The sequence below is a fragment of the Crocuta crocuta genome, unplaced genomic scaffold (assembly GCF_008692635.1).
Source record: "Crocuta crocuta isolate KB4526 unplaced genomic scaffold, BGI_CrCroc_1.0 scaffold70, whole genome shotgun sequence".
NCBI lineage: Eukaryota > Metazoa > Chordata > Mammalia > Carnivora > Hyaenidae > Crocuta > Crocuta crocuta.
This window is the reverse complement of record NW_027528417.1, coordinates 16,223,972-16,430,184: the sequence shown is the minus strand read 5'-3', so window position 1 is coordinate 16,430,184 and position 206,213 is coordinate 16,223,972. Positions and strand designations below refer to the sequence as shown.

The 206,213-nt window shown below is 39.7% G+C and overlaps 3 protein-coding genes across 5 annotated transcripts in view; 1 reads left to right on the top strand and 2 right to left on the bottom strand.

Moving 5' to 3' along the window:
* Positions 1 to 13,979: 13,979 nt before the first annotated feature.
* On the top strand, positions 13,980 to 176,310 carry MAP3K13 (mitogen-activated protein kinase kinase kinase 13). Its single transcript, XM_077754437.1, has 16 exons — positions 13,980 to 14,043; positions 15,940 to 16,066; positions 134,291 to 134,850; positions 141,799 to 141,979; positions 142,555 to 142,557; positions 146,806 to 146,997; positions 150,513 to 150,671; positions 152,357 to 152,515; positions 152,936 to 153,044; positions 159,520 to 159,629; positions 160,641 to 160,757; positions 161,483 to 161,620; positions 166,369 to 167,155; positions 171,285 to 171,355; positions 174,199 to 174,496; positions 175,633 to 176,310. The coding sequence occupies exons 3-16, from the start codon at positions 134,376 to 134,378 to the stop codon at positions 175,732 to 175,734; spliced, it is 2,901 nt and encodes a 966-aa protein (XP_077610563.1). The 5' UTR covers positions 13,980 to 14,043; positions 15,940 to 16,066; positions 134,291 to 134,375; the 3' UTR covers positions 175,735 to 176,310.
* Positions 176,311 to 182,052: 5,742 nt separating this feature from the next.
* TMEM41A (transmembrane protein 41A) lies at positions 182,053 to 192,161 on the bottom strand. The gene is made up of 5 exons (XM_077754438.1): positions 191,972 to 192,161; positions 189,807 to 189,960; positions 186,012 to 186,173; positions 185,263 to 185,401; positions 182,053 to 183,868 (listed from the first exon to the last, which is right to left on the bottom strand). The coding sequence occupies exons 1-5, from the start codon at positions 192,088 to 192,090 to the stop codon at positions 183,651 to 183,653; spliced, it is 792 nt and encodes a 263-aa protein (XP_077610564.1). The 5' UTR covers positions 192,091 to 192,161; the 3' UTR covers positions 182,053 to 183,650.
* Positions 192,162 to 199,671: 7,510 nt separating this feature from the next.
* Positions 199,672 to 206,213, bottom strand: part of LIPH (lipase H) — a 51,179-nt gene continuing 44,637 nt past the window's right edge. For 2 of the 3 annotated variants that reach the window (XM_077754555.1, XM_077754556.1), the window contains 2 exons: positions 201,911 to 202,084; positions 199,672 to 200,308 (listed from right to left, as the gene is read on the bottom strand). In XM_077754555.1, coding sequence (XP_077610681.1) covers positions 200,221 to 200,308; positions 201,911 to 202,084 — 262 coding nt within the window. In that variant the 3' untranslated portion in view covers positions 199,672 to 200,220. Of the gene's footprint in view, positions 200,309 to 201,910; positions 202,085 to 206,213 lie in introns of those variants that run through there. The other variant, XM_077754557.1, reaches the window with a different exon arrangement.

Genomic DNA, 206,213 nt, shown 5'->3' with positions numbered 1-206,213 from the left:
AGAAGAAGGGGGGAAATGGTGGGGGAAAGGGAGAGAGGCAAACCATGAGAGACTCTTGAATGCTGACAAAAACTGAGGACTGATGGGTGTGGGGGGGAGGAGGGATGGGCATGGAGGAGGGCACTTGTGGGGATGAGCACTGAGTGTTATGTGGAAACTAATTTGACAAAAAACTATTTATAAAAAAAAATTAAAAAACAAACAAACAAAAAAAAACCCGTTTCCCCCAAGTTCTTGATGGGCATGGTTTCCCCTTATGAGCAGAGGCTGAGGCAGAGTCCTAATATCTAATAATTCTAGTTAAAATGCAGACAAGTCCAAAATGGATATGTAATTACATTTCTCTTCATCAAAACCAAAATAACAGTTACTTTGCTTTTTTTCCCCGAGAATGGCAAGAAAGTGGACATATCATCCTTGTATGATTTTTATTGCTACACTTTTTTTGTATAATTAAATGCAATAACTTATATGAAAAATAAAAATTATAATATTAATATGATAAAATAAAATCTGATGACAATAAGATAAAAATTCAGGTAAAATTAGCAGGTCTCCTCAATCCATTCTCTCTTTTGTTCCAGCAGTATGTGCTAAAAATGTTGAGCAAAAGTCTTTCTCCCTGTTTTATATATTCTGTGTGAATTTTAATTTTTGCTAATCCTACTCTGTGAGGATGGATGGCTCTCTCCTGTGTTGATGGATCACTATCCTTTTTCCAAAGATATGGAAGACCAAACCTATCTAATAACCTCATTAATTAAAACAAAAACAAAAATAGCCAGCGTTAATCTCAGTTTTGAAAGCAATGCTGTAAAGCATTGCACAAGTCTGTGTGAGAGTTTAACAAGGAATGTGCTCCATGAGGAAATCAAAGAAGATAAAACTGCACAGCCTACTTAAAAAGCTATTTAATAGGCTTACCCCGAATGGATCCTCCACTATAGCACTAAAGCCTTTAAGTTTAGAACAAATCAGGAGAAAGAACTTTGCATTTCTGTCCAGGCCACAATTCAATTTGCCTTTTCTCACTGCCTTGACATTAATGGGATTTTTTTTTTTAATGTGAAACCACTTTATCATCAGATTTCCAAATCTTTTAGTTACACTTTGTTAGGGCGGCCTAGATTCGAGGTTGGAAAGTGAGAGATCAAGGTCCAGCGGGCATTGTACCTTTAGAACAGAATGGACACATGAGAACTCAAAGCTCCTCGCAAGCGGAAGGGCTGGGCACGAAACTGGCACGGATGGCGCGTGTTAAGGTCTAGCTCACCTACTTAGTAGCGATCTGCCTGCCTCTGAGCCTCAGTTTCCTCCACAGTGAAACACAGGAGTTCGCTGCGAACGTTAACCAAGCTAATCTATGCACAAGGCCCTGGCATACACCGCGGTTGTCCGTGTCGGTGTTTTTCTGCTTTTAATCCAGCAGGGGAAAGTCAAAGCCTCAGAGCAGGCAGGCGGCGAAGGGCCCTCTGTGGCCGGCTGNTCCCCGCCGCGGAGCCGGCCCCGAGAGGAGGGGCGCCCGCTGGGCCAATGCGAGCCGGGCGCCGCCTCCAGCCGCGCGTCCTCTCATCCACTTCTCCTCCCGGGACCCCAGCCCCCTCTCTGCAGACGCTTGTAGTCTTCTTTTTTCGACTTGGTTCCCGTCACAACGTAGATCAAAGAGGACTGTGGAAAATGGGTGCAACAACCAGCAAGTCGGGGTTTACAACACTCTGGCCCCAAAGACGCTGCCTTCTCTGGATAACTTCTGGGTTCACTAAGTTGGTAGAGCTGCCCTCATCAGTTTTCATCTTCATGATCCTTCTTAACAGGAATAGATACCTGGGGTCTTGATAATTAGGTGACATGACACAACCACTTGGAACATAAAATACACGCACCGTGCATTTCACCTCAATCTGTATGGTACCAACCGCTTATATAACCGTTAATTTTCCCTGTCTTGCTATAACGGGGCAATTTAGTGAAATGCATGGGTATCTTGTCTGACCAACCAAACTTTTTTCTTTTTTAAAACATTTCCTCCAGCTTTATTGAGATATAATTGACATACTTCACTATGTAAGTTAAAGGCATACAGCCTCATGATTTGACTCACATAGATCATAAATGACTGCCATAATATAGTTAACATCCCTCATCTCATATAGATACAAAAATTGACAAAAGGAAAAAAAACCTCTTTTCTTTTTCTGTCATTTCTAAGGATCATGATTTCTACTACTTCATTCATTGTGAATTGAGCACCTGTTACATGCTAGGCATAAGTAGGAGATTAAAGATAAAAGGCCCAGCTCCTTCCCTCCAAAAGTTCACCACTAACACAAGGTTTTTCTAGATTCCATTGGCCTCTGGTGGTCTCCACAGTTCATCAAGTAGTCGGAAAGCAGTTTGGAGGTTTCAGAGGAAAAGAACACAATGGAATAACTTCGTTCACTGGGACAATTTTCATATTCTTTTGCCTCTTGGAAATAAAAACAGGTTCCAGCACCTAGGAAAGTAGGATTGCCTTGAAGCCCTGGGAACAGGTAGCAGTCTGAAGGTATCCACCCATCAAGGACAACCTACCAAGGACAGCCTTCCTTTCTAATAGCCAGCCAATCACAAACAAGCCAGTACAAATGCCTCTGTCAGCGCTCACAACAACCAGCTTCTACAGGTGATATCAATCTCCTTACCTCTGAAAATTTGCCAGTCCCTGAATTCCACGTTGCACAAACACTTGTTGTAAGATCAACAGTCTGCTCTGCTTGGAGAAACTGTGCATAAGGAACATAGCTTTCCCTTATTATAAGAAGCAATAAATTCAGCTTTGTCTTCTTAGTTCAAATATTGGTCTCAGGGGGAACAACTCCACAGAAGCATCCTAGCAACTTAGAACATCTCCACAAAGGCCATTGTAGGCAAAACTTAACAGTCCTGAATGGCCTGAAATTCTTCCTGGATCAAGGGGAGACGGGCATGGTGCAGAGCGGTTTTGAAGCAGGTTCTCATCTCTATCTTGGAGGTGTTACCTATAGGTCATTTCTCATCTATTTCCCTGGCTTTGGTTGAATGCAAAACTTTTTGCCTGTGCTCCCTAGTCCCCTTGCAAAGTTCTTTTTATATCTACCGAACTACTTGAGTGTAGTTTAGAGTCGGCTCCTCAGCAGGGCAGGGACCAATGGAAGACAGCAACACATCCAGTGGGCAAAAAATTTAAGAAGGTACTCACTCTCAGTGTCCTACAAGTGCCTACTTTGTCCCGCTCCTCCACAGCAGTTCCTGGGGTCTGTTGTCTAGCCCCTCCTGTTCAGTGTCATCCTGTGGAATTAGGGATGCAGGGAGCTGATACCATGCTGGTCTTTCTTTTGCTATCTGTGTAAATAATAAACTGCCTAAATCTATGTGGTCTCCTTACAGACCAAATCTATGGGAATGTGGCAAGCCAGCAAGTGCCACCATGCTGCTGCTGACAGACTGTGTGACCATTTGACAGTCTCTTGATCATTGTGATGAATTGCTATATTCTGAAGTTGCCTTCTCATTTAATTTGTCTCACTAAGTGCCACTTAACAGCATGTCATTCCTCTTGGCTAAGGCACTTCCTTCATTTGCACGTGTTTTGCTTATTAATTATGTCATTTGCATTGATGTGTTGCAACTTATAAAATAGATTAATCAGAAGAGGTTTTGTGTGTGTGTGTGTGTGTGTGTGTGTGTGTTTAAGTAAACTCTATGCCCAATGTGGGGCTTGAACTCATAAGCCTGAGATCAAGTGTTGCGTGCTCTACCAGTTGAGCCAAAGAGGTTTTTAAGAAAACAAAAGAATGTAAATATAGAATTTTGTGTGCTAGATCATGCATATATGTACTCACAGTAAGAACAGAGATGACTATGTAAACTTGTTGTGCTGCAAAACTTTATTCAATAGTGGCATGAAGCCATCAGAGCAGACTTCTCTGGTAAGCTAATCAGATTTTTCTGCAACAACAGAAAAATATTGCTTTCCAGCTGGAGTGATACAATCTCTCACGTGTTCTCTTCTGCGTCTTTTCCCCTTTCACTGTGGGATATAAGTGGGCACTAGGCCTCAGAGAAGGATAGAGCAACAGATAGAAGAAGCCTCACTTTCCAAAAGATTTTGTAGAGGAGAGCTGTCTGCTGACTAGAACCAGCAATGTGGGTCCATTTGTTAAATAATTTTAACCTGTCCTAATACAGAGAAGAAACGGGCAGTGAGTGTACTCTTCCACAGTGAAGAATTGGCTGACAGTTGAGGAGAAAAGCTGTTCACAAAATTACTTGAAATAAGAGATGGGACATAATTTCTTCACTGTACCAATAATATTAGGAATGACAATTTGTATAATTTCAAGTGGCTTGCTCAAGTTTTGAGCCTTAGAGATAACACGCACGCACGTACACACACACACACACACACACACACGCGCGCACACACACAGTATTAGGCTCTTCATGATGAAGATAAGCTATCAGGATTCCTTTTTTTAAAGAAATTTTTTAATGTTTTATTTATTTCTGAGAGAGAGATAGCATGAGCAGGGGAGGGTTCAGAGAGAGAGGGAGACACAGAATCTGAAACAGGCTCCAGGCTCTGAACTAAATGTCAGCACAGAGCCCGACATGGGGCTCAAACCCACAAACCGTGAGATCATGACCTGAGCTGAAGTCGGACACTTAGCCGACTGAACCACCCAGGTGCCCCACTATCAGGATTCCTAAAGAAATCCTAACTGTGGCAAAAGAATGACTCAGTCATGCCAGTTATCTTGACTGGTTGAAATGCCAGAGATCAGTAATGTATTATTGTACAGATTTAATAAAGTTCTTGCTCATACACTGCAACCAAATCTGAACTGAATGTAGCCACAAACTGAAGTAAGAATCTACTCACTGCTGTCTCCCATATTTCAACTTCTTAGCTTTTTGGTGAGCACTGCTTATCACCTGGCATCAATCAGATCACATTCATGTTTCCTGAAGTCATGTTTACTCCCTTTTAAATTGAGATAGAACTCACACTATGCAATTTATCCTTTTAAAGTGTACAATTCAGCTATTTTTAGTATATTCACAAGGTGTACACCATCACCACTCTCAAATTCCAGGACATTTTAATCACCCCCAAATGAACCCTATACCCTTTAAGGAGATTTGCCTAGTTCACATATTTGATGTAAATGGAATCACACAATATATGGCTTCTGTGTCTGGTTTCTTTCATTATAGCATAAATGTTTTTGTTTAAGGTAAGGGCTGGTTCCAAGCTTCTCTCCTAGCTTCTGGTAGTTCCCTGGCTTTGTGGTAACAGAACTGCAACCTTCACATGGTGTTCTCTCTGTGTGGATGTATCTCTAAGTCCAAATTTCCTCTTTTTATAAGGACACTAAGTGACCCCATCTTAATTGGATCATCCACAAAGACCCTATTTCCAAATCAGTTCACATTCACAGGTCTTACTAGTTAGGACATCATCTTTTTTTAATTTTAAGTTTATTTATTTTGAGAGAGAGCAAACACAAGAGGGTGTAAGTGGGGGAGGAGTAGGGAGAGAAGCCCAAGCAAGCCCCACGCTGGCAGCACACAGCCGGAGATGGGTATCATACCCAAAAACCACGAGATCATGACCACGCCAAAATCAAGAGTCTGACGCCCGCCCCATGGACTTTACAGCTTTTTGAGGAACACAATTCAACCATAACAAACCCATGCAGTCACTGCAGTAGATGCCCTTTTATGGGGCAGAGCAACAAAAGTCAGTCTGAGCACCACAGGCAACCAGGCGATCTTGGTATTTGAAGCCAAAGAAATGACAATGACTTCCACTCTTCTGAATCATAATTCATAGTTTAGGTTAGGTTACATTTGATTTTTTTTCCCCAAAAAAGTAAGCAAAACTGTCCAGAATGGAGAAATGCTAATGCTTTAAGAAAAAAACCACACAAGGGGAGTTTTCCCATATAAATCACTATGAGAAGAAAGATTTGGGCATTATCAGCTACACCTGAAGGTTACTGGCTATTTTAGAAATTAAAATAAACAGAAAAGATGCAGCCTCCACCTGACATTATTTTCTAGAGGGAGGGGACAAAGCCCTTTAAGTTGACAGGATACACACTAAAGTAATAAAGGACATTTTGAGCTTTTAATGTTTCATAAGAAAAGGCTTAACACTTAAAATTGTGCAAGTTTTCTCTGTTGAAATGGTAGGTAGAACAGTTTTTTCCCCTCACTTAGATGTTCTGTAGAACACTGTATTCAATTCTAACACCATATTGTGATTCAAGTGGTTTCTCCAGCTAAGTACATTTTTGATAACACACACAATAATACAAAATAAAATTTCATTCTTCCCATGTGCCATGCTTTGTCCTAAATGCTTTGCATGTATTGATACACTTAGTCCTCACCACAGCTCTATGGATAAGGCATCATTGTTAATCACCATTTTGTAGAAGAGGCACAGAGAGCTATCTTGCCTAAGGCCACTATGCTATTAAGAAGTGGAACAGAAGTGTGGACACAGACAGTCTGGCTCTGGAGCCTGTGTTGGCATGTTTTTAAAATTCATCCATGTCATAGCATGTATTAGTATTCCATCTCTTTTCATGGCTGAATGTTCACTATATGTATATACCACATTTTGTTTTTCTAGTCATCAATTTATGGATATTAGGGTTGTTTCTGCTTTTTGGCTACTGTGAATAATGCTGCGACAAACGCTTCATGTACAAGTTTTGTATAAACTATGATTTTAATTCTCTTTGGTATATACCTAGGAGGAGACTTGCTGGGTCATATGGTAACTCTATGTTTAACTTTTAAAAACAATTTTATTTAACCATAATTACCACACAGTATTATGTCAGTTTCAGGTGTACAATATAATAATTTAACATTTCTATTCAGTGCCCATCACAGAGTACTGTTTAATCTCTTTTATCTATTTCCCCCAACTTCCCTACATACCTCCTCTCTGGAAAACCACTAATTTGTCCTTTGTTCATTTGTTTCTTAAATTCCACATGAGTGAAATCATGTAGTATTTGTCTTTTTCTGCCTGGCTTGTTTCACGTAGCATTATACTCTCTAGCTCCATCCATGTGTTTGCAAATGGCAACATTAATTCTTCTAAATTTTTTAAAATTTTTGAGAGAGAGAGTGCCCAAGCCAGGGAGAGGGGCAGAAGGAGAGAGAAAATCTTAAGCAAGGCTCCATGCCCAGCATGGAGCCCAACATGGGGCTTGATCCCTGACCCTGGGATCATGACTTGAGCAGAAATCAAGTCCAACACTCAACCAACTGAGCCACCTAGGTACTCCAGCATTCATTCTTTTTTATGGCTGAATAATATTCCATTATATATATACATACATACATATATATACATATATGTACATACAAACACACACACACCACCTCTTCTTTATCCATCCATCAATGGACACTTGCATTGTGTGTGTTTAACTTTTTAAGGGAACTGTCCAACTGTTTTTCAAAGCAGCTGCACCATTTGACACTTCTACCAGCAATATATGAGTTTCCGATTTCTCCAAATCCATGCCAATTCTTGTCTATTTTTTTTACTAAGTTATTTTTTGTTCATAAATATGACTTATATTGTGTCTTTGTCACAAAACATGGCCTTCTTTCTTTTGGGGTGAGTGCACATTTAGAATCTGTCTGGCTTATGAAAATCACCTAGTAAAAATGGTCATATTATTAGCCATTATTAGTATTATGTTCTTTTGAGATGGGTTAAATTTATCTTTCCTCTAGGATTTTATTCCCATCTCCTCTGAGTAATAGTTTGCAAATTAATACACCAATCATTGTTAAGGTCAAAATAAAACAGGTTGGCACAACTCATACCTCCATTAATAGAATCACTGAATGTCTAGCAACTGTTCTTTATTTCCAGGTTTCTTTGTCAAAGTGCCTTGATGTTAAGCCTAGAGCTTGTGCTGACTTGATTACAGCAGTAAGAAATCTCAAGAAAAAGGAAAGGGACCAGAAAACTAATGGTGAGCAAATGTTTTAATTTTTGAATAGGCAAGAAGATAAAAGATGTTGCAGATTGGTGAGTTCTAAATTAATACCTTAGGAAATTTTAGGAAAATTCATTAAGGAAATGGTTTGTGAAAAGGAAGTTCTGATTATTAAAAATATGTTCACTAAGAACAAGATATGCTAAATTAACTCTTTCAGTTTTGCAAGGACTGATATATTAGAGGGTCAGAGAAATGTTGTGTTGAAATTTCTAGAGAAATTTAACAGGTTAGAATATGGAATCCTTGTAGATATAATGTGGGTTATATGTAACTATGTTTTATGAATAAGTATTTAACCAATCATATTTTTATTGACCAGTTATACAAATGAGGCACTGCTAATGCAATGTGAGCAAAAACAGATATGGTACCTGCCTTCATACTACTTTCTTCATAATATTATGGGACAGATCTTAACTGAGGAAGGGGGAGGAGGAAGCTTGCATTTTGAAAACACACAATTTTTTTTATTACAAAGCAATAGACATTGTAGAATGTAGAAAAATGCAGGCTGACAAAAAGAAGAAAATCATCTGTAATTTTATCAATGAGAAATAACACTGTGGACATTTGGGAAAATATCCTTTTCTAGTTTTGTTGTTCTAAACATATGGCCTTTTAAAAAATATTTAAAAAAATTTTAATTCCAGTGTAGTTAACATACAGTGTGATATTCATTTCAGGTATACAATGTAGTGATTTACCAGTTCCATATATTACTCAATGCTCATCAAGATAAGTGACCTTTTTGGGGCATCTGGGTGGCTTGGTCAGTTAAGCACCCAACTTTCAGCTCAGGTCATGGTGAGTTAGAGCCCCACATTAGGGCTGTCAGTGTGAAGCTTGCTTGGTATTCTCTCTCTGTCCCTCCCCTACTTGCATGTGCACACTCTCTCTCTGTCTCACTCAAAATTAATAAACTTTAAAAAAAGATAAGTGAACTTTTAATCTCTTTCAACTAGAAAATACACACATCTAGCACTCTGGGAGATTCTGATTCTGTGTGGACCCAATAGTTTTAAAAAGCTCCCCAGAGGGATGCCTGGTTTACCAGTCAGTTAAGCGTCCAACTCTTGATCTCTGCTCAGGTCATAATCTCATGGTTTGTGAGTTGAAGCCCCCATACCAGGCTCCATGCTCTCTGCTTGGGATTCTCTCTCTGCCTCTCTCTCGATCTCTCTCTCAAAATAAGTAAACTTTAAAATAAAATTTAAAAAAAGGACAGTGCAGTGAACTACCATAAGTTTCCCTCATGAGATTTTCTTAACCAAGGATGTGCATTAAAATTCTCTGGGAAGCTTTTTTTTTTTTAAGTTTATTTATTTATTTGAGAGAGTGCGTGTACTAGCAGGGGAAGGACAGAGAAAAAGGGAGAGAGAGAATCCCAAGCAGACTCTGCACTGTCAGCAGAGCCCAGCACAGGGTTCAATCTCATGAACCATGAGATCATGACCTGAGTCGAAACCAAGAGTCAGACGCTTAATCGACTCAGCCACCCAGGGGCCCCCTCACTGTTCTTGACTTGATTCTACCTTGAACCATTTTCCAAACTGAGCAACTAATAATGTCAGAATAATTTCATATGTACATCTATAATTGCTCACATTAAAGTAGAATTAAATGAAAGAAACTGTTAAGGAGGAATTTTCCTGCTGCTTTATATTTTATTCACAAGTTAGTAGAGTTGGATTCTAGATGAGTTTGTGTCAGTGAGATGTAAAATACAGAGCTAGCTTTGTAATTGTCATCACTTGCTGTTCAGAAATACTCTAGTTTTCAACCCTTGTTACCCATGATAGGAGTGTACTTCTGGCAACATTCAAGACAGTGGTTGCTCAACTGGCCTAGGTTTGCAAGTGACTACAATGAGCCAAGTCCCTCTGCAGACCCAGACTACTCCTGTAGCATGATTAAAAAATTAATTTGAGTTGTTTAAAGGTATTTTATTTACTGCAGTAGTACCCTGCCTATCCTGATACAGAATTCTAGGGTGAGTTTGTAACAGCATGACATTTAATGGTGAGTAGTGTAAATCCCTACAGTTGAAATTATAAGTATTGCAGAGTGTCCAGTCTAGAAATAATGTATGTTTTGCTCTTTTCTAGCCTGAGAATCACCTTGGAATTACTAAATGCATGACTATCTCCTCTGAGAGTGTGCACAGTGTGTACATGTGAGATGAACTGCTATAGTCATTTTGCCACCTCGAGAAAAGCTTGCCTTAAGCTCAAGCAGATACTACTGAAGGCAGAGTTAGAGAGGGCAAGAAGTATGGTTCCTGAATGATATCACTGAGTTGCTGAAACCCTGATGACTCTTGTAACAGTCTACCTACAGAAGTCAACACATCCCCTATCGTGTAAGCAATGTTCTGCTATGTTTTGTGGAAGACGCAAAGATGTGCTGCCCAGACCCCCTTTCAAGGAAGGACTTGCTGCACAGTTCCAGGGAACATGGCCAGCAGGCAGGAGGTCAGATTCTCCGGAGTCTGCTTCAGCTGCAGAGAGCCGCCTTGCTTGAAATTATAGCCTCCTTGAGGCAGACTGCATCCAGTACCAAGGGCTGGCCATTTCAACCTACCACGAGATACTCTCTGATGGGCATCACTCACTCTACAGCTCCCTCCCAAGTAGGCTGAAGCTTCCTTTGACCTGAGTAGCAGTTCAACATCTTCCTCTGACCAATCCTGCTCCTGTCTATTCCTAATAAAAATCCCCATCTTCATATCAGTGTCTACTCAAAAACATACTCTGTGACAAGTTTTCTGTAACATCAGCCTAAAGCATCCAAATTGAGATTCCATGGGATAGTTTGAACTTGACTAGAGGAAGAGAAATGCACTCATTATTTTAACTTTGTGGAAATTTTCAAGCATATACAAAATATAGAAAGAATATAATGAAACCCAGTATCTCCAACTTCAAAAAATATCAGTATACAACCAATCTTTATCATCTGAACCTTTCCAATATTATCTTAAAAACACATCTCAGATATTATAGGATTTCATCTATAAATACCAGAGCACACTGTTGTTTGCTTTGAGATGCCATTCAGTGTCCAACCCAAGTCCTACCTATTGTCTCTTTTCTTCCTCTTTCTACCACCACATCTTTCAAAAGAGTATTTTAGTAGAAGAAAAGGCAGTAGTCATAGGGATAAAAGGGCCCTAAAATACATTCATTCTTTCACTCATTCAACAAACATTTAAAGGCACATCATCTCCCAAAGTCTTGGGATATTCAGTTGTTACCCATATATGTGGTTGTTCAGATAGGCAGTGTAATGATGTCTTCATCAGATTGTGGCAGGGTCCCCTCCCTAAGGAAAGAAAAAAAAAGAACACCTCAAGGCAACCTTGCTATTCGTGTATGTGACAACATCCCTCATGACCTCACAACATGAAACCACTTAATCAGACTGCATGTTTGTGTGTTACCATATATAGGAGACAAAGAAGTAAAAAAATGTATTAAAAACCACGCCATGTGGCATCTGGGGCTCAGTTCTTTGGGTACAAACCCAACTGAGTAGTGCCGGCAGGAATAAAGTTGCTTCCAGGAAAGAAAAGCCTCAGTATCATGACTCTCTGTGTGAGAATCCTGCTATAAGATGAAGGAAGGAAGGAAGGAAGGAAGGAAAGAAGGAAGGAAAGAGAGGAAGAGAGAGAGAAAGGGAGAGAGACAGACAGAGAAGGAGGGAGAGAAAGAAAGGAAGGAAGGAAGAGGGAGGGAGGAAGGGAAGGAGGATAAGAAAGTATCTCATCCAGTAGGAAATATGCATTGTGTTCTACTACATAGAACAAGACAATGCTTACTCCAGGAAGGACCTTAAAGAGGAATTTGAGGCCTAGAGAAATGAAGTGATTTGTCTGAGTTCACATGGCTAGTTAATAGCAGAAGTAGGCTTAGAACCCAAATGTTGACTCTTAGCCAGTTGTTTTAAACTCTTAAAAATTGTGCTTTGAAAGTATCCAATGGAAAAAAGACAGCCTCTATAACAGATGGTGCTGGGAGAACTGGACAGCAACATGCAGAAGAAGGAAACTAGATCATTTTCTCACACCATGCACAGAAATAAACTCAAAATGCATAAAGGACCTGAACGTGAGACAGGAAACCATCAAAACCCTAGAGGAGAAAGCAGGAAAACACCTCCTTGACCTCAATANGTAGCAACATGGATGGAACTTGAGGGTGTTATGCTGAGAGAAATAAGTCAGACAGAGAAGGAAAGATACCACATGTTTGCAAGTATAGATGGATTAGGAGGAACTTAACGGAGGACCATGGGGGAGAAGAAGGGGAAAAATAGTGGGGGAGAGGGAGGGACGCAAACCATGAGAGACTCTTGAATGCTGAGAACAAACTGAGGGCTAATGGGGGTGGGGGGGAGGGGAAGGGGGTGATGGGCATGGAGGAGGGCACTTGTGGGGATGAGCACTGGGTGTTCTATGGAAACCAACTTGACAATAAACTATTTAAAAAATAAAAAAATAAAAAGATCGAAACTAAATAAAATAAAAATTTAAAAAATTGTGCTTCGAAAGATTTAAATATGATTAAAATATATATTTTGCAAAAATATTGTGGATCCAAAAATACTGCTTTGGACCACAGGAGCTGATACTTAATCCCTCAGTTCTGGGTAAATATAAGAAATATGTCAGGGGAGAAGGGGCTAACTGTATTTGAAATGAATTCAGCCGTGCCAAACCAAAACATTCAGATAAATGATCATCAGAATCACGTAACACATGCTAGGTTACATTACTCCTGTTTCTCCTGCACCGGGATTTTCCTAGTCCTTTTCACTTGAGAGTTAAGGTCTTGAAAGTGGTTCTGCTTTTACCTAATTAACACCTCGAGGTCGAGGGAGGCAGAGAGCATTTTAAGACTCCACTTCTAGTCCTAACCCTGCCACTAATTGTGTGACTTTTATTAGTTGCTTCTTTTGACCCAATTTTCCTTACTTGTAACATCAAAAGGTCAACTAAATTATTATCTCTAAAGTTCTTTTCACTTCTAACATCCTGTGAAGTTTTTGTTGTAGGGATAAATTCTCAGCTCAACTGGTCTCCTGTTGTTTCCTAGGTTAACTTTCTTTCAGTTTATTATCTCCATATTTTTGAGGGCAGAGCCTGGGTTTTATTCACCTTTCTCCCAGTATCTAGCATAATAACCAAGAAGGGAGTGATTTCAAATAGGGTTAAAGCTCGTTCCTATACAAAATCCCATCTTTGGAGGAGCTCACAGTTCAGAGGAAGGTACCAAGTGTCACTAATCACTTGATTACATGCTGAGTATACAACAGGTAACAGGAAAACCGGTTGCAGCTTTCCTAACTACTTACGCGTCCCAAAAGGAAACAAGAGAGTGCTTGTAATGGTTCACAATGATTGTGCCAGAGCTTTCCATGTATTATCTCAAGTAATACACACACAACCCTATGTTTTAGGAACTAGTATCATCTGTTTCACAAAGAAACGGGCACAGAGAGGTTAAGTAACTTGCCCTTAGAAGTGAGAGGCAGGATTCGAAACTCAGCAGCAAAGCTTCACAGCCCACACTCCCAAGCACTCCACTGCACACAGAAATCGGAAAATCACAACAATCTTGTGTTCAAGACACAAAGGGAGCAGAGGAAAGTAACTGCAGAAGCCTGAAGAAGCTGGCAAAACAGTCGGAAAAACAAAAAAAAATGAACTTCTCAGAGACGATTACAGCCGTTTAGGAAAGCTGAACGAAAGAGAACCCGGTAAGCAAGATCTGGGGCGCTTCCGGATCCCGGGGTAACCGAGGAAGAAATCGGAAATGACGTCTACGGGGGGGTTGGGCGCTGAGCGGGACTACCTGGCCTAGCGGAATTTCTGCCGGAAGTGACGCACAGGAAGTTACGCCTTAGAGGCGGTCTCTGGTAGTGGAGGGCGTCGCGATGGGCGGGGCGGAGCGTCTTTGGTCATCGTGGAACCTAGGATTTCGGGCAGGTAACCTGCGGGCCGAACTTGGACGGGGTCAAGGGTGGAAGTTGAGGTGGGCGGCCTAAGCTCCAGGTCGGGCAGGGAGAGGTGGATCTCGCCTTAGGCTGGAGGGAAGCCTCCTTGGCGTGGAACTGCCTGGGGTGATAGGGGTGAGTAACTTTGGGAACCGGGTTGTGAGGACCCAGGTGGTCGAGGAACTACAGGTTGAGACTTACAGGAATCGATCATCGCCGAGGCTTCATGGGCTCCTGAGCCTTGGCACTCTGGGATTAGAGATGGAGCCTGGGCATTGAGGGGAGCCGACCTAGAGTTCATTTCTTACCTATTCCGACTCCCGCCTCCGTTCTGCTCACAGGGGACAGGTACTTCATCTCTTAATCCAGGACAATGCCTTGCCACTATTAGGCATTATTTAGACGTTGTTGGATGAATGAAGAATTTAATATGAACGCACGAACCAGATTCTCACGGAGAAGGTAGAACTTCTCCCGAACTTCAGGATCTCTACCTGAGTGTGGAACTGATTCCAATTTAGTGTGCGAGCCTGTGAGTTATGAGGATGTTGGAGGAGTATTCAGAACAAGGTTGTTGTTTTGTGAGGTTATTGCAATTTAGGAAAATTTGTCTTAATATTTTCGATAGTGGCCGTAGAGGATAAGGCGACTTATTCAGCTTCTTTCAGATTCTTTTAGTTTTCTGGGAAGAACTTCCAGGTAATGATGGGGGTAGGTGGGGGGAGGTGACCATCAAATGGTAAGCTGCAGGTGTAGCACTGAGCTTCTAATTAGTGTTCTAAGTGCTTCCTTTTCAGCAATATAACTTACTTTTCATTTTCTTCATGTTTTCTTTCTTATATTGGGGGTACTTCTTACATTTGAGAGATAAATAAGAATTATTTCATAACAAAGATGAAAATATTAATTTATAAAACTCCAGTCAGAGATTTCACCTGGTGTGTTCACATAACATTAACTCCTTACACAGTTGTAGGAGGCATCCAAAAGAATGAATCCCAGGAGATTAAATTGTCTTATTTATAAAATATTTGTTTAGGTGTCTTAAATGTGATGAAGAGTGGGCACACACCTAAAGGACAGGTGCTGTAACCAGATTGGTTTTGATTGTCAAATGGGAAAAAGTACAAATGACATCAACACACCAGGCTGTGTAACGGGATCTGGGCATGAATCATTATCTGGATGCAGTGATTGTGTTGATGGGCTTTGTGCTGTCTAATGAGATAGTAGCTCCTAAAAGGTTCTGGAATCCTTTTAGACTGGGTATAATAGAATAGGAGAACCTGAATTTATACCTTTGTTTGTTTGTTTTTACAGAGAGGAAACTAGTAAGCGTTTTTAGATTTAAAAATCCAAGGGGCACGTGGTTGGCTCAGTCAGTGGAGCCTGTGACTCTTGAGCTCAGGGTTGTGGGTTTGAGCCATGTGTTAGATGTAGAGATTACTTAAAAATAAAATCTTAAAAAAAATTCAAGATGTTTTTAAAAATTGGTTGAAAAACTCAGAAAGTAGACATGTAAATACATTTTGTAGTCATTTAAATTTAAAAAGCTTGCCCACCTTTATAACTTGTTTTCCCAATTTCTGGAAAGTGTTAGTATCTAAATCATTACCATCTTTACATGTTTTCACTATGTTACCACCTTTAGGATACATATAAATATGGTACAAAGCAGTGTTTTGAGATCCTCTAGATTTTGTTAATAGTAATGTCTTACTTAAAGTATAATTTTGCTACCTCATTCTGCTGTCCAGTGTCATATCCACTAATTTTGCATATCTAAATGTCTATATTCATAATAATAACTATCATAACTATTATTCATAGTAAGTTAGTATCCACGTGGTAACTTAAGTATGTGCATTGACATTCTTGAGGTTTTCAGTTTTGCAGAACACTGATGTCTATGGATTCTAACATGGACTTCATTTAAAGAAATCCACCGACCATTATTGGACAAAAACATGAATCAATTTGTATTGTGGCATTCAAATCCTAGCACTTTGGGAAAGGTAAGTTGTTGACTATGTTTTATGTTAGGTGAGAAATAGAACAGCCTTGGATTGGTCTAGGTAATTGTAGGATTGTGATTGGAAAATATAGAATGAATCTCTTCAAATTATGTTTTAGACTTTCCAAAGAGACTTTCTTAGACTTTCCAAAGAGAGGTTTGTTCTGAGGCAATTATTATTATTCCCTATAGAACTGATCAGAAATTAAAGAGATTGGCAAGTTATATTATTCCTGGAAGATTACTGCTCTACTCTCTTTTTCAGGAGATCCCTCAACACATTAGGGGCTGATAGAATGTATCAAGCTGTGGATACCCTGTAGGAATGGGGCCTCAGATAGTCATTTAAATTATCTCCCATCCAAGTTTGGCCCTGTAATAATATATGTACCAAGTCTTCTGGCCAATTTTACTTTACATGTTAGGTTAAAGCAATAAAAGAAGTAAAAAAAAAAAAAGTCCTCCCCCCCTTATCCTGCTTTATTTATGCTATTTTCTTTTCTTTTAAAAAATCTCTTACATGATGGATTCTGCAGGCCTTTTATCTTTCTGTCCCAGGGGGTAAGCTTTCTCTTCTTTTTCCTATTTCACCTTTGCTAGCTTAGGAGTTTGTTAACTTTCAAATCCTTAACTTCTAACTTGGTGATCATGTTTGGCATCTTTTAATCACTATGCATTAAACTTGTAGTTTTTCCTGGTCTTCTTTGTAGCAACACTGGCTTCTTGTTTAGAATTTGCTCAATTCCAAAACCAGCCAGTACTTCTAGGAATTCATCTTTCAGATATATTTGCACTTGCATACGAAAATTTGTATATAAAGTATCATTACCATATTATTTAAAATTAAAAAAACAAACAAACTAAGAATAATCTAAACATCCTCAGCAGAGGTCTGGTTAAATAAATGCCTTCATGGGATGTAGTATTTGTAGCTCTCAGAATGAATGAAGCAAACCCATAGGCAGAGATACAGCAAAACCTCTAAGATACATTGTTAACTAAGGAAAACAATATAGAACTCTTTGTATAGTATGTTTTCACTTTGTGTTTTTTAAAGCATACATTTATATATACACATCCAAAATTTCTTCAAATCTGTATGAGAAACTATTGACAGGTCCTCCTGGTAAATGAGACTATAGGTCTACAATAGGAATATGACTCATATTTTTCTGTGTACCCTTTTTGGTGGATTGAATTTTTAACCATGAATATGTTTTTATAATACTAAAGAACAAACAAATGAAAAGGCTTTCGGCTAATTTAAGAATTAATGGGAACCAGCAGCTATTCCTTATGACTTTTGTCCTTATAATTATTTACACTATTCAGAGGGAATGAGGTTGCATAAGTGAGTTAACTTTTTGTCAGAGCTGTATGGAAAGTTTGATGATATTATAATAGGCTTTTAATCTTCACATTAGATTATTATTGTTATGAATTAACTAAGAGCTTAGTGCTGCTGAATCTACTCATATACAATTTCTAGCAGATTGCTAACCTCACCAGGTAATATGGATTTTACCTTTGTTTGCAAGCTAGGTTTGTATTACATGGGCATGGTTCTTCTGAGCTTCCCAGTATTACTGAATGTGATGGGCTTTGTTTTATTTGAATTGCGGTTGAAGGACTCTACTCTTTAAACAAATCTTAGTTATTCTTTTACTTTGTTCTTGATGCTTAGAGCTAGTTTAAAGCATTTCAAAGAATGGCTTATTCTCTCTGTTAGCACAATCAGTAAACCAGAAAGAATAGTTTGAAGTTACTGATTATTTGTCATGGGACTCAGCAAAAATTCTCATGACATTTACTTCGCTAGCCATCTTTGTCTTTCCACAGTTTTATTGTGGGAAATTTGGAATAGTAATAGGTGAATACAAGAAATTTCAACATATAATAATCTTCATTTCATTAATAAAGGGATTTTATTTGACAATTGCTTAAGAGTAGGCTTTGTTAGATACATACTTCTATGATACCACCGATTGTGTATCTCGTGAAAATCAAAATGAAGGCCACTTATCACTTATCATGACCACTGAGTCATGATTAATGGAATAGAACAGATTATGGTATGTCAGGTGTTTTATATATACTTTGGCAGAGTATTTTGCATATAATCATCTAAGTTAAATGATGCTTTGCTTCTTGAGATTCATGAGATTAATCACTACAAGCCACAAAGTGGAAATCACTGGGCAGGAAGCCTAGAGTGGGACTCCTTTTCTTGCTAAGAGAATGGATAGTAAGCAATGAATTGAATCCAAGGGTACATTATGTTGTCCAGAGTCCAGATGGATATGGTAACAGTAACACATGGAAGGAAAGGAGCACGTGAGCATGAAAATTACATGTAGATAACATGGAACTGGGGAGGATACATGTATATGTGTTTGTCTCTGCATATAGATATGGATTTATAAAATGTGTGTATATTTTATTTTACACATAATGTATATAAAATTTTCTGTAAAACCAGAAGTTCTGGATAAGAAGATATTCAGCACAGGAGGGAAAAAAAGTCAGAATTTTAAGACCTCAGAGCTGAGCCTATCTTGGGCAAATTCATGATTATGAGAGCAGTTTAAAGAATTTGGGATGTTTTAAGACCATTCGCAGTGATGGGAATCAAGTGATGGGAAAGTGGATAGGAGCCTTAGAGAAAATTAAAATCTAGGTACATGTAAGATTATGGATGCGGGTATCTTTTAAGATTCTGTTCTGTGGTATTGTTTTGGGGAGGAGAAAAGAAAGGAGAACTCAAAAATATATTGCTGTTCAATTTGAAACATAAGTCTTTCCTCCCTTTCCAATTGTGTATGACCAAGATAGATGAACTAGACCCACTAACTTACCAGACATTATTCTACAGAACCTGATTTCATTATTATATATACCTTGAAGAACAAGAGAATTGTTTTAAATCAGTTTTGTGATTATGTAAAAGGATAACTCTGATGATCTAGACAGAGGGGATTGGCACCATTTTGTTCAGAAAATAGAAGACTTTGGAAGAGTTGGAGAAACTATAGGAAGCACACCCATTTTCTGTTGTTTGCGGCCAAATGAGAGAAGGTGTAGAACTAGTCAGCAGGGGAGCAGATTGTGTCTGGAGGCAGTGAACTTTGGGTCATTAGGGCTGCTTAAGCAGAGTTTGAACATTGAACATCAGGACTGTTGTATAGAGGATTTCTCATTGTATGGGAGATTGTACTTGATAATTATAAAGTTTCCTTTTAAATCCTAAAAATTCTTTTTATACTGCAATGAAATATTTATTATAGTATGATCTTAAAATTTTTTTTATATTTATTTATTCTTGAGAGAGAGAGAGCACACAAGCAGGGCAGGGACAGAGAGAAAGGGAGACACAGAATCTGAAACAGGCTCCAGGCTCCAAGCTGTCAGCACAGAGTCCGACGCAGGGCTTGAACTCCGGAATGGTGGGATTATGACCTGAGCCAAAGTCGGACATTTAACCAACTGAGCCACCCAGGCGCCCCATCATCCCTGTCATTAAATACTGATAGCTAATTTATCCACCCATCACTTATCCAACAATCTCAACTTACCTAAACCAGGAAGTAAATTTAAAAATTACCTGACTTCCCAAATTTTAAGACTCAAAACCCATAGGCTTTTTCTTAGGTCCTTAGTCAGTGTATTGATTTTTTTTAAGACAGTTCTAATAGGATTAATTAACTGGTATCTTACTCCATAGTATACTAGAAGCAGCAAATTGTGAGGGGGCCAAATGCTACTGTAAGATTAATATCCATGCTAATAGTGGTGATGACATGCATAACAACCTTTTTTAATTATATAAGTGACCCATGTCCACTTGACAAAAATTAGAATATAGAAATATATTTTGGGGTGATATAAATATATGCATATATATATTTATATATCACCAAAAGAAAAAGTCACCTATAATCCCCTACCATTGTTACTATTTTAGTAGTATGTTATTTTTCAAATCCTTTGACATTCCTGCAGGATGTCACTTTGGAGTAGTGACTGCTAAAACTGATTCTACATTACTCCTGTTGGGAAACTAAAATTAGTCACTATCCTTTCTAATCAGAACATACAGTGAAAGATTGTGACATGGCACAATGCTGATTTGAAGGAAGCCTTAGTCTTGGTCGATTTTGTTGTACTGAAACCAATTTTATATTAGTGGCCATAGGTTGATAGTCTCGAAGCAAAGGGCCTGAGTTTGAATCCTGATTTCACTATTTACTAGCCAGGTAAACTACCAGAATTTCTTAAATTTTGTGTGCCTCAGTTTCTTCCTTTGTAAATTGAGGATAACGTAATTATCAAATTCATAGGATTGTTGTGAGGATTAAATAAATTAATCTAGATAAAATTAGAGTAGTGCCCAGCACAAAGTATAGACTCAGTATATATTAGTTGCTATTATTATTAATAATTTTTAAAAGCTTTAAAGTTTTCTTGGCAAAAAGGCAGATTTATAGGAGCACATAAAATAAAAAGCAACAATGAGCACAAGATGAGAGAGAGGTGGTCAGTAAGATTTACTATGTTTTTCATCGAAACCTGCAAACTGGTCTGAATTTTTCCATTGTAAGATGTTGTTGTCTTTTTTCCCTTGTTAACTATTTTCAAACCATAATATTCCTAGTTCAGTTTCTTTCTGTACCCCACAAAATCAACCTTATTTTATGCTGTCTCCTCCAACAAATATTTTGGCCATGTTTTCAAAGATCAAAAGCTGTTTAAGACCATCTGTTATCATGGCTAGTGATCAGAGAGATTCAGGAAATTATCATTAAATCAGTTTATCTGGCTACAGCCCAAGGTGGTTCTATAAGAAGTTTGAATTCTGCAATTTAAAGTGAAGAATATTAATCAAAGAGATAAGCCAGTGAGCATATTTAGCCATTCTGTATTCTATATCTTTTAAAAATCTTTGTTTCCTTTTCTTTTTCTTCTTTATTTCATTTGGGTTTTCTTTTTCTACTCTTTCAGCATGTTATCTGGTAGTCTGACTGACTAATTATTGGCCAAAGAATTAAAACTTTTCAAAACCCTTAAAAAAATTTATTAGACTTGCTAGTCGAATTTTTTTTGTGTGTGTGTGTGTGTGTGTTTTTTTTTTGTTTGTTTGTTTTTAAGCATCAAGTACACATTTTTGAAGACCGTGGGGCCTACCATCATTATGCATTCAAGATTTGAGTTTGAATAACTTCATCAAGACTTAGATCCTCTTCAAAAGCCTCAAGTCTCATCTGCATTAAAGCTCTTCATTGAACCCTCTCACAAAAGTAAAAGCTTACAGGGACTAAAATCCACTAAAGCATTCCATTTTATATCCTTTCCTCTGATTTCTCTTCTATTTCCTTGGCCTTTATGGTCTTTCATATTGCTTATGTTCCTTTAGATTGGAGCCAAGGAAGCAGTGCCTTCCAAAAGAATATATGTCCAGCGGCCTTAGTTTTCATCAGTTGAGAAGCATAAACTGGGCATGATAAGTTTAGAATCAGATCTTTTGTTGTAGCCCATAAAAATGTAAATCATCAATAAGAAATGAGAATGAAGTGGTAAGAATATTTGAGGTCAAATTATATTGTCAGTGGTTTAGAGAGATGAGCCCTTGACCTAAAAGTTAATGATTCTGCCTCTCACTAGATATTTGGTAACTGGGAAAGTAACATACCCTCTCAACCTTAATTTCATCTGTAAAGTAAATCTGATAATGTTTTCCCTGCCTACCTCACAGGGTTGTTGTGAGGGTCAAATGAAGTATAAAAAGGACTTTTGTATAAATGTGCAGTATAGACATAGAGTCCTGTTACAAGTCATTCTCTCAGCTCTGGGGCCAGGGAAGGTGGATGATTTAAACACATCGAAAGTGGGTGCTACATCCAGTCTGGATACATGGGAACAAGGCTATGTTAATTTTTGTTTTCTCTGAGTACACAGAGTACTCTCGCGGGCTAATTCTAAGAAGGAAGGAGACTATAAATTTCCCTAAAATTGTAAGTTAACCTTTATAATGCTCTAGAGCAGTCACGTGTTGTAATGTATTCGTGGCTTACAACATTTGCCTCTAAGTTGTGACCAGCATCTTTTTCTAAGTGAAGGAACATAGAGCAAAAAATTCCACCCAGCATCCCACATGGTAAGAGATTGTTTTATTATATGTAAGTGTGAATGTGTGTGTGTTTGTATTGTGTACTTGTCATTAAATAAAGTGCATTTTTTTCCCTATAAGTTGTAGTCGCTGATCCAGGTGTCTTATTTTAGTATTAATGCTTTCCTAAACAGTTGGATTCTTAGAAGACTTTCTTTTTTACTTCATACTGCTGCTACTTGTGACAAAGGAATTGACGATTAATATCACTCTGACTTTTAGTCTAATTAATGAGACTTTTTCATTTCAGAGCACAGAGAAAGCCTCTAGGCCTTCTGGGTATTTTATTTAAAATTCTAATACCATCAACTCTGATACCCAGACTGTTAAAAACATTTAAGGTTGGTTCAACCTTATACAAGTAGGAAGATTGTATCAAATGTTTTTTTCTTTTAAAAATCTTTTTGCTTTTATCTTCCTGGCCTAATGGAAAATTAAAAACTCCCATTTGGGTTAGTATTGTTTGAAAACTCTATAGAGAACAGGCTATAGAGAATATAGTTAGCACGACTAGGAGTTTGATGATCTCTAAAAGAGAAAATGTCAATTTTTCTGTCTTTGAGTAACTAAATTTATCTGTAATGACAACTGTTTTCCTAAAAACAGATATCCACATTTTTGGTGACAGCATTGGTAAGAATAGGTGACTTTTACAGTATCCTCGAATAGGGAATGGCTTTTTCAAAGGGTTATACGTTCTAATTCATTGGTGACAAACTAATTCTTTAGCATGATAATGTATTGAAAATTTATATTTGGTGCCTTGGGATTACTTACTTAAGCTTTGAGGGAACACTGTAGAAAATATTGATGTTCCCTGCTTACAAATTATATAAATCTATATAATACTAGTAACAGAATATTTATCAGAAGATTTAAGATGTAGAATCCAACTGCTTCATTTTGCTGAACAGTCATAGCTGAGTTTCATACACTGATGGAAACAGAACAGATTGCATAAATTGTGCAAAGAATGGCATAAAGACTTATCAGCATATATGATCAGCTTTTTCTTATTCCTCCCCGCAGAAGGATTCACATTGGTATCTATCTTCTCTTTGTGAAGGAGATAGGATCTATCTACACAAAAAGCCAAGAAAAGTAGACAACCCCAGCCATTCTTGACCTTCTTCCTCAGCTCTCATGAATTTAATCCATCATCATATTCTGTCTTTTCTCCCTCCTAAGTATCCTTCAAACTCTCCAAGTCTTTCTATTCCTGCATCCACTACCCTTATTTACACTTCCGTTATCTTTGCCCTCACTTTTATAGTAGCTGACTGGCCTTCTATACTCACTCTTTGCTCCTCTAATCTCATTGCTTTTAGAATCATCTTTTAAAAATAAAACTCTAATCTCTTTTGAGCCATCTTTAAAAAGTACAACTCTAGGGGCACCTGGGTGGCTCAGTCGGTTAAGCATCTGACTTTGGCTCACATCATAATCTCGCAGTTCGTGGGTTCAAGCCCTGTGGTGGGCTCTGTGCCTAGGAAAATCCTAGCAAATAGTATGGATTCAGTAAATATCTGCAGACTGATGCTTCCCACAGCTACTACTGTTTTCATTTAGACGTTTCAGATAACTACATTTTTCTTTTTTTTTTTAATATTTTATTTATTTCTAGGAGAGAAAGAGAGAGAGACAGCGTGAGCAGGGGAGGGTCAGAGAGAGAGGGAGTCACAGACTCTGAAACAGGCTCCAGGCTCTGAGCTGGCAGTCAGCACAGAGCCCGATGCGGGGCTCGAACCCACGAACCGCGAGATCATGACCTAAGCGAAAGTCAGACGCTTAACTAAGCCACCCAGGCGCCCCAGCAGATAACTACATTTTTCTAAGTTATGTAATTTCTTCTCTTCAGAACCGTTCAGTTGCTTCTCATTCCATTCATAAGCCAGAGTCTTTATGATGGTCTCCAGGGCCTTAACTGAACTGTCTTTGCTCTCCCCTTATCTCTCAATCATCTGACAGTCAGCCCCAGCCACCCTGGTCTCCTAGCTGATCCTCAGAAACACAAAGCTCTCTTCTGCCTTGGGAACTTTGTATTTGGTATTTCCTGTGCCTGAGATGCTCTTGCCTTAGATATCTGTGTGTATTTAATCCCTCATTTTCAGATTCTTAGGATCATGATTTGTCACCTCAGTAAGTCCCTCTCTGACCATCTTATTTAAAATTGTAACCTCATCACCACCCTATGACATTTCTATTCCCCTTCCCTGCTATATTTTTCTCCATGGTCCTTACCCCTGACTGACATACTATTCAACATTGTTTCTCCTCAGCGTCCAGAACAATAGGCAGGTTGTAAATGTGGCTCATTAAAGAATTAACAGAAATGATCATTGGACTGGAATCATGAACTTTGTTCTGTGGCACAGGTCACAGACATTGGAATCATACACAGAAGCCCAGAAAACCTATTTGATTTAACAAAAAGAAGTCATGAAATTACTCTTCTTACAAAAATGTATTATTTATTTATTTTGATAGAGAACACACACACGATCCAAGAGAGGGAGAGAGAGAATCCCAAGAAGGCTCCATGCTGTCAGTGAAGAGCCAAACTTGGGGCTTGACTGTGAGATCTTGACCCCAAGGCAAAATCAAGAGCCAGATGCTTACCTGACTGAGCCACTCAGGCGCTCCAATGAAATTACTCTTCTAGAAAGAACTTGCTGTCTGTATTAGGAGATCCTCTATTGGTATAAAACATGAACAGTCTATCCATAATAAAGCCTCTGCTGCATCCGAGAGATGACAGTCATGGCCACCAAGCTTCTGTTGTATGCAGGACATTTCCAAGGTTGATTCAAACTTAGTAATGGAATAATTTTGAAAGTCCACTGTCAAAGAAACCTACCAGGACATTAATTATTCTAGTTTTTCTGACTAGAGAGATTCCAGTGGTTGTGGCCTCCTTCCTCTTGAGGGGAAGAATTGGCAACTTAGAAATAGATTTTTCAAGGGCACCTGAGTGTAGCTCAGCCGGTTAAGAGTCCAACATCAGCTCAGGTCATGATCTTGCAGTTTGTGGGTTAGAGCCCTGTATAGGGCTCTGCGCTGACAGTGCAGAGTCTGCTTGGGATTCTCTCTCCCTCTCTCCCTGCCCCTCCCCCACTTGTACTCTCTCAAATAAAATAAACAAACAAAAAAGAAATAGGGTTTTCATTCTGCAGTGTATATATATGTATGTATATACACATATATATGCCTTTAATGTAGGCATTTACCACTATAAACTCCATTCTTAATACTGCTTTTATTGCACCTTATAAATTTTGGTATGTTGTTTTCTGTTTTGGTTGCGTTGGTATTTCTGTTTTCATTCATCTCAAAATGTTTCTAATTTCTCATGTGATTGTTTCCTTTGACCCATGGTTAAGAGCGTGTTGTTTAATTTCCACATATTTGGGGTTTTCCCCATTCATTTTCTTGCACTCTAGAATCGCGGTTTCTGACTTTATTGATGTTCCCATTTTGTTCATGCATCATTTTCCTAATTTCCTTTAGTTGTCCACACTCTCGTTTAGCACAGTGAGCATCTTTAAGATGATTGTTTTGCATTTTTTGGTCAAGTAATTCATGGACTTCCATCCTTTTAGGATCAGGTTCTGAAGATTGATTTTGTTCCCTTGACTATATATAGGCCATGTTTCCCTGTTTCTTCAGGGAATTTTGCTGGGATTTGTGCATTTGAAAAAACAGCCACCTCTCTCAGTTCTATGGACTGGCTTCACACAGGGGGAGACTTTCATCAGTCAACCTTACTAAAGATTCTGGAGACTTCTCAAACTTAGTGTGGGCATGTGTCTTCTCTGGGCTTGTGTGTGTGCCTTCCCAGTCAGAGAGGTTCCCCAGTTGCTTTTCCAGGAGTTGATAATATCTTGCTCTCTCTGGTGTTCGTCTGTGGTATTGCAGGCTTTCTGGTGCTTGAGCTCAGCTCTGCGTTCTCCCATTTTCAGTGGCTCCAAGGCATCCATCCAAAGTATGCCTCAGCACTCCACGTCAGATAAGAGAAATCAGTCTCTCAGGCAATCTTTCCAATATCTGGAATGTTCAACATACATTCTGCTCTTCTCATTCTTTTTTTTTTTTTTAATGTTTATTTATTTCTAGGAGACAGAGAGAGAGACAGCGTGAGCAGGGGAGGGTCAGAGAGAGAGGGAGTCACAGACTGAAACAGGCTCCAGGCTCTGAGCTGGCAGTCAGCACAGAGCCTGACGCAGGGCTCGAACCCACGAACCGTGAGATCATGACCTAAGCGAAAGTCGGACGCTTAACCAACTAAGCCACCCAGGCACCCCATGCTCTTCTCATTCTTATGGAGAAGCTGTGAATTGAGTTTTTACTCCTAATCATACGGAAGTGTACCAGCTTGGGGGAAGGGTTACAACTGATGAAATGAAATGACTTTCTTACCCATTTGATGTGGCTGTTCTTGGCTTTGAGTTTGTCTGGGGTGCTACAGCTTCTTAATTGGGTTTTGGAGGCCACATACAGGCTTTTTAGACCATATATTGTTAAGGTAGTGTCTCTCTGCGGGAGCTAGATCCGGGGCTTCCTATTCAGCCATCTTGCTGACCCTGTGTAGGAATGAGGTCTGGGCCTTCCTGCACCACCATGTTTTCTCTTATTAGTATTCTAGTCTCGGGCCCACTCTATTCCACTATGACCTCATCTTAACTTGATTACATCTGCAAAGAGCCGATTTCCAAATAAAGTCACATTCACAGATACCTTGGGGTTAGGACTTCAACTTATCTTTGGTTGGGGGGGGGGACACAACTGAACCCACAACAGCCTCTACTGATGCTCATAAAAGATTTGAGAGCAAGACAGGAGATTAGAGAGAGCCACCCTTTAGGATACAAAGTTTAAAAACCCTGCCCACTTTACCAATAATTTTCTTTCTTTTTAATTTTTTTATTTTTATAATTATTATTTTTTTAATGTTTATTTAATTTTGAGAGAGAGAGACAGAGCGTGAACAGGGGAGGGGCAGAGAGAGAGAGAGAGAGGGAGAGAGAGATAGAGAGAGAGAGAGAGAGAGAGGAATCCAAAGCAGACTCCAGGCTGAGCTGTCAGCACAGAGCCTGACTCAGGGCTCTAACTCACAGGCTGCGAGAGTGAGACCGGAGCTGAAGTCGGTTGCTTAACAAACTGAGCCACCCAGGTGCTCCTCTTTTTTATTTTTTTTCAATGTTTATTTATTTTTGAGAGAGAGAGAACGAGCCAGGGAGGGGCAGAGAGAGAGGGAGACACAGAATTCAAAGCAGACTTGAGGCTCTGAGCTGTCAGCACAGAGCCTGATGTAGGACTTGAACTCACACAAAATCATGACCTGAGCCAAAGTTGGACACTTAACTGACTGAGCCATCCAGGCATCCCCCCGCCCTCCCAACTGTTTTCTTATATGAAGCAAAAATCTTAAGCCAGTGGGGGAGGAACGGGAAACTCTTTTTCAGGGTCCAGGCAAAGATTCATTGCTTCTGAGGGTGAGTAGAAGCGAAAGCTTTCTGTGCTGGGGTGGTGCAGGAAGCTCTCCACCACTAGTGGTGACTACTTGTGGTCAGTGTGGGGTCTGGCATGCTGGAGGGTTTTTTGCAGTGTTCCCTTATAGGTACAAGGCAGAGTTTCACTGCCACGTGGGGTTGCGGGGGTCTATAGCTAAGGCATAGACCAATAGAGCCTGCCTAAGACTGAGTCTGGACCAAGAGAACCAAGACACTTAACCCTGAGTAACAACAGCAGTCTCTCTCTTAGGGAGGGACAAGGATGCAGAGAAAGAACGCCTTCTGTGGCACAAACATGCAGTGACTGCTGAAAGCTGAGTGTGGAGCAGGAACACAGTAAAACCTGAGTATCCTGGGGTCCACACTAGGCACAAAGTAGCAGTTGCCCACTGTTGGAGTAAGATACACAGAAAGTAACTATAGCAACAATAAAACCAGCTCAACTACCGACTAGATTATGTCTTTGGAATTTCAGTTTACCTGCTTATAGGCAGAAGAATAGGCAAGCACATTTCCAAGAGTTACTCTTTTTTCCCCTAGTTTGTATGGTTATTCTGTAGGCAATGTGGGGCATTCAAGCAAAAATTTAAAAATACATGAAAAAACCCCCACCCAGTTTTAAGATATAAAGCAGTGAACAGACCCAGAACCAGAGATGATTCATGTTGGAGCTATCAGACAGGGATTTTAATTACCATTAGTGTGTAAAAGAATCTAGTGGAAAAGGTAGGACATATGCATGAACAGGTGAAGAATTTTAGTGGAGAAATAAAAAAGGGAAAAGAGAAGATTCAGACACATTTTTAAAATATGTGGTGGCCCTTCATATTTGCTGAAGTAATCTATTAAAATGTTCATTGCATCACTATTTTATTTTTTTTAACGCTTACTTATTTTTGGGAGAGAGCACATGCATGTGCACAAGTAGGGGAGGGGCAGACGGAGAGAGGGAGGGAGAGAATCCCAAGCAGGCTCTGTACTGTCAGTGCAGAGCCCAACCCAGGGCTCAAACCCATACACCATGAGATCATGACCTGAGCTGAAGTCGGACACTTCATAGACTGAGCCACCCAGATGCCTCACTATTTTAAAAGAAAAAGAAACAGCCCAAACATCTATCAAGAGGAAAATGGACAAATAAACTTTGTTGGACTATTCATTCATTGGCATAAATTCACCAATGCTTTCTAAGCTTCTTACCTCAATAGAGATCAATCAGAAAAAGGAATGTTAAGCAAAATAAGTGTCAAAAGCACCTTACATATTTTCATAAAGATGAAAAATAGTACTTTTGAGTGGTTGATAAAACACTAGATTCAGAATAGCAGCTAAAGTATTATAGAGGAGAATGTGAACTTGGAAGGATACAGAGGGTATTTGAAAGCTTTTATGTTTTGGAAAATACCTGGCACAATCATGAAACACATGAGATAGTGGTGGGAAAAGGGTGAATGATTGTCAGGTTACCTGTGGAGTAGAATAGGAAGAAAGTTCTTTAGACTCTTAAGAGCTCTAGACCCTGTCTCTTTTCTCTACGCAGGCTCTAGGTTCTAACCATGGGAGAATTACCTTGCGGAGTTTGTTAATCACTGTATGACAGCGAGTGCTGCTATGGTAATGCCCCTATGTGGGGCATGGGCCCTGGGAGAGGGGTAGGATATATTGGCATAAAATAACGTTTCTCAGATGGTGCAGTGGAGTGCAGCAATTCCTAAGAGAGCAAGACACAGTCCTTAATCTGCTACAGTTTACTTCCCCTCAGCATCAGTGGTTCTCTCACTGAATTACTACCTAACATCGTAATTATTAAATTTCTCCCTATAGGGGCACCTGCGTGGCTCAGTCATTTGAGCCTCTGACTTCAGCTCAGGTCATGATCTCATGGTTCGTGGGTTTGAGACCCACATCAGGCTTGCTGTGCAAAAGCCTGTTTTGGATCTTCTGTTCCCCGCCCCCCTCCATCCCCTATTCACACTCTCTCTCTCAAAAATAAATAAACATTTAAAAAATAATAAATAAATTTCTTCTTGTCTAACTAGACTGTTCTTCAAGCACTCATTCTCAAGTACATATTAGATGCTTAACAAATATTTGTGCAAATGAGTGCCCCTTCCCAAGAGATGCAATGAAATTAGTAAAAGATAGGCAGTTATACCTCAATACATAAAATATGTGGCCAAATGGGATCTTTTTTGGTAACTGATGCCTGTATTACCCATTAGAACAATGGTTCTCAAACTTTAACATGCATCAGAATCACTCCAGAGGAGTAATTTAACAAAAATTAGGGGTGTGTGTGTGTGTGTGTGTGTGTGTGTGTGTGTAAACCATAACACATTGCTAGGCCTTATCCTAGAGTTTCTGATTCATTAGGTCTGGATGGGACCTGCTAGGTAATTTGCATTTCCAACAAATTCCCATGTAATGGTGATGCTGCTGGTCCAGAGACAATAAGTTGAGAATCACTGCATTAGAAAAATCCTGGGGAAAAAACATGGAGATACATAATGAAAATAACAAAATCATATACCCTTTTCCTCCATGTATCATTCCTTTGAGAATGATTTCCTAAAGAAATTTAAAAAAAAAAAAAGGAAAAGGAAAAGACAGACAAATTATTCAAAACATAAAATTTGCTACTGTGCCCTGTTGCAAATGGGGTATTAACCACCTCTGCTTCCAGGTCCTAATCTGTAAAGTGGGGATAACAGTATATTTTTAAACTGGAAGTATCTCCCAGGGCATTAAATTGATTAGGTAAAGTGTTCAGAACAATGTCTAGCTTAATATACATTAGCTATTACTGTGTTTTTGGTTAAGAAATTTCAAAACTGGGGCGCCTGGGTGGCTTAGTCGGTTAAGTGTCTGACTTTTGCTTAGGTCATGATCTCGCGGTTCGTGAGTTCGAGCCCCACGTCGGGCTCTGTGCTGACTGTCAGCTCAGAGCCTGGAGCCTATTTCGGAGTCTGTGTCTCCCTCTCTTTCTGACCCTCCCCTGCTCACGCTGTCTCTCTCTCTCTCTCCCCTAGAAATAAATAAAAATATTAAAAAAAAAAATTTCAAAACTAACCATAGGATAAAAAAAGAGGTCTGAGCAAAAGACATCAATATGGGAGTCATTAGAGGAAGGAGGTCAAGAAGAGAAAGCCCTGATCAGCAACAACAAAGGGCTCTGAGTATACTTTCCCTAATTTGTGAAAATGAAACTATTCCTAGAAGCCAAAATACTTCTTCTTTTTACATTTAAGAGTTTACTGTTTGGTGGATAATGNCATTAACTTATCTGCTGCTAGGTGTTTTTTTTTTTTTAAAGGGAGAGTTCAAACTGGATTTGTTTTATATTTCAAATCAAAAATAATAAATTTAATTAATTTAGAGGTTAAGTTTATCTATTGGAGGTTAAGTGATTATATCTCTTCTATCTTAGCAAAATATCCACTGCTTAGAAAAACAGCTTTCCATGGTCTAGCCCTTAAAATAAAAGGAGACCGAGGACAGACAGTAATTCTTAAAATGTTTTACATTGTGCTTTCCTTGGTAGTCGTATCAGTTGAAACAGACCCAGTTCTTGCTCTTGAAGCTTTATAAACCTGCCCTTAAATGACATTGACAAACAGACAGGCATTTGACTAAGCAAACATTTGCTGGATGTACATGATGAATTAAAGTATTGTCGTTCTGTAAATGTCTTTTGTGTGGTCTAAATACACAATGAAATGTTGACTGTTTAGAAAATAGCAAGAGGAGTTATTCATCCATAGGCTGGCAGTTTATTCGGTCCTGATTCTTTAAAGCTGTATTTTAGATAATGTTAAAATTTGCATATATGATGCCATATAAAATGATAGCATATTAAATTTGATTTTAATTTTAATTGAGGTCTAGCTTTTAAATATATTATTTTTGTACTCGTGTGAGTCTGTAGGGACTTTGTGAAAGGTTCAGTGTCTGACCTGCAATGTTCTGTAGAATTTCATGCTTTCTGTCCCCTACTATTCCATGTACTTCATGCTGTTGGAGGGACAGCAGATGCATTCACTATCTACTTTTGGACAAAGCAGGGCTCTTATAAAAGATGCTTATTAAATATTGAGTAGATACAAAATGTTTATAAAATATCTGTAGGGCTTGTGGAATAACTATGTAGAAAACGTATGTTTCCCTATAACCCAGTTTTAAAAAAGCACTATTACCTTTACCTCAAATATATCCTATCTACTCCTCTCTTCTCCCAAACTTCTTTTGCTCCCTCAGAGGTAACTAAAGAGTTCTGAAATTTTTTGTTAATAATTATCTTACCTTTTTCCGTTGTTTTTGTCACACACTGTGTATTCCCAAATGGTATATTGATTAGGTTAATATGCTTTAGAGCTTCATAAAAATGGAATCCTATTGTGTGTATTTTCCTGGGGATTTATTTTTTAGTCAGAATTATAGATTTATGTTTATCTGTGTCAATGCATGTAGCTCTTGCTCATTAGTTTTCACTGCTGTATAATATTGCATTGTACAAGTACTCCAGAACTTATTAGCACATGAATCGATAGACATTTGAGATGTACCAGTTTTTAGATATTACAAACGTTGTTCCTATATATACATATATTACCATATATGTATCTGCTACGCACGGGCAAGAACTTCTCTATCAGTGTTTCTCAACCTTTTCCATGTCATGGCGCACATAGGAAATGATAGATAGTGTGTGTTCCATATACTGCATTAAAAGAATGAAGCTGTGTCTCTGGCCTGGGAGCTTCTGCTTGTCTGGAGAGCTGAGGAGAGCCATATCGGGGTATACCTGTAAACTCTTCATTGCAGACCCAGGCACTGTGGCACAGCAGTTGAGAAGCTCTGCTAGGGGGTGTGCCTGAGAGTTGAATTGCTGGTTGTAGGAACACGATTCAATTCTTTCAGGTAATACCAAATTGCATGGTGGTATTAATAATTCCACTTACCTGACATTCAGAATGTATGTATTCAATTCACATTCCATGAATATAAATTTAAGATGAAAAAGGAATCATTGAGAATTCTACCAATCTCATGATTATGAAGGTCAAGTAGGAAAAGAAAATAGTGTATTATTCCCTAGGATATCAATTCACATCTTTCTTGAAATATGATAATGTCAAAATTCCTTTAAAACAAGACTGCAGAGAGTTATAGGCCATGGATGGTGTTAAGAAGGATAACACACCCCCATAGTTGTTAGTTGTTTTTAATCATGAAAGCCAACAGCTGGGCTGAAATACTTGTGAGAGCTGTAATTCTGTATTCTAGGTTTAGTGTTGCATTAGCTTTTTATTTTGTAGCCGTGAGAGGCAAGGCAATGTATACAAGATGGAATATGAGACGTATTTGCTATATAACTGTTAGTTTAAAAACACAAACATTTAGAAAAGAAGCTGGTTTATTTTAACCATTCTTAAAGTCGATTTTCTTTTAAATAGTAAAAGTCTCTTAAGTATCAGAATTGCACTAGGAGAAGAAATGATGATAATTTCTCCATTGAGTTGACATCAGACTAGACAATTGATTTTACAAAAATCACTAACCCTAGATAGTTTTTCCATGACATTTTAAAAATATTTCTTCATTTTTGAGAGAAAGAGAGAGAGAGAGAATGGGGGAAAGGCAGAGAGAGAGGGAGACACAGAATCCAAAGCAGGCTCTAGACTCTGAGCTGTCAGCACAGAACCTGATGTGGGGCTTGAACTCACGAATCATGAGATCATGACCTGAACCGAAATCAAGAGTCAGATACTTAACTGACTGAGACACCCAGGTGCCCCATAAAGTTATTTTTTAAGTTCTAGGCATCCTGAATTTCAATAGCAAGGATACATTTCAGTATAGCTGCCCATTACATCAGTGCTTCTCAGATCTTTGTCCAAGAACCCCTTTAAAGAAGCAGAGAATGAATTTGCAGCCCTAGAAGTAGGAAGGCAACTTCCTATAAAGGCGACATTCTATGCTTGAAATTTCAGGCTTTGTTTTCAGAGCTCACACAAATTTTGCATTCATCTGTTTCAATATATTTTCCTCCAAATAAAACTGATGTTGCATACAGATCTATCCTGTGGTTTCAAATACCTCGGTTTGAGAAGCATGATAATAGATGGAATCCCATTTCCCATTCTTGTAAAAAAAATTTTTTTGACTCCTGTAATTTGGGTTCCATTTAGGCTTTACTGAAAGTGAAAAAGTTATCTTGAGTGACCTCCTTTGCCATCAGTGATTTCTCTCTCTCTCTTTTTTAATGTTTTTCTTATTTCTGAGAGAGAGACAGAGAGGCAGCGTGAGCAGGGGAGCATCAGAGAGAGTGGGAGGTACAGAATCTGAAACAGGCTCCAGGCTCTGAACTAGCTGTCAGCACAGAGCCCGATGCGGGGCTTGAACTCACCAACCGTGAGATCATGACCTGAGCCGAAGTCGGACACTTAACTGACTTGAGCCACCCAGGCACCCCTGATTTCTTCTTTTTAAAGAGTTAACAGTCTTGTGGAGTTTTGTTTAACCTCATTTTTTGAACAGTGCATTTGATGGAACCTTTTTTTCTTTGATCTCTCTTTTTTCTTGGTTTCCAGGAAATTGCCCGTCCTGTTTATTTTCTATACTGTCTTCTTTGCTACCCTCCTCCTAACTGTGTTTCTGTCCCATAGCTCAGTTTTAGCTACTCCTTCCTCAGTCTCTGTCATCTTTCTCAGCTACCCCAGTTCTGTGCCCTCACCAGGACTCTCACCTCTGTAATGTCCAAATGCCTTTTGAACAACTGAGCTAGGACATTTTAGGGTCACTTCTTACTTGGCATTTATAAACTCAATCATATCCCCAGTGCCTTGCATAGAGCCTGGCATGAGGGGTACCAGCAAATACTTATGAATGGATGGATGAAGAAATGAACTTCAATGCCCTTTAAACAAGCTTCCTCCTCTCAGTTCCATCTTTTGTCACTGGCATCACTGATTTTATGTCTGCTTTCTGCTATTGCAAGTATTTTGTTGATTTTTTTTCCTTTTGAAATGTATCTCATCTCCACATTAGCTCGTTTCATTGTATCTTCATGACTTTTACCCTAATGTATCTCATGACAAGAACACTCCCACAGTTTCCCATCTGACCTCTGATTCTAATCCCTCCTCTCTCCAAGCCATTGTCCCTGCAGCTGCCCTAAGAGCCGTTTCAATGTTTATTTACTTCTTGGTTTATTAAATTGTTTATTTTTGAGATAATTTTAGGTTTATAAAAAGTTGCAAAAATAGTACCTCCACTCAGTTTCTCCTGATGTTAACACCTCTCACAACTTTGGTTTGTCAGAATTAAAAAATTAACATTTTGACAACTTGTTTGTCAAAATTAAAAAATTAACATTGATCATGACTATTAACTAAAATCCAGACTATAAGTTTTCACCAAACTTTTTCCTACTGTACTTTTTCTTTTCTTGTTTTACAGAAAGAGGGAGAGAGTAGGGGAGAGGGGGGTAGGGGGAAAGAGAGGGAGAGAGAGAGAGAGAGAGAGCGAGTGAGCGAGAAATCTTTAACAGGTTCCATGCTCAGTGCAGAACCCAATGCTGGATTCTATCTCATGATCCTGGGATCTTGATTTGAACCAAAATCAAGAGTCAGATTGCTCAGTTGACTGAGCCACCCAAGCGCCCACCTACTATACTTTTTCTATTCCAGAATACAACATTGCTATTTAACACACCTATCAATTTATAAATAGGTAATATCAAGTTTGGTAAGAATTCAAAATGGACAAAAGGATATAGAAGTTAACTTCATACCTCTGAACTATAACTATCCTATCTCTTCCCTAAAGATGACACATTGTTTCTGGTTTTCTGGATATTCTTCCTAAGAGATACTCTGAGTACATACACACACACATACTCTTTCATACATACACATATAGTTGCATTCTAAATATACTGCTCTGTATCTTTTTTAGAAACTTGTTATAGTTTATTCATTTTTAGGCAGTAACACAAAGTTGCCTTTTTTAAATTTTATTTATTTTTTATTTTTGAGAGAGAGAGAGAGCGAGCATGGGAGGGTCAGAGAGAGAGGGAGACACAGAATCTGAAATAGGCTTCAGGCTCTGAGCTAGCTGTCAGCACAGTGCCCAACATGGGGCTCGAACCCATGAACCATGAGATCGTGACCTGAGCTGAAGTTGGATGCTCAACTGACTGAGCCACCCAGGTGCACCAAAGTTGCCTTTAAAAAAAAAAAAGCCAGTATCTTACTGGATATCTGTACTATAATTTGATTTGTCAGTTCCCTACTGATTGACATCTTTTACTTTTGCAAACAATGCTGTAGAGAATATCCATGAACATATGTCATTTTACATATGTATGTTTTTAGTTACTGCTAGGTAAAAGGGAATATGCATTCATAATTTGATTGCCAATTTGCATTTTAGAGTTTCCACCATTTTATCCTCCATTATTTTCCTATAGCTTTCCTAACATTGTGTCTTACGAGACTTTGAATTTTGCCAATTTGATAGGTTAAAGTATAGCTTAAAATTGTGTCATTGTACCTTCAATTTATATTTCTTTTATAAAAAATGAGGTGAGGTGTCTTTACATATATTTAAGAGCCATTTACATTTTCTTCTGTGAACTGTTCATATGCCTTCCTATTTTTCACTTAGGTTATTAAAGCACTACTCTTATTATTTCATTTTCTTGCTTTAAAATCCTTCAATTCTTGGGACATCTGAGTAGCCTCAATCAGTTGAATGCCCGGCTTTTGATTTCAGTCAGGTCATGATCTCGAGGTCCATGGAATTGAGCACCCATCCCCACTGATGCTGTCAGCATGCAGCTCACTTAGGATTCTCTCTCCCTCTCTCTCTCTCTCTCTCTCTGTCTCTCTCTCTGCCCCTCCCCTGCTTGGGTACATGTGCTCATGCTCTCCCTCTCTCTCAAAAATAAACTAAAAAAATAATCTTTTACTTCTTTCTATTTTCTCATGTGTTAAGTTGAAGTCCTAGTCCCCTTTTCAAGACCTTACATCATATGTTTCAACCCCAGTTCACACTACTTTCCAATAACCACTATCGCTCTGACCAATCTGGTTTTTATACTTTCCCAAGGGCACACTGTGGTCATTCCTTCCACCATGCCTTCACAGTGTCCCCCCTTCCTCCCCTCCACACACATCTCCTCTTTTGAGACAGAATTAATTGTCACTTCCTTCAACTAGATAAACTTTCTTTGAATTTCGAGTAGACTTCTAGAAAGAATAATTAACTGATAGTTTGTAAACTTTTTTTTATGTTTGTTTATTTATTTACTTAATTTTTGAGAAAGACAGTGCCAGCTGGGGAGGGGCAGAGAGAGCAGGAAAGAGAGAAACCCAAGCAGGCTCTGCTCTGTCAGCATAGAGCCCAACACAGGTCTCAATCTCTCAAACCATGAGATCACAATCTGAGCCAATATCAAGAGTCAGATGCTTAACTACTGAACCACCCAGGCACCCTGATAGTTTGTAAATTGTTTTTTTAAAATTTTTTTGGTGTTTTTATTTATTTCTGAGAGAGAAACAGCATGAGCAGGGGAGGGTCAGAGAGAGAGGGAGACACAGAATCTGAAACAGGCTCCAGGCTCTGAGCTGGCTGTCAGCACAGAGCCCAACGTGGGGCTCAAACTTATGAACCGTGTGATCAGGACCTGAGCCGAAATTGGACGCTTAACCGACTGAGCCACCCAGGCGCCCCTGTAAACTCTTAAAAAAGAAAATGGTAATCTGTTTCCAGTAGAGTTCTAGTGTGGTATGGTCACATCTTTATTTATTACGGCATTTTTTTTCTCTTGATATGTCTGAGGGAAAAAAAGTAAGCTGTATGAAGAGTATGTGGTTTTGTAGCTGATCAAACTTGCGTACCCAAAGAAGTTTTCTTTTTTATATTTATTTATTTATGAGAGTGGGTGTGCATTGGGGAAAGACGGAGAGAGAGAATCCCAAGCAGGCTCCATGCTATTAGTGCAGAGCCTGACACGGGGCTTGATCTCACCAACCATGAGATCATGACCTGAGCTGAAGTCAAGGGTAGGATGCTTACCTGACTGGGCCACCCAGATGCCTCCCAAAGAGTTGTGTTTCATATTTCAGTGTCAAACTGAAGATCTCTAATAACAAAAATCTGTTCTCCATTTCAGAACTGTTTTTGATCTTGATTGGTCAATGTTTATTTACTAATAAATTGATGGATATAGGGGAATTAAGGAAATGCAGTTAGTCTTAAAAAGGATACTTCCTATGACAGTACAGAGGCATGATTCAACATAGTCTTAATAGTTGGGAAAGATGGGCTAAACAAGTAAGGTGAAATTTCAATTGAATTGAATATAAAGCTCTGCATTTCCTCTCCAAAATTACTTGAAAGAAAGAATCAGGGTAGACTCAGTCACCTGGTTTGATATAGTTGTATGACCAAAGATTAGGAGTCTACCAACTTAAGAATATCATGTGTTAAAATCTAAAACAAACTTTGGTTGCATTTATAAAAGTATAGCATCAGAATAAGGAACTTAATAGTTCCACAATTAGTTTTTTCTTTATCAGACCTCATTTGGAGTATACTATTCAGTTCTAGGTATTATATTTTCAAAGGAAACTAATTTTGAAATTAAAGTACCTGTATTATTTTTCTGTTGTGGTCATGATGGATTATCACAAACTTAGCCAACTAAAGCAATGCATATTTATTATCTTACAGTTCTATCGGCTAGAAATCCAACACAAAGGAGCGCCTGAGTGGCTCAGTTGGTTACACATCTGACTCTTGATTTCGACTCAGGTCATAATCTCACTGTTCATGGGATCTAGCCCAGAGGTGGGCTCTGCACTGAAAAGGTAGAGCCTGCTTGGGATTGTCTCTCTTCTTCTCTCTCTTTCTCTCTCTCTCACTGCCCCTCCCCCACTTGCACACCCACTCTCTCTCTCTCACAATAAACATTAGTGGGGGAAAAAGAAATCCAACACAGATCTCAATAGGCTAAAACCATGGTATCATCAGGGCCGCGTCCCTTTCTGGAGGATCTAGAAGAGAGTCTGTTTTCCTGCCTTTTCTAGCTTCTAGTGGTTTCCTTTCTTTCCCTTCAAAGCCAACAGAAGCAAGTCCAGTCCTTACATTGTTTCTCTCTGACCACAGCTGAGAAAGGTTCAATGCCTTTAAAGGATTCGTGTGGTCAGATTGGTCTCATTTGGATAATCTCCCCATCTAAAAGTTTTTAACCTTAACCACATTGACAAAGTCCCTTTTGCCATGTAAAGTAACATATTCACAGCTTCTGGTGATGAGAGAATGGACATCTTTGTGGGGAACCATTATTCTGCCTACCACAGTTCTAACTGCAGAGATCACCAGGATAGGGAAGGGGCTAATCGGATAGAGAAGCCGACTAAGAAGAATTCAAGATGATCCCCAAATGTGTTGCCTAGGAGAGAATGAGATAATGTTTATAAAGTGATTAGTGCAGTAAGTACATAATAAATGGTTTCTGCTTCAATGGCTAATGCTACAAATTACAGAAATATAGTAGCTCAGAAGGGGAAGAAGCTTGGGGATGTGGAAGAAGATGAAGCAGCATAACATTTTATCTTGCAAAGAACAGAATTTGGGATCCACTTTTACTCTTAGGTAAGCAGGTGGTTTCAATGTTAGAAAGAGCTAAGTTTAACCAGAACTCTACATTATGCCCCTAACTGGTGAAAAAGGGTGAATGAAGGTGGGAGGCTATGGTAGTGAAGCAACTTTCTGGCTTTGCTCTTTTTGCCATGACTGCACAATGTATAGATTCTGAGGACAAGAGAAAACTTTTATTAAAAGAAAAAAGCACGGTTTTTGAAGCTCAGAGGAACGACTATACTACTATCCCCCCCAGGAATAGATGGGAAAGAAATGTTCTCTAAAACCAAAGCCCAGCAATCAGAGACGATGAGATTTTTCGGGCTTGCCTTATGATCTTCCTTACATTTATCCTTTAAACACGTTGAACTCGACCTTTAAGAAGCTGCTGATAAGTAGTGGTCAAGCAGCAGTTAAATTAACAAACCCTCCCACCTCGCTCTGCTGGGCGGTAGCTTCCAAGGCCACAGTAAACGTGTATTAGTGTGAACCTGATCCAGAAACAGCCAGGAAGGGAACAAAGTTTAGTCTGTGAGGAAATAGGCGGCTGCCGGGAGTTTCACGCTGTCTGTCCAAATTTCAGTTTGCTGTGCAGTGTAAGTAGTTGTTATTGTTGTTTTTTAATGCATTCAAATGTAGAAAGATTGCAGGCATAATTTCCATCTAAGATTAAAATAAGGTCCTGGTGTAAATCCTGTGTAATTAGACTTACTTAAAAGAAAGTCTCAGCATTTTAAAAAAATGAAAAGGAAAACCATGAAAATTTTCAGTAAGTGTTCTGCTAAAACGGGTCCTGCTTGCATAAGATGGTTCTTAATGTCTTGTCTTTGGCTAAGTGAAGATGTTTATGGCCAGAAAATAATACCTAGAAATAATCTTAGGTAGTGCTTAGATTTCTCCCCTGTGCTCTTTCCAGTGGCTTTTCCTTTAGTTCAGGTTCATGCTACGAGTTTATGTTAGCAAATATTTAATAGTCTTTCAGACACACTGGAGGTTTTGTGAACCAAAGAAATGAAATGAATGAAAATAAAGTAGAACTTAATACAATGTAATAAGCTGCGGAGCGCCTGGATTTAAGAGCAGCATAAAGTGTTTTCAAAGGGGAGGAACTGGTGAAATAGAGGGAAATGGCAAGCAGCTTTAGGAATTTCATGCAACTTTGGAGAAATCTGTTTTTAAGATTTTGACATCTGTCTTAATTGTCTAGGCTAAACTCCCAGTACAATAGTGTGCAAAATAAATTTCATATATTAAATTGGAATTGTTGGGGGTGCCTGGGTGGCTCAGCTGGTTAAGCGTCTAACTTCGGCTCAGGTCATGGTCCCACGGTTCGTGGGTTCGAGCCCTGCATCAGGCTCTGTGCTGATGGCTAGCTCAGAGCCTGGAGCCTGCTTCAGATTCTGTATCTCCCTCTCTCTCTGACTCTCCCCTGCTCACAGTCTCTCTCTCTCTCTCTCTGTCTCAGAAATAAATAGAACATTAAAAAAATTTTTTTAAATAAATTGGAATTGTTGTATTTCAGCTGTTAACAATTCAACATTGATAAAGATTCCAGGAAGTACACACATCAGTACACAAACATTGACTTTATTGAGTGGGGCTATGAGAATGTTAAATTTGCATTTGGTGTTGGAGAAGTTGGTATTTTCTTTTTCTCTTTTGCCACATGTATTTTAAAAAGACACTCCTGGTACAGGACAATTTTATGACTTTTAGTATAGAAACAAAGTTTGATGTCATTAATATATAAAAGTTATAAATGCTACCTCTTAGCCAGTAGCCTTTAAAATCAATCAAGGAGCACTGAGGATACACATTGTTTATGTAGAAGTACACTGGGTTTCCCCGTTCCTCCATCTTCGTCTCAGATCTCAGGAACATTCAGTCTGTTTCTCTAGCCTACCTCCTGCAGGACTGAGCGGGAGCCCAGATGATGGTATCGGGCCCCACCCGACATTTGATGGGATGGAAGCCCAAGATACACTGTCCTAAACAGGTTCTAGGACTGTAATAAAGTGAAACCTTTACTCACCCTTTAGCTTGCTGAATCTCCATGATTCTAGGTTCCTAAGCTGATTCATTCTTCCCACTCAATGCTTTTCCTGAGCCAGGTTGCTTATAGTTGTTGGGTTTTGGTGGGTGGTGGGGGGAGGGGGTGTACCTTGGAAAGGAGCCAGCATGGCAGGTGACTCTATTACCAGGGAAGCAGCTTTTTCAATCTTTGAACAACCTAGAAGACCATATAAGGGTGTACTGGCTGAATGTTAAATGAAGACCATTTTGGATATTTTTTCATTTGTTTTTCTATTTTTAATTGTCACACTTTTATAGTTAGGATTCTGTCTAAACTTGAGGTCTGGGGGCGTCTGGGTGGCTCAGTCAGTTAAGCGTCAGACTTCGGCTCAGGTCATGATCTCACAGTTCGTGGGTTCGAGCCCCGTGTCAGGCTCTGTGCTGACAGCTAGCTCAGAGCCTGGAACCTGTCTTCGGATTCTCTCTGACCCTCCTCTGCTCACACTGTCTCTATCTCTCTCTCAGAAATAAATAAATAAACATTTAAAAACATTTTTTTAAACTTGAGGTCTGGTTGGAAGCCTCTCTGGTGCTAGGAAAGGACACTAGGCTACATGAAACTTCGGTTCACTGCTGAAATCAAGAGTCAGACGTTCAAGCAAATGAGCCAACCAGGTGCCTCTGTTTTGTTTCTTAAATTCCACATGAGTAAATCATATGGTATTTCTCTTTTTGACTGGCTTATTTCTCTTAGCATTATACTCTCTAGATCCATCGATGTTGTTATGTAAATGATAAGATTTCATTCTTTTTTGTAGCTGAATAATATTCATATATATGTATACGCAAACACATCACATCTTCTTTATTCATCTATTGATGGACACGTGGGCTGCTTCTATAATTTGGTGTTGTAAATTATGCTTCAGTAAACATAGGGGTGCATGTAACCCTTTGAATTAATGTTTTTGTATTCTTTTTGTAAATATCCATTTGTGCAATTGCAGGAACATATGGTAGTTCTATTTTTAATTTTTTGAGGAACCTCTGTACTGTCTTCCACAGTGGCTGCCCCAGTTTGCATTACCACCCTCAATGCACAAGGGCTCCTTTTTCTCTACATCCTCACCAACACTTGTTGTTTTTTGAGTTTTTTATGTTAGCCACTCTGACAGGTATGAGGTGATATCTCATTGTGGTTTTGATTTACGTTTCCCTGATGATGAGTGATGTTGAGCATCTTTTTATGTGTCTGTTGGCCAACTGTATGTCTTCTTTGGAGAAATATCTGTTCATGTCTTTTGCCCATTTTTTAACTGAATTATTTGTTTTTGGTTTTTTTTTTTTTTGGTGTTGAGTTTTATAAGTTCTTCATATATTTTGGATACTAACCTTTTATGGGTATGTCATTTGCAAATATCTTCTCCCATTCAGTAGGTTGTCTTTTAGTGTTGTTGATTATTTCCTTTGCTGTACAGAAACTTTTTATTTAGATGTCCCAATAGTTTATTTTTGCTTTTGTTTATTTGGCCTCAGGAGACATATCTAGAAAGAATGTTGTTATGGCCAATGTCAGAAAAATTACTGCCTGGGCTCTCTTCTATGATTTTTATGGTTTCAGGCCATATTTAGGCCTTTGATCCATTTTGAGTTTATTTTGTCTATGCTATAAGAAAGTGGTCCAGTTTCATTCTTTTATATGTAGCTGTCCAGTTTTTTCAACACCATTTGTTGAAGACTTTTTCCCATTGGATATTCTTTCCTGCTTTGTTGAAGACTAATTGGCCATATAATCATGGGTTTATTTCTAAGCTTTTTATTCTGTTCTATTGATCTATGTGTCTGTTTTTGTGCCAATACCATACTGTTTTGATCACTACAGTTTTGTAATATGACTTGAAGTCTGGAATTATAATATCTCCAGTTTTGCTTTTGTTTTTCAAGATTTCTTTGGCTACTCAGAGTCTTTTGTAGTTCTACACAAATTTTAGTATTGTTTGTTCTAGTTCTGTATTTTGATAGGGATTGCATTAAATGTGTAGATTACTTTGGGTAGTATGCACATTTTAACAATATTTATTCTTCTGATTGATGAGCATGAATTGTCTTTATATTTCTTTGTGTCATCTTCAATTTCTTTCATCCATGTTTTACGGTTTTCAGAGTATAGGTCTTTCACCTCTTTGGTTAAGTTTATTCCTAGGTACTTTATTATTTTTGGTGCAATTGAAATGGGTAGTTTTTAAAATTTCTCTTTCTGCTTCTTCATTATTAGTATATAGAAATGCAATGAATTAGGGGCAACTGGCTAGCTCAGTCAGTTTAGCATCTGACTCTTGATTTCAGTGCAAGTCATGATCTCATGGTTCATGAGTTTGAACTTGGGATTCTCTCTCTCCCTCTCTGTCTCTCTGCCACTCATACTTGCTCTCTTAAAATAAATAACTAAACTTAAAAAATGCACTGGATTTCTGCACATTGATTTTTATATCCTGAGACCTTACTGAATTCAATTATCAATTCTGGTAGTTGTTTCACGGAGTCTTTCAAATTGTCTACATCAAGTATCATATCATTTGCAAATTGTGAAAGGTTTACTTTTTCCTTACCAGTTTTTTCTTGTCTGATTGCTATGGCTGGGACTTCCAATACTATGTTGAATAAAAGTGATGAGAGTGGACATCCTTATCTTGTTATTGAACTTAGGGGAAAAGCTTTTTCCCCATCAAATATGTTACTTGTGGGTTTTTCATATGAGGCCTTTAATATGTTGAGGTATGTTCCCTTCTAATCTTATTTCATTGAAGGTTTTTATCGTGAATGGATGTTGTAAATTGTCAAATGCTTCTTCTGAACCTATTGAAATGATCATGTGGTTCTTATCCTTTCTCCTGTTGATGTGTGTATCATATTGATTGATTCGTGAATATTGAACCACTCTTGCATCCCAGGAATAAATCCCACTTTATCATGGTGAGTGATTCTTTTAGTGTATTGTTGGATTCCAGTTGCTAATGTTTTGTTGAAGATTTTTGATCTATATTCATCAAAGATATTGGCCTGTAGTTCTCTTATTTGATGGTGTCTTTATCTGGTTTTGGTGTCAGGGTAATGTTGACCTCATAGAATGATTTTGGGAGCTTTCCTTCCTTTTCTATTTTTTGGAAAAGTTTAGGAAAAATAGGTATTAGCTCTCCTTTTTTTAATAGTTTATTGAAAAATATTTATCATTCTATTTTTTTCCTTAAATAGTTTATTGTCAAGTTGGTTTCCATATAACACCCAGTGCTCATCCCAACAAGTGCCCTCCTCCATGCTTATCACCCCATTCCCCTCTCCCCCACCCCCATCAGCCCTCAGTTTACTCTCAGCATTCAAGAGTCTCTCATGGTTTGCCTCCCTCCCTCTCCCCAAATATTTTTCCCCTGCCTCTCCCCCATGGTCCTCTCTTAAGTTCCTCCTAATCCACCTATATGTGCAAACATATGGTATCTGTCCTTCTTTGCCTGACTTATTTCGCTTGGCATAACACCCTCAAGTTCCATCCATGTTGCTACAAATGGCCATATTTCATTCTTAGTATTAGCTCTTCTTTAAGTCTTTGGTAGAATCCACCTGTGTAGCCATCTGGTCCTGGACTTTTGTTTGTTGTGAGTTTTTAAATTACTGATTCAATTTCATTACTGGTAACTAGTCTGTTCAAATTTTTCTATTTCTTTTGCTCCATTTTTGGTAGATTATATGTTTCTAAGAATTCATTAAGTTTTTCTAAGTTGTCCATTTTTTTCATATACTTTTTCATAATATTCTCCTACAATTGTTTGTGTTTCTGGGATATTGTTATTTCCCCTTTCTGATTTTGTTTATTTGAGATCTCTCTCACCCCTCCCTCACCCCCTTCCTCCCTCTCCCTCTCTCCCTCCCTTCCCCCCTTCCCCTCTCTCCCTCTCCCCCTCTCCTTCTCCTTCTCTCCCTCTTCCTCTTTTTATGAATCTGGCTGGAGGTTTGTCAGTTTTGTTGATTTTTTTTTTTCAAAGAACCATTTCTTGGTTTTATTGATCTCTTCTGTTGTTTCATTTCTATATCATTCATTTCTGGTCTAATCTTTATTGATTCCTTCCTTCTGCTGGTTTTAGATTTTGTTTGTTGTTCCTTTTCTAGGTCCTTTAGGTGTAAGGTTGGGTTGAGTTTATTTTTCTTGCTTCTTGAGGTTGGCTTGTATTATAACTACCCTCTTAGAACCACTTTTGTTAATTAAAACAAAAACAAAACCACTTTTGCTGCATCCCAAAGATTTTAGACCATGTGTTTTCATTTTCATTTGTCTCCATGTAATTTTTTTTTCTTCTTTGATATCTTGATTGGCCCATTTGTTGTTTAGTACCATGTTATTTAATCTGTATGTATTTGCGGTCTTTCAGATTTTTTTTCTTGTGGTTGATTTCTAGTTTCATAGTGTTGTGGTCCAAAAAAAATGCATGTTTGACTTCAATCTTTTTGCATTTGTTGAGACTTGTTTTGTGGCCTAATATGTGGTCTGTTCTGGAGAATGTTCTGTGTGCACTTGAAAAGAATATGTATTCTGTTTTTTTTAGGATGAAATGTTCTGAATATATGTTAGATCCATCTGATTCAGTGTGTCATTCAAAGCCACTGTTTCCTTATTGATTTCTGTTTGGATGATCTGTCTAATGATGTAAATGGAGTGTTAGAATCACCTACTATTATTGTATTAATATTGATAAGTTCCTTTATGTTTGTTATTAACTGTTTTATGTATTTAGGAGCTTTCATGTTGGGTGCATAAATATTTATAATTGTTATGTCTTCTTGTTGGATTGTTCCTTTTATGATTATATAATGTTCTCTGTCTCTTGTTACAGTCTTTGTTTAGTCTATTTTGTTTGCTTTAAGTATTGCTACCCTGGCTTTCTTTTCACATCAAGTTGAATGATAACTATATCTCCAAGCCCTCACTTTCAATCTGCATGTGTCTATAGGTCTGAAATGAGTCTCTTGTAGACAGCATATTCTTCTCTGTACTTTCTCTTACTCTCTTCTCTCATGATAAGTTGGCTTTCTTTAGTGATATATTTGAATTCCTTGCTCTTTATTCTTTGCATGTCTGTTACTGGTTTTTGATTTGTGGGTACCATTAGATTTGTATATAACATCTTCTGCACATAGAAGTTTATATTAAGTTGATGGTTGCTTAAGTTTGAACTTATTCTTTATTCCTCCCCCACTCTACATCTTAGGTATATAGTGTCATACATTACATCCTTTTTTTTTTTTTTTTTTTGTGAGTCCTGTGACTGATTATTACAGATATACTTATTTTAACTGCTATTGTGCTTCCTACTTTTCTTACTCATAATCTTTCCTTTCTACTCGAAGTGTATATTTCTTGTAGGGCTGATTAAATGGTCATGAATTTCCTTAACTTTTGTTTGTCTCGGAAACTCTATTTCTCTTTCTGTTCTGAATCATAGTCTTGCTGGATAGAGTATTCTTGGCTGCAGATTTTTTTCCTTTCATCACATTAAATATATCATGCCACCCCCTTCTGCCTTGCAGAATTTCTGCTAACAGCCTTATGAGGTTTCCCTTGTATGTAATGGTCTTCATTTCTCTTGCTTCTTTTAAAATTCTTTATTACTATTTTTTGCCATTTTAATTACTATGTGTCTTGATGTGGACCTCTTTGGGTTGATTTTGTTGGGGGATCTCTGTGCCTTTTGGATCTGAATTTCTGTTTCCTTTCCTTGATTTGGGAAATTTTTAGCTATTATTTCTTCAAATAAATTTTCTGCCCCCTTTTCTCTTTCTTTTTCTAGGATCCCTATAATATGAATGTTATTATACTTGATGGAGTCACTGAGTTCCCTAAATCTATTCTCACTTTGCATAATTTTTTTGTCTCACCTGCTCAGCTTTTCCATTCCTCTTTCCTCCAGATTGTTGATTCATTTTTCTCCTTCCTCTAGTCTGCTGTTTATTCCATCTATTGTATTTTTATTTTCATTTATTGTATTCTTCATTTCTGATTGGTTCTTTTTTATCTGTTTATTAACAGTCTCATTGATGTCCTCCACTTTTTTCTCAAGTCCAGTGAGTACCTATGACTGTTACTTTAATTTTTTACCAGGCATATTAGTTATATCCATTTCATTTAGTTCTCTTGCTGTGATTTGATCCTGTTCTTTCATTTGGGACATGTTCCTATGTTTTTTCATTTTGTCTAACTCTCTGTTTCTCTTTGTTAGGAAAGTCAGCTATGTCTCCTGCTCTTGAAAGCCATGGCCTTATGAAGACGAGATCTTTAGTGCCCTGCAGTGCAGTGTCTTCTCCAGAACCTGGCACTTCAGGGGTGTCTCCTATATGTGTTGCATGGTATTTTTTGGCTGTTGTGACTATGGTATTTTTTCCTTCAGTCCAGTCATCTCCAGTGGTTCTCTTTGCCTGTTGTGGGCAGGGTTTGGTTCCTACGTTGTTAGTGGGCCAATCTGGGGCTGCCATGTGCTTGAGTTTAGTTAGACCAGGCATTTGCCAGAGATGTAGTAGCACCAAACTGCAGGGCACTTTCCATGTTTATCCCCTAAGAAGTTTTTGTTGTTGGAGGAGGCCTACAATCAGACCAGTTGTCTGCCCCAGCACTTTTGTGTGGCCACAGTCTGATTTGTGTGTGTGTGGTTATCTTTCCCAGTCCTCAGGGCAAGAGTCTCTTTGGATTGGTGTTGGTTCCTGTCAGGGCTGCTTGCACACTGCCAGGCTTGTAGCCCTGGTTTGAATAGGCTCTAACCAAAAGCCTATTGAAGGGGGTAGATCTGCAATATGCTTCAAGGCAGGGCTGCAGTGCCTGTAAAGTTTGGACTAGGGAAGAAGGGAAGTGCCTCTGCTGCTGGGAACAGGGCTGGCTGGGCTGATCCATAAAACACATAGGTGTGGGGCATGCAGTTTAAACAAGGTGTGTGCAGAGCCTCTGTGAAAGGGGATCCACTCCTCTTGGTGTCAGGGTTGAGGTCCCATAAAGTACATGGTCAGAAGATGTGGTGTTTGCAAGGTTTGCTCAGGTCATCTTGGGGAGGGGACCTGCAGCACCTGGACTGAGGCAAGCTTGGCTAAGAGAGGGCGGGGCTTGGTGTGAGCAAGCTAGGTAGGGAGTGTTGGTGCTGTGCAGGTGACCGTGTATTTGTGCTGGGGGGCAGGTGACGGAAATGGCACCTGCTAACTCCTTTGTTCCTGCAGGAGTCTCCCCACAATCCCTAACTCTCCAGGATAGGCTCTAAGATGAATAAATAACCTCACCCTCCCATATGCCCCAGGCATTTTTCAAACTACTGCTTCCAGGCTGTATCTTCCTGAAATGTTTATTGTGCTGTCTCTTTAAGGGTTGGGGCTCAGTTTCCTATCACTCTCCAAAGCTCCCCCAAAACTGAGCTCACTGATTTTTTAAAATTCCAGGCTTTAAGTCCCACTGGTTCTAAGTACTCACAAAATTCATTCCCTCTAGTTTTCAAAGCCAAATGTTATGGGGGATTCATCTTCCCCTTGTGGGCTCCCAGGTGTCAGAGTCTATTTCTTTCCTTCTCTGAGTTGGCTCCTCCCTCCTTCCGGCAGATAGTCCTATGGGTCCATTTAGCTTCCCACTGCATCTCTGACCTTCCTACCCTCTTTGATGTGGCCTCTTCTTTACATTTAGTTGTAGAGTTTGTTCTGCCAGTCTTCAGGTCATTTTCTGGGTACTGATATGAGTGTTACCTGGTTGTATCCATGGGACAAGGTGAACTTAGGGTCCTCCTTTTCCACCTTCTTTTTAGCCTTCTGGGCCCCTTTCAAGTATTTTTAAAAACCTTCAATAAATGCCTGTAACATCTAAATCCTTGCCCCTGCCCTACACAGCCCACATGATCTGCCTTCTGATCATCTGTTTAACATCATTATCTACCATTGTTCCCCTCACACCATTTGCTCAAGTTATATAAGTGTTTTTACTGCTTCTGGAACACATCAAACTTGTTCATGCCTCAGGGTCTTTGCTGCCTGGAAAGCTCTTCCCCTGTAGTGTTTCTTCCTTCTCTTCATTCAGATCTTGACTCAAATGCCTCCTCTTCAGAGGTGTTACTACCCAAGTTCTGCCACATTGACCTTTTTTCTTTACATTAATTGACTTTTAACAATAGCTATCTGGCATATGTTTTATAAAAACATATATATACACACACACAATATATAGTCAAGTATATATGCTATATATATTCAAAATTATGTGTGTGTGTATATATATATTTTTTTAATTTTTTTCCATGTTTTATTTATTTCTAGGAGAGAGAGAGAGACAGCGTGAGCAGGGGAGGGTCAGAGAGAGAGGGAGTCACAGACTGAAACAGGCTCCAGGCTCTGAGCTGGCAGTCAGCACAGAGCCCGACGCGGGGCTCGAACCCACGAACCGCGAGATCGTGACCTAAGCGAAAGCCAGACGCTTAACCGACTAAGCCACCCAGGCGCCCCTATTTTTTAAATAAAATCAACATATATATTTTTTCCCACTAGAATATAAGAACCTTGTCTTGTTCGGTGCTATAGTGCCAGTGTCCAAAATAGTACCTACTTGACATATAGCAGACACTTGGTAAATACTCATTTTATGAATATATTAATGTCAGTTGGTGCCATTAAAATTTATTTTTAAGTATAGGAATTTTTTATTTAATTTTTTGGTAGGTCATATATTCATATGACTACAAAACCAAAATTTACAGAAAACTGTATATTGAAAAGTCTTCCTTCCCTACTCAGTCCGCTATCCATTCAGTTCCCATTCAGGGATCCAAACTGCTATTACTATTTTTCATGTGTCCTTCCAGAGTTTCTTGATGTATATGCCAGGAAATATAAAAGTATACACAGATTCTTTTCTCCTTTTTACAAATACTGTTATATATACTGTTATTAATTTTTAAATTTGTAGTATATGTTGAATCTCTTTTCATATCAATACATGGATAGTGTCTTCATTTTTAAATAGCTGTATAGTATTCCATTGTATGGATACACTGTAATTTATTCAACTAGTCACCTAGTGATGGACATTTTGGTTGTTTCCAGTATCTTCCCATTGTAAACAATGCTGAAGTTCATAACATGTGCATATATCATTTCATACATGCATACAGTATATCTCTATGATTGGATTTACCGCAGTATAATTGCTGTATCAAAAGGTGCCAAAATATTGCTTAGTTGCTTTTCACGGGGATTGTACCAATTTGTACTCTCCCAGAAGTGAGTAAAAAATACTGTTTCTTATATCCTTGCCAACTAAGAGAGACTTATCAGACTTTTGGATTTTTGCCCATCTGATAGGTTAAAAAATGGTTTCAGGATAGATTTTTTTTTTTTTAGGATTCATAATAAAATTTGTGTTAAAGTTTTTAAAAGTAATTTTTAAATTTAAATTGTGATGAGAAACAGAATATAAAATTTACCATCTTAACAATTTTTAAGTGTTCAGTTCAACAGTGACAAGTATATTAACGTTGTGAAACAGATCTCCAGAACTTTTTCACCTTGCCAAACTGAAACTGTACACCCACTAAATAACAACTCCCTATTTTCCCCTCCCTCCAGCCCTTGGCAACCACCATCCTACTTTGTTTCTATGAGTTTGACTACTTTACGTACGTCATATGAGTGGAATCACACAGTTTTTGTCTTTTTGTGATTGGCTTCTTTCACTTTGTGTAAAGTCCTCAAGTTTCACCTGTATTGTAGCAAATGACAAGATTTCCTTCCCTTTTAAGGTTGAAATACATTCCATTGTATACCACGGTTTGTTTATCCATTCATCCATTAATGGACACTTGGATTGTTTCTGCCTCTTGGCTGTTGTGAATAATGCTGCTATGAATGTGGGGGTGCAGATAACATTTTGAAGATATCCTGCTTTCAGTTCCTTTGGATATATACCTAGAACTGAGATTGTTGAATCACATGTTTTTCAATTTTTCAGTAATCACCATACTGTTGTCGATAGTGGCTGCATCATTTTAGCATTGTTTTAATGTGTATTTCTCTCATTATGAGTGGGGTTGAACATCTTTTTGTATATAAAAGAAACCTGCCCTTTTTTCTGTGAATTTTTATATCCTTTGCCTTTGACGGGATTTTTTCCTATTATTAATAACATTTTTTTGCTTTTGTGCCTCTCAGTTTTCCAAACTCATTAGGTAGTAGTCACTGGTACATGTTTGAAGTAAGAGTGCCTGGGGTTGAATTCTAGATCTGTTAATAGTTGTGCAATCTTGAGTGGGCAAGTTACTGAACGTTTCTGTTTCTCAGTTTTCTTGCCTTATGTAAATAGTAATAATAAGTTGTTATATATATATATAAAGATTAAATGAGATGATGTATATTAAGTGTTTAATATACAACCAGTATGATAAGGCAGGAAAAAGAAATAAAAGGTCAAAGTCCAGAAAGGAAGCGAAAGTGTCATTATTTACACATGGTATGATTGTGTACATAGAAAGCCCTGTAGAATCTATAAAAAAAACTATTTGAACTAATTAATAAATATTGCAAGGTCACCAGTACAGTCAATATAAAAACTTACATTGGAAATAATTAGGACAGATAAAACAATTAGAAAAAAAATGAAAATATCACCATTGAAAATATCAAATATACAGCAATGAATCTTTAAAAAGAGCACAAGGACCTCTATACTGAAAACTATAAAACATTACTGAGAAAAATGAAAGAAGACTGCATTAAAAAGCTCAATATAAATACCATTGGGGTGCCTGACTGGCAGTTGGGAGAGCATGCAACTCTTACTCACAGGGTCCTGAGTTCAAGCCCCACATTGGGCATGGAGCCTACTGTAAAATAATCAGTTAACAACCTTAAAAAAAAATCATGGATTGTAAAACTCAAAATTGTTAAGATGCCACTTCTCTCTAAATAAGTTTATAAAGCCAATGCACTTCCTATCAAAATTCCAGTAGGTGTTTTTAAAGAAATTGTCAAGCTGATTCTAAAATTTATCTGGTAATGTAATGGATATTGAATAGCTAAAATGATCTTGAAAATGTTTGTAATGATTTGTAATATGTGATTTCAAGACTCAACTTTAAAGCTATCAACTATTACCAACAATTACCTATTGCTTTAAGAATAGATGAATATATCAATGGAGCAGAATAGAACATCCAGAAGTAGACCCCCACATATAGGGCCAATTGATATTTGATCAAGGTGGCACATCAGTTCAATAGGAAATAGAATCTTTTTAAACATGTTGCTGGACCAAATGGATTTTCCTATGGGAAAGAAAGAAAAGAACCGTCATGTCTTTATCTCTCCATATACAAAAATTAAATAGACATCGATCATAGATCCAAACATAAAACCCAGAACCAGAAAGAGAAAAAAAGCAATGGAAAATATTTTGCAGTATTGGGATATGCAAAGATTTCTTGAACAAGACATTAAAAGCACTAACAATAAAAGTAAATTAAATAAAATTAAATGAGTTTATATATATACTGTAAGACTTCTCATGACCTTCAGTATATTACTGTTTTTAGTAAGAGGGTCAGGTAGCATTTCCCTAAGATTCTTTGACCATAGAATCCTTTTTCTCATTTGGATCATTCAGCTAAACTATAGGAGTCAGTATGCCATAGAATATACTTACAGAAGTTGTTGCTTTGGTTCTATCCGCAAAACATACTATTTTTTTTTTGTTTTATTTATTTATTTATTTATTTATTTTTTTACAAATAGTTTATTGTCAAATTAGTTTCCACATAACACTCAGTGCTCATCCCCACAAGTGTCCTCCTCCATGCCCATCCCCCCCTCCCCCCACATCCATCAGTCCTCAGTTTTTGTCAGCATTCAAGAGTCTCTCATGGTTTGCCTCTCTCCCTTTCCCCCACCATTTCCCCCCTTCTTCTCCCCCTTGTTCCTCCATCAAGTTCCTCCTAATCCTCCTATACGTGCAAACATATGATATTTGTCCTTCTCTGCCTGACTTATTTCGCTCAGCATAACACCCTCAAGGTCCTTTTTGATAGCTGTAATAAATTAATGGTCAGTTTCTCCCTCTTTAGTGTGAATTAATATAATTGCGCCTGTTTCAACAACCAGAATAAAGAAAACCGTCTGCCAAAAGAACTGTGATCACACTTCACTCCAAACTGGTCAGCCAGCCAACTGTTGGAATTATTACTAGTAGGATTCTAGGTCAGTGTCATATTAGATTGGAATTCACCCTAGTACAAGGAATAATGGGTGATTGAAGGTGCAAAGCATTTTGCATTTTCCCTCCTGCTGATTTCACTTACTTGTTTGGTCTGTTCTGCCCTGCTTCCTCAATGCCTGCCATACTTCAACTTGTTAACCCTTTGCTTCACTCGGATTACACTCATTCCTCCCAGGTCCTAATTGCTGGAAATGCTTTTCTGTGGCATTTCTGGCTTCTGACTCATGGTTCACTGTCCTAATTACATTCCTCAGCCTGCTGTTGCTGCCCATGAACTGATTTTCATGGAATATGAATTGTCACATAAGAAATAGGAGAAGAACCAGAAAAGAAGGTCGAAGGAAAACAAAGCCAAACTCCACCTAAACCAAAATTTGTCCCATGGCTCTCCCTGTTCAAGGAAAAAAATCTCAAGAAACCAAAATGGTATGTGATGCCAGTAGAAATGTATAAAAAAACAAAAAGTTTAAGGAAATGTCCCTATGAGATCTATGGATTATATCTTTATCTATATAGATTTTTTTTTAAATTATTTCTAGGCGAGAGAGACAGCGTGAGCAGGGAAGGGTCAGAGAGAGAGGGAGACACAGACTCTGAAAGAGTCTCCAGGCCCTGAGCTGGCAGTCAGCACAGAGCCCGACGCGGGGCTCAAACCCACGAACCGTGAGATCATGACCTAAGCAAAAGTCGTACGCTCAACCGACTAAGCCACCCAGGCGCCCCAATATAGATATATTTTTAAAGATTTTTAAAATTTAAATCCAAGTTAATTAACATATAGTGTAATAATGATTTCAGGAATAGAATTTAGTGATTTATCATTTAAATATAACACCTAGTGTTCATCCCAACAAATGCCCTCCTTAATGCCCATCATCCATTTAGCCTATTCCCCCACCCAACACTCCATGAGCTACCTTCAATTTGTTCTCTGTATCTATGGTTTGTCTCCCTCTCTGTTTTTATCTTAGTTTTGCTTCCCTTTCCCCTATGTTTATCTGTTTTGTTTCTTAAATTCCACATATAAGTAAAATCATATGATATTTGTCTTTCTCCAACTTATTTCGCTTAGCATTACACCCTAGTTTCATCCATATTGTTGCACATGCTAAGATTTCATTCTTTTTGATTGCTAAGTAATATTCCATTGTGTGTGTGTATGTATATATATATATATACATATATATATATATACCACATCTTCTTTTCTTCTTTTTCTGGATTATATTTTCTAAAATGAACTACAGTAATAGATGTTAGTTTGTCCTGAATGCGGAAAGCTATTAGCCAGATATGGAAATGTTATCTGTGTCATCTGAATAGAGTTTACTAGAAAGACTACACTAGAAGTTAAGTAGCTTTAATTTTAGATCTGCCCCCAATTTGCTTTTTGATGGTAAGTAAATATATTATTGTAAAGAGAAAAACATATGCCCTCCCCCTCATTACAAAAGCTTTGTGTATGTGTGTGTCTGTATGTACATGTACACATACACACAACTACATACATACCAGGCTCTGTCACAGGTACTTTTTCATATGCTGTCTTATTTAATCATCTCTGTCTGTGTCTCTACTTCCTCACTTGGAAAATGAGATATTAATATCTTACTCTGCCTTCTTCCCAGAACAACTCATGGAATGATCAGCAGATAATAGATTCCTTTGAGCATTATTCTAGAATTTAAGGAATAAACCTTGAATGTCATATTGTGAGCTGTATACCAGCAAAATGGTGTGCTAGATCCTGGTAAAGTTCATTTAAAATGTATTTGCAATACAAACTTAGCAGGAATGATTGACACAGGATGTTTTATACACATCAAAGACAATATGGAACACCTGGAAAGTATGGAACAACCTTTTTTGTACTTGATAAATGCAACACAAAGAAAACACAGCCCTCACTGTATTTTATGACACACTTCATCAAAGAAAAACAGGCAAGAGAGATATTTAGGCAAATAGGTAGAGGCAAGATAACAATGTAAATGACAATAAAAAGGAATTTTACATTAGAAATTGAAAACCAATTTTAGCCCGTGTTAGGATAGGGTAAACGGAAGGATAAGAAGTACATCAGAAGGCACCTGGAGCTGTGGGGGTCAAATGGATGGATGCTTGTTGAACTCTACTGTTTATTAACCTGGACCTGGGAGCCGAAAGAAACTTGGTCTCTTTTCTATCAGCCTGCTCCTTTATTAAAATCAGAATGGAAGATTTCAGAGCTACTAAACCCCACCTCTAGGCTGTCTTTCCATTGACCTTACAGCTTTCAGAATTTACTAAGATGGGGGGCGGGAGGGTGGAGGCACAATGGCTGCCAGGTATCCAGGAAACTACAAGCTTTTCTCACTGAAGTTCCCTAAAAGAACCAGGGGATCATACACTAGCAAACAAATTCACTAGCATACACTAGCAAAGGAAGACTATAAAAAGTTACTAATTTAAAAATTGAAGGGAACCTGGCTGGCTCAGTCCATGGAGCATTTGACTCTTTATCTTGGGATTGTGAGTTTGAGTCTTAACGTTGGGTGTAGAGATTACTTAAAAATAAAATCATAAAAAAAGTTGAAAAAGGCTGCTTGTATAATCTATTACCTAGAAAATGATTAGATAATAAGGTCCATAGAAACAGACATGAAAAATAAGATGGCTCATATGGCTGCTCTGAGAAAGTGTGAAAGTTAAAAAAAATAATAAGGTGACTCAGTTGGTTAAGCGTCCAACTCTGGCTAAGGTCGTGATCTCATGGTTCGTGGGTTTGAGCCCCACATTGGGCTCTGTGCTGACAGCTCATAGCCTGGATCCTGCTTCAGATTCAGTGTTTCCCTATCTTTCTGCCCTTCTCCCACTTGTGTGTGCTATCTCTCTCTCTCTCTCTTTCTCAAAAGTAAATAAACATTTAAAAAAAAGTGAGAGAAAGGAAATGTGAAAGTTGAAATAATTTTTTCCAGAACTTTTTCCAACTGGAAAGTTCAAGAGTAAAGTGTTCAAACAATAAACTGAAGAAATCATGCAAGATACACCCTAGCAGCAATAAATAGCACATTGGAAATCACCACATATAGGTAGATGTTAATAGTGCTGGTTTACTGAATCAAGAAAAAGACAGAAAACATGAAAAATTTACAGCCTGGTACAGAAGTTACCTTCACTCAATAGCATGACCCTTACATCTATCAAATGAATTTTTACATTTTGGTATTTTTTATTTCTAACATTTCTTTTTTATTCTTTTTCTAAACTTTGATGCTCTTCTTTTCTACTAGGTCCTTTAACAGAGGAATTCATTGTGATAGCAGTTGCAAGAGTCCATATGTAAGTTAAAAGCTGTAGGAACTGTACACCATAAAGTCCATTTTACTCTGTGTTAATTTACAAATAAAAGGTCATGGCCTGTTCAAAGCAAAAATAACAACAATGTACAGTAAAGAGCAGATAAAGAAACAAAATATATGACAACAAGAGTACAAAGGATGGGAATGAAGTCGTATAATAGGAGGTAGACTGTAATACATTAAAATTATATAATGTAATCTCTCAAATAGTGGTTCCTAAAGTGTAGTTGGCAAACCACCAGTAGCAGCATCACCTGGGATCTTGTAGAAATCAAATTCTCTTGGTTCCACCATAGACCTAACTGAATTAAAAACTCTGGGGGTGTGGCACAACGATCTCTCTGTGATTCTGATAGATACTAGAATTTAAGAATCAATGCTTTAAAGCAATGGTTGGATAATTTTTTCTGTAAAGGACCAGATAATAAACATATTAGGCTTTGTGGGTGAAATGGTCTTTGTAGCAACTAACTCTGCCTTTGTAGCACAAAACCAGACATAGACAATACATAAATGAATTAACAGGCTTGGTTTCTAATAAAGTATTATTTATAAAAACAGGCATCATGGATTTGGCCCATGTGCTGTAGTTTGCTGACTTCTGCTTTAGAGCATCCATTAACACAAACAGGTACATGCACACATACACATATACAGCTACAATGCTAAAAGGGAAGTAAAATGAAATACTTAAAAATACAGATCATCCTAACTTTGCACAGTAATGTGGGACCATACAAATGATCACGCAAGTTGAAATCATGCAAAGCACTTTTAATATCAAGGGGAAGAATTATGGTTGTTTTGTGACCATAAAAAAATTTTTTTTGTCAGAACATTTTTGTTGGGGGGAGGGGAAGAGGAGGATATTTTATTTACTGGAAAGGGTCATCAGAGAACTTCTAGAGTTCTAGAAATATTCTAAATCTTGATTTCGTTACATGGTAGTTACATGGATGTATAGAATTGTCAACATTCATTAAATTGAACACTTGAGATTTGTGCATTTCATGTATGTATATTATAGGTCAACCAAAGATTTTTTTAAGTACAAATTAAGGATCTGAAATAAAATCTGCACTTTACATTATGTAACATCCTTATAATAGATAAAACAAGATAAATTATGAGGAATACATTCTTGAGGAAGAAAGATGTGGAAAACAGTCCAGATAAAGAAACCATTTGCAAAACTTGGGAAGAAGTACAGGAATGAATAAAGTTTGGGAAACTTTGTTCTCTGTGATGGAGAGCCATCAAAAGATTTTCATGAGACAAGTAGAATAATCAGACTGTATTCTACAAAGATCACTCCTGTGTGAATTGAAGGGGAAAGAGATCAGAAGTAGGGAGATAAAGGAAGGTATTGTTACAGTTCAGGTGACACATGAAAAGTACCTAAGGTAAAGACTGTGAGAATCCAGAGTAGGGCATAAATTTGAACGATATTTAGAATCAATTGGGTTTAGTGACTGACTAGATTAAAATATTACCAAACATTTATGAGCCAGGCATTGTGCTTTGGGCTGCCATGCCTTATCTTGTTTAACCTTTTTAATGACCATATAGGTAGGTATTATGATTATCACCACCACTACCTCTATCCTATCTCCATTTTACAGATAATGCTAATATAACTTGCCCAAGGTTACATAGCTTGAAAGTGGCAGAGCCATGGTTTATAATGTACGATTTCTCAGTAATGAGGTATGGGGAATTCTTAAGATAATTTGTTTCCAAAAATGCTAACACAATAAGAGAGAAAATAATGGAAGGTTAATTTCATAACCAAATTTAGAAAAGTCAGGCAAATTGTAAAATCAAAAGAAATATTTGATTCAAATAAAACCCTTGGAACATACAATCTATACCACATTTTCAAGGGAACAATTAAAAAAGATTTAACATTAGTATATTTCTTACTCTCTATTAGTACAAAATCTTTAGTACCAAATATTAAGTTTATTAGTATATACAAAAAAATGTATAAAATTTGAATCACACTGCAGTTTAAAGGAATCAATATTTTTTGTGTAAAATATAGAAAAATACTTGGATAAATAATGGTCAGAAATATTATACACCAGAGATTAAATTTAATATCATGTGAAAATCTTCTAAAGCGCTGCTTAAAGAAAGCTACATTGCATTAAGCTCCTCAGATAGAAAATTTGTATTGATGACAAGGATACATTTTAATATTTTAACAGTATAATTTAAAAAACATTACCCACAGGGTGGCTGGGTGGCTCAGTCAGTTAAGCATCCATCTTTGGCTCGGGTCATGAACTCAGTTCATGAGTTGGAGCCCCATAACCAGCTCTCTGCTTCAAAGTGGAGCCAGCTTCAGATCTTCTGTATCCCTCTCTCTCTGCCCCTACGTCACTCACGTGCCCTCTCTCTCTCTCTTGAAAATAAATTCAAAAACATTTTTAAAAACAACAAAACAAAGGGTCGGCTTTAGCTCAAGCGGTTACTTCGCAACTGGTTACTTCTAAAAACAACAAAACATTGCCCAATAAAATTTTCAAATCAATTTTCAGATTAGTTACATTAATTAAAATATGCACTATCAAGCAAATTATTCTTCCCTATGCCTAATGAACATGAACTCACTGATGAAAACTAGAATTCTACCTAATTATAAAAAGTGGCTCAATATCAAAAAAAGGCAGACTGGTACACTGTTATGGAAAATGGTGTAGAAGGTCCTTAAAAAATTAAAAATAGAACTACAATACCTCCAAGCAAGCCCACTAGAGGTTCTATATTCAAAGGAAATAAAATCAAGATCTTGAAGAGATTATCTGTTCTCTCATGTTCATGGCAGCATTGTTCACAATAGCCAACATACGGAAACAACCTATGTGTCCATCGATGGATGAGTGGAGAAAGAAAATGTGGTGTATATATACAAGGGAATATTTGGCCATAAAAAAGGGAAACCCTGCTATTTGTGACAACACAGATGAACCCAGAGGATGTTAAGTAAAACAACTCAGAAAGCTAAATACTGTATCATCTTACTTATGTGTAGGAATTAAAAACATGAGACTCAGAAATAGAGAGTAGAACTGTGGTTACCAGGGGTTGGGAGATAGGGAAGATGGAAGATGTTGGTTAAACAGTACAGACTTTCAGTTGTAAGATGAATAAATTCTGGAGACACAATGTACAGCATAGCAACTATAGTTAGTAATACTGTATTGACTACTTGAAATTTGCTAAGAAAGTAGATCTTAAATGTTCTAATTATACACACACACAACTGGTAACTATGTGAGGTGATGGGTGTGTTAATTGTGGCAACCCATTCACAATGAATATATATATCAAACCATCACCATCACATTATACACCCTAAATATATATAATTTTTATTTGTCAGTCTCAATAAAGCTGGCTATTAATTTCATAACAAGATGTGATTTCTTTAATATTATAAATGAGATTTAAAAATATTTGATGGACTATAAAGTATTTTTTTCAGAATTTGTACATAAAAACAAAGTAAGTTTCTTTTTTTTTTTAAATGTTTTATTTATTTCTGAGAGAGATAGCATGAGCAGGGGAGAGTCAGAGAGAGAGGGAGACACAGAATCCGAAATAGGCTCCAAGCTAGCTGGCAGCACAGAGCCCAACGTGGGACTCAAACCCACGAACCGTGAGATCATGACCTGAGCAGAAGTCGGACGCTTAGCTGACTGAGACACCTAGGCGCCCCCTTTTTTTTTTTTTAACAAATAAATTTTTTAGTGCTTATTCATTTCTTGAGAGACAGAAACAGAGCATGAGAAGGGGAGGGGCAGTAGTTTCTTAACTTATTAAAATCTCACATGTATAAGTCTTCAAGCTTTTTGACACATGGGAAGATGTTAAAACATTAAACATTAAATAAAGATTACATTAAATAAACATAAACCTTAAAAACATTAATTTTAAAGTTAAATTAACTTTAATTTAAATTTTTAAAAGTGAGATATGAAGAAAAATAAATAAAAAGAGAGGTACAAAACTGCATAAAAGCCACAATCTAGCTAATTGATAAACACGCATTAAAAAGCCTGAAAGGTCATGTACAAAAACATGATTAGTGGTTGTTGTGGTGAACCCCTTTTAATATTTTAATTTTTAAAAACAGAAAAGGATCATTTTAAAAAGAGTCCACACCAACCTCTTTGGAAAACTGTTTGGCAATATCTATTAAAGCTGAACGTGCACCTCATACGACCCAGAAGCTAGTAACATTTACGGAGCACCTACATGTCAGGTCTTGTCCTGAGCACTTCATATATATGTTAAATTGCAATGCTGACGGTGGGCATCCTTGCCTTGTTCTCAATCTTAGGGGAAAATAATTTCATGTTTCATCATAAGTATAGTATGGCTGTAGGTTTTTTGTAGACACATTTTATCAGTTTGGGGAGGTTCTCTTCTGTTCCTAGTTTTATGAGAATTTTTATTATGAAGCGGTGTTGAGTTCTGTCAAATGCTCTTGCTGCATCCATTGAAGTGGCTGTATCATTATTATCTTTTATTATCTTAATGTTATATATTGTTTGGGTTTTCTGTGACATTAAACCAACTTTGTATTCTTGGGAGAACTGCCATTTCAGTCATGTTGTGCTATGTGTCTTAAAAAAATGGCTAGATTCAATTTACTGGTGCTTGGCAGAGCATTTTTGCATCTATGTGGGATGCAATGAGGAATATCGGTATCTATGAAGGGTATTGGTCTATAACTTTGTTTTTTAAATAATATCTGTGTCATGTTTTTGTACCAGGGTTTGCGGACATTCTAGAATGAATTAATAAGTGTTTTACTCTTCCTCTGTTTTCTGAGTTTGTGTAGAATTCATGTTATTTTTTATGGCAGTAGTGGATGATGGTAATGGTGGTAAGGATGGTGGTAAATGTTTGATCTTTTTATTCCCTGGTGAAGCCATGTCGGCCTGAAGGAGATTTTTATTAGGAACTTGATTCATTATAGATTATTTTAATAGATATGGGGAGACTTAGATTTTTCTAATTCTTTTTAAGTCAGTTTAAGTAATTTGCATTTTTCAAGATTTGTCCATATTATCTAAATTGTTGAATATACTGGCAAAATATTCATAATACGTTTGTATTGTTCTTAGTGTCTTCAGTATCTAATATAATATCCCTTCTTTCATTCCTAATGGCAATTTTTTACTTTTGTCTTTTTAAATTAATAGACTCTTTTTAGCAGCTTCAGGTCTTTATGAGAATGAGCAAAAAGTACAAAAAGTTTCCATATCCTTCCTCACCCCTACACTCAGTTTTCCCTATTATTAGAGTGGTATGGTACATTTGTTACAATTGATGAGCCAGTAACAATACACTTTTATAAATTAAAGTCCATAGTGTACATTAGGGGTCTTTCTTTGTGTTGTATCATACAGAACACTGTCACTGCCATGAAAAACCCCTGTGTTCTACCTCTTCATCCTTCCTCCCTCCCACAACCCCCTGGCATCTGGCAACTGCTGATCTGTTTACTGTCTCCATAGTTTTGGCTTTTCCAGAAGGCCGTATAGCTGGAATCATACAGTAGGTAGCTTTCTCGGATTAGCTCCTTTCACTTAACACAGTTTATTTTTTACCTCCTTTTCCCCCCATAAGTCTTGCTAAGGTCTTAACAATTTTATTAATATTTTTAAAAATTAGCTATAGAAAATTTATCAATTTTCTGTTTTTTTCATTTCATTGGTTTCTGTTCTTAGTTTTATTGTTTCTTCTTTCTTTGGGTTTAGTTTGTTTTTTAATAGTTTGTTTAGTTAATTTTTCCAGTCTTTTTTGATAGAAACAAATCCTTGCTTTTAAATCCTTCTCTAAACTATACATTTAAAGCTATAAAATTTCCTCTAAGCACTGGTTTAGTTGTATCTCACACATTCTGATATGCTTTCCTCATTTTCGTTTAGTTTGAAATCTTATTTCCTTGTGATTTGTTTTTTCATCCATGGGTCATGAGATGTATGTTTTTAAGACCAAATATTACAAGGATTAAAAAAAAAAACATACTGATATACAAAAAAAATGGATGAAAAAGGCTTCAGTTATGAAAATTTGAGATCCATATTAAGGCCCAGAGTAAGATCTATGTGGACGAGCCTTCTTTGCACATATTCTGTACTTGTTGAGTTCAGTGTTCTGTGAGTGTCAATTAGGTCAGATGGCTGAGAGTTTTGTTTAAACCTATCTGCTTACCGATTTTTTTTTTTTTGGTGTAGTACTACAGTTACTAAGAAAGGTGTTTTAAAACCTCTGTGATTGTGGACTTACCTGTTTCTCTCTTTAGTTCTGTTAGTTTGTACTTGGAGCTCTGTTGTTGAGTACAGCCATATTTAGCGTTGTTAGGTCTTCTTGATGAAGTGGCTCTTTTATTATTATTAAATCTCTTATTATCTTTGCTAATATTCTTTGTCTTGAAATCTACTTTGTCTGATAATATACAGTCACACCAACTTTCTTTTTCTTAATATTTGCATGGGACGTCTCTCCTTCCCCCACCCCCACCTTTTACTTCCAAATTGTCTGTGGTTTTATATTCAAGGTGTCTTTTTTACAAACAGCATACGGTTGAGTCTTGTTTTTTTAATACAGTCTCATAGTATTTATGTTTTAGTCCGTCTATGTTTAATGTATTTATTGATATGGTTGCACTTGGGAGTACTTTTTCCTTTGTTTTCTATTTATCCTGTTTGGGTTTTATGCCTCATTTCCTTCTTTGATTGACTGATAGGAGTTTATCAAATGTTTTGTAGTATTAATGTCAATTCATCTAATGACTGTTGAGCTATATCTTTCAAATATTTTTAGTACTTGCTCCAGAGATTTTACTATGTATCCTTAAATTATCATAGTCTACTTATTAACATTATGTCATTTATTATAAAATGTAAAAACTGCCATTAGAAAATAGATGACAAGAACACAAAAGATATGATGTAGTAGAATTATACTGCATTAGGGTAACATGAAGGATACTAGCAGTGTTGAAACTCTTCAGTTTCTCAACTGTGGAGGTAGATATATGAGCCTATACAGATGATAAAATTGTATAGACTGTAATACACACACACACACACACACACACACACACATGAATCTAAGTAAAACTGGGGAAATATAAATAAGACCAGCAGATCATATCAATGTTACTATCCTGTTTGTGACATATAGTTTTGCAAAATGTTGCCATTGGGGAAAACTGGACAGACCTTACAAGGAATCTGTCCATATTATTTCTTATAACTATATGTGAATCTGCAATTATCTCAATAAAAATAAAAAATGTTCTTGCTATAACTGAATTTAATTGCTTAAAGTAAGGGGCCTTCAAATATCAAGAAATAAAAAAGTGAGAGAAGGCACATTTCTACTTTGATTTATATATTCTAAAAGTAGACTATTCAACACTACTTCACAATTCCTATTACCTGGTTGGTAAAGAGTGGTAGAAGGGATTAAGAACCATATTTATCAGGGCACCTGGGTGGCTCAGTCATTTAAGTGTCTGACTTCAGCTCATGTCATGATCTAACAGCTCGTGAGTTTGAGCCCCACGTGGGACGCTGTGCTGACAGCTCAGAGCCTGGAGCCTGCTTCAGATTCTGTGTCTTTCTCCTTCTTGACCCTCCCTTGCTAGTGCTCTGTCTCACAAAAATAAATAAACTTTAAAAAAAAATTTTTTAAAGAACCATATTTATCAACATGCCTGCACTTATATGTGGTAGATGCAGGCCAGTTGTACATCAATAGGCCTTCATTGCCATGGCCCAAGCCTAAAAGGATTGTTATAAAAGTAACTATTGCAATATCAAATCCAACTTGCTGTGTTCATGCAAGATTGGGTTAAAAGTATCCCAGCTCAAAGAGATTTTATCCTGTGCTTTAGAATTTATAAGAAGAAGGGTACCTAGTTGGCTCAGTTGGTTAAGCATCCAGCTCTTGATCTTGACTGAGGTCATGATCTCACAGTTTGTGGGATCAAGCCCCATGTCGGGGCTCTCAGTGTGGAGACTGGGATTCTCTCTCTCCCTCTCTCTCTACCTGTCCCCTGCTTGCTCTCTCATTCTCTCTCTCAAAATAAATAAATAAACTTTAAAAAAGAATTTATAAGAAGAAAAATCTGTAACTTTATTCAACCAATAAATGTTTCCTAAACACCTTCTGTTTAAGTACTCTGCTAAATGCTGAGGACACAGGAATGAAAATGACACAGTTACAGACTTTAAGAAGTTTAGGGTTTAGTGTAGAATGGAAACTTCTGCACCAGTCATTACAAGAGAAATGCGTTATATATGCATAGAGTGCTATGGAAGCCGAGCAAGGACCTCCAACAGATCCACAAAGGTTATCAAGGGTTTCTGAAGGAAGGGATATTTGAAAAAAGCCTTACAGGATAAGTAGTAAGGAAGAGCTGACAGGTCCCGCTAGGCAGAGACAACAGGAAGGTCATGGAGCCTGTAGGTTAGGAGAATAAGCAGGTCACTTTGGCTGGAGCCTAGAACTAGGAGTGGCAGGAAGTAAAGACAGACAGGTTGGTAGGATGGCTTCAGCAATGACTTCATGTGCCAAGTTAAGGAATTAGCACTTTATCCTGAGGGTTATGAGGAACTTCCCTTACATATTTTAGGGCTTACGAGTATATCCTTTCCTCTCCTTTTAAGAATACCAGTCACTGGATTTGAAGGCCCACTCGATCTAGTATGACCTCATATGAACTTAAAGAATTACATCTGCAAAAACTTTATTTCCTAAGAAGGTCACATCTGAAGTTCTAGGTGGATGTGAATTTGGAGGGCAACACTGTTGTGTGTTGTGGTGGGTTGAATTAGAAGAAGAGGAGAGAACACGCAGAGATACACATAGAGGAAAGGGCCTTGTGAAGACAGAGGAAGAGATTGGAGCAAAGCAGCTACCAGCCAAGGAGAGGCATGGATTGCTGGGAGCTCCCAGACGTTAGGAAGAAGCAGAGATGGATTCTTCCTTAGAGCCTTCAGGGGGAGCCTGGTCCTGCTGACACCCTGGTTTCACACACCAAGTCTCAAGAACTGGGAGGGAATAAACTTCTGTTGCTTTAAGGTACTCAGATTGTGTAATTTGTTATGATAGCCTTAGGGAACTATTGCAATATTTAGCCCACATTCTGCTTGTTATGTGTTCAGTTCATTGTCATAGTTTTAAGATATGTGCACAAATGTTCTTTCAAGAGGCAGAGCCTGATTCCTCTCCCCTTGATGGTGGACTGGACCAAGTGACTTGCCTCTAATGGATAAAGGGAAAATGAGAGAGTGCAGGTTTGAAGAACAGACAAGGGTTTGGCAAACTATGGTCCATGGGCCGGCTGCCAATATAAAGTTGTATTGGAACGTACATTCCAGGCCCATTTGTTTACATATTATATGTGGTTTTTTTGCACTACAACGACTGAGGTGAGTAGTTACAGTGGAGACCATACGGTATGCTAACCTAAAATATTTACTGTCTAGTCCTTTAAGAAAAAGTTTGCCAATCCCTGAACTAGGTCATAAAAAGCACTGCAGCTTTTTTCTTGCTCTTGATAACTTGCTCTGGGGAAAGCCAGCTGCCTTGTCATGAGGATACCCAGACGACAGCCCTGGTGAAAGGGTCCATGTGGCAAGGACCTGGGGCCTCCTGCAAACAGCTATGTAAGTGAACTGCATCTCTGGTCAAAAGCTTGACTGAAACTTCCTGAGATCCTGAGCCAGAACCACCCACCTAAGCTACTCCCAGATTCCTGACCTTTAGAAACTGTGTGAGATAATACATGTTTGTTTTTTTAAGCTGCTGAGTTTCGGGGCAATTTGTTATGCTGCAGTACATAACCAGTCCACTCATCCGCCCCTTCTGCAGTTTTGAATGCAGGCTGTAAGCTGTTCTGCGTGTCTTATCTATGCCACAGACTTTTGCTATTTTAGAAACATACTGGGGAATGAAATCTTTTTATAAAGAAACTCCCAAATGAGATAGATAAGACTTTAGGAAAAAAAGGATAGTGGAAGGTAAGGGCTGTATCTCCCGTATTTTTTTGTAATTCTCCCTTATTCAGTAACATAGCACTGTGATCATTGCTACTGATTTTGACTGTCACTAACAAAATATTAGGTTTGTAACCATGCTTATTTGAGTCATCAGGTAGGATGTTTGCTCTATTATGTTACTCACTGTTATCTATTTAAAAAGGAGTATTAGGGTATGCCATTACAATATTTATTAAGTGTGCCTTGAGGGTGTTAGTTGCTTTCTGTAAGTGTAAACCGAGTTTCTCTGGTTGGGATGGTGTTAAGTTCTGTGGGTATATTAGTTTTCTGTTGCTAATAACAATATTATTGCAAACTTAGTGGCTTAGACCAATACACATTTATTGCCCCAATTTCTGTGGAAGAGGACTTTGAACATGGCCTTGTTGGGCCTTCTGCTTAGGGTCTTACTTAGGCTTCTGCTTAGGCTTCAATCAAGGTTTGGCCAGGGCTAGATTCTTATCTGGAAGTTTGACTGGGGCACTCCTGTGGTTGTTGACTGCATTCAATTCCTTGTGGGTTTAGGACTGAAAGCTTCAATTTTGGGTTTTTTTCCTCTTTGGTTGTTATTACCTGTTGGCCCGAGGGTTCTGTCAGCTCATAGAAGCCATCATACTTCCTTTCCATGTGGGGTTTCCCATCATGGCCACTTGCTTCTTCATGGCTAGCCAGGAGAGACATTTCAGCAAGACAGCAAGATGGATTTTATAGGGCATCATCACATAATTATGGCATGTAATCATATACATCTCAGCACCTTTTCAGTGTTCTGCTGATTGGAAGTAAGTCTCATTCACACTCAAGGCAAGGGATCACACAAAGGTGTGAACATTAGGAAGCAGAGGTCATGGGAGCCCCTCCCCTACTTGCACTCTGTCTCTCTCTCAAATAAATAAACATTAAAAAAAGAACAAAAAAATATGTCTAAATAAATTTTTTAAAAACCGTATTCTATCACAATGGACTTGGTGATCATGCAAATACTGCATGCAAAGTGGACTAAATGTCTCACCAAAGATGATTTCTGCACCTAAAAAAAGAATGTAGTCCATTGTTTTTTGTTTTAGAGTTTTGTTTTGGTTTTTTTTTTTGGGGGGGTGGTCCTCTGTGCTACAAATGGATGACACCAGGGAGGTTGTTGAATTAGAAGAAGGGAGGAAAAATGACTAGAGATGGGATAACAAAAAGTAAGGAAGATAAAAGATACCTCTAATCCCAAAACACACCTTCAGGCTGGAAAATAGTGTAGCTGGAAACAGCTTACATGCAGCTAGGTAAACTGATCTTAAGCAAAGGCTTCCTGTACATGGGGAGCCTAAGGTGCTGTTGCCAGTAGCATAAAGGGAGTCCATTTTCACAAGGTCACAGATATAAAATAAAAAGTTCTATTATTTGTTCCTTTTCAATCATACCTACATAAGTTGTATTCAAGTTTTAGTAAGACCTTATAATAAGAAGGGCAAGAGTATGGTGAGGATGCGGAGAAAGAAGCTCTCTTTTGCACTGCTGGTGGGAATGCAAACTGGTGCAGCCACTAAGGAAAACAGTATGGATCTTCCTCAAAAAATTAAAAATAGAACTACCCTACGACCCAGCAATTGCACTATTAGATATTTACCCAAGGGATACAAGTATGCTGCTTCGAAGGGACACATGCACCCCAATGTTTATAGCAGCTCTATCAAACAATAGCCAAACTATGGAAAGAGCCCAAATGTCCATCGATGGATGAATGGATAAAGAAGATATGGCGTGTGTGTATATATATATACACACATATATACAATGGAGTATTACTTGAAAATCAAAAAGAAGGAAATCTTGCCATTTGCAATTATGTGGATTGAACTGGAGGGTATTATGCTAAGTGAAATTAGAGAAAGATGAATATCATATGACTTCACTCATATGAGGACTATAAAGATACAAAACAGATGAACATAAGGAAAGGGAAGCAAAAATGATATAAAAACAGGGAGGGGGACAAAACATAAGAGACTCTTAAATATGGAGAACAAATAGAGGGTTATTGGAGGGGTTGTGGGAGGGGAGATGGGCTAAATGAGTAAGGGGCGTTAAGGAATCTACTCCTGAAATCATTGTTGCACTATATGCTAACTAACTTGGATGTAAATTTTTAAAAATTAAATTAAAAAAAAATTTTTTTAAAGAGAAGGGAACAGTAGATGTGATAGATCCCAATCTACCTTGATGTGTGACATGCATTCATTCATTCATTCAGTGAATTTCTATTGAATGCTTTCCGTGTACAAGGCCATTTGCTAGGGCTGTTCAATTTTACATATGTTTGTAGTATATGGCAATGGAAAAAGTGCCACCGTCTATTGGCTACACCTGCCAGGGTATGGAAGGAAGAGTAGAGGCACATATGGCTCATTCTGCCAGCCCTGTTGGATAGTGTTCTTACAGGAAGTTTGGAGGCAAAGCACAAGAAAGTGAGTAGGTAAGTCATAGCAAACTTTTGAAAGGGAGAGTCATGGATATTGCAAAGGAGAAGTCAAAATAGACTGAAGATGATAGATTTATCTGTGCCCAAAGAAGCTAATAGTAGGTACTCAGTTATACCAGTTGTCTTACCTCTCTCTTTATACACTCTCTCCTCATTTTTTATTTTCTTAAATATATACTATTCTACCATGTGTCATATGTGTAGTAAACACCATGGTACCCAAACTGAATATATCCCCAATTCCTTTCCCTTTATGCCTCATCCAGTTTGGAACATCATTAGCTGTTTTAAGAATCACTTCCTCCTAGGCTTATTTCCTCCACCCGTCGTCGTCGACCTTTGGCTCTTCCTTCTTTGGGCCCAACCCAGAGTACTTCCCGAATCATGTTTTCAGCTGCCATGTTGACTGCTTTGCATCCTCAGGTTCCTCACTGCTGGTCGGTGACCTTCAATTGGTATCTATTTGCATTTCCCACAGTAGCTATCTAAACCTCTTCTGTTCCCTGTGATTCCAGCTGTCATTCTCTTTCACCAGGTAACTGTGTGCCCCTCCCCCACCTTGGGGGCGTCCCACTTCCTTTCTACTCATCTCCTAATCTTCTGTTGCCATCTTTACTTTTCTATTTTCTTGTAAAACAAAGTAAGTAAATACACACACACACACACACACACACACACACACACCCCTTCTCAATAAGGCTTTTAGTCCCAAATCCTCCCACCTCTGCAAAGCTTATGCCAACTGTAATCATCCCTCATTCTTTTTTGTTTTGTTTTGTTTTTTTGTTGTTTTTTTATTTCTGAGAGACAGAGAGAGACAGCATGAGCAGGGGTGGTTCAGAGAGAGAGGGAAACACAGAATCTGAAGCAGGCTCCAGGCTCTGAGCTGGCTGTCAGCACAGAGCCCAATGCGGGTCTCAAACCCACGAACCATGAGATCATGACCTGAGCCGAAGTTGGACGCTTAACCGACTGAGCCACCCAGCCGGCCCCTCCCTCATTCTTTTTTTTAAAAAACGTATTTAAATCCAAGTTAGTTAGTGTAATAATGGTTTCAGGAGTAGAATTTAGTGTTTCATCACTTACACATAACACCCAATGCTCATCCCAACAAGTGCCCTCAATGTCCATCACCCATTTAGCCCATCCACGCACCCAACACCCTTCCAGCAACCCTCAGTTTGTTCTCTGTATTTAAGATTCTCTTATGGTTTGTCTCCCTCACTGTTTTTATCTTATTTTTCTTTCCCTTATGTTCATCTCTTTTTTTTTTCTTAAATTCCACATAGAAGTGAAATCGTGATATTTATCTTTCTCTGACTTATCTGACGTTGTTGCAGATGGCAAGATTTCATTCTTCTTGATCACCAAGTAATATTCCATTGTTTATATATACCACATCTCTTATCCATCCCTCATTCTAGTGAAAAAACATATTACCTACTACAACATGGTATGTTACAAAATTCTTTCCAGGCCATCTGTGTCCTAAAATGTGATATCTCCTTTAAAATTACAGGGGTAGGGGTGCTTGGGTGGCTCAGTCGGTTAAGGGTCTAACTTTGGCTCACATCATGATCTTGCAGTATGTGGGTTTGAGCCCCACATTGAGCTATGTGCTCACAGCTTAGAGCCTGGAACGCGTTTCAGATTCTGTGTCTCCCTCTCTCTCTGACACTCTCTTGCTCACGCTCTCTCTCTCAAAAATGAATCAACATTAAAATAAAAAATAAAATTACAGGAGGAAAAACCATAACAAGTTTTTTTTGCAACAATTGTATTTATTTATTTTTTATTTTCTTTATTTTTTACAAATAGCTTATTGTCAAGTTAGTTTCCATATAACACCCAGTGCTCATCCCCACAAGTGCCCTCTTCCATGCCCATCCCCCTCTCCCCCCCACACCCATCAGTCCTCAGTTTGTTCTCAGCATTCAAGAGTCTCTCATGGTTTGCCTCTCTCCCTCTCCCCCGCTATTTCCCTCCTTCTTCTCCCGCTTTGTCCTCCGTTAAGTTCTTCCTAATCCACCTATACATGCAAACATATTGTATCTGTCCTTCTCTGTCTGACTTATTTTGCTCAACATTNCAGCATAACATACAAGTTAAATTCTATATAGATAAGCTAGGAGTTATTCTGTCTGGCCCTCAAGAAGATAAATGTTTCTGAACTGGTTTATTTGTGGAAACTAACATGGGGGCCCTAAATTGTCAGTCTTTGCACCTGGGTTTATGTTTTAGCTACTCTTCTCCTCATCCCAGCTGCCAGTGTAAGCGAGGGTGTTTGTGGAATGCAGGCCTTGAGGAAGGGACTGCTATGCTTTACCAGTTAGCAAAGATATATGTAGTAGCTGTGTTCTGCTCTTAACCCCAAAATAGGCTCTTTGTCTCAGGACCAGGCTCAATTGTAACTCTTGTGTTCTTTAACCCCTTAAGTCTTGGATCTGCAAGGCCCATAGGAAGAGCCTTTTGACAATCATCCATAGAGCTTTCATCTAAAATCTCTCTTGCAAAGGCAGAAATATTGCTTTTCCTTATGGGGTATCTGTGTTCAGAATATGGGTCTGATATGAAATATTGTGAGGCCTGGTCAATACCAGCAGGCTTATATCCAACATGAGCCAGTAGTAGTAGAAGGAGACACCAGTTTTCATTTCCCATGGGATGAGCTGCAAACATTGCCATCTCCCCGCTGCAACTGCCATCCAGAGAGGCCGGCGCAGCTCCCGGCAGATGAGGTCCCAATAGTTTATTTTTGCAACAAGTTTTTTAAAGTTAGAATAATTTGAATAAGTTAAAATAACACTAAGCATTATTAAATTAGCAACTGTAAAGAGCACTGGTATTATATGTAAGTGATGAATCACTAAATTCTACTCCTGAGATCTATACTACACTATATGTTCACTAACTTGAATTTAAATAAAATCTTGGAAGAAAAAAATTAACAACTTTAAAAATTTTATTTTTTCCAAAAGTACTACATTTGTACTTCATAGATAATTGAGAAATCTAGATTAAAGGAGAAAAAAAATCATTCCTCTTCCTACATATGGAGATAACCATGGTTAATATTATGTGTGTGTGTGTGTGTGTGTGTGTGTGTGTGTGTGTGTATTTTGGGTCACGTAATACCTATTATCATGTTACCTTCCTTTTTTCACACTTTGTCATAAATACTTTTATATATTTTAGTATATAGTTTATAAATGTTTTTAATATTCTATTGTATAGTTTTACTATAATTTATTTAACAAATCTCTTTAGGAGTATTCTATTGTTCTATATTATTTTTGTTTTAAATGATTATGTACTTGAAATCTTTATAGCTAGACCATTTTTACAAGTTCTGATTACTTGTTTAGAATAAATTCCTTAAAGTTGAATTTTGGACAAAAGGGTATTTACAGCTTAAGCCTACTGATACCTCTTGCCAGGTAATTGTACTCCAAAAAAGTTGTAACAATTATTTAACCATCAGAGGTCTGTAAGAGTGTCTATTTGATAGTAACATAACTTACAGAGTTGTACACTTGAAACTAATGTAACATTGTGTGCCAACTATATGAAAGAAAGAAAGAAAGAAAGAAAGAAAGAAAGAAAGAAAGAAAGAAAGAAAGACTGTTTTCCCACATCCTTTCCAAAGTGGCATATTACCACGTGTATAAAAGCTATCCTAGCCACTTTGCAAGGAGAATCTGGTATCTCATTTTGTTTTAATTTGCAGTTCATTGATACTGAAGTTATGCCTTTTTTCCTCTTTGGTCATTGCGTCTCTATTTTTGTGAATTGCCTCTTCTTGAACCTTTTTCTTCTCCCCCTACTGTATTTGTTTGTTTGTTTATCTACAAACATTACCAAATTTTTGAACTCAAAGTTGTTCAAATTTGTAAAAGTATATTTTCACAATCATTTTTCTGGTGGCTCTGAGTTGGGTTTTTCTCAACCAAAGGATAGATTAATTAGAAAAAAAATCTGTCAAGCTGTGGCTTTGACAAAGCCACCTAATACTGTTCTTAGCCTATTTACCCTCTTTATGCAACACTGACTTATTGATCTCATTCAAGTTTCTGGAGAAATTAGTAGCTTAATTAACATGATGACATTGATCTCAGTCTACTTATAAATTATTCTTAGTAATATACTGCATTTTGTCTTTTAAAATTTTCAAGCACATTTTTCAAGTTTGCACTAGGTGGCAGCAGCAGAAAGCATTATTTCATTTACTTCGAAATGTAATCAGTCAGTTATAGGGGATGGTATAAAGGAACTTGCCCTAAATGTGAAGAGCTTTGTGATGAAAGCTTGTCAGACATGGACAGTCAACATGAAATTTGTGAGTATTTCATAGTCCAGCTAAAAAGTAAGCTCCAACAAATACTCTTCCTTGGAAAATGCATTTGATTTTTCAAATGTTGCAGTGTTTACTAATTAGAGTATGTTTTTTTCCTAGAATCTTATTCTGCCCTCACACACATCTATTTATATTTATAGTGAAAGCAACTTCAAGACCCCAGCCTCTTTTCCAGAGGGGTGGCCTTTTGTCTTTAAATTTTTTTTTTAATGTTTATTTTTGAGAGAGAGAGAGAGAGAGAACAAGCAAGGGAGGGGCAGAGAGAGACACACACACAGAATCCAGACTCTGATTCCAGACTCTGAGCTGTCAGCACAGAGCCCAATGCAAGGCTTGAACTCTTGCGCCATGAGATTATGACCTGAGGCTGAAGTCTGATGCTTAACTGACTGAGCCACCCAGGCTCCCTGAGGAGTGGCCTTTTGAAAGATGACCATTTAATACAGGGCTTTGATTAGTTTAGTACACTAAAAATGCATGCTAAAATAATGTGGCCTTTTTAGGCCACTGCTTCATTATGAGTGGTCTTCAGTGGGGCTTCATTTTGCTAATTTTAAAATTCAGGGCCAAGTTTATTTGTAATAATTTTCTTTACTCTTAATACTCCCCCCTCAAGCTGAGTAAGTGTTGTCTTTGATCCTTTCATGACAAGGGCAAGCAATACAACAAGGGATTTGGAAATACATCTGCTTTCGTTTCCAAACTATAGTGACAGGTAGATATTATGTTCCGTAGCCAGGAGGGGGACTATAAGATAGTTGTAAACCACAGTTATAAGACTGCAGTTGTAGGTTTTGCTACTATGGCGTATGGAACACTAATGATCATTTCGATGGCCGAGAGACCAGATTGCTCTGAACTGGGACCAGCCCTCTCCTTGCATTCTTTCCTTTCATATCTCCCTAAAACTGCCCCCTTCAGCACTCTGTGGCGTACTGTGTGCATGTATTCATGCTTCCTCCTCAGCAACAGTAGAGCTTACCAAAGAGGTTTCTGGCAAAGAACGGCTGTTGTTAACTAGCCAACACAGAAGAGATGCCTAGGCTGTGGCTTTGCAAGGTGGTTTTTAAAAGATTTAAAGCCTTACAACTTTCTGGGCTGAGGGAAAAAGGAATTTTGTAAGAATTGAAAATGTGTTTTCAGGGCCTGGCATGCTTAATTAGATTTCAACAGAGCAATTAAAAATTGATTCAAGTATTCTTCTATCATATTTTCTAAATTTCAGAGGACTTGTTTATCAGGAGATAAACTGCTTCTATAAAACTTGTATGACCATTTCTACTTATAGGTTGTTGGATCGCTGACTAATTGTTTGGGTCTATGTTCTCCTTTCTTTGTCCTTATTTTAATAGTACCATATAGCTATTCTAGAATTTGCTCTTGTGTTAGATTTCAGATACCTTTGAGACAAAGCATGTGACTTTAATAAATTCTTGTTGGCTTTCCTTTAGAACTGGGAATAGTATTCCATGTCTCGGGAGTACTGAGTGAGTCTTAACTGTGTCAAGAAAAGAAAGAGGTACTGTTAGTGGTCACTATTATTTTATAGACAGGATAGTGTACTACAAAAACACTCAGGAGACCTGGGATCAATTCCTGGCTCTTCCACAAATTCGAAGATGATGGACAAATCTCTGAAGCTCAATTTCTTCATATGTAGAAATAGACAGAGTAGATTTGAACTTTAAGGTTTCTTTCAGGTAGGTCCTTGATCCTCTGAGTCAATATTTCTTCTCAAGATGTCTAGAACAATTATTTCTTCTCTGTCTCATTTAGGAAATATCCGTACAACACCTTGTAACAAGATACATTAGTTGGGATACAAGCTAAACATCGATAACCATCTCAACAAAATTTGGTGGCTCAAAAAAGGAAGACTGTTATTTCACCCTTCAATAACAGTCCTAAAGTAGGCAGGTATTGTGGTACAGATAGACAACTCTGATTCACTAGAACATCAAAGCCCAAAGTTCATTGTTTTGTTCCTCTGCAATTGCCTCTGGGTAGTTTCACCATGTGTATGGTAGAAGCTGACTCAGCATGGGAAGGAAGACACTCCAGGACCAGCAGCTTAGCCTCATGGATAAGAGCACCTGGAAGTTGCAGACCTGACTTCTACTGACATCCCATGGGCTAGAACTTAGTCATGTGGTCACATCTATAGTCAGGAGAATAAATTCAACAGCATAGCATGTATTCACCTAAAACTTTAAGAGTGGGGTGGGATAAGGGTTTTATACCTAAAAGGAAAGAGAAGAGATTGAATACTAGGGGACAGACTCTGCTTTCTGTTATTTTAAGTTTATTTATTTATTTTGAGAGAGAGGGTTGGGCTAGAGAGAGAGAGAAGGAGAAAATCCTAAGCAGGCTCTGCACCGCCGGTACCCCATGTGGGGCTGGGATTCATGAACTGTGATATCATGACTTGAGCCGAAATCAAGAATAAGATGCTTAACCAACTGAGCCACCCAGGCAACTCATCTGCTTTGTTATTTTAAGCCACAAAAACAAGCTTTTATTTTGCTGCTTATTGTGCTTTTATCTTATTTAATGAAATAGGCTGAGATCAGGATCTGTGATTTATTCCTACGTATACACCCCACAGTGCATGTCAGACTGTCTTGAACACAGGTGACGTTTTATAAAAATGTGTATATTTAATTTATATATTGATTTTTCAGGGCATGTAATTAAGCACTATGTTCATACCTCCCTCACCAACACCCTGCTCTAGTTATTGCTTGTTTAGTGAATGTTCCATGTCAAACCCTAATTCTCAAACTAGTTGAGCAGACTAGATGAGAACCTATGAAGTAGTAAAAGTTTTAAAATATATATTATATATAGATTGATTGGGAGCAAGTTGCTACTGGCAGCAGATACTGTCTTTTACTACTAGTAGTAAAGATAGTATTACCCTATGGGGGGGGGCGGGTAGCATGTAATCATTGGTAATAGAAGACCAAGAGCTTTCCCAGTGTGGCTTCCTCATTTGCTTTTAAGACATCACATATAATTACATTTATGAGTAAACTTTAAAACAGTTCCATGAAATAACTTTGGGTTTCATTTTCTCTGCTCCCTTCTGTAGTGTTAATAATAAGGTACTGACTGTGGTGCCAAGTGTGAATCTATATAGTGTGAGCCTATTCATGTATAGTCATGTAAGGCTCATTTTAGAAACAGACTGTGGTTTACTGACTCAGTGTTTATATGTTATCCACTCTGACTTCCAGTTCCTTATCTACTGCACTTGTATACTCTGATCCTGCATTGGCATAGAAAGTACCAGTATGTGCCTTACCAGCTTTACCTTTGATACGAGCTACCTCGGAACAGCTGTCCTTATTCTCTCATATCCTATTTCCCCAAATCCTTCCTCTTTGAGGTCCAGTTCCCGATTGCCTTTTTTTTTATAACTGACTATAACCACCCAGCCCCAAATAATCATTGTCTCAGAGAGAGAAGAGCTACTTTAAGCCCTGGGCAAACTGCAGCATAAGGACAATGTGTGTTTGCTTAAGGACAAGCCTTTATTCCCTTTACAAACATGCCAACTTGCCAAAGACAAGCACACAGCAAGTACTGGCTATGGTCTGGACCGGGAGGAGTTGCTCCCAGCCTTTATTCAGCCTCACGCCACATTTCCAGAGCTCTTGCTGAGCCTTAACACCAAGCATGTTTAGTGTTTCTTTGCTCTTGGGACACTTTTCTCTGAAGGACAGGACATGCTTTTCTGCTAAGGGCTTTGATCTTACCTCTGTAGGTCACCAGAGGGCAGCAGAGAGCATCACTCTAGAGCCCGTAAGGTCTCAAAGTCGGGCAGTAAGACCCAATCCCCTAGTGCCTAGGGAGATACACATGGGGGACATTTTTAGCTATGACAAAGACAGGTGCTGTTACAGGCACGGGGGAGGGGGGCGCCAAACATTTTGCATTATGTCGGAAAGTCCCATGCAATATTTTTACCCCCAAATGTCAGTTAACTTCCTTCTAGTGCCATTCTCCAACCTCGAGTAAAACATCCCTTTCTACCCCACTGATTTAGCACCTTCACCATTTTGTGTAGTTGTTCATCTCATCGAAGCTCCTTGATATCAAGAGCTGGCTTTTTTATCTTTGCTTTGCCACTTTTTTAGTTCACTTTTGATTTCTAGTCATTGAATGATTGTAGACAAGTCTTTAATGGGGAAGGGACAAGGGGTAATGGATAGAATTTAAAAGTAGAGGTGAAAGGTTACAGAGTTTAAATAGAAAGCTACATGAGATTAGATGAGCCAATCTTCCCGAACCTTAATTTTCTCACATGTAAAATAGGACTAATATCTTCCCTATTTTAAAGTATTTTGTAAAAAGGCAAAGTACAGGATTGTTTACAAAGAATGTCTAATAACCAGATTTGTTCCCAATCATTATTTCTGGAATTTATATATCCCATACTCTAAAAGAACACACTTATGTAAGGAAGATATTTTAGTATAAAAGGCGTGGCCAGCCTTCTGCCGTGTGTTCACTCTTGGAGCCCTAATGTCTGGTGGCTTCGGCTCCCTCTGAACCCCTCGGACTGAATGTGGTGGAAAGACTGTGTTCTCAAATGCAGAAGATGCAGGAGCAAACTAAAAACAAAATGGCAAATGTTCACTATTCCTATGTTTGGCTCTTCAGTTCTGTTGCTCACACTATGAAGCTAAAATGTAAATGCCAACTTGGATCTAGCTAAAGAAGGAGGAGAATTAAAACAGGTTCAGAAGAACAGAAGTTCGATGGTTTACATGGCCTCTCAGGAGCAGTATGAATTCTACGTGGATGAGTAAAGTAATGCCTAAATTTTCCTTTTACTCTTGTAATATGGAAATGCCTTTATAAACTCAAGATAGTATTTTTATTCTCACAAAGGTTAGGTTTGTGGCACCTTGCCAGAATTTGTATATTATGGAATGGTGTATTTCAGGGATGCTAAATATTTTATTAATTGAGAAATCCATTTGCTTTTTGATTTATTTCAGTGCACTTTCATTATTGATCAGAGAAGAATTCTTACATCCTTTGTTTGTAGTCATCCTTTTGACAAGGATAATACATTAAAACTTCATTAAGCTGTTAAGATTTATTCTAAATAGCATATAAAATCTCTAAGCAATTGATCTTCTCCAGCTGACTAGATGTTTTATTATACTTTGATAAAAATTATTAAAGACTTCAAGCCCATTTAACTCAGAATATTTTTCAAAGTTTGCCATAATTATGTGTACCTTTAGGGTTTTCTTTTATCATAAAGATGATTGTAGAGGTTATAGACATGAGACTTTCATCACTTTAAAAGTAAATAGATGTGTGTTTAGTATACATTTTTATTTATAATCTGTTTCAAAAGGGATTTGAAGTCACTCTCGTGAATTATATATACAACATGGTTAATAAAAGGGAAATCAAACCCAAAACAAGGAAGAGAAAGCAAATATGCTAACCACAAAAGCTGAAAGAAATTAGATATAGATATATAGATTGAATGGTAGACAGATTTGAGTATAAAATTGACTTTGAGTTCCCCATCAGAAGGGACCAAAAAAATGGAAATTCAGTGGATTACATTGTTGTTATTGAAAATGTGACTGCTTAATAACTCCAGAAACAGAAAGCTTTTCCCTGGTATTAAGTTCCAAAATGAATTCTTTGTGTGAATTCCTTGCATAGGAGACATTTGTGCGAGATAATGGACAATGCACAATCAATATTGCTGTTCCTTATAATAATTTTTATTAAAAGCAAGGCCATAACTTGAAAGTAATAGAACTCTGTGACAGTGATTCTGCTAAGGGGCACTATGCTAATGATATTTAGGGAACATGTAGCTTTCTGATGATCTATCTATCTCACTTGATATAAGGATAAATTTTAGTGATACTTAATTCCTTAAATGCTTCTTAAAAATCACTTTCTCAGCTAGGCAACTAATGGGAGCTAGACAGCAATAATAACAATAAAATTGAAGTAACAGTCACTGAAGTCTTTGAATATTAAAATGTGAATCTTGCATATTGACATTGCTGTCCATGCTGTCAAACCATATGCTTTGAAAACAGGCAAAGTTAGAGTTAACATTCTGATACGAAAGTAAAGAATTTTGATCAGTATTGCCACTCAGTAGACAGATTATTTTCCATACTAGTTCAAACTGTTGTATATAATCTGCAGTTTATTAGAAAAAATTAGCAGTATTTTATGTTTGTTTGTGATAAAGAGAGTTTCTGGTCACCTGGCTCAACTTCCAGAGGGTTTTCCCCCTCTCAGCTTCAGAACCTCAGTAAGTATTTTGCATTCTCTCAAAGGAAAATGATTTGGAAGAGCTTTTCCTTAGAAGATGTGTCACTAGTACATATTTTAAAGAACTTCCTACAAAGATCTGTTCAAGCTTATTCTAAGCAAAATTAAGATGTTGTGTTTTTCTCTGTGGTTTTTATCCCTGGATCTGCAGTTGTTGAAATTTCCCTTGTTGAGGGGATGGGCATGGAGGAGGACACTTGTGGGGATGAAAACTGAGTGTTATGTGGAAACTAATTTGACAATAAACTATTTGTAAAAAATAAATAAATAAATAAATAAACATTAGAAAAATTAAAAAAAAAAAAAAAAAGAAATTTCCCTTGTTGAGAATGGAAGGGCCCATGGCATTTGAATAACAACAACAATAAAACAAGAAGAGCTACCAGTATTGCTTGCTGAGTATCTTCTATATTGCAGGCTCTGTGCTAATCTTCTCATGTATTCTTTTATTTAACTTTCATGTGATAGGCACAGCCTATTATTATCTCCATTTTAATGAGAAAACTGAACCTCCCGTTTACCTGAACTTACATAACTAACAAGTGACAGGATTTGAACCCAGATCTCTTTGCTAGCTATTAACTACTACATACTGGTGCCTGTGGAAGAAATAGGAATCTTTATGCATTAGCCTTGAGGTCATTATCCTCTTTCCTTTTCATGGTGTTTCTGACAAAAACTGTCACTGAGTTATAACGCTTTGAACTTCTCTTAGATTCTAGCTTAACTGAGTCATTTTTCTTTAAAAAGACAATTTTTCTCAAAAAACCATTCTTAGAATGGCTCATATTTTTATAGCAGAATAATTGTACCTTAACTTCTAGTCTTAGGTTGTTTTCTAATAATGAGATTTGAATATCTTATTGGGAAACAAGACCAGAGTTATCTTCCAATCATTAGTGAGATTTAAAAAGTTTCCTTTTCCTCCCTCCCTCCCTCCCTCCCTCCTTCTCTCTCTCTCTCTCTTTCTTTCTTTCTTTCTTTCTTTCTTTCTTTCTTTCTATGCTTACTTATTTACTTAGAGAGAGAGGAGTGTGAGGGAGGGGTAGAGAGAGAGGGAGAGAGAGAGAATCCCAAGCAGGCTCCACACTGTCAGCACGGAGCCCAATGCAGTGCTCCAACTTACATACCATGAGATCATGACCTGAGATGAAATCAAGAGTCAGACAATTAACCAACTAAGCCACCCAGGCGCCCTGAGGTTTGTTTGGTTCTTAAAAGTGCTTACTCACCTTAATGATGGCTTTGTAGTCCTCTACACTTGGCATACCCACATACTGAAATAAAAAGTTACTTTTGATGATGGGACGTGGCTTGATATCTCTAGAGTTGCAATGTCCCATACAGTAGGTGCCAGCCAGTCACATGTCACTATTTATTTTAAAGTTTAAATGAACTAAAATATAATTTAAAATTCAACTCTTCAGTCACATTAGCCACGTTTTAAATGCGGAACAGCCACATGTGGCTACTATATTAGTGCAAATTATGGAACATTTCCATCTTCACAGGAAGTTCTTGGGCAGTGCTGCTCTAGAATGGACATTTTCATGGCTCTCTCTCCCTGCCTTCGTTCTGTTCCAAAAACAGCATGGCTTCCTCCAAGAATGGCCTCTACAGCTTCTGTAATTTGGGGAGATAACTTATCTTCCCAATGATTTCCCATGATATTCGACATGGAGAAATTATTGTTGGCTCAGTTGCTATTTCTGTGGTACAAGGAAGCATGCGAACCTAGATAAAATTCATCTTTCTAAAATGGCAAGTTCATAGAGCCAGCTAGTTTTTATCTGCCATATTACATATTGAGCCAACTTAGGTGGCTGTGTTTAGAACCATTTATAGACTGTTTTTTTCTGAATTGCATCAGAGACTACCCTGATCCCTGGTAGACTTGTTGACTAATGATGTTGTTGTCAAACCATTCAGCAAATGTGTTAGCTTCTATAGCAGAATTGGCCATCTTGTTGACATGTTCTGCAAAGAGATTGCCTCCTTCTATTAGTTAGTCTGTGTTATTTTGGAAGAAGAACAATTTTTTAAAAATCTGATTCTTTTAGTGTTTCCTGGTTGGTTTTGATTGCTGTTAAAAGAGACAGAGATGTACATTCTTCATCTCCTTTCCACTTATGGATTCTAAAAGAACCTTAGTACATATACATATTGATATAGGCCAATGTGTTGCACTTAGGCCTACGAGGAATGTATCAGTACTGCATTTGCCTTGAGCACGCCTGTATTAGAGGGGTCAACTTCTTTGGTCTCTATTTTCCATCGTCCTATTCCACAATAAGCTCCTTTAGAGAAGTTTGTTAAGTATGTTGTCTGCCAATGATAGTCTATTGCTGGAGTATACAGAACAGTGCCCTGAACATCTTTGCTGTGTATAAAATAGTCCTGGAAAGTTTTGTTTAATTTTGTATTTTTCCAAATGAGCTAAACAGTGTATAATACTAGTGTCAGGCTTGAACCCTCCATATAGCCACACAGAAGCCGGCAACTACTCTCCTTCTCTCAGCTGTACAAATAGTCTGATTAAGAGATAGAGTAAGATCTCAGTTCAGAATGTTCTTGGTCACTGGACACCTCATAACCAAGGCTTGTATTCTCCACTATTGCTCCAGTTTCAGAGATTTCCCAAGTTCAAAAACCTTGGGATCAGTGTTGGTAAAATATTAGTAATCGTAAAGTGAAATGGTGGGGTCTAGGGACAGTGAATTATATTAATCTCCACTTTTGTGTAACTTCTAACAATTTTAAAATAAAAAGTAAAGAAATGTTATGACTTCTTTATTTATTTTGCTATTGTGTTTTATGAGTTCCTTATAACTTGGAAATTAGTATTTTATCAGATACGTGTTTTGCAGATGTTTTCTTCTCTCCAGTAGATTGCCTTTCCATTCTGTTGATTAAAGCTTTTTAGTTTGATGTAGTCCCACTTGTCTATTTTTGCTTCTGTTGCCTGCTTTTTTGCTGTCATTTCAAGGAATTATTGCCAAAACCAATGTCAGGAGTGGGCAATGGACTTGAATAGACATTTCTTCAAAAAAGGCATACATGCAGATGACCAATAGGTATATGAAAAGGTGCCCAATATCGTTAATTATCAGAGAAATGCAAAGCAAAACTGCAGTGGGCTATCAACTCACACCTCACAGGATGGCTATTATTTAGAAAAAGATAACACATGTTGGCAATATTTGGAGAAAATAGAACACTTGTACACTGTTGGTGGGAGTGTAAAGTGGTGCAACAGCTATGTAAAACAGTATGGAGATTCCTCATAAAATTAGAAATAGAACTATCTTATGATTCAGCAATCCTATGTCTAGATATGTCCAAAAGAATTGAAATCAGGATCTCCAAGTGATATCTGCAGTCCCATGTTCATTGTAGCACTATTCACGCTAGGCAACATATGGTAACAAGCCAAGTGTCCATTGGCAGATGAATGGATAAAGAAAATGGGGTATATACATATAGTGGAATATTAAAAATCCTTTAAAAAAGGAAATTCTGCATTTGCAACAACTTGGAGGAGCCTGAAGGACATTAAGCCATGCAAAATAAGCCAGTCACAAAAGAGACAAATACTGTATGATTCCACTTAAATGAGATATCTAAAATAGTCAAACTCCTAGAGGCAGAGAATACAATAGTGGTTGTCAGGGATGGGGGCGGGGGGGTGGTGAGGGAGTGGGGGAAAAGGAAATAAGAGTTGTTATTCAATGGGTGTAAAGTTTCAGTTATGCTAGATGAGTAAGTTCTAAAGATCTGCTCTACAACATAGTGCCTAATTAACAATGCGGTGTTATATTGTGCACTTCAAAATTTGCTAAGAGGGTAGATCTCATGTTACATATTCTTACCATAAAAACAAACAAACAAACAAACAAAAACCTTCAAAGGAACACAAGGAAACCCTGTGATATGTCTACTGTTTCAACTGTGGTGATGATATCATGAGTGTTTGCATAATTCTAAGCTTACCAAATTGTACACATTACGTATGTGCAGTTCTTTGTATATCAATCATACCTCAATAAAGCTGTTAAAACAATTTCTTAAAATTTTTAAATATTTATTTATTTTTGAGAGACAGAGACAGAGCATGAGGGAGCGAGGAGCAGAGAGAGAGGGAGACACAGAATCTGAAGAAAGCTCCAGGCTCTGAGCTGTCAGCACAGAGCCCAACGTAGGGCTTGAACTCACGAACAGAGAGATCATGACCTGAGCCAAAGCTGGAGCTTAACCAACTCAGCCACCCAGGCGCCCCAAAATTTTTTTAATTAAAAAAATTTTTTAAATGTCATGGGCTCCTGGGTGAATTTAATATAGCTGTTTTTGGTGTTAATAATAAGGCATCTTCTTAAAACAAAAATTTGCTCTAAGAATCATTAGGAGCTCTTTTGGAGCTGCATCTTAATGAGGAAATCTTTACCTACCTTATTTAAATGTAGCAGTAAATTACTCTTCCACACCCACTGTTAGTGCATTACGAATGTCAGCAAGATGGTATTGTTCTAAAAAGTAATTATAGTTACATAATATTGCCTTATATGTTTTTTTCTTAATCTCTGTTATTCCCATTTTCATTTCCTTACTATTTTGTTTTTACAAGCCTTGATGTGCAGGGCATACATTTCTTACTGGTCACTAGTTTTAGAAACTGTTTCCCTGACTTTGATTTGTTTTTTATCCCATCAGATCAGGCACATTGCCCAACAGCAAGAAAGGAATTAAATAGCTCTAATAAATAAAAGATTGTGATTTCTTCTATATGGATTTTTGGTAGCACTGATTCCACTGAAATTCTATTTTGATTCCCTCATTCAGTAACAATAATAATGTTTTCATGACTATCACAGCTACACACACACACACGCACGCACACAAACACGCACGCACGCACGCACGCCAGCGCCCTCCCCCCGCCCCCCACTCCGGAGCTGCCAGTCTGTCTTAAGGCAGTGGCGGACGCCTGATTGGCGGGCTCTGTTTATTCTGTGACCAGATTCCTTCTAAAAGAAGGCAGGCCATGAGTGCCTGAAGCCTATTGGTCGGGGCTGCTCTGGACCCTCCCTTTCTTTTTCATGGCACACACCACAGCGAAGTCTGTGCGGAATCCTAAACCAGCCCGATTTACATCCATTCATGAATCTGTGACGTCAGCAAGCCATTGGGCTTCTTTGCGGTGGGCTGGAGGATTGTGTGGGTGGAATCCCCCTCCCCCTGATTTTTCTAATTCTGCAAGGCTTTTTAAATTAACCTTCTGTCTTTCTAAAGCAAGAAAATGGACCGGCATGTGTAGGAATTCTTCATTGTTGTGAGTATCTTACTCTTTTTTTCTGTTTCATCAGCATTTATTTCGCAAGGACAGCTGGAGAAGGTATTTGAGATTTGAGTTGATTAGAAAGCTGATATTACTGAGGGAGACAGGGTGAGAAAGACAGACAGACAAGGAGACAGAGGCAAAGAGTAACCTGAAACCCCGTTAGAGCTAGGAGCTCCGAAACTGACAGCTGGTTTTCCTTGGCTTGTCTGCCTGCTAGACGTGGACATTTTTCATTTACGGTTCTGCACGTTACCTCTGAATGCTGGCTTGGCTTCCCTTAAAGGCGGATTCATTTCTCTTAGAAGATGATGTGGATTGTGTTAGAGGAAAAGCCGGGAACTGGTACCAGAAAGGTGCTGGGGACAGCAGGGCCAGTGAGACCAAGCAGCCTCTAGCTTGCTGAGTACTTGTCTTCCGTTCAGTTGCCCTTTCTATTCTTTCTCACCCTTCACCTCGCCTTTGTTTCGTAATTGCGTGCCAGTCAGGGACTTGAGATTTCAACTGGGGGAAGATGAATACTTGTCCGACCATTTTTCCCCCAAAAAAGCTTTTATTATGGGAGCTACAGTGGTGTATTTATACATATTTGCAGCTCTTTATGTCACGTTGTGCATTTCATTTATATTTTTTAAAACCTGAAAGCCTGCACCAGAGGCAAAAGGGGAATTATCTTTAAATTCTGATTTTTAAAATATCCCTGAATGAAAATTAAGAAGTGGTTTCTTAATATATTCCATCATTATATGGCACAGAAATGCACAAATTTTCTGAAGATGAACTGTGAGCTGAAAATAGTTTATTTGGCTGTGTTTGGCAAACGTGGAAAAGTTCCATGTATTAAGTTGGTTTGATACTTTGCTTGGAGTTTTAGCAAAAAGTTAGTATTTGTGATTGAATTTATTCTCCAAGGTTCTGGATTATTCTGCTGAAAGTAGTGATGGTAAAGAAGAGGGATGTGACACAATGACATGTTTGGCCCCCGGGGCAGCTCCTCAACCCAGATAACCTAATAGCATTTTCTAACTTGCTCACTTTGAGCAAATTGTATTCTAGTGGGCAGCATGTACCTGGTCGTTCTTTCCAGTGAGAGGGAAAGGAAAATGTCTGTTAATTTTTTATCATCCAGGCTTGTTATGTTTACCTTGTATAATCAAAACTTAGTTCTGAGATTTTCAAATTATAATCTTTCCTCATAAACTAAGGCTTCTAAGTGAAGACTGTAATGATATATTTGGAATTACTAGTGAATCTTCCAACTGTTAACTTGTTCACAATTGCCTAAATATTTGGAATTTTCTTTTCTCATCTTGGCATTGTCCTTTAATATTTGTTTTTTCTGAGTGTATCTGAACTCCCTAGTGCTGTAGAAGGGAAAACTTCTGCCTGATTCCAAATCAGACCTTTGTCCTGTACTCAGACTACTATGGCTTCATATTTTGCCATTTTTTTAAATTCGCTGAGTTGAACAAATGACACAATTCTTTTGTGTGCCTTCAGACTTTGTTGGAAGTAGCAACTGCAAAGTTATTTCAAATTATTGAAGTCTAGATCCCTGCTGGATCAAAAGACTAAATTCTTAGGATTTAAAAAAAATGTATATAATAAAACTCAAGAAATGTTCATCAGATACTGTCTTTCTATACATGTTACTGAGAGAGCTTTACTTCCATGAAGGAAATACAGTCTGCCCTTTGCATTTATTAAAGTAAAACTACCCCTTTAAGGCACAGAGTAGATATAGAATCTCCCTCTCTCTCCACTCCTAGTGGGTGTATTCTAGATTATATTTATTTTCCTGTATAGTGTACTTGTAGGGGCAAAAAAAAACAATAACTCTTAGTTGTTTAATATCAAACAATAAAATCCTGTGTATCAGTGACTGTCAATAGATGGCTTTCTGTTTCAAAATTGAAGCTACTCCAGAAGTAGGAATTAATTTATTTAGTAAACAAAGTCAGTCAAACCAGAGCCATGTCCTGGGGAACTGTCAAAAGAATGGTTCCTAAGGGCCAGAGGCCACATCTACTGGTAAATGAGGGGACAACAGTACTTTGGATGGCAGAACCGGTCAGTTTGGTTTGCACTGTCTACCTACCCTCTATGTGCTACAGCTGAATTAATTGCTTGGGGAGCTCAAATGAATCAAGATAGCCAAGATGACCAATGCTGCCAGGTAGCAGCCTGACTCTTGCAATTGTGATTAAAATAAAAAAACATTCACCAACAAGACTCATTTATTTAAAAAAAAAAAAAGTCATCCAAAATATATTACCCTCTTGTTTTGGTTATTATTTCTTAAGGCTATGGTATGGGGGAGAGAATTTTAGAAGATGCCATATTTCCTCATAAGGAATCTAGAAGGTAAGATACCATTTACATACAGTATTGTGAAGATTGGAATTAATTGGGGAACTTTCTGTCTGTCTCTGTTTTCTGTTCAGTAGTTTTTGCTATGTTCATAAGGTTGTTCAACCATCACCGCAATCAATTTTAGAGTATTTTCATCATTGTAAAATAAAACAAAAAACCCATACACATTAGCAATCACTCCTTATCTCCTCTCAACCCCCCAGCTCTAGGCAACCACTAATCCACTTTATATATAGATTTGCCTATTCTGATCATTTTGTATTAATGAAATCATATACCGTACAGGCTTTTGTGACTAGCTTCTTTCACTTAAATAAGGTTTTCAAAGTTCTCCATGTTGTAACATATATCAATATGTCATTCCTTTCATTGTGGAATAATATTGCATTGTACAGATATACCGTATTTTACTTATCCATCCATCAGTTGATGGACATTTGGGCTGTTTCCACTTTTTGGCTGTTATGAATAATGCTGCTATGAAAATTTGCATACAAGCTTTTGTGTGACCATATGTTTTCGTTTCTCTTGGGTATATACCTAGGAGTGGAATTGTTAGGTCACATGGTAACTCTGTGTTTCACATTTTCAGCAACTGCCAAAATGTTTTCCAAAGCAGCTGTACTATTTTACATTCTCACTAGCAGTATAAGAGGCTTTCAGTCTTTTACAATTTTGTCAACACTTCTTATTATCTATAGTTTTGTTAAGAGTGATCTTAGTGAGTTTGAAGTGCTATCTCCTTGTTTTGGTATAAATTCCCCTAAAGGTTAATGATGTTGAGCATTTTTTAATGTGCTTATTTGGCCCTCTTTATTTCTTCTTTGGAGAAATGTCTATTCAGATCCTTTTCCCATTTAAAAAGTTAGGTTATTTCTCTCTTTATAATTGAGTTTAAGAGTCTGATATGTTCTGGGGTGCCTGGTGGCTCAACTGGTTAAGTGTCCAACTGTGAATTTTGGCTCAGGTCATGATCTCATGGTTCCTGAGTTTGAGCCCCACTTCGGGCTCTGTGCTGACAGTGTGGAGCCTGCTTGGGATTCTCTCTTTCTGCCTTGTTCTCTGCCTCTCCCCCATTCACACTGTCTGTCTGTCTGTCTCTTTCTCTCTCTCTCAAAATAAATAAGCTTAAAATAAAGAGAGTCTTTGATCTGTTCTAGATACAAGTTCTTTATCAGATATATGGTTTTCAGATATTTTTCTTTCATTCTATGAGTTGTCTTTTTCCTTTCTTGGTGATATTGTTTGCAGCACCAAAGTTTTAAATTTTGATGAAATTAATTTCTTCACTTTTGTTGTTATTATTTGTGCACTTAGTGTCCTATCCAAGAAGACTTTGCTTACCCCAAGGTTATGAAGATTTATCCCCATGGTTTTTCAAAGAGTTTTAGAGTTTTAGCTGTTACATTTAAGTCTATGATCCAGTTTGAGTTAATTTTTGTACATAAGGAAGTGTTCAACTACATTCTTTTGAATGAGGATATCCAGTTCCAACAATATTTGTTGAAAAGACTGTTCTTTCCTCCATTGAATCATCTTGGCATTCTATCAGGGAACTTAAAAAAATACGCCCACCTCCAGAGAGTCATATTTATTTGGTCTCTGGTGGGGCCCAAACATCTGCATTCATGATTCTAATGTGCAGCCAGGATTGAAAACTATTGGCATGGATAGAGGGTTAGTTTTAGAAAAGAAGAAGGACTACTTCTGAATTGGGAGCAGAGAGTGAAGATCTAGAATTCTATATGGAAAGGAGGTAGGGGAGGAAAATTAAGAAGATTCATACCAGAAGCATGGATTTTCTTGCTAAATAAGATTTAGTCATTTTCCTATAGGGCATCATTGGAAGTTAGTGAAATACATCAAAGGAAGGGAAGGAACTAACACTTCTTAAACAACTTCTACATGCCTAGGAATCTACTGGGAACTTTCACATACATTATTTCATTGAAAATATAATCCTCATCATATGAAATAGGTACTACTATCCCCACTGTACAGATGAGAAAACAGGCTCAGGAAGATTGCTGACTCAGCCAAGACACCAAGTCGTGCACATCATACACAGTATTCAAATCCAGCTCTAAATCTTCATCCCATTCTCCTTCTTTTGTATACCATGGATTTTGAACATTGAGGTCCACTTTGACTTGTCATTGGTCCAGTCTAGCATGACTCTAGGGTCTTCTCTTACAATGTTCTGGACTGGACAACAGAGGAAGATAAGTTGGGTGGTGAAGGTAATCTAGGGCTAAGTGTTGGTATGGCAGGTGCAGTAAAAGATAAGAAGGTGTGTGTAAGTGAAGTTTATCATGTGACAGTTAATCATGGAACCCAGGCTAACTGTACTGTGCCTACATATAGCCAACAGTAAAAATCCTATAAGGACAGAAGGGCAATATAACTAGGGATGAGAGAATGATTGAAGGGAATAGTCAGGAGGCTATAATGGAAAAGGGGATGTATCAAATGGAACTGGCAGGTGTTAAAGTGTTGGTATTCTTTTAATCAACAAATATTTTTCGAGCATTTAGTATGTATTCTAGGTACTGACTACACACAGCAGTGAAAAAAAAAACAGACAAAAATTCTTGTGCTCTTGCGGAAGACAGATAATGAAGTAAATTATCTTTAGGCAGTGTTAAATGTTAAAGAGAAAAGTAAAGGTGGGAGAGGAATAGAGAATGCTGAGGGTGGGGTAAAGTCAAAAAAGGCCTTTTTTTCAGGGCAACTGGCTGATTCAGTCAGTAGAGCATGTGGCTCTTGATCTCAGAGTAATGAGTTCAAGCCCCACATTGGATGTGGAGCCTACTTAAAAAATAAATTAATTTAATTAAAATGTAAAAAAAAATTTTTTTAATGGACTTTCTCATTGTATACTGTATTTGCAAATATAGATTCAGAGAGATTAAGGAACCATCAAACCAAGGAATCAGTGGTTGACCAAGTTGAGCACAATTGGTATATCAAGAGTGCTGCTTCTAAGTGCTAAAACTCAGAGTGAATATTTAGGATTCATTCACTTTACAGCCTGTGCCTGGCACAGAGTAGACACTTTTTGTCTGTATTTGTTTATTGTATGAGTACCATTTTGGGGAGGGGGGGAGATTAGTGATTTTTCTGCTGGGTAGAGGCCAGAGCAGGGGTGGTACTTGGGAANTGTCCTTTCATAATGTCACCACTGAGAATCATTGCATGGTGAGTGGTAGTCAATGAGTAGGATGTGTTCTAGTTCTCAGATGAATCAAGCAATGAATTGCCAGTGTAGGCTTAAATTTCTTTTGCTTATTACACTTTAGCAGAAGATTTACATGCACCACCTTGCACACAGGTTGAATCAAACCCTCGTATAGTAAAGTTTTTAATAATGAGGTTTTTTAATGCAGCATTTACCTGGCTTCTTTATTTATCTACAAAATTACTTATATGAAAATGGATAAAATCAACACGCTTTCTGTTTGCCTGCTATATGGCACAATGATGCCATGGAAAAAGAATCAGACTGTGGCAATAAGGGCCTATGTAGCAGTATCAGGTCATGTTTGGCAAGACAATTCTTTCAGCTTTTTAAAATTTGCCTTCACGCTGATGCATAGAGGCACACGTACACCAATGTTCATAGCAGCACTCTCAACAATAGCCAAAACATGGAAAGAGCCTAAGTGTCCATCAACTGATGAATGGATCAAGAGGATGTGGTTTATGTATACAATAAAATACTACATGGCAATGAGAAAGAATGAAATCTGGCCATTTGTAGCAATGTGGATGGAACTTGAGGGTGTTATGCTGAATGAAATAAGTCAGGCAGAGAAGGACAGAAACCATATGTTTNAAAAATAAAATTTGACTTCAGCTTTCATTTCAAAATATGAGATGAAGAATTTTTTTTTAGTGATCTCAAATGCCTTTTCTAATTCTAACATTGTAAGGTTCTTGGAATCTCATTATTACCAACATCAAATAGACAAGTAACAACTTCTAAGACAATCTGGTTAAAACCTACCTTTATTCCAGTTCGTTCATAGTACTTTTCTAAAAGTGTTAGCCCCCATGGGATACTGCTATAGCTGAGGAGGAGCAGAGAATGTCAGAAGTGTTTCAGATAGAGATATCTGGGTGAGGGGCACCTGGGTGGCTCAGTCGGTTGAGTGTCCGGCTTTGGCTCAGGTCATGATCTCATAGTTTGTGCGTTCGAGCCCCGTGTTGGGCTCTGTGCTGACAGCTAGCTCAGAGCCTGGAGACTGCTTCACATTCTGTGTCTCCCTCTCTCTCTGACCCTCCCCTGCTCACGCTCTGTCTCTCTCTGTCTCAAAAATAAAGTATATAAAAAAAAATTAAAAAAAAAGAGATATCTGGGTGAAACATAGAAAGGTTAAATCACTTTGAGATCTGCCCATGGACTTCTTCATAAGTAGGAAATAAAGTCCTGATGAGATCTGACCTTGCCACCTTTAGGCATGCCCTTATAGATGTCTTGTGTCTTGACCATTGTTCTTTGTGGTCAAAAGAGAGCTTCCATTAAACTCATGATTTGGTGGTCTGGACTAATAGAGAATATGTCAACAGATAATCTAATAACCTGAGTTTGGGCATGTGTTACAGCCTTTTCCTTGATCTGACTTTTGTAAGTGTTCTTAGGAAGCAAAATTGATGATATTGGCTCTTTCTGTCCATCTCTCACTACCTCCTATCATTCTTTAAATGAGGCTGAAGCATGATAAAGGATGAAAGACTACACTAAATAAGAAAATGAAGCCACTAAATCCATAAATGGTACAACCAGTCTTTGAAAAAATGAGATGTTGTGAAAAAATAAGATTTTGTTATTTTGTATGAGAGTTGCTAGCTTTTGAAAATTCTTCTTTCCAGAATCGTTCAAATAACACTGGGACACCTGGGTGGCTCAGTCAGTTAAGCGTCCAACTTCAGCTCAGGTCAGCACACAGTTCGTGGGTTCCAGCCTGGCATCAGGCCCTGTGCTGACAGCTCAGAGCCTGGAGCCTGCTTCGAATTCTGTGTCTCCCTCTCTCTCTGCCCCTCCCCCTCTCATGGTCTGTCTCTGTCTCTCAAAAATAAATAAACATTAACAAAATTTAAAAAAAGCAAATTGGTTGTGGATTGGTGTTTTGAGTTTGCAGCTATTTTTAAGGAAATAGATAAAATGTAAGATTTACAGAACAGAAAACATCCTTTGTGTTTCTGTGTTTATTTCATGCATTTCTGTGTTTATTTTATCAATCTAGAATATTATAATCTATAATCTGGAATAAGAAAATATTCTTTTTCATTTGTATAGTAGTCAAGCAGAGATGTTCAATGTCTAGTCCTAACAGCTATAATAACTTCAGATAATGGGATCCATTTAGTGACAATACTTATATGCGTTGCAATACTTATATCTTGCAAAAAGCAATCATGCATTGCAGGGCAACCCTGAGTGGAAGGTGTAGTAACTGTGCAATTTTAATTGTTTGGAAATTAGGGAGAACCAATGTAAGACTTCCCACTGGCAGATGGTAATTGTCTTCAATCTGCTAATTTGTATTGTATTCCTGGGCTGGGTTGATAGTTGAATTGAACAGTACAAGGAGGACATTTTAGTGAAACTCTAGATTCCAAAGAGGCCAGAAAAGAGGAAAAAGGAGTTGATTGAGGGTGAAAGGCTTAGGAAATAGTCAAAGACAAAGGACTGGAGAAAGGTGATAGAAAAAAAAAAAAGTGGATGGGGGCAGGAGGAGAGCGGAGTGGGGGAGGCAGAGCCCAAGGAGACTGGCTGGGCTGATGGTTCACCATAGGCAGGTGGCAGCTAGGAGGGCAGCTCCCATTTTAAACCAAAGAGTGGATTTGGGAGCTAGACTGGAAAAAAAAAAGAAAAGAAAAGACTCATTTAGAGTCCTAAAAAGGGCTGTCACAGTTGCTATTACTAAAGAGGGCTCAATTTGCAAAATATGTCCACTGAGGCTACGTATTACCCCCGAGGCACTGTGCCTGCATTTGTGGTAGCTGTCCTGCGTGCCTCTAATGGGACACAGTAGGCTATCCGCAGACGCGGATAACCATGGAAAATTGAGACCAGTGAGATCAGGCCCACCAAAATACAAAGCCACGATTGCTTTTTCCCGGGAAGATAATCTTTTGATTAAAGTGAGATTAAGCATTTTACTAATTACTCACCAATTATTTGCTCTCACATAACAAATTCAAATACATATGCACACCAAAACGGAGCAGATGCAACATGCCTTTGGATATTTCCAGTCACTACTTTCTAGACTGAAATTATAGATTCGTTTAGAATCTTTGTGAAAGCATAGAAACTCCTGGGAAATACCCACCTGACATTACAGCTGCTAGAGCTCAAGAGCCAATTTGAAAAGAAATTTTACTCCTTTGCCAGGTTCTCTGTCCCCCTTCTCATCTTCCTCCTCCTGTTTCTGGCCATTTTTGAACAGAACCCCTTCCATCTGTTTGTCTAATCAAAAATAGCTGAACATTTGCTTTATACTGCTTATGTTAATGATCAAAGTCAGGCTCTAATCTAACCCTTAAGTGTTCTCTCGGAGCCCTGGAGACCAGAGCAGATTTCTTTGAGAAAGAGAAAACAATCATATAATCCTTTATATTTTCTATTATGATCTTTTCTCCAATCAGGACTTCTGCCATAACACTTTGAAACAGCAGTCCGTCCCCATCTCTGACAGGCTTTCCTTTGATCACAAAGTTATTTACATTGATAAGGGTTTCCTTTAACTGAATCTTAACACCTTTGATAGTGGCATTTGTTAGAGTAGAACTGCTTTTGCCACAGATGGTCTTATAAATAGCCTTTGTCTTTTTTCCTGCTAACTATTTTAAAACCCAGGGAATAGTTTTAAAAACAAAAGAACAGCTAGCCACCCAGACTCTCAAAGCCTTGACCACGTGTGGAAAGTGAAAAGAAATGACCAAGAGAACCTCATTATTAATGCAGAAAACAAAGGTCCCTAGGGTAAGGAAAAGGAAGTCATTCCAAGGGAGTACCTATCCTGGAGACGGACTGTACTTCATTAAAGCTTCGCCAAGCTCAAGAGCAATGTGAAACGGCAATTGTGATTTACCTGAGATGCATACGGCTTGTACCCAGAGGTGTCTTTATGCGGGAGAACAGTTATACATGGGGATTGACTTGAAGGCTCAGGATGAGGAAACTGCAGACTCAGGACTCCCATTTTCTAAGGAAATCTCTTCTGGCTTATTCCTGGGTGGTTACAGCTAAGAATTTGCCAAAGACCCAGAAACTAAGTTTGAGGGCCTGGTTTGGGGACCTATTCTTTCATTGCTGTATATTATCACAGGAAACTGAAAAAGGAAAAGGAAAAAACATTTTCTTTTACACTTTTTACCAAGTGGATTTTTCAGATTCTATTTTTGTATGTAATCCATAAAATATAGGTTATGAAAACTATTCAATAAAATTTTTTCAGATACTTTAATGTTAGATTTGTGATAAAGTGTGCCTAAATAATAAGAGAAAAAAAATTTTTCCCCTCTATTTCTGTTTCTCAGTTGACCCATCCATATTGGCCTCCCTCCACCAGCCATGACTAGGTCTAACCATCCTGGCTAGCTAGCTCACCCCCACAAAACCTAGCCCTATTCAGTGAGGATTTCTCTTGAAATGCTGCACTTATTTTTCCCTCCCTTCCCCCTCAAAAACAAAACAAAACAAAAGATGCATTACCAGTTTAAAAACTGCAAGTTTAAATTCTACAAGATCAGGGTGCTTGGGTGGCTCAGTTGGCTAAGTGTCTGATTCTTGATCTCAGCCTCTTGATCTCAGCTCAGGTCTTGATCTCAGGGTCGTGAGTTCAAGACCCATGTTGGGCTACAAGCTGGGCATGGAACCTACTTAAAACTAAAAGAAGAAATAATAAATAAATAAATTTTACTAGAGACCTACTCATGAAGCAGCTTACACAGCAGTTCTCAAAGTATGCTCCTAGAACCAGGACCGTTTTCAAGCATCACTTGGGAACTTTTTAGAAATGCACATTTTCGGGCCACTCCCCAGATGTTCTGAATTAGAAATGCGGGCAGTGGAGGGTGCCTAGGGAGCTGTCTTAACAAGCTGGTCAGGTGACACAAATGCAACGAAAATGTGAGAATCCTTGGTTAATAGTAGAACTTGTCCGACTTGTGCATAGGAATTGCCTAGGATTTTGTTGAAAACAAGATTCTAATTCACCTATTTGCAGGTGATTTTGTCATTTCTAATTACTGCCCAGGTGATGCTGATGACACTAGTCCTAGGCCCACACTTTGTAAGTCGTGAGGATGCGAAGAAGCTTGGTGTGAGCCATTCCAAGAACTGCTGGATTAAGCAGACTTTGCCAAAATTATAACTATCAGTAGTTCCTCAGGAAATACTCCTAAAAGAGGACATTTTAGGCATAAAGATACTAATTACAGAATTATTTTAATAGAAAAATAACCTGGGCACCTGGATGGCTCATTTGGTCATTATGTCATGGCTCATGAGTTCAAGTCCCATATCGGGTGAGCTCAAGCTCCGGTTCAGGTGAGCTTAAGCCCCACTTTGGTTGAGCCCCACTTCTCTCTCTCTCTCTCCCCCTCTCTCTCTGCCCCTCATGGGATTCTCTTTCTTTCTGCCCTCAATCATTTGTACCATCTCTCTCAATTAAAAAAAGAAAAAGAAAGAAAAATAGTCTAACTGTTCATTAATAGAGAAATACAGTCAGTATTCACTATTTGCAGATTGTGTATTTGTGAATTCACCTAGTCTCTAAAATTTATTTTTAACCCCCAAATCCATACTCATAGTGCTTTTATGGTCATTTACAGACATGTGCAGAACAGAGAAAAATTTGAGTTGCCTACAGTACACATTCCTGGCTGAGATGGAACAAGGTGACACTCTCTGCCTTCATGTTTCAGTATTCATACCATAAACAAGTGTCCTTCTCAAAGTCGATTTAGGGCTGAGTATTTGTTTTTTGCATTTTTGAGCTTTTTTTCCCTTTTTTTCCCATTTAGGCATGAGTTATTGTGCTGTTGGCTGTGAGCTCAACATTAATGAATCAACAATGTATACTAAGTAAAGTGTCTTTAAATAGAAACACATAGAGCAAGTTTGTATTGATCAGTTAACAAAAATGTTGTGAGCAGAAACCCTACCCCTGTATTTCTCCTAAGAACAGTATGGTTCAGTATCTACTAATTCAGTCTTCGTGTGACTTTATGGAACAAAACAGAGCAGAGTTAACTTTAGTTAATAGCCAATTGATAGAAAATATGCTGTCATTTTTAAATGATGGTGATGTAATCTGTGCAATCAGATAAAAAATATTGTATATGTATTTTGGTAAGAGAAAAGAATGAGGAGTAAAAGTTTCAAGAGTTATGTTTAAGATTCTTTGGGGGCACTTGGGTAGCTCAATCATTTAGGCATCCAACTCTTGATTTAGGCTCAGGTCATGATCTCACGGTTCATGGGATCAAGCCCCGTGAGTAAAAAATTGATGTAAATACCCCACAATTTTTTGAGTTAGGGTGAATTATCTTTTGAGTTAGATAGAATTATCTTTTTCTGTATTTCTCAAGTTTTTATAATACCATTAAGATGCTTTTATAATATTACACTTTCAAAATGTGTGTCTTACTAGTTCTTTCAGAGGCATAAAGTACTAAGAGGAACCATCTTTTCACCTCCTTGAGAAACAGAGGCAATATTTTCTGGTTAAGGAATTGACCTTATTAGAAAAGACCTTATTAACATTAGTATAAGAAAGTATCCTCTCTCTGTTAGATCAAATCAAAGTTGTTCCAAGTCACATGTGCATATTCAAGAGAAATCCAGACTTACATACACCTAGCAGAGGTAAACTAGGTACTTGGTCGGTAGTACTGAAACCAAACTTTGTCAATAATTTGTCTTGCTTAAATATAGTTTCTCTAATTTTTCTACATTTTCCACTCTTTTAACATGGTTAATTGCTTGGCTTATGAAGTCAGAGAGTTGAGTCCTGGCAGTCCCATGAATTAGCTATCTATGCCTTTAAAGTTACTGAACACCTCTAAGTCCCCCCATGGATATAATGAGGGTAATTATAGAACCTAGTGAGGGTTGAATGAAAGGCTGAGCATGTGTGCTCTGGCCATTTCTCATGATTCTGCCCTTTTCTTCCCTTCCTCATGCTTTTTTCTGCTCCCATTCCCTTTCCCCTGCCATAGACAAAGTAAAACAAAACCGTCTTTCATCTCTCCTAGGAATGGCCATTTTATGGAACTGTTCACCATTTAAAAGGCAGATGAGTTGAATATTTCACCCTGACTCTATAAAATAAAAGCCTAAAACTGAAGTACACATATTTTATTTGAGTATAACCTGTGGTGTTTTGTTTTTGTTTTTGTTTTGTTTTGTTTTTGTAGAGGAGGGTTAGGATGGGTGAGGTGGATCACAGTCCTTGAGAAGGAGTTGTATAAGAAAGCTCCTGTTATTATCTTGGGACCATGCAGGTAATGCAGCTTTCAGAATACATTCTTGAATGACTGCTATGGGCTGGAAGCTGTGCTACATACTGGGGATTAGTGGTGAACAACCTAGTCATGCACCTGCCATCACAGAACTTACAGTCTAGTGGGGGAGATGGTCAGAGAGTCATTATAATATAGAGATACATGCTATTGGGTGAGGAGGAGAAGGGGTAAATGAGTATAGGCTGTTAGAGGAGAACGTAAGTGGAGCATCTCACCTAGACTTGAGTGACCCAGGAAGGAACAGATAACAAACATGAGCCCTAAAGAACAAGCAAGAGGTGGGCAGGAAGAGTGTTCTGAGAGTATTGCACACAAAGGGGACCACAGGCACCCAGAAGAGAGGGAGAGGGCAGTGAAATTCAGAGAACTAAAAAGAGTCTAGTGAATTGCAGGGCTGTATCAAACATGAGGCTAGAGAAGCAAATCATGCCAAGAGGGTTGGACGTTATTCTAGGAACTGGAGATTTTACAAAGTTAAGTAGTGTGTTCAGAATTGCATGTTAGAAAAAGCCCTCTGGCTATGGAGAAAATGGAATTAATGAGGGAACCAGTAAGATGCTATAAGGAAAATTCAAAGAACACATATGTATGTAGACAACAAGGAATGCTGACATGTCAAAATGAATATGCAATTAGAGGCAAAACCACTCAATATCCACAGAACAGTAATAATCAACTGCAGAGGCATCTGGGTGGCTTAGTTGGTTAAGCATCCAACTCTTGATTTTAGCTCAGGTCATGATCTCACAGTTCATGAGATCGGGCCCTATGTCAGGCTCTGCGCTGACAGCTCAGAGCCTGCTTGAGATTCTCTCCCTCCCCTCTCCTACTCTCTCTCCCACTCCCCCACACCCCGACTTGCACTCTCAAAATAAACATTTTTTTTAAAAAAATAATCAATTGCATTGCACGAGATATAATTTGTTTACATTTCTGTAGATAAGAATCAGTTGCATTAGTAGATGTTTTCTATAATTTTCAGTTGTAAATATCTCAAAACCAAGGAAAGGCTCTCATAAACACAGAGTGGTGCCCTAGGCAGGGATACCCTGTATTCTTTTTGCCCATTTCAAAGTCTTTGACAGTTTTCCCTGACAAGAAAAGATCTGCAGGATTTTGGTGATTAGTTGGATGTGGTGGTGATAAGCAGAGATGAAAGAGAAAAGTCAACTGTGCCATTTCATTTCATTCATTCAAGGAAGTTGAGGAAGTATATAGCCAAGATGTTGAAAATGGAACAGGAGAGGCCAATGGGAAAGTTTTGGAGGGAAGGGAGAGTGGGAGATGGGCTCAGGGAAGAGGATGCACAGAGAAGTACAGGGTTGAGATTATAAATGAGAGCTGCTTACTTATGTCTTGGGCAATAACAAAGGAGAACAGGAATGTGATGCAAGCTGGGATTAGCTGGCTACCAGGTTTGAAGAATTACTCTCAGTAGTCCTCTGATCTGTAGTGTTAGTGTTAGAACTTTTCCTTTATCTTATGCCCTTCTGGGCACTTGCCCCGACATACCCACTTGCTTGGAGTAGAAGTCTAAAAGAATGGGGTTGATTAAAATGTAGAAAGTAGGGTGCCTGAGTGGCTCAGTTAGTTAAGCACCTGATTCGTAAATTCTGCTCAGGTCATGATCTCACAGTTCGTGAGCTCAAGCCCCTCATTGGGCTGTACACTGACAGGGCTGGGCCTGCTAGGAATTCCCTCTCTCCCTCTCTCTCTGCCTCTGCCTCCCTGCCCTCAAAATAAATGAATAAACATTTTTTTAATGTTTAAAAAATTTTAATGTTTTGTTTATTTTTGAGACAGACAGCATGAGGGGCAGAGAGAGAGACACAGAATCTGAAGCAGGCTCCAGGCTCTGAGCTGTCAGCACAGAGGCCAATGAAGGGCTCAAACTCATGAATGTGAGATCATAACTTGAGCTGAAGTTGTACGCTTCACCAACTGAGGCCCCCAGGCACCCCAGCATGTTTTTAATGTTTAAAGTAATGAAGAAAGTGATTTTGATTTAATTAAGTAGGTTTAATGTAAATAAACTCCAAGTACAGAGAACCATGTCTTGTGTATATTTCTATATCTGGAACATCTAGCATATAACATACAGTAATAATATTTTATAAATATATAGAATGAAATAGTAACATACTGGATTGTAGCCAATAGAATTTAAGGGCTTACCTCAGGTCATATAGCTGCTCAAGTAAGGATTCTAGGACTCTAGAAACTGACTCTAAAACTCGTGTCACTAGGATGAGTGAGTTAAATTCACTCATGGGTGAGTGATTTCATAGAATTTTCTTTTTTTAATGTTTATATGTTTTTGAGAGACAAAGAAATAGAGTGTGCATGGGGGAGAGACAGAGAGAGACAGACAGACAGAATCCAAAGCGAGCTCCAGGCTCAGAGTTGTCAGCACAGAACCGGTCGCGGGGCTCAAACACACACGTGATGAGATCATGACCTGAGCCGAAGTCAGAGGCCCAACTGACTGAGCCACCCAGGTGCCCCTGCAACCTCATAGAATTTTCAGCCTACCAATTCTTAGGAAAGATGAAGAGGTGCTTCTTTAATTTTTTAATTTCTTATGTTTCCAGTAACTAAATATAACTGCAAATTTTAGATCTACTTTTAAAAAATGTTTATTTTTATTTATTTTGAGAAAGAGAGAAAGCATGAGTGTCAGGGAGGGGCAGAGAGAGGGAGAAAGAGAGAATCCCAGGCAGCCTCCACACTCAGTGCTCAGCATGGAGCCTGATACGGGGCTCAATCCCACAACTGTGAGATCATGACGAAAATCAAGAGTCAGACACTTGGGCACCTGGGTGGCTCAGTCGCTTAAGCGTCTGACTTCAGCTTGGGCCATGATCTCCTGGTTTGTGGGTTCAAGCCCCGCATCGGGTTCTGTGCTGGCAGCTCAGAGCCTGGAGCCTGTTTCAGATTCTGTGTCTCCCTCTCTCTCTGCCCCTCCCCCGCTCATGTTCTGTCTCTCTCTGTCTCAAAAATAAAATAAACTATAAAAAGAAATTAAAAAAAAAAGAGTCAGACACTTAACCAACTGAGCTTCCCAGGTGCTCTAAGTACACTTTTTCTAAGGAGTGGTTACCTTCTGAAAGGACCCAGCTTGAAATTGGGTGGACGTAACACGCCATCCACTAACTGTAACCTTGGAAAAAGTTACTTAACCTCTCAGAGCCTTAGTTTTTAATCTATAAAATGGTGATAATATTGACCTCCATGAAGGTAAAAAGATTAAATGAAATAAAATAAAAAAGTAGAAGTGTAATAGTTACCTTAGCAGATGTTAGCATGTTTTTCTTCTAAGGCTTAAAGTGTTTGCATGCTTACTTTATACCAAAATCTGCCTCTGTTTTAACATGGGCTATATTTAAGCCTTAAATCTTTTGCTTAATTCTTATTCAATCTAAATTTGATTTTTAAAAATATAATTTCTGTAGAAAGATTTTGTTTCTTGATATATTTATCACCTATTTAAAATGCTTTGCTTTTCTTTCTTCCCAGTATACCATTACATGTTTCCAGAACCACACTGCTGTATAACAGCTTAAATTTGTTTTGGTTAGTTATTGAATTTTGGTCCCTTGATTTCTCAGATTTGACAGGCATTTCTAATTTAACATGTGTTTCTAATTCAGCTTTTAAAAATACCTATTATGATTGAAGATTGTTGTTGGTTGCCTTTTTAAAAGATGCTTCCTGAAATTCCATGGGAGTATTCTGTCCCTCTGCCATTTCCTGAAACATGCAAATATACTGAAATCATAAACAGGTAGATCTATCCTGCCAGACCTCTTGTGACAAAAGCATTGCAGGGAGTTGAAAGTGATATAATAAGGATTTGATCTGTTTCCCATTATTGGGGAAGGGGAATGTTACTAAATCTCGATAAGCCTCAATTTTCCTCAGAGAAGGGTCAATAATACCTGCTCTGTTCACCTCACATGGCTATCATGGGACTCAAATAAAATTAAAATATATGGAATTACCTTGGAAATGCCACTCAGTATATAAATGTAAGAAAACTCAGGGATTATTGTTATTTTTTGCCACTCTCTTGACGTATGTCCCTAAAAGAACATAGGCCAGTGGAGCACACTGCAGGGAGTGTCTGAATGCCCCCAAACAAATGAGACCCAGTTGTGATCCTCTTCTGTCCTTAGTTTTTTGTTTTTGTTTTTTTTTGCCTGGCACTCAGAATACTTTATGTGATGAAACCCTATATACTCGCTTTGGAGTGACTGAAGGCATTTAGACCTTTTCATTGTTGGGTGTTGTGTTTGCACTTATTTACACCACCTAGCAACCTGGCCCAAGACAAACAGTCCCTATTAGCTACACAGTGACTCGCTATACCTGTCATTGCTCTGTTACTGTAACAGCAAACATTTACTGTACCTGGAAGATGGTGTTCCCCTTCCTCCCTTTACTATTAAGTTAGTCTTATTCTGTAATTGTTTTATAATCTCCAGAAGTAATCCATCAGTTGAGAGAATCTTATGACTGAAAGACATAGGAGAGGTCATTTGATTCAGTCTTCTTTAGGAGTCTTAGAATTTCTCTAATAGACTGAGCATTTCCAGTGATGCAGAGAGTGAATCAGTTATAAGATATCCTTTTCCATTGTTGATTGTTCTGATTCTGTATATTCACAGAATGTTTTTTTTTAATTGCTAAAAGGGACCTTGGAGACCATTCTACTCCGGTTTCTTCCATTTGCAGATGAGGAGGTTGAGGCCCAAAGAGGTTAGGTGTCTTGCCCAAGGCCAAACAACTAATTTATGACACAGTGGGGACTCCTGATTCCTGGTAGCTTCTTTCCAAACCATTAAACTGCAAAATTACTGAAGTCATAAATGTCGAGTAGTATCAAATGCTATTATACAGTATATAAATGCTTTAATATGCAGCTTGTTTTAGCATGGCAAATACTTAGGTTTACTATAGATAAACTTATTTTGACTTTGATGGGGAAAATCTAAATCTTTCCTTTAATTATGTACAAATATCTCCTTAAAGCTTCATGAGAAACTCCCTGCTTCAAGACTTTTTTCTTGGCTCTCCTTTTTAGAGGGGAGGGAAAGAAGTCATCAGTCTGATTCTTCTATCTAAGAAGTCGTATGGCCAAAAAAGACACAAAACCACATTTTTCGGCCTCACCATGAGGGTTGGAGAGTGGACTGGAGCCAGGGACTTTTTTAATATTCCTGTCAGGCTTTGATCCCAGGCCTGTCAGTGGCAATGACCATGAAACAGGAGTAGAGCCTGCCCATATGCCAAGGGGACTTTGAAAGGTTGCCTGGCCTATCCCTGCCTTCTGGAAGGGCTGCATTTAAAGGAAATCTGCAGTCTTTTTGTCTTGTGAAATTACTTGCTGGAAGCTCTGGGGTCACCCCTTGTCCTGTGTGTGGGGAGGATAGTGAAGAGGAAGGCAGTTTAGTGATTGACCATGATAGGAGAAGCTGATAGACTCAAAGGAGTTTGGGGCATGTGCACGATGTGGGGGAAGGAGCGTTGGAAATGGTGTGCTGTAGTAAAGAGTGATGAGCAATGCTGCCTGTTCTAAGAAATCACCAAGACCTCAGAAGGAGGACCTGGCAGCAGATTTGGGCCTGCTATCCAGTGGGCTAACCTTAATTCCCTGTCCAATGTAGATTCAAAAATATTAAGGCTTGTCAGATACATCAACAAGAAAGACACCTTCTCCCTAGATTTCAAACTGTTGGTCTCGTATCCTTGTGAAGACAGACGAACAGACTCTCGTTCCCCAAAGCAGAATGAAGAATCTGCTATTTATTATCCCTCTGTACTTTGCATGTCTGTTAAAAGCACTTATCATGACCTGCCTTCATTTATGTTTGTGGCTATCTCCCCCACTGGACTTGAGTTCTGAAGAGCAAGAACCATTGTTTGTTTATTATTAAATATCTAAGGCATACCAAAAGATAAAGAGGATGCCATCTTCACACCTTTGTATCCCCATATAGCTTCTAAGAAGCATCGTACGCACCTAGTATGCAGCAGGCACTCAGGAAACGTTTGTTGAATTGTAATGCGAACTTCTTTCTTGTACTTGTGCAGTTATGCTTCCTATCCCTTGTGGATTTATGCAGAATCAGAATCATTTTCTCTGGGACTTAAACTCTCAGGGTCAATGCAAATATACTCCAATATTCACAGAAATAGAAGCTGCTCTGAAAGGCCTTAGGAACAGTGATGCCCTAATGGTAGTCCTTATTCTTGGCAGTCATTAGCACTCAGAAGTGTTCTATTCAGAAGTGCACTGTTCAAAGTTTAAATAAAGGAATGAAACAATAAAGGTGTAAATAACAAACGGGAATATGGACTTGGCCTTAGATGATAAAAGTAGCTTATTATCTGTGTTCACTGTTGTACCCATTAGCCGTCACTGACTTTTTGAAGAGACCCAGAAAGTGGCTTATGGAAGACAGAGGGATTTGAAGAAAGGAACCCTCCTGGATTTTGGAAAGAGCAAGAGGAGATTATCTGTGTGTATGATGTGTGGTGTGGGGGAGGGTAAAGAGCTTTTTGGTAGGTTCGGGAGGATCATGAAAGAGATAAAAGAAAATGATAAAATGACCCCTGAGAGGTATTACTGGTCACCAAGCTAAGCGTAAAGTGAGTCCATAAAATGTATAAACCTCCTGATGTGAATATAATAATTACATGAAACTTTTCTCTCATGTTTGTCTCCTCAACAGTGTTTGCAGCCCTTTGTCCCATTTTCAGTTTAGCTACTTCCTTATTCCATACAGTTACCTTGTCTGATTGAATATGTGAAAGTCGAAACCGTAGCTTATTACCTTCTCACTGAAGGTCTCATGCTGTCGCCTGTTCTGGATTTTATTCCTCGATTAGTGGTAGCATGTAGCCCTCCTCACTAGAAAACTCTCTGACCATTATACCCAGTCAGTCACTATGTCTTGTCAATTCTATCTTCTAAATAACTCTCAGATCCTTCCCAGTTTCTCCATAGTAGCCTTACCCATACTTTAGTGTCCATCCATCCAGCATCTGCCCTTAAACAAAACCATCTTTCAATTATTTATTTATCTACTTCTCCTTTACTAGATGGTAAGTTCCTCCAGAGCAAGCGTCCACCATCTTGTTCATCTTTGCTTCCTCATTGCTGGACATAGAGCCAGCACCATAGGTGAATAACAAAGAATTTGTTGAATCATGAATGAGCTGAATAGAAAATATCTGATAAGCAACCCCCTTCCTCACAGAAATGAAAGTTTTTCCATGCAGTCCTGTGAGTTCAGTAGGAAATCTGATGCATGCCTTTCTCAGATAGCTGTGGTAAGAGCTGATGTGAGAATGTCTGTAAAAGTCCTTGAGTATCTTAGAAGATGTGATAGGTTTAAGCTTTAGGTATTTAAGCAACATACCAAAACATCTAGTTGTTTTAGCACTTCTAACTTGTATTCTCTTTCTTTTCTTTCTTTCTTTTTAAAGTTTATTTATTTATTTTGAGAACAAGCGCACACGGGGGAAGGGGCAGAGAGAGGGGGGGAGAGAGAGAATCCCAAGCAGCCTCCCTGGTAACAGTGAGGAACCAGTGCAGGGCTTGAACTCACAAACTATGAGAGCATGCTCTCAGTGGAAATCAAGAATCTGGTGCTCAACTGACTGACCCTCCCTCCCCCAGGCACCCCTTGGATTCTTTTTCTAAAAATGATCTGGGGCGCCTGGGTGGCTTAGTCGGTTGGGCGTCCTTTCGCTTAGGTCATGATCTCGCGGTTCGTGGGTTCGGGCCCCGCGTCGGGCTCTGTGCTGACTGCCAGCTCAGAGCCTGGAGCCTGTTTCAGTCTGTGACTCCCTCTCTCTCTGACCCTCCCCTGCTCACGCTGTCTCTCTCTCTCCTAGAAATAAATAAAACATTTAAAAAATAAAAATAAAAGTGATCTCAGGTGCCCTTTAATGTAAGACCTCAAAAAGTATCCTAACTCTAAGTTTTTCTTTCCACTTGTAATTTTCTGATTATTTTTATAAACTCAATTCTTGGCACGTTTTCCTTCTTAGGATCAGTTCTATCTTTTCTTTTTACTTGCTCATACCATTTTTGAAATTATCATATTTGGAGGAAATAGTCCAAAGCATCAAAACACTTAGCCTGAGGTAAGAGACAGAAGAGAAGTATCAGCTACTAGGGCACCTTGTTTGGGGTGTACAATTTTATACAAGCAGATGATGCAAAATCATGAAGCTTTTTGCTGGGTCAACTTCTAGGTAGGTTTTTTTTATCTTTTAAGATTTTATTTTGGGAGGGTGGGTGTTCCTGGGTAGTTCAGACAGTTAAGAATCTGACTCTTGATTTTGGCTCAAGTCATGATCTAACGGTTTTGAGATCTAGCCCTATGTTGGGCTCTGTGCTGAGTATGGAGCCTGCTTGGGATTCTGTCTCTCTGCCACCCTCTCAGCCCCTCCCCTGCTCACATATGTGTGGCATTCTCTCTCTCAAAATAAATATTTTTTAAACTCCAAAAAAATTATTTTTTAAAGTAAACTCTACACCCAACATGGGGCTCCAACTCACAATTCCAAGATCAAGAGTTGGAGTTCCATGTTCTACTGATGAGACAGCCAGGCGCCCCTCTTAGTAGTTTTCATTCTATGATAAATGTCACTTTTTTCTTTTCGAGACACATTTGTAAGTTCGTTAAAGACAGGGGAAGCAGCTCTGAACCTATTGTTTGTCTTTTTCACTTGAGAATTTTTTTGTCCAGAGCTTCTCAAATCCTCGATTTCCCTTTAGTTGCCCATAAAGTATGACAATTTTCCTTGTAATTTCCTGAATTCAGAAATTGGGTATGGGTGAAGGGGGGTGATGTCTGAGAGCTGCTTTTGAAAATCTGCCAGCTCTATATCCTTCTGCTGTAGCAGTCCCTTGTCTGGACCTGGAGCTGCCCTTTTCTTTAGTCGCTTCCATGGATGGCTGCACTGATAGATGGATTCTCCTAGGGGAGCTTCATGGATCAGCCCTCCATCCATTACCATGTAGCAGGATTATAATTTATAACCCCAGATGGTGACTTACCCCCCTCCTACTCCCCATTTACTTCAGTAAAGCAGCAGAGGTATTAACTATTCAATTGCTTCTTTCTTTTTAAAATAATTGATGGTATTTGCAAAGAGCTTTGTATAAAAATGCCTATAAAAACATTGAAAAAAATAAAGTTTCATCAGAGTGTGAAGAACTTACGCATTATAATGCTATAAAAAATAACCACTCAGGCTTATTTTTCTTGTCCTCATTTTTTGTGGAAATGAGGTTTTTGAGACACTAATTCTGGTCACATTTCTGAATTTTCATCAGAGGATATCAGCTCTTTCTTCTTGGTTGATTGTTAAAACTTATGGGTCTACCCTTTATATGTAAACCCAGAATATTTGCATTTCGGCTACTCAGTTTTTTTGAAAGCTTGAATGATAAATAATGATCAGGGAAGATTTCCTGAAGAAAATGTAGTTCATGTCCTTCTGGATTAAATCAGACTCTCTAAATGCTGTTTGCTTGGAATCTCTTACTGTAAGCATTGCTCCTCTGGAATAGCTGAGAATCTTACCTTGTAGGGAGAGCTGCCCTGAAAACTGTCCCAGGAGAGATGCTATTGGATTTGTTGCAAATGTATTGTGGAGGCTATTTTATCTTCCTCATTTTGTGTGGATCAATGGAAAAAAGGCCTAACAGGTCTTAGTACAAGTAAAAACTGCTTCTCTTGGACAATTGATATGTTTTTATCTTACTCGAATAATTAATTGTGTCTTTCTCTCTCATTTGATCCACAGAAAGCCCTGGTCCAAATTTGTACCTTCTTTAACAGCTGTTAGCATACAAAGTACTTTTGTCCACTGGTTTTACTTTGGCTTTTTTTTTTGCTTTTTGTTTTTTACCTTTTAGTCTTATCTTCCCTTCATCTATTTACCTATTGTGTGCATTTTTGTCAACAGTCTCAAGTCCTTTTTAGGACAAAGTCCATGTATCTGTCTCCGAATATGTATTTGTTCATTTGAACCAATTTAAGAAGCCATGCTTATTATATTTGGTCTCAAATAAAACCATAATACTATCACTTTTGAATTTTAGTATTTAGCTGTATATGGTTTTGAACTCTTGAGACCTTTAACAGCTCCACAACATGAACATGGACAGCATTTATTGGACAGGATGTAGAAGCCAGATGACGCCTGGAAGTCTTACTGTGTAATTTAATACTGGGTGCTGTGTTGTTTGGCTTCACTGGACTCTGAGTGTGCATATATAATTATGTGCGCATGTGTAAAAAGCCCAGCCCTGATAGGAAAGAGAAGGAGGAACATCATTAGCAGAGATTAGATTTGTCTCTCCAGCTGGGCAATGTGCCTCTGAATTCCAAGGGCTTTCCCCAGTGTAAATTATTAGACTGTACTCAGCTGCTATTCAATTCCCCTCTGGCTGAACTGTGTCTGCTAATGTTGTTAAGCTGTGGCTCAGGAGGGAAAATGTTCTCAGGTACTAGATATATATTCTTCATATAAAAAGAAAAACCCTTTTTCTCATATTCACAGTACAGTAGTATATTGTCTTCTCAAATCAAAAATATGAAGACAAAATGAAAAAAAAAAAAGACAAACTGTGCCAAACTTAAGCTACATGTATAATACTTAGGAAATTGTTAGTAGAGCAAAATAATTTCTATCTAACTAAAGCAAATAGGAGTAATGGAATACAAAGAGTTTAATTCGGATCAGTTTGGAGTATCTGATCTTAGGTTTAATCCCACTTAGCACTCTGAGCCAAATACAGGTTCAAGGCCACAGGAGGGTCTTGTTTGAAGTTCTTCAGTGCTAGTAGTATATAAACAATGTGAAAATTTGCACTCGGTTAATATAGCAGGAAGCCTAAGATTCTATGTAATACACAAATTAGTTTAGAAGAATTCACAGCTATGGTAAATGATCTGTTTCAGTTTTTTCAAATGCCAGTTAATGCTATGTATATGTATATACTAATACACCTCAAAAGACATGATGTCTTTTCTCTATGATTTTATTGCCTAGGATAGCCAACACTTTGAGGTAGATGAACCTAAAAGGTCAGTTTATCCATTGAGGGTCTGGGAGAATAAATGAGATTCATGGATAATGCAGGAGCTATAATTAATAAGAAATTAATTTATTTAAGTCATTAGCAGTTTTTTTCTTACCAACCCTATTAACAAGTAACAAAATTGGCTGACCTAAGTCTTTTTTCTCTTCCTCCTTCCTTTGGGGAAAGTGTTAATGTGCTGAGGAATAGGGCTAAAATATAAAGAACAGGGAAGTCGAGTAGCAGTGGGATCACCATTGATCAATTTTCCGGCACAAGACCTAGGTGCTTGGTCACATTCATCAATATTAGCAGTAGTGGTAATAGCTCAATTTACACTCTGCAGAAATAGTAGCCTGAATATTGCATCGATTTAAGATTAACTCCTGGATGTGGTTGAGAACTTATTACCTTACCTCCTATTAATGAAGACTTTATGAAGAGGTAAATTTTTAAACATAAAACATTAAAGAGAGGGGTGCTTATGACTCAGGTCATGATCTCACCATTCATGAGTTCGAGCCCCACTTCAGGCTCTGTGCTGATAGCTCAGAGCCTGGAGTCTGCTTTGGATTCCCTGTCTCCTCTCTCTCTGACCCTCCCCCACTTCCTCTCTGTCTCTCTTTCTCAAAAATAAATATTAAATTTTTTTTTTAATGATTAAAGAGAAAGGGCCTATTTTCAGTGTGCAGAAGAATGGCAATATAAGAATAGGCAAGGAAGCTAGCGCTTGTCTAAGACAGGCTCTCTCCAGCAAAGGCTGAGAAAAAAGCAGACTGGCAGGGCTGGGTTAAATTCTAGGGAGTAAATTGGTGGCAGAAGTTCACGCTTGAATGTGAGAGCGGCTTTACACAAGCCAGGCTGTGTAAACTAAGTGGATTATCATGAAAAGTTAGAGTTGGCAATCAGAGCAGCTTCATGAAGGGTATATAACCATAGGGCCCCACACATGACTTAATGCTCTGCTGTCTCTGTCTTGAAATTATTAATAGTTCTTGAATAGAGCATCTAGCATTTTCATTTGGCAGTGGTCCTGCAAATTTTGTAGCCAGTCCTATTAACATATAAAATTGTCAGAAGCTCTTAGATGCTGTTCTTACTAGCAGTGCCTCTCAGTATGTTGAACATTTCCTGTGGCATGTTCCTTTTTGCTCAAAGGCCAGCATGTTTCTTCCTTCCTGGCTACTGTTAGATTTCTAGAAGTGGCTCTGAAGAATGGGTTTGTATCAGTGAATGGCATACAGGAAACCACCCCAATTTTATGCCCCCAAACAATACTATTTTGTTAATAAGGTATGTAGGCATTATTTAGAGTAATAGCATGATTTGAGAAACTGCATATTTTGCTCATTCCAATTACTGTGATCTTGAACAAAAGTTTTTTGATCATTGCATGAGTAATGAGTCATGGTTTTTATGAAGCCAAGTTCATCTGATCAGAGAAAAGAGACTTGTTAGCTCAGCATTCCAAACCTTCCATGATGCAGTGCCACCCTATAGTTATAGCTGTGCTGATCACTGCCCTCCATGCACCTTATGTTCCATCTATTGCAGACTGCTTGCTATTCCTGGAAAATGCCTTTTATTTTCTTGCCCTCTATTCTTTTTCTTAAATTTTTAAAAAATTTCAGTCTGTAAGTACTGCTATTTGTTTGAATTGCTCACATAATCCATTCCATCCTCCATTCTCTTCTTTATGAAATTCTGTTTGATGGGAACGTATGTGTGCTCCAAACAGCACCCCGCTATCCTCCACCCCTTCTCTACTGGTGTGACTCTTACTTCAAGATCCCACTTTATTGATGACATTTCTCTTCCTCTATGGATTTTTCCCCTGATATTTTCAGTTAGTTATTGCACCATTTACTGTGCTGGTCATTTTACAGCCCTGTAGATCCTAGCTGAATCTCAGCTCTTGACGTCTTACTTAATTCTGCAGTTACTAACTTAATAACTGCAGTTACTTCTTCACTTGCTTATCTGACACACTAGGTTGAATGCTCCTCGAAGGTAGGACAGTCTAATATATCTCTAGTCCGTCATCCGTGGCATCATAATTGTCAGGCATGCATGCTCAGTGCATGTTTACTAAGTGAGCGTCTTTGTCCATTCAGGCTGATATAACAAAACACCACAGACTAAGTAGCTTATAAACAACAGAAATGTATTGCTCACAGCTCTAGAGGTTAGAAGTTAGATCAGAGTACTGGCATGGTTGGATGAAGGTCCTCTTCTGGGTCGCAGACTTCTTGTTGTGTTCTGCCATGGCAGAAGGGCAAGGGATCTCTCTGGAGCCTCTTCTGTAAGGACACTAATCCCATTCACGAGGACTCCACTCTCATGACCTCAACACCTGCTAAAGGCCCCACCTACTAATACCATCACTTTTAGGGACTAGGATTTCGACATATAAACTTTGGGGAGACACAAACATTTTGATTATTGCAGCAAGGGAAGTGGAAGGATGGCTCTAGATCCTTTACAGTGTCACTTGTGTGTTTAAAACATTTGGTTGTAATTCCCTGAAGTGAAACAGCCAGTTGACATCAGTGGATCTTGTGGGGAAATAGCTCCAACTTTGACAATCATTTGCAGAGGAGAGAAATAATAAAATCAGGGCTGTCATTGGGAATGAGGCCTCCTAAGATTGTATAATGTAGGGATCACAGGTGAAAGAGCAGGAGAGTCCTGTAGCGGAAAAGCTAAGAAAGATTGGAGGGCCCCAGGGAAAATTACCTAAAACAGTTTGAAGTCAGAAAAACAGGAAGCCTAGGGTACCATTTGACTCTCAATTTAGCCATCCCTAGCCAGCAATTTCATTCTCAACTTCTCTTTTTGTAGCACCTTCCCTTAATTAAATTATACTGCCATGTCAACAAGAAAGAGCTTGAAATAAAGCCAGTAACATGGCAGGCCTATTTAGGAGAATGCTAAATACATTTTTATTCTACTCCTTTGACTCTCAAACTAAACCCTAGCTATCGTGGAATTTGGCTTTTCTCTTGATTCTGCCTTGGCTGGGAGTAAGGAGAGAGAGAAAAAGAGAATAAATCAGAATCAGAAGCTGAATCTAGTGGGGTTAAAAAATAATCAAGCTCTTCTTTGAGCTTCTCTGTGTCCACAGCCAATCATGCCTTTAATTTTGTCCCACAGGATTAGACATATGTAGTCTGAAGGAAAAAGCCACTAATCCCCAAACCTGGATAGTCCAAGGCATTATAAGTGGCTTAATTTCTAAGTTATGTATAATTAGTGGAACATCCTAGCCCTATTGTTATTTCTACGATTATGAGAAGAAGGCCATTTAGTCAACTAGGTATAAGGGCTTTGTGGTTCCTCATAGGTACTTAATGATTTATTTTCATATTTTAAATATTGGCACTCAATTCATTTTATTATAGTAAGATTTGAAAGGATGCTTCATTGCAAAAATCCATTCTCACCAATGAATCTACTTGTTTTTATGCTGGGCAAGTAAAAAAGGGCTCTGTGAAAAAATCTTGCAGATGAAAGTTGGAAATTATAAAGTAGGGAGGGTGGGATCATCCCAGATGAGATGTGGGGTATATTCTACAGAATTTCATCCAGTAAAATAAAGTTTAAAAATTCATACTAAGGGGTGCCTGGGTGGCTCAGTCATTAAGCATCTGACTTCGGCTCAGGCCATGATCTCATCGTTCATGAGTTTGAGTCCCACATTGGGTGAGCATGAGCCCCGCTTTGGGTGAATCCCATTTCTCTCTCCCTGTCCCTCTCCCTCTCTTTCCCTCTCTCTCTTTCTTTGTCCCTCCTGAGATTCTCTCTCTCTCTCTTTCTCTCTCTCTCTCTGCTCCTCGCTCTCGCTCACTTGCACTCTCTCTCTCTTTCTAAAAAAAAAAAAAAAAAAAAATTCAGACTGAAGGGCGCCTGGGTGGCTCAGTCAACTGATTGACTCTTGATTTTGGCTCAGGTCATGAACCCAGGGTTCTGAGATTGAGCCCTGCATTAGGCTTCACACTGAGTGTGGAGCCTGCTTAAGATTTTCTCTCTCTCTTCCTCTGCCCCTCTTGCCTGCTCATGCATTCTCTCTCTCTTTAAAATAAAAATTTTTTAAAAAATTTATACTGAAAGCATGCCTGGAAAGGAAAGAAAATCATAAGAGGACAATAGAAACCCTAGATTTTATGGGAAGAACACTTTGATTTGTCTCAGTAAGTGAGGGAAAGGATTCATGGGCTGATTATGTGTCTGTCTGTGAACCCTCAGGATATAACCAGTGTCTCCTTCCTTAACCATTTTCTGCCACCGGACCCTGGATCTTCACCATAACCTTTAACTCAACACTGACTCTGAGGTGGAAAACTCTAGGGGAGGCTTTTAGATTCTAAGGAGACGTAAACTTGATGCACCAAATTCTTATCTCCTCTTGTTCTCTAGACTCATGTTTATTAACTTTCATTTAGAAACACCTGGAGGCACCCCTATCTCGAAGGATGCTAAAGGGTTCTAATTATAGAGGGCACTTGTTGGGATGAGCATTGGGTGTTATATGGAAACGAACTTGACAAAGAAAACAAAACAAAACAAAAAACAAGAAAAAAAATAAAATTAATTCTAAGATATATACATGTGGAAAGTTATAAAGCAATATGATTGCTACAACTCACATACTTAAATGGACTTTGTCTCTATCAAAAGCATTCTAGTAAAAGTGTCAGGAAAAGTATCAGTGTATTTAGACCACTGATGGTTTCCAGTGAGCCTTTTGGAACGCTATTGATGTGTTCTGATGGTTCTAGGATTGCTCAGGGAAGCTCAGGGAGTTTGCTTTCAGAATGCCTTTTGAAGATCTCAGTACTAGAGTTAGAGAGGAAAACACCCAAGTCGGTCCCCTCTCCCCTGCCCCTGTTTATAACCATTGTTCTATTTCCTGTCCTTGTGGTTTCGTCTTTCCTATAAATGGATTTCATAAGTGGAATCATAGCATGTAGCCTTTTGTGTTTGGCTCTTTTTCTTAGCATAATGGTTTTGAGATTCACCCATTTTATTGCCTGCTGTAGCTTTTTTTTTTTTTTTTTTGCCTTTCATGTTAGTGTGGTTTGGTGCAGGGATGGGGAGAACTGGAAATAAAATGTTTGTGTTCAATCTACGAGGTTTAACTAGGATTCTTATTTAACAATTTCTAAAAAAAAAATCAGAGAGTGTGAGTATAAAATGAAATGTTCCTATTTTGCCATTGAAATTAAATGTATTGTGGTGAGAAATGCCAAGATGACAGAAAGAAACCATGTGAAGACTTCCGAGTCTTGTTTATAGTAAGCACTCAATAAAATGCCCGTTTTGTTTTTGAGTTATAATTGACATATTACATTTTATTAGTTTCAGGTAAATGATATCATGATTAGATATCTGTCTATATGGTGAAAGGATCACCACAATAAATAACAATTAACATTTATCATAATACACAATTATACATTTTTTTATCTTGTGATGAGAACTTTTATTTTTTCTTATTTTTAAATTTTTAAATGTTTTTATTTATTTTTGAGAGACACAGAGTGCAAGCAGGGGCAGTGCAAGGAGAGAGAGAGAGACACAGAATCCGAAGCAGGTGCCAGGCTCTAAGCTGTCAGCACAGAGCTCGATGTGGGGCTTGAACTCACAGACCGCAAGATCATGACCTGAGTCGAAGTCAGACACTCAGCCGACTGAGCCACCCAGGCACCCCTCATGAGAACTTTTAAGATTTATTCTCTTAGCAACTTTCACATATGCAATGCTGTATTATTAACTGTAGTTACCATGCTGTACATTACATTCCCATGACTTATTTGTTTTATAACTGGAAGTTGGTGCCTATTGACCCCCTTCACCCAGTTTGCCCACCTTATCCCCTGCCTCTGGCAACCACCAGTCTGTTCTCTGTACCTGTGAGTTTGGGTTATTTGTGTTATTTTTTAGATTTCACGTATAAGTGAGATCATATATAGTATGTCTTTCTCTGGTGACTTCTTTCACTCAGCCTAATGCCTTCAGGGTCCATCCATGTTGTTGTAACTGGCAAAAGTTCATTCTTTTATGGCTAAATAATATTCCTGTGTGTGTGCGCGTGTGTGTGTGTGTGTACGTATGTGTATATCCACACAGCATATTTTCTTTACCCATTCAGCCACTTAGAGACACTTATGTTGCTTCTTTGTCTTGACTATTGTAAATAAAAAATGTCTGTTAGTTTGATTTGCATCTACAGCAACCCTCAAAGGGAGGTTTATTAGTGCCAATGTAAAAATGAGGTATTTCTTTAACTTGTTGAAGAAATAAGTGGCAGAACTAGGTAAGTGGCAGAGCTTGGATTCAAATAAGATCTTTCCAACTCAAAACTCTACATTCTTTCCTATTACAGCACATCATAAGCATAATGTAATGGACATGGAGAAAGCAACTGTTTATAATATATTAGGCTTTATCATGGTCTAGTTCATTACAGTCCTGAGAGGAACTTTATAGTAATGGCAAGTTATTCACTGATGAAATGTGCTCAGTGTATGTTCATGGCCCACTAACCTCTTGGGCATTGTCAGAAAGGGTCTAGCAATGAAATAAAAAATGATATGTTCTCCTTAATCCACAACCATAGGAGCAGTGACATTTGGAGCATAATTCTGGGTGATAATCTTAAGGAAAGATGGTATAAAGTTGGAGATGGGTCAAAAGCAGTTGAAATGATTCAAGGGGTATGTGTGTCCTGCCTTAGGAATGTGGGCTGGAACTTTTAGGACTCATCAGTGTAAATGAACACAGGTTGATATTTTAAAAGTCATGGCGCATAAATTCTAGAATTCTAGACGTCCATCACCTTAAGTTTGAAAGCGTTTTGGAACAAAATTTTTAAAGTGTTACTTTTAAATTTTGAAGGCATTTTTTTTACCTCACTTCATTAATTCATAAGACCTTTATTAATGTCGGGTTGCATGCTAGGTGTTGGGGAAAACAGTAATAAGATAGCCCCTGCACTCAGCAAGATTCTCTTCTAGTGAGAGAAACATACATATTGAAGAGATCGTTTATAATATTATTAGTGATAAAATAAAGGCATAAATAATTACATCCCCTTCAAAGCTCTTGTCACAGGCAGGCTTTCAGGCCAAAAGGGCTACTGGCATTTTGTACGTTCCTTAGGTAGAGTTCTCTCTTCTTGTCCTCACTTTACAAGGTGTTCTGACTATAGATCATGTTATATTTTAAGAACAGCTAAACATACATACACAGGGGCGCCTGGGTGGCTTAGTCGGTTAAGTGTCCGACTTTCGCTTAGGTCACGATCTCGCGGTTTGTGGGTTCGAGCCCCACGTCGGGCTCTGTGCTGACTGCCAGCTCAGAGCCTGGAGCCTGTTTCAGTCTGTGACTCCCTCTCTCTCTGACCCTCCCCTGCTCACGCTGCCTCTCTCTCTCTCTCTCCTAGAAATAAATAAAAACATTAAAAAAAAATCTTTAAAAAAATAAAATAAACATACATACACATAAATTTGCCAATAGCTATTTAGAACCAGGAAATGGGGAGGATGCTTTCACATAGCCAAAACAGACATCATAAAGTCACCAACCCTCATAGTTTACTCATAAGAAGATTCTTCAACCCTTCGTACAAAACTCAATTGCTAAGGGTGCCTGGGTGGCTCAGTTGGTTAAGCCATTGGCTCTTGATATCAGCTCAGTTGTAAGGCTCAGGTCATGATCTCGCAGTGTGGAATCCAGCCGTATGTCAGGCTCCATGCTGAATGTGGAAACTGCTTGGTATTCCCTCTCTCCCTCTCTCTTGGCACCTCCCCTGCTCGCTCGCTCGCTCTCTCTCTCTCTCTCTCTCTCTCTCTCTCTCTCTCTCGTGCTCTCCCTCAAACTAAATCACTTAAAAAAAAAACCATTGCTATTATTATGCACACATTTTTAACAAGTTTGGTTATCTGGTTTTAAGTCCAGGACAAATTATAAGGATATACCAACTACTCAGGCTGATTTACCCAGAGCTATGAAAAGTGATGGCTGCTGAGTTGACTAGTGGTTTCATACCAGATACTGAAACAGAAGAAACTCAAATTAACAAAACAAGTACAATAATAAAGCGATCATTAGCATTTCAAAAGGATTTTCCACTTTGTGAATACATTTACTAGTATTATTTCAAATAGTAACCTCTGTTGGGAATTGTTAAATGTTTACTTTTTAAAACTGACTTATAAGCAACTTTTTAGAGACAGATATTTTGAAAACATGCACTTGTAATGAGTTCAGATTATAATTTCTGAAGGGAGGCAGTGAAATATGTCTTTAAATTCTATCCTATGTAATATTAATCTTTGTATTGAGAGACTACATCCTGTTTTCTATCACAGTTATTATTCTGCATTTATTTTTCTTTCCATTAGAACTGTCTTGTTCATTTATTATTTTTTAACACTTAGAATAAATATTTAATATTTATTGATGTTCTTCTTTGTCATCCTCATCTTGGACAGATGGGACTTACCAAGGATCCTTTAGTAGTCTGCAAATTTCAGCTATATATTGGGAATAGAAATGGAAACTACCCCCATGAATAATTAAATAATGGGTTTAGATTACTCTCTAGCATAAAGTCACATTCTTGTTCCAAAACAATGACACGGGACAGGTGAAAAATGATTTATCTTTGCCAATTTCAAACTTCTATTCTTGGTCAAGTCCGAAATGTTCTATCATACATTTTCAAGGGTATCATCTGGATTGAATCATTATCTTAAAAAATTAAAGGATTGCTTCTAGGAGCAAAAACAATTTTAAGTGAGGAGAACAGAACCATGTTAAAAGTCTAAAACGATGGGTTTTTATTAATGTCATTTTAATTACTTCTCAGTTACAATTGGACCTTGGATCCAGAGTCTAGAGTTTCTTGTTCCTCCTGGAGTTTCTATGCTGGTTATCTGTAATGCAGTCCTTTCTGAGAAGTGACCAGAGCTGTTGGTTATTTGGGAGCAACTTCTGGTCTTGTTCACTTTTCCCTCCATTAGCTTCTTCTATTTCTCTGCCTTTTACCTACACTAGTCCTGTGATTAGAAACTTCAAGGAAGGGTAACAGAACAACAGGGATACAATTTCAACTCTGAATTCTCCACAAATGACTGTTGAAACTACTTAGGTACATGAAAATTATTCCTTTGGCTCTTTTCATTATTTTGGACACCTGGTGATGGTCTGGAAAATCTTTTTTTTTTTTTTTAATCTCAAATTTGATCCTGGGAAACCACCACTGGAATGAGCTGTATTTAAATCATTTTATTCACAGCTATTACTAAAATATGGTGGCAAACCTGTTATTTTAAAAGAAGTAATGGAGTTCTATGCATTTAGCAAATCCTCATGAACAAACAGAAGCTACAATCTTTATTAATTCTCACAACAAACAAATCTATTCAGGTGAATAAGACAGAATAGAGCACAGCTGTACAATAGAACTTTCTGTGATGATGGAAATGTTCTATTTTGCACTGTCCAGCATGGCTGCCACTAGCCACATGTGGCTACTGAGCATTTGAAATGGACTAGAGCAACTTAGGAACTGAATTTTAATTTAATTTAATTGTAATTAATTTTAAGTTAAATAGCCACATATGACTAGAAGCTACAGTATTAGATAGTGCAGGTATAAAGGTTTAATGTTAAAATATAATGGAGTAAACCCTACAGAAGGTGAGCATATTTTAGAATTCTTCACTTACCTTTATTTGTTGCCAGGAATTTTTAGTTTCATCCTAAATGTAGAAGATCAACTTACAGTAAAGCGTGAGTCAAGTCCATATTTTTCTGACTTAGACATTTCTTAATTAAATGGAAGCTCATTAGAATATTGACAGTAGAGTGTTGTAAGTGGGGCCATGGGCTTGGACTAAGGCTCAGGCCCAGGCTTTGGGACTGGAATGGAGCTGGGTTTACCTCCTGTCTTTAACACTTAGTAGTTGTAGTGAATTATTTGAACTCTCAGTGCCTCACTTTCTTTATCAGTTCTTATCAGGGTTAATAATAACGCTGTTCTCAAAGGGTTGATGTGATAAAAAAATTAATGCAGGTGACATGGTCAGAAGAATGAATGGCAATAATCTCAACAAATGTTAGCTATTGATATTAATATATTGTTTATCACATTGCTCTCTCTCTCTGTGAATATGTGTGTTGGTGTGTATGTAAATTTCTCTCATCCAAAAAGTAAACTACATCATATTACATCAGGTTCCAAACCAAATATTGAGGCTAGAAGGAAGGGAAAGAGGAGGAATAAGGTACAGATATACATGATACTTGGATTCTCCTCCTAGTGAATTGACCAACTAATGAGAATGAGCTGCTTCTATTGAAAAATAGGACTCATGACCTAACTTTTGCTCCCTGCAATTCTAACAATCTATGATTCTATCATTCCTAAGCAATGCAGGGATGGCAGAGGACCCCTGATAACTTCTTGGCTGCCCACTACATGTGGGACTTGCCCAGGAGCAGTGTGAGGATCTGGTGCTTTGTGAGAAATTCCAAATATACCACTGGAAGTCTGTCACTGATGCTCTTCAGTAACTCTGTTATACCAAGCTGGCAATGTATTATTTGGTTTGATGTTATATAGCATAAAACAAGTATCGAATGCATTATATTCATATCTCTACTTCAGTTATATTTTACTATCCATCTAAATAGTCCAAATAATGACTGTAAATTTAATGGGAAAAGAGAACTTTCAGAATACAATTTTATTCAAAAAGATTTTCTCTTCTCTCTCACTTGCTGAGAATCATAAACAGTAGCTCCTGACAGCAGAGCCAACCAATTCTCACCAAGCAGTACACTATCCGTCACCTCCCTATGGCTGGCATATATTTTAATAGCAACAACTAGCACCAGAATACTACTTCATAGCTTAAAAAACACTTTCATGTCTATTATCTCATTTAATACTCACATGAGTTCTATGAAGATGCCCATTTTTCAGAACCCATGTATAACAAACTTTTTCCCCTATAAATATTTAATCTTAGTATAGGTATCATTTAGTTTTCATTGATGAAATGCTTTTTGGGGGAACATTTTACACAGTATTGAGACTCATAGATGACATATGTATAATAAATAGAATTTTATATGTTTAGAGGGAAAAATATTCCCCATACTTCAACCAAGGCTGAAAGAATAGTTGTCCAGCAGACACCCAACTATTGTGGAGCCCATGACTGATATCAGAGTTCAAGTGTTCTCACCAAACCAAAAAGTTCAGAAGCCAGAGGTAGACCTCTTAGTAGCTGAGGCTCACCACTGTGGGTTGCATTTCCAGCTTTGACCATTATGTCTCTGCCTGTAGCAGCAGGGTCTCCACTGGTGTGGTGCTTAGGATCAGATCCCCTTCTGGTCCTTCTCAAAGCACCTTGTTCTGTGCCTCTGGAGGTTGGCTTGTCTGGACTGCATCAGTGGACTTCCTCATTCACTGGTTCTCTGTTGGGTTCAACCATTGGCAAACACCTGCAGGGACTTTGAAAGCAAATGGAAAGTGAAGTTGGGGTTCAATATTAACCCCCCTGGCTCTCTCCCTATCAGGTCAGTGCACCTTGGTTGCATCCCTCTACCAAAGGCAACAGCTTTTGTTGGACAACCTTCTTGTATTAGCTACACTGTCCAGGTGAGCATTCTTTCCTCTCCCCAGTTAAAGCCTACTGGCTATTACTAGCTCTGGGGCATAATACCATCCCAGTTGCTTTTCCTGCTTCTGACTTTTGTAAGCAATCTCATTAAGTTCTTGTTTGACCCATTTGCCAGGGCCTGGGCTAATATAGGCTCTGACTTCAGCGATAGTGCCTGCTTCTACTGCTTGCTCATCACACAACCAGTATTCACACAGACTTCAGAAACTCCTAAGTCAGCAGAATGATTATATACAATGTAAAAACTTTCCTTCAATTTCATCCCCAGTATATTTGGAATATGAATTAATCTCTAATTAGATTCTGCTTATTTTGTTCTTTAGAAACATGCCTTATCTACAAAGGAAGATACGGGTGTATTTTAAGCCTCTGATACTTACAAGAAGTAATTATTAATTATGTGTTTATCCTCAACCTCAAAGTACTAACTTCTGCTACTCATACTGTCTCCTAATTTGGGGATTAGTAGTGTCTCAACAGCTGTAATTCTTCAAGTTACATCCAAAAAAGATTTTATTTTGAACACTAGAAAATGCATAGAGACTACAGGAATGGTCAGAGGGGGGGTCAGGGCTTCAGACCAATGAATATTGACCTCAAATCCTGCAGGCTAGGCCATTACTTATTTCTGGGCTACTTATTTCTGCTCTACTTAACCCGTTGGAAATAAAAGGTCTTATGGGACACCTGGGTGGCTCAGTCAGTTGAGCATCTGACTCTTGATTTCAGCTCAGGTCGTGTGCTCAGGGTCGTGGGATCGAGCCCTGTGTTGAGCTCTGTGGAGCCTACTTAATAAGTGATTCTCTCTCTCTGCTTCTTACCTCCCTCTCTCCCCCACCCACTCTGTTCCTCTCCCCTGCTTGCTCGCTCTCTCAAAAAAGAAAAGAACTCTTTTTATTATAAAATTGAAATAGCCATCCTTTGGGACAACCTTAAGGTTTCCTTTTTCCAAAGTTACAGCCATGAAGTAACCGAGGACAAATTGTTTTAATATTCTCTGTACAGCCAAGGAAACCAACGAAACAAAAAGGCAACGTACTGAATGGGAGAAGATATTTGCAAATGAAATATCTGATAAGAAGTTGTTATCCAAAATGTGTAAAGAACTTACACAGCTTAACACCACCAAAACAGTGTGATTTAAAAATGGACAGAAGGCCTGAATAGACATTTTTCAAAAGAAGACATATCGATGGCGAATAGACACATGAAAATATGCTCAACATCACTCGTTATCAGGAAAATCAAATCAAGACCATAATGAGATATCACCTTACACCTGTCAGAATGGCTAGTAGCAAACAGACAAGAAATAAGGGTGCCTGGCTCAGTCAATTAAGCATCCGACTTTGGCTCAGGTCATGATTTTACAGTCAGTGAGTTTGAGCCCCGAGTCAGGCTCTGTGCTGACAGCTTGTAGCCTGGAGCCTGCTTTGGATTCTGTGTCTCCCTCTCTCTGTGTCCCTCCCCAACTCGTTCACCCCCCCCAATAAACATTTTTTTAAAAATTTTTTTAAAAGACAAGAAATAAAAAGTGTTGGTAAGGATATGGAAAAGGAGGAACCCTTGCACTTTGTTGGTAGGAATGTAAATTGGTGCATCCACCTTGGAAAGCAATATAGAGGTTCCTTAAAAAATTAAAAACAGGGGCACCTGGGTGGCTTAGTCGGTTAAGTGTCCGACTTTCGCTTAGGTCATGATCTCGCGGTTCGTGGGTTCGAGCCCTGCGTCGGGCTCTGTGCTGACTGCCAGCTTGGAGCCTAGAGCCTGTTTCAGAGTCTGTGACTCCCTCTCTCTCTGACCCTCCCCTGCTCACGCTGTCTCTCTCTCTCTCTCTCTCTCCCCTAGAAATAAATAAAAACACTAAAAAAAAATTAAAAACAGAAATACCTTACAATCCAGTAGTTAATTCCGCTACTGAGTATTTACCCAAAGAAACTGAAAACACTAATTCAAAAATATGTATGTACCTCTATGTTTATTGCATAATTATATTCAATAGCCAAGATATGGAAGCGGCCTGTGTCCATTGATTAGATTAATGGATAAAGATGTGGTATGTGTGTGTATTTGTGTGTGTGTGTGAATGTGTATTGATGTGTGTGTACACATATACACACAGGAATATTGCTTAGCCATAAAAGAAAGATGAGATCTTGCCATTTGGGACAATATGGATGGACCCTTTAGGGTATTATTCTAAGTGAAATAAGTTAGAGAAAGACAAATACCATATAATTTCACTTATATGTGTAACCTAAAAAACAAAACAAATGAACAAAACAAAAAGCAGAAACAGACTTATAAATACAGAGAGCAAACTGATGGTTGCCAGAAATTGGGGTGAGGGATGGACAAAATGGGTCAAGGGAAGTGGGAGATACAGACGTTGAATTATGGAATGAATAAATCATGGGGACAAAAGGTACAGCATGGGGAATACAGTCAACGGTATTGTAATAGCGTTTTATGGGGACAGAGGGCAACTCCACACGCGGTGAGCACAGCATAACATATAGAGTTGTTGAATTGTATGTTGTACACAGGAAACTAATGTAACATTGTGTCAACTATACTTCAGTTTTTAAAAAGATAAATTAATACTAATAACAAAGTATATGTTTTCATAGAAGGCCTAACCACTCTGACCAAACTTCCCACTTCTAACGCCTCACAGTCCTCCAAGTATTTTTCATTAGCTTACCCCAGTGTTTACAGAACCTCCTGCTTTTTGCCTCTCTCCCCTATTGCAATAGTTTTAAATAAAGTCTTTCCTACCTTTTTAACTATTAAAATTAAATTAAACTTTAACATAAAGGATACGTTTTTATTTGATCTTACTCCTTTAATTATATAGATATTATTAATAAAGCATATACTTTCTTACTTAAAAATGAAATGTTCATTTAAAATATAAATAGGAGGGGTGCCCGGGTGGCTCAGTTGGTTGGGCATCTGACTTTGGTTCAGGTCATGATCACACGGTTTGTGGGTTCGAGCCCCGCGTCGGGCTCTGTGCTGGCAACTAGCTTGGAGCCTGGAGCCTGCTTTGGATTCTGTGTCTCCCTCTCTCTCTGCCCCTTCCCTGCTCACGCTGTCTCTCTCTCTCTCTCTCAGAAATAAATAAAACATTAAAATAAAATTAAAAATAATAATAATAATAATAAAATAAAATAAAATATAAATAGGAGACTTTTATTGAGTGCTTACTCTGTGCCAGGTAATATGTTAAGCACTCCACAAGTTTTATCCCATTTAATCCTCATTACAGCACTGTGAGGTAGATACCCTTATTATCCCAGTTTTTGGTAATGGAAACTTACCAAAGGTAAGGAGGCACGCAAAGATAAGGAGCTTTCCCATGGACAGAATCAGCATTAGGACCCAGAGAGTTTGAATCCAGAGCTCACTCATTTTAACGAAGGTAACTTTATCACTTAAGGACTATTTTTTATAATTCTTCTAAATTTGTGGGAAGTTGCCATTGTACAGAGTTCTCTAGGCTTAGAGCTACATACAGCAAGCTTTTTAGACTCTGCCCTGGAGATAAGGACTTCCTTAGGAAAGTGAAGGCAAAACTGCCTGAAGGTAGTAGCGTTGCTATAAGGTAGGTGACCAAGAGTGGGATTAGGCAATCCCTGAAAGGCAGAGCACCTAACATGGCGTGGAAACATACAAATCTGTAGGAAAGAACATTCCATGATCATAGTTCTGCAGTGGTCCTCTTGTGTTGTAATTACCCTTTTGTTCGAAGGATAAGCAGTGTTTTCCTAGAGATATTTTCTTGAATCAATAAAATTAACTCCTTATTTAACATAGCAATGTTAGGAGCATGGGAATTAGTTTTTTCTCCCAAATATTGGAATGACATAGCATTAATACTCTCTCAAACATTATAGCTACGTACAGCCTTGCTTCTTTTTTCAATTTAAGTAAAGCCTGGAGTGTAAAAAATAATTGCTACCATTAAATTACAGACAAAGGAAATTAAATATGAAAGAAGTTGCATACACTTGAGATTTTTCTCTTCTGTTTTCCATCTTACTTTTGCCCTTTTGACCCCATATGTCTATTTATTGATTCTTTGTGTCTTCATTTATAATTTCATATGAATATTAAAAGCTCAATGTGTCTCAATTTCTCAGTGTATTGATCTTGCCCCACCTTCTTATCCTTTTTCTCATTTTTCCACTTTCCTTAAGAAAAATTCGTCTTCCATTTGCTCTTTCTCCCTTGTCCCTTGATTTCACATATATATTGAGCATATTGACATAAGTCGTCTTCTTCTAGTTTTTCTAATTAAACATTTGGAGAGTTAGCAAGTATTGAGGATTCAGTGTGTATTGGGTGTGTTGTATATGCATGATCTCACATAATTATTTAGTCAGTGAAGGGGGTGGGATCTGTTGTTATCACCAGTTATAGATATAATGAAATTAAGGCTTAGAGACTGAGGGGCAAGTTAATGATGAGGATTTCAATCCTGGTCTATCTTCCTGCAGTGCTTTCCCTCCTATTCCCCTCACAGTTTTGCTCTTCATATCATGAAGCGTAGAAGCTTCTGAATTGATTGATTGGGAAATAATTTTAAAGTGTGCGCTGTAGCCCAATTTTAAAAAATAATTTTAATTTTAAATAATAATTTTAAAATAATTTCAACTGTCATTTCAGTTGTTCTCCTGAACTATTTATTGTTTTATGCTATTAGTCATTTAAAATTTTATTTTATTTTTATTATTTTTTTGTTGAAGGATAGTATAGTTGACACAGTGTTCCATTAGTTTCACGTGCACAGCATAGTGATCAACAACTCTATAAGCTATGCTATGCTCACCGCTAGTGTAGCTACTACCATCTGTCACCATATAGCGCTATTAGAGTGCCATTGACTGTATTCCCTATGCTGTGCCTTTTATCCCCATGACTTATTCATTCCATAACTGGAAGCCTGTACCTCTCACTCCCCATCACCCGTTTTGCTAATTCCCCCCCCTCCCTCTGGCATCCACCAGTTTGATGAGCTATTTATCTTAGAGCCATATGTACATAAAAAGAAAAGGGAAAGGCACAAAATAACAGGAAAAGAAAAGAAAAGGGACTATCATTCATTGAGTGCTTACTGTATACTTGATGCTTTTACCAGGGACTAATTCAAGTTCATAATTCTACATATTTTATAAACTTCCTTTTCTCTTTTTTTAAATTAGGGTATTTATCTTCTACTTTTCCATGAATAGCTGTTTTGCTCACAGTTCCTAAAGGTAATCCTTTACCAAAGGGTATTTTTGTGCTCCTAAATCCAAGAGTTCTAGTGCCTTTGCATGTCATTCATCTGGACTTTAGAAGTTGGAAATAATCATAACACTTAGATACACCCTTGTCTCTTCATCTGTCTTGAATTTCCAGCCTCTTAGTCATGGTTATTCTACCTTCTCCAGCTGGAATATGATCCTTACTAGTCAAAAAGGTAAAAACAAAATAGGAGTTGTCAACTTTTGTTTCCTCATTGTCACTGTTTTTATTATTTTGTTTTCAGTTTATAATTATTCTTAAGCTGTTTGCAAGCCTCAGCACACTCTGACAGTTCGGTTTCTCAACAATGCCCTTAACATTTCATATGATTTTTCATATATGCAAAAATAGTAAAGTTTTTAGTCTCTGTGTTTAAAGCAACAGATATTTGGATTGAAAACTTCTGACTAAAAGAGTAATGCATGCTGATACTAGAAATTTGGGGAAATATAAAACATTTAAAAGAACAACAGTGATAACCACTGTTGACCTTTTAAACCAGGTTTCATATGTTCTTGGAATGCATATATAATTATTTTTATATTTATTAATATTTGTATATTTAAAGGCATATATGTCTATATCTTATTATTTAAGACATTTTAAGTAAACTTATCATCTAGCTATTGATTTGCTTCATACTACAAGTCAGATTTAGGTCAGAAAATGTTGATTCTATTCTGGGATATTTGGATTTACCATAGTACATATTATTTATTAAAGACTTATGAAGTTATGGGAAAATCATTTTTTTAGTCAAGAAATATGTTTAGCATTTGAGGTATTTAGCATTTAAGGTATATTTGAAGCCTCACAAGTTTCTATTTCTTGATAAGTTTATAGTCTACAACTCTGAAAATAAAGCATCTTTATTCATTTTGAAACTTACATAAAAATAGGGGTACCTGGTAGGCTCAGTCGGTTAAATATCTGACTTTGGCTCAGGTCATAATCTCATGGTTTGTGAATGAGAGCTCCACATCAGGCTCTGTGCTGCAATGTAGAGCCTGCTTTGGATCTTCTGTCTCCTTCTCCCTCTGCCCTTCTTCCTTCCATCTAAACATTTAAAAAATGTATTTTAAAAAACCTACATAAAATTATTTTAACTTTAGTCATGATTATATTTATAGGTACTAGTATTCAGAAAGTAATGCTACCATGGAGAATTTGTCTTTTTGTAATTTGTATTTTTTGTTCGCTCTAGCATACTTCAATGTTATTAAGCATTCATAATCTTCATGAAAAATATATGTATATGTGAGACACTGAAACAATATTTTTGAATGCATGATTGTTGAATGAAATGTTATAAAGATGAGGAATGAGCTAGGTTGCTGGATTTGGTTGATATGAGGTTATTGTCCTTTCAGATAGGACTTTCAGTAGACCATTCGCAGTTAAGAGAGCAAGTTAGAGGCAAAGGTGCAATTGTAGACAACTCTTCTGTTTGTTTGAAATTATTCTACAAGCACTACATTTTTATTCTTTCACCCCACGTTTTATGTATATGATCTTATACTTTACATTCTTTTATTTTATCACTCCTTTGACTGATTTTTATAGATATAACTGATTTTATTTATTTTGTGCTTGAACCTCTGTACTGGTTTTTATAAGTGATTAATCTACTACTTTTATTATATTTCTATGTACCTGTGAAGTTTTTTCCTTTCATAATTTTCTTTCTAATGATTATGGCTTTTTCTTTATAGTCAAAGAATTCCCTTTAACGTTTCTTGTAAGGCTGGTTTAGTGGTGTTGAGTTCTCAAACTTTTGTTTGTCTAGGAAACTCTGTCTCTCCTTCTATTGTAAATGGTAGCCTTGCTGGATAGAGTATTCTTTGTTGCAGGTTTTTTTCTTTCAGGACTTTGAATATTTCATGCCACTCTCTTCTGGCCTGCAAAGATTCTGTTGAAAAATGAGCTGATGGCTTTATGGGATTTCCCTTGTATGTACCTATTTTCTTTTCCCTTGACACTTTTAAAATTCTCTATCACTACTTTTGGCCATTTTAATAATTATGTGTCTTGGTGTGGACCTCTTTGGGTTGATTTGTTTGGGGACTCTCTGTGCTTCCTGGATCTGGATTTCTGTTTCCTTCACCATATGAGGGAAGTTTTTAGCCATTATTTCTTCAGATAAATTTTCTGCTCCTTTTTTGGTCTCTTCTTCTGGGATCCCTATAATGTCAATGTAATGCTTGATGATGTCACTGAGTTCCCTTAATCTATCCTTCATTTTTATTATTCATTTTCCTTTTTGCTCTTTATCTTGATTGCTTTTCATTACTCTGTCCTCCAGGTAGCTGATACATTCTTTTGCTTCCTCTAATCTGCTACTGATTCCCTCTAGTGTATTTTTAATTTCAGTTATTGAGTTCTTCATGTCTGATTGGTTCTTTTTTTTTTTTCCCCCTACCTCTTTGTTGAAGATCTCACTAGGATCCTTCATTCTTTTCTCAAGTCCAGTGAATGTCTTTATGGCCATCACTTTCAATTCTTTATCAGGCATGTTGCTTATCTCTGTTTCATTTAGCTCTCTTGCTATGATTTTGTCATTCTCTCATTGGAACATATCCCTGTCTCCTCATTTTATCTCTCTGTGTCTGTTTCTATGTATTAGGAAAGTCATTTATGTCTACTGATCTTGAGAAGGTAGCGGCCTTTTGAAGAAGAGGTCCCATTGTGCCCTGCAGGGCACAATGTCCTCCTTTCCCCAGAACCAGTCACTTCAGGAGAGTCTCCTATGTGGGTTGTGTGCATTTTACTGTTATGGCTGAACCTCACTTGCCTTCAGTCCATTTAGCTGCAATGGCCCACTTTGCATGTTGTGGTCCAGGTTTGGTTCCTGTGCTAAAGGGCCAGTCTGGGGCTGCTGTAAGTTTGTATTTAGTCAGTGTACCAGATACCGGCCCTCAACTCATTTTTCCAGGCCACACTGAACTTCAGGACACTCTCCCTGCATCGTCCCCTGAGAAGCTTTCATTGTTGGGCAAGTCCTGCAGACAAACCGGATACCTACCTTCAATCCCTCTGCCTGGGCTGCAGTGACCCTGAACGACAGGGCTCTTTCCCTATGCTGCCTTTGAGAGGTTTTTGTTAGTGGGCAAGGCCAGCAGTCAGATCAGATGACTGCCCCCAGACTGTATGTTGGGACTACAGACACACTGACTGGCAGGGCACTCTCTTCATGCTGTCAGTTACAAGGTTTGCCTCCTGTGGCTATAGTGGAACTAGTGTGGGTGGTTACCTTCCCCTCTCTCCAGGGCAGGAGTCACTTTGCAGTGGTGCTGGACCCTGCTGGGGCTGCTTGAAGGACGAGATGTGGCTGGAACTGTCTTGCAGGGATGTGTGGGCCACTCTTTTGATCTGATTTAAATCACATACTAACGATTTTTTAAGGTCCATTAGAAAAAGCTCTCTAATTTTTATTTAAGTTCAAATCAAGATCTCAATAACAGATCTCTATCCTGGGAAAATCAATTTTATGTTATTACTTAGTCCCAGTTTTAAAATGGGAATAATGCCTTAGTAGCAGAGATCTCTCTTAGCCCTAGATACTGTTATACGAATTTAGAGATGGAAGAGTTGTATTCATTTTGAGGCAAGAAAATGCCAAGCAAAGAGAAGACAGCTTAGGAAGAGCTCAGCACCACTCAAGGAATCTCAGCAATAATTCTTAATTTATAACTTTATTCAATTTTAATCATACCAAAATATTTAGGGGGGAAACTTTTTAAAAGATCTTTGATATACTCATATTTATGGTATAAAACTCAAAACCTGATCTACTATAAAAATTACCCTTTAGGGGCGCCTGGGTGGCTTAGTCGGTTAAGCGTCCGACTTTCGCTTAGGTCATGATCTCGTGGTTTGTGGGTTCGAGCCCCGCGTCAGGCTCTGTGCTGACTGCCAGCTCAGAGCCTGGAGCCTGTTTTGGAGTCTGTGACTCCCTCTCTCTCTGACCCTCCTCTGCTCACGCTGTCTCTCTCTCTCCTAGAAATAAATAAAAATACTTAAAAAAAAAATTACCCTTTATTAGCAACTTGGGAAATTTTGTATTATATAAGAAAAACACAAGAACTCAAGGGCTATCTGGCCACATCGCTTCCTCCATTCCCTTTTCTCTGTGCCGAATCCATTTTGGCACAAAGCCAAGGTAATTTCCAGAAATTGGCAGTGCCCTGGCAAATGCACAGCTGCTGCCCATCTCCAGGCCCTGCCTACTAATTTTGCACAAACCACTTCCTCCTCTTGGGGCTGAGAAATTCACAGGGCAAGGGAAGTGTGCCTGGAGGGCAGGTATGGAAACATCACCTTGTGCTCTTGCCAAGTTCAAGAGCCCTTAAGGGTGACAGCAGCATCACCCCCCCCTGCCCCCACCCAGCTTCCTACTGAGAAAGGTGACATTCCAGCCTTGCCCTTTTACTCTCCTGCTCTTCCTTAATCTTTCTCCACTTGACTCTCAGTGTTTAAAGATTTTGCCTCATTTCCCCCCCTGTATTCATTTTTTAAATTTTCTAGTAAATACTAGCTGTGACTTCTCATGCACTAAAAGCTCCAAACAGTCAGTTGCTGTGAGGGTACCTGAGCCAAATCTGGACAAGGAGAGAGAAACTGAGATGGCAAGAGACAGCGCAGATAGTGGGGAGCTGCCTGTGTTGCCTGTTTCCACTTGGCAGCTTCTTCACTGTGCGGTGGCAGTGTGTGGGTGCACATGTACACACAGGTAAAATTTAGCAATCTTTTCCTCCTACACTTTTCGTAAGTGTAGTCAGCTTTGATCATATTTTCAGAGAGTCACGGTGATGATTTCTTTCCCTTTGTTCTTGTACCTCTCTGTTTCTCTGCCTTTGTTGGTTGAGATTGGACCTGATATTCTTGGTGAGCAGAGGGAAGCCTCTTTGTCTATACACATCTGATACATGCCTTGAGGTTTCCCTTGCTTCTGCCCCCTCCCAGAGCATTGCTGAGTTGTCAGTAGCTGGGTGGCCTTTCACTGCTCTTTTGACTGGTACAGTCCACCCTCTAGGTGGATACTTGTGCTTTCTTGAGAGTAGCTTTAGTGCATGTAAAATAACACTGTGAATTACTATTGTTTTTGTCATCAGTGATCATGGTATCAGGGCTATTTGTTTCTCTTTGAATAAACAAACAGCCAGACTAGGGAAAGAGTGTAGGATGAGAAAGGAGGATTTGTTTTGGCTCTGCCACTGATTAGCTGTTGCACTGAGCAGGTCAGCAATATCATATGAATCTGAATTTGAACATATGAACATTATTCTCATAGGTAAAGCAAGTCGTTTGGACCATATTCCTTGGTAGACATTCCTTGATAAATATCAAACCAAGGGGCACCTCAGTGGCTCAGTCGTTTAAGAGCCCAACTCTTGGTTTCTGCTCAGATCACGATCTCACGTTTTGTGTGTTCGAGCCCTGCATCAGACTCTGCTCTGACAGCATGGACCCTGCTTGGGATCCTCTCTCTTCGCCCCTGCCCTGCTTGTGCGTGCTTTCTCTCACTCATGCGCTCTCTCTCAAAATAAATAAACCTCAAAAAAAAAAATCGAACCAAGTGTGATGAGCATGCTGAAGTTCTCTTCCTTAGACTCATTCCCAGTGCCACTGGGGACCAGTCTACTTCATGTGCACCCTTAACCTCGTAGAAATGGAAAAAGGTTACAAAAAAACATGCTTTTCTAACTTTTAGTGTATGATTTCATTACAATATGTCAATAGGGAGCAACTCAGAGTAAAAATTGACAAAAATGGAACTTTACCAGGAATTAACATAAAGTTCTGTAGTCTGATTCAAAGAACAAATTGCACAAATAGGTGTTTGGCTGAAATTCACATATTCCTTTGGGTGTTTGCATTACCCTCAAGTCTGATGTGAGCCAAAAGCACAATGTACACCCTGTGCTGTATAGCATAACCATGAGTCCCAACAGCAAAGGCAGACTGGAAATAACTGCTGAGGCAGTGGCCAGGTCACATAGTATCAAGTCAGCAGTCTTAAAAGACCTCAAGCAGAGCAAGGTAAGGGAGGTCAAAGGCAAGAGAGCTCAAGGTTGTGGCAGGAAATCAGGAAAACCAAATGAAGGGATCAGTAATGTGAAAGCTGAGAGATCAGCACAAAAGCAATGGGGTGGGGAGGATGGGGTGACAGGAATGAGGGTGAATTCAGCAAACAGCTATTGCTGTAACAGAAGGCTTCAGCCTTTCTTTTTATTTCTTTTCCCCTCAGACTTTATATTCCCAGGCAGCTTCCCAGCCCCTAAATTTCTCCATGCCCTAGAATTTAAGTCCACCTCCTAGCTAGCCTTATCCAACCCAACCTCATCTCTCTGATTTATTTAAAGGAAAATCATCTGCATTATTTTATGAAGTTTCAGAGCCCATATATGAAGGCAAGGCATTATCTTTACTGCTCCCCAACATTAGCTGGCTATTTCATTATTTCTGAGTTACCAAACTTCTCACGCATGCCCTGGTGGTTTCTGCTTGCCTCTGCTAATGCTCTTAGCCAACCTGACTTCCTTTCTTCTGTGGATCTCAAATCATCCTCCTTTCAAAGATTCATCTCGAGTCCTACCTCTGTTTTATTTTTTTAATGTTTATTTATTTTTGATAAAGAGAACCTCCAAGCAGGAGAAGGGCAGAGAGAGAGAAAGAGAGAGAGAGAGCGGATTCAAAGAGGGCTCTTCACTGAGAGCAGAAAGCCCTGTGTGGGGCTCAAACTTGAGATCCGTGAGATCATGACCTGAGCCAAAGTTGGACACCCAACCAACTGAGCCACCCAGGTGCTCCTCAAGTCCTACCTCTTTCATTCAGCCTGAGTTAACTACCCTAGCCCCTATTACTGTTTGCCTTCTGTACAGCTCTATATAACAGAACATGGCACATTTGCCCTGGGGGGAGGGGATAGGAAGGTTAATTCCCTCCATATAATTATATATATGTATATATAATTATAACTACCCTTAAGTAGTTTATAAGCTTTGAAAGGAATGAACTGTGTCTTGCCAAGATTGCATGGTACAGAAGAGAGTTTGGGAATTAGGAAAAATAACCTGGTATTCAATCTTGGCTCCATGATCTTTAGCAAATATGTACCTCTCTTTAGGCCTTAACTTGTGTGAAAAATAGGCATAGTGGTTCCATGCTGTGGCTTCCTAATGACATGGATCAAATGTTTAGATCAAGATCAGAGCTCACAGCACTTTTTTCATCTATGAAGCACTCTAAGGAAGTGAGTGGTTATTATAAGAGATGCTATGGTGTTATTAAAAAGGAATTTGAGGATCTGAATTTTGAGTTATATTTTTATTTCTGCTCTACCACTTACCCAATATATGACCTTAAAAAGTTTTTTACTTCTTTGTAAAATGAGAATGACACTTTTACAAGGATTATAGTGCTGGTGCTCACTTACACATCAATTTCTAAAAGCCAATTGTAACTTTGCAAGCAGGTTGCTAAACTGTTATTAGCTTGAAACTTATCATGGGGAGAGTATTTAGACCACAGAAATCAGTAAACACTACAAATCAATTGCGGAGGCTTGTTGGTTTTTTTTTCCTGCAAAGCTGGCTACACAGTATTCCATCATGTGGATGTATTTGACCAGTCCCCATTGTTTCATGTTCTTGTTATAAACAGAAGTGTGGTAGTGTGGGTGACGAGAAGAAGGGTGAACTCCTGTCCTCTTCCTGTTTCCCCAGGTTTTGGAGCCCTCTCTTGCATCAGAACTCTGTCCTCCTAATCCTCTGAGCGTCATCTCCGGATCCTGGGCACACTCATGGCACGATGGCCGACCCTCAGGAGCACCTGAGCTGCTCCTCTTCCCCACACTTACCCTTGAGTGAAAACAGAACCTTCAATGCACTACAAGATGAGCTCACACCTACGGGGAGCCACCCTTCACCCAAGCTCCTTAAGGACCCGCAGGAAAAGGGGGGGGGACACACAGAGCTCCCCGAGAGCATGAACAGCCCCATCACCACAACGGTGTTGACGAGCGTGAGCGAAGATTCCAGGGACCAGTTTGAGAACAGCGTTCTTCAGCTAAGGGAACAAGATGAATCGGAAATGGCCGTGTCTCAGGGGAACAGCAACACCGTGGACGGAGAGAGCACAAGTGGAACCGAAGACATCAAGATTCAGTTCAGCAGGTCGGGCAGCGGCAGTGGCGGGTTTCTGGAAGGGCTGTTTGGTTGCTTGAGGCCTGTATGGAATATCATTGGGAAGGCATATTCCACTGATTACAAATTGCAGCAGCAAGGTAAGCTAGAGCGTGGACTTGGGACACATTTCCTGTGTAAACATACCGCCACCATTCACTGGACAGTCTCTGATTAAAAGAACTAGAACCAGATGAATACCCCATACCAATCGCCTATAAACCTTCTGACTGGAACAGATTCACATTTGGTTGGTCTTCTTTTCAAAGCCCATCTTTTGCAGCTGTCCAGTCAAGTGGTTTCAAGTACATAAAGGTTACATAAAGACAATCCACAGTGTTATGAGGGAGAAAATGTTAGTGCTCCTGTTCCTCCTGTCATCATTTTAAATTTCTATTTTCATGCATGTTTTCATACATATTTGGTATTTGAATACAGCTGTGTGGACACATAATTTATAAATAAATCACACAGTGAATGCATGTTTAAAAATTTTTTATTGAGGGGTTACCTGGGTGGCTCAGTCAGTTAAGCGTCCGACTCTTGATCTCAGCTCAGGTCTTGATCTCAGGGTCGTGAGTTCAAGCCCCACACTTGGCTTCACACTGGGCGTGAAGCCTACTTAAAATTTTTTATTGAAAATTTGTGCAGTTGAAAAGTCTGATGGCCACTGGGTTGATTCAAAGCCAGACAGAAGCCACATGGTGCTGTGCCTTAAGATTGCTGCCCTACCAGAGGTTGTAGTAAAAAGGAATCATTTTCTTTTTTTGTTTAATTTTTTTAATGTTTATTTTTGATAGAGAACACAGTGGGGGGAGGAAAAGAGAGAGGAGACACAGAATCTGAAGCAGGCTCCAGGCTCTGAGCTGTCAGCCCAGAACCCGACACGGGACTCAAGCCTACAGACCTTGAGATCATGACCTGAGCTGAAGTCAGTCACCCAACTGACTGAGCCACCCAGGCACCCCAAAAGGAATCATTTTCTTACAGCCAAGGCACAGAAAGCTCACACTGTGAAGAAAGAACAAGTATCTAACCAATGAGAAGCATTATTATGTCTAGATCTCACAGCTTTTGGAAAAGTAAATTTACTCTCATCATTGTGTAATTTGCATATTCATATATTCCAATTCAAGCATTATGGTTCTAAAGAGAACACATGGCCCTAGTGTGCTTTATAACTCCATTTATATTCCTTAAAAGAATTCTTTTCTTCTTGATAGCAGAAGTAATATATGTAGAAAGATTGGTAACTTACAGGTAAGTTTCCCCAAAAAGTAGAACTTTATATCTACGACCCCTAGTTTCCACTATTAATGTTTTTGGTATATATTATGTTAGTCATATTGTGTGTGTTTTAGTGTGCTATTAAAGATACAGAGTCAAACTATTTTGTTACACTCTTTTACTTCACATTGTGAACATTTCCCATATCATGAAACATACTTCTTCAGCATTTTTAATGCTTGCATTATATTAAATTGTGTGAATGTGCCAAGATTTATTTAAGCAATTCTCAGTCACTTGGCAGTTTGCTGTTTTTAGTGATAATAAGCTACACTGCAAAGAATATCTGTTTATTATTTAATTTTCACAAATATCTTTGATTATGTCTGTGATTATTTTTATCATGTCTTTGGTTTCCTTAAGATAAGTTATTAGAAGAGGAGTGGTCGGGTTAAGAGGGTTTGTGGCTTTTTAAGGCTTTTGATAGGTATCTTGGTAGCCTTATGTAAATGATTGGTTAACAGTTCTTTCATCAGGACATTTTGGAAAGGACCAGAAATATAGACCAGAAATGAGACTGTTTTATTTATTTTATAACTGCATGTTGGACTCTGTGACTCTCTCTTAAAAATATGCTCATCTCTTTCAGTCGTGACTGTTGATGGTGTTTCCACAACAGCCAGTTGACATCAGTCACCACTGACCACTTTTCTCATTTTTTCTCTCATTTTCTCATATTTCTGAAACACCTTCTCTTCAACCAATACCAGCCTCTCCCTCTATACCCCTTTTCCATAAGTGTATTGGGATTTGTTGGCAAATCTATCGATCCCAGATCTGCTTTCCAGGATTTGTCAATCACAATATCCATTCCTGCTCCATGCAGTAATTCTTTGTCAGTCCCCAGGATCTGTTTGCCTGTCTGTCTGCCTCTCTCTCTGTCTTTCATACATCCTTCCATCCCATTCACCCTACACATTCCACCCTTCTTTGTCCTGCTGTGGTTTTAAGGCTCCAAGGAAATTAAAAAGTTTTCCCTTGTCACATAAAGTTTAGGGGTTTCTATGTTAAACAGTATTATTATTTTAAAAATTGGGAATAAAGATAAGCACAAAGGAGAAAATAAATATCACTTGTCATCCCACAACGCAGAGATAGCCACTCTCAATTTTTTACTTTTTTAAAAGTTCCCTCTTTTCTACTTAGACATGAAACCTACTAATATCTGCTTATGTGATGAACTACATTTGGTTTTAGGGTCTGGTTCAGCCTAATAATTATTTTGGTGGTAATTTGGAGGTCTCGGGATCAAATGCAGCATTGAGGTTCAGGTTCATAAAGAAGAGCAACAGACACATTTTATGTGTCTGTCAAAAGGAGCGTTAAAAACTTTTGAATTGTCCTGTAAACTTGTATTTAGTTGTGACTTTCAGAGAGGCTTATTTTAAGAGTAAATAAGAAACTGGCCTGCCCAGCGTAAGCTTACAAGGCAGCTTACAGCTGCCTAACTCCTCAGCAGATGACAGGATTCCCCACTGCGGGCTAGTATTGCTGGGGACCGACCGTGAAAGAGACTCACTAGCCAGAAACTAGGTGTAGTTTTTTTTCCTTGTCAGCTCTGAGATCAGGGAGCTAATCTTTAATCCTGGATTACAGTCAACTAGAGGATAGCACACAGAACAGATGTGTCCCTGCATTTGGTACTTATGAGGACATTTCACTTGATTTTTCAAAAATTTTAATGACATCTTCATCTCCCACTTAGTATGTTGGTAGTGAAGTCCAAGTAAGGTAGTGTGTGTAATTGAAATCTTTTACTGCCAAATTGTTCCCAGTCTTAAAGTAAGTATTGTCAGAGTCAAGTCTGAATACAAACAAAGGAGAACTTACGCCTTAAAGTGGGTGAACATGCGGTTAGGGATCACAGTAGATACTGGAATTAAAATAGTAGTCATAGTGATGAATCAAAAGGTAAAAGCTGGACAAGGGTACCAATGAACAGATACAAAAGCAGTAGAAAGTCCGGGACTAATCTCGGACCAAACACAGCCAAGTCACTCATCAAGTATCAGGGGCCTCCAATTTTTCACATCCTCATTATTAACATTCTTTTTTCTATCATTTTCCTATTCTGTGGCTCCCAGCTAGATCTTGATGGGGAGGTTGGGATGCGATAAGAGGACTAAATCACGTCAGTCAGTTTTACTTCTGATACTTCTGTCCAGTAAAAATATTGATGGGAAGGTGGTTGAAGTATTATTTCATACTCTGTTCCTGAATTGCCAGTGTGGTCCCCTCTATTTTTCCATGGATAATTAAGGCTTGGCTAAACATAGCTGAATAACACAGGCATGAGCTACGGTTGGCAGAGTAAAATTTGATTCTTTAGTATCGTATCATCAACCTTTGATATTTGAGTGCCAAATGTATTTATTCTTTGTATTTTAATAATTCGTTTATTTCTGGGGCACCTGAGTGACTCAGTCAGTTAAGCGTCTGACTTCGGCTCGGGTCATGATCTAATGGCTCATGGTTCAAGCCCCGCATTGAGCTTTGTGCTGACAGCTCAGAGCCTGGAGCCTCTTCAAATTGTCTCCCTTCCTCTCTGCCCCTCCCCCGCTCATGCTCTGTCTCTCTCGGTCTCTGAAAAATGAATAAACATTTAAAAAATTTTTTAATAATTCATTTATTTCTCATTTTATAAAAATACTAAATAATAGGTATTATTTGTTTTAAAATAAATTGTAGGGGTTCCTACCTAGCTCAGTCGGCAGAGCATGTGACTCCTGATCTATGGGTCGTGAGCTTGAGCCCCACATTGGGCATAGAGATTACTTAAATATATATAATACATTAAAAATATAATAAATTATAATATAAACATTATTAAATGATATGAAAAGAAAGAAGTATTTAACAAATTGGCTTGGAATCATTAAATTACTATATGAATTTGCGTCGGTCCTCACTCCATACACCAAAATAAACTCCAGACAGATGTAAAGTAAAATCAACTATAGATAACTCTTATAAGATTGGGCAATAGAACAAATTACAAAGGAAATGACAGGCATCTATGAAAATATTTAGTTCAAAAAATAGTAAAAGAAAAAGAAAAAGTCCTTTTAAAAAATATTCTCTTCATATATATCAAAGAAATAGAAAACTCTTTCCAGTTGATGAGAACTACAAGACCCCAACAGATAAATGCACAAAGGGTAAAAACGACCATTCATGCACAACAGATGTGAGTATTAAACAAATGTGGAGAAAATATTCTACATGGCTGGCAATCAAAGTAGTGCAAACTTATAAAACACTACTTTACACCTAAATAAATTAGAACCAAAAAGACTATTGACAATATCTATTGCTGGCAAAGTTATAGTAAAAGGGACACACTTATACATTACCACTGTCAGCAAAAACTAGCAAAATCCTGTTGAAGGGCAGTTTCGAATGGTATACGAAGAGCCAGAAAACTGTACTCTTTAAGGTAAGGATTGAGTGTGAGGAAATAATATAAAGAAAGAAAAAAGTGTCAAATTTAAACCTGCAAACAAAAAGAAAAAGGTAAAAGGGCACAATAAGCAACTATTAAAGCTGATAATAAAACCTGTAAATACATGGGAAATATACAATACATGAAAAAAGTAGAAAAGATCATATGTCACATATAACTTTTACATAGCTGTATACGTATGCGCAAAGATGAGAAGGTTAGATCAAAACTGAATATTGAATGGGATTGCAGGTAAAATATTTTCTTTTGTTTTTTTTTCTAATATTTTCTGGTGTTTCTAGCACTTAACAGTAAATAAAGATTGAGTAAATATGGGGTAACACCCAAAGATATCTAATTTTAGAAGTTATTATATTAAAAATTAGGATAACTTGTGCATTTATGAAGAATATTGCCCAGTATGTTCTTGCCCCAGAATCCATTAAGAGTACTTTATTCAGCTCTTGAATGGCCAAAATGACACCGTGTTTAGTTCTTCACTGGACCCCTAACAAGTATACCCCTCTTACAGTATGCCATGGATATCTAGATATTGATATCACACACATATCTGTGTGTGCTGCACGGATAAACCCTTGGGGATGGAAGTGAGACTGTGTGAGACACGTAACTCTTGTCAGTCATTCAAAGCCAGCAAGATACTTGAAGCAGTCAAGCCTTTAGGTTACTCTTTCCCTCCACATCTTACATGGTATCATTAGATTGTGTGGTGATTTCGTATCTGTGAGCTATTTTTATTTTAGAGAAATTTGTTTTTATATAACATCCATCTAATTTCAACAGAGCAGAAACCTTTAATCTGCTCATAGCAGAACAATGGGTTAAATACCTATGCTATCAACCAGTCTCCCTATTATTTGTTGTGTTCTATGTAATCATATATGTAAGTCATGTTTTAACCCCTGTAATGAGAAGCCACAACTTATTAAGAATATACAGAATTTCTTTTCTCTTAAGGTTGAGAAAGTTAGAGAAGAAGGAAATATAGTTCCCTTCTAGGTACTAATGACTTCTTTCTGCTGCTTCATCACCATAGTAGATGTGAGTTGATTTGCTTTCAAGACCAGAATATCTTCAAAGCTGACTCAACACTGCTTTGTTCAATGTTCTGCCAACAGTGACCTTTTAGTGATAGGTGATCTAATGAAAATCTCCTGTAACCTTTAACATTGTCATCATCCTCTCCCCACTCCATGGGACTTCTGGTTCTTTGATGTTTATTTCTTAGTAGTGTAGAGACTATGCAGTGATAAAAAGTGGGGCAAGGAGAAGGATCAATGGATCATATTCTTCTTTTTCAGTTCCATGAGATTAAAGCACATATTGATTGAATTTTTAAAGTGCCTTATTTAAAATAGCATTTTGTTCACTATAAAAGTAATACAGACTCATGGTAAAAAACTAATACAGAAAAGGATAAAGAACATAATATGGATCATCAATAATGTCATCACTTAGAAATGACCCCTGTTACTTTTTTGGTGCAAAAAAATCAAAGTGTAAGATAGAAATTTGAAAATAGCACATCTATATGAGTAAATCTATCATGGCCAATGACCCTCTCAATTACTTGAGAGGCAATGTGGTACAGTGGAAAAAGCACTGTCCCTGGAATCAGCCAATTCTTGAGTTCTGGGCCAAGTTCTGCCACTTACCAGCTATATGACCGTGGGTATGTTCCTTAATCTCCTTGACTCAGTTTCCTCACCTAACAATAACCATAATAAGGCCAGATTTATAGGATTGTTGAAAGAATAGACACATGAGATATAAAGCTTTATTTTATACTAGTGCTCAATAAAAGGTAATTATTAATATAAGTATTATGCATAATTAGGTCCTTAGGAGAGTATCATTGAAAATTCATTCAGCAAGGATTAATTGAACATCTGCACTAGAAATTCAAAGAGGAATAAAACATCACTTACAATGGGTGATGGGATAGGGATAGTGGTATAGAGACAAATAGGAACTTATTGAACTTGGAAGCTTGAAGTGAAGAGATGGGGCCATGGAAATATCAAAATATATTTTGTTTGGAAGAGAGTCTATTGGAGATCTCTGATCTGCTTGATTTCATTGGTTTAAAACGGACACAAACTAATATGTGAGAATATCTGCTCTGTAGTACAAAGACTCATAGAAAGGTTATACCTTTTGGTGAGTTACCAGGTGGGAGTCAAAGTGTAGAGATCATTTTGGGTGATGCTGAAGTTGGTACCTTTGAAGCGGCTTTGTAGAATGGTCCCTGAGCAAATTCCAAGATCCCTTTAAGTTTATTTCTCACTTGTGTGCCTAGATACTTGGGAAGTGCCATTTGAGGAAATCTCAGAGCTGCAGTGGCTGGGTAGTGGAGCCCAAGGAGCTGTCTTCTTGGGCAAGTTCCGAGCGGAGGAGGTGGCCATCAAGAAAGTGAGAGAACAGAATGAGACGGATATCAAGCATTTGAGGAAGTTGAAGCACCCTAACATCATCGCTNTGTTTTTTTTTTTTTTTTTTTTTTTAAGAAATAGAAAGATTTTCTTTCCCCCAATAGCTACATATGAGTTCCTGCTTGGAAAGACATATTAAGAATACTCTATAAACTTAGTACTATGCAAGGTGTTTGGGGAAGACATCAAAGAAGATTCAATGAAAAGTCATGTGCTTAAGGATCTTACAATCTAGCAGCTCTTTTTGCCAGAGCACACCCTTCTCAGAAAGGAGATACATGGGACACAGAGGGAGAAGGTGGATTCTTGTGAAACAGTCAGATCTAGAATCAAGCTCATTCATTAGTGGGATGACAGAGGTCATTTCAAGGTAACCTGTACATCTTAAAATTCACTTAACAAAACAAAGCTAGCATCTGAAGTGATCACAGAACAATTAGCCCCTGTGCAACAGATAGGTACTTTTGATTAGTTTCTATTAGCCTCCCTTCTTAAATATTAACTTGTAATAATAGGCACCATCAGAGTATTTCTCCTTGCCTCAAGTTTTGCTAGATCCCTTTTCAAGAAATGCCAAACACTCAGCTTTCTAAATCTAATGATAGTGGAGTTATTGGTGATAGTAAGTTATATACTATGTTCATTCCACAAAGTAGTCATTTCCAAGAGTGTATGAGTACATCTTTCTAGTTCAGACTGTTATTTTCATAATATTAGCAGGGACCACTAGCAAAAAGGGGAGGCACATAGATAAATTTGCTGAAGTTCCCAAATTTGGCAGTACTGAGCTTTAAATACGTGTAATCTCTTCTGCCTCTACCTTTCTCTTGAGTTCCCTGTCTTGCCAGCCTTCAAATTCTGCCCTAGCCTTCAACAAATGAATAGTGAGTGACTTTACAAGAGGGAAGATGAAGAACAGAAAAGCTAGTCTTTAGTTAGAAGGAAAGTTTAGAAACTAGAGCTTCTTGGTATATATAATATATATAGTATGACTGACTGATGAGGTATGACTATATATATACATATATTTATATATAGTATGACTGACTGATGAGGCTACAGCTAAAAGTGGAATAATATACAAATTCCCCTTCCCTAATCTAGGAGGAACTTGTCCCAGACCCCAAGAGGGATCCTTTCTTGATAAAACTTTCATTATAAAGGTAAACAGGTCATGTGATAATTTTTCAATGGAATCACATCCCTAAAGTAAGGAATAGAAATCTTGGGTGCCAGTTTTGTAGAATGGGTTTAAGTGAGTATTGAGGTGGTGTTTTGATTCCCAAAGAAGACCCCTGTATGGAAAGGGAATGAGGTGTGAGAAGAAGAGAAACATTCAGTTGGGTTACTAACTGAAGTGCTTGGATTTATTTCCTTGTAGAAGTCACATCCATACAGTGGACGTGGGAGAGAGCTTCAGTTGCTGTAATGATTCTATCTTTTGTTGTCCTAATAGGGTAGGAGGATATGAGGTGAAAATTAAGTTCTATAGAGATGAATTATAATCTTTCTGAAGATGATAAATTTCAAAAGACAATTGAAGGATTATTTATAGACAGACAATCAGAGACTCACCTCTTTCCTTCATTTTCCTTCACTGAGAAAATCATCACTTCTAATATGCTACATTCTAAGTGGAAGGAAGGGCCTTTCATTTAACTTCCATTTAACTAAACTTTTAAGCTAGATCACTAGGATGCTGAGTTTGAGACACAGAATATTCTGTAGATTAGCATGGCTTTTTGGCCTCCTGAAGTGAGCTGGGCTGTATGTCCCAGCTATGAAGGCTTCCCAGCGAGATGTCCTGAGTAACTAAAGGTAGAAATGTGTCCTATGAGTATGAGCATGAGAAGCTTTATTTTTCCTTCCTTTCTTTTGCTTTTTCCATTTTCCTTGCAACCTTTTCCCCACCTCACTCCTCTGACCCTCCTACCTACATATGCAGTTTTCAGCATTTTGGACAAGTAATGCCCTACCAGTGCCCCACTTTTAAGGCTGATGATGCTCGAATAGTCTTTACCTCCACATGGAAAACAATAGTGAGACTGTGCCCCTGGCCCATTACACCACACTCTTGAGGCATTGTGCAGTGTTATGTTTGCAGCCATCTGTGCTATGTGTTGCTTGGCCAATGAATCATTCAGGACCGTCTGGAAGATATGAAGGCATGATTAGATTTTAGTATGTCTCTCTGGATACCGATTGCTGTGCCTACAGCTTCCTTTGAAGTAAGAACCGTGTACAGAAGGGGAAGTGAAAGAGAAGAATTCTGTATTTTTTTCTCCCAGTTTTTTGAAAGCGATCTTTAAAAAAACCCAACCTGACTGTTCCTAATGGAATCAGGTGCCAAAGGGAAGAAAAGGTAGCAATTAGAAGTGATTATAGAGCTGCTATTTATAGCTACTAAGAAGCCTTGTCATAGTACAGGGTGGATGGAGTGATTGCTTCCTATTCATCAGTCAAGAAACATGAAGAGTACATAACATCACTGTTACCCTTTCTGTCTGTTTGTGTGACAGGTTAAAACATAGTTGAATAGGCTGCTGAGTGGCTTCAAACAAGTATTTATTTTGATATCCTCAAGTACGATACATTGTTCCTGCCTATTCGTTGTTTTTCTGTAATGAAAATTAAATTGACTGCTTATAGTTGTGGTATATTTGTACTTCACTGAGCTCTCCTAAAAGTTAGGTAATGGAAACTGGAAAAAAAATTTTCATTAGAAATGAAGATGAGAATTCTGGGTAGCTTAGAAAATGATTAGAGAGTAATAGAAACAGCTTTGTGGCATTTGACAGGCCTATGAAGAGCAATTATTCTTCCTGACCTGCCTTTGTTATAAGATTTTCACATGATCACAAGTCACGGCCTCTAAATCCTCTTGTCATCATATCATTGCATATGATAAGTTTTCTTCTCTTTTCTCATCTTCAGAACAAAAGTTTGAAGTAGGGCTAATATGACTATTACCACTTTTCTAAGGGAACGTTAATATAGGAATCCCCAATATGCTTGTGTATACAGAAGTTAAAAAACAAAAGAAGGAGGCCATGTTGCATGGTGAGTGTGAGAACAAAGGCTTTGAAGTTATACTGGATTTGAATCCCAGCCCTGTCACAGGTATATGATCTAGGACAAGTCACTTTCCTTCTCTGAGCCTTACCTGTAAAAATAGAAGAGGTCATATTTATTGGGCAGTGATTTGGGGGCAGATTAAATAAGACAAATAAACATAGAAATATTCTGGTTAAATAGATGTTCTTCCGTGTTAGTTCCCTTCTTCCTACCCCTTGCATCTGCATGTGTTTCTGTGAAGGATTTTATCAGCAGAGGAAGTTAAGTTGATGTTAAGAAGAAATATTTGCAAAAATGGGGCACCTGGGTGGCTCAGTCGGTTAAGCTCCCAGTTCTTGGTTTCGGCTCAGGTCATGATCTCACCATTTCATGAGTTCGAGTGCTGCATTGGCTGACAGTGCAAAGCCTGCTTGGGATTCTCTGCCTCCCTCTCTCTCTGCCCCTTCCCCACTTGTGCTGTCTCTGTCTCTCTCAAAATAAATAAATAAATGTAAAAAATATATTTGCGAAAAGAAAAGGAAAGAAAGAAAGAAAAGAAAAAGAAATACTTGTAAAGTGGGGTGCCTGGGCGGCTCAGTCGGTTAAGCATCTGACTCTAATTTCAGCTCAGGTTATGATCTTACAGTCCTTAGATCAAGCCCCAGGTCAGAGTCCATGCTGGGTGTCAAGCCTACTGAGATTCTCACTCTCCATCTGCTTCTCCCCTACCCTACTTGCTCTCTCTCTCCCAAAAAATAAAAAATTTGGAAAGGACTTGCTGTGAACTTCTAAGCCTCATGGGAGAAAGAAAGGAATCCAAAGAAGCCAAGACTTTCTCTTTAATTAAGGAGCCTCTAGTCTGTATGGGGAGAGGAAAATTGCAAGTACAAAACTATTGGCTCCTGTGTAGCATAGGAATTTAGAGAAGAGAAAGATCTTCTTGGACTGGAATAATCAGAAAAGGCTTCATGGAAGATGTAGGAGTTGATGGAAGTACAGACCACATAGATATGTGATACATTACATAATACTGTTTTTATTCTAGGGGCACCTGAGTGGCTCAGTCAGTTAAAAGTCCAAGCCGTGATTTCGGCTCAGGTCATAATCTCATGGTTCTGGGATCCAGCCCTGCATCAGGCTCTGTGCAAACAGCGCAGAGCCTATTTGGGATTCTCTTTCTCCCTCTCTCACTCACTGTGTCTCCCCTCTTGCGTGCTCTCTCTCTCAAAAATAAATAAATACAAACATTAAAAAACATTTTAAAATATTGTTTTTATTCTAAACAGAAATGTTTTTCAAAGACTGTATAATAAAGAAAATTGACTCTTGGGTCCTCAGTGTAATTATCTTAAATTGGGCAAATTTAAAATTCAATTATTAGTAGTAAAAATAGCAATATTTTGTTTGAATTCTTTCTGTACACTATGTATAAAACCCCTTATTTAATTTTAACAGGAAGGTATTTAAATTATTCTTAAAGATCTAAAACAATACAATCCCTGGCCTACACACATGTCAGGAAAAGTGCTCTTTGTCCCAGAACGGAATGGCCCCACTGAAAAGCACCAGATACAGCACAAAACAGAGACAATCTGGAGTGAATTAAAATTGTCTGTGTGCATAACAGGAAAGCCTATAGACGAGATGAGTTTTAATGGTAATTGATGAATCAGGAAAGATTATGCCTTTTAAAAATAATATGGGTCAAGAACTGGGCCTTAATTAGTACACTTATTAAATATTTTTAAAATATAAATATGGATACACGTATGTTTGTATGTATGTATGTGTTTATAAATGTGCTTGTGTTTTCTTGAAAGGGGTGTTTGTACTCAGGCCCCGTGTTACTGCATCATCATGGAATACTGTGCCCACGGACAACTTTACGAGGTTTTGAGGGCTGGCAGGAAGATCACACCCCGACTGCTAGTGGATTGGTCTACAGGAATTGCCAGCGGAATGAATTATTTGCACCTCCATAAAATTATTCATCGTGATCTCAAATCACCTAAGTGAGTTTTGGAGCTAACTTTTCAGCCATTTTGTTGTGTTGCTTGAAATAAGGAATTTTATCGAGCATAGTTGAAATTTTCAGACACCATGCTTTCAGTTCAGTTTAAATCGGCACAGTGGGTAATTCTATTTGCCTGTTTTTTGGATTATTGTTGACTAATTGACTTACCTAAATGGCAGATAGCTCCAAGCACCTGACACTAGTTTTCTCCTTTTGGTTGCATTTTGATTGTGCAACCAGATAATTAATACCAAGCATTCCCATCTGATGGCTTGGTTTGTTGTTTTCCTACTGTGTTCCTCAAAAGACCCAAGTTTTAAAAACTGAGTTTCAAAGATGTATAACAGGATAAAAATGGATAAATAAGACACTGAGGCAAAGAGAAAATAAGGACATTAGAACTAAAGCTTGCTCACAACTGTATGCCATAAGATTCTGTACAGTTGTAGAGGTAAACTATAGGTTTGGCTTTGACCTTCCTAGAATCTAAGCAAAGATGGAAATAGTTACAAGGTTCATGGTGTCCATAAGATGATATAAACTGGCTATTTAAGAGAAACAGTTGTTTCTAGTAACATCTGTTTTCAAAATGATTCTTTGGCCATCAATAACCACTTTAAGGAGTGTTTATTCAGTTCCTCAAACTGCGTGAAAGGAAGAAAGGAACTGATAAAATGGTATATTTCATTGTAGCTCCTATTTTTAAACATTATTTTTATTATTTCTCATCACATTTTTGGTTTAGAGAAGCAGAGAGGAATTAGTCTCTTTCCAGAAACGTGTGTGTAACACTTTCATAGTATTTTTTCAATATCCATAATCACACCTGCTTTGATCTTGGCAAAAATTGTGTGGGGAAGCTGCAACAAGTATCATTATTCTTATTTTATATATATATAAAAAAAAGCCCAAAATCATGGAGATCGGACTTGAACCCAGAACTTTTGGACCACAAAATCTAAATCCTACCTCATCGTGTGAAGGTGAAGGATTCAGTGAACCCTCTCAATGGAAGATACAATCAATCCTTGATTCTAAATTTCAAAGCAGCTCTAATGTATCACCATCATTCTCACTGGTGCTTATCATAGTCAGTAGCTCCCTGAACAACCTCCTCCTTGCTTTACTTGCAAATAAACTTTATTATAGTCTTCATTCCAAAATCTGTTCACATTTTTACACAACCTGTTGCTTTTGTCACCCACTACATACACATAAGGGACACGAAATACTTGCCCAAGTTCTCTTTAAATGGTCTCCTTCTTAACTACCTTGTTCTCCTGAAGAACTGACTTTAGATGAAGAGGTTGGGAAATTTAATTTAATTTAATTTAATTTTATTTTATTTTATTATTTAATTTTAATTTAATTTAATTTAATTTTTTAAATGTTTTATTTATTTCTGAGAGAAAGAGACAGTGTGAGCAGGGGAGGGTCAGAGAGAGAGGGAGACACAGAATCTGAAGCAGACTCCAGGCTCTGAGCTGGCTGTCAGCGCAGAGCCCAATGCGGGGCTCGAACCCACGAACTGTGAGATCATGACCTGAGCCAACGTCGGATGCTTAACTGACTGAGCCACCCAGGTGCCCCAGGAAATTTTAGAATATATAAAATCACAAGCTACTTTCTTTAACTCCTCTCATGTAGAGATTAGAGTAATAAGTCACCCAATGAGCCTTTCCCTCCGTTATCAGTATTCCCCTGAACTTCCAGCAGCCTTGGCCTCTTTGGGTTCCAAGCTAACTTTGAGAAGACAGAGATCAGTCTGGCTTGTAGTGGAGAGAGATTCCATTACCTGCATTAAATCTTAGGCTGTGTAGCCATAGCTTTGTCTCAGAGAAGACCTGACAAAATTTCCAACCTCATGTGCTCTCTCTTCTCCCCCCATGTCCGTTCCCTCCTGTCATGCCAGGAAGTCCCAGAGTGAGCAGTACAAAAGAGACAGAAGAGGGAGCTTCTAGCATTTTTCCTTCTAGGGCCTTATCGCCTTTTCTGACTTTCATGGTATGTGATTCCATCAGCTTTGCAATTAAGCCAGATGTCCCATGATATTTAAGTCCTTATGCATCTTCACCAAGACTAACACCATTAAATCAAATTGTGCAAATTATGTAAACTTTACATATCAGGTGCAAAACTAGGGATAGGATGTGGATGAAGGTTTTCTAATGCAGTTGTAAGCACAGCTGTCTGGTAAATAGAGAGCCATGTAACTCTGGTGGAGAGGAAGGCAATGTGATGTCCCTGGTTCAGAGAAGGGAGGAGAGAGATTGAGAAGTTTCCTGTTTTCTAGCCATCTCAATTCTGATATTCTGAATGTCTAGCCTTCTTATTATTAATAATAGGTATCTAGGGGCACCTGGGTGGCTCAGTGGGTTAGCACCTGACCTTGCCTCAGGTCATGATCTTGTGGTCAGTAAGTTCGAGCCCCATGTCAGGCCCTGTGTTGAAAGCTCAGAGCCTGGTTTCTACTTTGGGCTCTCTCTCTCTCTCTCTCTCTCTCTCTCAAAAATAAACATTAAAAAATTTGTTTAAAATAAATAAATGGTTAAAAAAAGGTCTCTATATCATTAAGCCACTGAAACTCTAGCTCGTGAATATTCTAAAGTTCTAAACAGGTTATTTGAGTGAATTCAGTCTAGTTTGTATGAGCATTAATATTTTGGATTCGACTCGTACCAGATTATATTCATCTTTAAGGCTAAAAGAACAATTTTCCCCAGGTCATATTTCAGATAAATACTGTGAAAAGGAAAATATGCCTTGTGTGGACTCTACTTAAGTCTAAATTTATTCCAGCATTTCCTTATTAGCTTTTTAATGTAAAAACTCCTGGTGTCATGGTTCCATGCATGATTTTAGTTGGTCATCATTTAAACAGTGTTTTAGAAGAAGTGTTTTTCTTAGTGGTTTGTCTGAGACTGGCAAGGGAGAAACTGGCATTTATGGAGCATGGGTGTTTTACATATTTAATCTCATTTAATTCAAATGAAAATTCCATGAGGCCATTATTATAGGCCTATGGTTCCTTATCCAAAACTCTTCGAGTCAGGGGATTTCAGAAAGGTCACATAGTGCATTGCCTCACACCCCCAGCAAAGCCTAGAACAACACTCTATAGTGAGCCACAGATAAATAAAATGAATTTGCTTGATATGGATGAGAAAATATTTATATACTGTTTTCAGAGTTTTCTGCATGTGTGAATTCTGGAGAACATACTGTGACCCGAATTGTCCCGATCTTACAGATGAAAAAACTGGCTTCGAAGAAGTAGATAGCTTGGCAGAGGTCACACAGGTAGCAAGTGGTGGAGGCAGGATCAAACCAGGTAGGAAAAGCCCACTATGCTGTGCTGCCTCACACGTTTGAGTGATGGCTAATGCCCCAGTAATACTGGAACTCACATGCTGAATTCCCCAAAGTAGGAGGCAGCAAACTAAGTTGCCTATTACAGTCATGGTGTTTATTAGTACCTAATGATCTGGATGTTCTCTTTATTTCTTTTTAAAGTGTTTTGGTGACTCACACAGATGCAGTAAAAATTTCAGATTTTGGTACATCTAAGGAACTCAGTGACAAAAGTACCAAGATGTCCTTTGCTGGCACAGTCGCATGGATGGCACCAGAGGTGATACGCAATGAACCTGTCTCTGAAAAAGTTGATATATGGTGAGCAGCACCATGTGTCCCAACTAGAAAGCCTTTCCCACATCACTCTTTTAGTCCTTTCCTCCTTCCACAATTCTACTTTCCCAAAATATTCGTTAGTGCTCCTCACTACTGGCTGATTTCAGTCTCCTCTTATCTGAGGTACTACCCAGTGTGATGATCAATGTGCTAAGAAGGACTGAGAGGGGAAATAGAATGAATATGTATTTAGTAAATCATCAGCTTTGGAGACCTTCACAGAATATAGTGAACTTTCTGGAAAATCAAAAATTTACTCCAGATAAGCATTTAGTATCGATGTCTTTCTGAAATATATAATTCTCAAGTTCTTAAATAAAATACATTAAACAAAGTTTACCTAGTCTTGGTGACTCAGAGCATCACTATATATATCAGTGATGTACTTTGCTGTAATACAGTTTACGTGCTTTAGAGCTATTTGAATATTATATATAATAGAGCTCTTTGCCCTTTTATTAAACAGCCCATATGAGCCATGCTGCTTTTTTTTTTCCTTTTAAAAATCTTTATCAGCTTTTCCTTTGAGGTTACGAATCTTTGCTATTAATAGTATATTTCCCTATAGTCACTTTTCTTCCATTCTTAAAATTGTCCACTAATAACTTTTAGCCTTAAAACCAAAATAATAGCATATATTAAAATTTCATGTAACACCAGAGTAAGATAAACTAGAAATGTGGGATCATTTGTAATTTGGGTAATTATTACCAATGTGTCCTCCTTAGGGATTATACCAATTAAGTTCCCAACAGAAATATATAAGTGTTTTCTCAGTCTCACTGCTAAAATGTGTTAAATTTTTAGATTTTTGCCAACCGTCTAGGTAACAAATGGTATCTTGGGTGCAGCTTTAATGTACATTCCTCTTATAAGTTAGGTTGTTCATTTTTTCATATGTTCACAAACCATTTGTAATTCCTTATTTGTGAACTATTCAAATCCTTTGCTAAACTTTCTGATCTTTATTCTTATCAATTTATAAGAGTATTTTATATATTAAGGAGATTAGCCTTTTGTGTATAGGAATTACAGATACTTCTCACCTTTGCTATTTTGTTTATGGTGGAGTTCTTTCTCCATGCTAGATTTTTTTGAAAAGGCAATTTAACTGATCAGCCCCTGTGGCTTCTGGATTTCATAACTGGAAAGCCTTCACCACTCTAAGATTAGCAAAAAGAAAAAAAATTTCCCATGTGTTCTTTCAAGATGTTTGTGGCTTCATTTTTTCTTTTCACATTTGAATTTTTGATTCATTGGGAATTTATCTTGATGTAAGATGAACTACAGATTTAATTTTCCCCCCACTTGCCCCAGTAGCATTTATCGTATAGTCTGTTTTCCCTCACCAGTTTGAGATGTCACTGCCATCACATACTCAGTTCCATATGTATTTGGCCTATTCATGGACTCTGTTCCATGAGTCTGGCTGTCTATTCATGCACCAGAGTTAATTATGAAAGCCTTATAATATGGCTTAATATCTAGTAGCGTTGGTTACCCCTCAGTGAGTTTTGTTTTTAGAGTTTTCCTTGCTATTTCTTTCTTCTTATGGCAGTATTAGAATTTTGAAACTGGATATACATTTGATTAAGAATGATAGAGAACTAAAATACAAACCCATCTCTCTGCGCTGTCTTCGGTACCTGTTCCTGGTACTACTGTAGGTCTTTTGGAGTTGTGCTTTGGGAGCTGCTGACAGGAGAGATCCCTTACAAAGATGTGGACTCTTCCGCCATCATTTGGGGTGTTGGAAGCAATAGCCTACACCTTCCAGTTCCTTCCACTTGCCCTGATGGATTCAAAATCCTTATGAAACAGACATGGTAAGAAACATATTTCTCCCAATATTCTCTTTTTACCTTCTTCCTCAAAACCACAAAAATTTCTGTAAAACTTCAGGGAAGTCTCTAATATGGATCTGGAGCAAATCAACTGATTAAAGACTTATTTATAAATAACGAATTTGGCATATGCTGCTATAATAGGCCTTACTAAATGATAGCTATTAGTTCTTTACTAGTCCTAGGGGACTATTATTATAAACAGGTCACTGATCCTAGAGATTTCTATTTTATCTTTACAGGTTTCTCATAATTACATTTTCCTTTTGCTCCTCAGTGCATGAACACTGCCTGAGATATAGCCAGGCATGGAGCCAAAAATGTTTTTATAAAGCAGAATAAAATCTTTACTCTCCTGGACCCAACTTCCGCAGTGCACAAGCTGTCTTTTTTAACTTGTAGGCAGAGTAAACCTCGCAACCGACCTTCTTTCCGGCAGACGCTCATGCATTTAGACATTGCTTCTGCAGATGTTCTTGCCACCCCACAGGAAACCTACTTCAAGTCTCAGGTGAGTCTGGAACCTCTCTTCTGGCATACCAGACACAGAGCCAGGGAGCTCTCGATGAGAAAGAGTAACTCTTAGAACCATTCCGACTCTTATAACAATGATACAGCTGTAGTCTATGTGAAGGAATAATTATGATCTCTGACAAGGAGGAAATTTTGGAGCTTTTTAAACACTTAAGATATATCATTATCTCATTTGAAAGGAACATGTATCAGAATGTCATCCTCATAGTGGTGGAAATGTTGAAGAGAAAAGAGGAATATATTTGAATTAGAATTACTGCTGATCTTCATGAAAGGATTCCTTCCTTTGAAGGAGAAAGCTACAGTACAGAGGAGGGAAGTGAAATACCAGGGAGAGAGCCCATGATAGAATCAGGCCCAGAGAGAACCTTTCCTCTAACTTTATGCGTCATCCATGAGCACCAGATAAAATGTAATTTAATGTATCTGTTAGCCTTTACTGTCTTACAGACCATTCCAGACTTATGGCTTAAAACAATAAGCTTTAGTTTAGCTTATGGTTCTGTGGGTTGGTAGTTTAGGTGGGCGGTTCTCGTGCCAGCCTCCACTGGGCTCACTCACATGTCTACAGTCGGAGGCCGAGTCCCCTGTGGGGCTGGCAGTTTCTTGACAGCCTCATTCACAAGTGTGGCGATTGGCTGGCTGTCACCAAGAGCACCTTGGTTCTCTTCCATGTGGCCTCTTGTCTCTCGGCAGCCTAGCTTGGGCTCATTCACAAGCTGTTATCAGGGACACAGATGCAGTGAGACAGCAAGACCCAGGGAACAAGGGATTTTCAAGGCCTAGGCGTGCACCATGCATGCTAATGTCTCTTTGGCTAAAGCAAGTCACAGGCCAACCCAGAATGAGAAGTGGACTTCACCTCCTGGCGAGAGAATCTGCCCCAGCACGCTGTGAAGGCATGGGTGCAGAGGCGGAAGAACTTATGACTGATGAATATAATTGCTGTAACGTCAAAAGGATTCCATCTCTGCACTGACTTGCGGTATCATTTGAGTCATTCTCAGAGAAGATGTTTTATTAGCAACTGGTATCTCCTCACATCCACCCATCTCCAGTGGGTGATAAGCATACCTACCAGGAAAGTATGTGTTGAAAAGAGTACCGCACTGGGAGGGGCATCATCCCTGGGAATTTAACAAGCCGTTCAGCATGCTTCATGACCTGCCCCACTTGGGGCTTGGAGTCCCTGCTTCTCAGGTGTCTGATAAACGCAGAGATACTCTGCCCATGAGACATTGGGGGATATCTTAATAAAAACACAGGGTGGGTTTTGTTGTTGTTGTTGTTGTTGTTTATCTTAGACGACCTAAGGACTGATAAATAAGAGACTTTTACCTTGTTGCCCCAAGTCCAACACACACTCTATGGTCAGCAAACGTAGCTCTCCTCACAACTGTGTATTTAGATAATCAGGATTGCCCCCACAGATCATTAGCATTTCTGAGGAATTATTATGTAAGGAAAGTGTTTGATTTCAGAGAAAACACAAGGATGTAGGGGGGGTTGACTTCATCATATCATTTCCTTTGTCGTTTGATGTGCATTCCGATAAACTCCTTTAGAACTATTATAATCTATGGTCTCTGTATTCAAATACATGTAAATATGGGGCACTGGGAAAGAAGTCTGTCCAATCTCTCTTTGTGTTAGTATTCAGAAAAAGACTTAGGCCCTTTTGTAAAATGAAAGAGAGTAATAGTAAATACTTTCTAGGGAGTCTTTCAAGCTTTGGGATATGGTTGCAATCACAGCTTTGCTTCCTTTACCATAAAAGTGTACATACCACAATTTAGAAAAGCAGTTTTTGGTGAGAGTACTAACTCACAAGCAATTGAGACAGCATAACCGTATATACTTGGAAAACTTCAAATTCTAAACAGATTTTACCTGAATGCTCCCAGAACGTCACTTCTGAAGCCAGTGCCACATTTTCTGAGTACCCACCGTATGCAAAGTACTGTGTCATGCCATTAAGCACCCATATTCGGTATCTTCATTTATAGAAACTCACTTTTATAGTAAAATTGAACTCAGAAAAGTTTCTTTGGGGGGCACCTTAGTGGCTCAGTCAGTTAAGGTCCACCTCTTGCTTTCTGCTCAGGTCATGATCTCACAGTTTGTGAGCCATGGGTCTCCACTTTCCACCAAAACTGTCAGGAGCACCAGCTAAAGAGCCCAGCTGATTCCCTCCTGAGAGAAATTGCTTCAGCTGTTGCTCAGCCTCGCACACGTATAAAGATGCAGCGCGTACAGAACAGATGAACAAAGCAACTAATTTCAGTATAGTATTCGATTCTGCCAAAGCCACTGCCTCATTCCTAGACAATAACCCATTTCTCCAAGTAGGCAATTATTGCTCCTGGCATTCAACTGCATTTGATATCAGTCTTTAGAAAACATTTTAGCGGGGGTCCTGGATCCCCACTGCTAAGTAGGCCACGTGCCCTGCTTCTAAGCTCTGCTGCCATTCTCTGCCTTTGCACCATCCGGTTCCCTCTTGAGTACCACTCCGACCACTCAGAAATTCAGGGGCCGGGAGTTGCAGACTCACTAAGCTCATTATAGGGACAGACTGTGCTCCTCAAGAGTAATCTCATCACAGGGAGCCTGGCTGGCTCAGTCGGAACAGCACACAACTCTTGATCTTGGGATCATGAGTTCGAGCCCTTCATGGAATGTAGAGATTACTTAAATTTTTTTAACTAAAAAAAAAAAAAAAGAGCGATCTCATCATGAGCAAGTAGGTACTTGAGCAGAGGCTGGGCACTTACCTGAGAAGGCAGTAAAGAGGGCTCATGTACCAGTAAAGGGTTGACTTTGACCTCTAAATCTTTATTGACTCAGAATCTATAATTTCTGGCTACTTAATCACCTAACGTCCTGCTTCTCTCTTCTTTCAGCTATGCTGGAGCTGGCTCAAATTTTTTTCCTTTTTAAAAATTGTGGTAAAAAATATATAATACAAAATTTGCCATTTTAACCATTTTGAAGTATACAGTTCAGTGGCATTAATTAAATTCACAACATTGTGAAACTGTCACCATAGTTTCAAAACGTTTTCATTACCCCATTAAGCAATAACTTCCCATTCCCTCCCCCTCTCGTTCCTGATAATCTCTGTTATACTTTCTGTCTCTATGCATTTACCTATGCAATCTACTGATTGAATAACTGGAAGGCTGGAGATGATAAAAACCTTGTAAATGTTATGACCTTTCCCAGGCCTTATGTGGGACATTAAAAGGATCCCATTGGGGCTCCTGGGTGGCTTCTTTGGTTAAGTGTCCAACTTCAGCTCACGTCATGGTCTTGCGATTCATGAATTCGAACCCCATATCAAACTCTCTGCTGTCAGCAGAGCCTGCTTTGGATCTTGTCCCCCTCTCCCTGCCCTTCCCCTGCTTGTTTGTTCTCTCTCTCTCTCTCTCTCAAAAATAAACATTTTTTAAAAGAGTAAAAAGATTTTTTAAAGGATCCCATTAATGGTAATTACCCAGGTTTCACTGGATTTTTCCCTTACCTGCTTATACAAGAATACCTTGTGATGCCCCTCCTATTCCCTCCCTTCACAGCGCCCCCATGCATTTTAGGGGAATCCCCAGTGAAGAGTGGGGATCTCAGTAACCTCATACATTGGAACATCTGCTCTGCTTTCCAGTGACTGCCCAGACACAGCAGGCTCCTGCCTAGCATCTGCTAGGTATTACTTTATTATGGCTTAGCACCATTTTCTACCACAAGACCATAGTCCCCAGCTGGCGTCCATTGGGTGCTGCCGTATCTTTAAGGCACTGCCATCACCTACTGAATGCTGCCATTTCCTGCTGTAACTGAAGCTTGGAATTCTCAAGATTCCAAAGCTGCACATTGTTCTCCTTACACAATGTCCTCTTCCTTTTGCTGATGAGTTTCACTTTGTTAAAGGTAACAGAGCAGTGCTGGTTATGGCCCAGTGTTTTACAGACATTTTAATGAAACAAGGGGAAATGCCCTCCACTCCTATGATGGTTTTGTTATAGACAGGTTCATGCAGGATCCCTCCTGCTCCCATGCCATATGTTCTCTCCGAGGCACCTCAGTCTTTACAAATTGATTTCAGGCCTACCCAACTTTCATTTCTTCAGATATGCCCATGCATGTTAGCACTGCAGATTAAGTGCAAATTGGAATTCTTGTAAAGATTCAAAGCAATTAATTGTGGTAAAAGTCCAAAATTAAGATCTACCAGGAACACCATACCTGTGGGGGAAATATATGATTAATCAGTACCTGGTGTTTTCCCATACATCTTGTTCTTCTTCATAGGGAAGGGCATACTTCTTTTTGGAAATTTACTTTTTTAATAGGTTCCAATCTTCAAAAAGGTTTATTTCCTCAAGAATTGAAAAAAAAAAAAAATCTATTCTGTGACATCTGATTCCTGACCACCAGAGGGAGATGTTTCTTTTCCTGGTCCCTTCTTTAGGTCTTCTACTAGGGCCTAGTGATGTGTTTTTACACAAAAGGGGATGCTTTAAGGTCCAAACCTGGCCAGCTCCCTTATGCTTTTTTGGTCTAATATCTCTTGATTGTCAATCTTAGGCTTCTTGTTTTTAAATTTTTTTAATGTTTATTTTTTAGAGAGAGAGAGAGACAGAGAGAGAGAGACACACACACACAGAGTGCAAGCGGGGGAAGGTCAGAGAGAGAAGACACAGAATCTGAAGCAGGCTCCAGGCTCAGAACTATCAGCACAGAGCCCAATGTGAGGCTCAAACTCATAAACTGTGAGATCATGACCTGAGCCAAAGTCAGATGCTTAACTGACTGAGCCACGCAGGCGCCCCGATCTTAGGCTTCTTGAGGCTCAAATATTCTTCTTAACTCAGACTTTGATCTGATGATTAACAGAACAGCATTACTCTGGAGGCTCAACCAAACCTGCATTTATTGCTTAGATACTGTCAAAGACTGTTACCAAACAATGGGCAGTGCATTCTGGATCTGACTTTCTGATGACCTTGACTTTCTGATGATGTTGTTTGGCAGGTTTGGTGCCCAAAAGTCAGCTGACTGACAGAAATCTTTCTCCAATGGTCAGTCAACATATATATAGATATATGAAGACCTAGCATATTATAAATAGATAAGCAGGATGATCAGTTTTAAAATATGTACAATATGATATCCTCTAAAAAATAAATGAGAAATAGCAAATTTGGGGAGAAACCTTCTATAATTTCACAATTACTTAAGCATAATTTCTTCCATGATCTAAAGAAATAATTTTAAACATGAATCTAAAAGAAATAGAATAGCTCCAGAGGAAGAATATATAATAGAGGCATTTAGTTATACATCTAGCCTTTACTGGAAATTATCTTCATCTCATTAGGTTCTTGGGGATTGTAGTTTATATGTAATTTGAGGAAACATCTCCTTTAGCTGTTTTCTAGAAATTGCTTGTAGACTATATTGCAGCAGAGGTTTTTCTACTCCCTAAAATTTAGATAAAATGGGCTTGCTCATGGATGCTCTGTGGAAATTCCTGTGTCTAACACTTCTGTGAATTCCTGAGAAATTTATAATTTCATGGTCCCTCTGGCTCCGCCTTCCTAAAATTTTTGGGCCCCATCCCTGCCATCATGTGCTTGCTCCTCTATCTTTATCCTGTCATTGACGCAAACGTGAAGTTCAGCACCTTTCCCTGATGTCCAGAATAACAAAAACACTCATCCAAAGTCAAGGTGAATGTCAGAGACTTCACTCAAGGTTTAGGAAATTGGAAAGGGATCACATTTTGACAAGCTGAAATCACATGTTAGATATTTATCCCCGTTCTAAAAATTTTGTCAAACTATTAAATAGTTTAGCCATACTCTTTCTCCTCCTCTTTCCCCTTTTCTGTTCTTTGCCTCCCAAATTCCTGTATGATTTCCTATATTTTTATTCCTAACTCCTGCTCTTCATTTCCCTTGAGTCTTCTATTACCAATATTTTTTTAAGGTATTTTCATAAACAAAACCTAAGAGGAATTCTGGAACCAATTGTAAACATGATCATATTCTCACTGGCATATACTTATACAGATGGTTATCAGAGCCTTTCTTTCTGTCCAGGTCAGCTCAGCCACCATCTTCACATAAACCTGAACTCTCTTATCCCAGGGGTGATGGCTCTATGCCAGCTGTGATATTTCAGGTGGCCAGTATGACAAGGAAACTGGAAAAAGAGACAGCATCACAAGTTGGACTAAATACAGAAAATCAGGTCTCAGTGTATGGGGTAGGAGGTGCAGATAGAGGAATATGAGATATTTTGCTGTAATCAACTAGTATTTATTGAACATTTATTTGTTAAGGCTCTTCAGTCAAAGCATGCGGGGGAAGAAATCTTGGACAGGATCCTATGGTTCCATCAGGGATTAAAACTTCTAGAATATTAACAAAGTCTAATTTGTCCTCACCCAGGCTGAATGGAGAGAAGAGGTGAAAAAACACTTTGAGAAGATCAAAAGTGAGGGAACCTGTATACACCGATTAGATGAAGAACTGATTCGGAGGCGCAGAGAAGAGCTCAGGTCTGTTGTTCTCTCCTTTCCCATCTCTTCTCATCCCCAGATCTTCAGATTCTGGCAGGAACTCTCCTTGTGTTGAAGAGTTCCTGATGAAACTCCCATTTCACCTGGTACACACCGTTCACCTGTGCTGTTAATTCTCTTTAAAAGTTGCCCTAAAAGGTAGCCATCCTTTATATTGCTGTTCCGTCTTCTCCCTGCAATCTTGTTATCTTCCTTTATTATATCTCTGCAGCAAACACTCCTAGAGCAATGCCCTTTCTTCATTCAGTGCCTGTCCTAAGTGACGTGGAAGGCAGTACTTTATAAGACGTAGTTCCTGGTCTCAAGGTGCTTATGATCAATGAAGGGGTACAAGACACAGTCATAGATAGCCACTCTATTAGACAAGATCTGTACTACAGATAAGTACAAGGTCAAGGAATCAGCCTTGATTGCGTATTCCCAATAACGTATATATTATATATATTATAGTATTCTTATTAAGATATCATCAACACTGCACAAAGGCTACAAATTATATACAAATCACATTCAGATTTTATCTGTGGCCCTCCTGCCTGTTCTATATGGCTGGGTGTGGCCCCTAAGGGTAAACCAAGTGAAAGCTTGGATTTCCCATCTCCCACTCCAACTTATCAGAGTCATTACATCAAAAAGGGGATCCTTAAGTTTAGATGGTCCACAGACCAGTGCTTTTTTTTTTTTTAACATTTGTTTATTTTTGAGAGAGAGACAGAGAACAAGCTGGGAAAAGGCAGAGACAGAGGAAGATACAGAATCTGAAGTAGGCCCCAGGGTCTGAGCTGTCGGCACAGAACCTGACACAGGGTTCGAACCTGTGCATTGCAAGATCATGACTGAGCCGAAGTTGGACACCTAACCAACTGAGCCACTCAGGCGCCCCAGACCAATGCTTTTGTGATAAACCATCCTGGTTTTTATTTCATTAGTGCCATTCTTTGTTCTCCCCCAAGGTAGTCAGCTTTGCTGATCCTGTATTTTCTTTGATAGGCATGCTTTGGATATTCGTGAACACTATGAGAGAAAACTTGAGCGGGCTAATAATTTATACATGGAATTGAGTGCCATCATGCTGCAGCTGGAAATGCGGGAGAAGGAGCTCATTAAGTATGTATCCAGACTGCTGTCTGTCCTTACTGAGTTGGGTCATCCTATCAGCAGTAATGTACTGCTCCTCCACGTTGCTACTACTCAAGACTAAAAATAGCAAATACTTTATTCATTTACCCAACATTCCCTAAGGGATGTGCTGTGCACAGGTCTCTACTCCCGAGGCACTTTCAGCTGGGTGGAGTTGCTGTAGAGCTCGTTATAGAGAAATATGCACTTGATAGGCATTTGCAACTTCACCCTGTTGAATGGCCCTAAGAAAGGGTCCTCTTTTCAAGAAAATCTTGATGTGGAGTGGGAGCTGTTTGCCCCCCGGGGAAGTAAGGTGGCTGATGAAAGTGGATTAAGGTACTCTTTTTTTTTTTATTATTAAAATTAAAGTTATATTTTATTTGATAAGGAAAAGAAAACCTGGTGGTCCTGACCAAAACAGCAACTGAAAATAAGTAGGTCTTCTACCATCGCATTGTGTCTCCCATGGGGTATGTTGAGGGAGGCAAGGTCAGCCCCTGAGTCCACCTGAGAGTAGAAGGGCACAGTGAAATCACATTAGTTGAATTTCGTATCTTTTTTCCCCTTTGCAACCTAAATAGTAACCTTGTAATTCAAATGACGTATATCTGTTAAGTGTGACCAGCATCTGTGAGTGGAATTAGCCTGTGAAAACATTCTGCCCATCTGTCTGCAGTGACTGAGATGTGGCTTTTCCTTTCATTCTGCAGGCGTGAGCAAGCAGTGGAAAAGAAGTATCCTGGAACATACAAACGACACCCTGTCCGTCCAATAATCCACCCCAACGCCATGGAGAAACTCATGAAGAGGAAAGGTGCGCCTCATAAATCAGGGATGCAGACCAAACGGTGAGACACCTATGCCAGCTTGGTATTAAGAGAAATGAGAAAAAATTCCCCTAAAAATATATGATCACATCGTGGTTGGTGTGTCCACTCCGTAGCTCGTCATTGGCACACTTGCCTTTAGATAAAATAAGGTGGGAAGGTGAGAGAATGTGTCATGAACTTTAGGAATCTAGTTTTTTCTGTCTGAGGACATAGATATTAATTGTCTTTGGATGGAGTAGTGAAAAGAGAAAGCACTGGGAGCCAGACAGACCGGGATTCAAACCCCAGTTCTACCTATGATAAACTACATGATGTGGGTCATGCCACTTGATCTCTGTCAACCCCATCAGTAAAATGGTATAATGATCACACATGAGATTTCTTCGTCTTTTTTTGACTTGTAGCACACAGAATTGGGTTCATCATAATTTTTATTTTATGCAGCAGTGGTCCATGTATGTCCCACTTTTATTTATTCATTTAGTTCTTTTTAATAATGTAATAAGTGCCTATAAATCTACCACCAAAAACTAAAGGAGGGGCTTTGGTAGTTACCTATACCTAATCGTGTGGGTCCCCTCGTTCTACGCCTGCATGGGACTTCTGTGAAGTTTAAAGAGATAAATGTGAGGGGGCACCTGTGTAATTCAGTCAGTTCAGTATCCGACTTTGGCTCAGGTCATGATCTTGTGGTCTGTGAGCTCGAGCTCCGTGTCAGGCTCTGTGCTGACAGCTCAGAGCCTGGAGCCTGCTTCAGATTTTGTCTCCCTCTCTCTCTGCCCCTCCCCCACTCACACTCTGTATCTTAAAATTGAATAAATGTTAAAAAAAATTGTAAGATAAAATTACAAACCACGACTGCTAAAAAATTAGTTTTTGAATAATTTTTTTAAAAAAGGTTGCCCTTTCCACTAATTACAACACAGTCAGTTTTTTTTATTATCAGGCTCTACTAGATCTCCATTCCTCCCAAATAACGGAGAGTGGACTGCATTCCAGCCACATTAATGTAGAGGAAAGAAATGTCCCTAAACCTGAGGTGTAGACCCAATGGTGAGACTTGAGAACAATGCAATAAGGATAAAAGTAAGGATAAAATGCAAACCAAGAATGTATTGAAAGGCTTTCAGAATGGTGGCCATTCTACCATAGCACGACTAATAGAAATCTAAACTACTAAGCAGCAGCTACATGGATTAATTCCAATTTTGCTTTTACTTACCACCCCTGACCAGCTTCTAGTCAGATACTGAGAAATTGTTTGCACATGGCACCTGGCAAAACCCTCTGAGGATCCCAACACCTCTTTGTTTTGCCATGTTAGCCAGCGACAGAGTTCACTTTCTGGCTCCTCCCTGAATTCTGCTACAGATAAAACTAAGAGCTTTGGAAGAGAAAATAGTACTTTTTAATTTTTCAAAATATGAGCTCATGTTTACTTTTAACTTTGGCTGTGAGGAATATGTTTGGAAGAGTTTGCCACCACCAGCAGATGCTCAGTCGACAAGCTAACTGAACTCATCCAGGAAGCCAACCTGGAATGGCTCTTTGAGCTGCGAAGAGTTCTGCTTTCAGTTGATTGCACCTGGAGGATTTCAGTTTCAGATTATTTGGACAGTCCAATGATTAAGTCAGAAGCCCAGTGTCCTCTGAGGAGATCAGAGAGGAAAAACCATCCACCATCTATGGTGTGTCAATGTGGGTTCAGTTGGGGACTAAAAAGAAGAGAATTGGAGTTCTAATATGGATCCACTAAGCCTGTCACAAGTGAGTATAATCCAGTACAATAGCCTAAATACCTCATAATAAAGAGAAGCTTGGAAAGGGGAAAGAGCTGTTCCTTAGTGTCAAAACACTGGGGTCTGAGTTATGACTTCTGTCATTAACTTTGTGATGAACACAAGCCAACTAACCTCTAGAATCCCTCAGTGCCATTATCTATAAAATGAATATTGGAAAATGAATAGTAGGAAACAAGTGTTTTATACATTATAAAGTGCTTTGTAAATGTATCATTGTTACTCTGTGATGTTTACACTGCTAGGTTCAATAAAAGCAGACTTCACCTGATTTAGGATACTTCTACCTCAGCTCTCTTTTAGATCTTGGCCTGGCCAGTCACTGTGTAAGTAGATGCCCGTAACTGGGCTTTGGATGGCTCTCTTGCCTCAGTATAAGCCCCAGTACCTCCTCAATTCACATACTTCCTCTGGCACAATTTGGCCAGCTGACCACCAAACCATGAATCTGAGGCAGGAAGACGCTGATATCACACAGTATCCTGCCCACCTTATATACCAGTGGTATCTGGAACTTCTGTGCTAAGACGAGCCTTGAACAATAGCCCTGAAGTAGTAGGAGTCTCTCTTACAGTCTGATGCCTACTAATTTCCTGTGAGCCCTAGCTATTCAAATGTGGTCCTGAGTTCAGCATCACCTGTGAGTGTGTAGCTCCTGGGGCACCTGGGTGGCTCAGTTGGTTGAGCATCCAACTCCTGATTTTAGCTCAGGTCATGATCTCACAGTTCATGGGATTGAGCCCCATGTCATGCTCTGTACTGTCAGCGCTATCAACACAGAGTCTGCTTGGGTTCTCTCTTTCCACTCTCTCCACCCTCCCCTGCTCATGTGCTCACAGTATTAGAAATGCAGACTCTAAAGGCCCCAGATCTGACCTACTCAACCATTTTAATAAGCCCCAAGTGATTTGTAGACACCTTTAAGCTTGTCCTCTGAATCTCCAATAAGCCAGACTGGAAATTAGGAGAAACTTCTTGTTAGGATTCTGCCAGTAATGCCCTGTGAGACCATGAGACACTCTGGGTTTTGGATTCCTCCTCACATAAGGTGGAGGCAGGACTGTATCTGTGGTTTTCAAACAAGGTCTGGGACACCCTAGGGCCCACATAGAGGTGTCAGGGATTACTGCGGAAGTAGGGAGGACGAGGAGGGGAGCCCTGCAAGGAGGAGCTTCTGCTCTCCCACCCCTCTTCAACTGTTCCACTATATCTGGGGGCCGGTGGGGAGGGACAGGTTGAGATATAACTGACTTACAACATTATATTAGTTTCAGGTGTACAATGTAGCAATTCAATATACATGTATATATTTTGAAATAATTATCACATAAGTCTAGTTAACATCCATTCATCAGCATAAATAATTACATTTTTTTCTTGTGGTAATAACTTTCAAGATCTCTTAGTGACTTTCAAATATGCAGTATGGTACAGCTGACCATTGAACAACATGGGTTTGAACTACACAGTTGCACTTATATGTGAATATTTTGCAGCATAGTCCAGTACATGTATTTTCTCTTCCTTACGATTTTCTTAACATTTTCTTTTCTCTAGCTCACTTTATGTATTATATGTATATAATACATATAATATACAACATATGTATTAATCCACTGTTTATGTTATCAGTAAGACATCTGGTCAACAGCAGGCTATTATTAAGTTTTCAGGAGTCAAAAGTTATACTTGGATTTTTGACTGTGCGTGTTATTGAAGGATCAACTGTATCATTAACTATAGTCTCTCTCCATGCTGTACATTACATCCACAGGACTTATATATTTTATAACTGGAAGTTTGTACCTTTTGTACCCTCTTTACCCATTTCACCCATCTTCTCCCACCCCCCACCTCTAGCAACCACCAGTCTGTTCTCTTACTATATCTATTTTATATACGGAGTTCCTCATAATTCATTTATAAAAAGATTCTGTTGCTTAAAAAAAGTTTGGGTCTTCCAGCTCTGTAATTTGCTGATTCGTGTCTGTCTGGTCCCAAAGAAGGAAGGAAGTAGTGGACCGACCTGGTATCCTCGAGTTTCTGCCCGTACCAGTTCATCAGTTCAGAAACCAGCTATTGTTTACCTGTGCACCTGGAATCAGTGTGTGTGAGGTTTACCGTCAAGCTCTGGATTCCTCTTACACATGCCCTATATGACCAGCCCCGACAGCACTTGAAAACAGGACTGTGAGAGGACCTCCTCCCGTAAGGAGCCAGGTCACCTGGCAGTGACAAGGCCAGGTCACTCCTCACCGGAGCTTCTCTTGCTGGCTTTGCTCAACCTCCTGGGCACCATACTATTTCCCCTTCCTCTGTTTCCACCCCTTTCTCAGCCTTCCTTAAACATTTTTGAGTACTGAGTGTGAGCAGGGCTCCCTTAATGTCCCTCCCATACAGAGATGGATGGACTTAGTCCCAGACCTCAAGGAGACCATGTCTAAACCAAGATCCTTGAACTTGGCCTCCTGCCTAATTAACCTGAGGTTTCCTTCTCTTGTACCAGACCCCTGTGATTTGTGATCTTTTGTGGGATCTCTCTAGATCCATCATCAGATAGATTTCTCATCATGGGCAAATCCATGAGTATGCCTTGGCATATTGGCACCAGGCTGATAGATGAGATTATGAGGAAAAGATTAAGAAACCTACAGGGTAGAATTAGAATTTAAAGGGGATTGAGTACCTCAGCTAGTGAGACGCAGAATAAAATCCAAAAGGAATAAAGGAAATCCTCTATGGTTGAACATCTAGGTTGTTTCTAATTTTCTGCTGTTTTAAACTAGAATATAACATAACACCTTCAAACATACATCTTCATGCACATCTGTTATCTCCATTGGATAAATCCCTGCCTATGTGACTGCTGTTTCACAGAGTGTGTATATTTTAAGGCTTGGATTACATTTCCCTAACTTGAATGTGTTTTTTCATACGTTTAAAACTAAATCTTTTCTTTTCTCCCAGGCCAGATCTATTGAGATCTGAAGGTATCCCCAGTATGGAGGTAGCTCCCGCCGCATCCCCTTTGTCTGGAAGTCCCAAAATGTCCACCTCAAGCAGCAAGAGCCGATATCGGAGCAAACCACGCCACCGCCGAGGGAACAGCAGAGGCAGCCATAGTGACTTTGCAGCGATCTTGAAAAATCAGCCAGCGCAAGAAAACTCACCACATCCCACTTACCTACACCAAGCTCAGTCCCAGTACCCTGCTTCCCATCACCATAATCCTATGCAGCAGCAATACCAGCAATGCCCTCCTGCCATGGCTCAGAGTCACCATCCCAGACTCAACATGCACGGACAGGACATTGCAACCTGCGCCAACAACCTGAGGTATTTTGGCCCAGCAGCCGCCCTGCGGAGCCCACTCAGCAACCATGCTCAAAGACAGATGCCTGGCTCTAGCCCTGACCTCATCTCCACAGCCATGGCCGCAGATTGCTGGAGGAGCGCTGAGCCTGACGAGGGCCCAGCTGGCCCCTGGGGCTGTTGTCAGGCTGACCCTTATGACCCCTGCCTCCAGTGCAGGCCAGAACAGTGTGGTTCCTTAGACCTACCCTCTGCTGAGCCAGTGGGGAGGAGCCCCGACCTTTTCAAGTCACCAGCACACAATCCCCTCTCAGAAAATGCCCAGGGTTCTGAGAAAATGGACGAAAACAAATTCAAAGGCTGTAGGTCTGCATCATCCCTTGGCATCCCTCATCACGTCACCCCCCCAATGCTACCTCGAAACACAAGGCCCTTGCAAAAGGTAAGCCGTAATGACAGCAGCATGTGCCACTGCCTTCATGGACTGTTGTGCACATTGGAACACGCATGTAACGTGTCCGTTTTGGAAAAGGATGAGATGGCAAAAGCATAAGTGGAAGTTCTTTTTTTACTTTAAATACTCTATCACACTGCTTAAGTGATAGAGAACACGCTTAGGGAACTACTGACCTGAGAGGACTGGTTCAATATATATAAGTTATAAATAGATAACCAGGGATATGTAATCAAAACTAGGAGGCTAGTCATGATGGATGTTGCAAGAAGATTGGATGTTGCTTCTCTCTCTCTCCCTCCTCTCTCTCCCTCTCTCCCCCTCATGGGATTCTTTATCTTCCTTCTCTCTCTCTCTGCCCCTCGCTCACCTGTGCCCTCTCTCTCAGGAAAAAAAAAAAAAAGTACAGTACCTTGTTTAATCCAGCACTTCCCTCACCTATTTGGCCATAATGGCTTTAAAAATAATATCTATTAATATCCCATGGAACTAGCCTTCTTCATAATATATTTCGGAGGGGTGCCTGCTTAGCTCAGTTGGTAGAGCATGTGACTCTTGAACTTAGGGTCATGAGTTCAAGTCCCATGTTGAGTGCAGAGCCTGCTTAAGAAAAAATAATATACAATATTATAGATTTCCAAAATATATTGTTTTGCTTAATATTACAATATTAATATTACAATATTAAGCAAAACAATATATTTTGGAAATCTATAATATTGTATATATTGTATATATACAAAAAATACAATATTAAGAAAAACAATATATTTTGGAAATCCCTGCCTATATTAATAACCATCATGACCCAGTGAGTTCTTAGTCCTTGAAACCTGTTCTCCTCAGCCACTAGCTGTCTAGGGTTTATTAGCTTGGAGGCAATCTACCATAGTGGTTAACAGCATAAGCCTGGGAGCCAGACAGATCTGAGTTCAAAGCAAGGCTCTTACATTTAGAATCTCTATGAACATGGCTGCCCTTGTCTATAAATGGGGCAAATACCGGCCCCTGCCTCACTGGCTGGTATGAAGATTAAATGGGTTAATACATATAAAGCATTTCGAACAGAGCCTGGCACGTAACAAGCTTCCAAACATATTAGCTCATCTTGCTAATGAGTTAAAAATAACATTATGTATGAAAAGTGTTTAGCGCAGGGCAGACACCCACTCAGTCTTCAGTAGTGCTTCACCTCAGCAGCACTTAGCAGGAGCACAGGTAAAGGAATGAAAGGGTCTAAGATGTAAATGAGATTGTTTTGGTCCACTAGACATTTAAAAGAAGTTCACATATCAGTCAGAATGGCTAGAATCAGGGGCACCTGGGTGGCTCAGTTGGTTAAGCATCCAACTGCAGCTCAGGTCATGATCTCATAGTTTGTGAGTTCGAGCCCTGCATTGGGCTCTGTGCTGACAGTGTGGAGCCTGGAGCCTGCTTCATATTCTGTGTCCCCCTCTTTCTTTGCCTCTCCCCTGCTCACACTCTCTCTGTTTCTGTCTCTCTCTCAAAAATAAATAAACATTAAAAAAAAAAAAAGAATGACTAGAATCAAAAAGACAAGAAATAACAAGTTGGAGAGGATGTGGGGAAAAGGGAACTCATGTGCACTATTGGTGTGAATGTCAACTGGTGCAGCCACTATGGAAAACAGTATGGAGGTTCCTCAAAATATGAAAAATAGAACTACCATATGACCTCTAGTACCTTCACTTCTGGGTATTTACCCAAAGAAAACAAAAGCACTAATTAGAAAAAATATGTGCACCCTTGTGTTTATTGCAGTATTGTTTATAATGGCCAAGATATGGAAACAACCTAAGTGTCCATCAGTGGATGAATGGATAAAGAAGATGTCATGTGTGTATGCATTTATACACTCACACACACACACATACACACATACATACATACATTCATACATACATACACTGGGATACACTCAACCATAAAAAAAGAAGGAAATTTTGCCATTTGTGAAAACATGGATAGACCTAAAAGGTATTATGCTAAGCGAGATAAGTCAGACATAAATGACAAATACCATGGAATCTAAAAAACAAAACAAATGAACAAACAAAAAAACCAAATAGATTCATAAGTGTGGAGAATAAACTAGTGGTTGCCAAACGAGTGGGGTAGTGGGAAGGGGTGAAATAGGTAGAGGGGGTTAAGAGGTTCAGACTTCCAGGGGCACCTGGGTGGCTCAGTCGGTTAAGCGTCCGACTTCAGCTCAGGTCATGATCTCGTGGTTCATGGGTCCGAGCCTCAGGTCGGGCTCTATGCTGACAGCTCAGAGCCTGGAGCCTGTTTCAGATTCTGTATCTCCTTCTCTCTCTGAACCTCCCCTACTCACACTGTGTCTGTCTGTCTGTCTGTCTGTCTGTCTCTCTCTCTCTCTCCCCCTCAGAAATAAATAAAACATTAAAAAATTATTTTAAAAAAAGAGGTTCAGACTTCCAGTTATAAATAAATAGGTCACAAGGGGTGAAGAGTAAAGCATAGGGAATATAGTCAATAATACTGTAATAACTTTGTAAGATGACAGATGATAACTATACTTGTTTTGGCAAGCATAGCAAAATGTATACAATTGTTGAATCACTGTGTTACACACCTGTAACTCATATAATATTAGAAACCAACTGCACTTCAATTGAAAAAAAAAGAAGTTGAAGCTGAGGGCTTCTATCTCAGAACTGTATTTCTTCCCCACATGCAGTGCTTACTGCTGACTAAGCATTCCCAGAGATTAAGTTGTGTTCTGGGTGCTCTGCCCCCCCATTCCCTATGTGGCCAGTAACATGTATTGTTTTCAGTAACAAGTTTATTGTGATATAATTCTCATACTGTAAAGCTCTCCTGTTAAGTGTACAACTCAGTGCTTTTATTCACAGCTATGCAGTCATCACCACAATCAATTTTAGAATGTTTTCATCAACCCGCAAACAAACCCGGCACCGTTTAGCAGTCACCCTAGTCCCCTCCCAGGTAACATGTATCTTTGAGCCATTCTGATACCATTATGATGCATTCTGTGGGCCCAGGGGCCAGGAAACACACACCCTATCCATTGGGCCTCCCTGGAACTTCTCTCGACCCAGGATACACTTCCATGGTACACCTAGGGTAAATGCTCATCTCAGCAGTCAGTATAACCCCATGCCTCTCTTTCCTACTCAAATAAGCATTTCGGAATACAAACCAGTAAGAGTGATGGTATATTAAAACTGACTTTAAAAGTAAACTATCCTCAATCTTTGGTACAATTACTTGGGCTCAGTCACCCACCTCACAAGGGGTGATAGTAATCCAGTACATTATGATTCTGTGGGTAAGGAGAGCTGATTTTAAGTGTGGCTGTTCTTATGTCCGCGAAGAGAAATGGACTCTTCCTATGAAGGAAGATCATATTCTCAGGACACTTACCCAGACTTGCAGATCAACCACAGAGCCCTAGCAGTCACAAGGCCTCACATGTCCCAACCAGAGCTCTCTCATCCTGTCCAACATGCTGGCTCAATAATGCACTAAGCACCTATTTTGTATGCAGTGTTGTATTCGTGGTGGAATGAGAAATACGATACAAGATATGGCCTGACCCTCAAATAATGTATGCCTTAGTAGTGCAAATGATATAAGCATAGTAACTGTATTACTGAAAAGGTGATTGGTTACATAAAAGGGGAAAAGTAGTTGTTGGATTTTGAAGAACTGAAAGATCACTTCTTGGTGGAGTCCCTGTGTCAGGGCCTGGAACCATGAATAACAATAATTACAAAAGGCTGCCCCCCAATCCAGACCTTCTCTCTAGTTTCCCCTTCTTATCATTCATCTTGGACAGTCTCATGGAGTCCTCACCTACCTGAGGGCAAGGCTCACATTTACTCAGTTCTGTGTGTCTTCTGTCAAAGAGCACAGACCCAGTCGTCATGGACACCAAGGAAAAGTTGCTGAATGAATGAAGGAAAATATATATGTTTAAAGATGACACTCAGCAAACTACTATTCAATGCCTTTTTATTATAATTAATCTTTTATATGGAGTGTGTGTGTGTGTATGAGAGGGAGAGAAAGAGAGAGAGAGATTGAGATAAAACTCTCCCCTTGTTCTCCTCAGAGTGGAGATGACTCCTCAGAAGAAGAAGAAGGGGAAGTAGATAGTGAAGTTGAATTTCCACGAAGACAGAGGTAAAACCAATACACACACGTGACTGCTTTCAGTGTAACGGGAGAAATCCTGGGTTTGCCATACCTCCTGTTCAGTCACAGATCACCTTCAAACAACCACCTTCTAGGGAGATTTGAACTCACCATTCCTCTTTCCCCACTGCCACATTTTGGCGGCTGGCTCTGCACAGCAGATCCTAGTTCATCAGAATTCATTGGTTAGGAACTTTAAGATGAGGAACAGAAATATGGATTCAAGGTTGCATTTGACAATGTAGTAGGCATTTTATGAGAGATGGCCATGCTGTTTTGTGGATAATATCATTGGTTTCTGGTGTACCTCCTTGTATTAGTCTCTTAGGCTGTTATAACAAAATACCACAGGCTGGGTGGTTTAAACAATAGGAATTTATCTTTCACAGTTCTGGAGGCTGGGAAGTCCCAAATCAAGGTTCCTGGTGAGGACTCTCTTCCTAGCTTGCGGACAGTAGCCTTATTGCTATAGGAAAATATCTTCCTCTTATAAGGTCACAGTCCCGTGGGATTTTGGACCTGCCCTTATGATCTCATTTAACCTTAATTAATTATCTCCTAAGAGCCTGTCTCCAGATTCAGCCACACTGGGGTGGGGCTTCAACATACGAATTGGGGTGGAGGCGGGGACACAATTCAGTCCAGAAGGTGGGGGGTGGGGGAACACAATTCAGTCTGTAGCACTCTCCATGTCTTGGATTTTATGCCCCACTGAAGTATAATTAATTAGGTTGAGTCCTCCTTCAACCTAGCCTTAAAAATAGCTTCCTGCTTAGCCAGAAATAGTAATTTGTAAATTAAAGAAGTACTACGTCCCCCTACTTCTAAAAAAGAGCTGCCCTTATGTAGGAGCGTGGAAGGTAGTTTTCCTCCACGAAAGCCTTTTCTGCTAGTAGGCATTCTGCTCTTGAAGAGTATGGCTCTAAGAATCCGCCAGAAAGGCTTATGTACCTGCCCAGAAATAGGAATTCTCTGCAAACCAAGGGATTCCTTTGGTAAATTGTATTCTGGGTCCCCACACTGTGCAAAGAACTGAAATCTGTTCTCATCCCCTGAGCTATTCCTACCACATTGCCACTGCTGCCTTATTGTCTCTTGGTTTCTCCTATGCAGTGAAATTGAATCTGAGTAAAATGTCTTTTCGTTCCCTGAACTCACTCTACTGACATCACAATTACATGACTTCAGCTTTGTTCCCCTGACACACCATCCACTCAGCCCACCTAACTGCTTCCCGCCTTTCTTGTTGGCCATGATGCAAATTATATGTATGTTTTTACTGCATGGTTTTCCTTTCTATATTATAACATTTTTCTCCCTATCTCTTTTCTGGATTCCCAGGCTTGAGATGTCTTATAAGTCCTACTTTAATTTCCTTTTCCCACAGGCTATTTTCAGGTGTCCTTGATTCCCCCAACCCTGTAGCCTATCACCTGACCTTGTCATTGGGGAGGCTCAGATTGTATGCCGTCAAAATCACTTTGTGCTAAGAAATACAGAAAGATCTGAAAATGACAGAGGAAAAAGTCAGTCTTCTTTTTATTTGTTGTCTTTTGAAACCACTGTGAACTAACAGCATTCTTATTTACTATGCTACTTAGAAACAATGGGGAAAAACTGAAGAACTTATGCAAATTCTCCCTCTGCCCACCACCCCCCTTCAGATTTTGCCTCCTCTGAGCTAAACCCACACGTTAACTGGAATGAGCCATTAACTGACTAGGCAGTACCCATAGCTGCAGAGTGAATGTTCCTTCCAAGCTCATCTCCAGTGGGGGTTGGCTGACAGGGTGGAGACACTTGGCCTTCCGTGGCTGCCATGCCCAGTGGGAAACGCAGCTGGTAGAGAATGACACTGAGCAGGGTATGAGTAGACCCAGACCAAGCTGCAGCTCTGCCTTCTCTGATGGTGTGGCCTGGAATAAATCACTTTCTTTTTTTTTTTTAATGTTTTTTTAAATTTATTTCTGAGAGAGAGAGACAGCATGAGCCGGGGAGGGTCAGAGAGAGAGGCAGATAACAGAATCTGAAGCAGGCTCCAGGCTCTGAGCTAGCTGTCAGCACAGAGCCTGACGCAGGGCCTGAACCCACCAACCGTGAGATCATGACCTGAGCCGAAGTCGGACGCTTAACCGACGGAGCCACCCAGGCGCCCCAGCAAGTCACTTTCTTTGTCCGGCTCCAGTTTTATGGCCTGAGAAATGAGTTAGACCAAAAAAATCTCTCAAGACTCTTTTACCTGTAAAGAATCTGGGAGGTCTGGGGCACCTGGGTGGCTCCGTTGGTTAAGCGTCCGACTTCGGCTCAGGTCATGATCTCACAGTTCGTGGGTTCGAGCCCCGTGTCGGGCTCTGTGCTGACGGCCAGCTCAGAGCCTGGAGCCTGTTTTGGATTCTGTGTCTCCCCCTCTCTCTGACCCTCCTCTGCTCATGCTGTCTCTCTATCTCCTTCTCAGAAATAAATAAAATATTAAAAAAAATTTTTTTTAAAGAATCTGGGAGGTCTGTGCATAAGAAGCTGAATTTCAGTTTGAACATTTCCATACCATGCATGTGTGTTCACACTGTGATCAGAGCAGCTGAGTTTCTCAAAGACCAGCAGTTGCCATCAGCTTCAAAGTGTACTGTTTAGCCACATAAACATACGAACCAAATGAACAAGGAAATTCAGATTTCCTTCTCTTTTGCTTTAAAACTAAATAGTGTCTATGCCTAGATTTTTGAATCTCCCTCAGGGGCAGGAAGAAACCTAGAAAACCTCTCACCAAGGCTGTGGGCTAAGAACAGCAGTTATTCCTGCGATTAAGGTCCTCTGGTTCTCTGTGGTTCCAGGCCCCATCGCTGTATCAGCAGCTGCCAGTCGTACTCAACCTTTAGCTCTGAGAATTTCTCTGTGTCTGATGGAGAGGAGGGAAATACCAGCGACCACTCCAACAGTCCTGATGAGTTAGCGGATAAACTGGAAGACCGCCTGGCGGAGAAGCTAGATGACCTGCTGTCCCAGACGCCAGAGATCCCCATTGAGATATCCTCGCATTCAGATGGGCTCTCTGACAAGGAGTGCGCTGTGCGCCGCGTGAAGACGCAAATGTCTCTGGGCAAGCTGTGTGCGGAGGAACGTGGCTATGAGGTGGGGCTTCTCCTCCCTTCTCCTCTGATCACTGTAGCTCTTTAGGTTTAGAGCTCTGAAGTAATTTAGTGTATAAGGTAAAACAACTGCCTCCTGGAAGCAAGCAGAACTACAGAGATCAACAGAGCTCCCTGGAATAAGGGCAGTTGTCCTAAATGAGGCACAAACATCGACCTGCTCAGGCATCTTTCGTTCTACGATTTAACGCAAACATCTCCTCCTCCTGACCCCATCTCCCTTGTGGTTAAGGGTACGAGCCTCCCCCATCCATGCCCCTGGCTGATGCTCTCATACACAGAGAACACTTCAGTCCCTGTCCAGGACTGCCTTTGAAGCAGCATAGCATAGTGGTTATAAGTTTACATCTGGGATCTGACTGTCTAGATGCCAATCCCAGCCTGAGTTCTCTGCTGACTGAATGGGCAGCATTGGGCAAGCTACTGACCTCTCTGTAGGTTGGTTTCCTTCTCCATAAAGTGGGAGTGATTAACAGCACTTATCTCCTAGGGTGCTTGTGAGGACTCAATGAATTTCTAGATGTAACCCACTTACAGCACTGCCCGGCACAGAGCGAACACTATGTAAATGGGGCTGAAGTGGTATTGCTATGATTGCTGTCATCATCATCAACATCATCATTTTTTTTTCTTCCAAGATTTTATTTAAATTCCAGTTAGTTAACATATAGTATAGTAGTGTAGTATTGGTTTCAGGAGTAGAAATTAGTGGTTCATCTCTTATGTACAACACCAAGTGCTCATCCCAACAAGTGCTCTCCTTAATGCCCGTCAATCACCCGTTTGGCCCATCCCCCCACCCACCTCCCTCCAGCAACCCTCAGTTTGTTCTCTGTCATTAAGAGCCTCTTATGGTTTGCCTCCCTCTCTGTTTTTATCTTATTTTACTTTTCCTTTCCTTCTCCATGTTCATCTGCTTTGTTTCTTAAATCTGACATATAAGGCCATCGTCATGTTTATATGTCTTCTCTCTCCAGAAGCCTTGCAAGGACAGGACGTGGTCTCATGTATCACAGCCAGCAGCCCAGCACAGTGCCTGTCCTGTGAGAGGTGTCCCATACATGTTTACTAAGTGATTTCCCAAATGAATTAAGGTTTCATTTTGTCTCGACTTTGCAGAATCCTATGCAGTTTGAAGAATCGGACTGTGACTCTTCAGATGGAGAGTGTTCTGATGCCACAGTCAGGACCAACAAACACTACAACTCTGCTACTTGGTAATGAAAGAAAACCCATCCTGAAGATCTCATGACTATACTGGCATTTCAGATCCATCCCAGCCCCAGACTCTTCCCACTCTCTCCCTGCTGTTCCGCCTGGGAAGAGAGCTGCCCCATCTTTCTTACCCCTAGAAATGAGCTGCAATAACAGGAACATGAGACTTCGCAAATCTCTTGGAAAAAAAATATCCAAATGAAATTAAGTCTCACTGAACATTTCAATCAAGAATGGCAGGGATCTATTTTATTGAATATTCTAGCTACTGTAACATTGATAATTTATTTTTGTTTGACATTTTAACACTTTGTACTGTAAAGAGTGAACATATATGATATAGAGAGAGACACAATAATTTCTTGCAAAGAGAGAGAGAGAGAGAGAGGAAGGAAGAGAGAAAGAAAGAAAAGAAAGAAAGAAGTGGAATTTAGGAGCAACATCGTTGGGAATTTGTGGGGCCAAGAGGTATTATTACTACTTGAACAGGGGACCAGTTCTTTTGGCCATTGGAGATGAAGAAGAGCCAGAGCAAGACATACTGATTATTTTAGAAAACAAAGAACAACAAAAGAAAAGCAATTCCAGGTAACTTGTGAACAGACCACATTAAGTTCAACCAGCTTGCCCACATGGGTGATGGAAATGACCTAGAAAAGACTGATGACCAGATACTTGCACCCAAGGTCTTTGAGGGCATGTGCTTCCTCTAGGAGGAAAAAAAAAAAAAAAGACAACTATACATGTGGAAGCTGATTTCATTTTAAGAACTTGAAGCAGCGTTTGGTAGTGAGACTTACAAATAGGATCAAGCCTTGTCTCTGACAAATACTTCCCTTTTTAATGCTGTCATTGTCATTACCTTGACAAATGTGTTACCTTGACCAATGTGTTGATTTTTCAGACTCAAGTGCCATTTTCTTATAGCCTATTCCCTTTCCACCTGTTGACCACTTCCTCTAGGAAAAAAGGCAGGGGGTGCCAATAAGAGAAAAAGGACATTTACAACAGTATTAGAAAAGCAAATGTGGAATTTGTGAAAGTGCATTCTCACAATGTCTCAGTTCAGCTACATGGAGAAGACGGGAACACCCCTCTGTGGAACCAGGTTACTTGTCTACTAGAGTCATATTGATTCAAACAGAACAGACTTTGAAGGCAGCTAGTGTGTGTGTGAGTCTGTCCCAATTTCCAATCCCAAACCACCCCCTTGTTTTTATTCATTAACTCATCCTATCTGGGAAGCTTTAGTGCCTGGCTACCACTATCAGGATAAAGGCAGCATAAGCAACTTGCAAAAGGCAACCCCTCCCCCACCACAATAGCATTTTTGTTAAATGCAACTTGTAGAGTGTATTTTACTGCACTTTGGATCAATGCAGTTTGAAATAATTGAATCTAGAAATTTACAGAAAGAGCAACTGATGCTGAGCAGCAGTTAGAGAGATTTTTCATTGTCCAAGGCATGAGGTCCTGGCTTGGCTCTGGGGTCATGGGCTTTGAAAAGCATCCCAAAGTATTTCATCATGCCTTGGCTTCAAGGAAATTTTTATCTCGAATTTTATATAAAAACGGGTGTTGGCCTAGTTTCCATCTCTGTCTCCAAGATAGGTTACTGTCAAACAACCTCTCTAGGCTCAAGACCTGAAGAACATGGTTCGACTCTTTGACACTGCATTATGTTGGACTTTAGGAAAGACTTACACATACAGGTATTAAACTGTTTCCAACACAGATGAAAACGTTGCCCTCTGCTGGGGGTCATGGATTGCATCAGCCAAAAAGGAAAGGTGGAGGGAATTTAGAGCACTTCCTTTGCTTGTTTGACCCCTCCATTTGTTTACACTTTATGTTGAGATGTTGATTTAAAGTTTAGTGTCTATAATTTATAGCTCTTAGGTAGGATGAAGGAAAATGTTTAACTTATACAGAGAGCAGTATTGTTTGCATTAAATTATTCCATTTTGTATAAATTCTGTAGCTGGACTACATGAAAGATCTTAAGTTATGGCATTATTATCACTGTTATTTTGTTTTATAATAATTATTCTCATTTTCTGTCGATCAGAAGGTGTGGCTTACAGTGTAGCACAATGATTGTGTTTATTGCTAACCATGAATAATTATGGATTTTTATGATTTTTATGAAGGAATGAAAATGGAACTGCCATTTGGGAGCTCCCTGGTATTCATCTTAGTTGTATTCCCTCATTTTCTGTGTGCAACAACAATCATCTGAGGATGCGGGTTCTGCCCTGGAGGCCAGTGGATACACTGTGGCTTTGACTTGATCCTGAAAGCTCCTGGGTGGGCAGATGACTGAGTGGATGGACAAATAGTTCAAAAGCTGTAAACTTTCTCAAGTTTCTTAAGAAATAAAATCATGGGACTACATTAGAAGCAAAAAGAGAATTATTTAGTCCCCTGGGAGGAGCCAACCTAGGGAGCTGCTGCCTGGGGCCCATGGGTTAGGCAGATTCAAGAGCGGGCAGCACAGTTGGTCATCTCCTTTTTGCCAGGTCCCATTGTACCAACCTTTTTTCCCTCCTGGCTGGGAGTAGCAGGGAAACCTAAAAAGAAACAAAAAGAATATATATATATAATGACATTGACATAAAATGCCTAGCTATGATGTCATCCCATAATAAGACTAGAGACATTCTAGAAGGAGGCCTACTCACTTAGAGGGCGATAGGGCTGGAAAAGTACCTTGAAAGGCCGTATTTTCCGTCCTTGGACTTCAGACCACACTCAACTGTGAATCTGTCTGGTTCATTTCTTATGGGAACAAGTCTATATCCTTTTTCTCTCCAACATAAAACACACTTTAGCTCATCCAGTTCTTGCCCACCTGTAGTGGCAAAAGAGAAACATGAGGGTCAGCTTCTGTCTTACATCTTTCAGTGACAGTCTTCCTCAAAAACCTACACCTGATACCTCATAACTTTGATGTTTTTTGAATTCCCAAATATGATGCCATATACCTATCTGGGTTAACCATTATGAGCATGTTAGGGTACTAGACAGTGTTGAATCTTGAGTCGTTCACTGTATTGTCAAGAGTTGAATAAAGCTCCACATTGAACCTTTTTATTTATTTATTTATTTTTAGTAGAAGTGACGTGAGGCTTCAGAAAAGAGCAGTGTCCATAGTTTAGGTTAAAAAGAGAAATGCCTTCTCTATCCCAGCCTTGCTCTTCACTGCCTGCCTTGAGCTAACCAGGACAATTTTGAATCGGTGTGTGTTTCTTGGAGAACAGCTCCACAGTCCTCTGAGGAGTGCTAAATCTAGAGCTCAGGGAATGGAAGAGCTGATTCTTCAGTCCTGAGGACTCTGCCACAGTACTTTAAGGAACCTCATGAAACCGTGATTTCAAGCTTCATTGTTGATTGAAAGCTTAACCCCCCTTGCAATCAGTGTCCACATTCATTTAGCATCTGTTTTTGACAAACTGCAGGATAAAGAACTTTAATTTGTGTTGCAGATGAACATTTGGTTCTGATTTTCATCTATTTCTAGGTCATGTCCTCTGATAATAATTCCTATTAAAATTGCTTAGCAGAGGGACTGAGAAGCCAATATTCACTTTGAAATCATAATAGACCTTACCGCCACTGAAGTTTAGACCTGATTGCACAATTGTGGGAGCCCCTACTCAGAAAGGGTGAAGACGCTAGCACTGTGGTAAGATGATTTGGTAGAACCTACTTGAAGTTCAGATATTTAAAAACTTTACTATAAACAAAGCATCCTTCTAGAGTTAAGGATTTTTTTAGTAGGACATACTAAATACTGGACATACATTTCAGGGCCTCATTGTGCTAAATTTCCCTCTTATCCTAAATAATAGATAGGATGATTTGGGATTTTGCTGGGACCAACCTAATTTTAAATGCGCTCTCTACTGTGAAGCATTGAAACAGCCTTTCCATGTGAATGCATCCTCATTGATCAAGCGATTTACTATTTTATCCCCATGCCCTTTTGTCTCAAGTGTTACCCCCACCACCACCTTCCATAAAATGTTCCTACTTGAACTTCCTGGAACCGAATTCTCCAGAATAGAACATACTTGGAATCCACGGAATTACTGCCCTCCTCTGCAGTAGTGTGCTGTTTTGTTTTTCCACTAAGACAGAAACCAATATACTACCACATACCACCATCTACCACCTCTACCCTAAACACCCAAGATCAATGTTACTTATTGATTGCCATATTCTTTCCCACCCAGCCCAGACACAGCCTCAGAACCTCTCATAACACAGCACTTGGAGAAATAATGACAACTTGATTGGAATTGGTATGCAAGGGGAAATCTATTTCAGCATCCCAACTCAAAGCTCAGAATTAATTTTCTCAAGGTGGTTTGAGATCTTGAGTTAGCCCTGAAGGGAGAATGACGGGACCACACCAGTGTTCTCGTTTGGAGCCCACCCTGTGGCTATGGGGGTCAGCAACACTGGCAGGGAAAAGGCCACTTGCTTCCACCACCGCCCTTTTGAACTACAATTCCAATTGAATAATTCCCATTACCGATAGATTGAATTCCAAAGTGTCTCTTTACTTACATCATTTTATTGTGTTAAATAAGCATGTTCCTCCCTCCCCTTGTATAAACAGTTAATGTTAGACCCCAGTTAACCTGCTTCTTTCTTAGACCCTGTGAGGCAAATGTATCAAAACAAAATGATATTCTTTTTAAGACTTTGATGTGTACTGATGAATTTAGTGCCTTTCCAGGCAGCAAGCTTTTTCTTTGCCGATTTCATAGAATCAAGGTCCTACTATACTCATACCGCCAGTGTTACCAACCTCACAGACTAGCACATAAGAATTACATTAGTCTGTTTGTTTGCATGTTACAGCCAATACTACAAGCACGTATTCAAACTGGCATGAACTAGGTTGCCAAGAGATCCTTCTGGAACCTGGAACACTTCTCAGGGACAGGTGGCAGAAGAGGGAAGCTCTGAAAGCACTGCTCTGAAAACCAGGGTTACCCAAAGGAGTTGGGCTAAGGTTTTGTTAACTGTCACATGACCAGGGCATGATGGCAGGATTTCATAAAGACAAGCTCCTAAGCAGATGCAAGGCACTGTATGAAAACTTTCAGCAGACTTATTCTGTGGAGCCATTTCACAGCACTTGGGAATGCCAGCTCCTGGCCCCAGGCTGCCATCCAGTGACCTGGCAGACAGAGTCCTTCAATGGTTATATGCAGAGGGACCCTGCAGCCAGAATGTGCAAGCAATGAGGAAGATAGCCATTTTTTTCTTTCTTTTTTTAAATAATATATTTTTAAGCTTATTTATTTATTTTGAGAGAGAGCACAGGAGGGGCAGAGAAGGAAAGGAGGGGTGGGAAGAGAGAGAGAGAGAGGGAGAGATTGAGAATCCCAAGCAGGCTTCACACTGTCAGTACAGAGCTCAAAGTCAGGAACCGCGAGATCATGACCTGAGCTGAAGTCCAGAGTCTGACGCTTAACCGAGCCACCAAGGTGCCCCAAGAAGATATCCCTTATTAACCATATCTGAGTGGCTTTCCACCTCCTGTGCCCTCTTCTCAGATTCTGCAAGTGGGAAGACCCACTCTGATTCTTTAGTGCAATAATTTGAGTTCCTATCAATTTGGAGCAAATTCTTTCTTGTGGTTAGGTCTCAGAATGAGCTTCCTGATCTGTCTCCCTGGATCTCCGGTACCATCAGTCCCCTGCTCCCTGTGGTTTCTGACGCCAGCTCCATTTGTACTGAGTAACTGTACAGTGATGGGAACAAGAGCGACTATCAAAGCAAACAAGTGCATGGAATTAAAAAGCGTGCTTCACTCTTCTCTGGTCCTGTCTTTTCCTAAGCTACTGTTTGTGTCCTGAAAGCTGCCTTCATGGGCCTCCGCACCTGTCAGAGCTGTAGGGCAAGGAAGACTTCACATTGCAGGGTGGCCCGCAGCCAGGAAAGCCGGGTGTGGAGGTTTTCTGTGGCTGTGGTTTGACACACCTACAGAAGGAAGGGACAACCATCCTCTCTTAGAGTCTCTTTCCCATGATTCTGTCACATGCCAGACAGGTGCCCTTCTTCCTTCCCACGGCTTTCCTGCTGCCTATCTTGTAGCTACTCTGTCATTGGCAACTCCACTATAAAGCAAAGCATAAAGAAGGAAAAGGTGAAAATGAAAATCTGGCTTCCAAGGAATCCTACTGGTAAGAAGCCTCCTGAGAGAGGAATGCTAACACACCATTTTGGAGTGTCTGATTTTCAGTCAATCCTCATTCCCACTGGCAAGGGGAACTGAACGTTAGCAACATGTACCACACACCCCATACAGAAGGTTTATATCCATTTATTTGGGAAATTGCTTTGCCTGTAAACTCACAACTGGTAAGGCACATTGTAGCAAAATCGTGGGGCAAGAGGGAGAGAGACAAACATAGGGATCTTGAAAAAGGGCAAAGGGCACACCCTTGCAATCCTGGAGAAATACTAACTTCCCCGTCCACCTCCAGAACACAACCTTCTCCTCACCCCCACTCCTGTTACCACGCTTCTTTTAAAGCAATACATCTTTGAAAATGAAGTCCTTGTTGTGTTTTTTGGATATACCATGACCCAAAAACACTGCCTGAGAATTCATTCTTCCTCCTGAACAGGAGTATTATCAAGAATTCATGTAGAGCAAGTGGCTTGAGTGAAAGCCTTGACAAGATTCTTGGCTGAGCCAAATCAAAACCCAGCAGATGATGCCCAGAGGCAAGGGTTCTGGTAAGCAATGACGAGTTACTCCTGTACCGTGTAGGATCCCAGGGCTGGTCAGTGCAGGCGCCAAGGTCCTTCTGTGCTTGGAAGCACTAACCCAGGTGTGTGTCAATTCAATACTGCAGCCGCAAGAAGCAGCAACAGCTACAGATCATTAAAATACAACACAACAAAGTAATCCAAAACCAAATTTTTCTCCTCGGATTAAAAGCTAAAATAGAATTATATCTCAGTTATTCTTGACAAATGACAAAATGACAAAAATCCAGAGGCTACGCTGGCTGACAGCTGAGTGTACTGAACCCATTCTCCTAGCAGGACAGAGATGGGATTCCCACACAGAAAGGACAGATTACAAAATGGACAGGTCATTTGGTTCCAGTGAGTCAAGGGGCCCTGCCCCATTCAGACAGGTAAGAATGTCTCCAGAACATACCCAGAACATGCATAGTTTGCTGCATTCATATTTAATAGTCTATTTGCAATCAGCTTAATTGTCAGAACATGCAACCAAGAGATTTGACATGTATGATAATGTCAGTGCATCTGAACACAAAGTATCACAGAAATCACTGTGCATTTGACTGTAGGTGGAAGTTCTATGCAGTTTGTCAGCTAGTTTCCCTTGGTTTATGGAAGAGGTAGGTCAGCAGCAAAAAAAAAAATACAGAAGAAAACAGTCTCCAAAGAGACTGACAAGATGAAGGGGTACCATCAGTGATGTGGGTTCATGCCATCATTTACACCGGTAACATCCACTAGGGATTTAACAGAACACCTGTCACAACAGCCTACCACTTGTCAAAAGAGGCCCTGTGGACAGGACAATCCACATCCTCTCCTGAGGCAGCGCACGGCTTGCTGAGAAGCAAATACAATAGACCATCCGGAGTTCCTTGTTGTTCAACAAAATATAAGCAGGATTTTCTAGAAGGCCATCCATTTCACGTTTCACGGAGTGCTCTGCTAAATCAGGACTGGTTTGAGAACCTGATACAGTTCACCTTCTAGAACACAGAGTGTCCTTTATAAAAACATTGCACACAGATAGACAGTGTCCAAATCACCTGTTGAGGGTAATTAAAAAACAGCGAGGGGGCTGCACAGGACCACATCCATTATACAAATAATGCAACAAAGTCCAGCGACACAGCAACCGAAAACCCAGATCACGTGTCCTTCCTATTTAGATGATGAGTGTTGCTTATTTCATTCAGATGCAAGTCCTTCTGACTAAATTTTTTAATGAGCGTTCCAGGAACTAAGGCCACCAGGGCAATGGCCAAAAGCTTGAAGACCGTTTCCCAGGAGAAAAGAGCATCCAGAGAGGTCAGAGTTGACAGAATGGAGCCTGTCTGCACACAGATAAAATTGTATGGGATCAAACCTGAAAGAAAAAGGCAAGAGCCTGTTACCATGGGCAGCAAAATGAAAAACAATAACCCGTCACAAATATCCCCAGGAATTCACAACCCTGACTCCAGATTTTTTTTTCCCCAACTCCTGACCCCTAAGCACTTTACCTCCTTCCTTCCCTTCTCCACTCCTTCCCCTCCTTTCCTCACTTCCCATAAACTGCCTTCTTTAACAGACTTGAGATGACTTATAAAAATACATAGACTACAATAAGACAAAAAAAATTTTTTTAATAGGAAAAACAAAAGAGTCAAGAATAAATTAATCCGGGGATACAGTTAACACAAAGAAGTACTAAGGTTCACCAATTTGCTAGAAGTGTCCCAAGCTGGGTTCTGAGCACCCAACAGCCTAAGTACTGAGAGGCACCAGTATTCTGGATTTAAAGTATGCTAAGAGAAACACAATTTTCTTAGAAATAGTACTATTTTCATGTTTTATACTGTTTCTAAAAGATCAAATCCACTGGGTCCCAAAAGTCTGACGGGTAACCAGACAGGCTGGTTGTATAATAATCCCCCGGGGAAGCTGTTAAAAACACATTCTTGGGCTCCCCCCAGAGATTCTGGTTACCTGGGCCTAGGATAAAACCCAGGGACCTGTATCCCAACAGCTTCTCCTGACCGCTACTCCGGAGACTCTGATCGGTTTGGGACCCCCGATAACCTGTTCCTCCTCTATGGTAGATGATGCCTCAAGTTCACAGAGCACTCAAGGTCACACAGCTTGTCAGAAGGGGGACTGGAGTCCCGGTCTCCAGAGTCTTTCCAAGCCTCCTGCCACGTAGGTAATTACAGGCTGCTGAGGGACTGAGACACTTTGTTTGAAAGCCAAAATGACCAGAATGAGCTGTGGTCAATTTTGCTTTGCTTTAAGATCTGACTTTCTCTCAAGAATTCTCTATTAATAGCAGCTGCTCAACCACAAATTTGTTATGTTCGACCTAGAAGCTCTGAGTAGTCTTTCCCTCTGTGCTCTGAAGTAGGTTTGAGAGAGGCAATCCTTGCCTAGGCTTAAAGTAGGATGGTTTACTTCCAGTGTGGAGAAAACAACAGTCACTGATTTTACAGGATGTCAGCACATTAACCACGCTGATAAAGGTGATCCAAGGCACAGACTTTGAGAAACTCTTCTCTAGTTTCAGCCCCTCACGTGGCCAAATGGCTCATGGAAGGTAAGTAGCTTATTGAAGGTCATACAACTGTCAAAAGGCAACAAAGAACTTCACTAGTACTAGCTCTTCTCAAGGCAGTTTTTTTTTCAAGGTAGATCTTCACCAGAGACCAGAGCCAGGCACATGCCTGTGTGGCTGATAACACAGGGCAGGCCCCCAACGTGACAACGCTTAACCCACCAGCTCCTTACCGATCAGAACAGAGAAGAAGAAATGCACAATCGGGATGTTCAGAATCGGAGCTGAGAGGTTCAAGAACCAGTTTGGTGTCATGGGGAAAAGTCTCAAAAACAGTAAGAAAAAAAACAAGCTGTTTTTGTTCTCCTCCACCTGTAGCCAAAAAAGACAAGGCCATTAAGATGCAGAAAGAATCTCTAGCTATAGCAATCTGTTAGTGCCAAGCACTTTTCTAGATACTTCACACATTCTCTTCCTGAATCTTCCAAGAACCTCCAGGGTAGAGATTGTTTTCCTCATTTTTAAAAAAATTGTTTTAATGTTTTATTTATTTCTGAGAGAGAGAGAGAGAGAGAGCGATAGCATGAGCAGGGGAGGGTCAGAGAGAGGAGACACAGAATCTGAAGCAGGCTCCAGCCTCTGAACTAGCTGTCAGCACAAAGCCCAACGTGGGGTTCAAATCCACGAACTGCAAGATCACGACCTGAGCCAAAGTCGGACGCTTAACCCACTGAGCCACCCAGGTGCTCCTGTTTTCCTCATTTTTCAAATGGAAGTACCTAAGGCTCAGAGAAGTCAGGAACTTGCCCAAAGTCACAGAGCTGGTAATGATGAGGCTGAAATTTGATCCCAGGGCTGTGACTCCTGAACAAAGGAACCCCTGGGAGCTCCAAAGCAGGGTTGAAGAGTGCAACGGAAAACTCCTCAGGGCCTTGATGTGACTCTCCGGGGGTCAACACTCAGCTGCGGCCCCTTTCCTTACCTTCCTCTGCAGCAGGGATACTTTATCAGGAAAGTAGGAGACCACCAGCTGTTTGCCAAAAATACTAGAGAGCAGGTAGCAGCACGTGGCGCCCACTGATGTCAAAACACAACACAGCAGAAGCCCCAGCCATGGTCCAAACAAAGCACCAGCTAAAATGTTCTGCAAAAACAAAACAAATAAAACAAAGTAAAACCCTCAGCCATTAGAACATCTCGTGGCTACCAGTCACCTTGTACTGGAGCCTGAGAGTCATGGGTTCCCTCCTCTTTTAGTGATTTTTCCCAGCCAAAACCCAATTCCCATTTTATTTTATTATTGATTTATTTTTTTAATGTTTATTTATTTTTGAGAGAGAGAAGGAGACAGAGTGCGAGCAGGGCAGGGGCAGAAAGAGAGGAAGACACAGAATCTGAAGCAGGATCCAGGCTCTGAGTTGTCAGCACAGAGCCCGATCCAGGGCTCAAATCATGGACCATGAGATCATGACCTGAGCCAAAGTTGGACACTCAACCAACTTAGCCACCCATGTGCCCCCAACTCCCATTTTATTTTTTAAATTTATATACAAGTTAGTTAGCATATAGTGCAACAATGATTTCAGGAGTAGATTCCTTAATGCCCCTTACCCATTTAGCCCATCCCCCCCCCACAACCCCTCCAGCAACCCTGTCTGTTCTCCATATTTAAGAGTCTCTTATGTTTTGTCCCCCTCCCTGTTTTTATATTATTTTTGCTTCCCTTTCCTTATGTTCATCTGTTCTGTGTCTTAAAGTCCTCGTGAGTGAAGTCATATGGTATTTGTGTTCCTGTGACTAATTCTGCTTAGCAGAATACCCTCTAGTTCCATCCATGTAGTTGCAAATGGCAAGATTTCATTCTTTTTGATGGCTGAGTAATACTCCATTGAATATACACACCACATCTTCTTTATCCATTCATCCATCGATGGACATTTGGGCTCTTTCCATTATTTGGCTATTGTTGATAGTGCTGCTATAAACATTAAGGTGCATGTGCCCCTTTGAAACAGCACACCTGCAACCTCTGGATAAATACCTAGTAGGGCAGTTGCTGGGTCATGAGGTAGTTCTATTTTTAATTTTTTGAGGAACCACCATACTGTTTTCCAGAGTGGCTGCATCAGTTTGCATTCCCACCAGCAGTGCAAAAGAGTTCCTCTTTCTCCACATCCTCGCCAACGTCTGTCGTTGCCTGAGTTGTTAATGTTGGCCATTCTGATAGGGGTGAGGTGGTATCTCACTGTGGTTTTGATTTGTATTTCCCTGATGATGACTGATGTTGAGCATTTTTTTCATGTGTCGGTTGGCCATCTGGATGTCTTCTTTGGAGAAGTGTCTATTCACGTCTTTTGCCCATTTCTTCACTGGATTATTTGTTTTTGGGGTGCCTCAACTCCCATTTTAAAGGTGTGAATAAAAAGGAATGGAAGAGCTGGAAACTCCAACCTTGGCCTTGGTCTCTTCGCCTTCTAAACAGGGAGGATTAACACTTCAGAAGGCAGGTGAGAATTAAATGGAATAATACAATGCTCGCAGCCCCCTGCCTACTACATGGGTTATGGTAGGTCCTGCAAACACTGGTGCTCCAGGAAGGGAGAAATGGAACTCACACGTTGTTTTTACTATTTTAAAGGAACACAAACCACCAATTTTCCTTCAGTAAGACCACACAAGCTATATAAAACTCCTTCTTTCTTTGCTTCTAGCTGGAACTACATCTGTGTGGTACACAACACGGGGGTTCCATGTTGAGGAGAGTTCTAGCCAACACTTAAGTCTTCATCTAACAAAAATGGAAAGTGAACTGATATTCCCTAAATACACTTTGGCCAGTAGACATCGCCCTGTCAACCATGGGATCCAAGAGAGAAAGTAAAAGGGGAACTTAGAAGTGAGAAGATGGGGGTCTGATGAGCACCTGCTATATGTTAAGTGCTTGACACCATGTCTTATTTAATCCTATGACGACCCTTTGTCATATGCCAGCCTCACACCACTCTACAGGGATAAGAGACTAAGCATCAGGCCCAAGCTCACACTTGGCAGACAGGATTCACCCTCAGGTAGCATTTGACTCTTTGTCCTGAAGAGGAATCAGCTCAAAAGGAAGGAAATCCCAAGAAGCCAGCTCCTGACTTCCAGCACCACACACCTCCCCTGTTTCTCTTGGCATGGACATGTTTGCTTTTGTTCCAGTTTCCAACAAAGATTCTGCTTACGTGCATCCAGCCTGAGCCTGGCATAGAGAAAAGATGCCAGGGCAGGAGAAAGAAAGAAGCAGGACAGAAGGAAGCTTTCAGGGGTTTCCTCTGCTCAGTCACTTAGTCATTCAACAAATGCTGAAGGCCACTGTGTGCCAGGCACCATCACTGAGCCAGCTGCTCTACGCCCACGTTCCATTCAATTCTGCCACGCAACAATCCTGGGGGGTTGTGTGAGTATCCCTGCTTTCCGGATAAGGGAATGGAGCTGGAGAAATTAAAGGGTTGGCTCATGGTTACACAGCTGGGATTCAAACGCACCCCAGGCCCTAAAATATACACACATTTATATACAGCAGCTTAAAATGCTGCAGGGAGCACAGCAAGGTCCTTCTGTAGAACCTGAGGTGGGGACGGATGAGAGGCAGCCCGCAGCTGAAGCGCATGCCCAGGCCCAGCACTGCGGCTCCGGCTCCGAGTGCTGGGGGCTGCCTGGGAATTCAGAATGACCTGTCCTCCCACACCAGGGAAGCTTCCAGCCTCGCCAGCCTAACATCACCATGAACAACTTATGTTTGTTCATCAAACATTTGTGAAGGCACTTCCCCGTGCAGGCAAGGAAATAAAAAGCTGAGAATAAGGAATGGGCCTGGTCCTTCGAGAGCTCAAAGACTAGCGGAGAAAAAAGATTAAAAAAAATAATAATAATAAAAAAAAAACAGAAAACAGTGTCAAAATGCAGAACATTATAGAAGCTCTGAGAAGGAACAGCTGAGCCAGCCCACATTGTATGTGTGTCCAGGACGGCACACAGCCATCAATGCCTTGCAAACAAAAACAGCACACCTGAGAGAAGAGGCGGACTCCGGAGCTGGACAGACATGGGTTCAGACCCCAGCCCTGTCCCCTTGGACAGTTACATCTCACCACCTGCTTCCTTATCTGTAAATTGTGATACTCAGGCCCACATTATAAGGCCATTAGGAGAATTAACTAAGGTCAGTAAAGCAACTGTGAAAAGTGTCTGACCCGTGGGAAGCTGTCAACAAATCACTGCCACAGTAGTCTAGCTCTGGACCGTAAGATATGCAGCCGCTACGAAGATGGAAGGTGGCGGGGCACCTGGGTGGCTCAGTCAGCTGAGTGTCTGACTTCAGCTCAGGTCATGACCTTGCAGTTAAGTTCGAGTCCTACATCAGGCTCACTGGTGTCAGCGCAGAGCCCACTTCAGATCATCTGGCCCCCTCTCTCTGCCCCTCCCCACCTTGCACTCTCTCAAAAATTAGTAAATATTGGGGAAAAACAGAGGAGGCACTGGGTGGCTCAGTCCGTTCAGTCCAACTCTGGCTCAGGTCATGATCTCACAGTTCGTGGGGGTCAAGCCCCACATTGGACTCTGCGCTGACAGCTCAGAGCCTGGAGTGTGCTTCAGATTCTGTGTCTCCCTCTCTCTTTCTGCTCCTCTACTGCTTATGCACAGGCTCTCGCTCTCTCACAATAAACAAACATTAAAAAAAAAAAAGACAGAAGGTGGCTTTCTAGCAGGCACAGAAGGAGGGCAGGGCACTGACCAGGAAGCTGGAGCCAGGGATGGCAAAGCCCTGTTTGTAGAGGTAGGCACTGCAGAACAGCAGGAACACATAGGCCTGATGCTCCTTCCGGTACTCTCGAAGGACCTCAGAAAGTTCCCGCAGCTCAGCCAAGTCTGAGGGGAACCACAGTGACCTGGAGATTTGGAAAAGCAGATGGAAACAGGAGTCCAGATCAGACTAGCACCTAAAATACTAGTTGTATTTTCTTCCCAAAGTAGGTTTATAAATGTACCCATCATCTGGTTTGCTGGGAACACACACATAATGGGGGCCCAGGATGACAGGTGACCTGATACAACACAGCAGAGGCAGACAGAAGAGCCCTAGTTTTGGAAGGAAGAGACCTGGCTTAACATCTCAACCCTGCTACCATCCAGTAGTGGGATCTTGGGCTAGTGCCTGGGCCTGTTTCCTTATAGGAAAAATGAGTGGTAAGTTCCCTTATAGTTCTCAGGTTTTATGATCTATTCTTAAGAGACAAATGGGTTAATTTTCAGGCAAGAACCATTATGTCCTAAATTGCCTTCCGTTCATGGAACACTCCCTCCCCCACAAACTTCAGTCCGAGGACAATTAAAATTTCACATTGTTCCTGAGTTCCCAGGTAAGACTGTTTATCAGTCACTAACAAGCCAGTTAAAGATTCTCTGGTAAGTATATCGGTCCCACACCAGAAACATAACCTTCTTGATAACATGTCGGGCTTGAAACCAACCCTTTCAAAGAGGCTGCTTGTTCACCCAGCTCTTTATCTGGTCCTTCGTGGATTCTGAACCCTGTTCAAGGGTTACAGTGTAAAGGCTACCTTGCCTCTGACACTTTAAGAATAACCCTTTAGGGGAGAGAAGCAAACCATGAGAGACTTTTGAATGCTGACAAAAACTGAGGACTGATGGATGTGGGGGGAGGGGGGGATGGGCATGGAGGAGGACACTTGTGGGGATGAGCACTGAGTGTTATGTGGAAACTAATTTGACAATAAACTATTAAAAAAAAAAAAAAAAAAGAATAACCCTTTAGGGGCGCCTGGGTGGCTTAGTCGGTTGGGCGTCCGACTTTCGCTTAGGTCATGATCTCGCGGTTCGTGGGTTCGAGCCCCGCGTCGGGCTCTGTGCTGACTGCCAGCTCAGAGCCTGGAGCCTGTTTCAGTCTGTGACTCCCTCTCTCTCTCTCTGCCCCTCCCCTGCTCACGCTGTCTCTCTCTCTCTCCCCTAGAAATAAATAAAACATTTAAAAAAAATAACCCTTTAATCCATCAATGATCAATTATGAGCACACCCTCCTAGTTCTCATCATCAAAATGTTTCTTAGTATGTCTGACACCCACAGCTAAGCCTACCCAACCTCCCAACTAGAGTAACTGAAAACAGTTACCCTCGTATTCAAGTATCAGTAACATCCTTGTGAACGCTCTGCTGCTCCAGGCACACTTCATAAACTTTAGGAACAGTTTGCAACGCTGCCGGCAAACCAGCCCGGTAGGTGTGGCACCGCCTCCTGCCCCACCCAGACGGTCAGGAGATGCGGGAAAGTAGAGACATCCAGGAAGAGGGGCGGATCCGATCATTAATTCGTGAATATTTCAAGAAGTCCTTGCAACACTTCTGCCGACCGAATGCCGTAGAGTCCCAAGGGCAGGGCTGACGGAAGTGGGGGCGGGGGGTGGGAAGAACGATGGAGCGGAGGCCGAAAGCCGTCGCGGAGATGGGGCTGCGGGACGACACAGGCGCGAGGGTCGGCTGCAAATGCGGGTCAGGGCTGGGCCAGGAAGGCGACCGGCACCCGGCTCCTGCTGCGATGCCACCGCGCGGAGAGAGGTGCGCGAATCCGCGCCGCCGGCATGAGGCTCCGCGTTTCCCTCGGCCCTGCTCGCAAAGCCACCGATCGCGCGCCCAAACTGCACTCCGCGCCGCCGGCAGCGCGCAGGTTCAGTCAGGGCCAACCCCAGCTCCCATTCACCCGGCCGGCCAGAGACCCGACAGAGGCGGCCAGAACTCCAGCCCCGATCTCCAGAACCACAATTGAACCATGGGCCCCCGACGCCTCCGATCCGGGAACCGAATCTCCGACTGGAAGACCCCATCCTCGGACCTGCCTCCCTTCGTCTGACCCGAACCGCTGCCCCCGCCACCCGCGCCACGCACCTGCCTCCAGTCTCCTCGTCCGAGCCCAGCGTCCGCCCGCGGGGCAGTCGCGTCGACAGCAAGTACAGGGCGAAGGTGCAGCCGACGAAGACCAGCAGGAGGCCGAGCAGGGGGCGCATCTCGCGGCCGGCGATCGGACCCGCGGGGGCACAGAGGAGGCTGCAGGCAGCGCCGGGCGGGGCTGCGCGCCGGCCTGCGCCTACGGAGCGCATTCACGGACGGACCGGGGCGGGGTCCGCGCCAAGCCCCGCCCCTGAACCCAGGCCCCGCCTCCGTGCTGCGCTGCTCGGGCGGGCCCGTCCGGATTCCAGAGGAAAGTGTCTTCCAGCATCTCCACGCGTGCGTCTGCCCTCGCATCCGCTCACCTTTTTACACGTTAACCTTTGACTTTTCCTCTGCTTATTTGCAGGTTCTTTGCCAGGCGCTGGGAGATCCAGGGGTGATTCACGAGTCCTGCCCACAGCGAGCTTGCAGTCTAGTGCTCAAGAAACTTTCGTCCACAGCCAGCTGTGACACAAAGCAAATACAGCCAGGACGCCAATCAAGTATGGTGGGACGTGACCAGAGAAATGGTGAAAATTACTCTTTATTGAGCGCCTACAGTATGCCCATTACCTTTCATCCTTACAGCAATCCCGCAAGGTTGGTATTTTTGTCTTGAACAGATGAGAAGTCTGATCCTCAGATTAAGTGACATCCCCCAGCAGAGAGCCCTGATGACTGCTGCCAGCCCTGACCACCTGAAATAGGGCATCTCAAGATCTTTGTTGGTCTCATAGCTCTGGCGGCAGAGTCCGCTTATTTTGTTAATGGTTCTGGTAAGATTTCTCATCATAATTTCTAGCTCTGCTGTGCCTGCTTCAAGCCATGAACCTAGGATTCTAAATTATCAGTTAAACTCATCTCTGGGATATTCCTCAGGAAGATGACACCCTTGGCTGTGGCCACAGCTTTTGTTTTTATATTTAGAAGGGTGCTTATCTGGATAACTTTCTGTTATTGATAAGGCTCTTGACATTTTTTTAAAAAATTTTTTAAAACATTTTTATTTATCTTTGAGAGACAGATCACAAGCAGGGGAGAGGCAGAAAGAGAAAGAGACACAGAATCCGAAGCAGGCTCCAGGCCCTGAGTAAGCTGTCAGCACAGAGCCCCATGCGGGCTCAAACCCATGAACTGTAACGTCATGATCGGAGCCAAAGTTGGATGCTTAACCGACTTAGCCTCCCAGGTACCCCAAGGCTCTTGACATTCTTAAGTGAGGTTTAGGGGTAGCAGCTGTAATCATTTTAAGAATAGTAAAAAGGGGCTTTAGGTATCCTAGAAAACCTGTGTCTCTGAGGCCTCCAACTATTAAGGCATTCATAAGCCCAAGGCTGGTAATAACCACAAAGGAAAATGTATTCCTCTGGTGAGCAGAGGACTCCAGATGTTAAGAGAGAAAGAGAGAGCATCAGGATTAGATTTCAAGTCAGCCTGGGTCCAAAACTAATGGTCCTACGCTGTGTGGATTCATGGTTTGAGTTTACCTTAACGATGAGCAGGACTTCCCCATAGAGAAAGGAGGAAGAAGGTGAGCTGGGGGCCCAAGTAAGGCACCAGAGTCCAGTTTTGTGAAGCCTAAACTGTATGAGAAATGAGTGAAAAGTTGGAGACAAAGTGGAAAGCAGGCTCAGGAGCTGGATTTTTTCAATACAGTATATGGTGAGTCACCAACAGAGGTGTTTAAGCAAGAGAATGATTTAGTTCCCATTTTCGGATATTTGCTCTGGAGGATGATTACAATACATTCTGAATTGGTCGCTGCAACTGTCCTGGTAAAAAAGGATGCAGGCTGAGCCAGGACCACAGCAGTGGGAATGACGGGAAGAGGAGGAGCTGAGCTGGTAGGAGATATGACTGATTACATGCAGAAGAGGCAGAGAAGACCCCAAATGCCACAAGCCTAGACAACAGAGTAAGCACCCTTGCCATATCGTTCAAAGCACCTCTTTAGTCAGATAGAGAGAGCCTTTCAGAATTCAAAGTGTACCAGGTCCTAGCAATTCCACATCCAGGAATTTAACCTACAGATATGCCCACAGATAAAGGTGTGGGTACAAGGGTATTCTCTCAGCTTTGTTTTGTTATTAAGAGGTTGGGAACAACTTAAATGCCCATCAGTTGGGGACTAGTGAGGCTAATTGTGGAATATTCACAAAAGAAACAGTAAGTAGCTTCCTAAAAGAGGGAGCCAAGTCTGTATATCCTGATATAGTGCAGTCACCATACACATATTGGGATGAACATCAAACAAACAAGTCGAATTGTTAGGGTACATCCGTACTATGACACATCTGTAAAAGGGTAAAAGAAAGGGGGGGATATGCTTTACCTTTTGAAAATACTGAAGTATTTATGAATGAAATGATTCGGTGTCTGGGATTTGCATCAAAATAATGGTGTGGGAATTTAGTGGGTAGGGATACTAATCAAACAAGATTGGCCATTGAATTGATCATTGTTGAAGCTGGATGATGGGCACATGGAAGTAGATTTTATGCCGTTTATTCTATTTCTGTATATGTTGAAAATTTTCCACGTTAAAAATGTGGGGAAGTTCTCAATTCCATTCTCATTGTCTTCCCTCAAGCCCTCCATTCCACCTGAGTGTATGCACCATGTTAGTTCATGTCTATAACAACACTCTTCCCTCTGTCTGGCAGTCTCTGTCTGAAAAACTGCTGCTCTTTCATGGCCACCCTGGACAATCGGCACCCCCTCTGAAAAGTCTTCTCCAGCTCCTACAGTCAGAAAGATTGTTCCTTCTCTGTGCATGGGGTTCCCTGTGGAGTGTCTGTATTCCTGTTATTGCAAATACTATGTCATTATCCATCTCCCCAGTAGACAGTAAACCTTTCTATAAATCAGACAGTGTCTCATCTTTCTTTTGTCTGTCTCAACCCTTATCCCTGTGCTTGGTTTATAATTGGCACTTAATAAATGTTTGTTAAATTAGTGGGTCAGGTCTAGCGAAGAAATGATTAGTTGTTTGGACTGGTACATCTTGATTTTGAGAAGTCAAAGGAATATAGGAGGAGAGAAAGTAAATGAGAAACTAACATTACTGAGCCTATGCCAGGAGTATACTGGGATAAGAACAGTAGTGAACAAGAAGGCAAGGCTTCTACTCTCAAGGACCTGACTTTCCCTTTGGTCGGGGGACAGCAAGAGGCTCCAGTGAGAGTTACAATTATAGAGTATAATAGGTGCTACGGGGAAAATAGACATGACTTATTCAGCTTATTCAACTCCAGAGAAGCAAGTATCATTAATCCACTGAAGATGAGTGGATGAGCAGGTGTTCAGACGAAGGTACTTTGTGTGTGCTGCTGAAAGCCGCAGCTGTGAGTGCTGAACAGGACTCAAGCCCCGCCTGAGCCCGTGCTCTTTCCTCTGCCCTGCTGCCTCTCAACAAGCAGTGAAAATCCAGAGCTCTACGTGAATTCGGATCTGGAGGTCATCTGTCTACAGAGTTGAAACAGGGGAGAGGAGAAGGACTCCTAGGGAGACAGACTTTGGAAAGTAATGGCAGCTGATAGTCAGTGAGAACTTAGACCTCACGGTAAGCATTTTACATGCATGCATGAATGTTTTTACTCCACATAACACCCCTTGTGAAGTCCAGGAAACGGAAGCTTAGGAAGAGTTAAGTCAACAGAGGCCACACACCAGAACCTAATCTCTTACCTTATGCTACCTTCTTGAGAGAGAAGACTGAGATCAGAAGCCTGGTAAGGAAATCGTGGAACCAGAGAACAAGATGGCTTATTTAGGGATGTTGCTGACAGGGGAGGTATATCCTGAGAGTCTAAGAAACACTGGTAGAGAAGGAACCAATGTACAGTCTCTGAGTCCATGGAAAAACCCAGCAGAGTCATGAGGGTTGAGGGATTCCTCCAACCTGAGTTGGTAAGAGACCTTTAACAGAGAGAACTCTTTTGGGAGATGCAAACCTGACTCCCTACAGGCTCACTACCCGACCCTCTGCTTGCTGCCTGACCTGCCCCACTCTCCGTGATTCCTATTCTGATTTCTCCTGCTCAACCTGTCTGCTTGGGGAAGAAGCCTTGGACTGTGCTCCTCGCTCCCAACCCACTTCCACACTGATCTGTCTTCCTGACCCAGCACCTGCAGAGCTAACTCTTAACCCGCTCCGCTGGTGCACCACCTGCAGTCTACACCAGCTTCTGCTGAGACCATTCATATGCAGCCCATGCCCAGGCAGCCTGACAAAGGACAGCGGTAACCCACTACCAGGGACACGTGCTGGACTGAGAAGCAGGTAGGTGCCAATGGCTTAGGGAAGTGGGGGCGGGGAAAAAAGGCAAGAGGTTCCAGTGAGAGTGAATTACCCAGGCACTCACCGAGGCTCTTTGCCTATTTCCTTTACTGGCTTAATTAGATCTTCACGGAGCAATTGAAAGGAGGAGCTCGAAGGCCACATGATTTAGGTTCCCTATCCCCATTCCAACCATAACTGATTGGAACAGGATGGATACCTTCCCCAAGAGGAGGGTCAAAGGGTTGGCTCCTCTCCCTGGACTTCGGAATTGGACCACCTAGTGACTGAATAGCTGGGCACACGATGGAACCAGCGACCCCAGGGGTCCACAGCTGCACTGTGAGGAAGCCAGGCTGAGTCAGAGAGACTCATGGCAGAGCACAGGGTTAATAAAGGTCCATGAACTCTTACTAAAGGCCAGCAGCTGCCCCCATCCCTGCCTTTCTTGAAGGCTGATGGTTCAGCTCTTGGGTTTCCACAAGCCCCCTCTGGTAAAATTTGGGTTCGTATGAGTAGATTTCTGTTACTGTGATCCAAGGTCTCCTTGGCTAAGATAGGGTTTTGCAGGACTGAGAGCATGGGGCAGGGATCTAAGGATGAGAAGTTACAAGTTTAGGGTCTGGGAAGTACCACAGTTAAGTGTGTTGATGTCTAAATCCAAGTGGAGGTGACTCCCTCAAATTCTAAAGATGAGTCCATTCCATTGTGTTCAGGAGACATTTATGGGGCACGTGCTTTGTGCCTGGCACTGTGCTGGGTACCCACAGCTTCAGAGTGGGTACAGACACAGAAATATATTACAATATGAGATAATAAAAGCAATGATAGTGCACACACAAAGTCAGCGGTAAAGCGGGTGGCAGAAGGGAGTTGTGGAAAGCAAGGGGGACTTTGAACCACAGCTTGGAGTCATCCAGGAATGCTGGAGGGGCCTGGAGGGTTTTGGCTGTGGCACTGAAATGGGAAAGGGGGAGAGAGCAAAATCTCTTCGCGTTCAGGACAGGTGGGCTTGCTGAAGGATGGTGTCGGGACCATCTGGAAGGTTCAAAGATGAGTGAAGAAATCTATCCTCCCTTTTTCTTCCCCAGGGTGACTGGGAAATGGGGCATGGGTCTCCAGAGGTGCTGGGAGAGAAAGCTAAGGCAGAGAAGGGTGGGCACCTCAGAAATGAGCAATAGCCAGTAGAGGGAACTGCACATAGTTCCAGGGCTCAGAAGATAATGGGGAGTGTTCATTTAATATTTCCTGAGCACAGACTACATTGTAGGCACCACAGTGGGCACATGGCCCCTGCCTTGCAGAGCAGTCAAGTGGAAAAGACAGACCTTAATCAAATCACACAAATAAATGTAAAAAAAATAATGCTCAGTAGGAGATTGGAGGGAAGAGGGTAGACTGCAATTTAATTGCATCGTGGATTTGGGATTCAGACAGCTACTGTGACAAAGAGAGGGGAGAAGAAGCAAGGATGACCAGGGAGGGCGGGAAGATCAGGGGCCTTGGGAGAATCTACAAAGGAATTGGGCACACCTGTAACTCCTTTCATTTCTCCAGATCACTGTCACATGAGACTCATTGAACTTCATCTCCATCCAGTGAACAAACTTCTTTCCTTTATTCCTTCATCCATTCGTCTATCCATCCACCCATTCCCCAGTGAGCCAGGTACTATGCTAGGAGACCCTAGAGAAGAAGTTAAAAGGGACACCTGGGTGGCTCAGTCAGTTAAGCATCCAACTCTTGATTTCACCTCAGGCTGATCTCATGGTGTATGAGATTGAGCCTTGAGTCAGGCTCTGCACTCTCAAGCAGAGCCTGCTTGGGAGTCTCCCTCTGCCTCTCCTGCACTCTCTCCAAATAAGTAAATATTTTTAAAATGCTAAGAGAAACCCTTTGGCCCAGGAGTTTATAAATGATAGAAATGCTATTCCTAACGTTTTCCTGCTGTTGTTTTGGCCCCCTGCCTACCAGACAAGGGAAAGGACAAAGAAATGGCTGTACTAATCAAAATGTCGGACTACCAGAACCTTAAAAAGAAATCAGGGCCTATCGGCACACTGATCTTTCTGCACAAATTGCTGAAGAAATGTGGGAAGTGGGATGAAGGCTGAGACGACATCCAAGTGGACAGGAGCTTCTCGAAGACTCATTCCTTTCCAAGATCAGGCATTCGCTGTAGGCACCCCTCACCTAAGTGAAGAGTCTATGGGATACAGGTAGAAACTTATAAGTCATGTGCCACACAGGAATACATTTACAGACTTTTATAGTTTATAAAATAAAGAGTCCATTTCTTTTAAAAGGGTTGTTCTCACAGAAAGCTGTAGAACAATCACTTGGATGTGGAGGTTATAGGGCCTGTGACTCTCAGGAATCCCAGGAACCTCCCTGCAGTGGCCACAGCTGTGGGATGGGTGGTGCCTACCCTGTGGCTCTGCCTGCATTGGGCATCCTGCTTCCGGGGTGGCGCTCCCTAGTTCCGGCCTCTCTGGCCTTGGCCCTCCAGCATCTCTTGATGTAGCTGCTGTTGTCACTCCATTTCACTGATCATACCTACCATACCTACTCCTGGGGAAGCCTAAGAATTTCTCAAACTGGAGGCCTCCAATGCTCCAAGAGCAAACCAGTGTATGCTTTGAATTCACCTGTTAGCAACCCAAGTTAGCATCCTTCCAAAAGGTTAGCATTAACTACCTCCAACAGGTGGATTGTAGATCGGGTGTTTTCGTTTTGCACCCATGCATTTTCTAAATTTCCTTCAAAATAACCACAGATTGCATCAGTAACAAAGAAAAATAAACATCTCTTTTTTTTTTTTTAAGTTTATTTTGAGAGAGCAGGGGAGGGGCAGAGAGAGAGGGGGTGGGGGAGAGAGAGAATCCCAAGCAGGTTCCATCCTGTCAACCCAGAGCCCACCACGGCCCCCGAACTCACAAACTGTGAGATCATGACTTGAGCTGAGCTAAGAGTCAGCCGCTTAACCAACTGATCCACCCAGGTGCCCTGAAAAAATAAACATTTCTTAGGGCTTGTTTAAAATGAGAGTTGCCTATAAAATGACCCTTCTTCACTTTAAGTGAAAAACAAGCTTCATTTTTTTCTCTCCTGTCTCACCCCATCCACTGTCACTGGGAGCGGTGAGGCTGTCACTCCGCTTCATCTGCCCTTCTTCCCTCATCCACTCATTATCCAGTCCCAGCAGCTGCCTTTGCTGTCTCTCTGTCCCCACTTCCTCCAGGCAGCAACCCACTTTAGAGGAGATGGGAAGCTGGGTGTGGCTTTCCTGCCTCCCCGGAGCAAACAGCCCCAGAGAGAGGCTGTTGTCGAAAAGGAGGAGCCCTCTTGTTGCATATTAGATAAACTAAAGCAAAATAAATAAAAGCACATTCACATTTATCAAACCACTCACAGATGTGGCCCCTGTGGGATTTCAAAGAATCCTTCACAGACTTGCCTCCCACACCCACACAGCCACCCTGTGAGGTGGGCCAGTCTCCATTCCTTTCTGCATGCAGCGAGCTGGAGGAGTTTGGCACAGGGCATGTGGGGTCGAGGCCAGAGTGAGGTCTCCCGCTGGACCTTCCCTTTAAGATGCTTGCGGAGCAGAGCTGCCTGAGTGACTGGCAGCAGAACTGACAGGCCGGAACAAAGGGCCCCAGGACACGGCCACACAAGACTGTGGGCTGTTGGGAGCCTGGCTATTTCTGACTTGCCCTACTTAGGGGCTCCCTTCCCAGGATTGTTACATAATCCAAGGTCGTTTGACATTTTGCAATGTGACATCCATGGGGCGCTGCTGGGGAAAAAAAAACCCTGCTTTTTCATACTTTTCATGTGCCTTGAGGAAAAGGTGAGGTGACGCTTTTAAAAAGCCGGTAGTCGTAGCTTTCTTGATGTTACTGGTGCTCATGTGTCCGGAGAACAGTTACATCTGCAGCTTCGGGCACAGAATGGGTTGGAAGACTGTTTCAGTGTTTTCCATCAGCACAAGATCATACCGACACAATGGGGGCCTGCAAAAGTAAGACAAGATATCCTTGCCAATCAAGTAGTAAAAATATCCCATTCTAGGAAAATAAATTGTATTATATCCTTAGGTTATAAAATTGTGGAGCAATGATTTCTAACATTATAGGAAAACGTTTATGGTAAATAAACATAGCCCACACCATCAATGAGATATAAAATTTTATTTACCACCTAACTATGTCCAGGTTTAAAGCAATAATAGAAAAGAGGTTAAAAAGAAATGACAGTTGTTGCCCCTGAATAATGACATTATGGGTGATATTTTTCTTCCCTTTTTGCACTTTCCTGATTTTATAAAATCAACATGTATTCCTTTGGTAATCAGGAAAAAAAAGTATTGAAAGTCCTATGGCTTTATGATGTAATGACTGTCCTCTTAGAAGAAACTCGTATTATTAAGTGTTTTAGGGAAAAGGGAATCCAGGGGCATCTGGGTGGCCCAATAGGTTAAGCCTCTGACTCTTGGTTTCAATTAAAGTCATGATCTCAGGGTTTGTGGGTTCAAACCTGGCTTGGGATTCTTTCTCTCTCTCTCTCTCCCTCTGTCTCCGTCCCACCCCCGCTCACAATCTCTCTCTCAAAATAAATAAATAAACATATAAACATTAAAAAAAAGTTTTTTGAGGAATTCATAAGAATAAAGTGCTGACTGCTCAGCATTTTCTGCTCTGGATCCTCTGGATGCTAGCACCATACATTGGATACATAGCACCATACAAAACATACATGCCACAACAGCTTTGCTCCTTCTTCCCCTCTTTGACTCTGTCCACCCGTGTACACACACACACACACACACACACACACACACACACACACACACAGAGTTGCTTATTTTTTCTGAACCAACGAGGATAGGTTGTTTACCCCTTAATACTTCAATGTGCATTTCCTAAGAACAAGGACATTCTCAGTGCAGTTATCAAATTCAGCCTGGAATAGTGCTTTCATACTGTCTCCATGGAATAAAATATTCCAAATATTTTGTACCTTTTTTTATACTAGGCTCTGCATTTGCCAGACTTTCTTTTCCACAACAAATTCCCAGCTTGCAAGCAGGGTGGGTGGAGTGATTAGGGAAGAATTATGTAACTATAAGCATGTAACAACATTATTTCTTTGGATTAATTGGGCCATTTATCTTTAAGTTCCTACCAGGAAAATTTTCTTGAATTATGGGGTTACTCATTTTTATCAAGTCTATTTTTGAAAGTCCCTCACTTCCTTCATTGTAATTGATGAAGTCCTATTAAAACAGCAGACCAAGCGGGCGCCTAGGTGGCTCAGTCGGTTAAGTGTCCGACTTCAGCTCAGATCATGATCTCAAGGTTCATGGGTTTGAGCCCCATGTCGGGCTCTGTGCTGACAGCTCAGAGCCTGGAGCCTGTTTCCGATTCTGTGTCTCCCTCTCTCTCTGACCTTCCCCTGTTCATGCCATCTCTCTCTCTCTCTCTCTCTCTCTCTCTCTCAGAAATAAATAAAACATTTAAAAAAAATTTTTTTTAAACATCAGACTAAGGAGATTGGACAGGGACTAATAACATCTTTCAAAAACCAGGGCTTGTCAAACCCTGCTGATGGCTCACCTCTCTGGATGGGCAAGTGACCTTAACTTCATTCGGAGAATTCTGAGCTTATACTTCGGGCCTATTGTAGAGCCTGTAGAGAACACCAAGGAAATGGCTGCCACTTTATCCAAATCTTGATTAAATCTTGCAAGCAGACTCACTTGGTGGTATTTCTGAAATGTTGCAGGTTCACTGGAAAGAAGGAATAAAGTAAGTGGATATAGATTGCTAATGGAAGAAAACAGTGTTAAAGCCTACAAATCACTCATAAGCAGGTAGTCCCTTGACCTCACAGTCCTGGATTCCAAAGGATTGCATAAGCAAAGCTGCTGGCCCCAGGAATGATGAAATATGGCATAAGAGAGGAATGTTCTGCCTACTGTATGCCAGAAAGCATCCTCATCTCTTTACACATGTCTCCATTCCCCTGAAAATTTCTTCAAGATGACTATTATTATCTTCATTTGACAGACAAGGAAACAGATGCTTGCAGAGCTTAAACTCACCCAGGTCACAGCGCTTATCAGCATCAGTGCAGGGAATCAAACTCAGCTCAGAGTTCAAAGTTATAATCTTTCCATTAAACTGCATTGCTAGATGCATATGTATAGCCCAACTAGATACTAATTTAGAAGTTGTGCTCACGCAAATATTTTTTCAGTCTTGCCTCGCAAGTAAAATAGCTAAACCCTAATTTCAATACTTTTTTCCATATGTGTAATGCTTCCTACAGTTGGAATCTCAAATTGAGCCTAAGGAATATCCACTGGGGAGGTTCGCTGGGTCAGTGTCCCTCTGGAGATCTCGGGGAGTAGATCATGGTGAGCCCCCTGGGCTCAGAAATGGGAAGCTTGCTCTAGACATTAATCCTTAGTTTGGGGATTGGGGTGAGGGGGGTGTGTCACCCCAGCCTCACTAGAATCATGTGTTAAGTATTGGGGAGAGCAAAAGTGCCAAAAGGAAAACTAATCTGAAAGGTGCCCAGATTTTAGTTTCTCAGTACCGTCCTCACTAAAAGGAATGGGTGGGAGGCTTCGGGGGAGAAATGGATGATTCCAGGGCTAGGTCAGGGGAAGTGCAAAGTGATCCTGTAACAGCCTGTGCGCGAGAAGGTATGGATGTACTCACGGAATGGTGGAGATGTTCCAAAGAATATAGAATCACTTCACACGAATTAGGATGGCTACAATTTCTTTTAAAAAACCCAAAAATAAGAAGTGTTGATGAGGATATGGAGAAGTTGGGACCCTTGTGCCTTGTCACTAGGAATGTAAAATGGTATGCTCACCATGGCAAATGGTATGGGGTCTCTTCAAAGAATTAAAAATAGAATTACCGTATAATCCAGCAATTCTACTTCCGGGTATTTTTCCCAAAGAAACGAAAGCAAGGTCTCCAAGAGATATTTGCACACCCATGTTCATAACAGCATCACTCTTAAGAGCCAAGAGGCAGAAGCAACCCAAATGTCCATCACTGGATGAATGGATTATCAACATGTGAAATATACATATAATGAATAGTATTCAGCCTTTAAAAGGAAGGAAATTCTAAAAAAAATAAAATAAAAGGAAGGAAATTCTGTCACATGTTACAACACGGATAAACCTTGAGGACATTCCGCTAAATGAAATAAGCCAATCACAAAAAGATGTATATTGTTTGACTCCATTTACATAAGGTATCTAAAGTAATCACATTCAGGGGCGCCTGGGTGGCTCAGTCGGTTGAGCATCCGACTTCGGCTCAGGTCATGATCTCACGGTTTGTGGGTTCGAGCCCCGCGTCGGGCTCTGTGCTGACAGCTAGCTCAGAGCCTGGAGCCTGCTTTAGATTCTGTGTCTCCCTTTCTCTCTGACCCTCCCCTGCTCATGCTGTCTCTCTCTCTCGCTCTCTCAGAAATAAATAAAACATTAAAAAAAAATTTTTTTTTAAAAAAATAATCACATTCATAGAAACATAAAGTAGAGGGGCACCTGGGTGGCTCAGTCAGTTTAGTGTCTGACTTCAGCTCAGGTCATGATCTCACAGTTTGTGGGTTCGGGCCCCACATCAGGGCCTGTGCTGACAGCTCTGAACCTGGAGACTGCTTCGGTTTCTGTGTCTCCTTCTCTCTCTGCCCCTCCCCCACTCACACCGTTTCTCTCTCTCAAAAATAAACATTAGGGAAAAAATTTTTTAAAAAAACAAAGTAGAATGGTAGTTATCAGAGGCTGGAAGGAGAGAGAAAAGCGAGGTGTTCAATGGGTATTGAGTTTCAGTTTGCAATACAAAAAGTTCTGGAAATTTATTTCACAACATGAATATTCTTAACAGTACTGAACTGTATACTTATAAATGATTAAGATGATAAATTTTACATTATATGTTTTCATCACAATAAAAAATGCATTTAAAAAAGTTTTTAAATGTTTTATTTGTTTCTGAGAGAGAGAGACAGTGTGAGCAGGGGAGGATCAGAGAGAGAGGGAGACACAGAATCTGAAACAGTCTCCAGGCTCTGAGCTGTCAGCACAGAGCCCAACGCGGGGCTCGAACCCATGAACCATGAGATCATGACCTAAGCTGAAGTCAGATGCTCAACCAACTGAGCCACCCAGGTGCCCCTAAAAAATGCATTTAAAAAGGGTACAGACCCAGTTTGAAGAGCTTCTACTAGCCAGATTCAAGACAACTTAAATATCAAAATCAATAAATAATGGTAGTAGCTCATTTTAAGTCTCTATTAATAAAATAAAAATCCAGAGCATCTGGATGACTTAGTTGGTTAAGCGTCCAACTTCGGCTCAGGTCATGATCTCGTGGTTCAGAAGGTTAAGCCCCGCTTTGAGCTCTCTGCCGTCAGCACATAGCTGCTTCAGATCCTCTGTCTCCCTCTCTCTAAGCCTCTCCCCTGCTCACACGCAAGTGCTCTCTCACTCTCTCAAAAATAAATAAACATTTAAAATAAAATAAAAATCCATGAGTCCATACTGATATAACCAAATAAATGAATAAATAAATGGGGAGGAGAAAACTTTCCCTAAATAATGAATTAGAAAAATCACCATGTGGCAACCATCATAGTAACAATCTAACCACAAAACATCAAAACTAGTGGGTAAAAATTTGAAGAGTAATGGGACATTTACATGGTCTCAAAGTACCTCCTTGCAACATACTTATTAACACCAAGGAAAAACAGTAACTTCATAGTGGAGAAACTGGGCAAAAACCACCTTAATAAACTGATCCAAGTTAATGAAATGAATCAAAGTGTGGGCCTCCTAATAGAACACAAGGAGCCAAACATAATATCACTTCTATGCAGCTCTTGCCAGAGATGCATGATCTGAATGTCATTGTGAGGAAGCATCAGACAAAACCAAACTGAAGACATTCTGAAAATAACTGACCTGTACGTGTCAAAGTCAAGAAAGTCCAGGAAAGATGGAAGAACTATTCCAAAGTGAAGACTAAAGAGACAGGATAACCAACCTCAGCCAGTGATCCTGAGTTGGATCCCTCTCCAGGAGCAGCTGTGGAACCACAAGAGTGCAGACTCCAGGAGAGGGTGTGGCCACCTGCAAAACCCAGTGGGGGTAGATGAAGGCAGGAGAGGAAAAAGACCCTTGGAGCTGGTGCAGCCTGTCTCGAGTACAGGTAGGACCTCCTCTTCCACCCTGGAGGGATGTCCGGAAATACATGGAGAGGCACTAACCAAGGAATTGATTCATATAAGAATAAAGGGAGCAAGGGGCGCCTGGGTGGCTTAGTCGGTTAAGCGTCCGACTTTCGCTTAGGTCATGATCTCGCGGTTGGTGGGTTCGAGCCCCGCGTCGGGCTCTGTGCTGACTGCCAGCTCAGAGCCTGGAGCCTGTTTCAGTCTGTGACTCCCTCTCTCTCTGACCCTCCCCTGCTCACGCTGTCTCTCTCTCTCTCTCTCTCTCTCTCCTAGAAATAAATAAAAACATTAAAAAAAAAAAAGAATAAAGGGAGCAAGAGCCAGTGAACAATATGTTATGACCAATAATAGGAGCCAGATGTTTGTTTCTGGTACTATGGCACACTAAACACCCTGGAAACAAGTCCTAATGATAGATACAATTAAAACAAAAAACTATAGAATTGCACAGAACTAAGAGGAAAGTAAAGAATCCTGAGGAACTCTATGTGAAAGCAAATACTGAAATCGCTTTTTTTTGCAGAACTTGACAAACTTATTTATTTGTTTATTTTTAATTTACATCCAAGTTAGTTAGCATATAGTGCAACAATGATTTCAGGAGTAGATTCCTTAATGCCCTTTACCCATTTAGCCCATCCCCCCTCCCACAACCCC

Bases quoted from the DNA above. Each gene is read 5' to 3' on its own strand.
- TMEM41A (XM_077754438.1), bottom strand. From the start codon at position 192,090: ATGCGCCCCCTGCTCGGCCTCCTGCTGGTCTTCGTCGGCTGCACCTTC. The intron at 186,174-189,806 runs GTCAGTGCCCTG...TTGTTTTTGCAG, and splicing joins TCCCTGGCTCCAGCTTCCTG to AACATTTTAGCTGGTGCTTT. The intron at 183,869-185,262 runs GTAAGGAGCTGG...TTTTTCTTTCAG, and splicing joins CTTCTTCTCTGTTCTGATCG to GTTTGATCCCATACAATTTT.